Source organism: Equus asinus, chromosome 16 (assembly GCF_041296235.1).
Source record: "Equus asinus isolate D_3611 breed Donkey chromosome 16, EquAss-T2T_v2, whole genome shotgun sequence".
Taxonomy (NCBI): domain Eukaryota; kingdom Metazoa; phylum Chordata; class Mammalia; order Perissodactyla; family Equidae; genus Equus; species Equus asinus.
The window spans coordinates 16,911,102-17,199,459 of NC_091805.1; the positions used below are offsets into that span (position 1 = coordinate 16,911,102).

General features: G+C 35.2%; 1 pseudogene; it reads right to left on the bottom strand.

Annotated features, from left to right (window-relative positions):
• Positions 1-57,042: 57,042 nt before the first annotated feature.
• On the bottom strand, positions 57,043-57,470 carry LOC106836846 (ubiquitin-conjugating enzyme E2 variant 1 pseudogene; annotated as a pseudogene).
• Between the last annotated feature and the right edge of the window lie 230,888 nt (positions 57,471-288,358).

Genomic DNA, 288,358 nt, shown 5'->3' on the forward strand with positions numbered 1-288,358 from the left:
TATTACTAACTTCACTTCCACAAATATATTACAGTATACCTATAGTTATTTTCACACTGCAGATACAAAGGTGTGATTTATCAAAATTTGTTACATATGCGAGATTACCTGTAAGTGGCAGAACCTGGAATGGAATTTACTTCATCATGTTGGTCACGCCCAATATGCATGGACAAGAGGAGAGTCTGTTCATAATGAGATACCAAATCTCCATTGCAAAGTTGGATGAAGTGAAAATAAGATAGAAAACCAGAAGCACATTCATCCTCTTGTAAACACAAAGCTATGTTTCATTTACATTTCTTGTCATGATTTGATTTTTCTGCACTTAATCTGTGTAATGGTTAGAGTAAAAAATATAAAGAAAAATAGAAGCTAATATCACTTCAAAATCTAATTCTTAAGTATAAAAACATTTTCATCAGGAGCAAATTAGCATATGAAATTATTTTGTAATATTTTGCATAACTAAAAAGGTAAAAGTGAAGAAGAATTTGATCATGGAACAAATGTAGCTTTCTGGAGATGAAAGAATTTGTCTTTTTTTCTTTAGCAACTTCTTTGCTTATGTTGAACTAGTTATTTGCTTGTCCAAATTCTCCTCCATCTAGATTTTGTGACATAAAGAATGCTCATAAGCATGTGTCATATGTACTATAGATTATCACCTTTAACAACCTGACAATTTGAACTACCATGATTCTTTATATGACTATGGTGAGCCTGCATTGACTTGGCTAGACATTTATATAGACTCAAACTTTGTGGTGATACAACTTCTCTCTGAAATTCCAACAAGATATTTCCATTTTAAATACTTAACTTTAACCAATTATTTATGCACTGAAAAAAAAAATGAAATGCTATTGCAATGAGAAGTTGGCTTCCTTGGAAATTCTCAACATTTGTATGCCATATGCTTTCAAAAAATAAAATATTCAATATTTAATAAAATAACCCCAAACTGAAACTCATCCATTGCAGCTGGATTTGTTTCTTTATTTAGAATGGTTTACTAAATTTTAATTGAGGGGAAGATAATTCAGGAAGAAGCCAAGCTTCTCTCAGTAAGATTACTTTTCTCATGAATGTTGAAGGCAATTTTATAGCACTCTATTAATGGAAAGATCTAAGCAAGATTAAGAGGCCTCTTCAGGTCCCTCCCACAGCCCAGCATGCACTGAAGTACTTTAAAGGAACTGTTTGCAATGGAATTCTCCCAAGCATCAGCACTTAAATCTTTAAAATATCTTTGAAGCCCATCTGCTGCAGAACTTCATTTTTTATGAAAATGGAAAGGGGCAGTCATAACTGTCTCTGATACAGTAGATCTTTTTCTACAATTGTAATTTGTTATACCTCAGAGGAGATCTTTGAATCAGAATTATTTTCATTCATAAGGTAATGAATCCGTTGTAACCAACTTGTAATAATAAAAATCATAGAAAATGGAAAGATTTCATCCCATAAATAGGCCCTGTTCCATCTCTTTAGAGTTGTATTCTACAATATAGAATATATTATTTTGTTGTTCACTCACAAATTGATGTAAAATCTTTACATATAGTGTCCAAAATATTTTCATACTCAAATGTATGGAGTGAGTTGTATTTTTTAGAGAAAGTATTAATAATGTAAAACACAGAAAAGAGTAAAATATTAGTGAATCATTTCCCAATATAAATTTCTAGATATAAAGGTGAAATTTTTTAGATTTAATCACTGCAAGATATCATCAAAAATTTGTCTCCTTGGTTCTCCTAAGTTGGGGTGTTTTAGTTTCCTAATCAAGAAAAAGAGAATGGCTTCTCACGTTTGAGGCAGAGCATATAGTGGATAACATTCGGGCTTTGGAGCTAAACCATTCACCCTACTATCTTATGAGGCCTGGCTAAGTTACTACTGTCTCTGAGGCTTAGTTTTAACCTCAATAAAATGAGAATAAATAAGGGATCTAGGTCATAGAACTGCTGGGAGCTTTAAACATGTTAATACATATAGAGAGTTTGGCATATCAATAATCCTTAATCCATGTTATGTATGATACAATTATGGTAATTTATTTCCCAGATTTTTTTTTCCATGGCTGGTTGGCTACAAATTACTCCAGTAGATTTACCTGGACAGAGATTAAAGAGTGTGGCACCCCAGAATTGATCCATGAGACAAGTGCAAACTTCTTAGAGAGTCACAAATTTCTCTGACTTGGGGCTTCTGAAAGTGCACCATGTTTCCTTCATTGTCATCAGCATCAGGAAGATATTGTAGGAGAAGCCCGGGATTTCCCTTCCTAAAACAGGGAGGTGCTGTAAGAATCTGCTTTTGTGAGATTATGTGGATTGGGGAGTAATTTTAATTCATTGATTAAAAATTACATATTTTTAATTACATATATTCCTCAAATTTATTGTGAGGAATAAGTAAAATAGTATATAATTCAGTAAACATTCAACAAATATTTCTTTACATAAATATTTTTTCAGAAAACTGGTTCAAGAGGTTCTACTTCCAGAAAGGTTAAAGGAGGTTTTGGAGGACAAACATTCCTACTGAAGCCACTGAAAATAAGCCAGCTAGAATGCAGGAAGCATTGCTGCTGAACACAATCAGGCCTCCAGGGCCAAGATCCTAAGGGGAAGAGAACTGAAAGAATTGAGCTGAGCTTCTGTAGCTGCCTTTTCCTCTGGGGAATTGCCAAATCTGAGTGCAGGACATAAATCTGAGAATAAGCACTTTGCCTGGGCAAACGGCCATTGCTGAGAGACAGAAAAACCAACAGTTTATGGTGCTCTTTGGGGGCTGAAAATACAAAGTTGGCCAAGATGCCAGTGAGAATGGTGGACAGAAAACTGAGTTTGATTCACAGGAGGCTTTTTCCTAAGGCATTTGTCACAGTCTAAAAATGGAAAGACGACAGGCCAAGAAACGAATCAGGGAACTTTCTTTCCCTTCTAAGGCGATTCATATTAGAATGTAGGGACAGTCAGGTGAGGAGCTCCAGTGAAGGCATAAGGTTCTCAGTGAATGCTCTGAATGACTCTGACCTGGGAGGACATGGTAACTGGAGTGAGATGGAACCTCATCAAAACCAAAACCATAACCCAGCCTCACCTCAGCTCAGTCTCTGAATGGATTCAGGTGATTAGCCTCCTAACAGCAGAAAGGAAAGAAACTCTCTAGAGATCAACGATATCATCTGGATCCTCTGTAGTTTTTACATACAATACCCAATATTCACTTTTAAAAATTACCAGGAGAGCCAAGAGGCAGGACTATAGAAATATGGTGGTTGAGTGTATGTGTGTGTGTGTGTGGGTATGAAAATTGGGGAAATACGGAAATTTAACAAGATAATAGCATTTAGAAAAAATAAAATGGAAATTCTAGACCCAAGAAGTACAATACATTAAATTAAGAACTTGAGAAAGAGGTTTAACAGCATATTGGCACAGCAGAACACAAGACCAGTAAGCTGGAAGATACACTGATAGAAAATATACAAACTGACGTGGAGAGAAGAATAGTAAATTTTAAGAGAAGAATTTTAAAATATAAGAGCATAAGTGACAAATGGGACATTCTTTAAAAGTATAACCAATGGACAATTGGAATCCATTTGTGAATGGAACTGAAATAATATTTGAAGAAATAATCCCCATGAGTTCCAAAAGCTGATGAAAGACAATAAACACAGTTTGTAGAAGTTCTATAAACCCCAAATGCATAAATACAAAAGAAAACAACAGCTAGACATAGAATAACAAACTGCTAAAAACTGAAAAAAAGAAGATTAAAAGCAGCTAAAAGAGGAGAAATCACTTATTACCTTCAAAGGAGCAACCATATGATTAGCAAGTGACTTCTCCACAAAAAGTCAGAAAACGATGGAATGAGTTCTTTAAAGGTTTAAAGAAAATAATTGCCAACTGAGATTTCCATACGCAACAAAAACACCCTTCAACATAAAGGCAAAATAAGAACTTTCAGAACAAAAACTGAGAAAATGTGCCACCAACTGACCTGCACTAAAAGAAAAATAAAAGGTCATTCTCCAGGCAGAAGTAAAATGATAGGTATTGTCTATGGAATTCAAGGTGTATGCAGAATTTCACCTTGACTTCTACTTTGCCTGATGGTAGTAATTCTTTGTTTGCTTCTACTTGTTATTATTTGTCTGAAAAATACTTTTCCATGTCTTTAAATACAACAATTTCTTTATTAAATGTGTCTCTTATAAGCAGCATATAACTGGGATTTGATCTACGGTTGTGTTTCTTATTGATTATCCCCCTTACCTGCACATATATTCCAGGAGTCTGTCATTTCAGGTAGTATTTTCACTCCTCACATTTTTTTGGCATTAGTAATATACTTAGTTAGGATTTATTCCTTCTATTTTTCTTAGCATTTATTCATTTTTTTTTTTATTTTAGAGATTTGAGATGTCTGTGTGTGCATTGTGTGTAAATGAAATTCACACTATCTTTTCTGATGATTATCTTTTAATATTTAACACACCTATTTAAATATATTTTTATCACTATTTAGAGTTTTTCATGCCACTAGATATATTCATCTCAGAAACAGCTTCTAATTTCCTTCTTTTTCTTGTCCCAATACTTCCATGTTGACATTATCTGGTAGTTCAGTTTCATGTTATTTTAGTGTTTTCATATCATGTGCCAATAAGTATTTGGATTTATTTATAAACTTTATTGGCCTCTTTGTGCACCAATATTTATTTTTATCTGATGCGTTCTTCTTTCTCAGATTCATTTTCCATTTTCCTGGGTTATAATCTGTAGTGTTTATTTTAGTAATTCATGCTTATATGCTCTCTTTCTGTGTTGGAAAAGCTATTTGAGTGTGTCTGGGAATGCCAGCTCTGCTTATAGGATGTTTACAGTGACTTAGGAGAAAAGCATAAAGTGCTACTGGGTTGGGTGCAAGTTTGATATCTTGATTTCTATAGAAATCTCCTACCCTTTAAGAACGTCATTATCTATGAGGGGCACACTTCTTCCTTTCTATCTCAAATGGCTGCACTTTCAAGTTCAGCCTCTGAGAAAAATATTTTTGCTGAATACTGTTGCAGACAAACTGAGAAGTAAGGAGGACAGATTAGTATCAAATCTCTGGGTGTAATTCCACTAAAAGCCTACCCTCCTCCTGCTCCTTCTCTCTAAAATCATTCTTTCCTTTTCCTCAGCATGTGTTTTATCTATAAATCTGGTCCAATTTGTTTGAGTCCTCAAGTCAGTGGGCCACAGAACCTACTCGTTATTATTGCACCAATCACTATGAAACTAGTCTTTAAAATTCACAATTTATATGTTATTTCTAGGGTTCGAGGGATTGAATAGTCAGCCATTTGATACTGTCTCAGTTATTGTTTTAATCATTGATAAGGAACTAAAATATACAATATTTTCAATGGATGAAAATATAGCAAATGACCATGCTAGTTGAATGCTAATTAACGCATTTTTATTTTGCATTCAGACCTGGGTAGTTCAAGTTACATGCTGATAGTTAGATATTTATCTTGCTCTAGAACTGAGATAATATGTAGATATTTCCAAAGCATAGAAGAGAAAATAAATCAACTAGATTAATATCAGAACAATATGCTATTATATGACAAGTACTAAAAAATAGTATCCGGCAGCCCACAAAATGACATTAACATTTTTATACTTGACAGAAAACAGATAATTTGAGAGTAAATAAAATGACGCTGTGGGCCTTATTGTGGTCCACACTAACTTTTCTCTTCTATGACCTCTCATAATACTTACTAACCTCATTAAGAAGTTTAATTTATAAATATTTCTGGCATACGTCTTTTTACCCTTTGAAATTTTCAGATAACCTATAGAAGAACCTGACATAATTTTGTTATTCCTCAATTGCTTAGTAAATATTGGTTAAATTGAATTTAATATCAAGTACATAAAGTTATACCTAAGGATATTTCACCCAAACAGGTCATTTTTTTCCTTTTAGGCTGGTCAGCATGTTTGGTTTCTTAGAACTTTTCAGTTGCCCGTCATAAAACATCACTATTTTTTGTTTCAGTTCTGATGTTTTCTCTGCATATTCTAAATGTTGTATTTCTTCGCTCTCTGACTGAGCCCCCTGTGATTTTCCTACATCCTCCCTTCACTTGATACACTTCTTCTGAAAGGCGCCCAGCTGCAGCGCTCAAGAGGAGACTACCCCCAAGAGCCAGCATCCTCCAGTGTTTGTGAGAGCCTCATGTTGAATCCACATGATGAAGCTACATCACCCAGACTGAGTGGCAAGGACACAAAGGATAATTCAGCCAAGTACTCTCAGGCTAAAATAAAATAAAATAAACCTTTCCAGATATGGGTGAACCCATTACACACTTAATTCGTTAATGTTGATCCATAGTTCCCAAAATGCCCAGATATTGTTCTAGGGAAAAATAAATTCTGACATTGTTTAAGACTAAGATTTTTCACTCGGCAGGATGGGCCTGAATTGTCTAAGTGTTTTCTCTCCATAATACATTAATCTATTTAAATACATCTGACTAAGGATTGGCAAAGTAAGGCAGTTGGAGGGGCAATGTGAGTGGTAACGTACAGGAGGATGTTTAGAGCAGGCAACAAAGGAGCTAAGCAGGTGACCAAGGCCCAGGGAGAAGAAGGGGCAGAGGAAAGAACCCACTTGTACGCAGCACAAATATTGTTTAGGAGGTAATAGCAGTTTGTCAGTGAGTGGATGATGAAAGTCTCTAGTTCTGAAGTCAGAAAAATCTGGGTTAAAAATTCCTGCTCCACAATTTAAGAGCCTTATCCTTGAACGTTTTTATTTTCTCCTCTATAAAATGAGTGTAGTAGTAAAATCTGGTTTAGAGAATTGTAATGAGAATTAAATTTGATAATGCAGTTACATAATGTTACCTCTTATTAACTATTATGATAATCGATCTAAGGAAATGAGATAAGAATAAAAGGTGAACAACTGGACTATGATGGTGACAGATTAGGATAGTTGATTCTAATGGGAATAAAAACAAGAGAATTAGAAAGCAAACAGAGTAGAAGCCCAAATTACCACATTTCAGACCTCTAGAGGGCATCATTAACATCGGAATTTATGTGGAAGGCACCTCCTGGATAGAGACAGTGAACAATTTGCATAGTTGTACCTAGTGGTCCTGGTACAAGATGCTGATATTAATATGTTATTTCTCTAGGTTATAAAACAAAGGCACATGAAACACTTATTTGGTCATTCATTTGCCTGTTCAATATGAACTGAGACTAAAAGTTCTTTCTAATCCCAAATATGTTGAAAATGCATTATTTTGGAACAAGATATATCGTCTCTGAAAATGTTGCATGCATTGAGAACAACTTTAAATGTCCCAAGAGTGAAAGAAGCTCTTAAATATGAGAGAGAAGACCTTCTCAGAGTGGTGGCTGTTAGTGCCTGGGACAGTCCTTGAAGATCTCATAACAGGGCAATCACAATTGGGAAACTTGGTCCCCAAAATTCATACTACGGAATAGTAAAGTCTTGACTCTTGCCCTCAGGTCTTAACTTCCTGTAGTTATAATTTGTCTTCTTTAAAACAATGCTGGCCCAGCACACGTCTTTCACCAAGTCACTGCTGGAACTTCAGCCCTCTTACGAATCCCTCAGGTGGCAAGCCTGGACTTACATGATAATTTGACACTAGGCACACGATTAACTGGAAGCTTGGTTGTTTGGTTCAACTTCCAAAGGAGAGAAGAAGCCCTCTACATAAGGCGGTTCTACTCTTCCTACTGTCCTTAATATAGGCGAAAGGAATCAGCGTCTCTTAGGCAACAGTGATGAAAGTTTGCCATAAATTAGCTAAAAGCTCAATATGTAATTTATTCCTGGTTGGAATTTTGTCCCAAGTAGGTTATGCTATATACTACACAGACATATATACAAGGAGAAAAAAGAAAAAAGTCAAGAGTTATAATTACATTCACATGTTGGCTAATTGGGCCCTTCGGGGCCTTCTTCCTAATTACAAGAGGGCATACAAAGAAGAAATATGACTAAAAGCGAGTATGTATAGAATGAATATGAGTTTAAATGGGTTGTGCTGGCTATATAAAAGCTGTAAAACTTGATAGGAAAGGAATGCTATTACTTGCCAAACATCTCCTACACATTAAAAAAAAAAAAAAAAATCAGGCCCACAGCAGTGTCATTGACAGAGTATAAGAGAGAAAAACATTGTTAGCTTTAAAGAGGACACATTGAAAAGAGAATGCTCCTAATCTATATTCTAGATGCATGAGTTTTTTTATATCTGTTTCAGAAATGCAAGGAAATTATGGACTTATGATACCATTTGAAATAAAAAGAGCATATTTTTGTGGCAAATTCAATATAGGTAAGATTTTTGTAAGACATCTGAAAAGAAAATTACGTAGATACATTACAGGAATATAAGCTTGAAAATCTTCAGAGAATTTATTCATTTGTAATGTATAAACTTTGATGATATTATTTCCTAATAAAAGCAAAAGTAGATGTTGATCCCTGACATTGGCAAACTACACATTATTGCCGTGATAACTCTTAAAGTAAAATTTACAGTTGTTTCTCTTCAGTTTCTCCTGGGGATTTAAGATGGCAGAAAGAGTAGAGAAAGAGTGTACCCACGTTAGAGTAAATCATGGAACTTTTTACAAGGTTGTAATTCATTTTATTTTACATCAAGTGGTACCCTTTTGACATGTCTATAAAAGTCTGAATGTTTATAGTAGATGTGTATATAATATTACATTACACCTCATAACCGAGATAAACTGGCAAGAACCCTAAAGCTCAATAGGAACAAGATTGCCTTTATCTCTTAAAACTGTCATTTTAATTTTCCACACTAGACAATGCTATAGATGCAGGATGACTTAAGTTCCTGGTGGCTGTTAGACCACAATCTTGTAATGTTTTGAATTTAGTGCCTAATCAAATTGCCTTGCTTTTAGTATTCTTATCTTGATTTATGTGAATGGGTATAGGGTACCCTCCTTAGTATACCCGAAGGAATAGTGTATTTTATAGCATTCTAAATGCAAATCCTGCTCCCAGATTTATGCCATGGACAAAGCAACGGCCCTATTAAAAGAGAATTTAAAATGAAACCCAGAAAAATTGAAATGGCAATTTTCGAGTCAAACAGTCTTTAGCGGCTGGCCCTGATGCTCCTGCCGTGACTGAGCCAGAATGCTGGACAGGGCGCAGTCCACGGCCTGCAGTTTCAAAGTTACCTTCTGTGGAGTTGGAATTAAATGCCCAGTTAATACAAAGGAAAATTTCCCTTGTGCAAAATCTAATCAAATGTAATATGTCTATATTATAACCACCATTTCTATGACTATTATAATTCAGGTTCCTAATTATGAGCTCAGTTCATAAAAAGAAAATTGGCTTTCATTTGAGCAGCATTTTCAGTCAGAAATGGGAAACACACATTTAAGTACACAGGTTTTCAATTCATTATTCTTTTTATTTCAGTACCCATTATGGGCCCAATTCTACCCTTGAATACTGATATTCAGCTCCCTATGCAGTCAGGTGGGTACACAAATCTTGGGATCATCATAAGGAGGAAAAGTACAGAAATGATTCCTGAGGAAGGGGGAAAAATTAAAGTACTCAGAGGGTAGATTTGAAAAAACTTCTCCAAAGCAAGACTAAATATACCAGATTAAATAATCTCAAACTAGATATGTTTGAGAAAATAATCAAATCCTTAGTTTCTAGCACTTTCCATTCAATGTTTCAGTATAGTTTTCTCCATAGATATACAACTGCTGTAGCCTCATTTATCTCAGTGTTAGCTTAATTTGAGACAGTTTTACTTGGGATCATAGATTATACAAATGGGTGTACCACTCAACACTGTAAAACTCAGAGAATTATTATTTTAGTCAAACTTACAAGATCCAATTTAAAAATTAGTCAAATCCAAAAACATTCACTTGTAAATTTTTTTTTTAAATCTCAAAACTCACTTCCACCTAAAAGTAAATGTAAAGATGTTATTGGTCCTGAGGCAGGACCACAAAAGCTGATTTACCCAACTTTTACCATCTTAAATATTTCAAAATGGGCCGGAACTCTAAATCCTCTATCTCGTCTGCACATGAACCATGAGTCACAAGTATCTATGAAACTAAATTCTCTTGGACCCTAAACCAGGGATCTGATTTTAATGATGGTTGAGAGGAATCATGCACTTGGTTGAAGGCAAAGTGAAAAAAAGCTCTAGCCACTGGCCAGCTTTCAAGACAACAAGTGTTGTTGCTCCAAATAGACAGGAGATGGGGAAGGAGATTGGGTACAAATTTCCTTGGCTCCCAAAGAAACGTTAGAATGGAAATCCATGAAGACTTGATCAGGCAATCTGAGGAAGCATCATCAGTAGTACCATGTGATGTGTATAATAAGAAAAGGCAATGAGAAATCATTAAAACATAAAAAGTCATCCTAGATTTGTGCGATATGAAGTTGTAGATGCTGGGCTATCAAAAAGGAAGTGTTTTCTACAAAGCCCACACATGCCTGTATGATAGTGTTTGGCCACATCTAGGATGGGAAAGACATCTGTGACTGAACTCACTGACTGAACAGACATACAAAAAAACCCACCTGGATATTCTTATTAAAGTCAAACAAGGTTCATTAGATTTTCCAGATGATGAGAAATGTAATCCTGATCAGAAAGAGAAAATCTGTCCCTAATTCTTTCATTTGTGTTTCCGTAGAGTACATTTTCAAACTGAGATGGAATATATGAAGACATGAACTGTGTCTATTTTGCTAACTATCATGTTCACAATTTCCAGAACATAATAGGCCTTCAATAAATATTTGCTAAGTGAATTTACACATGAGAAGGTATCACTCAAACTTATTTTCTCTGATCAAGCATATTAAAAATATGCTCTCACTATTTTATCAATGATTTGTAATAAGGATGCTTGTCAAAGGAAATGAAGTGAAATTAAACTCATTAAAGTACTTACACTTAATATACTAAGTGCTAGGCTCTATGGTTTGGACCCTATACACATTTCACAACTTGACAATTCAGAGTTCAGTGAAAGAAAACAAAAACAGCGAGGCATTTCAAGAATTTATGGGTTTATTGAAGCAATGATCAGACTGGAGAAGGAAAAGTCAGGGACTTTGCCACTAGCATTTAAGTTATGCCTCTTTAAATCCTATCCTGCGGTCAGGAAGTTGCTACAGTTACTTAGAAATCTGAAATGTCAGGAACGCACTTCCAATGTCACAGCTGCCCCATGCCTCTGAGGCTGGTAACTGGGAGTGGAATTCTTATTGACAAACTGAAGCACTTTTAGAAAAAGAGTAAGCAGGGTGGGATGGTTCTCAAAACAGGTCACATGAAAAATAACTGAAGAAACCAAGGACATTTACCTTGCGAAATAGAAAGTTAAAGAAGGAATAAATGAATTTTGTGTGAAAAGTCTGGGAAACTCATGGAGGTACTCACTTGGTCCCAAGCAGAAGACAGCATTGATTGCAACAAGGAGTCAATGAGTTAGCTCAGAGACCCTGGGATAGTTCCGAGTTTTAAGACAGTATATTACAAGAAAAATGCAATTGTGATATGAATATACTCTTGAGATTATAAAGTATTTATCATATTGAATATATAGTTGAATATATACATTTAAAAATAAAATCCACTTTGATATTGTATAGAAATTAATGAGTTCTGCTCTTCAACCATTGAAATATTCTAATGATAGCAGGAATTGTGCCTTCTAATCTTTTACTCTGTGCCAGACACTCCAAAGTTTCACAATAACAGCAGCTCTGCTTTGCTTCATTCTCCAAATATCCCCAACACACATATGACTTGTAATTAGTAGAGCCAGGATTCAAAACCAGGTCTGTGAGGAGCTGAAACTTACCAACAAAAGACTGTCAGAAACTTATCAAGGCAACAGAATACAACTTGAATAAATTGGACGTCACTACCTAAGATAATTTATAATTTTCAAACATGATTCCTAATGGGATGAACATTCAAAAGAGGTTAAATCAGGATTTTCATGTTACAAGATTATTTTGTGATGTAGATATTTTGTGGAATATATTTTTAAATGAATAATTTATTTAGTTCATTTGCCTCCAGCATGATTCTTAGAATCATAAACAATGGGTTCAAGTCACAGTTCCAACTACTATGTGATGCTGTACAATTGACCTAACTTTTTGAACCTCAATTTCCTACACTGTAAAATAAATAAAATATATGTGCTATCGAATTCATTGTTAAAAGAATTTAGTGAACTATATGCAAACTATGTATACTTGATAAATTACAAATGTGTATGTAAATCATCGTAATAACAACAAATAATTATTGAGCCCTTACCAAATGCTAGTTACTCTGCTTAGCAATTTGCATGCATTTCATTTAATATTTACAATTGTCCTACTATTGTGATTTGAATTTTAGAAAAATCATATAAAGTAGACACTTATTATTTTCATTTTACAAATAGGCAAAACAAGGCTTAGAGATCAGTATATTTTGCTGAAAGTCACAAAGTTACTAAGTATTTATGGGGTGCTTAACCCATACTCTTAAATTCTAGATTATGTAAATTTTACTTATTATTGCTATACTGCTTATGTTAATCTATAAGAGATATGGTACTAGTTTTTTCTTTGATATTCGAAAAGTTCAGAAAAGTTCAAAGAACACACATCTATACCTTTTACCTTGTCTGTTTATCCTCTATAATTTTGAGTAAATTAGAATGAAAACTATTGTATACTGTACTGTATTAAATTTAATTATATTTAATAACAGACTCAGGTTACATGGAAAGGCGTAACATTTACTACCACTGAGAGACATTCTGATTAGGTTCTATTGTTTCTAAAGAATCCCAACCAGCTAATAGTATTTATATGCAGGACTTTCTCAATTACTCATGTTTTTCTCTGTGGAGCATTATCACATGTCCCCAAGCCATGCCATAACTATTTTCTTTGTAGTCTTTGCAGAGAATGTCCACTGAATCGAAGGTGGTAAACTTTTGGTATATATGCTTAATCTACACAATTTCCACAAAGATAAGGTTTAAAACATCCTGGTGGTCCAACAATAATGATATCCTTGAGGACCATGAGAGATTCTATGTGGGGAAATTCCAAGAATGTCATCACAGTAGAAATAGAGTTTTCAGGAAGTAACAGACTCAGATATACATTGTTTAAAAGAAATAAGGACATAGAAGTTATGAGAAAAAGAACATGGTGTAAAGAAGATTGCCACTTACTCCTATATTACCAAATAGTAGCATTGTAACCGCACAACTGTCAAATGGAAGAATTGCTATTCTTTTTCACTGGCTAATCTGTAAGGAGCCTGCAAATCATTTGGAAAATGTACAATGATCCATAAATGCATGTCCTTCAGTGATTGTGGAAAATAATGTTAGGAATTTAAGGGCTTATGGTATCTCAAGGTGCTAACAAATCTGTCTGGAAAAGCCAAGAGTCTATAATTCTTAGGAAAGGAGATATAGCTTGGTTCCCTCTTGAAAGTCTTTGGATATGTGATTCAAAGCAGAATCTAAAAATGGTGGTGTTAGTGTTACCTCAGGCCTCATTTTTTGTATCTTAAAATCAAATACAAAAACAAAAAGCCAAACCAAAATTGAAAACATATTATTCAAGTAATTTAATGCAAAATTCCATCAATCCAAATACAAGCTCAAAATAATACTGAGAAAAGAAAGAGAGAGAGAGAGGGAGGGAGAGGAAGGGAGGGAGAGAGAGGGAGCCATTTGAAGCTGGTCAGTGTAGGGGAAAAACTGAAGGATAAAGTGTCACATCTGAAAAGATGGATCATCTTAATTTTGTATCTATCTTTATGGTTTTATGTTTATCTGTAATGAAAACATAAGGTAATGTAATATAATATAAGTAGCTAATTTCAGTCAAATTTAAAAACAAACTATATGCCATGTGTAAAATTAGCAATTACCTTAAACTTCAATTAATTTTATCTTTAAAATTTAGGAAAACTCAGATTATTGCATGCAAAAATTCAAACTTCAGTGGGGGAACAAAACTCATTTTAACTTCAAGATGAGTCCTCTTGTAACAACTGCTAAAACAAAATTTAAAGATTGATGTTTTGTCCTTAGAAATGTATGCAGGGCGTGTATCTACACAGTCAACCATTTTTAACTAGAATACATTTAATAAGAACACGCACATGTCAGATTAGCACGCTGTCTCTCAAACCCAATTTTTGGGTATGTCTATAAGATTTGTTTCTTTTTCTGTTAAAGCCTTCTGAGGTGCATTATAATTTTTAAAGTAATATATTTTAAAGTAAATTTTGTACATGTTTCCTAATGCAATTGAATCAAATATTTCTGGGCTCTATGAAAATAAAAAATTTTACAATTAATTATAAAATGTATCACGGTCTACTATTACATAGATCTTTTATTTTATTATCAAGAATACACTGACTGAATATTTCTTGATGTGTCTGTATTCTAAGTCTCATTTCATTAGTATGAGAGCTTAAAACACTATTCATTAATGAGAAAATTTTGATGATGCATATCTTCATTCTCTTGTAGTATTTTATTATCATGGTAATATTAATTTAGATACTACCCAAAACTTGTAATAGTCCAACATTAAGAACTGAAAATCTTTTCATCACTTCTAATTATACCCTGGATCTTTTAATCCCAGATATAAAACATACAGAGACTTAATTTTAGTCATAAACTTCTCTAGAAAAAAGATACGTAATTTTGTTACATGAAAAATAAGCATGCATACAAATAATAAATTTGCCTTTACCTCTCATATAACCTATGAGAACATATATTTATACTTAGTGCTAGTCTTTTGTATATGAGCAAATATTTCTTCCTCTTGTATGTGAAAATGTTTCATTACCAAGTCATTTCTTTCTACTCAGACTGACTTTTGCTACAGTAAGGTTAGGAGAAAGGACTTGGGAGCGGAACTGACTAGATTTCACTGACGGCGCCACCGCTTCCTTGCTATGTGCCCTGTGGAAACCTACTCGCTCTCTTCTGCACCAGTTACTCATTTGTAAAATGAGTATAATACCAGCCCTACCTATTAGGGTACTTTTGAGGGTTATATGAATTAATATATGTAAAGAAAGAATTGTGCCTATCATAAAAGAAGTGTTGTGTGTTAGGTGTTATTATGAAGAAACTCATTCAAGAAATATTTATTGAGAGATTACTATGTGCTAGGACTCTTCATTGTGCAGAGAAATATTTCCTAAGGTTGAGCTGAAACACCAGTATTAAGAAAAACCAGACACTTTACTAGTAACTGAGTTTATCAAGATAAATGCTCTCTAACCTCAAAAGACTTAAGGGAGTAAAATGATGATTAAAACACATTATGATAATTATTACAATAGAAATATGCACAAAGTACCCTTGGAAGCATAAAGGGGAAATACAATGCAGACCAGTTTAGGTCAGGTAGGCCAAAATGTGACTATCTATAGAGGAGGTAACGTGTACTGTTTGACGTAGACTAAAGGGGTATTTCTTGAAAAGTGTGAGCAACTTTAAAACACATGTCAAAGGCAATTTTCCCATAAGAAATAATGAGAAAAGATTACATTGCCTCATTTCTAGGACAGCAGCTCCAGTTATAGGTTAATTGCTGATTCTGGTACTGATTAAAAGAGCAGCAGAGGTCTCCTGTACCAGCACCCCGAGGGCAAAAATTGTAAATGCTACAAGTCCCCTTAGGAAGGTTGGTCAATAAAACAGCTCTTCTCTGCCCTGTGCAATGGCACACAGCAAAGGCTTTACATGACTTATTAGGACTGGAGATTCCTATTGACCTTGATTTCTAGAAGGCTGCTCTCCTGATATAATTCAAGGCTAATTTGAATGGTTAGAAAAAAAAGAAAAAAGCATAACATACATTCGAAGCAAAATCACATAGGTGAAAAAATGAAACAGCAACGAGAAGCTGTCTACCAATGACTAGCTTAAGAGAGAGACAGTAACGCTGGTCAATAGTGGTGTATGTATGTCAGAGAGGCTGACTAGAAAGTGTGCTAACAAATGCCACTGAGTTTCCACCAGGAGAGTTCAGATTAGTTCATTGCCTTCTTTTTACCTGGTCTGGAGAAGTCTAGCAGCATGAAAGCAAGGAGCTCCTTAGAGAAGCCGGGAAACCTATTAAAAAAGAAAAGACAGAAGGAAAAACTTAAGAAAAGAAGTCAAAAATAAAAGCCTACAAAATATTTTATTAATATCAGGATTTTAAGCATATTTGAAGAAAAAATATGAACAAATATTTGGCATATTACTGTCTTTAATGAAATAATATACTTCGGCATTCATTTTATTTGCTTTAAAATGTAATTTTATTTTAGAGGAAAAAAAAAAACAACCTGGATTTTAATACTTGAAATTAGAGAGAATGAATGAGCACATTAAAATCCTCAACTGGAACATTTTAGATAATGATTGTGGGAGCAAGAGCATATTTAATTATATGATATTCCTTTTGTGGGATCTCTAAATGGAACAAGTTTTATTCTTTCTATAAGACAGGAAATGTGGTTCCCAGAGTAAGGAGGTATAGGAAATCGTATATGTCCAGTAACTGAGCATAGCTTGAACTTAGCTTGGGTCAAATTGGTAATTTACATTGGTTTATCATAAGGATATTGGTGTCAGTCTTTCTCTAAAATGTCCTCAAGAAAACTCACCTATAAATAAGAAGAGTTGCCTTATTTCCTCTTGACAACTAATTCCTGTAAAGTGCTTACTCCTCTCAGACAGCATAATGAAAGCATGGCAGGAGAAACGAAAACCAAGAAGGACACCTACCATTGCTTCCGAACTAGCACCATGTTAGCCCTCTACTTACCAGATCCTGTCAAAATGAACTTTCTGTTCTTACATAGCTGTTGGAGACATGCAGCTCTAACCACTGTTACAATATCTACCATCATATCTGTGCTATTGAGAATGCCATCAGCAATGTCTAAAGCATTAGCTATTTCTGGCCCACTGATGCTGAGTGGATTTCCCAGCATGAGTCTCTTGTGTGTGGCTTTAGCAGTGTTGACCTCAGGAATGACCCTGTGAAGGAAGTAGAGGGAACAGATTTCTACAGCTATTATTAATTCTTTAACTCTGGACAAGTCCCTTCTCTCATAAGGTATAAAGTAAAACTATATCCTGACAGTACGTTCTTTATTTGGCAAACTATTTATTGAGTAATTGGTTGAATAAACAGTCTTCAGGGGACAGAGTCTCCGCCCTCCTGGAGCTTATATTCAGAGTTTCCAATAAGAAGACTAAAATAATATTTGTGGCAACAGCAAGGCTGGCATATCTTGGTATAACCGTAACCTATATTTTACTAATTTAAAATTTTTATGGGAGAATTTTTATGCTCCAGCTTGGGGATGCCTCCCCACTCTCCCCCAAATAGATAAGAGATGCTTAATGACAGAGAATAAGTATTTGGCTCTGTCACAGAACCTGCTCTGTTGAGTGCATTGTTCATAAAAATATCTGGTGGATTGATTAACTTACATATACAAGCTAAGCATTTAATGGTTTGATGATATAAATGTTATGGTTTCCACTATAAATTTGTTGATTATTTTATACAAATCTCTTTTTTTATTATGCATTCAACAAACATTCATTGAGTGTTCACAATTTGCCAGAAACTAGGAATATCATGGTAAGAGAGAGGGAGAAGAGCTCTACCTTTGCAGAGCTTATGTTTAAGTGGGGGAATTAGAGATTGAGGAAACAATTGCACAGATATTAAATCAATTACAATTTTAGAGTGCTAAGAAGGAGTGGAGAATTTATTAGGTCATCCTTATGAAACCAGGCCCTGACTTAATCTGGGAAGGCTTTCCTAGATTGTGATTAGGAGCAAAAGTGCAAAGTGGTGTGTTAGAGAGGTTAAAATGAGGGAATTTCATACACAAAAGCATCTGTGACAGAAATGAGCATCTGTACATCAACAATGGAAGTTTCCTCCATCGTAATGTGCAGCCTTCACTAGAGGTCGCCTTGACCGGACAGGGATGGTTTCTGATCCTCCTCTTGCATCCACAGGCGGCCATGGGACCAATCCCTATCCAAGGAGTTTGAATGCAAATGTTCTGTGTGTGTGTGTGGGCGCGCGCATGATTTCTTCTCCCCGACTGAGCCCTAGGATGACAGGAGCCTGGATACCTCAAACACCACATGAAGGAAAGTCACTAGCCTACAAGAAACACCCAGATTAGGTTGCTAGATGAGTAAACAAAAAGGATCTATTCTTTTTAAGCCACTAAAATTTGGGAGCATAGTTTTACAGGTGTAGAGTGGTTAATCTTACCCTCACCAGAATAGTGTGAGTTGGAGAGTAAGGATTTGGGAGTTACTGAAAGATGTACAGTGTGACTAGAGCACAGAAAGAAAAGAGAACACGAATTGAACTGCATGCTTACTATTCTGGCACTAAGACAAGATAAATATCCATAAAAATATCGCACTATAATACAGCTAGAAATTCTGGACAAAAAGTAATAAACATTATTTTAATGTTTCAGATAATAATAAACATTTCTTAATGGAGTTAAGCCCAATTCTACCTCAAATAAGAAAAAAACCTAAGGACTGAAATCAAAGAGAAAGGTAAAAACTAGAATGGGAAGCTAAAAGCTATAGCTTTACCAATGTCAGAAATCGAATTTTAATGGGAAGATAGGCAATGAACTTTGGCCCTTGCAGTTGGAATGTGAGGTAGGGAGGAGAGATGATGGAATTGAGACTTCTCCATAACTCCATCTTCCATTCCCAGGAAAGAACCATATATCCTGGGAAAGGTTATAAAAGAAAATAAGCCCATAAATAAACACTGCAAACCTACTTACCTGACTTAGCCTGTGTTGTAGTGAAAACAAATTTGCAAGAATTCATAAACGCAAGCCTGCTCTCATATCAGGGTTGTGATGACCAGATTAATGCTATGTATCTGGCAGAAGAGCAAATTGGTAAATTAACATAAAATAATCATGACTTATGGACACTTACAGGGCACCTATGTTTTAAAATATTATCTTCAAAATAGAGCTCAAATATGGCCCCGTATCATTCTCACACAAAAGACCACCAAACCTAAATTCACAGTCCAAAGTTACAAACGTTTATAAAAATGACACCATAAGTGCTGTTCAGCAGAAGTAAACCCCTAAGCTTAAGTTGAATTAATAAATGCAGAATAACAACTGATCTTTAAAATGTTTACAGAAATATAAGATGGAGACAAACATCTACAAAATTAAAAATGATGTGAAATATTACAGATTTGAATAATCAACAGATCATCTATAAATAAAAATTATGTAATCATTGAAACAAAACAATCAATAGACAAGTGAATAGAAAAACAAACTGTGGAGAGAATTGGTAAGAATTGGTAAGAATTGAAAAATATTTCCCAGAATGCATCACAGAAATTCAAAAGACAGGAAACATAGAAGACTAAGAGACATGGAGAATAGAATGGAAATGTCTAAATTTCATTTGCAGAAGAAGATAATAGAGAATACGAGAGAGGCAATATTGGCAAATATAATGGATGAGAATTTTGCAAAATTGATGAGTAACAAGAACACTTGAGTTCAGTAAATGCATGTGTTTCCAAGAAGAATAAAAAAAGGAGATTCACACGAAGACACATTATAATCATAAGTAAGCATATCAGGTACAGAAGGAAAAACTTAAAAGTAGTGAAAGAGAAAAGTAAGATTACTTACAGAATTTGCAACACCACAATGAATGTAAACAGGCAGTATAATAACATCCTCAAAGTTCTGTGAAAGAGTTTGGAGGGAGAAAACTGTCAATTTGGAATTAGACATCAAACTAAGCTGTCACTAAAGATTTTGGAAGAAATAAGGGCATTTCAGACAAACAAAAACTGAAAGAATTTGCCACTAACCTACCCTCAGTAAAGGAAATCTTAAAGGATTATTTCAGAAGGAAAGGTTGTGTCACAAACGGAAGGTCTGAGATGCAAAAAAAAAAAGTATGCAATGAAATTGAGAAATATATGAATAATTCTAAACAAATAGTAACTATATGAAATAGTTCAAATAATAATAATCTGGGGTTAAAAAACAAAAGTGGACCAAAATACCTGACAACAATTCTGTATGAGGGAGAAGAAATTGATTACTGTTAAAGTATTCTAAGCCAGTGCTGTTCAACCTACTTTGCTTGACCAGTACCAGTCCACAGACTATCTTTTACTGAACTGTGAAAGAAATAGATAGAAATTGAGAGTAAGAGTTTAGAAACTTTAAAAGCATTTTGACAGAGTAATTTTGTGTCTGTTAAATCTAGTAATCAAAAGGTGAGATTGTATTTAGTGTGTATTTTATCATTTCACTTTTCTAGTGATATATGCCCATTTTATTTTACAGATCTATCAGTCCATGAAGAATTGGAGATTTTGAGAAAAAAAGTAATTTACTACGGATAGTGTGAGAAGTATCATCCTCAAGTCCTGTGTGTTTGGGGAAGGAGTACAGAAATTATGTTCAGATAGATATAATGAAATCAAATAGAATGTAAAAATTCAATAGATAGCAACTGAAAGATTTTTAAAAATCAAGTAGCAGTGATAATGCGGAATTAAAAATGAAATTGCCAATCTAAAAGAAGATTAAAAAGAAAAAGAAATACGAAGCATTGAAAAGGGAGGGTAAAGAGAAAACTCTAAGATACAAAATCCAAATAAACTGAATTTGGATTATAAATGAAATGTAAATATAAATAAAGTGAATTTATTCTTTCAATGACATATTATCAGAATGGATTAAAAAAGATAACAAAATCCAGTTATAAGCTGTTAGCAAACAACCTAACATATCTAAAGGCAGAGAGTTGTCGATAATGGGAAGGTAGAAAAACAGATATATCAGGCAAATACCAAGCAAGAAAATGCTGGTGTTGCTTTCCTAAAGGCAAAATGGGATTTTAGGGTTAAGAAGAGTCACTATTTACTGATAAGGATTGAAATTCATCAGAAAGAATTTTACCAGAGAATACACGGAGAGAGAAATTATTAGCATTAAATGTTTATAGTGAAGGAGGAAGGTTGAATATTAATAAGACTAGAATCCAATTTAAGATGTTAGAAAAAATGGAACATACTTAAATAATATATGAAAGAAAAAATATGAAGATAGAAAATAATGATAATCAACACAAAACAGAGAGGATCAGCAAAGTCTGTATTTAGTGATTTGTAAAGACTAATAAAAAAGAAAAGGTTATTTTTTAGAAGGGATCAAAAAATAGAGAAAGATCAAATAAACAATTTTAGGAATTAAGAATATGTCAAAATACAGATACAGCTGATAAATTTTAAATGATGAAAGTCTGCTACAGACAAACTTCGGGTAAATAAATTCTAAAATTAGAAGCAACAACCCACCCCCGACCTCCAACACACATCCATACTCACAATCACTTAAAATTGACTCAAGGAAAACTTTGAATAGACTCGTAACCATTAACAAAATTGAATCAGTAGAATCAGAACTAATACATCTATATCTCACATCCTGCAAAATCCATCAGGCTTAGAAAATTTTATGAGATTTCTGTGGAATGCTAAACATTTACAACCTTTGCAAAAATAGAAAAATTGGACTGCCTTTTAATTCTCTTATGAGGATGCTGTGAAGCATTTCCCAGATCCCCCTCAGGAATGGACTTTCATGTCCTCAGCTGCAGGAAATGCTGCCATAGGAGAGCCCTCAGCTGTCAGCCTCCCTTGAGGAATCTGAGGGAACGCATCAACTGAAGAGAACTGCCTTGTCCATGGTTATATTCAGAAACCAATGACTGACTGAGGCAGGGGCATAAAGGCCTGCATGCTTTGTCCCAACTCAGGACAACAGTGAAGAGTTGTGCCAGCTTCAGATTCCCCAGTCACGTTGGCTGAGGCCTCCATTAAAACTGCATCCGAACCCTTCCCTAATCCTATTTACTAGCCTCTCCTCTCTAAGTGTTGATCCTAGGAGTACTCCCTAATACACCACCTGCTTCCTGATGTCCAGCTACTTCCTGGGAACCCAACCTGTAACAGTGGGTGCCAGGTGTGGTCTGAGAATGGAGATGATGGAATGGGATTTGGGAACTGCATTGTTGTCTGCCATCTGGCTGGTAACAAAAACTCCATCACTGGTGGTGAGAGTAACATAGACAGCTCCAGGCACAAGGTACCAGTGCAACTGCTAAAACATTCACAAAATGCACCCCTCCTTACAGTTTGTCCTTACCTCCCCTACTGAACACTAAGCAAATAACTAAGGTTAAGTCACAACGATGTGAACAACATGACCAAAACAGGGATATGTTAGACCTAATAAGGGAGGGAAATGACTACACCCAATTGGAGCAGCAGGACCTCATCAATAGAGTCCGGAGAACAGGCATGGAACTGAATTCTATCAGGTGCATAATTAAGTGGAAAGGATATAAGCAATATATTCAAGGTTTAAAAAAATCACATTTACAAGAAAATCAAACAAGTTAAAAAAATTTTGATCCTCATGTGGGGTACACCACTGTATTATGTAAATAATTACATTTTTATCAACACATTATAACCATATGACTACATGGTGAAGTTCTGTAAGGAACATGTCTTAAAAATTCAAAGTAATTTATTCAAAATATGCAAAATCTCTGATGAATTGACATGATTTTAGGATAAATATTATGACATAAAAGACTGGATAAACTTAATGTGACTTAGGACATCTCCATGAATGTTATTTCTCACAACAAAATTCTTTTGGGGAAAAAAAACAAAGAGCAGAGAACCAAGATTATATTATCCGTTAAGTACCTGGACTCTATAATTTCTATTACCAAGTAAGGGCTGATGTGTATGCTTTGACAATGGAGTGCATTATCTTATGGTTAGCAAAAACACTAGCTAGAACACGTGCCTGAACGGAAAACCATCCAACATCCACACAAGCTGGCACAGAGCATGTAGATGAGCAAGTAGAAACTTGCCTCAGATAACTGCTCTGAGTCTAAACCAACACATTGGCAAATGGACAGTCAACAACCAAAGATCTACTACTTTAGGAATAGCTTTAATAATTTTAGTCTAGAAATATTTAAAGCAGATACAATGAGTTTTCCATCGCAACCTTGAAAAAGACACTAAAGTAACTTTTTGTACAATGCAACTATATGGTGAACTCCATAACAGGAACTGGATACATAAACTGTACTTCTAGGTAACTATAATTTTTCCCTGATGTCTAGGATTATTGTGTATAAATAATTAAATATTGAATACCATGTCAATGAATATGTTAATTTTAGACTAGTTAATAACAAAAATTTTAAAGAAATTATTAGACAGCAGAACAAGTATCCTTTAAGGTGATTTCTAATATGTCATAACCAAATCAGCTATTGGCATCCATAAGAAATATATTATTTCAGAAAGATATATTCTTCAAAATAATCCATAATATTGTCCAAACATTAAGACATAGATTTCTTTAAAGATAAGTCAAAAATAGTTGCATTTCGCTTACTTGCTGGGTTTTGTCTAATTGCTCTTTTTTTCTACCCTAACTTTCATGGCAGTGCATAAACACCTATATCAAGGGAAGCAAAGAGCAAATGCTCCCTTTGAAAGGAAACGAAGTATCTCCAACATTTGTTTAGAGGTGAAGTAAACAGTTTACTCAGTTTGCCACAGTATATTTTTTTTTTGTCATGAATAAGACTACATTTCTACTTCCTCTACCCTTCAAATAACCAGAATCTGAAATACTGAAAGAGTTGACATTTTACTAAGCATGGGAACAGACTTAGGGTCAGGAATTGTACACACTTGACAGTTACTGTTCTATTTATATCTTGATTGAATACTAGAAAAAAATCAATGATTTTGTTGTAGAATCATAATGAAGAGAGAGTGGAAAGAAGAGAATAGTTATTCCAAGATTCCATTTGATTTAAGAGAAAATCTTACGGAGCAAGCATTCTTGACTAAAACAAAACTGCAATTGACTTTGTCATGGACAATGCTGAGAATGTTCAAAGGAAGGATTTTAATGAAAAATTGGAGAAACGTGTCAAATACATTTTTTGGTATTGGATTATTATCGAAAATGGATTCTTATATTCAAGTCTCCATAATACTCTGACCATTCAGAATGACAGAAAGAAAACAAACGTTGGAGTGAGGAGAGCTGTGATCTATGTCCTTTTCCATAATTTACTCTGTAAGTAACTTGGTCTCAAAAATTAATGTGACTCAGTATATCCATTTATAAAATGTACTCTCTGACTTAGAATCTAATTAGTTTCTAGAGAGTGATCACAAATTACAAAATAAGCCTAAATCTTATTTCCTATATTCATGTCCTTGAGATTCTGTGTCTGAAAATAAAATTCATATCATAAAAATAATAAACCTTTCTCTTGTCATTTCTATGACCTCTTTTTTCACTCCAAATTGATGAGGAGAGATTTGCACCCTAGGGCTACGGAGATGGTCAAACACGTGACACCTGATGCTGGCAGATGAGATACACAAGATTTTATTAGTCACATATACTCACAACACAGAGAGGACACCCAAAGCCACCAAGGTCCATACAGAGGTTGTACTTGGGAAGAGAGTGAATAATCAGGGGCTGTTGGAGTCATGCTTTGGATAATCAAGAAGGTCAGGTGACATTCTGGTTCCTGTGGGAAGATGTGATTGGCCTGTTTGAATAACTCAGTGGGCTGGGAAGGACCTGCAACCCGCTACTCAGAGATAAGCAGGAACTGTGCCTGGTTCCCTTGATAAGAGAGTTGTTTACAGGCCCTTGGAAGCAAAGTGGGAGGAGAACTTGCAGTTACGTCCTCACTGCCCTTCCAACTGTACCATTTGTCAAGGTCATACATGACATTGAACCTTGATTTTAGGCCTTTCACCACACTGGTCACCAAAAGAAATTTGTAAAATTAAACACAATATAGCCTTCTAAAAAACATCTTAAGATCTGTGGAACTAAACACAATACGAAAGCTACATCATAAGTGTTTTTTTTAGCAGAAATTTTCATCTTAGAATGAAATAAAGGGGGCTTCTTTTCATGGTAAATCTTTTGTGAGAAGAATTGGTACATTCATTTTATACGTACTTCTGAAATGCATTCAAAATTAGGGCCAGCTCTCTTGAAAACTTTTATTATCAATTTAGTTTACAAGAATTTCTTCAAAAAATATTTTCATGTTTAGATCTTGGCACTTTCACTGGAAAGTTTTTGTCCTTCAATGACCCCTTACTCTCTATTTCATAGATATTAAATAACCACTACAAAAAGCATTCTTCCTCATTAATGGATTTAGCTTTGCTTTTTTTTTTCAAAAAAATTAAAACTTCTTAAAGAGAGGAGCATTGTTAATTCTTTAAATTCTGTTATGCTCTTCTGTTATGCTCCTGAATCAATTACACCATACTTTTATCTCACTAGAAATGTTTTTCAGGGATACTCTACCTCTCGTGCAAATCATTGCTTGGCAGAACCATATTTATTCATTGCTTCCAATCAGGCGTAGATGAAATCTAGATTCTTGCCTTTTGGATCAGCCATCATGTTTTCTTATTGGTGTTGACTTATTAATTGCAATGGCCTAAAATCAATCAGTTTGGCACAGTATTATATTTGTTATCGGTTAGAGACTTCACATGTCCACATTGTCCACATACATAGAGTGTTGGTCTATTATGTGGAGGTTTACAACAAGAATAGTTTTTTGGTTTTTTTGTTTTTGAGGAAGATTAGCCCTGAACTAACATCTGCTGCCAATCCTCCTCTTTTTGCTGAGGAAGACTGGCCCTGAGCTAATATCCATGCCCATCTTCCTCTACTTTATCTGTGGCATGCCTACCACAGCATGGCTTGCTGAGTGGTGCCATGTCGGCACCTGGCATCTGAACTTGTGAACCCCGGGCTGCTGAGCAGAACATTTGCATTTAACCGCTGCGCCACCGGGCCAGCCCCAACAAGAACGGTTTTAAAATTGGTGTTCACAAATCAAATCCCCTCTAGTTAGAGGTCATGTCTAATATATTTGTTTTACCTAACGTTGATGAAAGTGTTTTTTCACTATAAAGCACTATACAAATAGTATTCTTCACAATAATACTGCCTTGGTTTCTACCACTTTCTTCCTCAGTACCAATTTTCCTTTCTTAAGAGTTCCACTTTATTACTTTTCTGTATTGATTCCATATGTTATGTCAAGATGAACTCAATTTGATACTGTATCCATCTCTAAATCATTTTTGAACCTAATGAATTAGTCATTAGAACTTCCTCAAAATATTTGAGTCCGTCTTTTGCCTCAATTTCTAGAGTATGAGTATATTTGTGTACTTTTTTGTTAATATTTAGGAAGATGATAGTTAAAAAAGAATAGCACTTGTGTTTGCAATATTTGTCAATATTTTCCTTCTAAAATTATAGCAAAATATATTCACATAAAAGAAAGCTGTCAAATGCACTACAATTAACGTAGTAATACAGAACATCGTTTTGTCCTGTCATGTCTAAATGTAAGCTATGCAAATGCATGTGTGATTGTATTCAAGCACCAAACATTGATATTTGAAGAACTCATATTAAAAAACATATAAAAAATTAGAAGTACAAAATTAAGTTCAGGTCATTGGAACTGACTGGTAAAGTTGAGTGAAGCATAAGCTTCATTAGCTTTATCATAAATCTACCTCTGTATGTAAAAATATCATATATAGCATTCCGTATTCATGACTGGATACATTTATGTAATTAAAATTTGGGCCTTATTATGACCTTAAGTATGCCTTCTGTAGAATTTTTACCCATTGTCTTTTGGAAGTACTCAGAATATTTCCTCCTTCCTCATGACAGTCTGCTAAATAGTTTGAATTAAACTGTCATCTCTAACCAAAGGGGTTTTTTTTCACTGAGAGCCAAATAATATTGGATTTCCTCAATTATTGCTTATGTCACCTACATTCACAATTCTTCTCAGTTGACATTATCCTTCTCAATGTGAAGGATGCAAACTGTATACAACTCAACAAGTGTTCACGTAGTAACAGTCCTACCTTCTGTTCCAATATTGTGGTGATTCAGATCATCTGACTCTCATCCCTGAAGCCAGACAATATGATGTCTTCTTAAGATGATTCCAGGTTAATGCGCAAGATAGTCAACCAGAGCAGCCTCACCTCTGAGAATTTGTCCTTGTGTTAGATACTTTATTTCCTCAGTGTTAAGCTTTTTATTGTTCAACTTATTAATTAGTCCTTGAGGAAAGAACCTGACCATAGATCAAATTCTTTGGCTGAATATTGCTACCTTTTTGAAATAATGATGCTTCTGTATTAGCACTAAGAGATCCCTTGAATCAAAATGCTTGCTAGCTAATTTCTCTTCTTACAGTAAGTTTAAAAAGATATTTTCTCATTTTGCAGTGAGCATAGCTAAAAAATATAGCTCATTAAAATGGAATTGTAATGATACAAATTTACTTTAAAAGTAAATATTCTTTTAGCTATCATAGATATCATGCCATGATCTTTTAATCATCTCAGGGAGTGAATAATGCAATTTATAATCACGACTATTCCTGTGTTTACTAAACAGAATGATAGGACGGAACATTCCAGAAACAAATGGAGATTTATTTCAAAATATATTTGTTCTGTCTTGTCCCTTAAAGCTAAGTCAAATTTAGAAAGATAGTCAGCTAGGAGTGAGAGACAAAGCATTTGCCGGATTAGTGTTGAAATAAACTCTCTTTTATATACTATTTATCTGATAGCCTAACCTGGTTTATTTGTTTATGTTAAAAATATGCTCCAAGTATTTTTGTTTATTGTATATTTCATGGAGTGTCAACTTCTAAAGGAAAGGAACTTCCTTTTCTTAGTTATCATATAACTTCCCAGTTAGCATAGTGCCAAGCACATAACAATATTTAATAATTGCTGTTGAAATTAATTGAAATATATTGATTTCCAAGCAGATATTATAGACTGAATTTAACAGAGTTATCATGTCAGCTCTTTCTGCCTTAATTATTCTTTTGGGGATTCTGAGGCCAGACGTAACCACAACTTTCTAGAACTTTTTAAGTTTCTGACTTGTTTTTATAATATTATTAAGAGCAATGTGGAAAGTCTCCTGCACCTCAAAAGAACTGCTTGAAGTACTAAAAAAAATCTTAGGTTTAGAAGAAACTCTGGTTACATAGTTTTGATTGAACTAAATAGTCACAGTTCAAACAATATATTAATCTAGTAAAATGATGTGTTTGTTTTATTTATAGTCCTGAGTAAATTCAGTTCATAACATATTTGCAATATATTGCAAAACAACTTACAATTTTTAAAAAATTTTTTCAAATGACTAGATTTAATCCTTTCCCAAAACTATAAATTTTAAATTTTAGATCTTTCATCCAAATGAGAATCTTTCAAAATTTGAGCTTTTTAGAATTTTCCTCTTCTATTTCAAAAGAGTGACCTTTTTCCCAAATACATCCCCCACCATGAGTCTGAAGAAGTTCTAATCAGACATCATACAACAATAATGTTCTTCTAGTGTTGAGAAGAAGAAGGCAACGTGTATCTCGTAAACAGGGACATCTCTCTAACTTGGCCAGTGTCAATGATCAGCCATCTTTCCCACAACCATGTATTTCATGTCACCGAAAGTTATGCTGAAGTGGATATCTTAATTAGTATATTTTTGTGTGTGCTAACTACCTGGAAAGAAAGATCCTTGTCATTTCCTAGTCAAAGTCCTTTACACATTGTAACCAATTTGGTCCTAAATAGAATGATATTTTAAACCTCCTAGTATTATTCTCTTAGTACGTTCTGTAATTTCTCTTATGTTTTAGCAGTTTTAGCTTCCTGATTAATTGACTCTTTTTATAATGAGAAAATGTTCCACTTACATCTAAAGATACTTTTTGCATGAAAATGCATTTTTTCTAAAATCAATATAATTGTATCAGCTTTCTTTTTTTCTTTCTCTCTCTCTTTCCTTCTCTCTCTCCTTTGGGAGTATTCGTATAGCCTATCTTTTTTCTTTTTATTTTAAAACTTTTTCAATTGTTATATTTGAACAGTTTCTCTTATAAGCAGATCATAGCTTTTACATTGAGTCACACAAACTGTTTTGAATAGATTATGATCTGTTACGTTTAGTGTAACTACTGATACATCTACTCTTTTGTTATGTGTTTATTATTGACTTAATATTTTTGTGTTCATGTTTTCTGCATCTTTTGGGTTAAATGTTCCTTTTATTGTCCCATATCCCTAATTAGCTTAATATTATATATATTTTTTTTATGAAACATTTTGTAGTTAACCTGGTGATTATCATACACAACATTGACTTACTAGTGTCTTATACAAATTAGAATTCTCACAGTTTATTTATTTACTTATTTATTTTTTTAAGATTGGTGCCTGAGCTGAGATCTGTTGCCAATCTTGTTTTTTTTCCTTTTCCCTAAAGTCCCCTAGTACATACTTGTATATTCTAGTTGTAGGTCCTTTGGTTGTGCTGTGTAGGATGCTGCCTCAGCATGGACTGATGAGCAGTGCCATGTCCGCTCCCAGGATCCGAACCAGCGAAACCCCAGGCCACTGAAGCAGAGAGTGCCAATTTAACCACTTGGCCATGGGGCCGGTCTCAGAATTCTCATAGTTTTGTCTAGTGTAGTATTTTATTTTATGTGTAAACTTTGATAGGCTACGATGCCCAGTTGTTCGGTCAAACACGGCTGTAGATGTTCCTGTGAAGGCATTTGTGGAGGAGATTAATAATTATCAATCAGTTAACTTTAAGTAAAGTAAATAATCGTCCATAATGTGGATGGTGCTCATCCAATCAGTTAAAGACCTTAAGATAAAAGACTGAGATTTCCTGAGGAAGAAGTAATTTCTCCTCAAGACTACAATTTAGACTACCTGCCTTAGTTTCCCAGCTGTTGACATGACCCACAGATTATACACTCAAGGCTGCAACATCAACTCTTACCTGAATTTTCAGCCTGCTGGACTTACCTAATAGATTTCAGACTTGCCAGCCCCCTCTCCTCCTTAAAACTGTATGAGCAAATTCCTTGAAACCTCTCTGTCATATATACATATATATATATATATGATATGTTCAATATAGATCAATACATATTTATATATATAATATATAATAAATATGAAAAAAGACTCCTACAAAGGAAGGAGAGAAAGAATGGAGAAAAATGACTATGATAATGTTTGGATAAATCTAATCGAATATACTTATATACAATAGTATTTATAATGCTTTATGGAGTGCAATGTATATAGAGAATTAAAGTGTATGAAAAATAGGATATAATTAGGAATAAATTGGAGATACAGTGTCCCAAGTTACCACTGATGCATGGGATGAGGGTAAAAGTAGCAACGTACATTCAATTTTTATAAGTCAAAAGTACTTACGACTAGCATAGTAAAAAAATCATACTTCTGAACTGACGGAGAAAAAATGCAATAATCAAAGGTAATCCAAAAGGAAGAAAGGAGAGAAACAGAAACAAAGGCACCGACAGAAATTGCAGAATAAGATGAGGAATTAAACCAAAGTTCATCAGTTCTTATATTAAATGCAAATAGAAGTCAAGCTCAAATTAAAAGACACAGTTCAAATTGAATGCAGTCTAAATGATAAAATGAAGAATGAATCAACAAAGAAAAATGATATTCATGTGAATATCTGCCTAAGATAGTATAGCTAATAACTTCTTAGAGTCTAATAACTCCTTTGATTATAAACCCCCTGTGGATAAAGATCGTATCTTATTCATATTTGAATCCTCTGTGAGGCTTTTCACAATGGCATGCATGTAACAATGATAGAATTCGCTTGAATGATGCCTAAGAGTTTATAAAGTGAAGTAGGACATTATCTTTCTCAGAAGTCTTGTCTGGGGGGAGAGAAGTTATGATAATTCTTACTTTCACAGATGAAGAATAGCAATGGCTGAGAAAGTGACTTCTTCAAGACTACGTGGCCAAAACTGAAACTCCAATTCAAGTTGCTTAACACCTATCTTCTCCACCATTTTCTGAAATCAGTTTTGTGAAATTGCAATGAACTGAATCATTTGTACCTTCAGTCACTCTCCAAGTTTTGCTACTTTTAAATATTGAGATCACTCATTCAAGGATGATTGAACACATGTCTAATTGCTTAATTTACTTACATCATCTTAATGAATGTGAATTATAACTTAGTCAATTTAGTCTTTGTGATTGACAGTGATGGTAAAGTTAGATCTCAAACAAAACAAGTTAGTTATTTTTCATTTGTTAGGAAGAGTCACAGCCTTTGTATGAAAGAATATATCCTTCAACAATGCAGCACACCAAAAAGTTTGCATCTTCATGAATCTGATCAGAGATGGAAAAAGGTTTCATCTGTATCAACTCCAGCTGTTATCTGAGGTTTTGTTACCAGCTAGAAAACAATCATGCCAGATACGCTACCAGGTACTGGGAGACAGTACTAATAAAATGTTAGACAACAACACTATTATCACAAAACTCATAGTTGATTGGGAAAGAGGAACAATTAACTTTAAAAAAAGAGTAAAATTGACACTATTATTCCTTAAATAGTGACAAGTAAAGTTTCTAGCTTCTATAGTACAGCTGGCCTTGTGATTTCTTCATTTCCTCTATCACATCTCATTTAAACCTCACACAACCCAGCAGGAGACATATTGAGTTTACATGAAAAACAAGAAAACACACTCTGAAAGATTAAAGCAATGGATTGACTAATTTCTAGGACTAGGATTTGTACTCCAGCAGCTCTGTGTGATTTCAAAGTCATAGTCTTAAATTCTTTCTACAACATCAGAAGGCTATTCTGCGTTGACTTATGTTGTAATCTGGTTCTTTTGCTATACTATTAGTAGATTTTTCAAATTCTCATTTAAAAAGAAAAAGTTTAAATAGCTCTTTGTAAAGAAATGTCATAGTAAAGATTTGTTTTACCTGTTCTTCCTTTCCCCAATGAATTAATTGGCAGTTTTGGTGTTATATAAACAGAGCCATTATGATAAACATAGGCTATAAAAAGAATTTTGTAAAGGAAAACAATCCTAGCATTTGACCTAAGCTTCGAAAAGCAAGGAAAAGATAATTAATTTGCAATCATAATTTCTGCCAACATAAGTGTATTATTGCAATTATCAGGCCCGGCCCAGGGACTAAGTGGTTAAAGTTCTGTGCACTCTGCTTCAGTAGCCTGGGTTTGCAAGTTCAGATACTGGGCACAGACCTACTCTCTTCACCAGCCATGCTGTGGAGGTGTCCCACATACAAAAAAATAGAGGAAGATTGGCACAGGTATAAGCTTGGGGCTAACCTTTCTCAAGCAAAGAGGAGGATTGTTAACAGATGTTAGCTAAGGGTGAATGTTCCTCGGCAAAAAAAAAAAAAGAAAAAAAGCAATTATCTCCAAATGAATCTATATAAACAATCTTTTGACACAATATGATGAGTTATTTCTATTTCTGTAAGGTCCATTAGATAATTTCTGCATCATTTATGTAGACTTTTGAGTTAAAGTGACACTAAAATAAGGTGCAGTGGGTGATGGATATTTCCAGTGCTACTCAGCACCACAATTCTATGTAGAACTCTTAATTTTAAAACCGCTGAAAAAGTCAGAGAGTTCCATGCTGCCCAAAAGGAGGGGCAATGCCACAGCGAATAGCACATGTGATGGATTCCATTTGTTTTTCTGGAGATATTTATAGTAACAGGGAAAAACCAATACGTTTACAAATAAAAGTAAGAGGACAAATTTTAAAGACTCCATTAGGTGTAGAACAGTGGCTGACAGATAGCAGAGGTTCAAAAATATTTGTTCAATGAATGAATGATAGAGTGGGCATGCAATTAAGTATGAATTCACATTTACACTCTATGAAGCCTTTTCATTTCTTAATGTCGGACCCTAGAACACAGATTTATTTCAGACAAAGGAAGAACAAATCTGAAAAGGTCTTTATGTACGATATCATGGACTTTATGCTTTCTTTCCCGCTTTAAAAGAAATATGCAGGGGTGAGTGGGTGAGTCCTCTGAGAATTGCCAAAGATTTTTCACCCTCTGCCTGTGGCACAGAGACAGCTTTCTTGGTGGAGCGCTTGACAAACAATGTGTGTGAGCTGTGAACGCCTGGGTTTCCCTGCTGGGAGCAGGGTGCTCTGTCTGTTAAGGATGTACATTGCTGTCTGCAGGTTTTGTCAGCAGGAGCCTGAAAAAAAGGCAAAAGAAAATTCAACAGAGGTAATTCACAGGGGGGCAAAACCCACACATAAGTAAAGTGGAGGTGGCAGTGTCTCAGCCTCCCGTGGGAGCACTAGCAGAAAAAATGAAAGTGCTGCTTTGGATTGTAAGGAGCAGCATGGGGTGAACTCCACAAAGAGAGAAAATAACACAAAGTGTCTCCCTGTGATAAACTAGCCAAGTTCCTGGAGTAGTGGTTTCAGAACATCCTCGCTTCTTCCTTCTGGTCAATTGAATCCTTTCAGGTGGGGGCGATTCAATACAGGGGTTGTAGTTAGAGTAATCAAATGTTTGAGGACAAAACATTCGAAAATGTATAATGTCTAAGTGGTTATGTCCGGTGAACGCTAACTGGGGCGAAAGAAACCAGTGGAAAAGAAACTATCTTTCTATACATGGAAAGTGTATTTTACCTTCGAGAACTTCAAAACATAGGACAAGCCACTTTGGGCAAACAAAAGGAATTTTCTGAGTCTTATACAATGTGGCATTTTGAAAGGCTGACATTCACCCCAAAGAGGTTGTAACAGACTGCAATAAAATGCAACCCCTTTTCCTACTTTTTACATCCTGATATCTGGCAGTAGTTTCCAATTCAGCAAGGAATTTGATAATGCTCACGTAATTATTGTGCTTAAAAGACAAGAATAGGAGCAAAAAAGTCAAAGGTGGGGTATCTGCCTTATGTAATGAGTAGAACCTTGGCGTTGTTTAGCTTGTGCAGCTTTGGAATAAGCCATAACAAATACAGATATACCGTTCCTTTTGATTTTAAAAAAGCAAAAGCTTCATTATTCATGCATTCATTTAGCGCAAACTATTGTGGATTTTGGTATTCTATGTTTTGCATGCCTCTAATACAAAATCAAGTAAGAATGTCATTAAAATTTAAAAAAAGTATTATGAAACCTATCAACCACCTGACATTTAATTTAAATCAGACCTGCCATTCATTTTTAATAACATTTATGAATCTCTGAGGTGGAAGAAATCAATACACATTTTTAGAAAAACAAAATCAGCAGGAAGTAGCAGACCCTCAGCAATACTTTGATTTTCTTCTGGAAAAGCAGCAAACGATGTTTTGTTGTTCCTGTTATCTAAATGTTCCTGAATGCCTTTAGTTATACAGCAGTGTGTTGTTAGAGAAACATTTTTACTAAAAAGCTCAAGCCTTCAAAGTCATTGTTTACTCTGATCCTTTCACATCTCTTCCTTCCTCGCTCTCTCTCTCTCTCTTTGTGCCTTCGATTACCTAAAAAGACAAACAAAAGTGTATGAAAAAGACTCTACTTCTTTTGTTTTTCCAAGACTAACAGGAATCAAGGGAATGGAATACCACAGAGTCCAGGAGCATCTGCTGGAGGGGGACAGGTGGAGAAAGAGCCCACTGCAAAGACTGAAAGGACTGGGAGGGAGGGAAAGGTTTCATGGAAAAAGTGGTTTTGAAATATATTCTAAGGCCTGAGAGGGACAAGAAAGACACAGTTGAGGGCAGAAATTTTACCTTAAATGATGATAAACCTGGTTTCAATGAATAAGGAAAGTAGATTTCCGAAGAAAATGTGGAGTTTTATGGACTAGAGTTGAAGACCCTCTAAATAAATTTGATAGGAGATTATTAATATGTCAATTAGCAAATGATAAATGCTCTGGAACCTCAGCAAGTGAATGGGCCAGAGTTCAGATAGCCATCATAATGCAGCATCTTTGTAATTTTATCAGGCTCTTTTGAAGCAGATCCCAACTCAAATTCTTATCTATATGGTCCCCTACTCTCCCACCTGCGCGATCCTCTCCCTCAGGGCTTCTCACTTAACAGCATTACTGATGTCTTGGGCCAGATAATTCTTTCTCGTCGGAGGCTGTCCTGTGTATGTGGGTGTTTACCAGCATGCCTGGCTTCTACATGCTAAATACCAGTAGCACCTCCCTGTCATGAAAATAAAAAATGTCTCCAGACATTGCCATATGTTTCTTGGGAGGGAGCAAAATTGCTACCCCTTGAGAACCACTGCTCTAAGCTCGGTGAACTGCTGAACTACTTTTGAATTAATGAATTACTTTTTATTTCCTGAACATGCATGAAGTTTTACTATTCTGTGCTTTGCCCATTGCTTTCTGTGCTTTCAATGGTTTCCTGTCTTTATCTAGCACAACAGTTATTCTTTAAGCTAAACAAATGTAACTCACAGTGAAATTTCTGATATTCCAAAATAGTAAGTCACTTCTTTTTCTAAACTCTTAGAGTACTATATATGTAACCATGTCATATTACATAATAATCAATTGTGTAACAAATTTTCTCTACTGTAATTCAAAGTATCTAAGGGCGGGAAGTTATCTGGTCCCTTTTTTCCCAGTCATACATGCCCAATATCACACATTATATCTAGTAAAATCAATAGCAGCAACAGTAACAAAAAACACCAGCAAACTGGGGGCTGGCCCCGTGGCCGAGTGCTTAAGTCTGCGGGCTCCGCTGCAGGCGGCCCAATGTTTCGTTGGTTCGAATCCTGGGAGTGCACATGGCACTGCTCATCAAACCACGCTGAGGCAGCGTCCCACATGCCACAACTAGAAGGACCTACAACGAATAATATACAACTATGTACCTGGGGGCTTCGGGGAGAAAAAGGAAAAAAATCAAATCTTTAAAAAAAAAAGAAAACCACCAGCAAACATTAGTGTCTATTAAGACACTGTTCTAAGCACATAGTATACACTTGCTCATGTTATCCTCCCAATATCATGATGAGGTACGCACTATTACTACTCCCATTATACAGATAAAAGAACTGAGCTCCAAAGAGGCTAAGTAGCTTGTCCAAGGTTACACAAGTAGAACATAGTTGGTTTGAACCCAGCTGATCTTTGTACCTAAACTTTGCTATACTACTATGCAATTCCAGTTTCCCAGGTAAAGGAATTAATATGTGTAAAATTAACTTTGCCAAGGCATTGATTTACATAATGGAAAGTTATTTGGTATCACCATTTCTGATAAAATAAAGAGAAATGTGCAGACCACAGAGATCCAGCTTAAAGTAATTTAGTAGACCTAATAGATAAAGAAAACACGATTCCAGAGATAACATGAATGAAATCCACCATTTGGCATTTGATATAATATAGCGTTTAGAGTTGACAAAGGACAATGAAGAGACAAAGTCTGGTCACTAAACTCGAAGAAAGTTGGAAAATTGAGACAATTACCTGAATTAATAGAAAGCCCTGCCTTTATCTAAGACACACAAAGCAAGGCAAATAGCTTTATTCTGTCAGTTGACATCAATTCTCCTGCAAGCATTGGCAGTCTAAGTATGAGGCAAAATTATGGCTTTCCCACTTCTAGTAAACATCTACAATATTTTATTTCTACAATAAAATATATGGACACCCAAATATACTTCCTAAACTACTCATTTTCTTTAGCAGACTGTCTCAAAGCTCAGCAATTGTAATGAATAAAATAAACTTGGAAGAAGTACATAGATTGCTTTTTTTTCAACAAGGAGAAATCAAATAACGTTTTATAGGTGCATTTAGAAATTCATTAAGATTCTTATATTCTTCAAAGATGCCCTCTGCAGATAATTTCACCAATAAGCACAAAGCTCTCAGGGCATGCTCGTATCTAAGTAGCACCTTGAAATTCTCAGCAGCTCTCACATAGTCATCGATGATTGGGACTATCAAACTCCATCTACCCCTTAGGTACCTTTGTTTGCCAATAACATGATGTATGAGAATCAATGGAATCATGTTACAAGTGTGGAATATATTCAGAAATTCCTTGCAGATAGAGAAAAATATCAGACTTAAACTTCAGTTTTTCTGCAGCCATTTGAGAATAAGGCTATTCTTTCTAGTCTACTAAAAGTTGAGCAAACTGAAGCGGGGATGTAAACACAATTTCAGATTCAGGTACACTATCCATTGTCAGCCTCTTGCTAATGCGTGGGATCCAGTCATTCAGCTATTGCTGGCCTAACAGTGTCTTAAAGTTTAGTCCTTCAACTGAACATTATGTACAAATGAATTATTTCAAAGTATCTGAACAGCACTGTCTTCTTTAAGCTACCACTGACGTCTGCAACAGATAACTCCTCCTCTCCTAAGTCAGTGGCTGTCACTAGGTATATTTTCAGTGCATGTCCTAGTCCACGCAGTTGTTTCTGTTGGGCAGCCTTCCATGTGGTCCTTTAGTGACCTTGGGCTCTTTTCATAGTCACTTCTCCCCTACTCTCCATCACAGTCCTCTATATTCAGCTAATAGGTGGGAAAGAGAGAATGACCTGAGGGACGTTTCCAGAGGCCAGTGTTGTAAGTTGGACACATCACAACGCACGTATTTCCTAGGTCAGAGCTCAATGGGACGGCCAGTCCAAAGTGCAAGAAGGACTGGGAAACATAGCATCGTTCCGAGCCTGGGAGAAGAAGGAAACAGAGTTTGGTAAACACAAAGCCTTCTCAGCCTCAGCTTTACGAACATGGTTATTAAATTCTTAGATGTATGTGTCATATAGACATGCCTATTTTTCTACATATGTATATAAAGCAAAGTAATTAAAATCTCTTCAGATTGATTTCTCATCTTGACCACCAGTCTTTCACCCTCAAGTATTGAGACTATTTCTAGTCATGTGGTTTCTGCCTTCCTTCTTGTCTTCGTGTGTCTTAATGTTGTGCTGATCTTTGCTCCACTTTTCATGTTCTTGCACTGCCTTTTCTGACTGTCCTTGTTGGGGGTTCTTCCATAACAACTGTATTAGTCAAGTAATAGTGCCTCCTCTCACACTTTACACTAAAAAAAGGGATTTGTTGGATCTCAGAACCCAAAAAGGATTGGAAACTGAAACCTTAGGAAGGGTAGAGACACAGCTGGGCCTCGGGAGCACATGGGCCAATGACTCCAAATCCACCAGGGCCCTGTCTCTTTCTCATCTTCGCTTCTCTGTAGGTGTCAGATTCATTCTGTCTCTGAAGAACAGCTGCCCAAATATGCTGGAAAACATTGTTTTTAAATCTTAGGAGATCCTTCACTGGAGAGTAACCCTTTCTCAGTCTCAATTAAAAAATTCCACTTGGTTTAGTCATACGCCTAACTCTCGATCAATCAAGGGTTACTGGGGAAGGTCACATAGGATAATGGCAGCTTCCCTGAGAGGGAGATCTTTGTAGAAGTATGTGCAACAGTTCCCAAAAGAGGTGGGGTGGGAGGGGAAAGGCAAATTTGGGGAGTTGGGAAGTGAATTCCTGGTGCTAGGAGCAAAATAATACATTTACTTCTGCAGATACTGAGATTTTCTCAGCACAGTTTTCAGTCCAGTTATTATGCTGCAAAGACTTACAAACCTTACTGGAAAGCTCCTCTTTATTATTAGACTTACTGGATGACTTTATTTCTTCCTTTCCTCTTTCCTTTTTTTTTTTTTTTTTTTTTGAGGAAGATCAGCCCTGAGCTAACATCTGCTGCCAAAGCTACTCTTTCTGCTGAGGAAGACTGGCCCTGAGCTAACACCCGTGCCCATCTTCCTCTACTTTCTATGGTGGGACTCCTACCACAGCATGTCTTGCCAATCGATGCCATGTCTACACCCAGGATCCAAACACACGAACCCCAGGCCACCGAAGCGGAACAGGTGCACTTAACCGCTGCACTACTGGGCCGGCCCGTCCTCTTTCCTTCTTATCTATCACGATTTATTTCCTATTTTCTCTCCTCATTTTTATTGTTTTAATGTCTCTGAACCTCCATGCAGCATACAATATTGTACTGCCCTTAAGCACAGTCTATGATCTTATATTGTTCTCATTATAATTGTCCAATGCTGCATTCTCTCTTTGGCCACGCATTTCCTAAAAATACCTTTTGGTACATAGCATCCTCAAGGATAAGACTGCAAGGTTTTTTGACTGTGATCCAAATAAAAAATATTTTATAATCATGACTTAGTACAGACTCACATATAAGCTTAGGTAATGAAAACAAAAGTTTTGTGAAAAATCTTTATTTGTGTAATGCACTCTCATATTTAATCATATTTGTTTGTAAAATGCTGGTCACAAACAATTGAATTTATTTCACAACTTCGCTTTAAAGTAACTCACTCCAGCCATCTGACATCTTAGAATACGGACTGTATAGGGTACACAGGCCAACGTCATCTACTGGCCCCTCTGGCTACCTGCTAAACGTGCATCTGGAATTGCCTAAACCATGCCTCTTGGCTGTTATAGACTGACTACAGTATCACCAACTCTAGGACAAACTGGAGCATTACATCTTCAAGAACAGGAATGTCAAATTTCTGCATTGCATTCTATTCACAAGGGGCTAATGATGACAGCCAAAGTAGTAATACTTCTGGAATGAAGAGCTCTGAGCCCGTATTTCCTAGTTTATAAAATAGGAGTAAAAACAGTACGGAAGTTAACCATCTAAAAATCCTAAATGGTATATCCTAAATAGCATGGCAGAAATATGAACACCATACCGCTGAGTACCATGTGTGTATTACTCTTTCCCCTTCCTGAAAAGAGTGATTACATTTTCTTTACTCTTTTCCAGTAGTAAACCTTCAGTGTACGTTATTTTAGCCAAGACTTAATGAAACATAATTTCACTAGGGAGAAGAGGCAGAGAGAAGCAGGCATGCAGGCAGAATGAATATCAGAGCAAATAACATATCATTTTATAATGTTAGTCCCTTTATATACATATCATCTGAGAAGACTTCAGAGTGGGTAATGATAGCATAATAATAATAATTGCAATCCTATACTGCACACTGACAGAATGCCAGGCACTACGCCTGCTTTATCTCATTTAATTCTCATGCCAACCTGATGATACAGGTATGGATATTATTATCTCTGCCTCACAGTTGATTTTTGTCATGTTAATTTGCCCACAAGTCTCATTGCTAGAAGTTCTGAAATCAGAATTTAAACCCAGGTCTGTCTCTTTCCTTAGTTGGTGCTTCCAACCACAGGATATACTGCTCCCTGCTCTCTGCCTTCCCACCTCTCAGCTGCCAAGTTATGACCCATCACTTCTGAAGTTGTTACCACCGTAATCGGATATGTGCTGCAGCCATCACAAAGGTACTTTAGCAAAACAGTTCTTTCCGTTGTTACTCCATTTTTCTTCTAGAGTTGCGCTGTCCAATATGGTAGCCTCTAGCCATACGTGGCTATCTAAATTTAAATTAATTAAAGCTAAAACTTCAGTTTCCCACGTGTACTAGTTACATTTCAAGCGCTCAAAAGCTGCATGTGGCTTGAGGCTACCATATTTGACAGCAGAGATATAGAACGTGGCCACTATTGAGAAAGTTCTATTGGATACCATTGTTCTTGACTTTAATATATTCTAAAAATCAGATAGAATTTTTACAGCACTGCACTGAAGAGCAGTTTGAGTCATAGCTACTCTGACCATAATCTATGTTCTTTGAACCACTATAGTGTGATTTGATTCTACTTGATTCCCTCCATGTTCCTTAGTTATCACTCATAAAAATTAATTCCCCGAATCCTGAGAATAACTCAGCTATGCTCATCAATTACCTTTAGGTGTCTAGCGTTTATTCCATTAGTGGAAACACCTTCATCTTAAAAACGACAACAACTACCTTGTAAAATTAATATTTATTTAATTCGGATCGGCCCATATGGTCCAGTGCCAATAAGTCACCAGAAATTAGCTAAGGCAAATTAAATTCTTGGCTGTGTCCATAAAACCTTGTTGCACTTGAGTCACTCATTCATTCCTCCTTTCATCAAACTTGAACCAAGTGACTACTTGTGACAGGAAGTGAGAGAGGCACAGGGAAAATAAAAAATATAGTCAGGTCATCCTGGATCTTATAGCTGGTACTAGAACGTGTCCTCCTTGGGGGTAGGCTTTTCACTGGCTTTATACCCTGGTGTATCGCTCGTGTCATTTCATATACAATAAGCATCTCTAAGATATATTTTTGAATGAATGAGTGAATACATTATTTTTTTCTATTTGTATTTATTGTTTTATGTCTTGGCCATGACACAGTATATAGAGAAGAATAAGGTGGAAGGAGCTGGCCAAAACCCTAATCCCATTCAGTTTGCCCCCTCCCCATGGACATGGTTTTAATGTAATTTAATTTAAAGCAAAATTTTCTCACATAAAAACTTCAAATAAATGTGTTACTTAGATACTGCTTTTCCTAATAGGTTTAAAATGTAAGCTAAATTATAAATTGAAACAGCAGGCCTAAAATTAGATCTGAATTCCTTTGTGGTACTGGTCACCACACTTCACATACCTGATTCCATAGAAGCATTCTTGGAATTAGGCCGAGGTGAACCCCAGATGTTCAAGGCACGCTTACTTTTCTAGACAAAATTAAAATAGAAACCCCTCATTCTGGCTGCTGAAATGCTAACAGTTGGCGTGAAGCCTCTTAGAGACTAATGAGAAAGACGAGAATGAAAATACTACTTTGAGAGTCTATTTCATTATTCATCCTCTGCTCTCTGAGGAGGCTTTATAAACATTAACTAATGCTCAAAAGCATCCCTGGGAGGTAGTTTATCATTGATGTCTTTGTCTTGTAATGTGGAAACCAAGGCACAGGGAAAGATAAAATTATTTGGTCAAGTTCTTCTAAAAAGATATAAACTGAAAAATGTAGAAACTACATTTTTATAAATTCCAAGCTCTTGACACAATCCTTTTACCATAATAGGTATGCACAGAATAAAATATTACAGTAGCCAAATTATATTCAGGAGGAAAAAAATCACTAGGTTATTTTAAAGACCCTTCTAATCTTATCCATCCAGATTTTCTGAAGAAGAGAAAGAGATTTATTTCTTAATCATTCTTCCTTTGGTTAAAGCACAGCAATATGACCTAGAAATCCCCTCTTCTTCTGTAAAAATCTAGTGAATTTTTGGCATTGTGAAAAGAGCCCCAAAATTATTGGTAAGACATTGGCTTTCTTGCCAATTCACTGTGCCACATTTCACCATGTTATCAAATAATATTAAAGCATAATTTTAATAATATATTATCCTAAAACATTACTGTACTATGGTTTAGACAGTATTTATCTTTTGGGATATTTAAGTTTGATCTTATTTAGTAATTTAAATACTCCTGCAATGGACATCCTTATATATGAATCTGTGTCCTAATCCGCAATTATTTGTTATGTAGTAGATTCCTAGACTAGAATTCAAAGGGCATGATCAAAGGGTAGGGTGATTTTGAACACTCTTGTTACACTGCTAATCTGCTCTCCTAAAAGGGGGTATCAAATTACCCTCCCACTAATAGGGCCTACTTAAGCCACTTTCCCCAAACCGCAGTATAATTATTTGTCAAATAAGTATTTCACAATTTTACAGATAAAAATGTATATATTATTGATTAATTTATTATTGAGTATGAATATTTTAACTGATGTTTAATATCTCCTTTTAGTTCACCTTTAGAGAATCATCTAAATCAAACACTGAAATAATTACATACTTTTGGTAAAAAAATGGATTATTCTTGAACCATTATGTAACTGATGATATATGGATACTTATAACAACGATTTTATGGGGCTGGCCAAGTGGTGTAGTGGTTAAGTTGGCTCCTTTTCAGTGGCCTGGGGTTCTCAGGTTCAGATCCCCAGTGTGGACCTACACACTGCTCATCAAGGCATGCTGTGGTGGTGTCTCACATACAAAATAGAGGAAGACTGACACAATTGTTACCTCAAGGACAATCTTCCTCAAGCAAAAAGAAAAAAATTGGCAACAGCTTAGCTCAAGGCCAATCTTCCTCACCAAAAATAACAAACCACACACAAACCCAAAAAACAAGCATATACAATGAACTTACAACTTTTTTATGTTGATTTACAAAATATGTATGCTATTTATTTGAAGGTATCTTCAAATGTAAAGATGATTCTACTGGACCTCTTTGGGGATGTATCACAGTGGTAGAAGGAACACTCACTTGACAGCCCAATGTATCTGGCTTTGAATTCTGAGTTTGTGATTCAACATGCTATCAGATTTTAATGAGATAGTTTAAGCTTTGTATATTTCCAAATATTTAGCAGAAAATGAGTATTATAATCTCTATCTCATAAGTGTGTTGCCATGAATAAATGGGCAACATGTGAAGAGGTACTCAGCATGTATAGCACATAGTAGCTGATTAATAAATGTTAGACTTTTTCTCTTGTCCTGGATTTATTTAATTTCAATACGGCTTTCAACTCTCTTCCCAGTGGAGGAAATAAACTTTTCATTTTCCCGTCCAGTGTCTCTAATCCTTAATTTCTTTAATGCAATAAACAACGTGTTTCTAATACAAGCTGCTAAAGTCTAGAGTTCTGTCTAGACCCAAAAGGATCCATCTCAGCTGGTCCCTGATATGGGAATCACACATCCACCTTATCCTCAAGAATATGGTACTGGCTCCAACAAAACTTTCCAATTATAATCATTCCGGGGAATTTAAATTATGGTTCCTCTTTTAGTAATTTTCTAACCTAGACTCCTATTGTCATCTTTCTAGGACCAAAGCCCTCTTTTGGGTAAGAGCTTCGGTAAGAATAAACAAACCAGATTTACCATTTAATTTATTATTAATATTTTTTTAAATTTACCATGTGATACATTTAGCACTAGACTAACAACTCTCCGTCTGTAATTTCTTTCCTTTTGTAGATATTCTGTGGCTCTTCACATCGTGAGATACGGCTATGTATTTTAATCATGTGGAATTGCCTGTCAATAGAGGCTATGCTACAGGACTGTTAGTTGCACCGCAGTATCTATTCTCTCCTTCCAGCATAAGAGAAGTTGTAGTTTGGCACATGGCACTCAGAAAAGAATATATTTCCCATCTTCCTTTGTACCTAGTGCAGGGGAGGAAGAAGTGTTCTTTCTTCCTCTTAGGGTCCCTAGCTGCATCTGAAAATCAAACTTACAAAGACACATGAAGAGGAGAGGAGCATATACCCTTATTAAATGTTTATATTTATGTGGGAGCCCTCCCAAGAGAATGAAGACCCAAAGAACTTACCAGTGCAGGAAGCTTTTCCACCTTTTGGACAAAGAAACAATAAATTTGTGAAGAGTGGACAAGAGAGAGGGGTTTGGGCTAGGGTAGTAAATGGTAAAGAAATAACTAGAATAGATAAATGCTAGTTTAACAAGGTTCGTTGGTATAGGTTTCTTGGCCCCAAAGGTCCTATCTTTGGTGATAGGAGGGTCTTCCCTCCTCCTGGTTCAGAGAGGGTGTGTTTCACATGGGAGTTTTATGATCTGTTTCAGGGAAGAAAGGTGAGGGGCAGAGGTCAGAGGGACCTTCCTGTTTTTGCATCTTTTAAAATTCCTTCACCTTCAGGTATTTAATATGCCAGGGTGCCATGTTTTGGAGTAGCGTGTCCTGAACCCCATTAACAGGGTTCAGTCATGTGACTCGGTACTATTCCATGGGATATATGCAGAGTCATGTGGCAGCTTCTGTGAGATTTCCTAGAGATTCTGCTGGTTATGTCCTTTCTGTCTCTTCTTAATCCTTTTCTTTGTCTTTCTGTCTAGAAAGGGAAGGTGATTGTTAGATCTGGATAAATCATTTTATACTGCATTGTGGAAGCCACATGTCGAGGATGGGCAAATGATAAGATAGAAGAACTGTATCTGACACTATGGCAATCCATCCCAGGCCTGGATCAATGACCTGGAGGTAATCAGCAGAGAGAAATATGCTTTATTTTATATAAGATACTTTAATTTGGGGTTATTTGCAACTCACAACTAATTCTAATGCTAACTTATCAGGCATCTGATGCATATAATTGTTAAGTATATCTTAAATTTATTCTATATATATTATTTCTCTACTATAAAACTCAATATTTAAAATGGATTTTGTAACCAGTTGTTGATGGTTAGAAGTCCCATGGCTTGCCTCAGCAATTGAGAAACATTAGCTTTAATATATAGGACAAAGAGTAGCTTCTTAATTTGACAATAACATTCTGTCCACCAAAAATTCTCCCAAAGTCTCACTGTCAGTTACTCCTCACACATATTTTTCCAATGTATATGGAATTCTCTGTGACTATAATTCAATGGAAGATACCAAGTGGAAGAATTTGGCTCAGCATTTATAGTATATTCTGGTCTTCTGAGAGCTTTGCAATCATTATTTACTTAATACACGCCATAACCATATAAAGTAGGTAAGCATTATTATCCCACAACTGAATGAAATGAGAGAGTCGGTGCCTTGCCTGAGGCCACACAGTAAGTAGAAGTAGGAAGCACAGTAGAGATTAGAATTTCAAAGTTTCTGACACTCCGTGTTTTGCAGTTTGCTTTAATTCTATCAAAAAGCAACTACTTTTCACTTGGGAAGAAGTTTAATTTTTGTGGAGGTTGACATTATTCCTGAATATGAATTTTTTAATATATTTTAGGATTTTGCATTATCAATGTGGCTCTTCTTCTGTTTTATGGAACCCATATTGTATTCATATGTAGTTTAAACCTTCCAATATTAACCAATACACATAATCCAAAATGAATAATTCATTCATTCAACAAAAGTATTATAGATAATTAATAATGCCGTAAGATACCTGGTCTAAGGCTAAAAAGAGTCAATAAGCAAGGTCCCTATCTCCAACAATTTCTGTCATTAATTTGCACTTTATGTTAAGATGCATAAATATTAAAATATGCATATTTCATGTATATATTTAATATTATCTCACCAAAATAACGAATTTATACAAACACAAAAAATTCAGATAATCTTTAAACTTTATCCAACTCAATCAATGTGTGATGTTTATTCTCCTTTATATATAAGGGGCCTTCAAGTCTTAGTTCACTGTAGGTAAGAGACCAATTGCAAATTGCAAAGACATTTGATTCACCCAGAGTTACACGAATTATATGGAGGAAAAAATATTAAAATATTCCTTTACCAAATATAGACCTATGGTTTCAGACACGATACTTTAAGGGTTAAAGGTTTGATTTAAGCAAGAGATTATTTAAACACATCAAATATCTTTAACTCAGGGTGTTTTATAGGACTATATATGAACACTAAACTTGCGTTTCTTGAAATTTGATATTTTCTTTGTGTGGGAAGAATTAATTCACTTTGGCTCTAAGCTATAAAGGAGCGAATGTCACAGGAGGAAAGGCTTGAATTCTCATAATCCCTAAGAGGAGTTATTGTAGCAGATATTGGAGAAGATACATTTCTAAAAGGACCCATACCATTGAAGGAGAGAAAGTGGTATAGCCTAATGAATTTTGAGGCCCCTCATGCAATTAATGGTTTGAAGTGTTGTCTTTCTTCCTGGTTATATTAACTTTGTTAAACTTATTTACTCGCTTTGCATTTAAATAGATTTTTTAACGCTATAGCTTCCACAGTTCAATACAGACACAAAACCTTACTATTTTACTGAATCTTTTGAGAATGATAGCAACAATTTATTTTATGGAATGAAAACCTCACAAATATCAGTCATCATCTAGTAGACTGGGAGTCAGGTTACATTCTGAAGTCTTTGTGTTGGAAGCCAAGAAACTCAAAGAAAAAAAAAAGTTTTAGTTCTTTTTTAGCCCACAAATACATGCCTTATTTTTGGCGATAAGTACAAAAGACTTTGTTTTTTAATGATGAAAAAAGACTAACATATTTTTTGTGGTATATTTATGAAAAAAGCTAGGCAATTTTCCCAGACATTTAAAATGTACATTTCTTACATTGAAATACTTGTTATTTTACCCCTCTGGGGTCAGTAAGTACTATAGTCTCATTCTGGTGTTACTGATAAGCAGATGCAGGGAGACAGGGCTCAGATGACATATCCATTACAGTTCAGGAAACTAATGACAGCTCTGGGATCAGAACTCAGAAGCTCCCGGCTCACCAACTTGCAGCTTGCATATTTGTTTAAAATCAAAATATCACCCAATGATATGACTATAAAACTCAACAGTGACTTTCATCATGACATCTGAATTCTCCCTTGATTAAAAGAAAAGAAAACAGTAACCAAAAAATACTTCTATTTCTTATTTTTCATGAAGTTCTTACAAATGAGAACTAGTCGGGTGTACTGTGTATAAATTCGAAGTGGAAAAATTTCCAGCCAGTCAGTGCCTCCAAGAGCTACCTAAATTGTTACATGACATATTGCTGTGAGAGTTTCAAGGAAGTTTGAGACTTAGATTGAATTGAAAATTCTCTATCAGTGCATCAATTATAGAATTTTCATGGGGAGTTTTTCTCTATGTTTTCTTTCATGGAGATATGTGTACTATTAAAAGAGAAAGAAAGGAGAAATTGGGGTTTTATTCTTAAATGGGAGGGTAATAAATCATGCATTTTAGCAAAAAAAAAAAACCTAGATGCTTAGATTGCGTTAATTAAACTCTGTAAAGATAGCCGCTTACTCCTTTTTTATGAGCATAGTCAGTTCTATTCACTTTAATTAAATATACTGTTGGTTCATAAGACAGTAAAATGTAGAGATTGGTACCTGAAACATCCCAGTGGTCTCCAATTTCAGTTCCTGAAACTAAGTTTGCCTGTAGCTGAATGGAATAAGATAGAAATAATTTTCCCCAATCAGAGAAAGTTGCAGTTGAGGTTACAGGGGTAATTTCACCCCAACAATTTCCATATACAAAAAATGGGTTTATAGTGAGTGTTCTTCTCTTCCTTTAAATTACAGCTTACTGTGGAAGGACAGACTGTATGTTCTTTATTTATAGTGTATCTTCAAAACTGGGACAATTTAAATCAAGTCATATGTACTAAAGAATGGAGGTTAAAAGTGAGAGCAGGACAAGATTGGTGTGGTGAGGTGTGGGGTAGGCGGGGAAAGGAAGCAGCCTAAATGGCAATAATATTCTTTAGTCTTGATTATGCCCTCACCCACAATTTTGGTTTTTAAAACTAAAAAGATGAGAGTGGAAAAGAGCATAAAGGGAAAAAAACGGAGAAGGTGAGTGAAAATGGACACCAGGGGAAATGCTACAGCTTGATTTGTAAATTCTCCAGAGTAGCTGTTACCATATCAGCTCTCGCCAGTCACTGCCTGCTACGTTAAGTACTCTAAGTGCACTGGAGGGTCCTTCAACAGTATTTGTTATAGAGCAGAATTCAGCATGTGAACCATGGTCAAAGAATTTTAGTTTGCAAAGGGAAATCATTATAACTCACCTTGTATGAGCTTGCCTAGACACAGCAAAGCTGTATGTGTGAGCATGTGTATGTGTGTGTGATACATTGTTTACTAAATTGGTGATTTACTCCAAAGAAAATAGGAAAATATCCAGTATATAGAAATGTGGACTGTGTATTTAATTTAATTTATCTTTTTGATGAGGAAGATTCACCCTAGCTGACATCTACTGCCAATCTTCCTCCTTTTTCCTTTTTTTTGTATGTGAGCCACCACCACAGCATGGTCACTGACAGACCAGTGGTGTAGGTCCACACCCAGGAGCCAAACCCAGGTCACAGAGCAGAGTGTGCCAAATGTAACCACTAGGCCACCACAGCTGGCCCTGGATTGTATATTTTAGACTTTAATTCCATCATAAAATTTACTCTTCTGTATTAGCATTGAAACATTCATTTCTGCAATATTCAGAATGTTGCTCACAGCCACATCCTGACTATCTATCAGAAGGGGTCAGGGTCCCACCCTGCCTTAATGATGGTTTTCTCTAGAGTGTATTTTTGGAAATCAGCACAGAAGAAAAAGACAAAAGAAGTATTATTCATTAGCTGTCCATTCTATGCACAGTACTAGACTCATTATGTAAAATATTCATAATGTTATGTAAGATACTCAGAATAAAAAACATCGATTCAAATTAAAATGTACATTTTGAGTGTGTGCCTCATAGAGACCCAATGTTTTCCAGTTGAAAAGTAAGGTGAAATTGTACTATAATTTTTATTATATAATATAAAATGCAAAGCCAATTGTTATTTATTTTGTAGCCCAAAAAGTAAGAAAGTACATATTTTATTTTAAACTTTTTTTACATTACCATTTTTCTGATCTTTTATCCATTTTTCATATTGGGCAATTAAATGCATGTTCTGTCTTCTGGCAAGGTGAATAATAATTAAATATTCATTTAAATAATCTGCATGCTTATGTTCAACAATCCACATCTAAAATATTATTAATGTGTTAAATTATTAAACATAAATCATAAGACTAAAACTTTCAGAGTATAAAAGTCACCAAGGTAAGTCATGGCAATCTCGGTGTCATTTAGTTTTCTGTTATATAAATTGAATTTTTAAAAAGGCATGTGAATTCATTTACATAAAAATAGCTAAACAAAAATAATTATTTCTTTATGCAAATATGAAACAGCAAATTCTCTTAATTTATCACAATAAAAAACAATTTTCTAATAATACTATTAGTCTTTAGGTTTCAGTATTCTCTCAATGTCTCCTTATCGTTCTCAAAATTTAAATACCCGGACATTAAACATATTTTCCTGTTGAAATATAGCTTGTGCACACACATGTACTTATTTATAAAGAGTAATACAAATGTGTTGAAAATAATAAGAATAAAAGAAGCCACAAGAGGAATCTGATTAGAAGCATTCCATTTAAAATAATTCAAGTGACATGATGATAGTATTAATCTGGACTTCTAAGTACTGATTTTCACTTATTTTATTATTCATCATCTGGAGATATTCATTAAAAGCACATTTCTAATAAGTATAACTTTACAAGGAATTAAACAATTTCCTGAATAATAAAAATGTACCCTAAGACTCATTTGTTAATCTATTCACTTGTTGCCAAAGTCTGTGTCCCAGTAAGCAGGCATGATCTTTTCTGCAATGTCTAACACAAGCTGTGGCACTTTAATAAATGATCACATTCGAAAATGTAAATGCACTTCTCTCAAGGAAAGATCAAACAGAACTCTTGTTTAATTCATTTGATGAATACACTTTTCAGTTCAAATACTCTTTCAAATGTTTTCCTGGTGAAATTCATATATCACATATACATAAACATATAGAGAGTGAGTGTGAAAAACTACGTTGGAGAAGTTTTAACACTCTGCAAGTCCTTTAATGAGAGTCAGCGAACACATCAGGAAGACACATAAGCCTGTGTGAAGTGAGACTCATTTTAATGAAAACCTCTCTCACACACCTCATTTGTAGAATTATACTGAGCAGCTGAAATTCCTCATCTGTCACTTAGAGTTTAAGCTTATTGAAATGCATCCTGGGCCACAACATGCCCCCTTCCTTTCTCTCAGTTTCATCGCTGCCGAGGTTTTGTTCTGAAGGCCACTGATTGGTTCTGACAAGAAAGTAAAGGCCTCCAAATAGCCAGATGAAGGGCTGATTGTCAGTGTCGTCAAAGGTCTCCTATCTGAACGGATTTGTGAAATGATCGATGTTCGGAAGGAGAATTCCTTCCGGCACGAAACATTTTTTCAAAGTTTTGAAATTTATTTCCTTATTTAGATGACCAATAGCTCCTCTCTGACTTGAATTTTGGTGATTAATTGGCCTGGAAAAACCAGTAGTAAAGCATTTGTAATTTTTAAGTGTAAAATCGGCAGAACCAACTACGCAAAGTCAGTATAAAATACAATAAGCCGTAAAATGTGCTCTATCTGAGAAAGACGACAACAAAACTTTTGTAGATCAAACTGTGAAAAATACAATTACTTATTCAAAGCTTGTCGGGGCCTGTTCCCACGACTGGTTTTGTTTCTGTTTTCCGCAACTTCAGGCATCTTTTGAAACACTACCACCAAACCTACAATTTTCTTGCATCTCAGTTATGCTTAAGACTTAAAACAAATTATGTTTTTCTTCTAAAGTACCAAGAATTTCCATAGAAATACCAGGAATATTAAATATTGGCTTTGGATGATCAGCCAAATCTTTGTTGATGTATTTGAAGACACTGTAATTCACTATTTTTATAAATTGGATTACGTCTGCTATAAATTTATATTTCTTATTAAAATGACTGAAAGTCTCATTGCCAAATACAGTATTTTGGTCTCTAATAACTAAAAGTTTAGGCAAGCATAAATTAACATTAATAATATGTTTTGATTATCCCTGCTGTAGTAATTTATCTATGACTTGGTCAAAAGTATATTTTGCATAATTTATTTCCACAATTTTGTCAGCTACCCAAGGGCACTCCTTGATATTTGTTTCCACTTCTTTCTTCCCTACATTCAATACCTAAGGCAGACCATTCTATCCATTTGGACCCTCAAAATGTTCTTGACCATATTTGTGCCTTAGTTTATTTACTTTCTACAACACCCTAAGCAAAAACTCTGAATTTTCTGACATTAACACATTTGAATCACTGACAAATCTGCCTTTCTCTCTGCTAATAAAGTGAACAGATAGCTTCCTTTGGTCGTACAGTTGTGCAGGATGCAGTTGAAATGTGGTAGAGTGCATTTCAAGAAATAACCCCAGAATCCTTGTATTTCTCTCATATTCTCTCTTGGAAAAGTTTTACTTGCCAATCATATTAGGCTTTCTGAAGACCACCTTGCAGTAGGATTGGCAGTGGGGTACCACTGCATTTTTGACACTTTTAATATGCATTGGTGTATGCAACTTTCCTTGAGGCCTATTTAGTACAGTTTAATACTTTTTTGTATAAAATTAATGGGTTATTTTATTTTGGTATATTTAACATGCCAGAAACAAAAAGAAAAAGAAACTGTTCCTACATTTCAAATAGTTTAACTAGCGTGTGTAATTTGAGAAGTTCAAAAGTTACCTATGTGAAAAAATTGTTTTCAAAATTCGTAAAATAAAACATGAAGTAGAGGATTTCTGATTTTAAGAATCTGATCATAAATTACTGATAGAAATTGTAAACCTGGCATAAAGTTTGTATGGTTGTGATATTATGATTTGCAGTAAGAAATATATATTTGGTCTTTATCCCAGTTCCTGGCACAGAGCTCCTAAAGCCTTTGGAATTTCCTAAGTGATAAGGGCAATAAAGATGTCTTTTGCTATTCATAACAAGCTCGCTTGTTTCAACCCCCCTGAGTCTATATTAATGAGGTGACTTTTAGAAAGCCCCTAAGAATCGGGGCTGGTTGTTAGGGGAACCAACCATGTGATTAAAAGGTGGGAACTTTCAGTCCAACCACCTCTCCCACCTCAAGGGAGGAGAGAGGGGCTGGAGATGAACTTAATCACCACTGACCAATGATTTGCTCAATATCATGTATGTAATGAAGTCTCTCCAAAAACCAAAGGAACAGGGTTCAGGGAGCTTCCAGGTCAGTGAACAAGTGGAGATGCTAAGAGAGTGACGGCACCCTAGAGGGCACACACCTTGCCCTTTGCATCTCTTCCATCTGGCTGTTCTTGATGGAATTATTTTTTAATAATAAACTGGTAATCTAATAAGTAAACTGTTTTCCTGTGAGCAGCTCTAGCAAAATAATTGAATTTAAGGAGGGGCTCATGGGAACGTCTGATTTATAGCCAGTTGGTCAGAAGCACAGGTAATAACCTGGACCTGCAATGGGCGCCTGAAGGGGGGGTAGGGGGCGGGCTGGCAGTTTTGTGCAACTGAGCCCTTAACCTCTGGGACCTAATGCTAACTCCAGTTAGATAGCGTCAGTACTATGATGAGTAGGATGCCCAACTGGTGTGGAAGAATTGCTTGGTGTGAGAAAACTCCCCACATATCTGGTCTCAGAAATGTCAGAAATAAAGTATTGAGAGTAGAGGAGACATATAGGAGGATTATAGGAATTATAGACCTGGCATAAAATGTGTATGGTTTACATATTTTATTTAAAGATCTTACTATGAATCACATATTCATTAATCATTCAGGTAGTACTTACTTATTGTGTCTTCTGACATATTTTAGATCTTCAAAACTCATAATTGCCACATCACTATATCAAGATAGACACAACCAAATGTTTTGTTTGTGCCAATAAAGTAAATAAGTTATACAGACTTTAAGAAGAAATTATCTTCATATAGAACATTTTGAATAAAAAATAATCAGAAAAATTGAAAAATAAATGCTAAAGTTGGAGAAAATAAAATTATGTAAAATAAATATTTTATAATATCTATACATAAATATGTATAAAATCCTGAAGTATCATCTTGTTAGTTTCAGTTTACATGTTAAAAGTGACCTGACCACTAGCATGTTGGGTTAGTAGCTGCTCTGATTGATTGACTCATTTATTCATTCATGCCTTTATAAAACATATACTAAGTAAATCTTACTGGAGAATAGGGATGCAGAATTAACACTTTCCCTGGATTATTTACTACTGCAGCACCTCCACATTCTTCAGACTGGCTCTCACTCTATTTCTGAAAGTCCCTAGGAGAGGGCTCACAAAACACTCCTTCTGCAACCAGTGGCCGTGTTTTTCCATTCTTGTGCCATCCGCTTTTGAAATACACTCCGGGCTTCAGTTCTTTTATTGCCATCAATGATCAATGTGCTGAAATAGTAAAGATAGAGAACAAAATCAACTGGGTCATCAGTGTGTAATAACACGATGTTCTCTTACCTTTAAAAGTTATCACAATCTACTCACTTCTCACTGCCTCCACTGCTGCAACTATAGTGAGGGTCGCCATCATTCCTCGCCCCAGAATTACTGTAAAAGCTCTCCATCTGGCCTTCCCGTCTAGACTCTCCTCTCCTCTTCATTTTCAACACTGCTGCCAGAGAGCTTATCTTTCTTCTGCTCAACATCCTATAAGAAACTGTTAGAGAAAAAGCCAAATTCCATAATGGCTTAAGATCTGTCTCTCCATGACCTAATTTCATCGCCACTGAACATATCCTTGTTCACTCTGTTCCAGCCACACTGACCTCCTTGCATTTCCTCCAAAATTCCGTGTGTGCTGTGACCCTCAGGCATGTATTTCCACTGCTGTTCTATCTTCAGGGGACCCTCTTCATCCAAATAACTTCTTGGATAATTCTTGTTCTTCCTTCGGGTCTTTGCTCATACTACATCTGCTTTATGAACAGAATGTTTAAAATTGCAACGCTTGCTTACTGTTTTTCTTTTCTTCCAAAGCATATATTACCCTCTAACATTGTATATAATTTTTATTCATTTATTTATTTTGTCTATGGGTAAGTTCTTATCTCATGCACTAGAATTGAGTACGTTGCCTATGCCATAAGTTTCCATCTCACTTTGTAGTTCTTTTGCCATGTTAATTATTACATAATTTTATAATAGTTTGATGGGATTTAGCCTACCCCATAAAATAATCACTGCTAGGGCAGAGTCATAAATTTTCTGTAAACCCATGCAAATAATTAGGACCTGTTAAATTAGTAGTAGTTATAGTTTCTTAAGATAAATTCATTCTTTCATTTTTAAATGAATTCATTGTTAAGTGAATATTGGATATTATGTCAGACATAGCTGATGTATTAAAAATCATGGCTTAAAGATGGAAAGTACCTTTCAGTAAATAAACACACAGAGATTGAGATTTTGAGATTTGGCATAAAAATTTCTTCCATGTGTCTGGAATGATTATTTATTTATTCATTTATTTGTGAGAGCTTTTTTCCCCTCCTGATACCAAATATGTGGCATCTTTGCCAACACCTCTTCTCTCACTCTCCAATTCTCTGACACAATCTAAGTGTCTTACAATTCAATTCAATTCTAATACTAACTACCTGGAGTTAGTGTCAGACTCCACAGGTTTAGGGTTCAGTCCCACAAGACTGTCCTCACTTCAGATGTCAATCAGAAGCAGCAGGTCACCTGTCATTCTGACTGACCAGCTATGATTTGAAGTTCGCACATTCCCCTTCGAAAATTTTCTGGAATGGTTTACAGAACCGAGGAAGACACTTTATTTATTTTACCAGTTTATCATCAAGGATACAAATGAACAGACAGATCAAGATTTACACAGGTCAAGATCTAGAAGGATCCCCAAAGCAAGAGTTTCAGTTTCTGGGGAGTTCTGGTATGCCATCCTCCCAGCACATGGATATGCTAGCCAATCTGGAAGCTCCTCAAACTCCATCAGTTAGGGATTTTTATGGAAGTTTCATTACATAGGCATGATTGATTACATCATTGGATATTAGTGATTAGCTCAATCTCCAGGCCCTCTCTCTTCCTAGGAGGTTGGTGGGTGGGGCTTAACTTTCCAAGCTTCTAACCAAGGCTTGGTCTTTCTGGTAACCATGCCCAATTCTAAAGACATCTAGGGATCTGCCAAGAATCACCTCATTAGAACAAAAGATATTCCTATCACCCTTATAACTCAGGAAATTACACGGGTTTTAGGAGCTACGTTCCAGGAACCAAAGAAAAGACTAAATATCTTTCTTAAACCACAGTATGTATGTATGTATGTATGTATGTATTAGAATACAATGAATTACTTTTATTTCAGTATGCATCTATATTTTCAGCATTTAGTAGTCTTTATCAGAAGAGTGTAAAAATGCAGCAATTTTCCAGGAAGTCAATCCTTCTAATTTGGGGATCTGCTGTGTACACTGGGTTCTTTCTTAATCCCCAGCAGAGCATGGCAGGCCTAAGGACCTAATATTCATTTCCAAGACTGTTGGAGAGTAATTAAATGCAGTTCCAAAACTAAATAAGGGAGGTCAGAGATTCTTTCCAAACTTACCTGATGGCCTCTGGTCAAAGTATGAAAATGTCACAGAAAGTGTTGGGTGGTGACAGTGCAAAAAGTAATCTGAGGAGGAGGAAAGAAAACGCAGCACTCCTCAACAAAAGTAGGGGAGAGAAGATGAGGGAAATGTCCTGAATTCCTCACCAAAGGCCAGTTTCAGAATGAAGCTGAAGGCATTATATTCTATGCTTCGGCCAAGCGTGGTAGCAGAGGAGAATGAGGAAAAAGCAATAACTTGGAAGGTGGGCATATTTTAAGACTCAAAACAAAAGAAAGCAAGAATGCAAACAAAGCACCCAAAAGTAGTCTCACAGGTTGCCACCTGAACCTTTCACATCTAACAAACCACCTCAAGCTCGAAGGCTATTGCAGGGGAGGAGGGAGGCAGGGAGGCATGGGGAGGTGATGGGAGAGAAGGCGGAGACCCAGGCCATCTACTCAGCAGCAAGGTGATTGGGTGGAGTCTTTTCACAGTTGAGTTAGATGCGCCGCCAGTTAGGATGGAAATCAAGTTAAATATATTTTCTTGATCCTAGAAGTTCAACTAAGTGGACAGTGGTTACACTTGAGAGGGTTATCTGTTATAGTACAACTTATATATTTCAAATGGACAAAAAATTAGTAACATTTATAATATCTTAAGATAAATTGCTTTGAATGGGAATTTCCTTTCCAGTATTTTAAGGTCTATAAGGTGTATCTGAAAGATTTACTGCTGCGGAAAATGAAGACTGCCTAAATTGAATAGAGAGGCAGGGGAGTGTCTGTATTTTTTCTTTTTGATTAATTACTGCAACACTGTTCTTCAGATGGCTGAGGGAATTTCGTTTTTTCCTTCAACATTATTCGATGGTAAAGCTCTTGTAGGACAATTGTGATGCTATATGAATTCTTCCATTTTGCTGGCACTGGAATGTCTCCTGAGTTCCCCAATCCATTAAAACTATTAACTCCTTTCATCTTAATTAATGTTATAAATTTTACTGGGGGGTACTTCTAGGTATTTAGGTCCACACTCTATTTAAGGCTGTATATTCAGTTTTCATAAATTTTCTTTGGAGGACCAGTTAGCACCCCTGTCCATCTTATCAGTGTCATATCTATTATCTTTCAGACCCCAGCTAATCTTGCCATCTCCTAATATTTTCTGGCTTTCTTTGAGTACTTCCAACATAAAGGACTTCTACTCCCAAGCCCATAATGGCTGCCATCTTGAGTCATCTCCTCAAAGGCCGACCTATTTATTTTTAATGTATTAACAATGAGTTTGTCACCACCAAAAGCACTTAGTTTAATCCACTCCTTAAGTTGGATGGTACTCCTAAGATTAACCATGTCACAGATAGATGCCACTGGTCACTGACGTGTACTATTAGCAATCTGTAATAGGCATGCTTTTTTGTTTTGTTTTTTAAAAATTTTCCTTAAGGAGAATGGCATGAGTCAAATAGTAAATAAAGGTTGGCTCTGGAAACAGACAAACTTGGTCTTAAACCATGTTTTCTCCAACTGTGTCACTTATAATCCAAATATGTGACATATGATTTTCAATTTCCTTATCTACAAGTTGAAATGAAGCTTGCACAAATTTTACAGTAAGCTATTGTTTAAAACTATAACTGCAAAATAATATTGCGTTCAAGTCATGACAGTAAATGAAGTTGGAAAATTAAAGTGATGGCAAAGGTTGGGAAGGGAACTGAGGTGAGAACAAATGTGTTTGATTTCCTGCTACATGGACTATACTCATGGATGGGCCACAGCTGATCACAATGGCTGATTTCTAGTAGCCCTCAATGGAAGCTTTAAGAGCATCTTAGACATATTATAAACAAAGGAAAACTGTGGAAAGGTGAGACGCTCTTAAATAAATCTTTAGAATCTCCACTTATACTTGATCCTATAGACATACTTTGGAACTATACCTTAACAAGTATGACCAGATTCTGTGATTGAGTCTCCATAGGACTTTGTGCTATACCTGGCAAAATGTGTTTCAGAATTAAAGCTCTTGTAGACCAGATGAAAGGAATCTTCCTTCTTTTAATAACAACTATTCTCCTCTATTGCCCATAATAATTCATTATTTTGCTATTTGATAGAGCCAAAATGTCAAGGTCACATCAGAGACTGTCTTTGTTAAGGCTGCATATCCTTCCTCCAGCCTCTAGCTGTTTGACATAAAGTATAAAATTCAATAAAGAACAATTTAGAAAAAAATCTATGCATCTTTTGCCAAGTTTCCACATTATATCTCAGTAACCTACTATCAAGAAAATGTCAATCAATAAATAGACATCTTCTTCAGAGGTGAAAATTATCAAGGGTCTTTTTCTTCTCCCCCTTCTTTAATATAATAGCCCTTGCATAGATTTCTTTCTCCATACAACAGAAGAGATTTTCTACTTTCTCCAGGAAGTTCCAGAGAATGATTATTTTCCCATGAAATGAGTCATTAAAAGGATATAACCGTACCTAACTACATCAGTGTCAGCATTACTTTGAATATGATGAGATATTTTATCATGTTTCTAAATATTATTTGTAGCCATAAGAAAAGAACATTAACATTGCTAAGTATGTTGTGTAAATGAGGAAAACTTAGTTCTTGCTAGTAGAACAGGGAACCTTCATTTTATTAAATTTATTGCTCTTAAAATTCCCTCATATATCACATTTTAAATCTCCACTGAAAATTCTATGTGGTCAATATTAAATGTTCACACATTCAAATGAATACTAACATTATTTTCTTTTGCTACAATTAAACTCTTTTTCCCAAAGACATTATATACATCCATGTTCCCCAATAAAAATTATTGTAGTGGGAATGTGACTGTGGTAAGTAATATCCTGTATACCTTAAATTGCCTGTGATGCCACATTTTCCAGATTCCCTGGAAATTAAAATAAGTGCATTTTCCTATGTATACTTTGATTTTTGGCCCAAGATAACAATCATTTAGGTCATTTGTATTTCTTTCATATCCTGTGACCCTGATTTCAGCATGGATCTCACAGCCTTCCATTCTGTTTAGCCATGCTCTCAATTTAAAGCATGAATTCTTAGGTTATAATCAAGAATAGGAGTTAAACAATAGTTTCTACTTGGAGAGAGTAAAATAAGAACAGGGATTCTGGGTTAGATATTCCTTTCTTTCTTTCTTTTTATTTTTTATTGAAGTGCAAACATCCTAAAGGGAAAGTCCCATAAATCATCATGAAATGAACAAACTCAGGAAACTATCAACAAGGTCAAGAAATACAGCATAACCTATGCCCAAGAAGATCCCTGGTGACCTCTCCCAACCACTGTCCCAGGCCTTTTCAAGAAAGGTAACCAATGTCATTTTATAATGGAATGGAATAGTGTTGAACTTTATATAAATGGAATTGTATGGCATGTGTGTGTTTTTTTTTTTGAAAGACTTTTCTTATTAGAGTAGTTTTAGGTTCAAAGCAAAATTGAGAGGAAAGTACAGAGATTTCACACACACTGCCTGACTCTACACATGCCTCCCCAACTCAACATCCTCCACCAAAGTGGGACCTTTATTAAAACTGATGAATCTGTATTGACACATCATCATCACCTAAAGTCCACAGTTTACACTATGGTTCACTCTTGGTATTGTACATTCTATGAGTACGGAGAAATGTAGAGTGACATGTATCTTATAGCACCATGCAGAGTATTTTCACTGCCCTAAAAATCCTCCATACTTTGCCTATTTATCTTTCGTCTTCCCCCTCGCCCATCTCCTGGCAACCATTGATATTTCTACTGTTTCCTCAGTTTTGCCTGTTTCAGAATATCATATAATTTGAATCATACAGTATGTAGCCTTTTCAGTTTGATTTCTTTCACTTAGTAATATGCATTTAAGCTTATTCTATGTTTTCCCATGGCTTGATAGCTCATTTCTTTTGAGTGTTGAATAATTTTCCCTTGTCTGGATGTAACACAGTTTATTTTCCATTCACCTACTGAAGGACATCTTGGTTGCTTCCAAGTATGGGAAATTATGAAAAAGCTGTTATAAACATCTGTGTGCAGGTTGTTGTGCTGACATGTTTCAACTCCTTTGGGTAAATACCAAGGAGTATGATTGCTGGATCATACGGTAAGAGTATGTTTTCTTTTGTAAGAAATCTACCAAACTGTCTTTCAAAGTAATTGTATCATTTAGCACTTCCACCAGCAAAGTGTGAGAGTTCCTGTTGCTCCACATCTTTACCAGCATTTGCTGTTGTCAGTGTTCCGGATTTTAGTCATTCTAATAGGTGTGTTTTTTAAACACATTTAACATGCCATTTTAATTTGCATTTCCCAGATGGCATATGATGTGGTGCATCATTTAATATGCTTATTTGCCATCTGTATATCTTCTTTGGTGAGGTGTCTGTTAAGGTCTTTGGCTCATTTCTTAATTGAGATTTTTTCTTATTATTAAGTTTTTTGTGTTTTTTGGAGAACAGTCCTTTATCAGTTGTCTCTTTTGCAAATATTTTCTCCCAGTCTATGGCTTATCTTTTCATTCTCTTGATGTTTTCTGTTGCAGAGCAGAGTTTTTAATTTTAATGAAGTACAGCTTATCAGTTTTTTCTTTTATGAATCATTCCTTCAGGTTGTATCTTAAAAAGTCATCACCACAATCAAGGTCGTCTAAGTTTTCTCCTATGTTATCTACTAGGAGTTTTAAAATTTTGCATTTTACATTTAGGTCTATGATACATTTTGAGTTAATTTTTGTGAAGAGTGTAAGGTCTAGGCCTGTATTCATTTTTTTGCATGTGGATGTCCAGTTGTTTAGAACTATTTGTTGAGAAGTCTATCTTTGCTTCACTGTATTGCCTTTGCTCCTTTCTCAAAGATCTGTTGGCTATATTTATGTGAGTCTATTTCTGAGCTCTCTATTCAGTTGCGTTGATGTGTCTATTCTTTCACCAATACCACACCATCTTGATTACTGCAGCTTTATAATAAGTCTTGAAGTCAAGAAGTGTCAGTCCTCCAACTTTATTTTTCTCCTATGTTGCGTTGGCTATTCTGGGTCTTTTGTCTCTCCAAATAAACTTTAGAATCAGTTTGTCAATATTCACAAAATAACTTGCTGGGATTTTGATTGGGATTTCATTGAATCTGTAAGTCAATTTGGGAATAAATGAAATCTTGACCATATTCAGTTTTTCTATCCATGAACATAGAATATTCCTCCTTTTATTCAGTTCTTTGATTTCATTCATCAGAGTTTTGTAGTCTTCCTCATATAGATCTTATGCTTATTTTGTTAAATTTATACCTAAGTATTTCATTTTGGGGGGATGCTAATATAAACGTGACTACAGTTTAAATTTCAAATTCCACTTGCTTATTGCTGGTACATAGGAAAGTAATTGACTTTTGTATATTATCCTTGTATCCTGCAACCTTGCTATAATCACTTGTTAATCCCAAGAGATTTTCTGCCAACTATTTCAGATTTTCTACATAGATGGTCATTTCATCTGCAAAAAAAAGACAATATTATTCCTTCCTTCTCAACCTGTATATCTTTTATTTCCTTTTCCTGTCTTATTACATTAGCTGGAACTTACAACACAGTGTCAAAGAGGAGTAGGGAGAGGGGACATCTTTGCCTTGTTCCTGATCTTAATGAGAAATCTTCAAGTTTCTCACCATTAAGTGTGATGTTAGCTATAGGTTTTTTGGAGATATTCTTTATCATATTGAAGAAGTTCCTCTCTATTCCTAGTTTACTGAAACTTTTCATTATGAGTTGGTGAAGGACTTTACTAAGTGTTGTTTCTACTATTGTATGATCCTGTGATTTTTCTTTTTTAGCTTATTAATGTGATGGATTACATTAATTGATTGTCAAATGTTAAACCAGCCTTGCATACCTGGGACTAATGCCACTTGGTCATAGTATAAAATTTATCTTTATACATTGTTGGCTTTGATTTGCTAACATATTATTGAGGATTTCTGCATCAATACTCATGAGAGACATTGGTTTGTAGTGTCTTTCCTTGTAATGTCTTTGCCTGATTTTGGTATTAGGTAATGCTGGCCTTGTAGAATGAGTCAGGAAGTATGTCTTCTGCTTACTATCCTACAAAGATAGGAAATACTTCTTTTCTTCTTTACAAAAAATTGTAGAGATTTGGTATAATTTCTTCTTCAAATGTTTGGTAGAATTCAGCAGTGAACCCATCTAGGCCTGGTCCATTCTGTCTTGGAAGGTTATCAATTCCTTTGATAGATATAGACATATTCAGATCATCTATTTCTTCCTGTACGAGTTTTAGCAGATTGTGTCTTTTAGGAATTGGTCCATTTCATCTAGGTTATCAAATTTCTGGGCATAGAGTTGCTCACAGTATTTCTTTAGTATCTTTTCAATCTCCATGGGATCTGTAATGAAGTCTCCTCTTTCATTTCTGATATTAGAAATTTGTGTCCTCTTTCTTTTCTTATTAGCCTGGATAGAAGCTTATCAATTCTATTGATTTTTTCAATGAACCAGCATTTGGTTTCATTGATTTTTTTCCTATTGATCTCCTATTTTCAGTTTCATTGATTTCCTCCCTACTTATTATTATTGTTTCTTCTCCTTATTTTGGGTTTAATATTCACTTCTTTTTCTAGTTTCATGAGGTGGAAACTTAGATTACTGATTTTAGATCTTTCTTCTTTTCTAAGTTATACATTCAATACCATAAATTTCTCTTTAAGCACTGATTTTGCTAGATCCCACAAATTTTGATGTTATATTTTCATTTTAATTTAGTTCAAAATATGTTTTAATTTCTCTACACATAGCAGCTAGAGTAATCTTTGTGAAATTTAGAATTTTAATCCTGTAATTGCCCTCTTTTACACCTTCAATGGCTTCTTATTGCTTCAATGATAAAGTCTGAAACCCTTATCAGGGCCTGCAAAACATATGATCTAATTTCTTTCGAACAATCCTTGTTGAAGCTTTTTATGAAAATATACATGTGGTTATTATCGTACACAACATAAAACCCAATTAGAGATACTTAAGCGTCTTGATTTATTCATCCACATAACAAATACTGAATGCCAATCACATTCTAGGTAGTTTCACATATATTTTCTCATTTAATCTCCACAAAAACTATTGCAAATGTGTTCTTTTCTTTCAATTTTATATATAGAAAAGTGAGACTCAGAGAAACTAAGAACCTACTCAAGGTTAAACAACTTTGAAATGACAAATGCAGAAATAAAATTTCAAATTGTTCTGCAAAACCTATTTTCCTTTTTTCCCAAAGATCTCTGTAGATGTAGTGCAATGACAAATGACGATGCAAGCAGATTGAAGAGAATCAGAATTTATCACAATTCTGGGGTTCTGCTTAAGACTACCTTCCCCACAATAAATTACTCATACTCTTAGATAGTCAATCAGAACCAGGTTTCTCTATCTCTAGTGGGCTTCGTTATTCCCTCTATTGCACAATAAAAGAATTTTAGCTGGGCACATAACTACCCACGTGGGAATATATTTTGCATCCTCTCTTATAGCTTATACGGCTATATCACTAAATTCTCACCCCTGTTATGTGAGCAGAAATAATATGTACAACTTCCACATGACTTGCTTAAAAGTAAATTGATTGATCTGAATTTATTTTCTCTTCTTCCCATGAATCAGCATATGGATACTGCAGCAATCTAGATTTAACCATGTAGACAAGGTTAGCACCCTGGATGATCATACAGAAATAAAGACTTGGCCTGGGCCACTAAATGGCAGTGTTTAGTCATACTTGCTCTCCAAGCCTGGATAGATCAGACAGTACTTAAAAGGGAGATAATCTTCCATTTCATTTACTTTGTTAAAGTAGCTTAGCCTTTAGCATAACACATTTTACTCAAGTCAAAACAGTCAAGGCTATTTCATTACATCTCAAGGATTACTATCATATTAAATGCATTGGATCACAAATTGTTGTTTAAATCTTACTTTCCTAACTATAATTTTAAAATGTGTTCTCCACATAGTGGTACTCAATATATATTTGCTGATTTATTTCTTTTCATTTTTATTAAATTAATGTGGAAAGGAGTTTATCACCTAGTTAAATTCTCTAGGGACTCAAGGTCTGAATAAATTGTTGAACATTAAACTGCTAGTTAGCAATGTCTGGAGGCTTGATGACACTTTGGCCCTTCTCTCCCTAGGTTTTGCAAAAGACAGACTGGTTGTCTCATTTTTTCAACTCTTTCACTTATGGTGATTAATGCATCATTTAAAAATGCATGCCTAAGTAGCAAAATTCAGTGACAGGTTTCAGATCTGCAATTCCCATAAAATTCTTAGTATGTACGACTTCTCTTATATTGGAGAGTTATGATAGTTTCAATTCCCTTAGCTTATCGCAATTATAGAATTTGCTGACTTTTCAAAGCATTTCTTAATAAATTGAATATTTGATATACATTTCAAAACATAATTATTTATATCAGCACTAATCCAATAGAAATATAATAAGAGGCTCCTATATTTTCCAGTAACTACGTTAAAAAGAAGTAAAAAGAAACAGATGAAAAAGTAATTGTAATAATACATTTTATTTAATCCAATATATCCAAAATGTTATTGTTTAAGCATGTAATCAATATGAAAAAATTATTTAAAAAAACATTTTAGGATCTTTCCTTTCTTATAAAGTCTGTAAAATGCAGTGTCTATTTTACACTTACAGGATGTCTCAATTTGGATTCTAAGCTTTCATCAGAAATATCAATGTGTATTTACACATGAAAACTTAGATTCACAAACTCAAGTGGTTCTAATCATACTTAAAAACATTTGTTTTAAAATTAAATTTTAAATAAAAATTAAATAAATTTAAAAATCCAATTCCTTAGTCACACTAACCTCATTTCAAGTGCTCATTAGCCACATGTAGTAAGAGACTATTGTATTGTATAATGTAACAATTTTCTGTTGATCACCTTCATGGATTTTGGTGGTGTTCATAACCTACTGATAAGAAGGTGCCTATATTTTTAAAATGTATTCTGATATCAGAATTCTGTTATCTTGTTGTGTGAGCATTACTATAGGAAATATTTTTAAAAGCAATAGCTATTATTCATGCCTACTTTAGCCATTATTTCAGACATTACTTAAAGCTTTGATCACTATGATACAATCACTAACCCATAAACAACAGTCTTAAGTTACTGATGAATTTCTAAGCTTACTAAACTTGCTCTTTAATCGTTAAAATCTGATTATTTAAAAAGGTTTTGTATTTTTGCAAGGTCTGTGAATATAGAATAGAAATTTCAATGTTTTCCCTGAATTTTTTTATCTAATGTGATATAATGAGTATCATGTATATAAGAAATTTCCAGAAGAAAACTAAGATAAAATGATGTTCAAGAGAACTTTTGCTCCAGCCAAGAGAGAATAATAGGGGTCAGATTTACCCTCCTGTGTGAACCAACTAAAACAAATGTACAGAATATCTTAAAAAAAAGAAAAAACAGTACTAAAGATGTTAGCTATTGGGCAACAAGAGACAGTAATCCATGAGATGTGGGAAGCAAATCAGATGAGCCCTATGAGTGCCCCAACTTTCTGGCTGGAGAGAGTTTCTTGTCTGTGGCAGGGGAATGGGGACCCAGGGAACCACGTACTCCCTCTAAGATGAGTAGAACTGTTATTCATGAAGGACAAAGCAGCTAGAGTTTGCCAAATAGAGTACCAGAAAGGAGAGAACTCTTCAGAGAAAGAACTCCAGAGACTATAGAGGAAACTTATCATGTCTTGAGCTTTGTATACTGATCAGCATGTTTGTGTGAGAAAAGACACTCCAAACCCAGAGAAACAATTGAAAGGATTAGAGGGAAGAATCTTCTGAATTCTTATAGTACTGGAGATGTCTCTTTACAGAGTAGAAAACTTCTTAATTCACAGAGGACCAACATGTAGAATACTCAGAATGGTTCTGCCTCAGAAGTGGGACAAATTATATCTAGACTAACTGCTGTTCTGTCTTTGTATAAAAAAGATTAAAAGCAAGCCCTGAAGGATCAAAATGTTTCTGAGTAATATAACTTCATTGCAAATCAAAGTTCAAGAATATTTGTAGCATTCAAAAATATCCAGTATTCAATAAGCTGAAATTCACAAAGTTTAGTAACATATAAAAAAATTCCAAGCATTCAAAGCAGGAAAATACAACCCATACTAAATAGATAAATTAATTAATGGAAATCCTGACACAAGTGTTAGAATCAGCAGAGAAAAGGACACTAAAACCGCTATCATAACTATATTTTATATGTTCAGAAAGTTAAGAAGAGACACAGAAATACAAGAGACCCAACTTGAAATTTTAGAGTTGAAAACTACAATATCTGAGATAGAAATAACAATATTCCCTAGCAGTTGCATATCACTTGTTCTGTGAAAAATACTCTACACAACAACAGTTTAGACATGGCCAAAGAAATTATAGTGAACCTGAAAACACAGCAATAGAAACTATCCATAATGAAATATAGAGAGAAAGAGGAATCAAAAGAATGAAAAATGTATCAGTGAGTTGTGAGACAACTTTAAGTGGATGTAATTATATTCCAGAGAAGGGGTCAGAAATGCATTTGAAGAATAATGCCTGAATTTTGCCAAATTTGGTGAAAACTATAAACCACACATTAAAGGGGCTCAACAAACCCAATTACAACAAATATGAAGAAACTACATTCTAAATGGCCAATAACAGAGAGAAAATCATAAAAGTAGCCAGAGAAAAAACAGATTTTGTACAAAGGAACAAAAATGAGAGGTAGCAGATTTCTTTTTAGAAAATGCAAGCCAGCAGACAGTAGAGCAGCATCTTTAAACTACTGAACAAAAATTGCTGTCAATCTACATTTCAATACCCAACAATATCTTTCAAAGACAAAAGCAAAATAAAGATTTTTTAGACATACAAATTTTGAAATAAATTATCACCAGCAGACCTTCACTATAATAAATGCTGAATGAAGTCCATCAGGCAATTGGAAAATGATATCACAGGGATGCCTGTATTGGTAAAGCATTAGAATGATAACTATAAAGATAAGCATAAAAGTCTTTTCTTAGCATTTATAACATCTTTAAAGAATTATGGATTATGTAAAGCAAAAATAACTACAATGTATTGTAGGTTTTTTAACATATGGAAAATTAAAATGCATGACAATAATAACACAAAGATTGGGAGGGAAAAATGGAAGTATACTATTGTAAGATTCTTACACTACATGTTAGAATTGTAGTATTAATTTGAAAGTGGATTATGACAGGTTAAAAATGTATACTACAAATCATAAAGCAACCATTAAAATATCACAAGAAAGAGTTATAGCTTAATAGCCAACATAGGAGATAAAAATGGAATCAGCAAAGTATTCAGTTAATACAGAAGAAGGCATGATAAGAGGAAACTGGGAACAGATAACTGAGATAACTAGGAAACAAAGAGGAAGATGGTAGATCTAAACTTAACCATGTCAACAATTATATTAAAAGTAAGTGGTCTAAAGACTCCCAATTAAAAGACAGAGATTTTAAGGTTGGATAAAAAAGCAAGAATTTTTTTAAACCCTCTTTAAAGAAAATGGACTATACTTCCCAGGAAATCATTTCAACTTACCTTTATCAGAAATAATATTACCTAACACTTACATAGCATTTGTCTTATGCCAAATACAGCACATATTAACATTTGTAATAATCATATGAGGTGGAGGCTGTTGTCATGCCACCCTCACCCCCTTTTTTTTCAGATGAGGAGACTGAAGAATAGAGAGAAATGAGCTTGGACTGGAAGCTACAGAATCACCAAGTTCTTAGACTATACAACATTGGCACATTTGGGTCAGCTGGTGGGGCAGTTTTAGGGAGAGAGGTGGCACAGGGTGATACAAAGATTATTTATAAAAGGAGGGAAGCATAGACAGACAGAGGAAGCTGTTTTAGCTGCTACTGTAAGTTGAAATAATTGAAGAGCAAAAATAGTAGGGCAAAAATCTGAATATACATTTTAGGAAATTTTCTATATGGAGTTCTGAGCAATTGTCTGTCTCTCTCTCCCCATAGTAACTTGGAGGTATATATGATATTCAGCAAGGGTTTTAGCATCAAAGTGCTTTTCCTTTGAATGCACAGGAGACATTGATTCAGTTATGCGGGACACCTGTTGATTTCTGTTACCCAGACACTCTCTGAAAAATACATTGTGTTGATCACTGTGTCATCTAAAACAATGCTATATAAAGTATGACTTGCAAACTATTGTCAGTCATTAACTTGTTTTTACCAGTCAGCAATGATAAGTTAAAATTTGAAATTAAGTTGTTTTTACAGTGTTTTACAAAGCATTGGTCTTGCAAGAGATTGGGAAAACAAAAGAAACTAAAACAAAGAAACCAAAACCTGATTCTTCCTGACAGAGTGTGAGAAACCCTGGCCTGAAACTTTCCTTTGATTACTAGGGTTTCCATTTCATGGTTTTTCTTTTGTGGAAGTGCAAGAGAACCCTGAGCATTTTTATTGTCTAACATTGAAAAGATATTTCTACATAGACATTAGAATCAAATGTCTAGGCTCTTTTCCCATTAGTGGTTAAGAATAAAGACTTTGGAATCAAGCAATGCCGAATTTAGATCTTGTCACCACCACCTAGTAGACATGTGAACTTAAACATGTCATTGGATTATGATTGTACCTTGGTTCAAATAATATTTACCATAACATGGTAAAGGTTATTTATAAAAATGAAGCTAAAAATGTATGTATAATGGTACTGAAAACTCTTACAACTTAAGCTAATCAAACTCTGTATTGATGTACAAATGCAATCTGTGTGGTTATGCTGTTTTGATATATGTTTCCAGTGCCCTCTACCTTGCTATCTTCTCCTTCAGGAGATTCTTTACTCTCCCTGTTGATCAAGTCTCTAGATGATACTTAAAAAATCGCTTCTTCAGACTGTAGCTTTTTCTAGAGCGTTTCCACAGTCAAAGAACTAGGACTTAGAGCTACAATCTTCTTTTAGTTTTATCAAGTAGCCTTCTCTTTCCCATGGAATATAGGTATTTGAGGCAGATAAAGGGAAAGGCACAAGAAAATAGATAAGACCAGTTAAAGCAAAGGTTCATAATCTATTTACAAGGACTTTTTTCTTTCTCCATAAGACCATGCTTCTGAATCTTGACCTCACTGCCATGCACAATTTTTATTTATGAGGACCTTTTAGAGGAGGAAAGACATTAAGTTAGGCTTAAGTGATCAGTTGAGACTTTGATGAGCTATGTGTATTAGTTTCCTATTGCTGATGTAACAAATTACCACAATGCTAGTAACTTGAAACAACACAAATATATTATCTTACAGTTCTGGAGGTCAGAGTCTAAAATACCTCCTATGGGCTAAGATCAATGTGTCAGCAGAGTTGAGTCCCTTCTGCAGGATTTAGAAGAGAATCTATTTCCAGCTTCCAGGGGTCACCTGCAATTCTGGGCTTGTGACCCCTTTTCCCATCTTCAAAGCCTATCATTCCAACCTCTGCTTCTGTTGTCACATCCTTCTTCTTTTGACCTTCCCATCTTCCTCTTATAAGGACACTTGTGTCTTGCATTGGGTCTACCAGGATAATAATCTTCCATCTCAAGACCCTTAACGTCTGCAAAATCCAATGCAGTTTCTGAGGAATAGGACCTGGATGTCTTTGGGGGCCATTATTCAGTTCACTATGCTATGATTTCCTAATTGTGTCCAATATCTTGGACATAATTAGGGCTACAGTTTAGCTGGAAATTGGAAAAAGTAGGAGTTTGGCTGGTCAGAGTGAGAGGAAGAGGGTACTACATGTACAGAGGTTCGGAGCCCTGTGGGAGCAAGGGCTGGGAACATCCCTGAAACTAAATAAAGTCCAGCATGCCTAAAGCCTGTGTGAGAACTCCAATTCAAATCACTGTTCACTTCAGACCTTGAAGACATTGCTTACCTTCTCTGAGTAAGTTTCTTGTTCATTACTCCCAGATAATATTTCCTGGAGTTTTGGGATGATTAAAAATATATAAAGTGAAAGACTAGCAACATTATTAAATATGTGCTTGTGATTAGAAGGTCAGTTGAGAGTGGTTTTAGCTGCACCCTCAGAGTCTTTTGGCATTTGTTAGTGATTGTGTGCTGCACCCTAAAACATACAGCTGGCAAGAGAAAATCCCTACCATTACTCCCAGCTCCACAGGCTTCATCTTCTCTTCCTCACGCTCAATACCTTTGCCAATCAAGGAATTTAAGTCACCTATTTAAGTCCTTTGAGGTAGAGTAATCAAGCACAGCCTGTGTGCTCTGAATAGATTTCATTTTTATGTACATACTTATACTAGTTGCTATAACTGGGCCTATATTGTATATTTAAATAAAAGAATGAATTATTTTATATGAGCACATTTTATCTCCATTTATCAAGTACAAGTGACAAATTAAAGCAACAATTTTTGTTAGTTTCTCAAAGGTGTGAAATAAAGGATATTTATACAAGTACATGTGACACCAAATTGTATTCATATTTCTCTAAAATCTACTCTCGTTTATTTTCCACTGATATAAAGAAAAAGTCTTAGCTGACAGCTTTGCCAACATACTAACCAGCTCTCAGTTGCAGAGTTTCCAGTAAGATTTCGCTTACAAATTCTATGTTTTATTGTCAGGTGGCCTGAGAAAGATATATCATTTTCAACTGCTGAACAGGTTAGACAATGATGAGTCATTTTTTTTTTTTTCATTTCACATCATTTGGGTTGGCTGAGCATAATCACTTTTTGGTTTTATGTTTTGGGTGGTTGTTGTTTGTTTTTCTGCCAGTTGTTTCACTGCGAATTGGATTGCTGGTTTCATCTCTCTCCTCTTCTACTTGGTGATGCAATAAGTAATATCTGCCCTGACTTACAGCATGAGATAATGAGTGATCTAGTGAATGCCCCATACATACTGGGGGCTCAAGGCTCATTTTAAGAAGGATTATGTGGATATATATGTGGAAGCAAGGAAGAAAAATGCCATTTCATTCCTTTTTGAAAAATCATCTTTCCTATCATTTTGTGGCCACAAAATGTTTTAGATGAGAATTACTAATTTTCCACATCTTTCTTTTGTCAGCAGGCTGAAAAAAAGAGGAATATAAAGAATTTGAGTTATTGCAGTTATAATGGAAAAAGGCATTAAGCTTGCTAACAAAACTACCAGTTCTCTTTCACATTCTGTGTACAAGATATGATAGCACTTCTGTTTTTTTTTGATTTCAGGTGTAGCATGTAATTTGCTTTTACTCATGAAATATGAACAAAAGTGAGGAGTCATTTGTAGACAGTCTTAAGAGACAATGGGTACTTGACAAAATTGCTTTTTCTCTGATACAGTGACTAGCAACATTCAAGATGTTGTGAGCACCTTTAAACTATGTTTCTAAGTGACTTAGATGAGAAGAAAACACTGCTGACCCAAGATGGACATGTAGCAATAGCAGGAAATATTTCTTTGTTATTTCTATCCTGTGACATTTAGGGTGATTTGTTACTGCAACAAAACCCAGCTCAGCCTAACTGAAATACACCTAGACCTACATTTAAAGTTCTCTGTAATTTTCCAGCTATTATCTTTTAAATGTTATTAAATACTTATTTTAAATTCCGGGAAGTGAGCTCACTCCAGGAAATATCTCCAGTGCATTTTATATATATTCACTTATTTATGAAAAGTTTGATACATAGGTATTGTCAGCCCCACGAAACAGATGAGAAAATTGGAATTCAAAAGAATTTATGTAACTTGCTTATGTTCTAATAGTCAGTAGCAGCAGAAGTAAGTTGAACCCAGATATGTATGTCCAAAATCTGTGCTCTTAATCCTATTCATGTTCTATATTGGTTCTGAACAATATTTGTTCTGAACAATTTAACGTCTGTAAAAATAGACACAAAATTACTTTCTCACGGAGATTTTGTGAAGACTAATTGGGATAACAATGTGAATAAAGTTTCTGACACAAAATTAACTCAATAAATTATAATTTCCTCTTTTATCTTTCCTTAAAGAGAAGATCAAGTTCAATGCCAAAAATAAATAACGTGAAAGAGAGAAAAGATCAAGATATAACAAGCATTGTATTGGAGAACAAATATTTTTGACAAATGTTGACAACACATCTTGGTTATTTCCCTAATGTTACTAATATAAGCTCTTCTCTTTTTTTTTGCATTTGGGAAAAATCTGATTAAGATGACTACCATTTTTTTAAAGTTCTACATGATGAGGTCATTTTTTCATATAACATTAACTAATATCTCTTTTTCACATAGTTATAACAAATAACATAAACATCTTTTATGTAAGAAATATCCCCTCTCTCATTCTTTAGAAGGGGAAGAAGATTTCACATTGTATTCATTACACTTAATATATCATTGGAAAAAGCTGGAAGGGAGAAGGAGAAGGGAAGTGAACATTATCCAAAGTTCTCTTCCATTCTCTCTGGTTTAGCAATCTGTGATTTCGAATTGTCCTCACTCAAGCCCATCACAAAAAATCTGAGTACCAATGCAAAGCTCTTACACTAAACTTTAAAACATAATGACCTAAGAACTTTGGGGGAACAAAAGATAGGAATATTTGGAATGAACTCAGGAAAGTTATTTCTATCTGAACAGCAACTAAAGTAAAATTCTACTCTTAGAAATAGGATAGCTGGAATGGTTAAACAAACTAATACATGCATACCATGAATGCTGGTCAGCAAAAAAAAAAGGGAGGAACTATTGATAACAGGCAACAACTTGCTTAGATCTGTAGGGAATTATACTAAGTGGAAAAGCTATTCTCTAAAGGTTATGTACCATGTATTCCACTTATATACGTTTTTTAAATGACAGCATTTTAGAAATGGAGAACTCGTTAGTTATTGCCAGGAGTTAGGGGTGGGGAGGCGGGGGAAGGAAAGAAGGAGTATGATTATAAAAGAGTAACACATGAGATACCTGTGGAACTACAACTGTTCTGTGTCTTGACTGGGGTGATGGATACACAAATAGAACTATGTTATAAAATTGTATAGATCTAAATAGACACACATACATGAGTACAAATAAAACTAAGGAAATCTGAATAAGATTGGTGGTATATTTCAATGTCAGTATCCTTGCTGTGATATTTCACTATTGTTTTCAGGATGTTACCACTGAACGAAACTGCATAAAGAGTACATGAGATCTCTGCATTATTTTTTAATAATTTTAATTTAAAAAATCATTTTAAAATATTAACCTAAAATTATCTTAGTAAGAATTTCAAAAAAAAAAAAGATACCTGAATTTCCAATGAGCTGTGATACTAATGCATTTGAACTAGATTTGCTATTCAGATAGCATATTCAACCTAATCATCTATGTCCATCATCTCTTTAAAAATTATTAGATTGAAAAATTCTTATGGTTGTTGTAGGTTGAATTGTGTTGTGTCCCCTCAAAAATACGTTGAATCTGTGTATCTGTGAATGTGATCTTATTTGGAAACAGGGTCTTTGCAGAAGTAATCAAGTTAAAATAAGGTCATACTGGATGAGTATGGGGCCTAATCTAGTGATTGGTGTCTTTATAAAAAGAGCGCAATTTGGACACAGTGGCACAGACACACAAGAATAATGTTATGTAACCATGGAGGCAGCCATGGAGCGGTGTGTCTATAATACAAGGAATGCCAAGGATTACTCGCAACCGTCAGAAGCTAGGAAAAGGCAAGGAAAGCTCTGCCCCTAGAACCTTCAGAGACATCATGGCCCCGCCAATAATTTGATTTTGTATTTCTAGTCTCCAGAACTATGCAGGAAAACTTTTTTGTTTTTTTAAGCCCCAAATTTGTGGTACTTTGTTATGGTAGTCTTACAAAGACTAATACAATGGTATTGTCTTGAATGCAATATGCCCCAAATCTTTTATGCCAAGTAAGAAAGCAAATTAAACCACAATGAGTAATTCAGATTTAATTTTCTCAGTTATTTTCTATTTATAATATGAAAACCTTGTTCTTTCTCAGGTATAATCCAGGAAACCATTCTTAGCAATATCAAACACTATTCCATGAGATGATGAAAAAATGTTTTTCTTCTTTTAATTAGTGTGTTGACTTTTATGTTTTGTTATTCGTATGTGTACGTATCATTAGGCCCTACATGTGTCAACAGGGTAATGTTTATCACCTATTACATGTGGATCATGTTTTCATGCACATTTACAGACAGAGATGTAGATATATAGATATTTATTTAGTTTAAAGTTTAAAAATTCTTTATTCACATTTTCTCTGAAAGCATGAATACTGTGAACTATAAATTCCAGGAAATCATGCTGTGGAAAAACTTTATTTTATGTTGGATTCGGCCTAGGAAGCCGGTGATACCATTGCATATCAAAACATTTCTAAAATGCTCCCTCACCAAAACCTCTAGAGCACTAAAATCTAATTAAAAGATCAGCTTCAGGTATGAACAGAAAATATTTTTGAAAGGGCATCAACATGAAAGGAAAGCCTCACATAGATTAACAAAAGAAAGGTAAATGCATTCTCAGTACACAGAAGTTATCAGAAAATTTATATATTTTACTACATTTTCCTTCTGCCATTTCTGTCCATGCCACTACCATCAACACATCATCATGAGAAGTATGCTTTCCAGACCTACTCAGTTGAAGTGTTCAACCTTTCAATTCACTGTTACACATATCGATAATAACTTCAGAATAATTATGGCTTTTAACAAACTACCGTCAAATGTTTCACTATTATAATGACTATGGAGGCATTGAAAACTATTCTCTAAAGTGTATAAAATTTTGTTTTATACACACCAAATACACCTTAGAATAACGATGTGAGCAAAACTCTTACCCTGGATTAGTATAATAAGCTGCCTTTTCTGACTTTAAGCAAGGTTTCCAGAGTGTCTTTCTCTTTCTCCCTCTCTTTCTCTCTTTCCTTCTCTTTCCCTCTCTTTCTCCCTCTCTCTCTCTCTTTCTGTCTCTCTCTCTCTCTCTCTCACACACACACAGACTTGGAGTCATACAGAAAAAGGTTCAAGTCTTACCCCCATCATTTATCAAGTAAGCAAGTTTTGGTAATTTACTTCATATTTCTGTATCTCTATCACCTTATTTGTTAAATAATATAATAATAGAATCTAACTTACAGAATTGCTGTTACAATCAAATAAAGCAAAACACAGGTAAACCATTCACCATAGTGACTGAAAACGAATAAATGAACAGTTCATATTAAACAAATGGTAGCAAGAGGAAATTTGGGGATCTCCCCCAGGCTCAGTGCACCCGTTTTTCTTAATCCACAATTCACACTTAACCAGTTGCTTTCTATAAACATTATCCTCAGGATGATGTCTACATAAAAGCAAATTTTGGGTTTTGAAACTGAATTTATAAATTCATAGCAGAAATAATAACCTTGAAATATAGGGTTTCTATCATAGGAGCCAGACTTCTTGGTGACTGAGAAAGATGTTTTGTTTTCTTCAAAAGGCTAAGAGCAGTGGTACAAAGTGGAGATTAAAAGCTCTTCCTACGCTGGTGCAAGGGACTTGAAGAAAGGAGGAGAACGCTAAAAGAGAGCTAAAACATGGTTGTCAAATTAGTTGCTGCTTTCATCTTCTTCTCAGGATGAGTCACAAGGGTGACAGAAACGTCATATAAGTTTAGGAAATCATCAAAATAAAGGCTATTGTCTCACCTTCTGGGATGGTAAGCCCTATAGAGAGGCTTCATGTCCTGAATGCTGCTGAAATAGTAAGGTATTAACAGAGGAAAGATCTAGACCAGAAGTTGACAAACTCCGTGAAGAGCTAGATGGTAAATATTTTAGGCTTTACATGCTATATAATTTCTATCACAACTTTTCAACTTTTATAACTGCCCTATTAGTGAGAAAAAAAATAATGGATAATAAATGATGGAATGAAGAAAACTTTCTTTATGGAAACAAATTTGAATTTCATATAATTTTTAGATATCGCAAAATAGCATTCTTCTCGACATTTTTTGACCATTTAAAAAAGTAAAAACCATTCTCAGCTCATAGACCATACGAAAATGTGACATGAGTCAGATATGGGCCATGAGCCATAGTTTTCGGTCCCCTGATTTAGTCACAGAGAAGATGTAACACTCTTCCTTTGGGTTTCCATGAGCAGCATAGGAGAGCATAAAGGTGTTCTCTTTCCTTGGAAGATGAGAGAAAGTAAGATGACAGTGAATAAGAGTAGACCTTTAGTAGGAAAAGGGAAGATGATATTGAAAATGTGGAGTGACAAAAGAGGCTGAGATGGGACCATATTCATCAGCAACATAAAGAGTGTTGAGAGGCTAATGTGCAAGTGAAGGAAGGTCAAACCATGTCTCAACTGGAGGCTAAAAGGGACTGAAGATGATCATAGAATAGAATCAAATCTCTTTCCCTTCCTTGTTCCCTGATGCCATGTTGTTGCCTAAGATTCTTTTGAAAACCAGATCCTAATCAAGGGAAAAGATTTGGGGGTTAGGTATTATTAGACAGGACAGGATGAGATTAAGAAGCCATGAAGAAGTGTAATTAGGGCCAGAAAGCTCCACAGAACAAGAGTCAATGCTCAGGTTTCTATTCCTTCTCATCTAGTAAGAAGTACCAATCCTTAGAAGTGAACTTTCTACCCCTTGGGCTCTCAACATGTAAAAATGCTTACCCATAGCCAGAGATTTCATCTAGCTGCATGATTCAACACTTTCCCATATGAATAATCCCTCCAGGAGCCCAGCTCGATGAAATAAAAGTAGAGAGTTGGGCACATGCTTGTAGCACGACAGAAATTTTCATTCATTTCCATGATGGAACTAGAAAGAAGGAGTTTGAATTCTCCTACTAAGCCACAACGAGGACGGACTATGCTGCTGTACTATAATCTTTAATGATGCGCTAGAGACCTTAACCACTCCATTAAGCTTTCCAATGTCTTTAGTCAAGGAGATTTAGGTTAAAAAGTCATTGCAAAAACAATTTAAAAGTTCTACCACCACCCTCCCCTGCCTATCTGAGCTACCTGACCTTTCAATGATGACTTGGGATTCACCCAGATTCGAAAAAGTCACTCATCTCCTACATTCAATTTGGCCACTTAATGCTGTTAATTCTACCATTAATATCTCTTAATTCTATTCCTCTCATTTTAGCCCCATCTCCAAAGCAACATTTTAGGCCTTTATTTTTCTCTTCTTTTTGCAATGGATTTTTAACTGGTCTCTCTGGCTTCAGTGTTATCAGTCCTAATTCTTGTTTCCCCAATTATATTCTAAATATTCATCCAGGGATATTTCTAAAATGTAAATCCAATCATATCAGATGCCTGTTAGAAATTCCTTCACAATTCCTCATAGGCTCACAGCCTGTGGATAATGCATAAATTCCTTGGCAATGATATTCAAGACCTTTTATTTTACTGACTTCTCTAAGTTCTTCTCCTACAATTCTTGGTCTAATCATTCTATAATTCAACCATCCTGACTTATGTAGTTTGCCGATAATGGTAATTGTGCTCTTAATTTTATATCTGATTTGTCCAAATTATGATCTGGACAAAAAAATATGCTGATATAGTAATATTTATTTCTTAAATAAATGTTTCCAATGTCAAACAACGTGGTATATGATAATTAAATAAAGTTAAATGTATTACATTACTGTAAAATTGCCCAGGACCTAAAATACACTTCATATTGTTATTCTCTAAAGAAATGATATAATATAATATAGAGACTTTTTGATCAGAGAACCCACGTGTTCACAGAGTACATATTGACCTTATCCTATTTCATCCATTTCACCTAACTTTTCTTATTCCAAATCCCCAACAAATCCTTTTCTATTTTTTCAAAATATTATGATCAAATGTTTCCATCTCCAATACTTATGCCATACACTCCAGACACGGCTGTAAGAGTATAGCAAAATTGTCTTGGGTTAAGCTCAAGACAGTCATTCTGAGTCGCCAGGGTTTATTTATACTGCCACTTTTCATGTGCCTTATTCATATAACTTCAGTAGAATCAAAGTGGTTCAATGTTCTGATTTCAATCTATCTCATCCAATGGTTTCCTGAGCATTAAATTTTTCTAGGGAGAAAAAGTAATCAAATACACTTGGAGGTAAAATGTTCACTTAAGATCATGAAAATTAGAATTCATTCCTTTTTTTTCTTTTCTGAAGAAATCCAGGTTACAAAGACAAATATCTAGTTATGGAGAACGGGACTTGTTTGTTGTCACACTGAATTATGTTGTAGAAGATTTAAGTAAGACAGTGGGATAATTAGCTAAATAGAAAAACTTGAAGAATTTTTCCACTTCAATCATTGTGTTAATTTTGAGTAAATATGGGATGACTTTAGAAATATTGAATGTTCATGGGAAAATCCCAGGCAATCTTTGCTGAATATTGAATACAAATAATTCACTTTGAGAGAGCAGGTGGGTCATCAGATTACAATTATTTCCCCCTAACCCATGTGACTGACTTATTTTAGTTTGCAACCATCTATATTTTTACATGCCTTGGGCAAAGTTTTATTGAATTGACTAAAAGAATTTAAGGATTGTTCATTTGGTTTGCTGCATTCTCAATATCAGCTTGTCAAAGACTTGAGATTACCTTTTCTTCTCTTTAAAAATGTTCAGCAAGGAAAATGAAATAAATGGTTGCTTTATTTAGGAACATCTCGTGCTTTTTTAGCAGTTTTATTCCTCAAGATATATACTATGTTGCCAAGCTACAGCCCTAGACAAATGAGAAAATGATTTTCTTGACTTTTGTTCATTTAAATACGCAATCATGACGTTGTGTTACTGTTATTTTCAAATAGAATGTCCTTGCTTTTCACATGAAAAATGAGGAAAAGGAACGATGTGATTGTTCAACCTTTGAATCAATGCACATTCATTAGAATGGATGATACGGCACTCAAATGCACTGGGCTGCATTGATTTAAATATTCTCCTATGATTTCCATGAGTAGTCATTAAAGTAAACGCAGAAATGTGCTGTTAAGCCAGGACTGTTTTGCGTATATGCTCATCTCAGAGTCCTGTGTTACTTGTAACCTAAAGCAATTAAGTCAGAATCTAAGTCAAAGCCTTGAAAAATTCAAGATATTGGGACATGGAAATTTTAAAAACATCTATGATCTTGAGTTTGCTTGATATATATGTACAACACGATCTGAAAAAGTAATTCACGGATGCATAATTACTTTCAGAATAGTTCATCATATACTAATATTGACACGGAAAACAATGAATATAAATTGCAGAGGTAGCAAAAGGACAGAACTTTAAATTAAGAAGGGGAAATCTTAAATCCTATTGTGTAACAACAGTACCAATTCACAGTTAATGGGAAGAAGTTCAGTCCCATTTGATCTGGAATGTTTATATGTGGGCAGCTAAAATTGCAGATAAGCCTGCTCAGTAAGAGTTAGTCCACTAAAAAGCAGATTCTACATGGAAAATAACATCTGACTCACCAAAAGAACTGAATTGGTAGCATAAAATATTTTTGGTTAATTATCTCCGTAGTATTGTGTCTGTATTCCCCATCTTGAAGTTACATAGTATATCAGAAGTAGAAAAAATTGGTTATACTTAACCAACTCCTCTGTGATTAGAAATCTTGACTGACAAATGTATAACCAATACTTAATATTTTAAAAAGTAGGATATCATTTATTATTATAATATTCGAATATGGAACATTTGTGTTCCAGACCAATACATACGTCATGTATTCAGAAATTTGTATGTTTGAACTCCGGCATGTTAAGTCATCATATTTATAAATCACGTCCTTCAGTCTCATAGATTTATCCTGGGTTAAACCAACATAACAAATTTTAGAAGACACAAAGCCTTATTCAGAAATAAATTGAAAGTATCAAGAAAGCAATGAGAGATTGTTTCGTTTGTTTTGTTGTAAATAAAACTGAGTGTAGGATTGCAGAGAAACTTAATCTTCAATTTTGGCTTCTGTAGTGATTTTTGGAAATACATCAGGATATTTTAGACTTGCTGCTTAGAGTCATTTTAGAAGGTACATCAGAAAGCGTATAGGCAGTCAACTAATCTTTACTTCTTCTCTCATTTCATGGTAAATATCCCACTATTTACCCTATTTATTTAGAATGTTCCTAACAAATCAGTTATGAACATGGTGTTAATGGCTTCCCCATCATAATAAGTAAATAAAATGAGTGTAAAAAATGTGTTCATTAAAAATAATTTCAATTACATAAAAAGAAAAAATTACAAATACAGAATTAGTCTTTGTTTTTATATTTCCTTTGAATTTTGGTTCAATATAATATTTTTCTAATTTCAGTGAGCAAAAAACAATATCATATACTTGAATAGAAAAATCTCTAAAATAATAATATACAATTATATATTAAATTAAACTCTGGACATAATATACGAAGACTGAATTCTGTTTTAAAAACTCAGTTAAAGAATTATTTTTAAAAATTTATGTTCATTATTCTGTACTCCATGAAATGAATTATTTAAGATAGAAAGCAGTACTCTAAAATAGTCTTTAAAGCTTCTTCCTAAGAATGGTATCAAATGTACTGAGTAGAAGAGAAATAGGGTATGAGAAAACTGTATTAACGCCTAGGAATTTCAGTTAGAACTGAACCAGAGTGATATAAAAATATATAATGATATATACGAGTGTGTCTATATATATATTATTGATATTAGAGAAAAGGCATTTTACGGGTATTAGTTAAGGTAAGAAATAAGTGAACACAAAGATGTTAATCTCTAAAAAGAGAAATGAATACTGATAAACTTTAGTTATTTTTTTCTTCTAGAACTTGTTTCATTCATTTACTTTCAATTTATCAACACAGAGTATTTCTTCTAAGATGAAACATTTAAACTCTAGTGGGGTTTAGACAGTCTACAGAATAAAAAACACAGCCTTCAGTAAGTAGCCCCACACCAACCATTTAAACTGCAGCTTATCAACTCGACTGTCTCTTTGAAACTAACATGGTTTGGGCTGAAGCTGGCAATCAAAAAGAAATCTGCTTTTTGTTAAAGTTTCTTTTCTTCTGTTCAGAACTTAGTTCTGAATATCATGAATATCAAAAAATAAAAAAATAAATACAACATACTGTTTGTTTTTGAAATTCCTTTTTTCATTGAAGCCCTCCACAGTCAGCGCCACATCAGTTTCAAAGAGTTAGTTACAGTAATGGAGAGCTCTGGCTTAATGGGCTGTTATGCAGCTGTCTATGGTGGGTTTTTCTTGTCTATTTTATAAATACTGATAAAAACTGTTGGAAAGAGATCGAAAATGCTACCTTACAGGTGCAATTATAATATCATATATGTTTTACTTATACAGCTAAAATAGATTTTTAAAATATTTTACGTGCATTTTGATTTGACTTTATATATGTAACCACTCTTTAACTTTTCTGCAAGATTATTTCATTCTTAAAGATTATTTATAATATTAGATATAAAAGGTCAAATGATTCCAAAAACTATCTGGTTCTTTCACTTAGTGCCAATTATATACTAGTACATAAGGAAGAGCTTTATTCATACTATATTTAAGAAGATCAGACATAAAAAGTAGTTTAAAGAGCAGAATCCACTATTTCTATTATTTGTGAATTTCTTCATTCAGTTGTTTGCTTATTAAAATTTCAAAACTGTTACTGAAATTGCTGTCAGCAGCTGAATAATTTCAAATTTTGCAATATCACTCAATTGTGAGATTAATTCTCAAATTAGTAGGATGTTATATTTTCTTCTGGACTTTAAGAAATGTACTTTTCATAATGCTTTAGATATCCAATATAAAAATAATTTAAAAAATAATTTCATCTGCAATGCCAATCATAAACAATAGAAGACCTGACTTTGTAGTCAGAAAAAAAACTCTTCATTTGGGTAACACACAAAGAAATATGTGATTACCTTGAAAACAGGTGAAATACCTATTTTCTATGGATTTTTAAAAAGGGCTTCTAACACAATAAATCAACTGATTCCAGAGTGTAAATAAAAGCTGTGAGAATTTGCGTCACATTTAATTTTTAAAATACTTGAGAAATAAAAGTCAAACGATACCTTTATAATAAAAGCCACTATAAATAAAAGCAAGTTTATTTGTTGTTTAGGACTAAAACACTTTTAAGTACTTCTAGCATTTAATGTACACATTAAACATATACATTTTGATGCTATTTTGTCACCTGTGAACATATGATAATTATTTCTACTAACTAAATAAAGTAAATAAAACTAAGTAGAAAGGGCTTATCATAACAATCACTATCACAGAAGCCTGTGGAGACAAAATGCATGTAAATTATTTTTACAAAGTTAGCTTTTGTTGGAAAACATTTATTAGGGATTGTTTTAAAATAAATGATTACTTACATCCAGAGAAACGATATTGAAAAACGGCAATTCCTTAAAAAACAATTTTCACTGAAAAAAAGGAAAAAGATGTCATTGTGCTGAAAATAAAGATAATAGATTTAGTCTCAGAATTCACAGTATCATTCCTATAGAGTTCAATGGCTTGATTCCATTAATAGAAAGGTAAAAACAGCGTATCTTTATTTAGGGTATGAGAAAACAGAGGAGGGGAGGGCAGACAATTTGCACTCGCCAGCATCACTTAGACAACCAGCATTACCTGTATATTCATCACTACAAAAATAACTGTATTATTTTCTTTTGTTTCCCTGTGACAGAACTGTGCTGCACACATACACAGTCTGTGCAAATGTGTACCTTTCTCTCCAGCTTATACAAGGGAGCAGTTGTGTGCTAAACCCAAGAGGGACTCAGTGCTTCTCTGGACCACTTCTTTATTAAAGCTTTTCACACGAGCAGGATGCTGTGCATGTTGAAATATCTGTTGCCCACTTTCACGCCCAAAATTCCTCTATTTGTGATTCGAACACACAAATACCCATAGGCACTCTCAAAGGATTTCTGTAATCCATGTCCTGATATCATTAGCACTGACAGGGTTTAGGGTAACACTCAGGGAGATAAACAGTTGTGATAAATTTCTTCAAAGAATGTGTTCTGTCAGTGAACTTGTCCAAAAGCGTCAGGGCATATAAACATCCCTCAAGTGGGTTTACTTATTAAGGATGAAACGACTGGGCTAGGAGAACACCAGGGTTTTGACAGCTTGTGGTTGGAAATTAAGCAGGACCTTTTGTACTCTTGAACAGAATTTGTCTATTTTTTTATCTATCTTGATTTAAAAGGGAAGCAGTCAATGCTAAGTATGCCAAAGTGAGGGCAATTATGAATATAATTATAAAAATCAATTTAAAATAAAGATTCCAGCACTGTAAAAAAAAAAAAAAAACCCTTGAAATAGGGCATGAATAAATAGGCTTTTCTCTCATGATTTTTAAAAAGTCACTATAGGAAATGTCTGAAGATGAATTAAGTGACAAGAAGTTTCAAACAGCTTGCTAATTTATTTCCTGAGCCATATTCCTAGGCAAAGTGAATATGCATTTCATTATTTCCATGAGCATGCTAATCATAAAATTACCTATTTTCCTTTAACTAAAGTGTCAGTGATTTTAGGGTTTGGAAATAAATTGTCACACTATCTATGAGGAAGAATCATCTTTTATGATATTTTAATTCATGACTAAACCTATATTTGAGGATCTATTGCACAGGATGGAATGTAAACACTTTGTTGTAAAACCTCTACAATGTGAGATGAGATATGTATCTTCTAGAAAACCAAAACTTTCTCCAACTTATATCTTTCTCTCTTGCTGAATCGATGCAGTGCATTTGATTAGGTGACAAGCTAAGATAATTAATACCAATAAGTCACTTGTACAATAATAAATGTTCTTTGAAAAAAAGACTACCATGGAAGCAAAATAAGTTACCGAAATATAATCCTCATAAAATTAAGCAAATATCACAAGTAATGAGTGAAGTTCCCAAAATGTCTCTCCATGTGTGCAAACCACAAAACTTATCCGATCATTGTTTATTCTTTTTTAATTTTATTCATATTCTACAGATCAGATTTTTAAATAAACAGGCAACCTAAACCCACAGTAACTCTTCTATTAAGACTGAATGAATAAATGTAAGTTATCAGGAGAACAAAATACTAATCTTAATCCTACTGCTTTTGAACTTATAACTATATGACCATGGGCAGTATCCTCAACTTTCTCAATTCTTCATCCATTACATTTGGTAAGACAAGTTTCACTTTCAGGTCCATAGGTCAGAGTCCTAGCTTATAATCGACTTCTGACATATTTACTATTATACACAAGCACATTTATCTCACAAGAAAAAAAGCAAACCTGCATCTTTTCAACTGTTCTAATAGTTTATTAACGATGATTACATTCTTTTATCTCACTCAATATCTCCCAGTTTTCCTAGAAAGGAATATTTTCCGGAACAATCTGCTTCCCTTTGCCTCTCTCTTTAGTTGGTAACCTTTACCCTCCATCTAATTTGGGAAAAATTCTCTTGCTCCATTCATTGAAAAGAAGAGAGAAGAGAAACAGGTAGCCAAATCTTTCTACTGCTTTTATTACAATCTGTAAGTTACCCTAAAGATTCCATTGTCCACTAAACGTTGAAAACCAGTTCTCGTTCTCTCTCATGTATAATTTAAAGACAAAAACACAAATACTCACCTATGTACAAGCACATATACATAAACGTGATCTGACTTTACATACTTAAATGGGAATCAGGATCTGAGTTCTATTTCTAATAATAATTTTGACCTTACCATATGCTATTATTTTTTCATGATACTGAAACTGTATTAAATGATCCCTGGGATCAACTTTAGGACATTCCTTGAGAATTACTGAGATCCCTGAACCACCTTTTGAACGTGGCTTTTTTAAAACAACGTATTGTTTTATAGTACATTATTGAAGCAGAAAATTGAGATAGAAAAGCCCCCATTTTAATAACATTTTAAAATGTCCAAAATAAAGAAATAAGGAGTGGCTGGATGGTTAACTATTTCTTTCATCTTCATTGTTATTTGAATAGCATGGATTTGACAATGATAATATTATTTCCAGCCATAATCTCCAATCATGCTTATGGTCACTTATGAAAAAAAAATGACTATGTAAATACTAGTAATATATAAATACATTAGAAAAGGTACCTAAAATTCCCCAATGTAAAGTTAATTTAGTTGTCAAAACCTGGCTTTATGACCTTCAAGAAACATGTATGAACTTACAAAACATATGTCAAATATGTTAAAGTACAATGTAGATCGTTTTTCTTGTTTCTTTTAAAGGACAATTTTAAAGGAAACCTGCTAATCTTTTCTCACTTTATTGTATATCATCAAGGAAGAGGGTCAAGATTTTAACTTCATTTTGAAAGAGAGAAGAACACTTTGAAATGAGAAGAGAGAAGGCCATTTTTCCTAAGGCAAGGTAACAAAAGTTTAAGGACCATCAAATTATTTGGAGGGAGTGGGAGTTTCTCTAAGAATTGGACAGCCAGGCCCCTTGACATTTCCGTCTTTCCGGTTCTGCTGGCCCTGCCCACATAGGAGGAAAGGAAGATGAAAAGACTCATAAGAAATGTAAGTGATCTTTATTGACCTCTGACTTTTGTATCACCGTGGCCTCTGGCGTGTGACTGCAGTATGCATTTCTTGTCAAAACAGGTAAGGGAATCGAGCACCGGCCTGAAGGAACCTGTGTGTGTGTGTGTGTGTGTGTGTGTGTTCAGAACAGAAAGGTAAAGGATTTGAAGGAAAGGTGAAGGAGAATTGGGGGAAGTTAGGGAAGACAAAGGTAGCTATTGTGAATTTTCTCCTTTTCAGAAAAACCAAAACCCTATAGTTTATTCTCATCTCATTCTCAGTCTTTTCCCACCAGTCCTTAATTTTCCTTCAGATATTCCATTAATTCTCCCTCAAAATAATTTTCTGTCAAAGAAATATTATTATCAAATTGGGAATAAACTGAAAAACATCTTGCCATCTCCAGCGGACTTTCTCAGATGTGACAGGACACGTTGGCTGTGAGGGAGCAGTTCTTCAGTCTGCTATGAAAATGAATGAAATTGTATCTCAGACCTTTTAAAAAGACCCCATGAAAGCCCAGTATACATTGGAAGGTAGGTTCATTTTCCTTTACCTGAGCCATAATCTCTTTGAAAAATAGATCACTTAAAACACAGTCATTAAAACTTGCTACAAATTACACTTTTTCCTCAGAAAAGGAAACAGGATAATAAAGAAAGATGTATTTTAATGACGGATCCATTTCCGTGTAGAAAACTACTTAAACACAGTAATAAGAACTGGGAAATTATTTCTCCCATATTTCCTTTAACCCTTCAGGGCATCTGCTCAGGTTTGTTTACAGAGACTCATTTTACAAACAGATAAGCAGACACTGTCAAATTTAAAATAAAAGATGAAAGGGAAAATCGGCTCTCACATAGTCAGTTCTCCCTGCTGTAAAATCCTACTTCATCTCTGTTTTTTCCCCCTGGTTTACAGAACTGTTTCATATAAATATGTGAAAAAGACAGCCTCGCCCTGTGCGTCCACCTGGCGGCTGCTCTTTCACATCCATCTCACATGCTTGTTTCATCCCAGGAGCTGCGGGACGGGACCCCAGCGCTCAGTGTCACAGGAGCTGCCTCTCTGCCAGATACGCCTAAGGGGAAACGGTAGGGTGTTTGTGAGGCTGGCGGGCCCTGGTTTGCTCTGGTTCAAAAATCAGTCTCTGTTGAGACACTGACACCAGCTCTCTATAAAATGTCCTACCTGGCAGCCATCTTGAAGGTGAAAAAGTTTTCCTGGGGAACCTACTGTGTGAGAAAATGCGACGTTCAACGAACCCGTGAAAAAGATAAAGTGCTGAAGTTGGTTCACATTTGATATTGATCTCTGGGCTAAACTATCGTTGATTTTAAAAAAATATTGCATGATCTTTGGAATTTAGCATAGGTATCCTATTGAAAGACACAAGAGAATCAGAAAAGGTCATTCAACTCCGTAGGATGTTACTTGGAAGGATGCATATAACTTACGCAATAACAAGCACTCTAAACTTTTGCTAAAAGCAATTCTACCTGCTCTCCTGAGTCCAGTAAAGTTTGTGCGAGGTGAGAAGTTCTGGATGCTGATTTTAATACTTGTTTTCCTCCTTGCACAAAGCTAGTGAGGTAAAAATGGAGGTAAATGCCATACTTATTAGCAAGGTTAATATGGCTTTCATGTCTTTTTAGTTGACAGAAAGAATGGCGGGAGAGGGGATGAGGAGGCACAGATTTAAATTCAAACTTTTTTTTTTTTTTTTGTCACATTCCCCAGGCTGCTGCCTCAGCATGCAGGATATAGATGACTATCGAGTCCATTTTATTTTCATAACTGTCAACTCACCATCCTATACCCCAAATTACTTTACATATGATAAGTGTTCAATAATTTCTTGATAAATTTTAAATAACATTTGGTCTAGAATGTAAATCCCAAACAAGGGCTAAATATAATCATGAATCCATAGACTATAGACAAATCTGATTGTGACTATATTCATTGGAATTATGTTCCACTGGAGGAAAAAAAATGCCTGTACTCAAGAAAAGGGGGGGTGGTGCATTGGCTTAAATGAGATAGAAATGTATTTCTCTTTTTTGTAAAAATGTATTTCTCTCTTTCATACAGGTCCATAGCTTGATAGTCTAGAACTGGTATGGTGGTTCTATTCTAACAAGTCCTCAGAAACTTAAAATTCCTTCCAACTCACTCCTTCATCACCTCCAGGTGTGTCCTTCCTCCTTATGGCCCAAGCTGGTGTTCATAAAGGCTGCACATGGGAAGAGAGCTAACGAGAAAAAGAGCGCAAAGTGCATGGGCCAGTTCACTCTTAAAGAAGCTTTCTGAAAGCTGCCCCAGGACACTCACTTAAAACATTCCCACTTAAGAACCTAGTTACTTGAACATATCTAACTGCAAACTGCCAAAGATTTAAAAAAAAAAAAGAAAAGAAAAGAAACTATTATGATGGAAGAAGGAGACGACAGATATTGAAGGACAGGAGGTGTTGGAGGATCACCTAAGTGATTGGACAAATTGATGAAGTAAAGTGCATTCTTCCACTTGAAATGATCCTTTTCACTACAAAGTACTCTTCATTTCTTTTCTCAGCTCTGAGAACACACTGTAAGAAAGCAGTACAGTGGGCCTGCTAGCAGAGCTCATAAGTAGGAATTTAAAGTGGGAGGAGCTATTTCTAATGCCTGAAATCCTCTGAGCTGGGGAAGTGGGGAAAAATGATGGAGGGTGGTAAATGGGCATTCCAGTCAATCACGCATCTCATGTTCCTCGTGTTCACTATGTGTCCTCATATTTACTATTCGCTGTTGTACATATGGATAGTTCCTGTTTATTGACTAAAATCTTTTATTTTTTTTTAAAGGAACATTTTGACTTTGGAGGTGTTTCGATTTCTTTTAAAAATATTTCTAATACTCGCAAGAAATTTACAACCTTTTAAATATCCTGTCCACTTTCAATTCCATAATCAATATTGATTTAATTATTACAATCTATTGCTTTTGTGGAAAAATATATCTGTGCTCAATTGTGAAGGAAATATTGAAAGAATCTATCCTGTTCTTTCTCAACACCTCTCCCCTCAAAGACTTTTGGATTGTATTTGAAGTTTCCAGTTTATTCTAATATTCCTAATTTGTTCCAGTTTTAAGTCTCATTTTTTTCATGTCAGTTTAGGAAAAATGGAGTAGGCTTATACTTCGATAAGTTAAATAGCATTTTTAGCAGCATACCACCAGAAATGCATTGATCTACAAAGTCTATGGTTAATATCATCAGGGAAAGAATTCAAAATCTGGCCTTACATTCCACGAAAGCTGTAAACTAGATCACTTTGATCCTCTTCATTTTCTTCACTTTGATTCTCACAGAGTATTTACATCCTCATACGTTTATACGACCTCATGAACTCATGAGAGTTTCAATAGACAGCCAGTTAAAACATGCAGTATGTTTTTAAAAACCAAACATACTTTAATAAGTCTGCTAAAAGCTGATAGCATTTCCCAGACTATACCAAGCGTTAATTATCCTTCTTCTTTCTTGAGTCAAAGATTATAAGAAAAGGAAAGGGCATAACCTTGGCCCATCTCTACAGCAAAGATTGCAACAACAATAAAAAATATCAAAATGTGTTTTGTTAAAATATTGAGGTTAACATTTGAAGACTTCCCCAGATGCCTCACTTGGCCACACATTTGTTTATACTGATCATAAACAAATTCAACTTAGATACTGGTATTTGACTGGCTTGGTATATATTTAGAAGAATAAAGTTTGAGATAGAAGTAGACACAAAGTAAACACAGGAAAGTTCTTTTATGTGAACTTTTAGTGCAAATTCATCAATTCTTTAAATTTTGTGGTGTTTGAAAGTATTTCAGCTCATTGACTTGCTATTGTCTTGGCAACTACTGATGAAAACAAAGAAAAATCTTAAGTGTATTTTGAATTGATAACTCACTAAATTTTGGTACAAATTCCATATTTCATTGGGGACAAAAGGAAGTTTGAGAATAATCCAAGCATTAAGTAGCCATGTGCCAGCAGGCAGTATTGGTGAAGTGCAGAAAATAAAAAGATAGATTTTTCGGGGAAAATGATGCAATGAAAATGCTGCTATTTCTCTGTCTCTGTCTGTCTGTTTGTCTCTCTATTTCTATCTGTTCAGCACTACCCAAAATCAGAAAAATAAATTAAAAATGTTACAAATGTTTAGGCAGTGGTTGAAGGGTTTCTTCAAAAACGTGAGAAATGAAGAAGAAAAGAAGAGGATGTCTATCTGTATCAGGAATTGCACCATCCACAGAAAGGAGCATATAGATTTATCATTATATCAAACAAAATTATAAGTTTGCTTTCAGGGCAGGTGTAATGCAATTATGATGGATTACATTTTTGCAAATGATAATATTCTTAATAATAAAGACTGCCAAAAAAAAAAAAAGTCTAGGTAATATCAATACATTTGAGTTGAACTCTGCCATGTGGTATAAAGGGGATCCTGAATAGTAATTTACCCCTAAAGACTCCTGTGCTTGGTATCTATTGCTGCATAACAAGCCATCCCAAAACTTAGTGGTTTATAACAACTATTTATTATCTCTTACTATTCTTATGTTGACTGGGCTTAAGTTGGTCATTCTTCTCTTTCATGTCATGTTGCATGAAGCTGCAGTCACATGGGGATTCAATTGGTCTGGAATGTCAAGATGGCTCACTTCCATGACTGGTGCTTGATGCTGGCTGTTGGCTGAGTACTCAGCTGAGACTTTACCAAGTGCCTACTTGTGGCCTCTCAGTGTAGCCTGGGACTCTTACACCATGACTGTTGGTTTCCAAGAAGTGTCCTAACAGTCAGTATTCCAAGAGACCTAGTCAGAAGCTGCCATTCTCTTAAGGAATTGGGATTTGGAATTTGCAGAATGTCACTTGTGCCAGATTCTATTGGTCAAGAAAGTCACTAAGTCACCTCGGTTCAGGCAAAAAGGATTAGACCCCATCTCTTCATGAGGGGACAAGATCTCATCACAGAAGTTCATGTGACATAGAAGTTGTCACTGAGGACACTTTTAGACAATATATCTTATCTCATAATTCTCACAGAATGATCCAGGAAATTTGAGATATTGCATGTAGCATGTATGCCAGGAAACAAAAGAAAACACCCACCGAGGGTGCTAGGAGGGCAGCAATATTGCAAAGTTGCCAACTAATCTTTCTTGAGAGATCAGCTTTTTATTCTGAGATTATGTCTTCCTGATTTGGTGAGGTGTGTTAACATGCCCTTCCCTGTATAAAATATTGAAGATTTTAGGAGGCGTCTTTAACTTTTTAAAAAAATTATATAATAATACAGGTACAGAAACATGCTCAAAACAAATGAGTATCTTAATGACTTATAAGGTGAACGATCTTGAAAATACCTCCCCAGAAGCCTCTTCGTGCACTCCACCCTATCATAGCCCCTTCCCTCCTTCAAATTGACTGCTTCACTGGCTTTAGGCTACTAATGTTATCCATTCCTTATGCTTTTATCTCCCATATACATCCCTAGACACTATGGTTTAATGTTGTCTGTTTTTTTAACTTGATTAGTTGGTTAAGTCTTTTAATCTGCAGCCTCTTCTTCCTTCTTTTTTTTTTTTTAATCTGCTGAAGAAACTGGGTTCTTCGTGGATTACCTAATCATTCTTTTTAAAAAATTAAGAAAAAATGACATTCAATACCTATATCCATTAATTCAATACGAGTTGGAAAATATTGGTATTTTAATTCTATAACTTCATTTAATTTATTTGCTGGAATGATTTTAAGAAGATACTTTTGGGGCCGGCCCAGTGGTGCAGTGGTGAAGTGCACACATTCTGCTTCAGCGGCCTGGGGTTCGCCAGTTTGGATCCCAGGTGCAGTCATGGCACCGCTTGGCACGCCATGCTGTGGTAGGCATCCCACATATAAAGTAGAGGAAGATGGGCACGGATGTTAGCTCGGGGCCAGTCTTCCTCAGCAAAAAGAGGAGGATTGGTGGCAGATGTTAGCTCATGGCTAATTTTCCTCAAAAAAAAAAAAAAAGATACTTTTGTCTCATCTACTAGTTACTTAGTAATATAAGAAAGGCTGGATTCTTTCTCCAAAGACTTTATTTCTTGACCCAGCTTTAAGATGATGAATCGATTCTATTCATGAAAGACAACTTCTAAGATGGCCCCCAAGGATTTCTCCCTTATTGAGTATGGGCTGGACCTAGTGACTCACTTATAATGAACACAATACGGCCAAATATGAATGCCATATCTGAGATTAGGTTTCAAAAAGACTATGTCTTCTATTTTACATTGCCTTGCTCTCTCCTTCACTAGCCATGACAGAAGCCAGCCGCCATGTTGTGAAATGCCTTATGGACAGATGATGTGGCAAAGAACTGATGTCTTCAGCCAACAGCCAGTAAGGACCCAAGGTCTGTCAATAGCCATGAGAGTGAATTTGAGAACAGATTCTGTCCCACCAGAGCCTTGAAACTGTGAGATAAAAAATGTTGTTGGTTTCAGTTGTTAAATTTGGGGGTAATTTGCAACATAGTAATAAATAACAAATAAAATAACCAAATTTGAACTCAGATTTAAACTGGTTAATGGTTTCAATCTATTAAAATGCTTCATTTATAGAATCTCAGATCGACCCATTGGAGAAATATAAGAACCTTTGTACATGACTCCATTAGTCTTTAGTAGTCTTGCTAAACATAATGACAAGATTGGTGCCAGGCTTATCTTGCACATTTCTTGTCCCAAACTTGGACTCAACTATTCTCTAAGAAATCCTGTTTTCCTTCTTTTAATAAAAAAAAGGCATTTCCAAACCACAATGAGGGTTCAATGTATAGGTATTGTCCTAGGTTAGTCATTGTTTCCAGACTTTTTCAGTGGACAGGTTATAGATATGAGGAGAAAATACCTCATAAATTCATATGGATATCCAATTATAAATCTGGAGTGCGTAATTTTCCTTAATCTGTTTTATATCACATGTGTTTCCTTCTACATTGAGAGTCTGGTTCTCAAATATGCAGGACATGATATAATTTGGCTATCTCATAATTACTCAGTTGCTTCGTCTTTTATTTAATGTCCATATACAACAAATGCACAGCACAGAAATACAAACTTTAGAGTCTCTAAAGTCAAATGCTTGAGTGGGAACCCCTGTAACTCTTCTATAGTCCCGTCCTTAAATCGTGTACTTATTCAAAGCATTCTCAACCAAGAGTAATCAACTATTTTTAAAAGACACCCTAAGGTGAATACTTAAGTTTCAATTATAATTTGTTAAAGGTTTAACATTTTTGCCTTTTCTCTAGAGAGAACTACAAATGTTCTTTTTTAAATCTTTTTGCCTATATTATTTATAAGCTCAGTGAAAATAGAAACTACTGGCCTCTACATAATCACAAACCTCTGTATGATAATTGGAAAATGTTTTTAAAAAACTAGCCTATATCCTTTTTCTTTTCTATGAAGTGATTCTACATTCATTTTATTATTACTCTTATAGATATCTTTCCAGTCTGAATCTTACCTTTGCATTACAAAGCAAACTATCTTAGCTGCTTCCTGGCCAATCCATCTGTTAATGAATCAAACAACGTATCCAGTAAATTTTAGTAATGATAACAATGACAACAACAGTAATAAATAGTATCCATCTACTGAGCACATAATACCACTGTGCCAAGCATTGTACATGCATTATCACACTTAATCCTCACAACAATACTAAGAGATTTGTTCTGTTATCCTTATTTAAAGTATGAAGAAACAGAGCCACTGGAAATAACCTCCTGGAAGCATAATTAAGTTTGTTTTTCCTTTTGTATTACTCTAAGTATTTTCCATAAATATTTAATGAATAAGTGGAAAAAAGAAAGAAAGTTAGTAAATAAAGGAGAAATGAATCTATTATACACAGGGTGAACTGGATCAAGTTGTAATGTGAAATAACCAGTTCTTGGTCTAAGTTCTCTAGAAAACAGAGCCTAAGAGAAAGCTTACATAAAATGCTGTTATTAGGAAGGACATTCCCAGTGACATACAAGAGTGAGGGAAAAGGAAATGAGCAGAGAAGGAAAGAAATACAGAATCCAGGAATCATGAGGAGCAGTTGTGTCTGTGTGTGCGTGTGCGTGTGTGCATGCGCGTACATTTTCCAATACAAATACTTCAATTAGAAATTTGTTTTATTTTTCTGCATCACCTACATTTGGGGGATCTTGGGAAACAATCTTCTAATTATTTTGTCCCAACTTTACTTTTGCTTTCTAATTCCAAGCTCTATTACTCTTAATTTTATTGAATCTCTCTCTTTTTATTCATAACAATTCCTTCAGTTAAGAAAATCAATGAGTTTTAACCTTATCTTTATGAGGAACTATGGTCCAGACTACTGGTCAATTAAATTGCAATCTCTTAGAATGGGTATAGGCATCAGTATTTTCAAATACTGATTAAGAAGCTCTCTAGATGATTCTAATGAGCAACCAGGGTTAGAAGCTAGGTTTAAATATGGGCACAGGTATTGTGTTACATACTGCATGTTCCATAACATCATTCAGAACCAATATTTTCATGTATAAAATGGACATTATATCCCCTGCCTCACAAAATGTAAGGATTACATGAGACAACTTGTGTTAAATTCTGGATTCAGAGAAAACCATTCAATAAATAAATACACTTTTTTTCTTTCCACATGGAAAGCCCGACCTATCTTCTTCCTTCCTCTGATGATACATTTAATTTCTGTAACTCTTCTTACTGTGAAAAAATACCAAGCTTACCCCCCTATCTTTACAAAATAACATGCATTTTACCTTAGAATGATACTCAAGATTCACAGCTGGTTTTTGCAAGCCTTCCCTCCCACTGTACTCCTTCGTGCACCCTACCCAAGGCTTAGATTGAGCTTACTATAGTTCTCCATAGATGCCCCACATACTCCCATCTCCAAATATTTGGTCAGGATATTTCCACTGTCTGGAACAACCACCATCTATAGCTGTCGCTATAAAACCCCACCCAAATTTTACGCACAATTCAAAACCACCTTATCCCAAAGCCTATTTTCTTCGTCCATCTCCTCACCATTGTATAGCCCCCAAACACAACTAACTTGGTCTCTTCTGTACTTCTGTATTGTTCTCTGTGTTTCTCTATTAGGGCACTACTAATTACTCTCATATATCAATTGCTTGTGTGTGTGTAATAAACATAGGACTAAAATACTCACTCATTGAGAACAGAAACTTTTCCTTTTTCTTCTTTTTTTTTTGCTGAGGAAGATTTTCCCTGAGGTAACAACCACTGCCAATCTTCCTCTTTTCCTGTATGTGGGCCCACCACAGCATGGCCACTGACCAACAAGTGGTGTAGGTCTGGGCCCAGGAACTGAACCTGGGCCACCAAAGTGGAGCACACCAAACTTAACCACTAGGCCACTGGGGCTAACCCAGAAACTTTTTTTATGTTTAACTTTTGCTTTCATCTTATGTCTACAAATGTGTTGAAAGTTAAAAAAGATTGCTTTTGTTTATTCTGTTTTTGACTAGATGTTAAGGGGGAATAGTTTTTCCTCTGCGGCAGTGGAAATCAATATGAGAGAACACTCAGGGCTAAGGAATGGTTCAGGGATAAATTAATCTCCACCCCCTTCCAAGCTGGATGTGTCTTTCTGAAACAATTCTCCACTCTAATCTTGGAGGACTCTCTTTTTAATAAGAAAAGCTTTCTCTTACATAGGTATTCAGTAAGTATATGTAAAAGGAATCAATTTGTGAATTAGGCCCCTTTAGGTTAACCGTAATATGTTAATAACTGTAAGAAGTATGGAAAACCACCTTAGGTGATCACTCCTTAATATTCACCTTATCAAAATCTGTATTTCTCTGTTTAGTGTGTCAACCCACAAAAATAGAAATCAGTCTAAGAGGCAAAGTGTTTATTTGGGGTCAAAGAATTGCAACTTGGGGAGCATAGATTCAAGTAGAAATCCAAATAGTGTCCCTCTAGGGCGTAAAACTCAGGGGCTTTTAAAGGCAAAGAGGGCAGGTTGTATTACAAAGAATTTTAATTGGAGTTGGAGGCAGAGAGCTAGCCTTGGCTAAACATTGACTGACTATCAATTCTATCTTCAGAAAGTCCGCAATTGTCAGTCTTTGTTATCAGGATGGCCATTCTTTTGCTGACTTCTCAAACATTTGCTTGTGAAACAATTGCCTTTTTAATCTAGTCCAAAGGTTTGGCCCAGGCCAAGGTTCAAGACAGTAAAGTAGTTTCTCTGAAAAGGCAGCTCTGACTCCATTTTAAAATGTCTCCACCAGAGTCAATTTTGACAAGTGTTAAGGAAATTAAGCTATGCAAGACAAAAATCAAAGTCAAGATGGCGTATGTCTATTATTTCTCTTTAATTTACTCAATCTGATGGGTCTTCTACTCTGTAAAAGATTAGTTAGACAGGGCTTGATCTTCATGAAGACAAGTAATTTTTTTAAGCTTCTGTTGCTTTTCCAGGTTATTATTTAAAATAACTTGCATATCATGTTATAGTTTCTGAAATATTATGGATGTAAAAACATAAATGTTGAATAGCATTATTACATACACGTACTTTATGTTTTCCTAAAAATACTGACATAAGTTTTTTAAGGTCTCTTTGTTTAGCCATGACTACAAAGGATATATTTTTTATGTCACTATTTGATAACCTGGAAAAATCAATCTATTATAAGGGATATTTGGAAATATTTGAAGATAGATACTGTTTTAATCTGTTTGGGCTGCTATTACAAAATACCACAGGCTGGGTAGCTTATAAACAACAGAAACTTATTTCTCACTGTTCTGGAGGCTGGAAGTCCATGATCAAGGTGCCAGCACATTCAGTGTCTGGTGAGAAACTGCTTCCTAGACAGCTGTCTTTTTGTTGTAACCTAACATGGTGGAAAGGCATGAGGGATCTCCCTGGGGTCTCTTTTCGAAGGACACTAATTCCATTCATGAGGATTTCACAATGAATTTTGGAGGGGATATACACATTTAGTTTATAGCAGACTCCAAAGATAATCTTTAGGCAATCAATTAAAAAGAATAAAACATGAGAAAAAAAGTTTTGATAACAAATTAATAAAATACATATGCAAAATCATTTTACATATTGAGTATATGTACAAAATTTTTGTAAGATGTCCATGCAGTTTTTTTGTCTCTCTCTCCCTTTTTGTTCTTTTTGTGAGGAAGATTAGCCCTGAACTAACATCTGCTGCCAATACTCCTTTTTTCGCTGAGGAAGACTGGCCCTGAGCCAACATCCATGCCCATCTTCCTCTACTTTATATTTGGGATGTCTACCACAGCATGGCTTGCCAAGCAGTGCGAAGTCTGTGCCCAGGATCCGAACTGGTGAACTCCGGGCCACCAAAGTGGAACGTGTGCACTTAACCACCGTGCCACTGGGCCGGCCTCAGCCCATGCAGTTTTTAAATTTTTGTAATTTAGACCATGTGTTGACATAATTAATCTGTGAGTTATATTTGAAGGCCAAAGTTATTTTCTTCTCATAGCAGAAAAATATGTTAGTCCTACTTGCCATTTAACAGTTATCTTTCTATCAAAAGTAAACGTATTTTATTAAATTGTTTTTAATTGCATGAATTTAATAAATTTGCTTATAACGTCATTTACTGAATATTTTCATCATCTGTAAATCTAAATTATTAAAGTTCAGAAGAATGTTGGGTATATAATCTGTTTGTTTTATTACTCTTTTATCCCTTAGCTTTTGGACTGCTTCCCTTCAACCTGTCTATATCTCCCAGCCCTTAAACCGGAGACAATTCTGAACAAAACTTGAGGAAATTTCCAGAATCTTAAGTAGTTTTTAACTGGACCATCATTAAAATGGATGTTCTGCAAATCCTGCCCAGTAAGTACACAGATCTTTTGTCCCAGCGCTTACTGACAATATTAATAGCTCTGAATACCTTGTGACCTACTTTAGCAGGTCTTATCCTCCAATTCATTCATGTCATTGTTCAATTACTAGTTGTCATGTATCTATTAGGTCAAATCATAGGAAATTGTTGTTTCATAGGTTAAAAGACAATTGAATATTCACCCTATTAAATAGCCATGACTATATGGCAGTCATGGGTCTACAAAGAAGAATAAATCACAATCCTTGACCCAAAGGAATTCAAATTCTGGTAAGGGAGACAGATAATTAAATGGGGAAACTTAGTGACAGAAATAGGTAAAGTGGGGGAAAACCAAGTATCATTCAGTACAATCTGTGGGCATCTGCAAATGTTTACTGCAGCTGTCGACAAGCTGAACCAACACTACATTTCTGCCTTGCTTTACCAGAACTTTCTCCATTCCCTGTCACTTCCAGATAGACTTTCTCTAGTCTCTTAGACCCCAATATTAATGGATTTATCTAAACTATCTGTCTAGATATCTCTAACATCAACTATCCACTTGCTTAGAAAATAACAGAATCATTCAAAGTTAATTCACACAGCTCTCTCTGAGTAAAGTCATCCTACCTTGTGACTTTAAATATCATCTATAACCTACTAACTTTCAAATATAAACCCTAACCTAGACCTCTGTCATGAACTCTAGAGCCCTATATCTAGCTCACATCAACACTCAGATATCTATTAAAATTTATCTCAAATTTTACATATCCAAAACTGAATTCATAATCCTCCCCTTGATCCAGCCCTTCCCTCAGTCTTTCTTCTTTCATTAAATGGCAGCTTCAAACTTTTAGTTGCTCAAGCCCAAATATTGCAATCATTTTTTATTTCTCTTTCTCTCACACCTAGCATCCAATCCATCAGCAAATCTACTGCCTTAACCTTCAAAGTACATACAGAATCTCACCACTGCTTGACACCTTCACCACAACTGGCCTGGTCTGAGCTACCATCAGTTGTCTCATCTGAAATATTGCCTTTGAATTGGTATCCATGTTTTGCCCTGACTTCCCTACATTTTATTATGCATAGAACAACTGGAGTGAATTCCCATCTCATTAGATTAAAAACAAAGTCTGTAAGAAAGGTGACCCTACAATTTATAATCCAAACGTGAATAATTTTCTCAATAGTTCTCAGAAGGGAGAACTATTAATAATTATGTCAGGGCAACAGGTATAAAAATGAGAGGTCCTGGGCAGACAAGGATACATATCACCATATCTATATGGGCCAACATGGTCTGGTCCCCTTCTATGTTTATGAACCTATCTTCTACCATTCCTACCTCCCTCATGCGGATACAAACTGTCTTCCTTGATCTTCCTTAAACTTCCCAAGCAGATCAAACAAAACTCCCTCCTCAAACATTTGCCCTTACTCTCCTTTGTCTAGAATGCCCTTCTTCCATGTATCCATATGGCTTCTTCCTCATTTCTTTAGGTCTCTGTTTAAAAGTCATCATATCCTGTTCCTATGATATAAAGTAGAACTTTGAAAGTAAGGTATTGCTTTAAATGCTTATATTAGGAAAGAGGTGTGAACTCTGGAGCCAGACATTCTGAGTTCAAATCCATTTTGTCAACTTATAGTTGGATGGTCTCAGACAAGCTACTTACCTTTTCTGCATGTCAGTTTCCTTATATGTAAAATAGACAAAACAATACTACCTACTTTGTAAGGTTGTCAAGAATATTTTATAAATTAATATTTGCAAAGTTCTTAGAACAGTGCCTGGCATACAACGTGCACTATACAAGTTTTTGTTAAATAAATATAAATTTTCAAAAATTCAAATTAAAAATTTGGGAGTAGAAAACATAACATACGTAATGAAAGTAGAATCTATGTTATGATAAAAGCTGTGATTAGTGGGAAAAAATTAAACACGCAAGGTAGAAGAACAGCAAAGTCAAACATTTAGTCTAAAAAGACTAATGAAATAGATTTTTTCTTAAGCCTTTACTCATACACCCCTGCCCAGGAGCTCATACCCTTTGAAACTATTGTCTTTGAAATACATTTCATGACCCATGTAAGTCTTTACTAGGAGATTTAGTAAAGATAGTTAAAATAGGAATTGTTGAGAACGATTAAGTTGTTTTTCATGTAATAGCTATCAAATAAATGCTGATTCCCTCCCCCCATTTCTATCATGGGGCAAACAAAGTAGATAAAAAAGCACCTGCAGATAAACTTATTACTGACAACTTTTGAGGTATCTGTAACTTATTACTTAACCACTAGTCATTCTTGGGTTACCATATGCCATTGAAACGTCTTCACTAACTGTATGACCTTGTGTCACAGTTTCCTTACCCGTTAAAGGATGATTTCATTAGTCTGTGTTCAATCAGAGAAGCAGAACAACTAGGAGGTGTATGATATAGACAGATGATAGGTAGGTAGATAGATAGGTGGCTAGTTGGATACTAGATAGATAGTAAGTAGCTAGAAAGATAGACAGATAGGAGGTAGATCGATCCATCAATCAATAGATCATAGATAAATAGATTTGTAACAGAGATTTGACCTTACTCAATTGTGAGAACTGGTTAAAAGTCTCTGTAAGATTATTGTTTTCACTTCTGATGCTGTAGCTTCCAATCTGCAGAACAGGCAGTCAGGACAGAAGATGGATATAAAATAGGGGAGCAAGGACAAGTTTAAATCCATGAGCATGAGCTGTCAGTTCTTGCTACCTCTTATCCTGATGGTATTCGTGCTCACAGAAGAATCTGGCACCTTCTTTGTGGAAATAAACACACATCTGATCTAGCAGTAGAGAAACTACAGGAGGATGTAGAGGAGGTGGGGCAGTTGCAGACCCTCTACTGCACCATATCACAGAGATAGATCATCAGACAAGCAACGTGTGTGAGTTACTAAATGGCTGCTATTTCATTTCTGTTCTCCAAATCTTACACAAGAATCTCTCTTTTCTTCATTTACAGGAAACATACCCAGAAGGAAATTTGGGGACTCAACCTAGTCAAGTCAACACATTACAAAGGATAGATTATGCTGTTTCCTTCATAGGATGGCTTGAGGATTAAATGAGAAAATCCATGTAAACTACTAAGACTAGTACCCAATTGTTATATATTATTATTGAGTATTATTAGATGATATGTGTGTGTGTGTATATATATATAACTATAATAAACAATATTCTTCCTCTTAAAGAGATTTAATGACCCAAGATCAAACACAGCTTCTCCTAGTTAATTTCACTTCTAGTTAATTCTTTTTGTGTGTATGTTTTCAATTACTGTGTTCCCTGTAAACAGCAGTTCTCATAATAGAGAAGGTGTTTCAGAGAATGAGTCATGTGAAACTGTTCCATCACTATATTGTGTCAATATACAGTGTATTTATTTTATGCTTTATACTTCTCCCCAATATCCTAAACTGCAATGATCAAGCAGCAAATGTGTGTGTGTGTGTGTTGTGTGTGTGTGTGTGTATGCTGTACTCTCCCATGTTGACTGGTAGAAACTAATCAGTCCTCATGTTACTTACATTTAATGAGGAAGATATTTTCAGATATAAGAGCAAAATAATGAGAGAGCAATTGGGAATTTATGTTGCTACTAGTGGCACGGTCTAGGAAAGTCTCTTTTAATAGGCAACATCTGAGCAGAGAGATGTAATTAAAAAGAAGCAAATCATGAATTTATCTAGATGAAAAGCAATTTAAGTAGATGGAATGGCAAGTGCAAATAGCCTGAGGGTGAAATAAGTTGACTTCTTTAACCCCATATGCTTATTTCTCTTTTATTTTTCTCATGGCATTTCATTGTTTTTCATTATATATTTTTTTCTTTTTTCAATGTTCCCTGTCTTCTTTCATTTAACTCCTTTTCTAATACTTCATTTGTATTTCCTTTAAGGGTTCTCATAGTATTTACACTCAATTCAGACAGTTTTATACTTCTTAGAATATTTAAATCTTTAAATAAATGAATACATGCTTAAAATGCCTAAAAAATATTGGCTTAGTAAAAACATGTTCAGAGGAGGTTATAATTCTTATGGTATACACTCTATTAAAGGTCAAAACAGGTAGCACAAGTTTAATATTATATGTGATAGCTTAATTTCATAAAGATTAAGAAAACAAATGTCTTTCTCAGAAAGACATGAAATTCTTAAAATTATCACCCACCTGTTCATCTGACACCTATAAATGTCAATATTTTTACATTAATGGATGGTATTTTTATGCAACCACTGGATACTTGCAGATTCACTGACTGAGGTTACCATGTGAAAGTACAGTCCCACTGTTCTTTGAGAAAATATGTCTTAGAATTTCATGACCTAATATAATTAGGTCTCTGATAGATTTCCTTCCCTATGATTAAGTACTAACCACACTTCAAATGTTGACATTATACAGGCACACGTAGCACAAAGGGTTTATATAACTTGCTAAACCACAAAATCAATAACTGCAAAAATAAAAAATCATCAAATAATATAAAAACATATGGTGGCCCAGGCATGGTTTAACATGTGACTGTTCATGCTATTGGACTAAGAAGAATGTGTCGATCATGACTGTATGGAAGGAATATCTTTGATTTTGGCCATCATTCTCCAAAGACCAACAGTCATATCAAGTAATGTTATTCTGAAAATTAATTTAGTTAATTGTTCTTGGGAGATGTTCCAAAAATCAGAAATGGAGGATCAGTGGGAGCATCAATTTTTTTGCTAAAGATAAAATTGGCTAATTAATAATAATAGCAACTTCAGTAAAAACTATAACAATAGCTACTTTTATTGAGCATTATCCATATTCTGGGCACAGTGCTATGTATTGGATAAAGGTTAACGATGACTTTATTTAATATTCATAAAATCCCTATGACATAAAATGCTATTATTCCAATTTTACAGATGGGGAAATGAAGGAATGAAGAGATTGAAAATTCAGCCAGGTAGCAAGAACAGAGACTTTATTTCAACCCTGGTTACCTTACTCTCGCCAGTTGCCACTGTTCACCTTGTTCCAAGAAATATGTGTCCATTTTCAATCAGGAAATAAATAACTAACTTCTACACGAATCTTGGCCATATTGTACACTGGTTTTATATACCTGTAAACTTTTAAAATCATTTTCTTAGCAGGTAAAAAGAGGTAATACAATTGGAGAACATCAGTCTGATGAATAAAAAACAAACAGAAAAGAAAAGAGAAGAAAATAAAAGAATAAAGGAAAAGGAAAGAAAAGAAAATGTGTTGGTCGTAGAGTCAAAAAATTGGAGTATGGATCTGTGACTCTGAGTTATCAAACTATATTCTAGAGCAACGTTTTTCCAAATGTAGTTCTTTATTTAAAACTCAGATCATAGAGTTTCATTTAGCTATACTGAATCAGAGCCTTTGGGGGGTTAGGACCAGGATTATGCATTCTTAATAAGCACTCCAACTAATTCTTCACATATTGAATTTGGTTTTCCCTCAATTCTTCAAAAAATATATTAATTATGAAAACAATGCTCATCCTTTTAGGTAGTTACCAGGCCTTAGAAAAATACTGGCAATCACCAAAATTTTAATTCTTGTCTAACTTGACAATATAAAAAATCTACTATGATATAAAAAATCAGTTGATGTTATGTGATATAGTAGAAGGAACCCAGTTTTAAATCAGAAATCTTGTGTTAAAGACACCCAGCTCTGCTGCTTACTACGTGTATGACACCAAGAATGTCTTTGAAATCCAATTTTCTTACCTTTAAAGTGACAATAACATAGCGTCCTTAACACATTGTTATTATGATGTCCATAGGAAGCAAGGTACGTTAATATGTTCTGCTCACCTTAAATTAGTTACTGTTAAATGCATTGGTTCTGGAAGATAATTTGCCTTGACACGCACAGGATTTTATTATTTTAACAATGATGATGTATGCTAACATAGGAACATTTAATTCCTTTAATCACTTGTCTAACAAGACAAAGGTTTATTTTCTTTTGCACCCAAAAGACTTCTTTCCAAAATAAAACTTCTCTTACTTCAAATGAACAGAACATATCCAAAGGGAAAAGAAGAAGAAAAAACCTGGCATGTTAAAAAAAAAAAAATCACCATATCCATATTTAACTTCAAAGGAATATCATGAGTTGAGGTAAAGAGAGAAACAAAAATTGCCTCCAGTTTTTATGTCATGTGAAAAAAAGAGGCTGAAAGAGGAGTGCCATTTCTGTTTAGCTCCCAATAGCAGATCTTACACTGTCCACAATTTTTAGTGTCATCTGAAGTCACTAGGAGTTCTGCATAAGGAGTCCTGAGAGAGGAAGGCAGCAACAAGTATCTGACTTTCTGTCTCTTCCCCTTCTTGGATTTTGCATAAAGTATAATGAAAGTCCATTATAAAGTGGGGGACAAGAGACATGATTTACGTATAAATTATACTTGCCTGCATTGTCATAAAAAGATGTCGCTATTCAGCTATATCCTGTTGCAATGACTGACGATAATTTTTCTTTATCACAATCCCTTTGATGCTCATTAGAAACAATAATAGATGGTCACAATAACTTTCCTTTTCATTGTTTCATCATTTTGATAAGGATGTCTGAGTCCTTGCATATTTTGTGACAACACGCTTTTCCTTCTTCTGATCCATTTTTGTCCCTTCTTTTAGAATATATGAGTATAATTTCTTCATCATTCATTTTGCCGAATATGATTTCAATTATCATGTCAATAGTAATATATGAATCCCTTCATCCTTAAAAGAAATGCTTGTTTCAGCAACACATTTTTCCCCTGGAAGTTTAATATTAATGAGAGAACTTGAGATTTTTTCCACACTAAGCTGACAGTTTGTGTCACAGATTTCTGTGTCAAATTTTCAAGAAATACAGCACTAGAAGACAGCAGTACATAGCTCAGGGCGATAACAAGTCATAAATGGGCAGCTACATGTTGGTCTAAAAGAGTAGATCAGTGTTATGCTTTGGAAAAACATGACCTTCAATTTTTATGTATCTTGATACCCATCTCTGAAATGAAGAAAGGAAATGGTGACTAGTCATCAAGCAGGAATAGATAATTCCTGCTCTTTTCATACATGCTGGAACCAAATCTATAAAATGATAATAAAAATTATCCACAATTCTAATTATCTCTGTAGCTGATATTGTCTTATTTATTTTACATGAATAAAAACCAGTTGGCTTGTGTATATATACATATATATATCACCATGAAGTGCTTCAGCAATAAATTGATGGTCTTATTCACTCAAGGAAAAAAAAAATCAAGTAATTTTTTTTCCCAATTTTCAACCAATTTATTTTTCTACAGTTTGGTTCATTATCATATTGCAAAACATTCAATTGATGAAAACTACTCATTGTCACTTCTTGGCACATTTCTGAATATTTAACCAATAGTATGGAAATTTAAAAAATCTTGCAGCTTATTAAATCCAGAGTTTTAATTTCATTATCAAAGTTGACTTTATCATGAAATCTCGGCATTTTTACTAAATTCCGTGAACCACACGTTTATTGTGCTGCTAAAGGATTATGTAAAAATACCTTGGACAAGCCTGCTCTATTTCCTTTTCTCAATTCCTCTTTTATCATCTACCTGAATCAACAATAATCTAACTTCCATAATCCACTCCAAATAGTACATTCTCTCATGTTGATTCATTACCATCTTTCTGTGAAAATGATTTTCTTTTCCTACTCATTCCATTAAAGACGTTAATCCTCAAAAGGACCGCTTGTTTGAGAGGAATGTGAAGTTTCATTTGTCAAAATCATACCACACAGAAGCAAGACTGCTCCCAGGGGTATGAGCTGGCATCCAGAGACATCATAAGACTTACAGGACTCCCAGACCTCAGGGTTGTAGATTTCCTGCTCTGAGAGCCATACTCAGGCTTTGTTCTAATGGCGCTTTGGTTTTTCCATTACCTTTTGGAAGATGTTGCAATGGCCCTTCACTACTTAATAGGTTTCTTCTCTGTGAACTTTGACATACTCGTAAAACCTGAGAAGTTGTCACCTGGATAGCGGAACCACAAGAGGCTTGGGGCATGCAAACCCTGCACCGGAATACAACTGGGCTTTATTTAATACTAATTGTTACTCATGAGTCAGAGTCTTGTTTTGGAATGAATGCAAGTGTTTAGCAGAGGAGATGGAACTATCCTTAAAGTGAGAGAGATTTTTTGCCACCACTGTAAAACTCAGAACATTCTGACCCATGTAAACAAAACTGATTTTCACGTTAAATAGAAGTGGAAAAGAGATATTGATTGATCTATCTAATCAGTCTGCCTATCTATTTACCCGTCTTCATTCTTAGTGCCCTTACTCAAAAAGACTATTCACACTAATTCATGAAATTAAGGCCAATTGTGTTAAGGTTTAGTTTTAGGTGCTCATATAAATAACCGTTTTAGGAAAGTACAAAATGTATCGAATCAGGGTTTATTACATCTGTTGTAACATGCCAGTGAGTATTAATGACTAATAGACTTGCAAAAAAATTCAATTCTATATTCAAAATCAATCATTATGTTATTGAATTCCTTCTACAGGAGGGAAAGGAGATAAAAGTTATTTACTAAATAGGTTACACATTCTTATTTTTGTTTTCACAGGCATTTTTACTAGAACTACAAACTCTGATTTTCCAACTCTATGCATATTATTTTCATCATTTTGCTTCTGGTTGCCATAAGATGAATGTCTTTCATGTAATTGAGACGTCCCAAAACAAAAACAAATTTGTACCTAAAGAATCTTTGCACAATTAAGAGGTGTAAGACCTACTCAGTGATTTTTTTTCTTTACAAATAGCTATCAAAGTAAGTGATCTATGTTCTTAGTACCCTCACCACCAAATAGTGAATTCTTCAATATTTGCCCATGAGCTAAGAGCTAGCTCTGAAAACTTTGTTCGTCATCCAACCTAAGCTCAAAACCAATTGGTATGCAACATTTGTGCATGAAGGAGAAAGAGGGACTGGTTCAACTACCTTCCATAGCAGAAGGATAATTTGCAATAAAATCTAGAACAAATCAGCATGTTTCCTTCTTGATAAGATTTCGCTGCTAAAGGGTACCAAATATCCCACGGGTCTAAAATGTGATAAAAATAATATAAAATACAGATTTGGAGGCTAAGAAGGACAAGAAAGACACGACGATTCTTCTTTTTAAGAAGCTGATTGCTAGACTCCTCAGTGATAAGCATTCTGCACAGAGAACAGAGAAAAAACAAGAGATTTTTGTACTCTCTTTTTAAATACTGAACAAGATACTCTTTTATTTATGTTTATTTTGACGGTATTTTACTTTGCATTTGATAGGTTGTGTTTTAGTTTATTATCAAACATACCGCTACATAAAAAACACATTGTTTGAATCTCAGAGTGAACTCAGCACTTTCTAGAGTAGGTCAATGCTGAATCCAAATATTGCAAAAATCAACAAAACCTAGGCATTGATTTGACATCAGCCTTGGCTTTTGATATTTCTTCCTGTGATCTCTCTGCTTCTAAAAATTCTGCTCTTTAATCACCATAAGAGAACATGGGTTGGAAAGATTCACTCAGATTTAAGGAACTTTGGCTCTTAGCTGTCATATTAGCAAAGTAGGTACCAAGATTGCCTGTTGATGGTTATGTCTATATGTTAATATTATCATCATTTTTTCTCACTTGAGAAATAACATAATTCCAATTGAAGAACTGAAGTATTTCTAAACAGATGTTTTAAATTTCAAAGCTCAAATGAGACAAGGAAAAATAAAAAAGACCATTATTAAAACAATACGTTGATCAAAATAATAGAGAAACTGATTCTTTCATGTTGGAAAAATAGTTTAGTGTTGAGTCCATTGTGACTCGACATTTATCGCTTGCATTTATTTAGTGAATGACATTTTAGTAATAAGTCCTAATCCCTAAGAGGTTCATAATAATTCAGAGCTCTTTCTAAACAATAAATAATTAATTACTATTGTCACCATGTGCATGGCACTTTTTTAAATCCCCTCTATATCAACAAAGAAACTAAAACATTAAGAGATTAAAAAATTAGGAGCTGGCTCAATGGCACAGTGGTTAAGGTTGGCTGCTCAGTTTCGGCAGCCCAGGTACATGGGTTTGGGTCCTGGGCACGGACCTATCTCACTCATGCCACTGTCGCAGCAACCAGCATAGAAAATTAAAGGAAGGTGGGCACAGATGTTAGCTCAGGGCCATTCTTCCTCAAGCAAAAAGAGGAAGACTGGCATCAGGGCCAATCTTCCTCACCAAAAGAAAATTTAAGGGTATCAGAATGATGATTAGAATTTCAATAATTTTTTTATCCTTTATACCACAAGTAAAACAATAGTTACTGTACTTCAAGACATTGACTGTTCTAAAAAATCAGGCTAGAGAAATGATGTTTTCATCCTCAGTTGGTAATATCTGACTAATATTTCTCCAAGACCAGTAAAAACTGGCGTGATATGCTTCTGACCATGGCTTATTAACATTTCATTTTCAATGGCAAATACAGTATTAATATTATTATCTTAAATGACTTTATAATAATTAAACAAAATGTTTATTTTACTCAGGAATTTACATAATATATTATTGAATATGTTAAAATCTATCTACTGTTGCACTTGAAGATTTCATGTATCCACTGCTTTAAAGCATTTTAATGAGCAAAGACAGATACAAATATTTTACAGAAAACTGAATATGTTATTAACTTCTTAAAATTTAAAGAAGGTTAAATTAGAAGAGCTTTTGGATGAATAGAATCTATAACCATTTTATTATATAAATCTTGGTCTTTATCAAAGCTGATATCAAATGTATGACTCTTCAATCTATTCAAGAAGTTTTCAGTTAATGCTTGGTTCATCTGGACTCATTTTTGATGATAAAAAAGGTGAATTAGTGATGTAATCATGTGGTGAATCTGTCAACAAGCCAGCTTCTTTATCACCAATATAATGAGCTTGCCCAACAGGAAGAACTAGAGACATTCTCCTTTTCCATGTTCTTAGTCTTTAGGTTTCTTGTCAATTGTTCTACCACAGGTTTTGTGGAGTGTGATATGAATTAATGCACGGCAGAGTCTGGGCACCACTGGAGCACGAACCGTCACTCTGTTTCGTGTCTATTCTAGAGCTGTGCAAATTATACCTAGGGATGATTTTTAACTTTTTTTCCCTTTACCTCTTACTCTTAGCAAGAGCAATGCTGTGGCCTCCCTGCTCTGCCTAGGAATTCTCATGCTTACAGTAAGTTGAGCACTGACACCAACACTTTAAAACAGACAACAGGCCTTCACCACACTGGTGCTTTTAACAGAAGAATATCATAGTTATACAAGATTTGAAACGTCCCTCCTTGTGCTGGAAACTTGGAATTGTAGGTGGGAAAACACATTATATAAAGAAATCATAGATCCCCTGGTTGGTTGTCCAATAAAAAAAGTCCAAGAAATAGTTTCACTATACGAAAATTGCAGAAAGCATCAACAGAGAATGGTTGGTTTTCCAGAAAGAAATAATCCCAAATTATTTCCTTATGTCCTGATTGACTTTAGAGTCACAGAACCTGTAAAGGTAGTAGAGTGCATAATATTATCTTTTCTCCCCTTGCAAAGTAACAGATTTGCCACTTGGGCTGGGTACAACCATATGTGGAGTCCCTATCTCTGGGGTACATTTTTTTTTTTTATTTTAAAGATTGGCACCTGGGCTAACATCTGTTGCCAATCTTTTTTTTGTTTCTTCTCCCCAAAGCCCCTCAGTACATAGCTGTATATTCTAGTTGCAGATCATTATGGTTCTGCTATGTGGGACTCCACCTCAGCCTGGCCTGATGAGCGGTGCCAGGTCTGCACCCAAGATCCAAACCAGCAAAACCCTGGGCCACCGAAGCAGAGCGCGCAAACTTAACCACTCAGCCACAGGGGTGGGCCCCTGGGGTACGTTTTTAAAGGAGCAAGATTCTTGCTCTCCATTTTCTCAGAGGCATCCTTTGGTTAGAATCTAAACTAAAACTACTTGAGTGAGCAATATAGAGTTGCAGTTTCAAGTAAAAACGGCAGCATTTGATGTGGGGGTGTCAAATTACAATGACTCTTTTGTAGGCATTCTCCAAAGCCCTTGGCACTACTCTATGAATGTTGTAAATTCAAAACAAATTATTAAATTGCAACACTCAAAGTTAATAAAATCTCAGGTAAAACACCAACTCATTGTAGAATATGTGGCTTACAATGCCATATCAGGTATGTTGTGCTTTTGTAAGATTCAATTTTTTTTTTTCTTTTGTGAGGAAGATTGGCACTGAGCTAGCATCTGTCTCAGTCTTCCTCCATTTTGTATGTGGGATGGTGCCACAGCATGGCCTGATAAGCAATGGGTAGGTCCACACTCAGGATCTGAACCCATGAACGCGGGACCCTGAAGCAGAGCACACGAACTTAACCACTACACCACCAGACCAGCCCAAGATTCAAATGTTTTTTTCTTGAAGAATTTTTCAACATTCTAAGATGAAGTTAAAAAAATAATAACTATGTCGTAAATCTGTTTGGTTTCTATTTAAAGAGTATTATTTCAACTGTATTGTAAACGAAATTTTATTAAAAGAGTCATATTCCCTGATGCATGAGAACTTTTAAAATATTAATTCCCACATTACTTGAAGTTTTAGAGTCATGCTAGTCAAAATATGCTACCCTGGGAGGCTCAGGGGATTGGTAACTCCGTAGATATTTTGCACCTCCCCTCATTGCTGCACAAATGCAATCAAGGTTCTCTTTCACCCCCATCTCTTTTCTATTTAAGGGAGACTGAAGTTGTTGAGGCTTATTTTATATTGTTCTTAAGTCTACAGTTGAAATGGCTCACAATTATGACCCTCTGGAAATGTGAAGGATTAGTTCAGAAGGCAGGTGCTAATGTGTTTAGACCATGCCGAGGGCTGAGTCTGCCCTACTTACTGCATTTATTATCAGTAATTTTATGAGTACTCATGTTAATATGCAACAACGCTATCCAAAGATCAGCACTCCTCTTATCACTTCACTCTCAAAAGCATTGAAACGTACTGTACAGAGAGGAAATTTACCTATCTGCTGGGAATATGTTATCTGCTCTTTGAAAAGAATACTTCAGACGCCCGGACTGTCAGTCTTGTACTTCTCACAATCATGGCGTTAACTTAATACAAAAGGATAATTTCATTACTGTTCTTTTTTCATCATTTCCAGATATTATTTTGAATATTGATGCTATAGCAGTCAAAATAACTGTGAGGTATTTCCCTTGATACCTTGCATCTCATTTGAAACGAATTTAACCCTGCCTTTTCAGACAGACCTGAATGATGTAGCCTGCCTTTCTGGTCATGCCTTAAAGAGTTACAACTCCGTCCATGAAAAAATAATCTTTCGAAGCAGAGAACTGTTAGCATTCTATAACTGGAATTATATGTATTCTATATGTATACGGAAATGTATATACATATATATGTTCCATAATTGGCAAGTTCAGTGACCTCTCAGAAGAATGTGTACTTGTGAATCGGGGTGTTCCTGTTTCTCATGGGGCAGTTTATTCACAGCAAGAAGTAACTGTTAATGAGTTCCCTAGCTAGCAACAACTAGATGCAAAGTATATAAAACTTAGAATGCCCAGTACTTCATATAACAACAGCAACAAAGTATGTGAGTTCATTTAGGAGATCTTAGTGGATCAAAAAGGAACAAAGAAAGCTTGTGTCAAAAGCTGAATGGGCAACCAAATTATTTTTGATTTTCATATTCATGATAATTACTGTGAATAACTCAATAGTTCTTAAAATAATATGCCATTTAAGTTTTAACATCAAACATGGGAAATTTGAAATGAAAAGGAATTCATCACTTCTTTCCCACCAAGTTTTCACTTGAAATTTGGGGGTACTCAAATCCCATGTTAAAATAGTATTAGAACACAAGTTGACTTTCAAGGAAGGAGTTTGATCTGATTCATTAAACAGAAAGTTAGCATGTACAGTGTGCTACAGTCTGTGCTATGCACTAGAGATACAGTGATAAACAAATCATATTTTTTTTCCATCAAAGTGCTTCCTGTCAAGTGGAGGATTCAATATGTCAGTAGCATCAATGCTAAGAGTAAATGCTATGAGGAGGTTATACTAAGGAAATTATGGGAAGCAGTTTCCTCCTTTTTTCCCTACACAGATTGAATCAGCATGGAGTGACATCACCCTTGTTTGCTTTTGTTTTAATTTGAACCTTTGGACTAGGAGTTACGGTCTAGTGAAGACCCAAATTAGAATGTTCACAATTGATATACAAAACATATACTTGGCCATGGATTGAAATGTCATTTCTGCCTAAAGTTCCCAATAATATAATTTACAAAAGCCAAAATAAGAGAAAGGCTGGAAAATCAAAGAGGGGGTCATGATTAGCTGAGTCTAGGGTTTAGCAAGAGTAATCACCATGAATAGGAAATTGAATAAAAAGATTAAATAGCTATTTGCTGAGATAAAAACATGATTGTTTCATGTTTAATGTATATTGATAACAATAACATGAGATAGTTACTATTATTCTCCCAATATTATTATTAAGGAAAAAAGAGAAGTTAAGCAACTTACACAATGACAAAAAGCTAGAAAGCTAGAACAGAGCAGAGGTGGACTCGATCCAAGGCAATCTACTTCTTCAGTCATGCTCCTAACCACCACTGTGGACTATCAGCATAAGAAGAAGGAAACCAGAGTACTATGGTTATGGCAGAAACTCATGGCAATATGAATGAGTCAAATTCCATGAGGGCCCATATAGGTGTTCGAACCCAGAATCAGGAGAAAGAACGGGAGAGAGATGCTCTTTTTAAAAAACTGTTCTGCATTTCCTTTTGGAAGGGACACACAAGAGTATCACACTGCTTGACTGGCAACTAGCAGTAGACATTTGATCTACTGTGGCTGAGACACCATGTGGCAGAGAATGGGAAGCATCTCTATGACTCATCTCTTGATGTCTGATTTCAGACCTACAGTCGCTCTAATATACTCTAATTCAAAGCTACTTAAAGTGTAGTCTTGCAGCATCCCCTGGGAACTTCTTAGAAATGCAAATTCTCAACTCCCATCTCAGATTGATTCAAAATTTTTGGTGTATGGGCCCTAGAATTTGCATTTTAACAAGATCTCCAGGTGTTTCTCATGCTTAAGTTTGAGAAACATGGCTATCAAAGGATATAAGTTCCTAAGAATTTATTCTGCCATTTGAGAAAGTCCTTGCTTTCCATAATTAATTATCTATTCCTCTATTTCCTGAATTTTCTTGGCTTTTTCTTGGATAAATTATTCCAATGCTATTACTCATCTGACTATCCCATCATGTAAAAAATATGTACCTTTATAGCTTTTCATATTTGCAATAGAATACCACTGCTTTCGAATAGACTAATAGACTTTATATAATAACACTCTCAGCTCACTTGGGTCAGATTGGGTAAGAGCAACACCAAAGTGCTCCAACACCATTCCTCATAACTCCTATTTCTTTCCCAGCAAACACAGGAGTATGTGCATGTACCAACTTGAGAGAGAAAGACTACCAAAGGGTGTAATCACTAAACTTCCTTTTTGGAACCAATACGGGATATAATGATATTCACATCTACAAACACACAAACCTAGAGGAAAAGGAACATCAGCCAGAAGATGGAGTACCAGTAATTGCTCCAACTTCTTATGCTTCCCTTAGGAATCAGGGACTCAGAGGATCTAAATCACACTGAGCAAGAGAACAAAAGCCACATGACAATCTGATTAAACAAAGCACAAGGACCCAGACTCATTCATTCATTCAAAAAAGATCTGATAATCTCTTTCTATGTACCAAGCACTATGCCAATTTAGAGAGAAAGGAGTAAAGTAAATAGAAACAATTTTTACCCTCATAGACTTGAGGCAGATGTTTTACAAAAACAAAATAAAAGCAACACTCTCCTACCCCCATCAAAAAGACACACAGGGAGGCAATATAATGTTGGGTATGGACTCTGAAGGCAGGGGAACCTGGGATCAAATCCTTGCTCTATTATTTACTAGCTTTCTGATCTTGGACAAATATCCTCTCTAAGCATTGATGTCTGTAATTTAAAAAAAGAAAAAGATAATAGACCCCAGAATAAGGGTTGTTGTGAAGATCAAAATAGTGAAATCACATTATTTTTGACTTAATGCTTGGCATACAGTGAGCTCTCAATGAATGTTAGTTACTTTATTATCATTATATAAATAGGTATACTGAGTTAATTGAAAGAAAAATGCAAGGTGTTAAGAGACTATAAAATAAGGAAATTTAATTAAAATTAGATTTAAAGAAGTCTTCCTAGACAAATAGTGCAATCTGGTATTAAATTAAAACTCTCCGGTTTTCTATGTGTTTACACTTTCTGTAAAGAGTAAGTTTAGGCTTCAGAAGACTCTCTAGACTGCCAGTGTTGATCTTTCTAATCTGGCACTGCTATGTAACATTGATCAAGTCACTTTAGTTTTGATGCAGAATAGTAAGATAAGGGGACTGCCCAATTTCTATTTCCAGTATATCCCCTAGTCTTGTTGGCTGGAAAGGTTGCTTTCATACAACCATTTTCATTTTTAGTTGAGTAGCATTGAAACTATCCAGCTTCCTTGCTGTTTGGCGAATGTTCTAATTGGTTATGTTTTGCTACCCTGGGCACGCTATTAGACAAAATTGCAACAAAACACATCAATAAAAAGCGGAAAGCTTCAGATTGTTAAAATCACGAATGTTATTAATACTATTAAAATGCTAATTGCTGTAGAGTGGAGATTCAGTAGCAATTCTAAAGAAAGAAATGCTTAGGCTGCAGGATCTGAGCCACGGATTGTTTGTTCCCTAAAGGGGAGAAAATTCGCTTTTGTTTAATTTATATGAACAAGAAGGCATTCCAAGGAGGTACGCCGAAGTGACGGCAGACCTCCTAGTGTTGCAGCCACCTTCAGCTTCACCCCCACCCTAGGTGGTCCTTAATTGCCAGTACAGACTCCCTGGCTGTAACTTATTGTTTGCACTGCACATGACCTTCGATGCAAACTAGAGCACTATGAATTAATCCCTGTAATATTTTGTGTTTAACATCTGTGTTGTCACCAGCCATTATTCAGAGGACAAAAAACAAACAGCCTTATCTGTCTCTTACTAAACTTCATTTTTTAAGCCCATTCTATTGTTTCCCACAGACTCCCTAAATGGATCACAGTAAAAGAGTAAAATCATTCACTTCCATTATTTTCTGGAACAAAAATGTACAGAATTAGGGGACAATACTGAAATAAAATATAGACTATTTTTCAAACAATAGGAATTCCCCAAATATCTTGATTTCCTCTACCAATGTTGCTATCATCTTTCTTTTCTTTTCCAGTGTCTGTTTTAAATAAGGGCAGATTCCCCAGTACACTTACTAAAATAAAATGATTTCATTTATCCATTAATGCTTTATTCATTGATGAAATGTAGTCACCGCAGGGAGAAATTCAGCAACAGCTTAACAGCTAGAAATAATACAGAACAGGGTACTGCATTAAATGGAGAATACCTGCAAGAGGAAGTGAGTTAATAAAAATTCAATTACTCAGATGGGAACTTTTCCAAGACCCTAGGGTTAACACCTAGATTAAACTCTCACTCTTACTCCATTCACACACACACACATACACACACACTCACACACACTTGGCTTTATTCACTGTCAAAAGTGTTTAAAATATTCTGTTTACATGAATGCAAGAGATAAAAGTTATAGCTAAAATAGTTGCCATATCATCAGGCTAAAAACTAGTTTCACATAGACCTAGGAAACTAGCAATAATAACAATAATCACAAATATTATTTAAAAAGTGACAAAATGTGCTAGATACTATGGGACTACTCAAAGGCAGATCTGGACACTAGACAGTAAAATTAAGTAATACACAGTCATTGTAGAGGACAAAATGACTCATAAGAGTCAGATAATTGGTCTTTGACTTTATAGTTCCTCCTTAGATCATCTCTAGGAGGTTATGAAAAGTACATGTGAGCCTATTCAGGGGATTTGAGCATAAAGGGAAGTAGAATTACAGATGGGTGTTAAGAGACTATTATACTCTACTTCAATACCTGGAAACATACGATTGTTAGAATGGAGGCAAAACATAAGTAAATACAAGCCTATGATACATCATGTACAAAGCTTAAAATATTTTTATAGTTCTAAAGAGTGCTGAACTTTCAGAATGATGTCACATTTAGTTGGGAAGTTATACAGACTGGGCTCCTAGATATTAACTAATTCGTTATGGGAAGTAAGAGGTGAGCAGTTAAGCCTGGTAGAAAAGAAATGCTAAGAACTTATTTGGAGGAGGAAGACATCTGAAGGTTTGCCCTCTGTTAAAAATTCATAGGCAAATCCTGCTGGAAACGGAGTTAACGGTTTAATGAATAAGTTGTGCAAACACCAAGAGGTTAAAGGTTAACAGGACGGACTTCAACAATGTCTTAAGCGCACCTATACTTGACAAATTATATTTAGGTTTTTGCCAGGGTTTTTTTTTCAAGGGTGATTTTAAATAGACTACAAATCAGCTATAGATTTTTTGAGTATTGAAATTATCTTCCAGATAAATATGAGGTTTACTGGTATAATATTCTCCATTCTCCTCATGAAGTAGGGTAGAGGAGAAGGAATGGAGACCAAAAAAAAATGATCCCGAAAATAAATATGGTGTTTACTGACAACACTGGTCAAGGTAAAGAATTTTCTCTAACATGAGATATGTATCCTTTTCAATTTCTACTGTGCTTATGTCCAAGATCTTTATATTGTGAGTTTCATGAGTTGATTGATCTTTTCTCTGTCATTTCTTCAGATAATGACCACATGAGGCACTGTGTTTGGTAGAGTGGTGGCAGTGGGAGTGAAGAGAGAAAATATATTTCACAGTAATGGCATCTAGTAATCCTAATAATGTTGGAGTTTACGGAAGCAGTTGGAGGATAAAACACTATTTTGATATTCCTAATACTAAATTACAATTTTTACTCCCTCATTTTTTTTTCAAATGTTTTTTCCAGTTTTTGTCAAACACAGCTTAAATACCAGTTATCCCATCCTACTGTCTATCTACTCAAGTTCTTTAGTCTTATTAATCAATCTTTCCATTTCCTTAATATATCATTAGTTTTAAAGGATGTCCTTTAGTATAGTATTCTTATGATAGGTCTACAAAACAATTAAAGGAATATAGTTTTCTTGATCTTTCTTTGGGGTGGTGCATAGCTTACTCTCTTTTTCCACAACCTTTTTTTTGGCTCCTATCAGTTTCTCCTATGGTAACTTCTTTTTCCCATCATAATTCATTACCTTCTAGTCACTTTATCAATTTATGTTTTCTTGGTCTTAATTGGATTAAGAAATGGGCAGTAACTGAGACTTCTACCTCTTAATGAAAGTATCATTAGCTTTACAAATATCAGGCCACATCTCTGAAATTACTGCTTGTAAAGACTTAACTCTTAAAGCACATTTGCCCACACTTGTCTGTTTTAGGGCATTTGTTTTTCACTTTGAACTCACTTAATTGCGTGTCCCCAGCAATAATGTCCTGAAGACAGTAAGACAGTGTCTATCCTGTTCATTGCTGTTATTCCAACATTTAGCACAGACAAACAATGGAGGTAAACAATAAAGAGTTGTTAAATTAATGCTGACTGTACATAACACAGAATACAGAATCAATCCCCAGTGTGTTAGATTCTGCTCAGTTATACGGTAAAAATTTAGAATAGTAATAATAATGATGATGATTTTTAACATATATCGAACCCTCCCTAAGTGCCACAGACTATTCTAAACACTTTATATACACTAACTCATTTAAACATCACAAGTCCAAGAGTTAGATGCTATTTTAATGTCCACTCTGTAAATGAGAACACAGCACTGAAAGTTGACTACATTGCCTTAAGTCAAACACCTAGTAAAAGATGGAGGTCATCTACTTGACATTGTGTTAACTAACCAATTTAAGCCACTGACATTATATTTTGAAAGGAAATGTTTAACGTATCTAAATTACTAAATATCCATTACATTCCTTATACTCCCTGTTATGCAATAGCTATTTCTTTAAGCTCTTAATCATGCCTTATTAGACCATATTTTTCTTAATTCATTTTCAGAAAAGGAAACTTTATACCACTGTACTATTTTAATCATTTTCAAATTATCAGAAATTATATGCCCTTATGTATTCATTAGAAAAACTATTTTCTCTTGATTATCTTCTTTTCTCAATATAAATGGATAAAATCACATATTATACATATTATTTCCTTGAATTTCTTTTGCTAAGAGTAATCCATGATTATTTTAGAAACCTTCAGACTTGTCCTTGCAAACTTTAGTTCTCTGTTTTTAATTGGTTCCTTCTACAGATGTTCCTTTCTTCAACTTTCTGTTACCTCCAGTTACTGAACAGCATCTCATAAAGTTATTTGATCTTCAAATCCCTCTATTTTTAGAGGAAATGTAATCTATTATGCTTTAATTAGTAGCATTATCCTAGGCTATACCTGTCTTCTCTGCTAATAGAATTTCTATCTCACATTATTTTTGATGCACAATAACTTGCTTTCTTGACATCTAACACGCTTGTAATCCTGTGTACTTTGATCCTATTTCTTACAGTGCCAAATTTAAGTACAATGTGGTTCGTGTAGCAAAGATATTTATTTTTTCTATTTTTTAGTTTTATTCTTTTAGTAACTGGGAGATCAAGTAGCGTTTTATATCCCGTAGGAGCCTCCTGCTTCTGCATGGTGGAAGAATTAAATGATACTGGTATTTATGGATATGTATATGCATTCTATCTTTTTTTCTTTCTAAGAATCACAAAACTATTGTAAATCACTCTCAACATTTCATAGAAGTGACTGGCAAAATAAAATAATTCTCATTGGCAAACGACAATGCTGTTTTTTCCGCAATCTAAATAAAAGTAAAACAAAAAAAAACAAACAAAAAATCTAGTATGTTACTTTCCTCTCCAACTACTGCCATACTAATTTTATTCACTTTACAGTAAAAGTTCTTAAAACAGTTATCTATGTTCATCCTAAGTTCCTCTCTTCTCATTCTTTATTCAACCTATTCCAATCAGGTTTTCACTCCCAAGTGCTCCATTGAAATTACCATTCTCAAGGTCATCTGTGTATTCCATGTTGAGAAATCCTATGGCTATTTCTCAACCTCATTTATTTTACCTATCAACGTCACATAACAGATTGTCCTCCTTGAAGCATTTTCTTCTTAGACTTGCCTAGATTTCCAATCCATAATTGAGCTCTTCATATTCCTATTATCAAAAATTGCTGTTTTTATAACCTTGATGTTAGGGAATAGATGTGTTGCCCCACAGTTCATATGTTGAAACTCTAATCCTAAATATGATGGTATTGGAAGGTAGAGCCTCTGGGAGGTAATTACATCACAAGAGTGGAGCCCCCATTAACAGGATTAGTGCCTTTGTAACAAAAGACCAGAGAGCTAGCTAGATCTTTTTTGCCATATGAGGATACAATAAGAAGTGGTAGTTTAAAACCCAGAGGAGAATTCTCACCAGAAACAGACCGTGCTGGCACCTTGATATCAGCCTTTCAGCCTCCACAACTGTGAGAAATAAATTTCTGTTTTTAATAAGTCACCAAGTCTCTGATTCTTTGTTATAGCAGCCCAAATGGACCAAGACACATTGATTTCAGTGATAGCAACATGATTCTTCCAATTGTTCAAAAGACTTTGGAATGTCCTCTTTCTCTCATCAAATTCCTGTTGCCTCTAATTTCACATATATCACGAATCCAATGACTTTTTGCTACCTCCATTGATATCAATCAGATACATCCCACCATCCTTTCTCTCCAGGGTTACTATAATAGTCTGCTAACCAGCTGCTTATTCTGCCCTTGATTAATTCCTTGCAGTCTGCTCTCAACATGGAAGTCCAGTGATCTAGTTAAACATAAGGCAGATCATGTGCCTTCTTTGCTCAAAACCCTAAAGGCTTTCTATCTTGGAGCAAAAGGCAAATTCCTTCCAGTGACAAGGTTTTACCACTATTACTCTGACTTCATTTTCTTTTAATTTCCTACTTGCTCACTCTTCTCCAATGTCATTGACTTACTTGCTCTCCTTAATTTTTTTTTTTTATTTCAGACATAAATTGTTCAACTTTGCCGTTCTTTCTGTCTAGAATGGTCTCCCTCCCAAGGACTCACTTTCTCTCGCACTATAGGGAGAAAAAAAGGAATGGTAATTTGGAAATAAGTGAATTTGGGAGTTGTAAGCCCTTAATTTTAATAATATAGACTTAAATTATTATAGAGATTTCTTAATATGGAGTATTACTTTTAAAATCGATCAACATGGGAATTTGAAGATAAATGTTTATGTGATAGATCTGCCTTCTTAACCTCCACTCCAGTCCCTTTCTAGTCTGTTTTCTTGTGCTGGAAAGGCTGGAAAGCTTAAAATATTTATATTGCCTAGTTTCCCTTACCTGGGTCTTGGGGGTAAGACTCAATTTGGAGCTTCATGAGATTAAAGGCAGGGGAGAAGATATCCATTTTGCTGATGAAGATTGTGACAGAGGTGTGTAATTCTGGAGTAGAAGATATAGCGGCAGTGTCTAAATTCTATACTTGACTTTCTGATTATACATATTGCTAATCATGGCTCAGGCAGCAGTTTTATTGCTGGTCAAGTTCTGATGTGTGGCTTTCTTAGTAACAGCCTGTAACAAATTCCTCTCTCTTTAAAACTAGAGCAGATTTTGTTCTCTGTAACCAACTGCTGACTGAAACAGTTGGTGTGATTTTTAGTTTTTTTTCTTAAAGTGCAGAAGATGGTATTGTTTTTCTGTCAAAATATGGCCTAATCTCTAAGTTCTGAACATGATATACAATTTAGGGAATATGCCAGCATGGAAAACGCCGTTGTGTACTTATGCTGTTTAAACTAGAACTCTACCAAGATAGAAAGAGAAAGCGGTATGGTTTCTTTCTTTTTTTTTTTGAGTTTATGACAGTTTACAACATTGTGAAATTTCAGTTGTACATTATTATTTGTCTGTCACCATATAAGTGCTCCCCTTCATTCTTTGCGCCCAGCCCCCTCTCCCTTCCCCCTGGTGACCACTGAACTGTTCTCTTTGTCCATGTGTTGTTTACCTTCCACATATGAGTGAAATCGTATGGTGTTTGTCTTTTTCTGTCTAGCTTATTTCACTGAACATAATACCCTCCAGGTCCACCCATCTTGTTGCGAATGGGACGATTTTGCCTTTTTTGATGGCTGAGTAGTATTTCATTGTATATATATATACCACATCTTCTTTATCCAATCATGGATTGATGGGCACTTGGGTTGCTTCTGCATCTTGGATACTGTGAATAATACTGCAACGAACATAGAGGTGCATAAGTCACTGAATTGTTCAAGTTCTTTGGGTAGATACCCAGTAGTGGGATAGCTGGGTCATATGGTATTTCTATTTTTAGTTTTTTGTAAAACCTCCATGTAGTTTTCCACAGTGGCTGTACCAGTTTGCATTCCCACCTGCAGTGTATGAGGGTTCCCTTTCCCCCACAACCTCTCCGATATTTGTTACTTTTTGTCTTAGTGATTATAGCCATTTAAACAGGTGTAAGGTGATATCTTGGTGGAGTTCTGATTTGCATTTCTCTGATGATTATAGGTGTTGAAGATATTTTCATGTCCCTATTGGCCATCTGTATATTTTCTTTGGAGAAATGTCTGTTCATATTCTCTGTCCATTTTTTGATCAGGCTTTTTTTGTGTTGTTCAGCTGTGTGAGGTTTTTATATATTATGGAGATTAACCCCTTTTGGATACGTGATTTCCAAATATTTTCTCTCAGTTTGTGGGTTGTCTTTTAGTTTTGATCCTGGTTTCCTTTGCCTTGCAGAAGCTCTGTAGTCTGATAAAGCCCTGCTTGTTTATTTTTTCTTTTGTTTCTCTTGTGTGAGAAGACATGGTATTCGAAAAGATCCTTTTAAGATCTGTGTCAAAGAGTGTACTACTTATATATTCCTCAAGAAGTTTAATGCCTTCAAGTCCTTCAATTCTTTGATCCATTTTGAGTTTATTTTTGTGCATGGCATAAGATAATGGTCTACTTTCATTCTTTTACATGTGACTGCCCGGTTTTCTCCAAAGAATTTATTGAAGAGACTATCTTTTCTCCATTGTATGTTCTTAGCACCTTTGTCAAAGATTAGCTATCCATAGATGTGTGGTTTTATTTCTCGACTTTCAATTCTGTTCCATTAATCTGTGTGTCTGTTTTTGTACCAGTACTGTGCTCTTTTGATTGCTGTAGTTTTGTAGTGCATTTTGAAGTCAGAGATTGTGGTGCCTCCAGCTTTGTTCTTTTTCTCGGGATTGCTTTAACTATTCAGGGTCTTTTGTTGTCCTACATGAATTTTAGAACACTTTGTTGTATTTCCATGAAGAATATCATTGGGATTCTGATTGGGATTGCATTGAATCTGTAGATTGTTTTGGATAGTATGGGACATTTTAACTATGTTTATTCTTCCAATCCATGTGCATGGAATATCTTTCCATTTCTTTATGTCATGATCGATTTGATTTCTTTCAATGATGTCGTATAGTTTTCCTTGTAGAGGTCTTTTGCCTCCTTGGTTAAATTTATTCCTAGATATTTTATCCTTTTTGTTGCCCTTATAAATGAGATTGTGTTCTTGAGTTCTCTTTCTGTTAGTTCGTTATTAAAGTGTAGAAATGTAACTGATTTTTGTAAGTTGATTTTGTACCCTCCAACTTTACTGTAATTTTTTATTACTTCTAGTCGTTTTCCAAAGGATTCTTTAGGGTTTTCTATATATATAAAATCATGTCATCTGTAAATAGAAAGAGTTTCACTTCTTCATTTCCTATTTGGATTTCTTTTATTCCTTTTTATTGCCTAATTGCTCTGACCAAAACTTCCAGTACAATGTTGAATACAAGTGGTGAGAGTGGGCACGCTTGTCTTGTTCCTGTTCTCAGAAGGGATGGCTTTCAGTTTCTCCCCATTAAGTATGAAGTTGGTTGTGGGTTTGTCATATATGGCCTTTATTATGTTGAGGTACTTTCCTTCTATCCCAATTTTGTTAAGAGTTTTTATCATAAATGGATGTTCGATCTTGTCAAATGCTTTCTCTGCATCTATTGAAATGATCATGTGATTTTTACTCCTAATTTTGTTAATGTGGTGTATCACATTGATTGATTTGAAGATGTTGAACCATCCCTTGTCCCTGGTATAAATCCCACTTGATCGTGGTGTATGATCTTTTTGACGTGTTGCTGAATTTGGATTGCCAGTATTTTGTTGACAATTTTTGCATCTATGTTCATCATCAATATTGGCCTGTAGTTTTCCTTTTTTGTGTTGTTCTTGTCAGGCTTTTGTATCAGGGTGATGTTGGCCTCATAGAATGTGTTGTTTCCATCTTCCCTAATTTTTTGGAATACTTTGAGAAGTATAGGCATTAAATCCTCTTTGAATGTTTTGTAGACTTCTCCATGGAAGCTGTCTGGTCCTGGCGTTTTATTATTTGGGATGTCTTTGATTACTCTTTCAATGTCTTTCTTTGTGATTGGTCTTTTCAGGTTATTTCTTCTTGATTCAGCTTTGGGAGGTTGTAAGAGTCTAAGAATTTATTCATTTCTTCTAGATTGTCCAATTTGTTGGCATATAGCTTTTCATAGTATTCTCTTATCTGTTGTATTTCTATGATATCCATTGTAATTTCTCCTCTTGCCTTTCTAATTTTATTTATTTGAGCTTTCTGTCTTTTTGTCTTTGTAAGTCTGGCTAAGGCTTTCTCAATTTTGCGCATCTTCTCAAAGAACAAGCTCTTTGTTTCATTGATCGTTTCTACTGTCTTTTTGTTTCAATTACATTTATTTCTTCTCTGATTTTTATTATTTCCTTCCTTCTACTGACATTAGGCATTGTTCTTCTTTTTTTTAATTCTGTTTGGTGTAGTTTGAGATTGCTTATCTGGGGTTTTTCTTGTTTGTTAAGCTGAGCCTGTATTACGATGAATTTTCCTCTTAGTACCATTTTTGCTGCATCCCATATGAGTTGGTATGGTATGTTTTCATTTTCAGTTGTCTGGAGATTTTTTTTTAATTTCTCCTCTAATTTCTTCAGTGAGCCATTGGTTGTTCAGTAGCATGTTGTTTAGTGTCCACATCTTTCTCTCTTTCTCAACATTTTTCTTGTAGTTAATTTCTAATTTCATAGCTTTATTTAGGAAAAGATACTTGTTGTTATTTCAATCTTCTTAAATTTATTGAAGCTTGCCTTGTTTCCCAAGATATGGTCTATCCTTGAGACTATTCCATATGCACTTGAGAAAAATGTGTATTCTGCTGTTTTGGGATGGAGTATTCTATATACATCTATTAAGTCCATCCGGTCTAGTTTTTCATTTAACTCCACTGTTTCCTTGTTGACTTCCTGTCTGGATGATCTATCCATTGATGTGTGTGGAGTATTGAGGACTTCTACTATTATGATGCTGTTGTTAATGTCTCCTTTTAGGTTTGTTATTAGTTGCTTTATGAACTTAGGTGCTCCTGTATTGGGTGAATAGATATTTATAAGTGTTATGTATTCTTGGTAGAGTATCCCTTTGATCATTGTATACTATGCCTCTTTATGTCACTTTATGTGTCTTATCTTAAGGTCTACTTTGTCTGATATAAGTATTACAACACTTGCTTTCTTTTGTTTGCCATTAGCTTGGAGTATCGTCTTCCATCCCTTTGCTCTGAGCCTGTGTTTATCGTTGGAGCTGTGATGTGTTTCCTGGAGGCAGCATATTGTTGGGTCATTTTCTTTAATCCATCTCGCCACTCTGTCTCTTTTTATTGGAGAATTCAATCCATTTACATTTACAGCAATTATTGATATATGATAGCTTACTGCAGCCATTTTAGTGCTCCTTTTCCAGTTCTTCCGCATTTTCTTTTTTTTCTCATCCCATGTATTTCAGACTACCAATTCGGTTACGTAGTTTTTCATGCTGGTTTTCTTAGTTTCCTCCCTATTTATTTTTTGTGTCTCTGCTCTACTTTTTTGTTTAGTGGTTACCTTGAGATTTGTATGCAAAATTTCATAGATGAGATAATCCATTTTTTGATGACTTGTTATTTCCTTAGACTAAGCCAATTCAATCCCCTTGCTTGTCTCCTCCTAAGTTGTTTTTGTCCCATTTTATTCCATCTTATGTTGTGAGTTCATCATTAAAATGACAGATCATCTTTGTTTTGTTGTTTTCCTTCACTTCAAAGTTTTACTTAAGTATTTGCTAATCTGTTATGATGGATAGCTACAATTTTCTGATTTTGTCTACTTATTTCTCTCTTTCCTCAGGGCTTTGTAACCCCTTTCTTCTTCTTCTTCTTTTTTTTTTTTTCAGGTATAAAGGCCTTCTTGAGGATTTCTTCTAAGGGTGGTCTTGTCATGATGAACTCTCTTAGCTTTTGTTTATCTGGGAAAGTTTTTATTTCTCCCTCATATCTGAAGGATATTTTTACTGCATAGAGTATTCTTACCTGAAAGTTTTTGTCTTTCAAACATTTTAATATATCTTTCCACTCCCTCCTAGCCTGTAAGGGTTCTGCTGAGAAATCTACTGAAAGCCTATAGGAATTCTTTTGTAAGTCATTTTCTTATGCCTTACTGCCCTTAGTATTTTTCTTTGTCATTTATTTTTGCCACCCTCACTATTATATGTCTTGCTGTAGGTCTTTTTACATTGATATACTTAATAGATCTGTTGGGTTCTTTCACTTGAATTTCGATCTCCTTACCCAGGTTGGGGAAGTTCTCCACCATTATTTCTCTGAACAAGCTTTCTTCTCCATTCTCCTTCTCTTCTCCCTCTTGAATGCCTATAATCCTTATGTTGCATTTCCTAATTGAGTTAGATATTCTCCAAGACTTTCTTCATTTCTTTTTAGTCTTAGTTCTCTCTACTTCTCCACTGGAAGCATTTCTATATTTCTTTCCTCAATGTTGCTGATTCATCCTTCATGATGTCAACTCTATTATTCAGAGAATCCATATTCCATTTTACCTCTTCCATTGTGTTTTTCATCTCTAATATTTCTGCTTGGTTCTTCTTTATACTTTCAATTTCTTTTGTGAAGTAGCTCCTTACTTCATGGAATTGTCTATCTGCATTCTCTTGTAACTTACTAAGTTTTTTTAATGATAACTATTTTGAATTCTTTGTCATTTATCTAATAGAATTCTGTGTCTTCAGGATTGATTTCTGGGTACTTGTCATTTTCCTTCTGGTGTGGATATTTAATATATTTTTTACTCTGCTGTATGGCATGTATTTGTGCTTCCCCTTTGTGGAAGTATTTGATTACCACTTCCACCTGTCACCACTGGTTGGGGGTCAAGACCTGTGTATTCTGAACCTGCTACAATTGACAAGACAGCTCCCAGGTTCTGGGCTTGGCACTCGGTAGGGTAAGGGGTGCTTTCTTTCTCCTGTGTGGTCTTGGGGGCTTCTCCCTCTGCTCTCACTATCTGCTCTCCTGGGGTGTTGGTTTGATGAAGACATTCCCATGATAGATAGACACTTCTGTGTGGGACTTTCCCCTGGGCTATGAGAGACCTCAGAGATCAGTGGTGTCCCTGTGGAGGGCCACTGCTCCCTCCTCCCTTTACTCTCAGAAGCTGCATGCAAGCTCTCAGTCACTGCCCTTTGGGGAGGAAGAGAAGCTTTCTTTTATCTCATTCCAGTTCCTCAGGGTGCGGGCTCCAGCACCTCCATCTCCTGATGTATGGCTATGTGGGTCTCTCAGACATATTTTATGTTGTGTGGATGTCCTCTGTTGGAATGTGAATGTCCTTTTATTTATATCTTAGAGGAGGACAGTTTACAGGGAGAGTTCACTGTACCACAATGCTGATTCACTTCCAAAAGTGTTTTTTTAGTGGAGTGGAAATGTATTAGATTCTTTCAACTTTATATAGCATAAAGGAATATTAGAATTTTTTAAGCTGTTTTGGTCTTTGCTGATTTGGAAGGGAGAAGGTTAAAAACTAAAGGCTGACAATAAGACATGGCAATTGAGGTAGATCTCAATGCTACTTATCATGAGAAAAGTAAGCATGAGATTGGAAAGAATAAAGTATAGCAAACATAATACACTCACTTAACTATACTATATTCAGTTTATGATATGCTATTATGCTGGAAATATGAAACTCTAAGTGTTTCACAATATGGTAGAATCTTTCTTATTAGTTCCTATCAGTAACCCAAATAAGCATGTGCCCCTTGCCATTTACAGAATGAAAAATTAAAGCCATGTTTATATAACTCTTACAGAGTAGTGAGACATGCCTTATTATTTCTCCATATTAAAAAAAGTATGCCAAATTTACCTTCATGTATACATAAATAAGATGTTCTTGAGCAGGTCATCATTTAGTCTAAAATGCTATTCATTTTCACAATGAATATGCAAATATATTCAAACACATATATGTATACCTATATATGAACAAAAAGTACACATAAATAAATATCATCATATCTTCCTTAGAAATGTAATGAGCACTTATTTGCTACGAAGTTTATTGTGTAATGGCATTATGATGAGAAAGCAAATAAGCTTTCTTGTTATATGTTACTTGAAGTATGTTTAATAAAAGGAAATTTTTTTTTCTATTTTAGATTGCTAGTTTGCTGTCTAATGTCTACTATCAGAACTAATAGGATGTATTTTAGCTTCCTGGAAATTATATTTAAAAAATACATTTCAATAATCAGTGATGTCTTTTACAGATATACAGGCAGTCCCTGACTTAAAGATGGTTCGACTTAAGATATTTTGACTTTACAATGGTGTGAAAGTGATATGCGTTCAGTAAAAACCACATTTCAGATTTTGAATTTTGATCTTTTCTGGGCTAGCAATATGTGATATGATACTTTCTTGTGATTCTGGGCAGTGGTAGCAAATCACAGCTCTCAGTTAACCATGTGATCATGAGGGTAAACAACTGATATACTTACAACCATTCTGTACCAAACCAATTATTTTGTTTTTTACTTTCAGTACAGTATTCAATATGTTGCATGAGATACTCAACATTTTATTATAAAATAGGCTTTGTGTTAGATGATTTTGCCCAACTCTAGCCTAATATAATTGTTCTGGTCATGTTTGAGGTAGGCTAGGCTAAGCTATGATGTTAGACAGGGTAGATATAGTCAATGCATTTTGACTTAACGATATTTTCAACTTAAGATGGGTTTATGAGTACCCATACTCATAAACTCATTGTAAGTTGAGGAAGATCTGTGTATGATTTAATAGGATCACATATGAATGAGGCATGGGATTTAATATAAAGTAAGATCAACTCGAAATGTGTATCAAAAGTATAATGGGGTTTTAGTGCGCAATGCCAGAATTATAATATTGAAAATAAAAGTTTCTTTATTGTAGGCAAATGGTACATTTTAAGACAACTTTAGTTGGACATATATATTCAGAAAAGAGTTATCAGTACCACTAAAGTCCCTGAAAGCTAGCTTTCCCAGGAAAAGGGAAGAAGGTAACGGAGAGCATCAGGAGATAGGTGCTAGGTATGAAAGCAAGTTGACATATTTATTCTAAATTTACAGAATAACTTTCTCTCAGAGATGTCAAGAAGTAAAATATATTTAATCAAAAGATGCCAAGCTATCTGTCAGTAGAGCTGTTTAAGCAAAATTTATTTGACAAGTGGGTTGAAATGATTCTGAGGAGAGCCCAACCTCTGAAATCTGGTGGACCAAATGAACTTTAATTTCTCTTTCATCATCAAAATATTCTACTTTTGAAATGAACGTTAAAATAACTATGCAAGTCAATAAATGTCAGTCATCAAATAACTTGTAAGTGCTAAGGAAGATTAGAAGTGGGAGAAGTAAGTAACTTCTGCTATAGGGGGAAAAGCCTAAAAGAAGTAATGGGATTTCAATTGGGCCTTTGGAGAGGAAAAGAAAAGAACGTGTTGAAAACATTCCAATAAAGAGAATATATTTGATCAAAGATAAAAGGAAAATCCAAAGATGTAAGGAATGCTCAGGAAAAAATAATCATAAAGCATTATATTTATATAGGTTATGTGTATATATAGTTATGGTTTTATATATATGTGTATTATATTTAATTTTCAAAATGCATAGCAGATATTATCAAATTTTACTCTCTCAATGTCACTTTAATATAATATTATTCCCTATTATACAAAAGGAAACTGAAGTTCAGGCTGGTCACAGTAGAATTGCAACTGGATCCTGCATGTTCTAACTTTCTGTCAAGTGTTCATTCTACTCTATCATAAAAGACATTTCATGGAGCAGGGAGTAAGTTGTGTGTGCCTTTTTTTTTTTTTTTTTTTACACTAGTTGATGCATTTATGAGTCATACAGCTTGGAACTTGCAACGAAGGTCTAAATTCTGAATACAGAATAATACATATTATCCCACAATTAAATATACGTTTGTATGGGAAATATGTTGCTTTTAAGATACTCTTTCAATATCGTTATTTTAAAGATGAATAAATTATATGCCATTACAATGTGCACGTACAGCTATTATAAAATCTCCTTGTAAAATCTCCTTGTATAAGTTAAACCATTTCATAAAGTAGAGGTTGTTCTATTTTTAATATGCTACGCTTCTTCCTGATATGTGGAGGGAGAGGGTTTTGACAAGCCTTACATTTGCTGTGCCATCTCCCTCGAACACCCATCTCCTTATTCTTGCCTGAATGACTATGATTCATCAACTCTCAGTTTATATGTAACTTCTTCAGGGCAGTCTTTTTCTGAACCATCCCCACAGATCTGGCAAGTTTCCTTTTGTATGTTTTCATTGCACCTTCTATGCCAGGTTCCTAACACATATCACAATTGTAATTAAATATTTTGGAAGGTTATGATTTGTCTGATGGCCAATGCTTCAACAGACTGGGAGTTCTGAGAGAACAGAGACCTCTTTTCGCCATATCTCCAGCAATAAGCACAGCAACCAACATTTGTAAATTCTCCATAAATATCTTTTAGATAAATGGATAGTGGATGATTGCAAAAATTGAGAGTACCATTAAAAAATGTGTGTTGATCATCTTTTTGTCAATATTTACTGCTAATCAATAAATTTCATTAAGGATAGTTTCTATTATTTTTTCTTAGAAGCTCTTTATGCTGAAATTCAGTAAAATTCTCTTTAAAAAAAAAAACTAACAAAAATAAACATCCCTTGCAATATGTGTTTCATGAGGTGACTCTGGAAATTGGAAAGTCTTGCAGAACACCAGATACTATTTGGTGGCAATTATACAGCAATCACAGGATGTAATTCTTGAAATATTTTAAATGAATATAAAGAAGAGAAACTGAGAGTATGCTCCTGACGTGAAGAATAGGTATTTAATAAAATGAATATAGCTCATACATTGTATGGGCCTTTTTGTGTCCGAAAACCTGGGCATTGACTGATATAAAAGAGGAAATTATTTTGTTTCGTTGCATTATTTTAGTCCCCCCTTCTTCACGGGATTTTGCCATAAGTTACAGCTCCACAGAAAGAAGTTCAGTGAAATCATCTTTAAATGAAATCACAGCTCTTTATTAATTTACACGTGCAGTCATGTGCCACATAAGGATGTTTCAGTCAACAATCGATCTCATATACTGTGGTGGTCCCGTAAGATTAGTACCATATAACCTAAGTGTGTAGCAGGCTATATTGTCTAGGTTTGTGTAAGTACACACTATGATGTTTGCGCAATGGCGACATTGCCTAACGATGCTTTTCTCAGAATGTATCTTCGTCGTTAGCTGACACATGACTGTAATACATTTCAAAACATAGACATATATACAGTCATATCTCTAACAACCTTTATACAAAATACCACTTTTTTAATATTTCAGGGTTGAATGCTTCAGTTTTCTTAAGTGTCCACGTATAAGATTCCATCAGACAAATTTACCCAAAATGTTCCACAAATAATGAGGGAGGGGTGTCACCTGTGCTTAAGAATTTTGTCAGTTAGCCTGGTTAGAAGGATCATATATCATCAATCTAGAATTTTACTCAAGGTGTGTAGTTTAGAGACTTCTAATAGGCTTCATACGTATTAAGTAAAAAAAGTAAACCAGAAAACCCCATGCTTTTTCCAAACATCCAAGTAGTTTTAGATGCTGTTTAGATCAATAATAATCTCATTAAAAGTGATAGTTTACATCCAAAGATACTGAACTACAAGTTCAAAATGTCAATATGTTCCATAATACTTAAGGCATGTTCAGGGATAACAGTTTTAGAAAGTTCCAATGAGTTCCATCTCACCCACAAGTACATTTATAAACTGAAAATCACCTGAATGGCATTTGAAATTAGTTTCAGGCATTCTATCTAGAACTATCATTTTCTCTAAATACACAGATGTCCTCAGAGATATATAACTAGGTCATAATACAATTTCCACACTTATTACTAATTAATTATGTGCAAATGGAAAGAGCATCGGTGGCAAAAATCTGCCAATCCAATAATACTTGAACCACAGAGGGTTATGTCAGCAAGTGTTGAGTTTGTCAGTTCTCAAATTATAAAGGATTAAGTCACAGACACTCTCCATATTAATGCATCATATCTATGAAAACTTAAAAGCTATTCTTGGTGTTTAAATTGTGATTTATTAATGTGATAGTCATTGGTGATCATTAACCCTATAGGAAGTCAACAGTGTCAGTCAATTAATCCCTATTAGAGGACCAACCATGGAAAAAATCTTGGATGTCTCAATCACTAACATAATAACTTTTTATGACCACATATACTTACAGGAAAATACACTCTACTAATATGTAACTAGAATATTATTGAAATATAATGGTGCTATCTGAGATACAGATGGTGGACTAGGTCATTAAGATATCAATGTTATAACAGTGGCACAGCTTTTAATGTGTTGTACAATCATTGTGATGTAGCATTCAGCTTGATTATTAAATCAGTAACTGTCTAGGAAAATGGTGACATTTTCCTAATAAATCCTCTCTGCTACCCACAGATAGTGATAAACAGTGTGCAATCAAATTTATTCTGTAATGCCATAATTAGGCTTGTGTTGAGAAGACAATATGAAACAAAAGTACTTCTGAGCTCAACACTGCACTCTTTATAATGAAACCAAGTATTAATTCTTGAAGTTCAGGCAGTTGTTATCTTGGTAATACCCATCCCAAGTCATTACAATAGTCATCTAAAGATAGTTGCTAACTATTATAAATGTAGGCTTTAATATTTATCAAAACGAAGGACTGCTCACAAAGTACATCTCGCATCATCCACAAATAATTGTTACTGTGCTGTGAAGCTATTGAAAATAATTTATTTATTCCCATGAAAGAGATTGTAAACATATTTATTAATACATTTCTAATGGAATTTAAATGAAATTGATTGCACAATATGCAGGAAGCTCATATTTACCCAGTTCATGCTCTCGGATAGCTAATAAAAATTCCTTGAACAAACATGATTTTAAAAATCTATCAAAACCTAAAGTAAGTTCTTCTGTGAAATTTTAAAAAGTGTCAAAATAATTACATTTTTAAGGAAAGACAAAGAAATATGTTCTATCATTTGGAAAATAAATACCCAAAATATTACTTTGCTCATAGGAGTAGTATGTAAAATGTGATCTTGATGCACTATGGAACCTGAACAGGTGATTGGCTGTGTGGTTCCTAAACTACAGGCTTCTAATAGGCTCTGTGTTTCCTGTCAGTCAATGTCAGAAGTTCTGCAGTTAAGATTTTATGAGGACAGCACAATGCAAGATAATTAACTGCAATATTTTGTGAATAGCACAATAAAATATGATAAATCCAAAATTTACAGATTTAAGAGACTTAATGTAAAAGTTGAGTATTTCCAAACTAATTTGTATTTTAAAAGTAAAAATAATACAAATAAAATGAGAAAATAAGTGGAAAAGCAATTTTTAAATTAAAAAAAGTGTGAAGTTTGAAAAAGTAGATATTCAATTTTTTCTGTCCTTCTTTGACTATATTATAGTCTAGACTTTCAGAATATAGAAACATTATTAACCACTTTAAATTAGTGTACAAAACCACAGTATAGTTTTGGAATTATATTCCTGAATTATGTTTAAAGCTGTTGAAAAGGTGAGGGATGGTGTGACAATTGACGAGGGTTCAAATAGAATCAGTCCAGGTTTTGCTGGGCTCTGGCCTAGAGTTATAATTAGATGAGTTAACCTTCTTACGAGTACAGAATTTCCCTCTTATTTAAAGGAATTAAGAAAGTCTTTAAAAATGTACTCAACATTTTACTTGTCAAAAGCCTCTAAGTTACTCCTGTCGTTGTAGACACAACTTCATTTCTATACCTAGAGATGGTTATGGACATGGGACATTATTGATATAATTGTTAATTCAAAGAATGATTAAGATCTTAGGTGTAGCAGATTTCAATGATAAGACATGTTGAATCAGATATAACTTAGTTCAAATTCTCACTCCATCATTAATATGCAGAGTGACATTGAAAGTTCAATAATATGCAATATGTTTTCATTAGCATGTCTGTTTTGTTCACTGCTTGATGCCTGGAACAAATAGCTCAATGACTGACACACATTAAGTCTTCACTAAAAACTTTTTTCTGGCACACATTAATTTAAATTTATGCATTAAATCATGCATCTGCTACCTATTCATCTTTATTAACGTCTATGAATGCCTGTTAATGTCCATTAATGTTTAATATCAAGCAAAAATGATAGAAATATTTGATAAAATAGCATTTTGTAATTCAGTGCTGCTTAATCTTTGGCACCTTCACAGGCCTCAGGGGCTCTCCAACCCCTGTACATTCTATGTACATTTTCTGGGATTTTATTCATTCAGTAAGTATTTATTGAGATACACTGGCTTCCAAACTTCTTTCATTAAGTTGCTTAACCTCTGTGCCTCGGTTATATCAACTTGAAAATGATAAGACTGATAAGAAATTAAATGACATAATAGATGTAAAGTGTTAAACAATGACTAGCACATAATAACTGTTTACTGTCATCATCATCATCATCATCATTATTAGTATAGGGCTGAGGAAATGTAATGCTTGGCATGTTAAGAGTACAATATCTGTTAGAATCCCAAGAATGTTGGTGATTCAACAAGGGTTAGGAACCTCTTATGAGTGATATGAGTAGGAACCATAGAATAAAGATGTCCCAAATCTGAAAAAATCCTCTCCTCCATAAAAGCAATGAGAACACAAGAAAAAATTGTGAAATCAACTTTTTAGAACTCCAGAAATTAAATTTAAACATGGAACAATCCAGGGAGCATTTACTCAGCAAAGCAGCTCAATATTATTTACAACAGTGAGCTTCATGGCACTTTAACTCACCTTATTTTAAACCCCCTCTTTCTAGCTCCACAGTACTCTTGAAAACCAACAGCTTACAATTCTGGTGAAAATGAGCAGCCTGGCTGCCACTGGAGAAGACAGAACAGATATAGAATTCCACAAAAACATTAGTCTTAGAGAATTGTCATTTTTGATCTCTCTGGAAAGTCTGTGGAAAATCCAGCTCACAAGGCTTGCCTTTATTTGACCTGACTCAGAGCTCTCCCAGTGAGATCAGCCCTTTCCTCAGGGGCGATTGTCAAAGACAATCAGCAGCAATTGTTTAACATCACCCATGCCTGAGGCAATGATAACAGTTGAGGCCAACAAGAAGCTGACCAAAAACTTTTAAAAGGAAAAGCTGAGGAGTATGATATCTGTAGGGTAATTTGAAAAGATCTGACCTATTCCTGAGAATCTTAAAGATTATGTTCATTCATATGGCTTAGCACATGCCCAGGAAGAACCTGAGAGGGTCCTATGCTGTGACCTCTGGTTGACCTTGAGGCTTTGTGAAATCAGATAATGAAGATTAAGGCAGAGTTGTAACCTGCCTGCCTAAATATTGAAGGCATGCCCCAACACACACATGGTGCTGCTTGACAAAGACTAGGGGACTTATTGGTATTAAGCATTTAAGTAAATCTCTGTCTAATAATTAGCTGACCACTAAGCTAATTAAACAAAGACTTCAGTGGCCACAAATTACAGTGAATACAGACTTAGAATTATTTCAGCAAAGTCACTAAAAAAACAAAATAACAACAGCAAGCCCTGGGTAAATGTGAGAATCTGATTTCTAGAGATGCCACACTATGTCATTTACAATATCCAATTTTCAATAAAACCTTATAAGGCACGCAAAGAAATAAGTAGGTCTCATACACCAGAAAAAAAAAAAAAAACAGTCAATAGAAACTGTTCCTGAGGAGGCCCAGTCATTGGTCATAGTAAAATATATATATATATATATTTTTGCTGAGGAAGATTAGCCCTGAGGAAACATCTGTTTCCAACCTTCCTGTTTTGTTTTCCTTGGGGAAGATTAGCCCTGAGCTAACATTTGTGCCAATCTTCCTCCCTTTTTATGTGGGTAGCCACCACAGCATGGCTGACAAGTTGTGTAGGTCCACGTCCAACAAGCAAAACTGTGAACCCAGGATATCAAAGCAAAGAGTGCTGAACTTAACCACTAGGCCATGGGGCCAGCCCCTAAAAAAAGATTTTAAATAAACTATTTTAAGTATGTCCAAAGAACTAAGGAAACCATGGGTAAAGAACCGAAGAAGAATATGAAACAACGTCTCACCAGATAGAAAATACCAATTAAGGGATAAATTAAAAAAAAAAAATTAACCAAGTGAAAAATTGTGGAGTTAACAAATACAATAATTGAAATGAAAAATTTACTAGAGAGGCTCAACATCAGATTTAAACTGACAGAAGAAAGAATCACAAACTTGAAGATAGGTCAATTATGGTTACTCCATTATTGGAAAAGAAATAAAAAGAATGAAGAAAAATGAACAGAGCCTTAGAGACGTGTGAAACAACATCAAGTATGCCAAGATACATATAATGAGGGTCTCAGAAGGGAAAGAAAAAGAAAAGGAGCAGAAAATGTATTTGGAGAAATATTGGGCAAAAACTTCCCAAATTTGTTGAAAAACATTAATCTACAAATCCAAGAGCTCAACAAACTAGGCTGAACTCAAAGGGAGTCACATCTAGACACAGCATAATCTAACTGTCAAAAGAACAACACAAATGTTGAATCTTGAAAGCAACAAAAGGGAAGCAACTCATCATGAACAAGGGATTGTCAATAAGTTAACAGCTAATTTTTAATGAGAAATAAAGTAGGCTAGAAGACAGAGGCATGGAATATTCAAAGTCCTGAAAGAAATAGACTGCCAACCAATAATACTATATCCAGCAACACTATTTATCAGAAATGAAGGAGGAATTCAGACATTCCTAGATAGATAAAAACCAGGAGTATTTATCACTAAAGGACCTACCCTACAAAAACTATTAAAAGGAATTCTTTAAGATTAAATAAAAGAGCAGCAGACAGTAACTCTAATTCAAGTGAAGAAATAAAGAGCACCAGTAAACATAACTACATAGGTAAATATAAAAGACAGTATAAATGTATTTTTACTTGTTTTTAACTCTCTTTAAAATATACAATTTAAAAGATAATTGCATAAAACAATAATTATAAATATGGATTGATTGACATATAATACATAAAGATGTAATTTATGAAATATTAGCATAAAGGAGGGGAGAGGCAATGCAAGTATATATAAAAACACTCAACAAGGTAGGAATAGAAAGGAGCTTCTTCAACCTAATAAGGGCATGCATGAAAAACCCAGAGTTAACATCACCCTTGATGGTGAAAGACCGAAACTTTCCCCCTAAAGTAAGGAACAAAGCAAGGATATACACTCTTGCCACTTCTATTCAACATTGTTCCTGAGATTTTAACAGGGACAACGAGTCAGGAAAAATGAATAAAAGGCATCCAATTGAAAAGGAAGAGGTCCAGTTATCTCTATTGATAGATTGGTAGATGACATGATTTTGTGAATTTAAAATACTCAGAAATCCACCAAAAAGCTGTGAGAGCTAATAAACTAGCTCAGCAAGTTTGCAGGACCTTATTTACAAGATAAATATACAAAAATTAATTGTATTTCTAACATGCTAGCAATGAATAATCAAAGACTAAATTAAGAGAAGCAATTCCATTTATTTGAACAGAATAAAATACATTAAATAGAATCAAACAGAATACAATAATTAGGAATGAATTTAACAAAAGAAGTACAAGTATCATACACTGAAAACTACAAAACATCCTTGAAAGGAATTAAAGAAAACCTAAAAGAATGGAAAGATATCTTGTATTCATGGATTGAAAGACTTACTATTATTAAGATGTCAGTACTCCCCAAATTGATCTATGGGTTCAACACAATCTCTATGAAAATCTCAACTATCATTTTGCAAGAATTGGCAAACTAATTCTAACATCTATATGGAAATGCAATGGATCCAGGCTACCAAAATGAACTTGAAGAAAAATAAATTTAAGGATTCACACTTTCTGATTTAAAAACACACTACATATCTACAAAACATTGTGGTACTGGCATAAGAATAAACATATATATCAGTGGAATAGAATTGAGAGTTCAGAAATAAACCTTTACTTATGGCAAATAGATTTTCAACAAGGTTGCCAAGATAATAGGGAAAACCTAGTTTGCTCAACAAATGGTCCTGGGACAACTGGATATCCACATGCAAAAGAATGAAGGAGCAAAATTACCTAACCCAAAAAACTAATTCAAAATCGATTAAAGACCTAAATGTAAGAGCTAAAACTATAAAACTCTTAGACAAAAAAGCTAGGTGCAAATCTCTGTGATTTTAGATTCAGCCATGGTTTTTTAGATATAACATCAAAAGTACACACAACAAGAATGAAAAGAAATCTACATTGTACCCGATCAAAATTAAAATCTTTTGTCTTTCAGGGGTTACTATCAAGAAAGAAATGAGAAAACTGTTCATAGAATGGAAGAAAATGTCTGTAAATCATGTGTTTGACAAGGTACTAGACTAGTATGGAGAATATACGAAGAACGCTTTCAACTCAGTGATAAAAAAGACAAGTAACGATTTAAAAATGGGGAAAGGGTTTGAATAGACATTTTTCCAAAGAAGATGTACAAATGGCCAATAAGCATTTGGAAAGATCTCAATATAATTAGTTCTTAAGAAAATGAAAATCAAAATCAGAATGAGATATCATTTCATACCAACTAGAGTGACTATAATAAAAAAGACAAACATGTTGTCAAGGATGTGGAGAATTGGAAACCTCATACGTTACTGGTGGGAATGTAAATGGTGTGGCTGCTTTGGAAAACAACTTGGCAATTCCTAAAAAAGTTAAAAATTGAGTTATCATATGATCTAGAATTCTACTCCTAGATACATACTCGAAGGAAATGAAAAAGTGAGTCCCCACAAACGTACACATTTGTTTGTGCAGTATTATTCGTAATTGTCAAAAACTAGAAAGAACCCATAATGTCCACCAGTTGACGAAAGAATAAACAAAATGTGGCATATCTATACAATGAAATATTATTTAGTTGTAAACAGGAATAAAGTATTAACACATGCTGCAACATGGATGGACATTGAAACCGTTATGCTAAGTAAGGGAAGCCAAACGGAAAAGCCATATACTGTATTATTCTATTCTATTCTATGTCAAAAATAGATAAATCTATAGAGATACAATGTAAATGGATATTTTCCAGGGGCTAGAGGGAGGGTACAATGAGGAATGACTGCTAGGGAGTCCTTGTTTTGGGAGTGGTAAAAATGTCGTAAAATTATATGGTGATGATAGTGGGAGAACTTTGTGAATATACTAAAAATCATTGAATTGTATACTTTAAAGGGGTGAAATTTATGGTGGTTGAATTATATCCCAATTTTTTAAAAAAAGAACCATTGCATTAATGAGTGTTTTGTGTATGTGGCTTCATTAAGTAACAAGAAATATGGCATACTTAATAAGTGCCAGGAATGGGATGGGGTATGTGCTAAGAATATCATTGGATAAAACTACACATTTTTACCCTCAAGCAGCTTATAGTCTAATGTGAAAGACATTTGAGAAACAATTATATTAAACATTTGTCAACATAAATTTGATGAGTGTTAGGGAGTAAAGGTACTATGGGAGTTGATCTCAAGGATGACCGAGAGGGGCATGGTACTTTCAAGAAACGTGAAAAAATAGTCCTGGAGCACAGAGAATGAGGCAATGAGTGAAGAGAAAGTAGGAAGGCTACAGGGGCCTTTGAAGACTTTCATATTTATCTGATGAGCAAAGAGAAAGTCATTCTAGAATTTTAAGTGGAGACGAGAGATAGAGTACCATGATAATATATTTCTTTGAATTTAAGGAAGATAGAAGAAATATCTAAAAGAAAAGCAACAGTGAAGGAAGGAAAAACAAGTCAGAAGACAATGCAGTAGTCCAGAAGAAAAATAATGGAGACTTGGGCTCGTGCAATGACAGTGACGCTGGCATTGGAGAAGGGTAGATGAGTCCAAGAACAATTTAGGTAGCAAAGGGATAGGACTTAGTGATGGATTGCATATCGTGTTCAGGTAATCATCCAGGATTCCTAGAAACATTTCTTGATTTCATAACTGTATGTATAGTTCCCAAGAAGAAGAGGACTGAGTGTGTGTGGAAAGATTATGAGGCCGTTTATGGGGGCGTATCGAGTGCTATAGAGACATAAATGGCACACAGTAGGTACTCAAGAATATTTATTTATTTTTAAAGAGGGAGGGAATCCAAACCCGCTGTTTTATTTATTATTTATTTTTGTTCTTTGGTAAGGAAGATTGGCCATGAGCTAACATTTGTTGCCAATCTCCCTCTTTTTTTTCTCCCCAAAGCCCCAGTACATAGATCTATATTCTAGTTGTAAGTCATTCTAGTTCTTCTATGTGAGATGCCACCATAGCATAGCTTGAGGAATGGTGTGTAGGTCCACGCCCAGGATCTGAACTGGCTAACCCTGGGCCGCCAAAGTGGAGCACACAAACTTAACCACTTGGCCATGGGGCCAGTCCCTAAAGAATATTTATTAAAAGTTATTATTGAATGAATGTCAAATAGCCTCCAACTAGGCTTTGATAAAATAATTTTGGCTGCAATCAAAGATCTACTTTTGGTACTTGATAATAGACACAGAACTACTGAAAGAGTAAAAATCCTAATATGGAATGAAAACTCTGCAACTAAATAGTTAAGTGAAGAAGAACTACAAAGACAAAAAGCTCTCGGGCTGCTGTAATGTCAGCGTGATAGCGTTTCCACATCCTGCTCACCAGCTACACAAAGAACACTATGGGAAAAGTCTCTCTCCTGTTCTTATTTAGGATTTCTTATTGACCTTATCTATGTCTTATGATTGTCTGTATCATAACAAAATCGTCTTCATATATAGTTGCTTAGTACTAATTGCAGAGAACATTTCTATTTATCAATTTTCAAAGGTCACATTAATCTGTGTTTTCAATTAAGCAGTTTGCTTTTATGGTTCTATGCAAAATGCTGACTGATGTGGCTTTTAGTCAATGAATGGCATTTATGTTGAGGCAGTATTGGCCTTTGCATCATTATCCCAATACTCCGATGGGCTCCATACTGAATCAATTGGGTGGGTTATAGCCCCAGCAGCTTTTGTTTTCCTCTCCTGTAAAATAAAAAGCAATTTCTTTCCTTCCTTCCTACCTTCCTTCCTTCCTCCCTTCCGCCCTTCTTTTTACTTATTTAAATACACTAACAAAATGGAAGAAAAAAAAGTAAATTATCCCACAAGAGACAGTCATATTTAAGATTTTGGTGAACATGCTTCCAAACAGTGTAATTAGTATATTTTAAATCCTTAAGTGTAGCATGTATGCAAAAATATATATATTTTCATTTTCTACACCCACCTACTGAAACCTAAATTGAAACCACTGCATATAAAATTATGTAAAGTTCCATATTGTTAATGCATCTTCATTGACAGACATTTAATATATTTTCCACATTTTGCTATTATACACCAAGTTAAATACACATGTGTGTGCATAAATTTTAGCACATTTATCTCATTATTTCATTAGTATAAATTTCTAGAAGACTAACTGCTAGTTCTATACATATATGCAATTTAAGTATGTTGATATATACTATAAAATTAGTTCACAGAGTAGTGTTGAATTTACTGTCTCACTAGCAATATATTAACTATCTTTTTTACCATTTTATTTTATATCTAGATGCTGTGCTGAATATTCTTAATTGTAAGTATTTTAAAATTAATTTTCTTGGTTCTTCCAGTAAAATCCTATTTTATATTTCATTTCTTTTTTGTAGGTATTGAAGAATGTCGGATAAAATCGTAGTTGTAGACATCCTTCATTTCCTTCAACTCTTTATTATAATTGTCTAGTATTTCAAAACTAAGAAGGATGATAGTAGCTGGATTGTGATCTGTTTCTTGACACACTTTCTTATGAAACTACCTGAGACCAACATCTATTTGGGAGTTAGAGTTTTGAAAAATGTGTCAACTTTTGAACATGGTATTCAATTATTTTACCTCTTGGTTCAATTAACATTGACCAATAAAATAATTATTTCAAGACTTTTAAATTATTGCTAAAAATGATATATTTTAATTGCCATATGTTTAATAACAGTCACTATTGTACAATCATTTTTTTTTAAAGATTGGCACCTGAGCTAACAACTGTTGCCAATCTTTTTTGTTTTTTCTGCTTTTTCTCCCTAAATCCCCTGAGTACATAGTTGCATATTTTTTTTAGTTGTGGGTCCTTCTATTTGTGGCGTGTAGGACACCACCTCAGTGTGGCATGATGAGTGGTGCCATGTCCACGCCCAGGATCGGAACCGGTAAAACCCTGGGCTACCAAAGGGGAGCATGTGAACTTAACCACTCAGCCACGGGGCTGGCCCTGTACTATCATTTTTAACATTTGTCACATTCTATATTTATTTTCTCTATTGATATCAGCTTGCATTTTTATTTTTTTTTCAAAGACCAAATATGCAAGATTTGTATTTTTATCGAATGGAAATTTTGCTTTTTGTAATGTTTATTTCATATTTTATATTTAGTATTTCTTTTTTAGCAAAATGTGTTTAGTTATTAGTTTATTTTCTTTAGTTTTTTCCATAAACATTTGATGCTATAAATTTTTCTCTAATATACCTTCCATTTCATTCCATTTGTTTTGACACGTGTCCTTGTTATCTAAGAGTAGTTTTGATTTTTCTTTGACTCAAGAATAACTAGGAGTTGTTTTGTTTTCCAAGTGGTTTGTTTTTATTTTTGCTCTTTTGATTACTATTGATGATTTCTCCTTTGTTATTCATTTGGAGTTCTAATTCAGAAAATATTGGCTGTATTTACTTTTCTCCGGCAAAGATACAGATTTGCCGAGTGAAGAGAGGAAAACTTTTCTCCCAACTCCTTTAGTTTATTACCTAATATAAATTACTGCTCAACAATGATGTCTTTCTTCCAAATTTTATTTCCAAATATTTAAAGTTACAATATACAATGATTGAAAAGGGAGACATCTTACCAAACACTGCATGATACTGACATGGCATTATTTTGGTTGGTGTGAAATACATGAAATTAAAACATCAATGGAAAAAGTCATTCTTTTATTTTTGAATATCCCTCAGTTCAGTAGTATTTTTAAATCAGTTTGTGATATAGATGAGGTATAAATGAGAAATTAACAAATCTCAAATTAATATTGAATAATAACACAATTTTATGCAGACTACAAAAATGTCTTAAAATCTGTTTCTGTGTGCCATGAAATCTCTATTCCTTGAAAGTGAGACTGAAAATTCTGTTAGTTTTAGCTTATCCGTGGTTCTTTGATATGAGGAAAGAAAAAGTGAGATAAATATTTTGACTAAAGTTATAACAATTCATTCTATCCAAAAAACAAACACTTTTGACAAATAAATTCTTTTTATAATTTTCCAATTTTCTGAATCATTTTAAAAGCTTCAATTAAAAAGTTGCAACAGTTATATTGCCACTTTCTGGGCTTTTGTTAAAGAAATGTATCATTGTATATAGTACTGTGATAGAATGGTGAAACTTTTACCTTATTTCAGGATATTTTTGAGGAAATTTACATATTTTATTGCTATAAGTTTGAATTTTCAGTGTCAAAATGGATTCTAATTTGAAATATATTTATGAACTCTCTTATTAAAGATAATTGTCTTCCTTTAAATTTTCTGACATTGTGACCATCCACCACTCTGAAAAGGCAGTGATAGGATAATGTACAGCAGGAATAGATCTGAGTGGTGCAAAGGATGGGCTTTAGCAGATACTTTGGGCACACAATGCCACATCCTGGTTGTCACCCACTTGCAGTAGTTTTACAATGGACAATTCCAATGCATCATCGTTAATGTCCTCTATCAAACAATCAAGTATGCTTTAGTCTCTGCACGTCTTAGCTCACTCTCCTCAAAGCAGCAGTAGGCCACTTAATCACATGTAGATGCCACAGAAAGTGTTAATGTTCCTCAGGGCAACCCTCGACTTAGGGGGCACAGGAACTGTAGATAAATACCTCAACTCTCCCTTAGACTGGTGGGAAAATTCTGAAGTACATTCTACTCATTTCCTTAGAAGATCTCAGCAGGACTGAGCCCCAGTTGCCCTCAGCAGTAAGCAGTTCGTTAATGCACGCTTTTCTGGTTCTACTGCATTTCCTGTCCCACTTTCTTCAGTGCTTTACTTCTATTTCCTGGGGTCAATCATTTCCCCCAAACTGCTGGCCACTAGGTTTTTGTTTCATGTTCTGTTTTCAGGTGGAATTCATACTTAGATAGCACTCCTTTTATTTCACTGAAATATTTGAGCATCTTTGAACTTTAATTGGTGATTTGGGGAGATCAGAGTAATAATACTTTTGTTATTAGAAAAATATTTAAATTTGTAGATGCTAATAATCATAAGAGAAGAGATGACAAACAATTCTGCTACTAGCCTCATAGAACCAACTGCAAATGAGTGCTTTTTGGTAAAGTGTGTTGTTTCCAAATCCTATATCCCAAACTACGGGGTATATATAAAGTTCATTTAGCTAAAGTTTGTCAATTTTATTGATGTTTTTCAAGAATCAACTCTTGGTTTAATTGATTTCTCTCTATTTTTCTATTCTCTATTTCATTTATCTCTGCTCTAATCTTTATTATTTCCTTCCCACTCCTAGCTGTGGGTTAGTTTGTTCTTTTTTTTCAATTCCTTAAGGTGTAAAGTTATGTTGATCATTTGAGAGCTTTCTTCTTTTCTAACATGAGTGGTTACAGCAAAAAAATTCCCTTTTGGCACTGTTTTCACTGTCTCCCATTAGTTTGGCATGTTATGTTTTTATTTTCCTTTGTCTCAAGATATTTTCTAAATTCCCTTGTGATTTCTTTTTTGACCCATGGGTTGCATAAGAGTGTGTTATTTAATTTCCACATATTTGTGGCTTTCTCAGTCTTTGTTTAGCTGTTGATTTCTAGTTTCTTCCATTATGATCGGAAAAGATACTGTGTATGACTTTCATCAATTTAAATGTATTAAGACTTGTTTTGTGGCTTAACCTGTGGCCTATCCTGGAGAAGGCTCCATTACACTTGAGAAGAATGTGCATTGTGCTGTTGGTGGGTGGAGTATTTCACATATGTCTGTTACATTCACTTGGCCAGCAGTCTTAAGTCCTTTTTTCCCTTATTCATCTTCTGTCTGATTATTCCATCTATTATTTAAAGTGGGGTGTTGAAATCTCAATAATAGTGGTAGATCTACCTGTTCCCTCTTCAATTCTACTAACGTTTGCTTTATATATTTAGAAGCTCTGATATTTGGAGTGTACATATGCATATAAATGTTACATCTTCTCGGTGAGTTGACCCTTTAATCATCATATAATGTTCTTCTTTGTCTCTCGTGACAGTTTTTAACTTAATTTTTTCTCATATTAATGTAACTACTCCTGTTTTATTTTGGTTACTATTTTCATGGAATATCTCTGCCCATCATTTCAATTTCAGCCTATCTGTGACCTTAGATCTAAAGTGAGTCTCTTGTAGACAGAATATACTTGTATCTAAACAATGTTCAATATGCTTGCTTTCAATGGTTTGTACTAGAATGGTCAATTCTTTGAAGAAACACTGGCAAAGTAATTTCAGCTTCAACCTCTACTTTTGCTCAAAGTGAAGAATTTGACCTACAGTCATCAACAGTGCTCTTTCTATAATGGTAGGTATCCCCGTTACACAACTTCTATAGAGATCTATGCAGCTTTGTAAAATACCTTATCATTCTTCAGTGGGTACCCAGCATAACTCTTGCTTCAAATGACAATTTCTTAGGGAAATTTCTCAAGGAGTAGATTTTATCTACTTATGCTGTGTCTCTTGATTTTGTCTGTTTGTTTTGGTTTTCAGTTCTAGATAAGTTCTGAAATTCACTTCAGTTATAAAATGCCTTTACTTGTCCACTTTACATTTTTATGGAATGGGAGCATTTGCCAGATTTAGTATAATCTGAAAATATTTTTTTCTCTCCCTACAATTTAGAAACATTTTGACTTTATAACACCTTTTGTTTAACACTACAAGTCATCCTGCTGGATATAACTCCCTAGCATTTGGTTCTAATCTCCTAGAGTTTGGTTATTTATATATTTATATTTGCTATAGGCTACACGAGCATGTGTAAATCTTAGCAAAATTTTTAAAAGATAAACTATACCACAAGGACTTTTCAGCAGACATAAATCAGACATATCATTCCATAGGCATACAACATTTTATTGTACTTTCTTTATAGTGCCTTACAGATACTGCATTTTTTACAGATTGAAGGTTGGTGGCAACCCTGTGTTGACCAAGTCTATTGGCACCATTTTACCAACGGCATTTGTTCACCTCGTGTCTCTGTATCACAATCTGTTTTGGTAATTCTTGCAATATTTCAAACTTTTTCATTATTATTATATTTGTTATGGTGATCTGTGCTCAGTGATCTTTGATGTCACTATTGTAATTGTTTGGGGGCACCACAAACCACATCCATATGCCTACAAACTTCATCTATAAATACTGTGTGTTCTGATTGCTCCACTGTCTGGCAATTTCTTCATCTTTCCCTCACTCCCCAGGCCTCCCTATTCCCTGAGATGCGACAATACTAAATTAGGCCAATTAATAAGCCTACAATGGCCTCTAAGTGTTCAAGTGGAAGGAAGAGTTTCACGTCTCTCACTTTAAATCAAAAGATAGAAATGATTAAGTTTAATGAGGAAGGCGTGTTGAAAGCTGAGACAGGTCAAAAGCTAGGCCTCTTGTGCCAAACAGTTAGCCAAGTTATGAATGCAAAGGGAAAATTCTTGAAGAAAATTAAAAGTGCTACTCTAGTGAATACAGAAATGATAAGAAGGTAAAACAGCCTAATTGCTGATGTGGAAAAAGTTTTAGTGTTCTGGCTAGAGGATCAATACAGCCACAACATTTCCTTCAGCCAAAGACTAATCCAGAGCAAAGCCCTAACTCTTCAATTGTATGAAGGCTCAGAGAAGTAAGGAAGCTAGAGAAGAAAAGTTTGAAGCTAACAGAGGTTGATTCATGAGGTTTAAGGAAAGAAGCCATCTCTATAACTTAAAAGTGCGAGGCGAAGCCACAAGTGCTGATATAGAAGCTGCAGCAAGTTATCCAGAGCATCTAATTAAGATAACTAATGAAGGTGGCCACACCAAACAACAGATTTTCAATGTAGACAAAACAGCCTTATATTATAAGATGCCATCTAGGACTTACACAGCTAGAGAGATGGCTTCAAAGCTTCGAAGGACAGGCTGACTTTCTTGTTAGGAGCTAATGCATCTGGTGACTTTAAGTTGAAGCCAAGGCTCATTTACCATTTGGCAAATCCTAGGGCCCTTAAGAATTATGCTAAATCTACTCTGCCTGTGCTCTATAAGTGGAACAACAAACCCTGAGGACAGCACATCTGTTTACAACATGGCTTACTGAATATTTTAAGCCCACTGTTGAGACCTACTTCTCAGAAAAAAAGATTCCTCTTAAGGCTCAATGTACCTGGTCACCAAGAGCTCTGATGGAGATGTAGAATGAGATGAATGCTGTTTTCATGCCTGCTAACACAGCATCCATTCTGCAACCCATGGATCAAGGAGTAATTTTGACTTTCAACTCTTATTATTTAAGAAGCACATTTCTTAAGGCTGTAGTTGTCACAGACAGTGATTCCTCTGACGGATCTCGGTAAAGTGAAAACCTTCTGGAAAGAATTCACCTTTTTAGATGGCATTAAGGACATTCATGATTCATGGGAAAAGGTCAAAATATCAACATTAACAGGGATGTTAATTGGAAGAGGTTGACTTCCATCCTCATGGACGACTTTGAGGGGTTCAAGACTTCAGTGGAGGAAGTAACTGGAGAAGTGGTGGGAATAGCAAGAGAACTAGAATTCAAAGTGGAGCCTGAAGATGTGGCTGAATTGTTGCAATCTCATGATAAAACTTTAGCAAATGAGGAGTTGCTTATGGATGAGCAAAGAAAATGGTTTCTTGAGATGGAATCACTCTGGCGATGATGCTGTGAAGCTTGTCGAAACGACAACAAAGGATTTAGAACATTACATAAACTTAGTTGATAAAACAACTCCAGGGTTTGAGAGGATTGACTCCAATTTTGAAAGAAATTCTACTGTGGGTAAAATGCTATCAAACAGCATTACACGCTACAGAGAAATTGTGAAAAGAAGAGCGAATCAATGCAGCTAACTTCATTGCTGTCTTATATTAAGAAACTGCCACAGCCACTCCAACCTTCAGCAACCACTGCCCTGATTAGTCAGTCACCATCAACATCGAGGCAAATCCCTCCACCAACAAAAAGCTGAAGGCTCAGATGATGGTTAGTAATTTTTAGAAACAAAATATTTTTAATTAAGATATGTACATTGTTTTTTAGACGTAATACATTTGCACACTTAATAGATTACAGTACAGTATAAATATAATTTTTATATACACTGGGAAAAAATTTGTGACTCACTTTATTTCAGTGGTCTGGAGTGGAGCCTGCAACATCTCTGAGGTATGCCTGTATATCATAAACAAATAAATAAATAAAAGCTCTCATTCAACAAATGTTGAATGCAGCTCCTCCAAATATTACCGACACAAATTGCTGATATCATAAGCCAGAGTTTATTCTTTACTGTTGTAAGGGAGAGAACACCGCCTCTTTTGAGCCATGGCAGTATCCTAGAAGAAGAAAGGTAAGGTCAGAATTAGGTAAGAATTGGAAGTTTGGTTTCAGGTGGATTTTTCACACACAGTGTTGATTGCGAATTGGTAAGGCTCACTTTAATACAGTGCAGGATGGGTGGAAACAGCAAAGTGAGGATTTTGATGTGAGATACTTAAAGAATCCTAGGACATAACTGTCTTTTAATGCTTTCCACTGAAGAGTCGATGAATCTTTTAGAAAGTTCCCATGATGAAAAAGCAAACCATTTGCTAATCAAGAAACTCCTGGAAAAGGAAAGAAATGTTAATGAATGCAGTGAAATATCAAAGTCATACCATACAGTACGTATGGTGTGTAGACAGTAGGTATAGTTTCTGTTCTTGAGGAGACAGCTGGTTTCAATCCTCACAAAGATGCTATGTACACACCAAACTTGTTTCATTTCTCTCCTATATACACTGGAAACACAGCTAAACTACAATTCTCATCCTCTTCTTCAATTAGTTAGGGCCGACTAATTGAGTTCTGGCCAATGGAATGAGGTAGAAATATACACTGGCCTATAAAATACCCTGCACAAATCTCCATACACTCTTTTGTCCCTCATTTGGTGGCTGGACATTGAAACCTACGGCAACATTTGGAGCTATGAGCGCACTGTGGCAGACGGAGTCCTTGAATGACTGCATGGAGCAGGCCTCCCACCTCACCCTGCTGCTGTCTCCCCACACAATGCGCCAACACCTACCAACCTCATATCAGATCCTCATATCAGACAAAAATGGTATTTAATTGCATTAAGTCAATGAAATATTTGGATTTATCTCATCTTATTTTTTCTAACTTACCATGATCTTTGTATTAAATTAGAATCCTTAAAGCGGCCTAAATTGCTCTCAATGGTCTGAACTCTTTCTTCATTTCTCAATATCCTCTTGGCTATTATTCCCAGTCGTTCTCTTCATGGTGTGTGTGTGTGTGTGTGTTTTATGTTTGTTGTTTGTTTTTGTTTTTCACATCAGTAACTTTATCTGAGTCCTTTAGCTGAAAATCTTTTCCCCCTTCTTTTGGGTATCTCAATTCTAATTGTTTGATAGATCATAGTGTAACCTCACTTTCTTAGAAAATAGTTTTCTGATTAAATCTTTCCCAAGCCTATGAGTTTGGTTCCTAGCAGATCTTCTATTATTCTGTGCTTCTCTGTAAAAGTAATTTTTAAAGTAAGTACCTTTCAATTGTGTAATTTTTATTTGACAAATTCCTACCTAAAATGTGGATTTCTTGAGGACAGGGACTAATTGTATATTGATTATTATTATATCCCTCATAGCCTGCTTGATAGATAATTTTGAAAGAAAGGAAGGAAGGAACAAAACTTGAGGGAAGCTGTAGCTATTAGCCAATTAGCCAATTCTACTGCAACACTGAATATCTCATTCCTTCTCTTCTTCAGTGTATGTTCATACTCTAATCTCCAAGCTCTACTGAATAAATTCCACTGGGATGGCAGAAATGTGCCCACTGACAGACTCCCTCCTTACTGTGCTTTAGATAGGTTCCTCTATATCTTTTCCTCAATTAGGCCTCAACCTTGGTCCCCTCATCTTTACTGGCCTGCAGATCCCAGTTTTAGCAAGAATCCTGCATAAGTCAATTTAGAGAGAACTTTTCACCCTTGATATCTGATCCCTCTCAATATCTGATCAAATTCCTCATCTCCCACCCTTGGTGTCTTATCACTCTGGCCTTCCTTCAGCAAGAATCCTGTTAGGTCACTTTAGCAAGAATTCCCCTATCCTTCCTTGATTTCTCCTGTTAGTAATTTTCCAACCTCTGACCCTTCATCCTTCTCCTTGGCTGTAAATCCCCACCGTGTCCTTGCTGTATTCAGAACTGAGCCCAGTTCTAACCTGAGATCTCTTTTCCTCTATTGAAACAGTTCTGGAATGGAATATCTTTTTACTGCTTTAACCACTGTCTGGCTCTGGTTTCCTTTAATATCACAGGCTCTCACTCCAAATACCCCCACCTAGAAATGCACACATTGCACCCTCCAGGTGGATCTAGGAATTTTATTATAAAGGCTGCTGATATCTGTGGTGACCATATGTCTCATTTTGCCTAGAAAATCCTGAATTTTTTTGTTATAGATATTAATAGAACTCTTTTCACTCTCAATAGTGTCCTGGTTTGGATAAATTATTTGGTCTCTCTACTGTCAGAAAACAAACTGGGGCATATTACAAATTTTAAGAGTTTATTTGAACACAAATTAATTCCAATGGGCAATGCCGAAGCAGAAGTGGTTAGAAGTGCTCTACTGACAGAAGCTAGCGGGAAGGTTTTTGTAGAAAAGACGTGGAAACAAAGCAAGGAAATGATTTGATTGGCTATAGCTTAAGCAGTTGCATTGTTTGGGAAAGGCTATTTGGCTGTGTTTGGTTGCTCTTCTAACCCTAAGCATTTACAGGAATTGACTGTGGCTTAGGTTTTGGTCTGCTTATATAGGCTACCAAGGCATTTGAGCCACCTCAGTCCAATGGCTTCCTTGCTTGATTACTTTAACACTACTGGTGTCTGATCCATCATGATGTAGGTATTTTGAGGAAAAGATTGACTTCCGTGGATTCTCTGACACAGACTATGTATTCACAACCTGCAGTGAGTCATAAAATACCAGTAAATGCATTATTAGCTGATGTAGTTAAGCCTTTGGGAAAAATCATAAGACTCTTTAAGCCACATTGGTATCAATTGATTTCTTAAAATAATAATTACATGAAGTATATGCTTTAAGGAGTTGATGAAACTTCCCAAAGGACTAATTTACTCCTCAAGGGTGATTTACATACTGAGAGGATCTGGAACAATAATTATGATAACAATCAATCAAAGACAGAAATGAGTATTTGTTTTAACATTACTTTTTCACTGCTATAAGAATTCTCTCAGGACTATACCTTCTGCAAACTCAAATGTAACATGAAGCACACCGCCACTTCTAGTATAAATATCCCACTCTATTTCATAGATGTAAGAGACAATAATAAGGCAGAAAGGAGTGAGCATAACTATATTCAGAAAGTTTCAGAATGTCACAAAATTGGCATCTAGTATCTAGCAGTCAATAAGGCATATGATTAAGACTTGAGTAAAATCATACTTCTAAGGGTTTGAAAGATCACCTGAATTCATAGGGATCCCAAGGAAATAATTATGCCTGAATATATTTGAAGTTGAGATTTTAGATTTGGTTATTTTGTGATTTCTTTTCCTTTTATTCATTCAACTATTTTGCTAGCTGGAAAACAAGTAAGTATATTTTGGGTCCAATATGTGCAAATACTGTGGAAGATATAAAAAGATACATCACAATCCTATGCTCAAATTAATGTCATTAAACATGGTAGAAAAGATAAGCAAAACAAAAAACAAAAAAACCCTGAAATACCTGAAATGTGTGTAGGAAACGTTGAGGAGGAGCTAGACACAATGAAATCTAGTTTTAAGATCAATATCATGGTTCAGGCGAGCATTAACAAGATCTTACATTAGGGTGGTAATATTAGAAACCAGTCAGGAAGGAACCACAAAGACCATATGCTTTTATATTCAGAGGGAACTGATAACCAAATAGATGTTGAGTTTAATGGATTCTTGGCAAAAGTTCTAGCAGCACTCTATCTAGATAAATATCTAAATTATGGACAATTTGGCACTGCACCTATTTCCTTCAAGAGGTGGTGTCTATTTTTCCAAATTAACTCTGGGATTAGTCACATGACTTTCTTTGCCACTGTAATAGTGGCAAGCTTGATACAAGCGCAGACTTGAGAAGCGCTTTCTCATTTCCACTTTCTTGGAACACAGTTGCCACCATGGAAACAAGCCCAGGCTAGCTTACTGGAGGATGAGAAATATTTAGAGTAGAGCTGAGTACAATCGGCCGTCCATATCCGTGAGTTCCGCATCCACAGATTCAACCAGCAGTGGGTTGTGTGTGTGTATGATCCGTGGTTGGTTGAATCCGTGCACGTGGAACACATGGATACCGAGGGCCAACTAAAGCATTTTCATGTCCGCGGTGGGGGTGGGGTGGGTATTAGTAGGTAGTGGACGGTATTAGTAGATAGATTTTCTTCCCTTTACACTTGGGAAAGTTTTTATTAAAACTATTAATGTTATAAATAATAATTGACCATGTCACTAATGAATGGACAATCTCATTAGGTATTAGAATAGAGTTATCAATAAAATACCTTTGAAAGCTTGAGGAAATGCTATAAGATCTTGCTCTCCATTTGAGATTTGTTAGATGGTATGGTTAAGATCTTGGTTCAAATTAAGATCAGTTACTGTCATAAATGGATAAGGAACTTATGGAAAAATAACTACCTCCTCCCCCAAAATTACTGGCCTAAGAGTCATGAAGTAGGACCACAACTACAAAAATTGCACTGTGAGTCTGAAAAGTTTGTGCTTAGGTCTCCAAAACTTCTCAGAAGACTGTCATGAAAGATAAATTATAGATTGAGAAAAAGGCTGTTTGGGTATTGTTATTATTAGAAATACTACTAAGCAAAATGAAGGGAATTCATTTGATATATTGAGCAAGCAAACAGAACACATAAAAGTCAAAATACCTTCCAGGCTAATTGACAGATTTGTTAATGTTCTCTCACCACATTCAACACATTCCGGCTCCTTGTAAAAAAGTAATTCACTTCCCCAGTGTAATTTGTGGTTCATTAACTTTCAGTTGGTTAGAAGTAAAAAATTACTGGAGGGTCAGGTAGGTTTACACCAGTTTAAAAGAAACCATTATTAGGAAAAAATGGTCCATAAGGATTTAAGTTTTTATTGTTCAGTAAACCTCCTTGAATTAACTTTCAGTGAAGTTTTAGAATGCACCAAGTGTCTGTTAGAGGGGAAAAAATACAGAAACACATCAATAAAAATGTTTTATGTGAAATCATAAGAATAACCGAATATTATACCTGAACCATGGATATCTTTTGGCCTCATTAATGACTGTATTTTCTGCCTGTAAGTGTACCTCGGTTTCAAAATCCCAGCGCAGATAAAGTAGTTATAACAAGAGATAACTAATAGCGCAAATTTGTTCTGTTGGTAAATCAATAAAATCAAATTGCATTTTTGCCTCAAAGTTAATAGAATGGTATTGAATAGAAATATCTGATTCCAGGCCCGATAAAGCACACTGCTTGATTTTCACACCGATGGTTTCGTGTGTTAATGTTGACTGCTGATAGTTAAAAGATAAATCAAAGTCAAATTATGGAAAAAGGGCAATGGAAGTAGTGAATACATCCAAGTTATACCTGTGGGAGATAAGATCAAATGCAGCCTAGCTAAGATTTAAAGGTCAAATCTGTGTGGCTTCCATTGAGATCCAGCTGTGAAAAGTGTGATGAATTAGTGGTGAACAAAGGAATAGGGTCTTTTCTTATTGTTGCATTTATCTCCTGGATTAGCTTGATTGGCAGAAATACATAGAAGCAAAGGTTTCTGAAGCTTTCTTTTTTTCTCCTATTGACAAGAGTGTGATAAGGAAGTTTAAGACCTCTACGCTTCCCAGTGAACTGATAGTAAGACCATTTGTTGTCAGTGCTTCCAGTCAATTCTGACTCCTAGCGACTCTGTGTACAACAGAGCAGAACCCTCCCTTGTTTTTTTTTTGCTCCTTCCTCTCATCTTTTGGTCCTATAGCAGACAATGCTTCACTGCGATTCATAAGGTTTTCCCAAAGAGAAAACAAAATTACCAAAAATGTTTGATAAGACAAATTTTTCCAACGGTATGGACCTATTTAGACCTTAACAATCATCAAATCCTTTAAAGCATTCATTGGGGCCATTGCTAAATTCTACATGAATATCAGCAAACAACCAGCTTGACAGTGACAATGAATTAGTACTGTCCAATTTTTTTCTTGTTAATTAGTAAGTTTGAACACATTTAGAATCATATATTAAAAAATAAGATTGTAAAGAATAACTTTGTACAAAAAATTAACAAAACTTTTGAAATTTGAAATTTCATATGATGGAATTAGGAAATAAATATTGATTCATAAATTAAATCAGTGATTTTTCTTAATTATCCAATAAAAGTGTACAGTGAATAAATATACTTAACCCACTAATATAATTGATTCATTTCCGGATCCTCGAAACAAGTCACGGATGTTAATGCCTTGGGTTGCTTTAGTTAGAACTAATCTGGGTCAGATAGCTTTTATAAGTGTGTTAATACAGTAAACAAATGGTCTGAAGAAATAAAGTTTTGTTTATTTTCTCCTTTCAAAGTTTCCTTTGGCATGCTAGATAACTTTACATAGCTAAATTCTGCTCAGGTAAGCAGAAGTCTAAAGGGAAACCTTAGCAAAATAAGATATAGTAAACAGGCCTAAAAACTCGCTACAATAATGTTATTTTGTATTACTTGGTTTAGCAGTCTGATGCAATTATTAATGCATATTACAACTATTAAAATTAAAAGTGTGGATGAAACAGTTTACATTTAGCAATTTAGCATTGCCCAATACAAAGACTTAACCAAAAATGTGCAAATCACTCTCTCAGAAATAACAAAACTAAAACTTCTTTTAGCTATAAAGGAGGTTAAAAGCATGTTACTAAATATGTAAATTATCTTTTATTTTTGAAGCAGGGTTTTATAAAGTAATTGAATGTAATTGAAAGCTAGAGTTTACTCTCAAACAATAACAATTCTTTTAAATGATTATAATATACGAAGTGCTGAGTTAAGGGCTGAGTTATTTTCTAATAACATATTAGTCCAGAGCAGATCTAAGAGTCAGATACTATTATTACTGCCATTTACAGATGGAATTAAGTGATTTCTCAGAAGCCACACAACAAAGACATGTTTGAGCTCTATTTTGAAGCTAGGTTATTTGACTTTACTCCTTGACTCCATCAGGCTACAGAGAACTGCCTCATAACCAAGCCACCAGCATGTTTTGGCCTCTTAAATATGAAAGGTGTTAAGAGTATAAAAAATGTTTTTCATATTGGCCCTGTATTCTAGCATCACATTTTATGTTAGGCCAATAGCTGAGAAGCAATATTATAATAATATTTTTGTCACAAGTCAACAATGAACTTAGATTAGTCATTACTAACATTCATTTCTTGTATTACCACACACTCATTAATTCAATAAAGATGTACTGAGCTCTTACTAGGTACAATTCTAGTGCAATATTGCGATGGTTTGAATGTTATGTTTCTCCAAAATTTGTACGTTGAACCTAACCCCCAAGGTGATGGTATGAGGAGGCAGGGCCATTGGGAGGTGATTAGGTCATGAGGGCAGTGCCCTGATGGTTGGGATTAGTGCCCTTATAAAAGAGGCCCCATTGAGCTCACAAGACTTTTCCGCCATGTGAGAACACAGCAAGAAGTCAATAGTCCTCAGCCTGGAAGAGGGCTTGCACCAAAACGCAACCATGCTGGTGCCTTGATTCTGGACTTCCCAGCTTCCAGAAGTGTGAGAAATAAATTCCCTTTGTTTATAAGCCACTAAGTCTGCGTTATTGTGTTACAGCAGTCCGAATGAACTAAGACAAGACTAGGTTTTACTCCACTTCTAGCACAACATATATTGGTTAAAAAGACACACACATTCCTTACTCTTGAGGAATCTATATTCTAGTTGGGGAAAGTGATCATAAACAAAGAAATAATGAAACTTGCCTAGAAAGCTGATGGAAAAGGGTTGATTTTGTGCTGGTGTAGATAGAGGCACTCGATGGTTTCCCATTCAATACATCGGAGTAAGGTCGATTCTGGTTTAGTTACTCATCCATGCAACGGTGGAAGTAGTGTAGTAGTAAGTAAGAGTTTACATTCTGGAGCTAGATCTCAGTATGTTCCTGGTCCATCAGCATCTACTTGCTAGAGTTACAAACTTGGGAAAATTACTAAACCTCTTTAAATCTCAGTTTCCTCATCTGTAAAATAGAAATCCATATCAGTCCCATAGGATTAATGACAGCAATAATATTAATCATTTTGATAAATGAACTTGAAACATTTAGAGAAAATCATGAAAATCCTTTGCTTATTCTTCTTCATGTGAAACTTTTCTACTACTTTCAAACAATTTTTCTATGATTTGTAGTTGCAAGACTTGTTAAAATAGCATTTAATATGCAACTATTATATGCCATGGTCTGTGCTATGCACTGGAGATAAAGCTGAAAAAAGTGAATAATATGATTATCTAGAATTTTATTGTCCCAGGAGGAAAAAAGACATGAAACAAATAATTTCAGTATAACATGGTAGTTTGTTTTCTTCTTACAAAAAATTATTACTTATTCTCACTCATTCTCTCCTAGGCTCCCATATATAAGTCAGCTAGTGACTAGAACTAATTGACTCCTATAAAAAGCCACAGTAAGCCAGGTATTAGTAAGAGAAATGATAGCTTTTTGATAATTGTATAACTACATTAACTGAAAGGCAGGGCTAGAATATAAAAGTATCCAATTAGAAAAAGTTATCTGGCTGCCAGCCCCATGGCATAGTGGTTAAGTTTGATGTGCTCCATTTCAGCAGCCTGGGTTCATGGGTTTGGATTCTGGGTGCAGACCTGCATCACTTGTCAGCCATGCTATGGTGGTGACCCACATATAAAAAGTGGAGGAAGACTGGTGCAGATGTTAGCTCAGGGCTAATCTTCCTCAAGCAAAAAAAGAGGAGGATTGGCAATGGATGTTAGCTCTGGGCTAATCTTACTCAGCAAGAAAAGAAAAAAAGAAAGAAAGAAATTATTTGAGGTCAGTGCCAGTGGCCTAGTGGTTAAGTTTAGCACATTCCGCTTTGGTGGCCCAGGCTCACTTCCTACGCACAGACCTACACCACTTGTCAGTCAGAGAACATGCGGCGATGGTGGCTCACATACAAAAAGAGGAAGATTGGCAGCAGAGGATAGCTCAGGGTGAATTTCCCTCAGCAAAAACAAAAAACAAAAGAAAGGGGGCTGGCCCAGTCACATAGTGGTTGAGTTTGCGCACTCCATTCCAGCAGTCTGGGTTCACAGGTTCAGATTCCAGACGTGGACCTGACACCAGTCATCAAGCCATGCTGTGGTGGCATCCCACATAAAAAATAGAGAAAGATTGGCACAGATGTTGGCTCAGTGAAAATCATCCTCAAGCAAAAACAGGAAGATTGGCAACAGATGTTAGCTCAGGGCCAATCTTCCTCACACAAAAAAAATAAATAAAATTATTTCTACTCAGGAAACTAAAAAAACCAAAAAGCCTGTAGCTATGTAGATAGGTGCTCAAGTCCTTTATTTACCAAAAGATTTAAGTCAGGAACACATCAGCCTTTTTACTCTTGAAGTGTTTGGAAGATCTCAAAAGAAGAAATTGCCCAATAATGGAATGACCGCTTAAGGTTTAGCTGTTCATGAAAAAGAATGGCTATTAAGGCTAAAAGCTTTCTTCCCTTTTTTATACATAGACATTTTTAAATGGCAGAAAAATAAATGAGTGCTTCAAAATCTCGGCTTATTGCTTAAACCCTTTCTCATCTCTTATTTTTGGATTTGCAGGATACACAAGTGATGTGAATGATTTCCTTAGATCAAATTTCCTTCTTGTTTAATAAGTTTTTCAGATATCACAGGCAGTTTACAGCACCAGAATCTCAAATCTATGGTAAATCAAATTTCAAGCAATAGAAAAGAAGTTACATTATGTTTTCATCATATTAATCAGCATTCCTTACCTAGATAATTCTTACTAGATAATTCTTACTATGCCTAAACCTCACCTTTATCATGGAAACCTACATATTAGTTGATTAGCAATTAGTGTATTTTTTAATCTCAAAATAAATGCATTTTACAAAACTAACAGCTTGTATGTATTTATTTAAAGCACAAAGAGCTGCCTTGTGATTTAAGGCTATGAATGAAACAAAGCTATTAGGCTAAATGTACAATTTTGATCATTACATGTGCTAAGGACACACTTCAAAGCTATGTTAGAAAACAAAGAACACTCTCAATTTTTCTATAGTGACAATGAAACACTGAAAAAGCAATATACATTATATATTTTGAATGTATTGATTAAGTTTATATTGGCGTAATGTATACATATGGACACTTCAACACATGGGAGCTTCATATAATATAGTTATTTTCCAGGTTTCTGATATGGACTTTTATTCCCTACCTTAAATTGAACCTACCCCCAAAATCTAAATGAGTGCTACTAATTTTTATCTGATTTGCATTTGAAAAGTGCATTTTCATCTTAAATCTAAGTTGGCCAGATTCTACTTGTATTAGGTACTAATTAAATACTTTTGAATGGACACTAAACATGGAAAGTTTCAACAGGGCAGGAAAATGACACCACACCCTGTGCACTTCCTTAAATCTGAAGATTGATAGTTCATTGAATTTCAATCCACATTTCCCCTACCCTTGGGGCATTATCTAGAGCCCAGAAAAAGGTTCTGGTTTCTGGGTAACAAAACTTGGAGCAAGGATGTCTCAACAGGCCATTTTAGATCTAAATTCCAAATAAAAGTCAGAATGAAAGCCAAACCAGAATGATGGTGGCAGATTGAATTTGGGGCCAAGGAATTAAAAAAATTAAGGCTGATGAACTGAGGGGAAAGTATGCTAGGATCAAGTAAAGATAGGTTTGGGAGCTAGGTGTTACTAAATTCTGAGTTTATCTTCAAATACATTTGGATACATTTATGTAGATCTCCTAAAACGCCTTAGGCTTAGTGAGGGCAGGGGGAAATTGTATGTTTTTAGCTTTCTAGTATAGTTGGTGGTGTTGGTGTCCTGTTTTCTGTTAATGACTCTATTGCCTCGATCTGGATTATTAGTGTTCAAGTCATTTATTCATTTTAATAAAAAAGTAGTTTCCTATGTGCCAGAAACTCTTTTAGGCTAGAGGTCTTGTGGTAAACAAGACAAACCAAGTCACTGTCCTCTTAGGGCTTGGTTACTAGTAAGGAGGACAAATTAAGCAAGTTAGACACATAAATAGGCAGCAGTAAGTCCTGAGAAGAATAAAGCTAAGTAAGAAAGTGACTGAGGGAACGTCTCAGAGAAGGAGATTGATAGTCAGGAACCGAGGAGGAGACGATTAAACAGGAATTGGAGTCCCATTAGGGCACCAGTCTTGTGAACGTCTGGAGAATGAATGTTCTAAGCAGAAGAAAAACAATGTAAGTAATGTGTATCACTCTTATCAAATAAATCTTTCAGATGTTTTTGTCATCTTTCAAACACTTTACTCAATATATTCTGCAGATATATGCCAAATGAATCACCCCAAAACACTCATCCAATCACATCAGTGCCTGCTCAAAAGCTCTCGGTGCCTCCTCACCACCTAGAGAAGGGAGCCAAAGTTGTCTTGCCTGGTTCTTAACGCTCCTGTGGTCTGTCTTCAATACTATTTCTTCCCTTATTTCTAACTTTGACCCTTCTCATGACTTATGCCGCATCCACAAGGATTATTTTCTGTGTCTCAAATATAAACCCCTGCCTTTCTCTGATGTTTGTAGAATTTCCAAAGCTTTCCCTCTGCTAATTACAACAAAAATCATGCAAGGTTTAGTTCAAATGCCACTTCTTTTGTGAAATTCCGGGAGATTCCCACTGGTGAGTGATTTCTCTGTCTTCTGAACCCTGCCGCTTTAAATCTGCTTCATTGTTTTTACCTGATAAAAGAAGAGAAAATATCCTAGCATTTATCATAGTAAGGGAGAATGATATTACATGGTTAATCTCTATTAATGCTCTCTTTGGCATTGCATATGTATTTGTCTTCATCCCCAACCAGCTTATGAGCATGTCAAAGAGTTTATAAGCAATTAGCTTGCTATCTGTGTAGCTGGCACTGAACCTCCACAGAATAAAGGCAAAACATCCCCATATAACTAAGATGTGGTAGAACCAAAAGAGGTTCTGATCTTCCCAGTTATATTTGGGTGGTATGGTAACTGTGTGTCTTAGTTCAATCCGGCTGCTATAACAAAAATACCTTAGACTGGATGGTTTATAAACGACAGAAATTTATTTCTCACAGTTCTAGAGGCTGGGAAGTCCAAGATCAAGGCCTCCGGCAGACTCGGTGTGTGGTGAGGACTTGTTTCCTGGTTCGTAGATAGCTGTCTGCTCACTGTGTCCTCACATGGTGGAAGGGGCAAGGGAGCTCTCTGAGATCTCTTTTATAAGGGCACTAATTCCATTATGAGGGCAGAGCTTCCCGGTCACCTCCAAAATCACATCGCAAAGGCCCCACGTCCAAATACCATCACTTTGGGCTTGGCAAGGAAACAGATTCTTGCCTAGAGCCTCCAGAAGGAATGCAGCCCTGCTGACACATTAATTATAGGACTTCCAACCGCCGGAACTGTAAGAAAATAAATATGTCTTATTTTAAGCCTCTAAATTTGTGGCAAATTGTTATAGCAGCAGTAGGAAACTAATATGGGTATTGTCATCACCGATGCTATTATAATAATTATTACAATGTTAAAGAATGCTAAGTATACAGAGACTGTTGACTACATGAATCTTTTTAACTAAATCATGTAATTGAACAATGAAAAAGAAGATAATGTGTCGGATAGGAATAAAGGGATTTGTATTTTACTATGGGAGAAAAAAATTCCCAAAGGACTATTAGGTAAAAAATTTCAAGAGTCAGATGATATAGAATGTTTTGGCCTAGAGGGATAGGCAATATGCAACAAGGTGTACAAGAATTTTTGCCTCAGTATGTTGTCATATTAGTCAGAGGGAGAAAATGGGTTAGAGCTCATTTAAAACTCTCTAATTCTTCCCTTAATGTATTTGAGGATGTTTCAAAACAATGAGGGACTAAAAGGAATTTGGCTGAAAGCTCTGCTGAGTATTCCTTCCAGGAAAAGACACTGGAATTGGAATGTTCTAAAACAAAACTGTATTTATAAAGCACTCCATACTCTGATGGAAGCTGGATGTTAATGAATAGCACACAAATGAGGAGAAACGGACTGTAAGCAAGGCAGTGACTTCCTGCGGCCATTTATTATGTATATAGTCTCTCTCCACTTCTCAGCTGCCAGCCCTTTGGTTATGGCTTTTTTCTTTCTCTCCCTCCCAAATTCTGTCCCTCTCTCCCTCCTGTGTAAGTCTTGCTATTATTCTGTTAATGAACTTTGGGAGGGGATCTGACCAAACTATCTATCTGTATCTGCATTCTCTTTGAACTTATGTATAGTGATCATCATATGGAGCTGGGTCAGCAAGATTCACTAACGCTCCATGACAGAAAGTTGATTCTGAGTGGCCAGACTACTCTAGGGACTGCTGAAGATATATCTAGAATATTAGGCAGAGAACCACATAATTTAATCAAAGTCTTCAGGGCAGAATATCATTGAGTTCAAAACTGTCTTTGACTTCCTCCACTGGGCAATCCAACAAATGCATTGATTACTCTATATTCACCAATACTTCTGGAATGCATTTACATGGATGAGATGCTTCCCAATGGTATAAACATCAATCATATTTTATGAAGTGTTTTATTGTAACATTTATTTTATACAGACACTCAAGTCTTGTAACTATCACTTTTTTCTTCTCTATCAAGCTGTTTCTTTATTGTCTTCACTATTTTTCCTGATCTTTACTTAAATATCCTATGTGATTTCAAAATAAAAGTATTTTTAATGAGTGCAATTAGATCCTTACTGACGACTTTCTGGAAAATTGACGTTTAATGCAAATGCATAAGACGAAGATTTCTTTACTATTTTACCAAGATATTCTTTACTTATTCCCAGTACAGCATCTTTCTTGGTCGAACTGTATTTACTCCTTAGGGATTAATTTGCATATCTAAGGAAAATTCACTTCAATCACTTGGAGAGCCACTTAAATTTAAATTTATTCTCATTTTCTTTTTTTAAGGTATATTTTGGCTCAGAATATGTGTAACTAATCATATATATAGATATGTATATATCTATATATACATTCTTTTTGTGCTGTGAAATGATTCCATTTAAAAATATTTTAGGTAATAGCCTGTGGCCTTCTGCCTCAGAATGCACCTTAGGCATGTATGAAAGGACCGATAAAATACAGCCTGTTGTGTCTTAATGCTATATTCCCAGTTCATGTGGACAAATCCCTTCCCAGAAATTGCCCTGGGCAATCTGTTATCTTACGTCTTATCTATCACTAACTTAATCTCAGTTTTGCTTCTGTTCTTTTTCTAGAAGATTGTTAACCAGTAGGTTTGATCTTAAATTTTGTTTTGTTTTAATTTTCCACAGGACTAGATTGCAAATCTTTCTGAGAGTGAATGTTCCTGATTCTTATTCCTTTATTTAGTTTTCTTTAAACTCAGGCTGAAATATTTATTGCTCATCATCTGATGGGAATTTTTCTGTATTCGTTGCTAATTCTACAGATGATGATGAGTGACTTATTTTCCTCCCGTTGCCTCTGCTTTCATTGTGGTTAGATTTGTTTATATCTAAATTCTTTTAGAAAAAGAAAGAGTAAAATTGGAACCATGACCATTTTTTCCTCAAAATGTGTTTGAATGAGATTTGCTTTATAAATTTAACTAATTGCTTTCATTTTGTTTTAACCAGATTTACCTCTTCATTTTAAGCAGATCTACTTGTATGTTTGCCTTGCACTTGAGCACACAACATGCTTTACGGGAAGTTGTTTATCCAATATGTATTTATCGACAATATCCTACTTTTCAGACATGAATCCTGTCTTCAGTGAGCTCATTGTTCACTAAGAGAGAAAAATTGACATTTTTACATTTAGGTATCTTGGGCTCTGGAGTCAGCTGACTGCCTGTGTTTATGTTCCTCTCTTACTTCTTTCTAGATATATCACCTAAAACAATTTTTAAAATAGTTTCTTTATCTATAAAAAGGACATAATTATAGTAGCTATCTCATAGAACTATTTTTGGAACAAAATATATTATTATTAATAATAACAGTCAAAGGAGTAGTGATAGATAGTATTTATTAGTTGCTATGTACTAGGCAGTGTTCTCACCATCTTACCCAAAGCAAAATGAGAAACCCAGGAGATTGCCCAGCTCACTCAAATAGTTCAAGAAGCAGAACAGGAATTTGAACCCCAAATTATCTACTTCCAAAGGCCCTGGAACATTCTCTTATACATAATAACTAAATAACTTCTCTAAAGGGAATTGTTTTTGTTTTGGATGATGATGGCGGTGATGACGTTGATGGTGGTAATGATGATAAATGGGTAGCAATGATGTACTCAAACCCTATTTTCTAACTTTCCAACCACATTTGAGTAGGAACATAGCAGAAGCAATTTAGCTTCATTAGATTTTTAAAAAATCCTCTTTCCTTTTCAGTTTCTGGAGCACTCACTACCAGTGTGAATACCGACTCTAAAGCAGTTACTTTTTATTTTTCAAATTAAAACTTTAATTTGGTCCTTGATATTATTGTTGCTAAACACTTATTCTACCAGCAATATTATGTTTTATATGTCTAATAAGAAGAATACGATGTCAATATGAAAATATTTGTTTTTGTAAAATAGTAATTTAGCCACCAATTGACATTTCCCAGTACGTCAGGGAAATTATAAATATCTTGCTATATTAGAGACTGGGTTTTATGCAACCTATCTTTAAAAAGGAATTTTTAAAGCTTTGTAATAATTTCAAAAAACAAGGATTGAAACCATTTTTAAGCAATCTATATTTTTAGATTGTGCATTGAGTAAATTGGCTATACAGAAGGAAAAAAATGTATCCACATTCAACAAAGACCAGAGAGGTTAGTTTCTATAGAATTTCGTTTTTTCACTCCGTCTTCAGAAGACAGAAGAGGACAAGTGAACATTTCCTACAAAAGCAGTCATTTGTTCTCTGAATTCAATGCTATCAAAGTATGAAACCGATTGCAATAAACTCTGCCAAGACAGTCAGAAAGTCTAAAACCTCCTTTTGCCATGAAAGATATGACTTCTGTGCCATCTTCAAATGAGCCAAATTTTCATCCTTTTCTGCACTAGCAATTTACAACCCCACATCGGAGAATATATTCGGCAACAAAACCAGTAAGAAAATGAGAGTCTGTACTACTAAAGTGGAGGGAAAAAATAACCAAGAATTGTATATGAAAGAGACATATATACATATTATGTTTAAATTTAAACTTAAAGATATGTGAATGTACTGATATATTTTCAATAACTCCCTTTTGGAGCACAAGCTTTATTTTAACTTATAATCGATACAGAGGCATAAAATGATACAGAATTTTCTCATAGTTATTTCAAAGTTTTCAAAAGTATCAATAAACTGTTCAAATGTATAATGGTCCTTAAACAGTACTTGTAGGTAATTATTTTGCATTAGTGGTAGATTTAACATGTAAAGTACTTAGAGTTATTTATGATTTTTCCAGACATACCATTTTCTTTTAGCAATGCCTTTGGCTTTTAAATATTGTTTCCCATTAATAAAAGGAAGTAACATTTTAAAATGAGGAACGAATCTAAGCTTTAAGCAAATTGCATATGATTTACAATTTCAAATCTGGCATTTAAAAAGGGCTGTACTATTCAAAATATGTTCTCTCATTACAGGGTTTCGCTTTGAAGTATAAATCATTGTTCATAATCTTACACCTCCATAAAAATGTCTTGTTTCCATCCTAAATATTAGAACAGATCCTTAAGATATGGTGTGAAGCGTATGTAGTTCATTAGTTAAGCAATAGCGTCACATTGTTTAGTCAAAACGAAGATCTACCTCACTTTGGAAAGACTGGAATTCTCTCTTAAGGCGCCGCAGCACATGTTTTTACTGGTTATTAAATATGCATTTCTTCGATAGATTTTTCTTAATAGAGATGGTTTTATCAAGTATCGTTAATAAGTGACACTTATCAACCGCAGCCTTCAACGGCCTTGGACTGTTTCTTGGAACTCTTCATTACTCTAACGTATTGCTCATATTCCATGTTCTTGGGCCCTTAAAAATATTTATTTTTCAAACATATCCACGTTGGTTAAAGAAAAAGATTATTGAAAGGCCTATGGCACGAAAAATCATATGACTTAAAAGGTAGTCAGTGATTTATGACATTGTTACCGCCCATCATTGAGGAAATGAGGCTTGAAACTGACTAATGTTTCTCTTCATTTTGTTTGTTGGAAATATTTATAACTTCCTCCAGGGATTTTTAGTGCTATATTGTAGAAGAGCACAGAAAAAAAAAAATCTTGAACTGTTACTTGGTTTTAATTACATTTGAGAAATAATACTTTGGACTTAGTATTATTACTGAGAATACTTTTGACTTAGTAAACTTTGCATTTTTCTTTTTTTTTGAGGAAGATTAGCCCTGAGCTAACATCTGTACCCATCTTCTTCTATTTTTTATATGTGGGACGCCTGCCACAGTATGGCTTGATAAACAGGGCGTAGGTCTGTACCCAGGATCCGAACTGGCGAACCCTGGGCCGTGAAAGTGGAGCATGTGAACTTAACTACTATGTCATTGGGCCGGCCCCTAAACTTGGAATTTTTTGGCAACATATGGATTGATAAAGACTAAAAGATAGCATCAATAACAAAATCCATTTCAAATCAACGTTTCTTCAAATGATCAATTAACGATTTTGTATTTTTCTATACCTATATCAAATCATAGAAGGAATATTAGGTTCTCTCAATTTCTTTTCTGGAAACAGTTTAAAACAACTGAAATCAAAATGTACAGATGACATATTGTAAGCTGTTATATAAACTGCCAACTAGAATGGACCTTAAGAAAAGTCCTATTGCTTCCAAAGGAAAAGAAAGTGTATGGAATGTCTTTGATGTTTTTGTTATGGGGTTGAGATCTCTTAATGTACACGTCCCACCTCTGTTTTTACGCTCAAATCTTATGTTCAAAATAAAGACGTTATATTGCCTTTCCCAAGATTGAAACCAAACTGTGGTCATCCCTGGATTTTGATGCTCAGTGCAGGGGGATATTTTTTTACATTAAATTTTGAGGTAAATAATTTATTCTTTGGAAGATTTATTAAGCATAAAATGTTGGTATAGTGATTCAGGATCAGTATAGATAAGGAAGATCTATTTCATTATAGCACCAATGTTTTTCTTTCAACTTCAGTCTTCAAATAAGAACCTGAAATAAAACACAAATGATAATATAAAGAATTTATTTAAAATTCAGCAAGTCATTGAGAATTCAAGACAGCATTGTTTGGGAGAATATGTGACCAAATAATGCCTAAGACTGAAAGCACCTGACAGATTTTGATTTAAATAACGTTTGCTACTAATTTTGTGTGATCATGGGTCAGTTACTTGCTGTCTCTGATGTTTAGTTGAATTTCTGGATTAGGATTACAACAAAGTCTCTATTTTTTCTTTCTTTTCTTTTTTCTCTGGTTTACTACCAAGGAAAAAGATTCAATACCGTATATAAAACATTAACATAGTGGTGGCACAAACAAGTTTTCAAAACTTTGGTTTTTAAAATATATAAAAAGGCATATTGTATAAGTGCTTGAAGACTGTTTTCAGGCTAATTTGATTTTCTTTTTTTGGAGGAAGATTAGCCCTGAGCTAATTAATGCCAATCCTCCTCTTTTTGCTGAGGAAGACTGGCCCTGAGCTAACATCCGTGCCCATCTTCCTCTACTTTATAGGTGGGACACCTACCACAGCATGGCTTTTGCCAAGAGGTGCCATGTCCGCACCCAGGATCCAAACCAGTGAACCGTGGGCCGCCAAGAAACAGAATGTGTGCGCTTAACCGCTGCACCACCAGACTGGCCCCCTTGATTTCCCATCTAAGATTTGCTACTTACTGACTGAGAGACATTGGGAAAGTTTTTCAAAATTTCCATATTTTTCTTTCTTCCAATGCAAAAATGAATAATAAAGTACCTACATCAGCTCTGTTTGGATGAGATAATACAAGCAATACACTTATATGCCAAGCACATATTAACTTCATAACAAATATTAGTTAAATTATTCCAGTTATTGCTAGAAGCTGTTAAAAGCATTAAAACACTGTTGCTTTGTGTTAGAGCAATAGGCTTAACAGGCTATGCTGGAAGCTGGACTTGCTTACAACTGGAATAGTGGAAAGGCAGAAGGGGATATTTTGATGCCTTCTTTGTGCCTTCGGCAGGCCTTGGTGGCACTAGTGAATTTCAGCACCAGGAACATGAGGACACAGGATCACAGTAAGCTCAAAAAGGAGCAGACAAAAAAATGCTAGGAACCATGTAGCCATAAAGGAGAACAACTCAATGGCAAATGTAAGTCACCCATCAGAAATCTACAAGCTAGCTGGGGAGAAATGGTTGGAAGTCCTGCAATACTCACAAGGGGAAAAATCAGAGAAATACTATTTTGTATTTAATTTTCACCCTGGAATAGGTTAAATGTCACATGATTTACATTGCTATTTAAATTATTATTTGTTCCACTCTCCTTTTCCTCCATAAACCTTACAGCCATTCATATTTGTTCCTGGAACTAGTCATTTCATCCCTATGATCCTGCACATGAGATGTTCTGTGTGGGAATAGCTGAATACATTCTAGACCAAAATACCTCATCACCTTAATGAGTACCAGCAGTGGTACCAACATTTCTGGTTTGCTGCCATGTAGCACAGCTGTCTAAGTGGGCACCAGCAATTGGGAAGAGATGCCAGAATCAGCTTCTATTCTAAATAAACAATTTAAAGGGAGTAGCCAATAGCATGCTATTTTAAAAAATAGTCTCCTTCCCTTTTATCATTGTCTACAAGAGAAAAGCAAGAAAATAGTTAAAACTAGCTTATAATTGGAGGCTTACTATCTTTTGCCACTGACATATGTTAAAGTAAAGAGATTTCTTTAAAGTGAAAAACATGGTAGCCCAATCTGACTCAGAAAAGCTTGACTTCAAGCCCAATAGCTAGGAATAATAAATGCATAGCTAAATTTAAGTCAAAGAAAGGGAAATACTAATTTCCAGAATTCAAAAGAAATTTCAAAATTAGAAGAAGAAACTGGGAATTACATCTGGAAGAATCAGTAACACATGATTCGGATATAAACTCTAAGGGTGAGTCTGAGACTATAACATTTGCTTCTAGAATAGGTTCAGGCTGCAGGATCTGGACACAAACCTTTGGAAGCAGAGAAAATTTTACATCCACCTAAGGCCTGGTGAGAAAAATCATGAAATTCAGTTCGTTGTTACTCATGTGTGTAGGATATACTTCACTCTGCAAGAAGGATGCAGAAACCCAAAGTTAAGAAATTAAAGTCAAGTTTGGAACCGGTAAAAAACATAGGGCCCTGGTCAGGGTCACCTACCAACATACTTCATGGAAACAATTCCTCAACACAGGATGCTATGGAAACCAAATGCTACAGCAAATAAACTTATACTGACATTTTATCAACCAGAAGAGGAAATATACTAGATAAATCAAGGTTTGGAGACATGAGTTGAAAATCATCAAAGAAGACAAAAAAGGCACAGGAAATAAAAGATGTTGAGAAAGCAGCATTATGTGCACAGTTTTGCAACCCCTTCTTGACCCCATAAGAATGGGCCTTGGTCCTGGAAGATTTCCTTACCAAAAGATAGAGTCCTCACAACCTGTCCTGGGTTTATTGTCTTGTGTGGGAATATCTTTCCCTGTTTCAGACTCAGTGTATACTCCTTTTCCTGCTTCAGCATCTATGTCATATGGCACCTGGCCAATCCCGCTACCATATTTGTCCTCTGTGGAGGGGTGGGGTCCTTCTGATGTAGCATAAGAAAGGCACATACAGGCCAATTGCGTCAGTCGCCAGGAAAGACCTGCTGGCCGTGGGACATGCAGATACACACTATTGAAGCTGATCTTGCTTTCTCTCGTCTCTCTATTAGTAATGCATCATTCCATCCAGTGCTTGATTCTGTTGTGTTTTCCTTGGTGACTCTGACACCAAGATCAGCGGACAGAAGTGTTCAGACTTCTACTCCTGATAATAGGCAACAGATGCCACTTGCTCGACATAAGATCAGTGCGTAAAAGGAACAGAACAATTTAATAAAGAACAAAAAAAGAAACTCTAGAAATGAATAATAAAATTAAATTTAGAATAATAGAATTACATTAAAAAATCAAAAGTGAATACAACGGAAGTGTTGAATATAATAAAGCAGCTGAGAAGAGGATTGAAGAATTTAAATATAGATTTGAGGAAATCACCTAGAATGCAACAAGAGAAATTAAAGGGATACAAAATAAAAAATGTAAATTGAACATGATGTACACGATTGGAAGGTCCTGAACATTAATAGGCATTTCAGAAGAAGAAAATGGAGACGATAGTAAAGAAGCAGAGTTTCAAGTGATGATAGTAGAGAAATATTTTCAGAGTTAAAGAAATACATGAATTCTTAGACTGAGGAAGCCATTCAAGTCCTAATCAGAATTAAAAAGCTCAAAAACATTCCACTCTTTAATATGTAATGATTAATTTGCAAGACCTCGCAAACCTTAAAAATCTACCAAAAATTAAGAAAGATTTCTCATAGAAAAACAATAATTAGAATTACAGCAGAGTTCTCATTAGCAAAAATAAATGTCAGAAAATGGTGGCTAATAACGTTAAAATACTAATGTAAAATGGGTATCAATTTCAAGTGAACTATTCACAGACCATCCCTTAGAGAATTACCAAAGGATGCACTTTAGGAAGAAGGTAATTGAATTCAAGAGAAAGGAGGTTTATGCAAGAATTAGTGATTATCAAATAAATTATAAAACGATGGTATATTTAAAAAAGAATAACTGAAAACTTAATAAAAATGACCAATGGGGTACTTAAAAACAAAATAAAACTAAAATTAAATTACAGGGAAATAGGATGGGGGGAAGCAGACTTACAGTGAACTAATGTCTTTGTATTATTCTGAAAGAAATTAGGGCAAAAATAGAGAGATTTTGTTAAACATGCATGTTCAAATTTAGGGGTTAAAATAAATGACTGGGAATAAAATGAGAAACTTCTAAAGTTGGGTAGGATAGAATGGGAGAGATGAAAACTAGATCAATCCAACAAAAGGTAGGAAAAGAATGGCAGAGGGAATTAAATATATCAGTAATCATCATAAGTTAAAATTGGTATAACCACCCAAGAGTGCATTGGAAATATCTAATAAATTCTAAAACATGCAAATTAATGACCCAATACTTTTATTTCTCTAGATGTGATCAAGAAACTTTTGCCTTGAGTACTAGCAGACATAAAGAAGGATGTTTTTGTTTACTCCTACATTGTCTGTTATAGAGAGAAACTGAAAACAATATAATTCTCCATCAGGACAGAAATGGATAATGTGTGATTTATTTCTATGTTAAAATATCGTACAGCAATTAAAATGAATAAAATTTATCTGGGAATATAGAAGTAGACAGATCCAAAAGTATACTATTGAGTTAGCCATATTAATTTGGTTTTCTATGCTACCATAAAAATCTACCACAAACATAGTCGCTTAAACAATGCAAATGTATTATGTTATAGTTCCTAAGTTCAGGAATCTGACATGGGTCTCATCAGGCTAAGATCAACATGGTATTAGAGCTGTCTTCCTTTTTGTAGGCTCTAGGGGAGAATCTTTTCCTTGATCATTCAGGCATTGGCAAAATTCAGTTCCTGTGGATGTAGAACTGAGGTGTCCATTTTCTTGTTGCCTGTCAGTCTGGGATCTGCCCTTAACATCTCTCTCTGATCTTTGCACATAACTACCACATCTCAGAACCAACAACAGATGTCATATCCTTCTGACACTGATATCTTAAGACTCACTCTTTTGCCTTCTGTAATTGCTTCTCTCTGACTACAGCCAGGAAATATTCTTCAATTTTTAGGACTCATGTGCTTAGATTATGCCCACCTGAATAATCCGGGATAATCTCCCCATCTCAAAGTCCTTTACCTTAATGAGAACTGCAAGATTCCTTTTTCTCTGAAACATATTCACAGATTCCAATAAATAGGGCATGGACATCCCGGGGGGCAATTATTCTTCCTGCCATACAGTCCAACCTCTGGGCCTCAAAAGTTCACATCCATCCCAAATATAGTTATCCTCATCCTAAGATTCCCAACCCATTATACCATCAATTAAAAGTCCCATAATCTCAATGAAGTTTCATAATCACAAAAGTCCGAAATTTTACCATCTAAATTAAGTATGGGTGAGTCTCAGTATAATCCATCCTATGGCACAATTCCTCTCCATCTGAAGACCTGTGAAATTAAAGAAACATGTTATATGCTGTGAAAATGCAATGATAGGACAAGCATAGAATAAAAGTTAGTGTATCAGTTAAGAATAGGAGATAATAGAAGGAAAAATGGAGGTACTGATCTCAAGTAATTGTGAAATTCAGTCATGCAAATTCCATTAGGTTTCAAGGCTTAGAAATAATTCTCTACAGCTTGCCCTCTGATTCAATGCTCTGGCCTCTTAATCATCCTCCTTTCTTCATAAAACGTAGCAGGTCTTTGCAGCTAAAGTTTTTATCAGCTTGTTTCTTGCTTCTAGAACTTTGGGAATCCAAAATCTTTTATTTATTTTATGTCTTTTCTGCCCCTTTTAGCCTAACCTGGCAGTGTTTCTGCTGATATAAAATTCCCAAGAAACTTATGGGTCTCCTATGTATGTCACAAAGATTCACTCATTAAACAAGAGACTTGTCTAAAGATCTATCTTAGAAAATTCGGTGTAATAGCATGTGTGAAAAAGTTTAAAAACTCATTAAATAATAGTATATATTATTCATGGATAATAAATATGTAGTGAAATAAAAACATAGGCAAAAAGAATGTACAGTAAATTTATAAAAGAGTTATATCTGTGGAAGATTGAGTGGTAAATAAAAAAAGGAGGGGATTTTTAAAAGGTCTTTACTTCTTTATGAGTCTTTTTAACTAATCCTTCTGAAACGGAAACATAAATCTTAGTATTTGTTAATTCTGAATGGCAGAAGCATTTGTTAATTCTGGATGGTAGCTATCCAGGTGTTTGCTTCATCAGTCTCTATTTCCTACAATTTAAAACATTTACCATAACTAAATATACAAAAAGACAATTCTTCAGGGAGTTGTTTTGATAAACGGATTTCAGGTCAACAGCCCTACAAACATTCTCAGTTGAACGTTCAGCAGCTAAACAGTGGGCTTTCTGGAGCAAGCCAAGGCCTCTAAAGATGCCACTGTGCAGAGACAGATGGGCAGATAGGTACCGTCCAAAATTTAGCATATGCTTCTCTGTGGAGTTTAGAAAATGCTTTCTAGGTGTCATTTTTACATAGTATTAGTTACAGAAGTAGACAATGGTTATTAATCTCCCAGAATGCTATCATTTATCCCATAAGAATTTATGAGACTGCTCCAGTACTCTATTAAACTTTTTTAAAAGCCAGATATACTAACCCTTCAAATTGCTCTTAACTAGGTTTGTTTATTTTTTACTTGTTAGATAAGTGATTTTAACTTTTTAAGCCTAATGAACAAAATATATAAAACAGTTTAATATATATTAATTAAGATGCTAAATAAACATGATACCTTTTTTTTTTGCTGACAAAGATTCACCCTGAGTTAACATCTGTTGCCAATCTTCCTCATTTTTTGCCTGAGGAAGATTGACCCTGAGCTAACATCTGTGACAATCTTCCTCTATTTTGTATGTGGGTCGCTGCCACAGCATGACTTGACAAGTGGTATAAGTCTGCACCTGGGATCTGAACCCAGACCACCAAAGAAAAGTGTGTGGAACTTTAACCACTTGGCCACAGGGCCAGCCCCCGATATCTTCCTTTGTATGAAAAATAATTAATTAAAAGACATCTGACATATTGCCTCTCTTCCCATAGGCATATAAACTTCTTACTACTGGTGATAACCGGCAAGTACATGCTCATAACTTCCATGACTTTTCTTTCAGAAAAAAGGAGTACAAAGGCAGACCAATAGCAGTTTTCACTTAAGGCAATATCTTTTCCTTTAACTCAGATCTGAGAAGAAGTGGAAGAAGTATTTTTAGGGCAAAGCACAATAGAGTTCTCGTTTACTTAAAAAGTAAAATAATCAAAATCCCAGCAAGTTATTTTGTGGATATTGACAAACTGATTCTAAAGTTTATATAGAGAGGCAAAAGATGCAGAATAGTCAAGACGGTATTGGTGGAAAAGAACAAAGTGGGAGGACTGATGCTACCCAACTTCAAGACTTACTATAAAGCTAGAGTAATCTAGACAGTGGTATTAGCAAAAGGATAAAGAAATAGATCAATAGAATAGAATAGAGAGCCCAGGAATAGACCCTCATAAATATAGGCAACCGATCTTTGGCAGAGGAGCAAAAATAATACAATGGAGCAAAGATAAGCTTTCAACAAATGGTTCTGGAACAACTGAATAGTCACATGCAAAAAAGTGAATCTAGACACAGACTTTATACCTTTCACAAAAATTAACTTATAATGGATCACAGACCTAAAGGTAAAATGCAAAAGTATAAAACTCCTAGAAGATGACACAGGAGAGCCCCAGATGTCCATATGTATGGTGATGCCTTTTTAGATACAACGTGAAAGATACAATCCATGACATAAATAGTTGATAAGCTGGACTTCATTAAAATTAAACACTTTTGCTCTGTGAAAAACAATGTCAAAAGAAGGAGAAGACAAGCCACAGACCGGGAGGAAGTATTTGCAAAAGAAATATCTGATAAGCTATATAAAGAAATTTTAAATCTCAACAATAAGAAAACAATCTGATAAAAACTTAGCCAAAGACCTTAACAGACACTTCACCAAAGAAGATATACAGATGCCAAATAAGCATATGAAAAAAATCACATCATACGTCATGCATATTAAAATAATAAGATCATCATACAGCTATTAGACTGGCCAAAGCTCAGAACACTGACAACACCAAATGCTGACAAAGATGTTGAGCAACAGGAACTCTCATTCATTGCTGGTGGGAGTGTAAGATGGTATGGATACCTTGAAAACAATTTGGTGATTTTTTATGAAACTGAACATACTTTTACCACATAATCCAACAATCACACTCTTTGGTATGTACCCAAAGGAAATAAAAATTATATCCACACAAAAACTTCAACACAAATGTTTATAGAGGCTTTGTTTATAATTTCTAAAATTCAGAAGCAATCAAGATGTCCTTCAGTAAGTAAATGGAAAATAAATTGTGGTACATCCAGACAGTGGAATATTATTCAGTGCTCAAAAAACTGAGCTATCAAGCCATGAAAAGACACAGAAGAATCTAAATGCATATTACTAAGTGAAGAAAGCCAATATGAAAAATCAACATACTGTATGATTCCAACTATATGACATTCTGGAAAAGTCAAAACTAAGGAGAAAATAAAAGGATTAGCACTGCAGGGACGGGGTGGGGAGGGATGAATAGACAGCGCACAGAGGTATTTTAGGGCAATGAAAATACACTGTATGATGTTATAACGATACATACATGTCATTATACATTTGTCCAAACCCGTAGAATGTACAACACCAAGAGTAAATCCTAATGTAAGGTGTGATTATGATGTGTCAGTGTAGGTTTTTTCCTGGTAACAAACATGTCATTCTTGTGAGTGATGTTAATAATGGGGGAGTCTATGCATGTGCGGGGACAGGAGGTATATGGGAAATCTCTGTACCTCTCTCTTAAATTTGTTGTGAATCTAAAACTGCTGTAAAAAATTGAAGTCAAAAAACAAAGAAAGAAAGAAATAGAGATGAGCAGAGGTTAGCGGCAGGGAGACGTGTCAAGTTGAAGTTCAGCTGCCAGCTCATTCCCAAAGCTAGGATACATCCTTGTCTCTTGAGATCCCTGGCACACTCTTTGATCTTTACAATAAACTCACCTATGTTTCAGAAGATAGAAAATAGTAATAATAATAAATGATAATTCTGTATAGTGTTTCCCCCAGTCTCTTTTTCATTTGCTATTTCCCCATTACTGTTGGCTATGAAATGATAGACTTTACCAATAAAAGGGAAAAGGAATTGCAGACAAGATCATTTAAGAAAATATTATACATTTTACTATATAGACATTCAATGTGTATAAACATGTGGTATTTGATACGAAAGTTATATAGCATGTGTTTGGTTAAAATAGCTTTATCCAATTCCTCGAAAAACGAAATCTTCATTTTTTCAGTTTACAAAATTCTGAGAAGGAAGTGATGAAAGCAATCCCACACAAGTCTATACAAAAATAACATTGTACTATTTAACAAACTAATCCCATTAACATTCTGCCTTGTTAAACAGTTCCAAATGTTAAAATGCTAGGCAGAAATCCAAGAATGAAAAGACGAATCCAGGTGAAATTGCAAAGAAACTGCAATGCATAATGTGGCAACTTCTACACTAATAGTTTATAACTTTGCGTCCCTGGATGATACGTATCACAAACCTCTTAAGATAAGTGAGCTTCTTATAATTATTGTTGTGCCACTATTTTATATTTGCAACTTTGGTTTTTCTTTTAAATCAATAACCTCTTGAAAGCATTTTTAAAACTTTTAAGTGGCTGAGTTGTTTTGTTTATACTTTTGTTATTGATTTCTAGTTTTATTACATTATGCTCAGATGAATAATTTTCTACCTTTTAAAAATTCTTATTCTGTGATTTTAATTTTTTCTAATTATAAGAAATTTAAGTCACACTGTCATCAAGAGCTCATTTGTAACGTCTCATTTCCTAGAGCTGCTTGAAGCTTATCCTGAAAGTTCTTCAGAATACATGACTTACTTAAATTATCCAGCAATTATCAATATTTATAATTAAATACATAATTAAAAATCTCTTGGGGCTGGCCCACTTGCATAATGGTTAAAAGTTCATACACTCTGCTTTGGCAGCCTGGGGCTTGTGGGTTCAGATCCCAGGCGTGGACCTACACATCACTCATCAAGCCATGCTATGGTGGCATCCCACATACAAAATAGAGGAAGATCGGCATGGATGTTAGCTCAGGGACAATCTTCCCCAAGGAAAAAGAGGAAGATTGGCAACAGATGTTAGCTCAGGGTCAATCTTCCTCAAAAAACAAAAATCTCTTTTTGCTATACACCAATTACTAAAGACTCCAGACAGGAAGAGATGTCACTAAGCAGTATTAATCCCCATCTAATTCTATTCACAAATAAAAATTATTTTAGTGATACCTGAAAATTCAAATATGAATTTCTATAAAAGAAAAACACATTTTAAGGATTCAATGAGTTCTGCAGATATGCACAGTCAGAATATTTAAGATTACATTTGGATTTCATTTCCACTTTAAATTTAACAAGAGATTATAACCACAGCTTAAATTTAACTAAGGTCACATATATATTAAGCATCAACAGTTTCCTTTAGTAGATGCTTTCTGATGGTTGATCGTCCTAGTAAATAAAGGAGCTTTTTCAATTAGTTAAAATACCACTTACTACTTCTTTTTGAATAGAACACAATAATTTTTCTTTTTAGACAACCTAAATACTCTTAACACAGTAAAAATTGTAAAACAATATATAGTAATATTACTGTTGTTAGGAATAATATATTTATCAGATTAGGCTGTGGTAACAAACAAACTCCAAATATCAATGTCTTATGACAACAAAGATTTCTCATGTTATATCCATCATGTTTGGCTGCTGGTCTTCACTTTTTCTTGATTCTGAGCCTTATAGTAAAGAGCAGGTCTTATCTGGGACATGCCACCTTCAGGGTTAAGGAAAGTAAGCATTTTCCAGGAATAGTACTGACATGAAGATTCCAATACATGTCTTTGGGAGAACGTACGAATGCAGTCTTGTGAGGCATATGCCATGGAGTGAAATTATTCAGTTGTAGGTAGATACACATTCAGTTTTAATAGCTACTGAAGTAGTTACAACATTTTATCTTCCACTAGCCCCACATGAATTTCCACATCCTTGCTTATACTTGGTATTTTTTATCTTTCACATTTTAACCATTCTCATGAAAGTGTGATATCACATTCTGGTTTTAATTTGCATTTCTCTGAAAACTACTATAGTGGGACAACTTTACATATATTAGTGACCTTTTGTATATCATTTTTTGTGAAATCTCTATTCAAATATTTTGCTTTAATAGAGCTTTAATAGAATATTTGTCCTTTATTGGATATATATGTTGAAAATGTTTTCTCCCATTTGGTAAGTTCCCTTTTCAGTCCCTTAATGACGTGCTTTGAAGAATAGAGTTTCTACTTTAATATAGTCTCATTATTAATTTTTAGTCATATTTAGCAATTTCATGCCTGATTAAGAAATATTTGCCTATTCCTAGATCACAAAGATGCTTTCCAGTGTTTTCTTCTACAATCTTAATTGTTTTACTGTCCATATTTATATTTATAATATATCTAGAGTTGATTTCTGTGTATGGCATGAAGTAGAACTCAAAACTTTTTTGATATGGATATTTAATTTACTCTACACAATTTATTGAAAAGATCACTCTTGTCCTAACTGCAGTACAATAGTACTTTTCTTATACATTAGGTGACCATATATGGTCTATTTTGGGGTACTCTATTCATTTTAGTGATCTGCCTTCCTATTTATTGTATTGATTATACACTGCCTTCCTAATCGTAAATATTTATTGTATGTCTTCATATCTAGTATATTAAATTTTCCATATATTAATTTCCTATTGCTGTTGTAACAAAGTACCACAAACTTAGTGGCTTAAAACAATGCAAGTTTGAGAATGACATCGAGATGGCAGAATAGAAGTCCCAGCCCTTGTTCTTTCACAGAAACACAGGTTTAACAATGATATACAGACCAAACAGCCTGTATGTGAATTCCAGAATCCTGTTAGGAAGTTGCAGTGCCCCAGGAAAATACAAAGATGAGGACAGCCACACTGAAATGCGTAAGAAAAGCAATTTCAATTTACTTGCATCAGTCTCTCCTCCAAGCCAGCAAAGCTCAGTGCCAAGAGAAAATATCCTGGCCCGTGACTTCTTCCTCAGAGCGAAAGAGAGTGGAGCATGAGTTTAACCTCCAAATCATTTGGAGCACTGCCTATGGATAGATCTCTGTATCACTTCACTTGGAGCATTGACTAAACTGGCATAGTTTGGACACCTGGGAGCCGACGAGAACAAAGGAAAGCAGTGAGTGGCTTACTGTTCCTGACATGCCTTTGTGCAATTGGAAGAAGGCACACAACTTCAGGATTCTCTCTCAGGAGGGAGGGAGAGAAGTGGTATGCACATACAACACTATGACTTTTGTGGTGGCTGCCCCAAGGAACTGGTTTGTGTCACGCCTGACTCGGCATGGTAATAAAACCCCACATACTCTGGATGCCTTGGAGCTGCTGAGAACAAAAAAGAGTTGGGTGGCATGCTGATTTTTCAGAGGTGATGTGATACAGCAGACAGACACTAGAGGAAGCAAGAGATTACAAGCTCCCAACCAAAATGAACCCCTAAAACCCAAGAAACAGCAAATCCTCTAATTAGGAGTCTATATGAACAAGTTCATAGAGCACACATCAACAGAAAAGGTTTGAGAAGCCCCAGAATCTTCAGTCAGGCTGATTGGTTAAAGTCTTTCCCTGTTGAAGCCAGTCTGTAAAGTCTGGGAGAGGTTGGTGTTCCTTCAAGTATGTAGGTATCAATGAAAACCTACAAGGAACATGAAGAAACAAGGAAATATGTCCCAATAAAATGAAAACATAAATCTCCATAAACCTACCATAAAGAAATAGAAGTATATGAATTATATGACAAAGAATTCAAAATAACCATCAGAAATGTGTTCAATGACTTCAGGAAAATGCATAAACAAAATGAGAATTTTAACAAAGAGATAGAAAATATAAAAAAGAAACAAATTTTGGAGCTGAAGAACAGAATTGAAAATTTCACTAGACAAATTCAACATGGACTTGATCAAGCAGAAGAAAGAATTAGCAAACTTGAACATAGGTCATTTGAAATTATACAGTCAGAGGAGAAAAAGAAAAAGGAAGAAAAAAGCATGAAGAAAGTCTAAAGGGCTTATGAGACGTCATAAAGTGATCCAATATACACATAATGAGAGTCCTGAGCCACCGGGATATTCATGGAAAGAGCTTGGACACATGTCTGGTGCCCCAAGTTTGCAGCTGCCACCTGAGGAACAGTCCCCCAAGCCATCTAGCTCTGGTATCCAACAAGGCCTACATCATGAGTCCCACAAGACTATAGCAAACAAACAGCAGTTTTTAAACCAGTGTCAAAGCACCCAGCCATCCACAATGATACACCTGGGCTCAGTGCAGAGGGAGCAGGCAAAAATACCCATCTCTGGGGCTGGCCCAGTGATACAGCAGTTAAGTTCACATGATCCAGTTTGGCAGCCCAGGGTTCACCAGTTTGGATCCTGGGTGTGGACCTATGCACTGCTTGTCAAGCCATGTTGTGGCAGGTGTCCCACATATAAAATGAAGGAAGATGGGCATGGATATTAGCTCAGGGCCAGTCTTCCTCAGCAAAAATAGGAGGATTGGCAGCACATGTTAGCTCAGAACTAATCTTCCTCCAAAAACAAAAATACCCATCTCCCATTTATCCTTGAAAGGGCTTAACTATGTACTTTCCTAGCTTCTGGCTGAGTGTCTAACTTCTAATAGCCCAGTCTAGTTACTAACTGCAAATTTTTCCTTAGGGACACTGAGAGGTGCTAGCACACCCTCAACTATTAGAAGCCACTAATAACAAGGAAGGTGACTTGGACAATCACAAAGGTTTGAGAGACAGCCAGGAGCTCAGGCCAGGCTGATAGATTAAATTAATCTACATAAGACCACTCTGCAGCCGGCCCTGTGGCCTAGTGGTTAAGCTCGCATGCTCTGCTTCATTGGCCTGGGGTTTCACCAGTTTGGATCCTGGGTGTGGACATAGCAGCACTCATCAGGCCATGCTGGCATCCCACATAGCACAACCAGAAGGAGCTAAAACTGGAATATACAACTATGTACTGGGGGGCTTTGGGGAGAAGGAAAAGAAAAGAAGATTGGCAACAGATGTTAGCTCAGGTGCCAATCTTTAAAAAAAAAAACCACTCTGTCAAGATTGGTAGAGGTAGTTGTTTTATTTAAAGTGCAGAAACCAACACAGAGAGTCAAGAATGATGAAGAAATAGAGGAAAATATTCCAAACAAAAGCACAAGATAAATCTCCAGCAACAGATCTTAATAAAATGATGATAAGCAATTTACCTGAGAGTTCAAAATAAGTTATAAACATGCTCACCAGGGAAAGGAGAAAAATGCATAAGCAAAGTGAGAATTTCAACAGAGATGGAAAATAAAAAAAAGTACCAAACAGAAATCATAGAGCTGAAGAACGTAATAACTCAATTGAAAAATTTGATAGAGAGCTTCAACAACAGGCTGGAAGAAGCAGAAGAAAAGATCAATGAACTCAAAGACACAGCAGTGGAATTCATCCAATCAGAGAAACAAAAAGAATGAAAAAGAGTGAAGATAGCTTAAGAGACATATCAGACACCAACAAGAAGACCCATATGTGCATTATAGGGATCTCAGAAGGTGAAAAGAGAGAAAAGGGGCAAAAACCTTATTCAAAGAAATAATGGCAGAAAACTTCCCTAACTAGGGGAAAGAAACAGACATCCAGATCCAAAAAGCTCATTAAGTACCAAATAAAATGAGTTCAAAGAAGCCCACAGTGAGACACATTGTAATTAAATTGTCAAAAGTTAAAGACAAGGAGAAAATCTTAAAAGCAGCAAGAGAGGGCCGGCCTGGTGGCTCAGTGGTTAAGTGTGCACGCTCCACTTCTGTGGCCCGGGGTTCGCCAGTTTGGATCCCGGGTGCGGACATGGCACTACTTGGCATGCCATGCTAGGGTAGGCATGTCACATATAAAGTAGAGGAAGACGAGCATGGATGTTAGCTCAGGGCCAGTCTTCCTCAGTGATAAAAGGAGGATTGGCAGCACTTAGCTCAGGGCTAATCTTCCTCAAAAAAAAAGCAGTAAGAGAAAAACAACTTGTACTTGAACTCCCATAATTGTATAAGGAGCTGTTGCAGGAAAAACTTTACATGTGAGAAAGTAGTAGAATAATATATTCCAAGTGCTGAAAGAAAAAAACACTGGTGATCAGGAATACTCTACCTAGTGATGTTGTCCTTCAAAACTGAAGGAGAGATAAACAGTTTTGCAGACAAACAAAAGATCAAGGAGTTCATCATCAATAGACTGGCCTTAAGAAATTCTAAAGGGAATTCTTTAAGCTATAACAAAAGGACACTAATTAGTGACAGGAAAACACGTGAAATTATAAAACTCACTGGTAAAAGGTAAATATATAGTTAAATTCAGAGAACTCTAATATTGTAATATTGGTGGGTAAATCACTTATAACTCAAGTATGAAGGTTAACAGATAAAATTGCTATAAGTAACTATAAAAACAATAATTTGTTAATGGATACACAGTACAAAAAAGGAATAAATTGTGACATTAAAACATAAAATTTAGGAGTGAGTATTAAAAGATAGAGTTTTAGTTTGTGTTTGAAGTTAAGTCATTATCAAGTTAAAATCAACTAGTATAAATAAAAGATGTTTTATGTAAGCAGCAAAAATAGTTCTAAGAGGGAAATTTATAGTGATAAATGGCTGCATTAAGAAAAATCAAAGCTTTCAAATAAATAACCTAACTTTGCACTTCAAGGAACTAGAAATAGGAGAACAAATTAAGCCCAAAGTTACCAAAGGAAGGAAACAACAATAATCAGAGGAAATACATGAGATAGAGACTAAAAAGACAATAGAAAAGATCAATCAAACAAGGAATTGTTTTTTTCAAAAATAAGCAACAGACAAACCTTTAGCTAGACTCACCAAGGGAAAAAGAGGACTCAAATAAATAAAATTAGGAATGATGGAGGAGATATTACAACTGATACCACAGAGATACAAAGGATCATAAGAGACCACTATGAACAATTATATGCCATTAAATTGGATGACCTAGAAGAAGTGGATAAATTCCTGGAAACATACAACCTACAAAGACTGAATCATGAAGAAATTGAAAATTTGAACAGATTGACTCCTAGTAAGGAGATTAATCAGTAATCAAAAACCTCCCAACAAACAAAAGTCCTGGACCAGATGGCTTCACTGGTGAATTCTACCAAACATTTAAAGAAGAATTAATGCCAATTCTTCTCAAACTCTTGCAAAAAATGGAAGAGCATGGAACACTTGCAAACTCAATTTACAATGCCAGTGCTACTCTGACACCAAAACCAGACAAAAACACTACAAGAAAGAAAATTTCAGGTCAATATCCCTTATGAACATAGATGCAAAAATCCTCAACAATATATTAGCAAACCGAATTCAATCACACGTTAAAAAGATCGTACACCATGGTTCAGCAGGAGTTATTCCAGGGATGCAAGGATGGTTCAACATCTGCATATCAATCAGTGTGATACATCACATTAACAAAATGAGGAAAAAGTCATATGGTCATCTCAATAGATGCAGAAAAAGCATTTGACAAAATTCAACATCTTTTCATGATAAAAATTCTCAACAAACTGCGTATATAAGGAATGTACCTCAACAAAATAAGGACCATATATGACAAACCCACCGCTGATATCACACTCAATGTTGAAAAGCTAAAAGCTTTTTTTTAAGATCAGGGACCAGACAAGAAGGCCCACTCTTGCACTTTTAATCAACATAGAAATTGGAAGACATAGGTAGAGTAATTAGGTAAGAAAAAGAAAGAAAACACATCCAAATAGGAAAGGCAGAAGTAGAATTGTCTCTGTTTTTAGGTGACGTTATATTATATGTAGAAAACCCTAAAGACTCCACCAACAAAACTGTTAGGCTAATAAACAAGTTCAGTAAAGTTGCAGGATACAAAACCAATATACAAAAATTGGTTGTGCTTCTATACATTACTAACAAGCTATCAGAGAAATTAAGAAAAGAATCCCATTTATAATAGCATCAAAAAGAATAAAATATCTAGAAACAAATTTATCCAAGGAGGTGAAATATCTCTACGTTGAAAACTATAAAACACTGATGAAAGAAATTGAAGATGACAAAAATAGATGGAAAGATATTCCATGTTCATGGATTGGAAGAATTAAAATTATAAAAATATCTATAATATCCGAAGTGATCTACAGATTCGATGCAATTCCTATCAAAATTCTAATGGTATTTTTCACAGAAATAGAGCAAATGATCCTAAAATTTGTATGGAACCAGAAAAGTCTCAAATAACCAAAGCAATCTTGAGAAAGAAGAACAAAGTTAGAGATATCACACTTTCTGATTTCAAACTGTATCACAACCTATAGTAATTGAAACAATATGGTATTGGCATAAAAATAGACACATAGATCAATGAAACAGAATAAAAAGCCCAGAAATAAACCTATGCATACATGGTCAATTAATTGTTGACAAAGAAGCCAAGTATATGCAATGAGGAAAGGATGATCCCTTCAATTAATGGAGCTGGGAAAACGGATAGCCATATACAAAGAGTGAAACTAGGACTCTAGGACTCTATCTTATTCGATACACAAACATCAACTCAAAATGAATTAAAGACTTGAACATAAGACCTGAACCTGTAAAACTCCTGGAAGAAAATATAGAGGGAACGCTATTTGACATTGGTCTTGAAAATGATTTTGGAGTTTGACACCAGAAACACAAGCAACAAAAGGAAAAATAGCCAAGTGGGACTACATCAAATTTAAAAGCTTCTGCAAAACAAGAGAAATCATCAACAAAATAAAAAGTCAACCCATGGAATGGCAGAAAATATTTGCAAACCACGTATCTGATAAGGGGTTAACATCCAAAACATACATGGAATGCATATAACTCAATAGCAAAAAATCAAATAATCCAATTAAAAAATCAGCAAAGAACCTAAATAGACATTTTTTCAAAGACTTATAAACGGCCAACAGGTACATGAAAAGATGCTCAACATCACTAATCATCAGAGAAATGCAAATCAAAAGGACAATGATATATTACCTCACACCTGTTAGAATGCTCGTTATTTACAAAAAATAAAACAGAAGATAACAAGTGTCAGCAAGGCAATGGATAAATTAGAAATGTGATGCAGTGTTGATGGGAATGTAAAATGGTGCAGCTGCTATGGAACTTAATGAAAGTTCCTCAAAAAATTAAAAATAATACTACCATATGATCCATCCAGCAATTCCACCTCTGGGCATTTATCCGAAAGAATCAAAATCAGGATTTTGAGGAGATATTTGTACTTCCATGTTCATTGTAAGAATATTCACAACAGCCAAGATGTGAAGTGACCTAAGTGTATATATTAAAAGATGAGTGAATGATGAAGAAAATGTGGTACAAATATACAATGAAATATTATTTAGCCATAAAAAAGAAAGAAATACTGTCTTAGGTGACATCATGGATGAATCTTGATGACATTATGCTAAGTGAAATAAGCCAGTCACAAAAGGACAGATACTACATGGTTCCACTTACATGAGGTAACTAAAGTAGTCAAACTCATAGAAGCAGAACATACAATGGTGGTTTAGTGGTTTCCAGAGGCTAGGGGGAGAGAAATGCGGTGTGGCTGTTTAATGGTTATATTCAATTACTCAAAATGATAAAGTCATAGAGATCTGCTATATGACATTGTGATTATAGTTAACAATAGTGTACCATATACTTAAAAATTGGTGAGAGAAGACCTGTGATTTTTACCACAATAAAAAAGAACATAAGAAATTAAATTTTTCATCTTATAGTTCTAGAGAGCAGAAATCTGGAATGGGTCTTACTGAGCAAAAATCAGTGTGTCAGCAGGGCTGCATTCCTTCTGGAAGCTCTTGGTAAGACTCTGTTTCCTTGTCTTTTCCAGATTCTAGAGGCTGCCAACATGCCTTGGCTCAGGGCCCCTTCTTCTATCTTCAAAGCCATCAGCATAACTTTTTCAGGTCTCTCTCTGACTCTGAGAATTCTAATATAAGAACCCTAGTAACCACATTGGGTCTACCCAGACACAATCTTCCCATCTTAAAATCCTTACTTTAATCACATCTGCAAAGTCTCTTTTGCCATGTAAGGGAACATATTCAGTTTTTGAGAATTAGGATGTAGACTGCTTTGTTGGGGAGCATTATTCTGCCTACCATGGTCTATCTTCTGGCCCACAAAGATTTGCAGGCCCCACGTGTAAAAGACATTCACCCCATCCTGACATACCCAATGACTTAACATATTGCAACATCAACTCAAACTCCAAAAATCTCACTTAAATCTCACTAGCTCAGAAGTCTCAAATTTCGCCATATAAATCAGGTATCAGTGAGTCTCTGAGTACAAGAGACTTGGGCAAAATTTTCCTATATCTATGGACCTGTGAAACTCAAGAAACAAGCGATCTGATCCCCAAAACACAATGATGAGAGAGGCATAGGATTCCAATTATAGGTATTCCCATTTCAAAGGGGAGAAAATGGAAGGAAGAAAACAGTCATTGGTTCCAAGCAATTTTGAAATTCAGCTGGGCATTAAATTTCAAGGCCTGGGGAAAAATCATCTGTGGTTTGTGACTCCACTCTCTGAGAGTGTGTTGAATCTATAGATTCATATTGAGAAATTTCACTTGACATCTTTACTGCATTGAGTCTTTTGATCCATGTATATGGTATATTTTTACATACATTTAGGTATTTAGTTTCTTTAATTTTCAGTAGTCAATGTAGAGACCTTACACATATTTTGTTACATTTATTCCTTGGTATTTGAAGGATTTCTATTCTACTGTGATATCTTTTTAAAATGTTATTGTCTATTTATTGCAGTTATATAAATATATTATTTTATTTTCATATTGGCCAATGTGCTTAATAAATTTGCTTAAAAATTCCATAGTTTTTCTGTATTTTGATATTTTCTAGACACAATCAAATCATCTTTGAACAATAAAATTTTTTCCCATTTAAAACTTTATGTTTTTTATTTTATTTTCTTGCCTAATTGCACTAGCTAGGACTGTGAGTATAATGTCGAGTAGGACTAGTGATAGTAGATATCCAGATTTAAAGGGGAGACATTTATTAAGAAACTGCTTTGGCAGTAGATGTATGTAGATATCCTTCATCAGATTAACAAGTTTTATTCTGTTCCTAGTTTAAAAGATATTTTCAAAAATGAGTTTTGAATTTTATCCAATCTTTCATATTTATGAAGATGATCAAATGATTTTCTCTTTTATTTCATTATGGTGATAAATTATATTAATTACATTTGAATGTTTAAATGACTCTTGTGTTCTTGGATTAACCTCTGCTTGGTTTTATGTATCTCTCTCTTTTCCACGTTACCAGATTCCATTTGCTAATGTTTTGTTTAGAATTTTTCATGATCCGTAATTTTTTATTCCTATAATATTCTTATGTTGGCCTTGTCTTTGTCTCATAATATGAGCTGAAAAGTTTTCACTCTTATTCTGTTATCTATAAACATATGTGTCAAACTGGTCATTATTCTTCACCTTTTTGAAAGACTTTGTTAGTGAAGACTACTGTTGCTGGCATCTTTGTGGCACGGTGTTTAACAACAGCTTCACATTTTTTTAAAAGATAAACTATTCAAATGTGTACTTATTTTAGCTTTTGGTAATATGTATTTTCAAAGAATTTATTCATTTTATATGAATTATCAAATTTATTATTGTGAATTTGTCATATCTTATAAATATCTAAATTTCTAAAGATGTTCATAATATCTTGTTATGTCTCTAATGTCTATAGGATCTGTAGTGATATTCTCCTTTTCACTTTTGATACTGGAAATTTATATATCCTCTCCTTTTTGTTAGTCTTGCTTGTAGTTAATCAATTTTATTAATCTTTTCAAAGAACAGTCTATGGTGTCTGTTGATTTTCTCTTTTATATATTTGGTTTCTCTTCATTTGCTTCTCTTATAGTAGCTGTAAAATGAACTATTAATGATTGAACCATTAATTCAATCTACTATTGATTAAATCTCGGATACTATATAATAAAAGGGTGAGGATCTTCCACATGATGTTTCTTCCACAACGGACAATTGCATTTCTCTTTAGGAGGATATATAAGGTAGAAGGGCTCTCCCTGCAGCCTAATTGGGGATGGAGGTGGGTTGGATTTTGGCTGGAGATTGGGTAAATGTCCAATTATAGTTTACTTTTTGTTCCTTTTAATTGTGGGCCTTTTGATTCTTTGGCTCCTTAGCCCCAAATAATTGTATAGAATATTCCATTCTACTTTTAAGAGGCTTTAACCCCAGCTCTTTATCTTCCTGCCCCGTGCAGTTTCAAAATTTGCAAATTTATCGATAGGAAGACAAGTCATGTGATTTAAGCTATTTCATTGTGAATGGCAAAGTCACTCTTGGTTTATCTGTTTCCAAGAAGGTCTTCTGCTAGAGTCAAGCGTGGATATGCACCCTTAGCTGTACCAGATGCTGTAAGAGCCCCTAGTAAAAAGGAATACAAATCTTAGTTGTAATTTCTCTCTCCCTCCAAGTCTTGTATTAATTGGCTGTTTCATTTATAAGGCCACCTTTCCATGGTGGGCATTTGCTTCTTAAACAGTATGAGACTTTGAGGTGCATTTTTCTGGCTTTTGGACATTTTCAGCGTGACTGTGGTCTGTGCACAGTCTCAGATTTCAGCAAATCTTCTCTAGGGAAAATTAGCCATGTGCCCACGACCCTTTCAGGTCTCCAAACTTGTCATACAAGTCTTGAGGGAATGTAAAAGCCCCTCTGGTTTCTCAGTATTCTCCTCTGCCCTCCTTGCCCCACCCCCACACACACCATAGTAGCCCACTGCCTGGGCCACGCAGTTGACCCCACAGGAAAAAAATTCAAAGACAATCATCCACATAGCTTGAAATAGCTCTTTCCTTTCCAGAAAGCTATCTATCCAATCTTTGTTTCTTTAACAGATATTAAAAGGATTTCAAAATTGGCTTTTTAAATTTATCTCAATATTTTTGTTTTTTTCAAGCTTCAGTGTTGATCTCTTACCTCCTTTCAATATCTGTTGATGGATTGAAAGTGTGATATGAGAGAAAGGGTGTAGCTGTATGAACGGAGGTGCCACTTTATGCGACAGGAAAGATTGAGGTGAGACTAGTTTGACTGAGAATTAGGAGTTTGGTTTGGGTCTTGTCAATCTGAGATTTCTATTAAAGCAATTCAACTGGAGGAGTAAAAAAGACTGCTGTATATTAAGTAAGTTCTAGAAAAATTTGAGGTTGGAGAAATATATTTTGTAATTGTCAACATGAAAATGTAATCAACTCCTTGAGAACAGATGATATTACCAAAGGAGAGAATGTAAAGAGAAAAGAGAGGTGGTCCTAAGAGGGGAAACTGAGGCATTCAGCATTCAGAGGTAGGAAAGGTAAGAATGAATTGAGTGAAAAGCTGAACAGAGCAATACCTGAAAGAAAGCGGAAACGTTTTTACAGAATTTCCTCTCAAAAGGCTTTGGATCCTAAGTGTTATGGGTGAATCTGTCCACATTTTTAAGAAGCAAAAGAAGCCTTCCAATTCCAAATATGGAGAAACATATGCCATGAAAGATTTCATAATATTTTTAAATATCAGAATGAAATTGTCACTGGTAATATCTATCACAATGTTTTAGAACTGAGTAGATCCTAGGATCTTGGTCCTTTCTCTGTTACCAAGAGGAGACATGAGGTTTAATCACGGTTAATGATGACCCGTAAGCTTAAGCAATTAGTGGTAGATCCAGAATCAGAATTTAGCCAGTCTGGCACTCCGTCTAGTGTTCTTTTCACTGTACCATCCAACCTCTTTCTAAATTGAAAGTATTTCAAAATCAAGATGGTTACTCTGTGTTAAACAATATCAAATAGTTTGTTAGTTTACCGGTTAGAAAATTTATTAAGGAATTTATAAACTCTGCCTTCAGTTGACTTAGAAATTTGTTTTGGTATTTTTGTAGCATAAGCGAAATGGTTACCACTTGTTAGAATTGATAAGTTCCTTTAATCATGGTCATTGATAGGTCATAGAAAACTTGAAAGTAAATCTAACAAAGATGATTTTGTAAAAAGAATACCTAGAATTATTTTGAAACTAAAGCAGTAATCAGTATAGTTAAGTTAGGAATCTAAATGTCATTCTTAGGTGGCAGTGGAAGAGTGGCCCTTGCTTTAAATAAAACGCAGAATTTTTAAAAAGACATTGCTACAATGCCATAATGCTTAGAGAATTAGTTACTTACAGGTCACTGGAGGGAAAAGTGAATTTACCCTCCCATTTATATGAGTCTAAAATAATTTTTCATTTTATCAAGTCAATTCTTTTCATAAAGATATATAATGTGATAGACATCCCAATAATATAGGAAGTTAAGACACAACTACCTGGATATTTTAATGAATAATAGGCTGACCTTGGCACCATGGATACACACAAAAATAACTCTTCTACGATATCAAAAAGCATGTTACAATAATGTAGTAAAATTACAATAACATAAGAAATTTATATTTCTTCAGACAAGTACCACTACATTCAAAAACATATTTTAAGTGTTAAAAAATACCTTCAGTTATGAATATACAAGTAATTCCAGTCCGAGACAGTCCCTGATTAATGCACCAATTGCTATGGTTTGGGATGTATTTTTCTTTTAACTTTCCAATGAAAAATTGAAGGACTTATTTAAACCTTTTATTTATGCTGTTGCTTCTTTATGCTCCAGAGAAATTTAAAGAGCAATCAAGTCCCTTACTCACTTCAAGCTATTGTAGGGACCACAGAAACTCAATTAAAACATCAGCTTGGTACTAATCAGTTGTCTAGGAATTGCCACACCTTGTCTATTGTGTCGTGTTCACTTCCACAACTTTCTCTCAATAGATTTAAGTACTTAGAAGTGTCCCTTCTAAGAGAAAGAGATTTGATGTACTTTGCAAGGAGGATGCTGAAGTGCAGCTGTTCTGAAGGGAAAGAGTAACACTTTGAAGTAATGATCTGGCTAATTAATGCTGAATTCCAGTAGAAATCCTATTCCTGCTGAAGTACTTATGACATCCACATTAATACTAAATGAGCCCATCAGAATTAATGTCCTTGCAATAAATACCAAAGGAGTTGAGAATGATTAGGCTATTATAGTACAGTGTTACACAGAAAGACAAAAAAGACTAAGGCTTAAGAGAAAATAGCAGTGATTTGTTTCTGAGACTGGAGCTGGTGGAATCCATATTTATTAAACATGATAAAGACGTGGAAAGACAGAATATTTTATTCACAATTCAGTCCATTTTAAATGTAAAACTGAGTTGGTCTAAAATTGTAATGTTTAAATTCCATGAAAACAGTTAACAGTACCCTACCTCTGCCTTTTTAGTCAACTTTACACCTCACATCTTATGTGGAATATATATTCCATATGTGTATGAAACCTGTAGAAACGAGTTTCCGTTACACGCATCTTTCCATTCTTAAAACAATGTTGCTGTGGTCATCTTAATTTATGATCTAAATAATAGTCTAAATAATAAAACTTTAAAATGCCTGTAGTATGTCTAATCTTGTCATTTCAGACTATTTCACAACCCTAATATTTCATGAAATTTCCTAAAAAGCCATGTCAGGAGCTGAGATGAAGACATGCCATGGGGAAAGTCTTTACCTCCTATCATGCCCGCCAGAAGCACAGCAGCTCCATTGTTCTGTGTTTAACTGTTACGGTTGTGAGAAGGTTATTGGGAAAAAGTTGTTGTTTGAAAACAATTTTTCGAATAAGTTTAAAAAGCATTTGCCTAATCAAATTCCTAAAGCAAATTATCTTTTATCTTTTAGTAGACGTAGAGGTCCTTATGACCTTAGTATGGTTCTTAGCAAGGATTGAACTGATGCATTAAAATATTTTCAAACTACAATGGCTTCTTGTCTAGATTACCTCAACCTTACCCAGGTCACTTCCCTGCCTTCCAGAACATCTTCTTCCACTCTGTTGCCACAGGCTTTCTGAAATACAGCTCTGATAATATTCACTACTTTGCCTCCAATCTTTCAATTGCTTCCCATGCCTACAGCACGAATCCTAACTTCTTAAAATGACATCTCTCATCTTTTACCACAACCCAAATTAAAAACACGCAAAAGGTTTTCAATGACTAGTATATTAGTAGTATACATTTCTGGTATATATTTCCATGGTTTTGGTGTTCCTGCTCACTTTGCTTAGATTATGTTCCACTTTGACCTCCATGGTGGATATGCATATAAAAGACAAACACATGAGTCACTTCTGTGATTACAGTGAAGATAACTGGTAATACCCTCCTCTTGCCCCTACTGTGGTAGATTGCATATTTCTACTCATACCTTTCACATACTTCTATATAGATGTTTCTAAAGCATCCCATTCTGTAACACTTACTAGTTTGCTGTTTGCTTTCCGTATTAGGTACTGGAGGCGGGGCCTGCGCCTTATTTGCCTTCATGTTGCTTCCCATAGAAAACCTCTATCAGAATCATCCAAGAATGCACACTAGAAAATGTGGAATTACAGGTACCACTATGACTTACAACGAAAAATTTCTTCATCAAAGAGTTAGAGGTATGCTGTAAATCTGAATTTTCAACAACTTAGGCAGGTTTCTACCAATAAATTTCTATTATAAATTTCTATTATTGAATATTTCTACCAATAAAACTTTAAGAATCACTGTCTGCTGTGTCTAGGAGTATCTGAGACATGGTAAGCCTTTTGAGAATAAGTGTTGAATAAATTAGTAAAACTAACCTTTTCAATTGGCCTTGGAATATCCCCTTGAGAGTCAGACGGCCTTGTTCTTTGTAAAACTGCATTTCATATGACTAGCTGTGGATAAAAAGACAACAGATTGATGAATAACATATTCTTCCATAACTGCTAACTAGCCCTCCTCCTCTCCACACACAGCGACTACCTAATAGAGTTTATCAAGTTTCCAAAAATAAAGGGAGAGATTAATTTATAGTTTTGATTATATAAATTTTATGATGGCTTAAATTTGTTTCAAATCTAAGCCAATAATTTGATTTCTCGTTCTCCTGCAAAAACAGTACTGTGCAATATCCCTCACTCTAAAGCATTTCCGCTGCTAAATTTTGTTTCCATGACTAAAATATCCTTTGATGAAATCTCACTGAATTTGACCAGGAAAATATTTCGTCAATGCTGAGTACAATTTTCCTTTAGTGGTTCAGTAACACGGCGTTTTATAAGACAATCTCTCTCACAAAAGATGGGATAAAGAGGTGTTTTCATCTCTAAATAAGGGTATTTCCCAAAGAGTTTATTTTCTTTCTTTCTACCTTTTCCTCAGCAAACTTATCCTTGATCACAGATTAATTGTCAATTCTAATCTAATGTTTATCTAATTTGTGAACCTAGCCCAATCATTCTATTTATTTATTATCCAGAATAAATGTCTTTAAAGGCCAGATAAGTATCTACATTCAGCTATCTTATCACCATGATGAATATTGTTGATACTAAATCAAACTTAACTATTTACTTATAAAAATAGTTCTCTCTGATTCTTTTTTTATAGAGCCACCATATTCTCAGCCACCCAGACTTAAACATAGAAGTCATCATAAATTCTTCTCTCTCTCTCCTTTTGCCTTCATCTGAGAACTTCCAAATTCCACAGCATCTGCCATCCCTTTATTTCCATCCTCAGTACCTTGACTACTTCTGCCCTGCCAGCAGGACAATGACCACAATCTGTCAAATGGTCTCCTTGCTACCAGTTCTACTCCACATAAACTCACACTGCAGGAAAGGGCCAGAATGAAATTCTCAAACATACTTCTTATTAAATCGCTCTGCTGCTCACAGTATTGCACTTATTCCCCAGGTCCTACATCATTTTTAGTTGTCTATAATACTTCTATAAGATAACATTCTGAATTTATCTTCTACCACTCTTCTATGCATACGTTAAACTCTGGTCAAAATATGTAAATCATTATACTTATCCTATCCCCTCCATTCTCCTCTCCAGCCCAAACCAGAATATCCTGCTTCTCTCCAGGCTAGCTTCTCTACATGCCTCAACCTGCACCTCTCCTCTTTTTTCCTTCCCTTGCCTCACATCTTTCAATTCAACTACCTAACCACACCCATAGATAATTGGAAACAGCCTTCAATGCATGAATGTGTAAGTTTGATTTAAAAAGGGGCAGGGGATGGGACTCAGCTCCTTGCAAAAACATCCTGATTTAGAAAAATTGATGTTAGACTCTGTATTTAAACTTACCTACTTCTAATATTCCAGTAACTTCTATAAACAAATAAGAAACTACCCAGCAGTATGCTTCCCAGCACAGTCTAACTTTCAGACTTCATTGCTTTTAGAGTAGAACTACTATAAAGTTGTATCTAAGAAGTAAGAATCTTGAGAATAACAATCTTTGATTTGTTTACCCATTCATTCTGATGCCAAACAATGTGGCATCAGAGTGGACAAAGATAAATGAAGCATATCCTTGCCTGAGAAGTTCTCAAGCTAAGCTGGCTCCAACAAATATTGCTAGGTAAGTCTCCACTGTCCATTGTTAGTTTATTTCTATTAAAGTGCCAGAGTCTCTGCTGTGGCCGAGGGTATTTCATATGCAAGTGAAGGAATGGCTTAAGGGAATCATACGTCTCTCTGGTTCCCAGGTTCCTCTTTTGAGAGGCAATGGCCGCTACTACAGAAGTCTTCTAAATTAAAGGAGAGTTGAGATCCAACCCAAGAAGTTGTGACATAATATCCCTCTTTATCAGCTTCAAGGCAATCGCACTTTTCTTTTTCTTTTTCTGAACAAAGAATGGTTCTTGTTATTAGGAACTAAGAATCACATCAAAATATAGATTTGCACAACCTAGTAATATTGCAGTACCAACAAAAAAAATCTGCCTAGGTGAAGGGTGACATTTAAATTAGGTCCAAAGAGTGAAATGAGTCAAGTACATTATACAAAGTTCTTAAATAGGAGGACCAATTCAGGGAAGGGTAATCTTTAGTGTGATTTCTAGCAGAGGATTAAGTGTTTTTTTTTTTTTCAGAGTTTGCAAACAAAAGGATGTGTCCAGGCAATTTACAGAGGAAATCCCAAAAGCTAAGAAGCAGATGAAGAGATGCTCAAAATCATTAGTAATAAAAGAAATGTAAATTAGAGCTAAAATGATACATAACTTATGATAGTTATATTGGCAAAAAAATAGAAAACTGAATAATGCCAAATATTGAAGGTGATATGTACATGAATTGCTGGTGGCAGTATAGACTGATGCAGCCCTTCTGGCCCTAGAGCACAAATTAAGTATATATATGTACTTATAGCAGTACTATTCTTGGCTTTATAACAACCTCCTAAACAAACAAACAATAATTACTCTCTCACAAATCCATATACAAAGTTGTTTATACAACATTATGAGAGCTATTAGGCAACAATTAGAAATAATGAATTAAATGTGCACATGGCAACATGAAGAAAACTTTAAAACATAGTACTTAGTGTCAAGAACTCTGAAGTGTCTGATATTTTACCCTACTTTCAAGTTAACAAATTAATCTGCCACAGTATTCTGGGTGCTGGTGGAAAACATGAGACTCTAGGTCAGAAAGAAAGGATTTATTAATCATGATAAAGTAAGCAGCATGACTTTCATGTTCACACCCATTTCCCATGCTCCTAGTCCCTCAGGGACCATTCTAGTGGCCTAGATGGAGGCTACATATACAGGGGTTTACACTAACGGAACCAGGTTCTTCTTATCTTTCCACCAGACAGTCATTGACTCATTGGCTTTCCTCACATTTGTCACCTTGTTGTTGCAAGATAAGTGCTCCAGTTCAGACATCTCATTATCATATCTGAATTTAACAGAGGAAAACATGGTAATGGGCAGTGCCAGCAGCAATCATTCCTTTTTATTAACAGAGTAGAAGCTTCCCATAAATATATGCTATTACCCCCATTAGAGATATTTGGTCAAATAGCCAGGGAAGTTGAAGAAGGAAAAACATGATTGTCATGTTTTCTACATACCAGGTAAGCCAGTCATGGATATTGCTGTATACAACAATAGGAGCATCTTGTTAGCAAGGAAGAAGCTGTGAATAGATAATGGGTAGGTGATTTACAAGGCCTGCCACATGTATCAATGAAGATAATTCAAGAATTGTGGGGAAAGATACAGACAAGAATTCAGTTGTACAGATTCAAGAAGAGGACAATTTAATGAATTTTGCCAAGTGTGTGTGTATGTAAGTTTATGAGAGAGAAGAAAATCATAGATAAATGTCCAGGGCCCCAGTACTGACTTTCTATTGTTCTTTGTTCCCATCACTTCTTCCCTTCTTAGTCTTCTGACAGCATAACCCTCTATTGGTTGAAAGTAGTTAATAATCCTACAACGGCACCTAAGTACTCACAGTGTCAGTTCTCTGTGAAGGGACGTGGGACAGAAGCATCTGCTTTTGATGTATTTCCATCCACTAGGATTCTACCTTCTATGAAAATGAGAGTCCATGGAAGATGGGTTAAAAAAATTTCACAATTCTGTGAGGGACTGTATTGGATTGTGTTAACTTAGTAAACATCAAAAGTTTAGCTCTCCTTTTGCACCTTCCATTCCTGATGATCTCTTTGCCCTTCAAAAGTATAATTCAAAGAATTGTCTGAAACTTCTTCCGATAATGCTGTCACATTCCAGGAAACACTATGGTCTTTTTTATCAACTTGCATTCTTTGCCTAATAACAGTTTGGTGGTAATTGTGAAAGCAAGTTTTTGATTCATGTATACTTGTAGAAGATATAGTAAATTACCTTATATGTAAAATCTCAAATAATTGCCCCCCAAATATAGATAGCTATCCAAATTCCAGAAATAATAAACTATCAACTAAAACCAAATTGAAGCAATTTGAATCTTGATTTTAGTCTCCCTTGAAAAATTGCAAAAAGGAGTTGATTAATTCTGCATTACAAAATATTTTCAATTCTCATTTCCAAAATCTCTCTAAAAATCTAAAAACCTCCACCTTTTGCCAAGTCCACATTGGCTCTTGATACTCTTGATCCATTCTTTTCACTGTTCCTAGATTTATGTTTTTCAATTGCTCTTTCCAGTGTCAACTCACAGGTTTTGCACTCTTCCGGCTCTTGTTCTCAGTTGTTAACCTTGATTTTCATAATAATATCCAAGAGAAATAAGACAACAAATTCTTGTGAGAATGATGGTGGCAATAGGAGGGTTGGAAGTTTCCAATAGTGTTGAAAGGGCAGAGGGGGTGTACAAGTATCGGAAAACTGAAGGGTATAAAAGCCACTGGGAGGCCTAAAAGGAAATGAAACAAAAAATAGAAGCAGAGAAGAGGAGATAAATGGCAAGAGGCGAGAGGAGGAAATGAGGATCTGCTCTTCAATGGGTATAAAATTTCAGTCATGCATGACGAAAAAGGTCTAGAGATCTGCTGTTCAATATTGTCCTGATAGTACCAAGACTGTACTGCACACTTAAAATCTTAAGAGGGTAGATCACATTATGTATTTTTTTTCTTAACCGCAATAAAAAAAATCACTACTGTGGCATGAAATAAAGTGTGCAAGTAAACTAAAGATGAGCAAATAAGTGAAATTAGTTCTAACTTTTAAACAACTAAACAAAAATAATTAAAAGTAAATGTGAAATCCCAACAAGAATTCATATCTGATGATATCACAAAAGCAAAGGAAATGCAACCCCCATTTGTATAAAAAATGTAAAAATTTTGCTAAAAATAATGTATTCTATCATATTTCCAAATTCATAGATAACGGTAAACTATTTGATAACATTTAAAATGCTAAGTTCATAAGAAGTACAATTATTTGATATTCCAAAAACAAATTCCCACAACAAACTAACAAGAGTAAGAGAATAACAATGCTTCAGTAACGCTGATTAAATAAAATATAAGTGCGTTCCAAGAAGGAGGAAATGAAACCAGGACATTTTGAAGAAACAATATTGAGTTTTCATAAATAAAGTAGAATCAAATTGGAAAGGATTGCATATGTTTATTGTCAGACAGTTTCTACAACAAACTTCCACAGTCTACCCACTTATCAGTTATGAGGATTTTCAGCTTTCAGCCCCGGAAAATATAGGAAATACAGGTGATTTAACTCACAAGAAAGACTCTAAGGGAACTCTTTTATCATATGTATGATATTAATGTCCAGCAGACAAGGCAGCTTCTCTTAAGTGAACAGCCCACAGCGCTTTGTTAACAAGTCCTTAATCAAGACAAAGCAGTAGACAGACTGTCTCACAGAGCGCTCAACCTAAACTGGACATTTCAGGCATTATATTTTGCACTAAAATAGAAACTAGATTAAGCTTATCCACTACTATCTGTTGATCACTTTGTGAAGATGTGTTTCTGTTTATCCATAAGCGTCAATTAATAATTTAAATTTTATTTTAAAGTCCTGTTAAGCAAAGGGATTAGTGTCATGTATGTGTGTTTGAGAGGGGTTGGGAAAATAATGTAATTGTTTTACAAAGTGATAATTTATAAGTTGAGATGTAAAATTAAGTAACTCAAGATGATGTGTTCATTTTATGTGTGCTTTTTCTCATAATCTGTTGTTTTGTGGTTACTCTACATCTAAACACTAGAAAGTCTCTATACAGTTGTTAAATAATAAATGTATTGTTAGCAATGAATAAATCTTATAGACATTTTTTAAAAACACTAATTATTTCTTATAACACCCAGCAATTGTGATATTTTATTACTGTATCATTTTTTACCCATTTTTTTTTGTTTGAGATAAAGCAATTTCTTCCATTTTTAGAGTATGTTTTTGGCAGGAAAATTACAGATGTTGGTTTTGTCCCCGGGTCTGCCACCAACATGCTGTGTGATGCATTTATACTCTTTTGTGTGTGTGTGTCTGAGGAAGATTGGTCCTGAGCTAACATCTCTTGCCAATCTTCCTCTTTTTGCTTCAGGAAAATAGTCACTGAGCTAACATCTGTGCCAATCTTTCTCTCTATTATTTTTTTATGTAGGATGCCACTACAGCATGGCTTGATGAGCAGTGCTAGGTCCATGCCTGGGATCCAAACCTGCGAACCACAGGCCACCGAAGCAGAGCACAGGAACTTGACCAATATGCCACTGGATGACCCCACGTTTATACTCTTTTTGCCTCAGTTTCTCCCATTACTGAAATAAAATAGTACTGGTTGCCACTTTAAAATCTCATTGTGTTGCTCTAAGAAATAATGAGAATAGTGTGAAGTAGTTTGACAGAATGAGGCAAGGATCCTTAAACGTTGAACAGAATGCAATATAGATGTTTTAATAACAAAAATATCACTATTAAGCAATTGCATAGCACTGTAATGTCTTATTTCATTAGCTATTTCTCACCAAAGCTTATTAGGGAAATTTGGTTATACAGCCCATTCTGGAAAAGAAAGGAAATTAAAATATTTACAGAAAAAAAGGCAGTGTGTGCATGACACTTGAAAACAAAGCATTGTGAAACAAATGGAAAATTTTAAATTGTTTAGGCTGATGCTTATTTAACTTAAGCTTGCTTTATTATCAGAAGCTTCAGTATTTCGAAATTTTACTGGAATATCTAAATTCTTCATAGAATTTCCAGGAAGCTCAGAAACTTCTCAGCACCACATGTAAATGTAAGAAGCAAGAAATAATCAATTTTATGACAAAATATTTCACATTCATAATTCTGAGTACCAACAGTGACTCTCGCTAATGAAATGTTGAAATGGCATTATTGTAGGAAAAAATATTGGAAAAACTTGTCCTGCTTTCTTTGTTTTTTTTCTGCTTCCTCCTAGAACCATGAGTGAGTGATTGGGCACATTTCCTTTCACGTCATCTAGTTTTACAGAGAATTTAAAATTCTTTTTCCTGGAGAACTACTTAGAACATGTTAAACTATTCTTTTTCCCTGGGCAAATATAAAACCTAGTTATAGAAAAACTTTGAAAAGATATAATTTGAAATAATATATATTTTTGACTTGGATTTTTAAAATTCAAGTGAAATTGCTGCTCTACCAATCAAACTAGTTTTTCATAACTAAAACCACTTGGGAAACTAGATGATTACTTGTTTTCACAAATTGTAACCTGAGATAGTTAGTTTTAGATAGTTGAGTCAAGGATACCTAGGTCACACTTCCTTCAGTTCTTACCCAATTTTTAGCTTATGATTTTCCAAAGAGGGTCAGGAACAATTGAGACTAGAAGGTGCTCTCAAAGAATATGTAGAAACTGAGGCAAGGTATACAAAATCAGTTGTGCAACATGTTTTTGTTATGCTGAAGTTTTTCAAACTTATTTCTATATCATGCTCTGTAATCTTAGAATCACTTTTCAAAAAAGACACGACCTATGGAAAGAGGTCATGAAAGTGTTCTCGTAGGTTACTTCTCCCTGAGATTCCAAATGCAACTTCACGATGACCTTTCTAAAGTAAAAGTGTGCTCTGTTGTTATTGCTACAGTAATGATGGAGGAGGTTTTCTTTCTAAAAGACACGTAATGAAACTGGTTAAAAAAAAAGTCTCACCAACATAAAACTCTTTCTTTCTGCAGATATGCATCTGAAAATAGTAGTTCCAAACAGTTAGAAATATATATGTGAACGTTTGCCAAGACTGGAGAATGGAATAAAGCATTATTTGTTATCACATCTAGCACATGAATAGGGTTAATGTTCCTTTCATTATAAAATGGAAATATTTGTCAATAGATTTGACATATACCTACTACTTGAGAGAACCATAGGAAAACACTACCTTGAACTTCACTTAAATGAACGAGCTGTTTTTAATGGTAGACTTAATGACTGATGGCTTTGCATCTTTCTACATTGTGTGCTGGGGTTAGTGTGCTAGAGTTGATACATCTCTTTCCCCAACTCAATGTTCAATGGCATCATTTTGGTAGTTTGAGGTAGGTCAAGGTAATGGTATATACCAAGGAAATCAGTGAATGTTTCATACTAGGATTTTTTCTCCCCCAGAGAGTCAATTGTTAGGTTGCAGCTTCTGGGATACTGAATGAAAGTCCTGGGACCCAATTCCAACACGTAGGCGGTGGTTTTCCCTATATCATCGAGTAATTCTTGGACATTGGCAGGGTGTTCTACAATTCAACTCAATTCTGACACTATTTGCCTGGAGACAGCATCAGATTCCACAAGTTAAGGACTTAGTCCCCCAAGAATTCTCCACCCCCCATCTTCAGATGACGGTCACAAGCCCCTGTAGAGTGGAGATTCCCACAACACCCTCCTCAGTTTTGATTAACTTGCTAGAGTGGCTCACAAAACTCAGAGAAACATTCTACTTACTAGGTTACTCATTTATTATAAAAGGATATAATTTAGGAGCAGCCAGATGGAAAAGATACATAGGTATGGAAAAAGAGCAGAGGCCTTCCATGCCCTCTCCAGGTGTACCACTCTTCCTGAATCTCCAAATATTCTCCCTGAATCTCCAAATATTAACCAATCTGGAAGCTTTCTGAATCCCAAACTTTTGGGGGTTTATGGAAGCTTTGTTATGTAGGCAAGATTGATTAAATCATTGGCCATTGGTTGACTCAACTCAATCTCCAGCCTGTCTCCTCTTCCAGGATGTTGGGGGTTGGGTCTGAAAATTCCAAACCTCTAATTACATGGTTGGCTCTCCTGGCAACAAACTCCCATCTTTAGGTGCTTTCTAAAAGTCAGCTCTTTAATGTGACACCTTTACTGCTCTCATCACCCAGGAAATTCCAAGAGTTTTAGGAGCCCTGTGCCAAAAATGGGGATAAAGACCAAACGTATTTCTTATTATAAATTACAATATCACACTGGAGCACCACAACTGCACCTCCCAATCAACCCCTATTTCTAGAGATTCTATCTGCTGCACTGTGTGGTTATGTGTTAAGGCACCGCTGGGCAGATTGATACAGAAGCAAGTCACATCTATTGGTTAACTCTCAGTTCTTAGCCTACTTGACCCATCGGCAGCATTCCATACAGTTCATGCCATTAATGCACTTTCTTCATGTGGTTCACACAATGCTCTTCTTACTAGTTAGTCTGTTTTGGTAAGCTTTGGTGGTTTCTTCTTTGTTTTCTATTTCTTAAGGGTATGTAGTAAAATCTCATTCTTGTTTTAATTTGTATTTACTTAATGGCTAATGATGTTGAACATCTTTTCATGTGCTTATTTGCCAACTGTATCTCTTCCTCAGTGAAATGCATGTTTATATCCTTTGCAAATTTCCTAATTAAGTTTGTACAAAGGAGGTAGCCACCCTCCCCCACAACTTGAAGTGAGTAGAGATTCATAGAATGGTAATAGCTCTAAAAAATATATTTTTAAAGTGTTTTTATCATCTATATATCCTTCCTCTCTATATCCTTGTTCTGCTGAAGGATCCAACAGTCGTGGAAGTGGTTTTCACAGATATCCTTTGAATATCTGCAAGTTGAGTTTTGGCATTTCCCTTTGGAATTTGAGACCTCTTATCCACCTTCTTTAATTTAGGTCCCAAAGTGAATATTTATTATGACTGAGACAGAAATTTAAAAATTTTAAATGATGGTAAATACTCTAAACACCACAAAACTTAGAAAACAGTGTTTTTATTGATTAGTTTCCTGTCATTTCTTTATAAATCATCTTCTTTGTATATTTTTGCCTGAATACTTGTATGCAGTAAAATGCACAAGCTTTAAGGGTGCAAGTTGATGAATTTTTACTTAGATGTATACCTATATAAACGCAATCCAGACCAAAATGTACATTTTCAGCATCTCAGAATATTCTCTGCTACCCCTCTCCATCAACATTCACCAAGGTTAACACGTATTCTGACTTCTATCACCACATATTAGCTTTGCTTATTTTTGAACACCATGTAAATGGAGTCATATAGTAGGTACTCTTTGTGTCTGACTTGTTTCAGTTATCACTAAGTATGAGGTTCGTTGATTATGTTGTATATACCATCTATTGTATCTCTGTACTTAGCTGAAACCTCAATTTTTTTTCTCGTTTGGTAGTTTTTATTTATTTATTTTTTTATTGAGTTCATAATAATTTACATCATTGTGATTAAACCTCAGTTTTAACATAACACCTTATTATATATAATGCCTCTATATTTCTAAGGGTATTATTATTTTCTCAGTTGCAAAGAATCATAACCTCAGAATCAAGTTGGTTAATTTCTCTGTCTCATCCATAGAATCAATAACCAAGTCATACAGACTCTGCTCAGATAAGGCCTCTTCCAATAGCCCCTCTCTTCCATTCTTCCTGCCACGGTTCCAGTTCAGAGCCTTATTACCCTATACCTAGAAGACTGTCAGAGACTTTCCTGCGTTCATCGTCTTCCCTTCAAACTTCTCTTCCGGAAGATTAAGCTTGTAAGGCAAAATATTTGTCATGTTACTCTCCATGCTCAAAATAATTAAATATTCTTCTTTCTTTGTCAGGAAAAAGTGAAACACCTTAAACTGATATTCAGTGCCCTCTACAATCAAGCTTCAATGAACCTCTCCTTTATTAATATAATAACAATAAATCTCAAATAGTTTCTGTGCCCCTTACTATCTTCCCCCGACGTACTTAGAATTGAGCTTCACAGGGGCAGTTCCAATCATCATCCAACACCGAACTCAAATCCTATCTCCTGTGTGAGTCTTTACCCCGACAATGATGTGTAAGTGAGGTCTCCTTTTAATTCTTCATTTTTCTTACTACTTGTTTGACTCATTTTATTCTTGGTAGGCTAATACTTAAAATTTGGTATGCTTGTTTTGTCTCCCTGAGGAGAACTCTAAGTTCCTGAAGAGGAGTCCTCACTTCTTTGGTATTTTTAAGATCTACAGAGGACCTTTGGTAGGTTTTAACAGAGTTTTCTGAAACATCTAGAGTCGCATGGATAAAAGCAACAATGGGGAAAGCGAGAAAAGATGACAAACTTTGGCAAATTTCCAAATCTGCTGTGATGGACCCTGTAATGATCAGTCAACTCATTCGGGAGGATCGTTTCCATGCTGATGTCATAAATATAAGTTCCGGTAGTCAATTGAGAAAATACACTTAAACTAGGGATTTACTTCTCCAGAGAGCATTTCAATGTTGTAGTTTTCTTACAGATCTTCTACTTGGCTAGTCCTCCTTTCTTACCCATCAAAGATCTACCCAGGAAGTTGTCGAGATAATTTGATAGTGTGTAGATAATAACTTCTACTTGAAGAGCTGAAAACATGATAACTTGCCATTATTGTGAGAATAAAAGACTAACAACTCAAAGTCCAAAGTTAAAACCTAAATGAGAGAATGTTTAACATAATGGCCCTAGATCATCTACCAACTCTACTGCAGAGCTTTGAACCATTAAAAAAGAAAAAGAGTAAGTCATCTACCTATGCAGGGCTTATAATGGTTTGACTTCATTCAAAAATAGAACTTTTGGGGGACAGCCCTGCGGCCTAGTTGTTAAGTTTGGTGCTCTCCGTTTCAGCAGACCAGGTTCACAGATTCAGATCCTGGACGTGGACCTACACCAGTCATCAGCCCTGCTGTTGCAGCGACCCACATATAAAATAGAGGAAGATGGGCACAGATGTTAGCTCAGGGCTAAGCTTCCTCAAGTGAAAAAAGAGGAAGATTTGCAACAGGCGTTAGCTCAGTGTGAATCTTCCTCAGCAAAAAAAGAAGTTTTAAAGTATACATATGGAATGAAAATAGCAAACTACTATCAAGGAGTCTAATATGAACAGAAAACATAAGGAAAATCACTAACAGAGCATTTTATTATCAATAATTGGGTAAAGTTACACATTCCAGTTCCCACTAACATGTTGTGAAGTCTAGTTCATCTAACATTATCACATATGTTTTAAAATAATGCTACCTTTGTAGAGGTGAATCTGCTTATGAGATATTGGAACAAATTGATTCATAAGGCACAGAAAACAATATTACAATCCTCTAGGATAAAACATATACCCCTATCATGTCCCCCAATCCTATGTATTATTGATAAGAGCTCCTCTCCATTCCCACCTCACATTACCCTCTTGTTCTACTGTTTTAAGAGACAAGAAAACAGATTTATGTAGAAACGTCTCTACAGGGCTTGACAAACTTCTAGAAGAGTGAGAAAGGGAGGAAGAAATTGTCCATAAGCATAATGGAAATCATTTAGCAAATACTATATCTACTTCTTCAATATCCAATTGTTCTAATTTTAGAATGGCCAAGTGGATATCTCTTTCACATAGAACTTTGAAAAAACTAGAAACTACACAGTTTTGTACTTCTTTTGCCCTGGTTTCTCTCTGCTCCCCTACGTGTAACCTTTCATATATTTATTTTGCTGTCCACATTCTTCTTGAGTATGTTGTTAAATCTAAGACCTCATAAAGTAACTCCTTAGAGTTATGAAAAAAGAAAGTGAGGTCATTTTGGAGTTGTGTGGCTAATTTACAATGTGAGTACTTTTGCATTTTTCCCATGTTAAAGAAACTTTAAAAACGTATCAATAGATTTCTTTGTGGCTTTTACTAATGAAGTTGTATTTTTTTTTCTACCAGTGGTAGGTGTTGAATAATTTGGATGGGAATTTGAAGGTTCCTGGCTTCCAAACCAGCAGGAGTTAAGGCTTAATTGCTTGGAAATACATTTTCATGGCTGATACCAGTTACAGAAAAATGTCTGGATGTCAAGAGGCTCTGTGCTAATCAGTTAACCATAACATGTGCCACCCCATACCTAGGGACAATGTAACTGTTAACAGCTTGAAGCTATTAAAAATATACCAATGGGGAACTTTCTTATACTTTTTTTCACTAATATGCTTTTCCACTCTAAATAAAAGAATAGAGAAATTTTGTACTTTACTACTGTCAGTGAAAAGGAAAGTCCATTCACCTAGTTTGAGGTTCAAAACACATTACACCCAATGCTGTTCATTAAGGTAACACTTTAAAAGTCACTCAATTGTTAATATGCTCTCTCTCCGTCAACTCAGAAACTGTCTATTAGATCTGGTTACACTCCAGAGACAAGAATTTGATTTCCAGCTCTAGAGATCAGGTCAAGTATTGCAATAACAATTAGTAATTAGTAGTTAGATCTCAATTTACCACATTAGAAGGTCATTTCTCCAAAACATTTGGTCTCATGAGAAGAAAGAAACAGAGGAAACTATCAACTGTTGAACCTTTGAAATCTAGGAAAGATTGTAGAATCTAACATGCTCTGAGAAATCTTTAGACACTCCAAGTATAATGAGATCTTTCTTAAGATCTTATTTTTCTGAAATTAACCCATTTCTTTAGGCCTTAATTCTAGGTTTGGCACTAACGCATCCTGTGTAACAAAATAATGGTGTTGGCTTAAGATGTAAGTGTGTCATCTTTAAAATGCTGATATCCCTGTGAACATGGATAAAAGACACTATGTAAATACTGACTATTTTAAATGCTTCCTACTATCCCCATTAAAAAATATGATTAAATTGTGTATCACAAAATCAATAGTACAATGTATTTTAAAGTAGAGTTATACTTTATGGTATAAATATGATAGGCTTCTGATAATTTATACAAAAAGTGAAAATCTCAGTTAAAAAGATAAGATATGTGGAAAATGTATTGTCTTATTTTGTAAATTAATTTGAGTTCAGCTATCTAGCTTACATGCCATTAAATTAGAACAAATTTAATCTTAGTCATTGTTGGAGTTTCTACCCAATCCTCAACTTGACACCATGTTCAAGATTCTCAAATCTCACACTTGGTCTATTAGTTGGGTGGGGTGAGGCAGTCTCTCTGTTCAACAGTCAACACTTCACAAACTTGACATCCATCAGGTCTGGGAGATTTGTTGCCTCCCTATGGTGTCACTTGGGATACGCTGATCACGTGTGAACAGAATTGTTGATGCCTCTGGTACTGTATCTAGAGATGCCTTCTGGAGCTTTATCTCTCTGGAGTCCCACTGCTTCCACCAGGACCTATTTTTCTCTCATATTCTAAGATATTAGAAAACAAATTGCTGGATATTTTATAGGTTACCACTGTGTCCAATGAAGCTACATAGCTCTACTGAGGCGATGAAGCACACAGCCAGCTAACTGTCTTAGTAAAGAGAATTGAAAGAGAAAAATTAAACATAAATTAATACCCCAAAATATTATCCTGTCTTATTTAGAGAATAAATATTGGAGAGTATCAAAAACATAGTTTCTCTAAAAAGTTTCGTGACATAATTCAGTTAGAAGCAACATGATTTATTCTAGTATCAGCTAAGTACTAGAAATTCTAAAAGCAAACACTAGTCTTATACTTACAAAAATGTAGGTATTATTAATGATTAAGGGAAGAATTTTATTACTTGAATCTTTCACAGCAAGTCTGCTAGTTTTATAAAGCGAATAGTAAAGTCTTAAGAGGAAAGGATGTGTGTATCTTTATGGCATTAAGAATTGCATGAGGTAAGCACTTTTGGATGCAAGAAACAAAGGCCTCACTTAGGTTATTTCAAGTAATGAAGTTTTATTGCAACAATCTCCAGAGTTTCCATATTGCAAGAGTTTTCGATAGGATATCTGGTTGAAAAGGAGAGCTAAACAAATGGTCTTATATTTTCCTTTCATAACATACCCGTTGCTTTTATTTATATTGTATGAACTCCTCAATCTCACTGATAGGGAATAAAGTTGATAATAAAATATATTAGTATGTTGATATCTAAATGACATTAGAGAAATAAGTAGATGACTTTTTGAAGAAAGTTGTAAAACGGAAATAAAACCAGCAGTACAAAGACAATGAAAGACAAAAATAGGTCAATTTAACTTCAATTGCTCTCCATAAAATATAATAGAAAGTAAAAACCTGCTTATTGACATAAACAGTACAATATGATTTGCACATATTTGAAAATAAAGTCAAGAAGCTTTAGAATTAGCTCTAATGAGAAACGAACAAGCAAGCACCAAACAAGGTCACACAGGACATCCCTGCATCTCTATATAGTAAGGCCATGGTTAGACCATGTATAAACCAAAGTTTGGTATGGAAGTAGTCAGCACCATGGGCCACCGAGAGGTGGTACTGACTTTCTCAAGAGTGACACTACAAAGAAAGATAAGTATAGTTAAAAAGGGAATATGAAGGCATGGTTTTGAGTTTTATATAAATATCTAAATTCTAACATATATACTTGAAAACTCTGGAGATACTGTGAAAGTCTTGCTTCTATGCCTGGCTGTGGACAGGTCAATATAGTTGATAACGTGTCATTATCATTCCATTTGCTTCACCTATTTACTTAGTTGCATGCAAGAAACTACAGACAGGGAGAACAGGCAGAGGCTTGTCTTCCTATGTCCTTGGACTGCAGTGATCCAAGTACTCATTGCCCTTCCATGACAGTCATCTCTGGGGTTTATACCTTCCCAGACAGAGAAAGTTGAACAGCAAATAGTGTCATCAGGGCACAGCAATGGTTCCTGAAATCCAATAGCTGCTTAATATATTGACAATTTTCTGTTACTATATCATCCAGAAAATTATATTCTCAAGCAATTTAACCTTATCTCCTGCTAGTTTAGAAGTCATGAACCATCGGATTTCCTATTTAGTTAATCAATTTCTATTCTTGGCCCAAAGAATTATGGCTGGGGAAAGGGTGATTTGGTACAGAAAGTATATAAACAGCTATCTGGAGTTGCTGAAATGCTGCAAGCCTTGAGCAGGCAATTTTCCTCAGAAGCAGTTCAGGGCATTTCTAGAACCTGGAGCATACTAGACTCTTTTGCATTATGTGACTCTGTAGGAAAGGAAGCTCAAAGGTATATCAATTGAGAACGAAATCCCATTATATAATAACCTATACATTACAAAGGAAACTTAGAATTCTTGAATTAACTTTAAAACAAAAAGTAAGTGTGATGTAAAATAAAAAATAAAATTTTAATTTAAAATTTCTTGCCTAAAAGTTCTGGGGATGTAAAGAATGTCTTATTTTAAGTATCTTTCATCAATATGCTACTTGAGTATAATCTTTCAACGTGTAGGCATTTAGAACATGAAATGAATCTTGGGCCTTCAACACTACCAAATGTTATAGTTAATACTGAGCCTGCAACACTGCCAAGATTATATGCTTTCTCTTCAGCAAAAAGCATACCCTTCACCAAAAAAAAAAAAAAAAAAAAAAAAATCAACAATGGCTACCCTATCGTAGCTATCTAGGAGGCAATGGAAACATTCTTTAAGGAATAAGTTATTATATCTCCTTCCATTCTGTTTCAACTTGTATTTCTCCATGGTGATTTCTGTTGGCTAAAATTTCCATCAATGGTCACATCTTGGCAATGGCTATCAGACAAAGGCAGGTTAGTAGTCTTCTCAGCAACAGTGTCCCTTGGTTGCAGGCCTAGATCTCAGGCTGTTGGTAGCTTCAGATGTCTTTGAGATGGCTCTCACGCACTGCCCTGTCAGTTACTCAGGTAGATTTATTCATGTCTTAATGTATTTTTATCTTCAAAATTTCCCCTTTGACCCATGAATTGTTTACAAGTGTATTGTTTAGTTCCCAAGTGTCTGGAAAGTGGAGTCAATGTATTTTTCTCTATTTATCCTTCTAAGTACAACTCTAAGCCATGAGCATTATACATAAAACAAACATAAGACAACTCTGAAAGTAGATAGAAGGTGGAAGAATGGCTAGGGACATCAGGACCCAAGGAAAAATACAGTAGTGAGTTTGTTCCATTTTCTTCTTGCTTCTAATATCCCAGCCTCAGAGCAGAAAAAGCTAGCACTCTAGACAAACCAATGGATGCAGACCAAAAAATGCCAAACAAATCAAAACAACAGCAACAAAAGTGTGCTCTGTCTAACCAAATGATCAGGAAATGGGCAGCCTAGCAAGATAATACTTTCAGAGCACTCTATTTCATTCAAGCACTGAGGAAAAAATATTGCCTCAGCCTCTCCATGCCAGCAAAGGCTAAGTGGTGAGCTGAGACTTCCATCCTCTCTATGCTGTAACCCCAATCCCTCCTCCAGTGTTGTGTCATGAGAGGTCTCAGCTATCACTGGAGGCTGACTGAGGAACCTGGGCTTTTATAAACACATGAAAGAAATGAGGCAACATGTCTACTTCTTTTGCTGGAGTGTTATCAAAGAAAGCCAGCTGAAATGCTGGAGATACAGTAGTGAACAGGAGAAATAACCACTCTCTTTCCTGAAGTTAACATTCTAGCAGAGACCTGAGTCCAAATGTTTGTAATATTTACAACATTGTGATATTAGGATAATTTATGCTAAAGAATGACTGTCTTGCTACAAATGTACAAACCAAAGATAGTGCATATTAGCTAAGAGCAGATAACTGAACAAAAACTCATGTACCAAAGTGAAGGAGCAAGGCAAGAGACAAGGATTGTAAACCACAACAACCTAGATGACCTGGAGGTGTCCACATGTCTTGATAAAGAATAGTGACTGCTTTCCAGATAGAAAAAGTTTCATTATGTCCCAGGGCACATGTATGTTTTATAGAGTGGTTATATAACATAGAACAAAAAAGCATCCCTTTTAGGGATACCCCACAGCTAATTATTAAATTATATTAATTATTGATATGTCCTGAATTCTAATTAGTTTAATCTAATTAACTATTTCTAGATTTACAAAAGCTTTACCTGTTTCATAGATTTTCTTGCGGATGAAGTTTAACTCTAGTTGGTCAATGGTGAGGATTAGAATGAAGAAGACCAAATATTTTAATATTTTGAACTATAAAGGAATCGTCATTCTTTTTTTTCTAAAATGTTGATAAAAGGTGAATCTCTTTAAGATCTCAATCTTGAAGATTTATTGTAAAATAATCTTACATGTAAAGCAGAACTAACACGTGGATTACTGGGATAACATTAAACAAAGATATCAAGAGCACATAATTATTTTTCAAGTAATTTTAAAATATATATCATCAAAAATAAAAATTATTTTACATTCTGACATTAGAAGTAAAAAAAACAGCCGATGTAAGTCAAGGACAATAAAGACATCTGGAGTTACACATACAAATCACTTTTAGAAGGTCTTACTTCCCAGTTTTTCTCTTCAGTCTTTTCACTTATAATAAAAAAGCAACAAAATTCAATTTTGCTAGTATTATTTGTTCATAGCAAGGGGAAAATACCTCTTATAGTAACCTTGAAAGTAACGGAAGTCTGTTTACTTTTAGTGGAATATATATTAGTAATGTTGATCCTGCAAATTCTAATGCCAGAGAGATAAAATGTATGAATAATAATATTTTCTGTGATCTTGAAAAAGAAAACGGTTTTAACATAATAAAGAGGGCTGCACATTAATATATTATCACAAGATTTTAAAACTTTTTGCAAACGGGATGAATTAAAATTAAAACTGGAAGACAAAATGATCGGGTTTGGAAAGGGTTTGTTGAAGAGCCATGCTCGTTCTTGTGTAGCACAGGATGACTGGCAATTTATGGCACTTAATGGCACTTATGTCCAGAATGGACATTAAAATGGATTGCTATTACAGATCTTGCAAATTACAGAACAAAACTGGAAACCAACATTTAATATAGTGCTTGTCCCTGACATTCCAAAATTTTTACCTTTTTCAGTTTCTCGCAGCTAGAGAAGGATGCCCAAGATCTTGTCAATACTGGGTAGTATATGTTTATCTCTAAATAAGTGGAAATTTATATTGGAGATGGTTCGATTACCTTGTGCTTATGAAATTACCGTCACCTGATGCTTGTGAAATCTTATTGTGGCAAAATAGAATGAAACTAACTTCATTTGACTTTTTTTCCCAAAACCTTCTGGGGTATTTACCTATTGTCTTGAAAATAACAACTCTTTGGCCTAGCAGTCAAGTAAATGGCCATTCTAGTTGCAAAGTTCTTAACATGGTTATCTTCCAGTATCCTCCACCCACATCCCAACACATCTTGATCTCTAAATAGCAACCATGTCTTGCAGATATGACTTAGCAAACTATTAACTTGCTATTCCATTGCCCTGCCCCTTATTTCCTCTTCTTTCAATCAATGCTACTTTTCAAGGCCTGGCTCAAATGTCACTGTCTCCAGGTACCTTCTCTCATGCTGCCATGAGCTTTTTCCTCTGTGCTTCCAGTGTTCTTGTTCACATCACTAGTATATCACATTATATTGAGCCCTGTATTAGAATTTTATTTCAAACTTTCATTTCTCCCCATTAAGACTCGGTTCTGTGCTATATTTGTTTTCCTTTAAATTGTATCACCTTTCATATATTCATAATATTCATATATTTCATGGCCATCACTTAATGTCTGCTGATTTTAATGAATTTTAGAAGCTCAGAATATATATATATATATATATATATATATTCTCAGTTAAGAGAGGTTAATTTAATTGTAAGTTTTATGTCTAGACAAGACTGAGTTAAGTAATGCCAAAATATCTTTTCAAAATAAGGAGGAGGAGGTCGGTCAAAATGGTGGTGGAGGTGGACTCTGAACTTACCTCCTCCCACAGATGCAACAAATTTACAACTACTCTGGGAACAATTACCCTTGAGAGAGAACTGAAAACTGGATAAAAAGAACCCTTGCAACAGGGACAATGTTGACTGAGGTGGAAGAGACAGAAATTCCTTTCTGGAGAGAAAAAAGGCCACCTTCATGAGCCACCACACTTCAGGGCCAGCTAGGAGCAATTCTACAGTATGCAGCCTTCCCTGGAGGAGCAGGGGATCTGAGCATGGCATTGTTACTGCTATAAGCAGCTTTTGGAGTCAGCACAACTGAGACAAGTGTCATAATATTTGGCTTTGCAGGTTATTAACTACAATGAGGAATACCCCCAGAAAAGCTATCAGACATAAGGGGAAAAACTGGCTTTTAAAGAGCTCATGCACAAATTCACCTGTTTTGGAAAGCAAACTAAAATCACCAGAAAGAAAGGTATACAGTCCTTTCGTGAAAATTGGCTCAACTGATAGGCTTTGGGTACATCTTGGTGAGAGGTGAGACCTCTCCAGGGACTGAGACTTTGGTGGCAGCCATTATTGTGACTGGTACAGGTATGCTGGCACAGATGCTTGCAGATGCCATTGGAGTTCTTCCTCTGGCCTGTTAGCCCAAGGATCTGCCGCACCCACTAGAGCACAGATTTAATCCAGCTCAGCCAGGGAAGGCAGCTTGCCATAAGGATTGGCCCTATCCAACAGTAAGCCCTGAGGCAACTTGTGGGCCCTCATAGGTCCTGTGCCTGGAACCTCTGCAGCCAGGTGAGTGCATCCAGCTCTGTGGGGAAGGACAAAAGCAAGGAGCAGGTGAAGTGTATGGGACCTCTGCAGTGGGGCGACTGGGTCTGCTTTGGTGGGTCAGGGCACACACACAGGGCAGGACTGCATTGACAGGGTGTGTGGTCCTTTGGGTATTGGGGCTTGTCAGCTGTAGCAGACTTGTACTTCTCACACAGCCACATAAGAGATTGGCCCCACCTTCCATAGCCTGAAACAATTGGGTGCTCTCATGCCTGGGGCCAGCTCCACCCAGCTGCAATCCTGAGAGAGGCAACAACAGTCTTGTAACTCAGAGACCTACAGCAATTGTAAGCCCCTGAGCTTAGCAACCAGACACACTGGGGGTCTGCTCACTTAACAGAAAAACTGTAACAGGAGTGTGCTGTCAGAACTTGCAGCCAACTGTACTGAGGCTCCCCATGCCCGATAAAGTAACTGATAGTCCATAGCAGCCATATGCAGTTAAGCATTACAACCAGGCAGTCAGGGGGATAGCCTAGATTCCCTGGGCCTCTGCAGCAAGAGCAACCCTGTCACAACAGAAGGACACACATAGTCCACATCTGGGACATTCCTGGAACATTTGGAACTAGTGAGAAGAAGGAAGCACACTGCTGCACTTCATAAGGCATCTCTTACATGAGGCTGCCTCTACAAGATTGGGAGATGTAGCTGATCTACCTAATATATAGATATAAGCACAGAGAAAAGGGCAAAATCAGGAGACAAAGGAATATGTCCCAAGTAAAGGAACAGCACAAAACTTCAGAAAAAGAACTAAATGAAACAGAAATAAACAATCTACCAGACAAAGAGTTCCAACAGAAAGTAATAATAAAGCTCACTGATCTTGAGAGAATGGATGACCTCAGTGAGAACTTCAACAAAGATCTGGAAAATATGAAAAAGAACCAATCAGAAATGAAGAATACAATACTGGAAATGAAAAATTCACTAGAGCGACCCAATAACGGAGTAGATGATACAGAGGAACATATCAGCGAGCCGGATGAAAGACTAGAGGAAATCACTCAAGCAGATCAGATACCAAAAAAAAAAAAAAAAAAAGAATTGAAAAGAATGAGGATAATCTAAGGGACATCTGGGATAAGATTGAGCACACTAACATTCATATTATAGGTGTCCCAGAAGGAAAAGAGAGACAAAGTGGCAGAGACTCTATTGGAAGAAATAATAGCTGAAAACTTTCCTAACCCAAGGAAGGAAAGAGACATCCAGGTACAGGAAGCACAGACAGCATCAAATAAGATAAACCCAAAGAGGCCCACACCAAGACAAATTATAATTAAAATGTCAAGAATTAAAGATAAACCAAGGATCCTAAAATCCACAAGAGAAAGGCAACAAGTTACATACAAAGGAAACCCCATAAAGCTAATCAGTTGACTTCTCAGCAGAAAACTTACTGTCTATGAGGGAGTGGTAGGATATATTTAAAGTGCTTAAATGAAAAATCCTATATCCAAGAATACTCTACCCAGTAAGGTTATCATGCAGAATGGGAGGAGAGATAAAGAGTTTCTTGAACAAGCAAAAACTAAAGGACTTTATCACCAAGAAACTAGCTCCACAAGAAATGCTAAAGGGACTTATTTAAGTGGGAAAGAGAAGACCATAAATAGGAATAAGAAAATTTTTTAAAAAGGCAATTAAATAACTGATAAAGGTAAATATACAATAAAGCTAGCAGATCAACCACCTATGAAGATAATATGAAGGTCAAAAGACGAGAGTACTAAAATTATCTATTTCCATGATAAGATGGTAGCAGATACAAACACACAAAAAAAGAGGTTAGATATGATATCAAAAACATAAAATGTAGGAGGAGGGGAGCAAAAGAGTAGAGCTTTTAGCAAGAGAGCAAACTAAAGAGACCATCAACTTAACACAGATTGCTATAAACGTAGGTTATTATATATGAACCTCATGGTAATCACAAACCTGAAATATATATTAAATACACAAAAAATTAAGAGTAAGGAACCCAAACATAATACTAAAGAAAGCCATTAAACCACAAGGGAAGAGAGCAAGGGAAGAACTACTAAAACACCCAGAAAAAAAAGTAGCAAAATGGCAATAAGCACATACTAATCAATAGCTACTTTAAATGTCAATGGGCTAAATGCTCCAATCAAAAGGCATAGGGTGGTCGATTGGATAAAAAAACAAGACCCATATATGCTGCATAGAAGAGCCACAGTTCAGACATAAAGACGCTCACAAACTGAAAGTGAAGGGATGGAAAAAGATACTCCATGCAAATGGCAAGGAAAAGAAAGCTGGGGTAGCAATACTTATATCAGACAAAATAGACTTTAAAACAAAAACTGTAGCAAGAGACAATGAAGGGCACCACATAATGATAAAGTTAACAATCCAACAAAAGGATATAACACTTGTAAATATCTATGCACCCAACGTAGGAGCACCTAAATATATAAAGCAATTATTAACAGCCATAAAAGAAGAATTAGACAGTAACATGATAATAGCAGGGGACTTCAAGACTCCACTTACACTGATGGATAGATCATCTAAACAGATAATCAATAAGGAAACATTGGCCTTAAATGAAACACTAAACCAGATGGACTTGGTAGACATATACAGAACATTCCACCCAAAAACTGCAGAATACACAGTCTTTTTCAAATGCTCATGGAACATTCTCCAGGATAGATCACATATTAGGCCACAAAACAAGTCTCAATAAATTTAAGAAGATTGAAATAATCCCATGCAGCTTTTTTGACCACAATGGTATGAAATGAGAAATCAACCATAAATCTGTAGAGATTAAATAAAATGCTAGTGAACAATGATTGGGTCAATGAAGAAATCAAAAAATACCTGGATACAAAAGAAAATGAAAATACAGCATGCCAAAATTTATGGGACACAGCAAAAGCAGTTCTAAGAGGGAAGTTTATAGCAATACAGGCCTACCTCAACAAACAAGAAAAATATCAGATAAACATTCTAACAGTGGATCTAAAGAAACCTGAAAAATAAGAAAAAACAAAGCCCAAAATCAGAAGAAAGAAGGAAATAATAAAAATCATATCAGAAAAAGGTGAAATAGAGACAAAAAAATTAAGAAATAAATCAATGAAACTAACAGCTGGTTCTTTGAAAAGGTAAACAAAATTGACAAATCTTTAGCTAGAATCACCAAGAAAAAAAAGAGAGAAGGCTCAAATAAATAAAATCAGAAATGAAAGAGGAGAAATTGCAACGGACATTTACAATTACATCTGACATCTACAAGGGACATCTGACAATTACAATGGTGAAAAATACAAAAGATTGTAAGAGAATAAAACAAAAAGCCATAGGCCATCAAATTGGATAATCTAGAAGAAATGGATCAATTCTTAGAGTCACACAACCTTCCAAAACTGAATCAAGAATAAATAGAGAATTTGAATAGACCAATCAGCAGTAAGAACCTTGAAACAGTAATCAAAAACCTCCCCAAAAATAATAGTCCAGGACCAAATGGCTTCCCTGGTGAATTCTACCAAACATTCAAAGAAGACTTAGTACCTATGCTTCTCAAATTTGTCAAAAGAATTGAAGAGGAGGGGAAGCTTCCCAACTCATTCTACGAAGCCAACATTACCCTGATACCAAAACCAGATGAGGATAACACAAAAAAAGAAAAGTAAGGGCCAACATCACTGATGAACATCAATGCAAAAGTCCTCAACAAAATACTAGCAAATGGAATACAACAATACATTAAAAAGATCATACATCATGATCAAGTGGGTTTTATTTCAGGGATGCAGGGATGGTTCAACATCTGTAATCAATCAACATGATAGACTATGTTAACAAAATGAAGAATAAAAATCACACGACAATCTCAATAAACACAGAGAAAGCATTTGACAAGATATAGCACCCCCTTATGATAAAAACTCTGAATAACATGAGTAAAGAAGGAAAGTACCTTAACATGATAAAGGCCATACATGACAAACTGACAGCTAATATTCTCAATGGAGAAAAACTGAAAGCTATCCCTCTAAGAACAGGAACCAAATAAGGATACCAACTTTCACCACTCTTATTTAACATAGTATTGGAAGTATTGCCTAGCCAGAGCAATCAGGCAAGAAAAAGAAATAAAATTCATCCAAATGGGAAAAGAAGAAGTGAAACTGTCACTATTTGCAGATGACATGATTTTATATATAGAAAACCATAAAAAATCCACCAAAAAACTTTTAGAAATAAGAAATGAATACAATAAAGTTGCAGGGTGCAAAATCAATATACAAAAATTAATTGCTTTTCTGTACACTACTAACGAAGAAGCAGAAAGAGAAATTAAGAATACAATACCATTTACAATTGCAACACAAAGAAAAAAATATCTAGGAATAACCTTAACCAAAGAGGTGAAAGATCTGTACACTGAAAACTATAAAATGTTGTTGAAAGAAATTGTGGCAGACACAAAGAAATGGAAAGATATTTTGTTCTCTTGGATTTGAAGAATTAACATAGTTAAAATGTCCATATTTTGTAAAGCAATCTACAGATTCAATGCAATCCCTATCAAAGTTCCAACAACAATTTTCACAGAAATAGAACAAAGAATCCTAAAATATATATAGAACAAAAAAGACCTTGAATAGACAAAGGAATCCTGAGGAAAAAGAACAAAGCTGGAGGTTTCACACTCCCTGATTTCAAAATATGCTACAGAGCCATAGTAAGCAAAACAGCATGATACTGGCACAACACAGACACACAGATCAACGGAACAGAATCGAGAGCCCAGAAATAAATCCGCATGTCTATGGACAGCTAATTTTTGACAAAAAAGCCAAGAACATACAATAAAGAAAGGAAAGTCTCTTTGATAAATGATGTTGGGAAAACTAGACAGCCACATGTGAAAGAATGAAAGTAGATCATTATCTTTCACTATATACAAAAATTAATTCAAAATGGATTAAAGACTTGAGCGTAAGATGTGAAACCATAAAAATTCTAGAAGAAAACAGGCAGAACACTCAAAATAAGGAGGAAAACAGAAAAGAAAAACCTAATATACGTGCATTTTAAACTCAAAATTCAGCCTTAGGACAAGATTCTGAGGCAGGGAACACAAGGTTAAATGCCTGTGAGGGCCACACAGGTAACAGATATATGGGAAACAGGTTGAATTACGATGGATAAACTGCTGAAAGAGGAAAGCCATTACTTAGGCCCAACTGATTTCTATAATGAGCTAATGTGAGCCCAACACTACTTGAATTCAGACTTTTCAAGAGAAGGCAAAAATCCAGATTTTTATGTAAAAACTCACACTGTATTTTAAAATCTCAAATAATTCCAAAAAAAATTTAAGGTTAAAAATAATCCCAACATCAATTGGCCATCTCTGATTCTTTCCTAAGGCTTTTATAAAAAAATAATTTAAATAAGTGAGGGAAAGTAAAATTAAGAGCAACAGTTGGAGATAAGTGGAAAATTCAGCATACCTGTTTTGAACTCCCAGCTTGAAGATCATGAGGGGTTTGTGGAAATTTAAAGATGAATTAATGGCAGATATAGTCTAAGCAATGACAAGAAAGAACTATTTTGACATAAAGGAGTGATTTTAAAACTTTAAGAGTTGACCTCATTATAATTACTACATTTTATTAGTGCTGTCTATGTCTATGTGCCTGGCATTGCAAACATTGCACAAATATTTTCTCAATTTTCTGAATGGACCTACATGGTAAGTGTTATTATTTCAGATGAAGCAATTGATACATAAGAATGAAGAACCTTTCCCCAAGGTCCTTGCATAGCAAGAAAATCCGGGTCTTCTGGACTATAAAGTGCGCCTCTAATTATTCGGGTCTAAAATCAGGGTTGTGTATGTTTAGCTGACTCACGTCATCTCTTCATAGGACACATTGTTTCTAGGAGTTTATGATTAACTTCCTTCTGGGGCTAGAAAACTAGTGATTAGTCATTAGACACTGGCAACTCAACTGAGGTGGCCTGAGGAAGCCTACCAGTACCTGCTGGTACCCTAGCTGACATCTCTGAAATATCTCAAAGATAGCTGCCAGGCAACAGACTGGAAGGTTTATTACTGAGCTGGTTGCACAGGTGAGAAAACAGTTGACACCAAAAGCTCAGTTTGAATCAGTCCATCTAAGGATAAATAAAGAAGAAACAAACTTGAAAGATGTATGCAGAACGAATAAGGAGGATTGACTTGGCAATCAGATCAGGTGCGCAGTAAAGGAAAAAAGGATGAGTCAGTGACTAGTATGAGGTTTCTCTTTTAGAATTTTACTGAGTAGAATGGAGGATATGATTACACAGGAGTATGATAAGAGGTAGTGAGTATTTTGTGTCAATAGAAGTAGATTAAATGAGATATATACTGTTTGGTTGTGTGGTATAATGATTCTAGCCATATTTATGTGAGATGCATAAAAATCAGTGTTATCTATTTCTAGTATAATTGAGGAGCTTTCCAAAAAGCTTATTATTCACCCATCATATTTTATTTTTAATCATGAAACTGAGGTTTCGTTATCTGAATCCCTACATTTGGCTTTTATTCTCTTGATAAAACATTGACAAGTTGAGAAAAACATTCACTGAGTGCATTTGATGGGCGAATATGCTTCATGCTGTGTTGGATGAGTAACCTACGAGTGGGTTTTGGCCATTTTGTTTTGAGCTGTCAGATAAATTTCTCTTGGGCATCTTTCCTGTTGCTGTGCATCTGAGCAAAATAATATTTTATTGTTGGTCATAATTAATAATTCATTGAAATATACCAAATGAATGCACTCAAAATATGGATGTAAATCTTATTAGGTCCCTGACTATAGCAGTCCCAGTCACAGTGTGATTTTTGCAATATGAATTGAGTTATATGTTGGATCATTCGCTATCAGAACGAGTTAAGAATTAGAATATAAAAAATTGACAGATTCTTTCTGCCTACAAATGAGAAAACAGATTTGTAAAATGTGAAATGAGCCATTCTGGCAAAGTAGAATTCAAGCTTCAAGTGTAAACACTTGAGTTAATGGCTGGGGTTTCTCACTCTCAGAAGCTCTGGTGCATGGGGAGGGTGAAGCAGAGGTTATGGGAGCTCTTCAGCATTTTACTTAGAACATCCTTATAGGACTTAATTAGGCAGATTACCTGTTATGCATGGTGTAGTGTGCTGAACACTTTTAAACTGGTATGTCCTCAAGGCAAATGGAAGGCAAAGTCAGAAGGAATTACGCTCTACACAAATAACTCAGAGCATTTTATTAGTGGGCCTCATAGAAATGAAATCTTCCTTGCCAATGCACCATTTAATGTTTAACTCAATTGAGTACCAAAGAGTTTGTTAAATGGTGAATGGCCATCTGGATTTATGGATCCAACCTGACTACCCTTTTAGTGGCTCTTTTTCTAGTGACAGCATTGGAGCTTCGAAATAAAACAAAAAAGCTTCAGTTTTTAACACTATGTGCTTTGTTCTAAATGACCAGATCGTAGGGCCACTAGAACTATTTACAAAAAAGACAAATTTGCCACTTGAAAAACAATATTTTATAATTAGAACTTCAAAAAAGTAAAATTGCTTAAGATAAGCCCATGAACAGCAACTGTTTACTAATCATTTGGGGATGCAAATGTTAACTTGCTGGATGTATGTTAAACTCCCGATTCTATTTAATCACTTTATTCCACTAAGCACCCACAGGAAGGGTCACCATGTCAAGCAATCCTGAATGGTATTTTGTGTGAATTGGGAACAAAGCTTTTAAAGGCCAGAGGTTTAGGAACATAAACCAGATGTGCTCATTTTAAAAAGTCTACTTAGTTTGGGGGAGAGAAAGGTCAGCCTCTTAGATCTTTTAAAAATCTTACTGTCAAACACATTCCATGGAAACTAAGCATTTGACTCTTCTCGGAGTGCTGCTGCACCGACTGTTTTTTCTTTCAGATGAAATATTTGCTCTGATCTGTATTGTACATGAGTCTTTTCTACATTTAGAGCACAATAAGACACTTGAAGATTTTCTTAATCATTTAGAAGCTCCTAAAATATGTCAGAATATTTAAACTTGCATTCCATAGAAATGATGTCGAATTATTTTTAAAAAATTGTAATTCTCAACACAAATGTCTGATTTAAACATCAATTCTCAATCGTTTGTAGAGCATAAATCTAGGTCATAAAATGGCTATTAGAAACAAGACTTTTATACAGACATATTTATATAAAATTGAATGCCTTTTATCTTTAGGAGGATGACCCACAGGATGTGCAATGCTCATTTTCCATAGAAACAAATTGGATTTAAAAGGAATTTATTGAAATTCATGCTTCAACATTTTTGTGGGATATAAATTATGTTGAATTTTTGTTTACACTATTTTTCATACTGTGTATATATAACTCTTCAGGTAGAAATAGGTATTTCTTTATGGTAACATCCCTAATTTACAGTTTCTTAACTCCTGAAACAAATTATGCCGGCGTCTAAGCTGTTACCTCGTTCCCGTCTCATCTTACTTCCAAAGGCAATGTTGTGCCCCGATGTCTTATGCCCTTGGGCCAAATCTTGCTTGTTAGCTATATGATCTTTGGAAAATTGTTTAAACTCTTTAAGCCTAACTTTGTCAACTACAAAATGAAGATGATAACATGTATTTCATGTGGTCAATAAGAAGATTAAATGAGAAACTATATAATATGCTAACCTAGTGCCTGGTACAACAGTGTCTACTACATTGTAAATATTCAATAAATTTTAGCCACTCAATCCAACCACAAAATAAGTCAAGCAGTATCTCTGCTTAAGAAATAGTGTCAGAGTTTGAAAAGCACTGGGCTTGTCTTCTAATTCTGACCCTCTGATCCTAGGCCAAATCTTTAAAATCTCTTAGCCTTTTAAGTGCCTATATCAAATGCCTATATTACAACACATACTTTAGGTACTTTTCTTATAACAAGGCTTAGGGACCATTGTGAAAATCCAGTGAGATAGTATGTGAAATGACCTAGCATCATGCCTCAAGAAAGTTATATAAGCATTTCATTCATAATGCTTTATAAATTTCACTTCAATCTCTTGTCAAAATAATTTGAATTTAAACTGAGACTAGATTTACATCAGCATCATTGGATTAAGTGTTGTGGAGAAGCCTACCAATTGCTTCCTGACATCCTCCTTAGTAATAGAATTCCTGGTTTCTAGCTGGCCACATGGACATCTGGAACAAATGCTGTATTTCCTAGCCTCCGTGCTCTGTTTACTAGCAGAGAAAAAAGCAGTGCTAAGCCTCTCATATGGCATCATAACCGGGAAAAACCACCTACTGCCTGGCAAAATCTTGCTTACATTGTACCTCTTTGATAATAGAATAAACAGCAAATTGCCCACACTGGAACAAACATTTATTCTGCATATAGATTTGTCTTTCCTGCCCACAATGATTCTGCAAATATCCATAAACTTACTGATTGCCTGCTTCACTCCAATATATCCCACACATTATTGCTTCTGACCAAGGATCTCACTTTATAGCAAGAAAAGTGAAGCAAGGGAATAGTTATCACGGGATTCAATAGTGATACCATGTGCTCCAACATCCAGAGACAGTGAGCCTTATAAAAAAATGGAAGACCATATTCGCTACTCAGTAATGGTGCCAAGTGAAAAAGAATCTTGTAAGTTTTGCTGCTGTGTGCATATGGATAATCTTCTGAACCAACAGCTAGTATAATGGTGCTGTTTTTGCCACCACTGGAATACATGGGTGCGGGAAGCAAGCGTGGGAAGGGGAGTGGCATTTATCACTATTTCACTTTATGACCCATTCACAAAAAGTGACTGCCACTCCCTGTGACCTTGGCTTCTTCTAGGTTAGAGATCTTAGTCTCCAAGGAAGAAATTCTTCCACCAGGGGACCCCCCGTTAGCTCTACTGGACTCAAAGTTGAGTCTGCCACCTGGTCATTCGAGATTCTCATGACATTTAACCAACATACACAAAGGAAGCTTACTGTGTGGGTTACGGTGACTGATCCTCATTCATCAGGGGAAAGAAGATGGCCATTGCACGTTAGGACATAGGAAAGACTAATCTGGTGTGCCTGACAGAACTGTCATATCCTTTGCTAAAAAGTTAATGGAAAAACTACAGCACCTCAACATAGGGAGGATGTCTGAGAGTTCAGACCCTGTAGATATGAATGTTTGAGTCACTCATCCAAACAAAGAATCCTGTGAGGCTGGGGATGAGAAACAAATGAAACATGGACTTAAAGGAGGAGGAGGGAAATTACACATACCAATCATGCCTCACTACCAGCTGTACAAATGAAGCCTCCAGTAGGTAACCATGTATTCCTCCTTGTTCTGTGATCTATATACATATTTATATTAACTATCTCTACTTTTTTCCTCCATATTTTTCTTTCTCCTACAATTTTTATATTCAGTGTTAGTGGTGGTTAACTTTATAATTTTATCCTTGGTTTACAAGATATCAAGACAGGACTGTGATTGAATTAGAGGCAAAATAACTACACAGAGATGGGAACAGTGCTTGATAAGCGTCATTTTCATTAACAGAGGGATAATTGCATCATGTTATCTGGGATCATTTTGTTGTTCCAGTTGTTCTCGTTTTGAAACTTACATTTAGGATGAAGAGTATATATGGATGGCAAGTATTTCCAGGGGAGGACTTTTAGGTCCCGTGCATTGGCTCACACAACCTTGGCTCCAAACACTCTTTGCTATGCTGTCTTGTAGTGCCGAGGCTAGAAAATGAAAAACTCCATTTCCCAGTCTCCTCATATCTAGAGTTCTGTTGTAATTTAGTTTCTGCCAAATGCATTTTATGTCTTAGATTTGGAACTGAGTTATGTGGCAAGAGATGCGGAACATGATGCATCCATTTTGATAAGGTTTGTAGCAGAAGCATCAAGGATCCTCATTAGATGACTCCCTGCAATAGTGTGGGCAGCATTCTCCACTGGAGCAAAGACAGTGAGGTTCTGTAGTTTGCAGCTTCCAGATTCAGTGGCTTCTTCCAATGGCAATGGCAGTTTTGCTGTTCATATCAGAGGCACTGGGATTTGGGGAACGGGGAAACTTCTTTCTCCACTTTGAGCATGACCAAATCACTCAGTCCTTAGAACGATTCTTTTCTGTCAGTCTACAATTTAACTAACTTCAATCTAACAAACATTTTATTCTGCACCTGCCCCATGTAAAACTATATATCAGTACAAAAATGAAGATGATATGATTCCTTTGTTCAAAGATCTCCCAATCTTCTGGAGAGACCTATGATATGTGAGACTAATGTAATGGAACTAAAAATTAAATGCTACAGGAACTAAAAGGAATTGATTAATTCTATTTGGTATTGTATAAGATTCCATAAACATGGAGCCTTAAATAGAGAAAACTCAGCAGAGTTTTAACAAAGAATTTAGGTCGTAAGGAAAGGTTCCTCACCATTTCAGGTTGAGGTATTAGAATTCAGTGCTTGGGCAAAGGGGCTGTCTAATAAACACAGATGAATGTTGAATTTGTCCATGACTGGAAAATGTAGAGTGAGAAAGGGAGATCTAGGGAATAACTCTAGGAAAGCAGGCTGGAGATCAGATTGCATTGAGAACGAAGTGCAAAGTTGGTTTAGAGGTTATTTGTTTGTTTGTTTGTTTTTTGTAGGCAACAAAGAGTGACAGATCTAAGTTACAGAAAGAGTGTTGTGGAGCCAGTGTGTATATTAAATTAAATGTGAGAAAGATAAGAGTATGAAGACTAATTATGGGGTTAACACCATAGAAGGGAGTATCCCCAGGGAAATACTTAAGAATGAAGAATGGCAGATAGATCTCATAGACACCATGGAGCAAAAATCAAGGGCTTGGTTTCTTATTGAATGTGAAAGTTGATGAAAAAGTTGGACTTGAAAATAGCTTTGAATTTTCTAAATTAAATTACTAGAAGCATGATGGTGCCGGTAGCTACAATGGGAAGCACATGGGTCTAGGAGATGTGATCGAAAATTTATTGAATTCTGTTTTGATTTGCTGCACTGGAAATACCTGTATAAGATCCAGTCATAGATGCCCCATAGATTTTTAAAGACTTGAGGTCAAAATTGAAGCCAAGATTATAAATGCAGATTTCAGAGTCATATTTAGAAATTGGAGATGGCAGCTGTCTGCCATTTTAAGCAATAATAATGCCCCCATTGCTATTTGTCACAATGGATCTCATGCAGGACCAACAATTTTTGCAACAGTTATGAACCACATACAAGTAGCTTCTAAAATACTGAGAAGTAATGGAGAGAATAGAAGTTGATAAGGACAAGAAAAGTATTTTTTAGGTCATTGAGATGCTCCTGAGGACTTTTACAAAATACTGGATAAGATTTTGAAGGGAGTCAGAACCGTCTGAATTGCTTCTGTTAATTTAGACTTCTTTTTACCCACTACCTGATGAGGTTTGGAAAACTCAAGGGATACATTTAAGAATATTTAATTAAGCTTTTTATGAGCAAATTTCCCTCTTGAACATGTTCCTCATTCTAAATTGGTCAACAGGGTTTAGCAAACTTCCAGAATTTGTAGTATTTTTCAAGGGGTAACAGACACTCATCAATATGTAAGTTAAACTCCCTTCTTTCAATTTTGGTTGGTTACAATTTGTTATAACCCATCCTTATTAGAGATATACATTATTCTTTCTCTTTCCTTGTTTGATAGAGTAAACTGAGATTCTGCTTCTGATTTCTCCCTTTTTAAGCATGCCAGGAAAATGTAGTCAAAAAGAACCAAAATTTTGCTGACTAAATTATGTCTGATGGTATATCACATACGAATTAACAATAGTTGTTGAAATCCTTTTTTCTAAAACAAATTTGACCTACATAACTTACTGTGAAAGAAAATCATAGTTCCAAACTGCTGACTTTTCCATTATTGAAGATTTTGATAGATTTTGTGTGTGCGTGTAGCAGTTCAAAAGATTAAAAAAACCCAAAACTGCTGCCTATGATATAAATTCAATCAAAAGAAATTGCTAAGAAAGGAAGATAATTGAAAACAAGTGTATCTAGAAAAAGGATAAATCAAGTCAGTTTTGTGGTTTTAATTACTAGTAAATGCCAACACCTACAGAATACTAGCAAGGTATTTTGAGCTGAGGAAACAGAGTCAAAGAAATCGATATACTTAGTGTCATGGAAACAAAGAATTTTAGAGTTGGAACTTTCTTCAGAGACTGCCTAGCTCAATTCCCTCATTTCATATATGAGGAAACTTAAAGCCACAGAGGCAAAGTGCTTGCCCGTGGTTTTGTGGCTATTAATGTCAGATAGAAGGAACCAGAATGGAGCTACTATTTAATTGAGAACCTCTAATGAACCACTGGGTCAGTATTATTGCCTCCTTCTCTCTCTCTTAATCTGAAAGGAAACTGAGTCAGAAATTCGTGCTAGAGTCCAATTTTAACGACGTTTGTATGACTTTTTTTTCTCTCAGCCATAGTTGGAAGTATCTAAATAAAAGTGTCAATTTCTGAAAATTCTCTTCCAGTATGAGAGAGGCACATGCATGATGTGCCCTGAAGACCAGCCCACGAGGTATAGTCTCACAGATTCTAATCTTTGTGTTGAGATTTTCCTGAGTATTGTGAGAAACTCACAGAACCACTGTGACACATTTAAAAATTTGAACTATTCTTTGATTCAATATCTGTCAAATATCATGCAAACTACCAGCTTGAGACGATCACGGTTCCAACATTAGATTGTTACTTTCATTTCCATGATGTCATATTTTTGCAAAGCTGGGATTTTGGCAATTGCTGTGATAGAAAGAAAGTGCCAAGCAAAAAACAGTGTGTAACAGGAAATTAAGATGATGGTATCAGATCAGATTATACTGTTTAAATGTAGAGTACTCAGCAGGCACAGACATCCCATTTATGTCATCATATGTAAAAAATAATTTTTTTTAATTTTAATTTCTATGTACTATTTTTTCAAATGTTTATTAAGTTGCTTGGACCTAACTATTCAATAAATGAGAATGTTAGGTATTTTTGGCCTCAGAATGTCATGAAATAATTACTGAAACATCAAGGGTCCCATCAACCTAGAAAGTTTGAGAATGACATGGGGGCTGTTCCTCTCTAAGGTGAACAGATCAAGTCTGCACTGACAAGTGAAGTTGGAGACCTCAAAACAGTCTTCTATGAGGAAATACAGAGCAGAGGAAGCAATGCTGCTCGACACGAAAAATGGACTTTTATCCTGAACTTGTATTTTCATAGCTCATTTTACATAATTTTGCTGCCTTCTATTGCATATTTCTTACATCCCTGTTCTACTATTTGCAAGTTAACTTCAGTTTTCTCATCTGTATCATTAACAACCTACCTCATGGCATTGCTGTGAGGGCCAATTAAAAGGAATAATCTACATATAATACTCAATATTATGCTCGAAACCTAGAAACCACTAAAATAATATTAGCCATTATCATTATTATTCACAGTGACATGATTGCTAACTAAAATAATGATATACATTATGAACAATATAGTAGAAGAAATTACTAAGATTATTTTACTCAATTAAATTTGTTTCATTTGATTTAATTCAAATTTACTGAGAAGTCAGAGAGCCTGGTGCTCTTCTTAGCATTAAGGAAGCCAGGCTAATGAATATAATATTCCCTGATGTAAATAAGTCCGAGATGTACGCAACCAACCCCCCTTCTTCCATCAAGTAGGTCCTGCTACATTTTGTCTCCCTGCCCTGGTTCCATTATACAGTAACTACTATCCTAAAGCTTCCCCATATAGCAGCTTTTTCTAAGTATTTTGTTGTTGTTACTTTATAAAGTTAGACTGTATGACAGGTTACTTAGTGATCTCAGACCATCCAAAATATTAAATTAATTTATTTTAAAAAGTGAATTCTACTTTGAGACTCTTTGTAATCTTCCATAAAAAAAATTTCACGGAACATTAAGAATTTCTAAAGCTAACAGCATTTGGCTTATGACGATAAGGTCACTTTAAAACATGAATCTTCTACATGAATGCTTACCGAAAGCAACAAAAATTTGGGGGAATATGAAACTTCATTAGCAGCAACTTATTTCTAGAAAGATAATTCACAAACTGAAACTAAAAGAATTAGTCCCCAGTTAATTTTTAGAACTCTCAAATCCATCCTTTTGTCTACACTTCTTGCAAGAATTTTTTTTGTTGTTTTAATGCTCAAAGGAGTGACGATCTCTAAAACCCTGGAGGATGATATTGGAGTAGTAAATTATGAGAAAGAACTCCTTCATCATTCTCACATGAGGTCAAGGCATGTTTTAGAAGCCTTAATTTTTCTTTAGCTTCAAATGCTTACCAATTCTTCAGGTAATCCTTGAAACAATCAAGTCACTCATCAGCACGTTTCAGTGCACACAAAGAATAAAACATATTTACAGTGTTACTACATACTTACTTGTAAACCTCGGCACATTTTTTATTTCCGTAACACATTTCTTACGTAAAATAAAGGTGATTATATATCTTCCTTTGCGGAGTTCACTTTCTGGTAGAGAGCCTGGAAGTTAGATCATAGGGACCTGATATACCACAAAATAAATTAAAACACACACACAAATGCCCATGAACACACACACATGGTGCAATAAGAGAACCCTGAGCAAAGTGTTTAGGAAAGTCAACTAATGATTTATAAGGGAGGTGAATCTACAAATTTGCCAAGTAAGAAGAACATTAACCATTACCTATAAAATTGTAAAATAGGTTTTTGAGTAAATAGATTGGCTAGCATATGTCGAAGCAGCTCTGATGTAGAAATATGTTTTTTTTACTCATGTAAATAAGCATGCATGGACAGACAAACAAAAATGCCAAAATCGTTTTTATATTCTGGAAAGCAATTCTGGTTCACTAAAGAAGTTCCAGATGCAAGACCAGTACATAGCACACTGCACATGATACAATAACACATAGTTTTTCCAGAACCTTCTCTTGGAGAAAAATCTTCTCTCAATATGAGAAGCACAATTTATGTCAATAGAGAAACAAAAAGGAGAATCGCTTCAAAAGGACAGCATGTAACATGGATGTACTGAAAGTGGCTCCTTCGTAGATTGCTTGAGAATAATGTGGTGACACCTACAGAAACCAATTTGCAGGATTTAGTATGTAGCAGTTTGTATGAAGGAGTATGCAGATGTATCAGGAGCATTTAAATAGTAATTCTCCTTGACCCAATAATTCTACACCTATGAATCTCTCCTCAGGAAAACAAAGATAAATTTAGAAAAAAAGAAAGATGCCTTTCAAAGATGTTCTTTGCAGCATTGTATATAGTAAAACTGTATAAGCAAAACTAAGAATAAAAACTAAAAAACTATAAAAAGCAAAAACTAAATATAGCCTGTGTTAGATATTATGAAAAATATTAACACAATATATCAAAACTTATGTTGGAATACTAAATGCTTTAAAATGTTTATAAAGAATAATAGCTTACCTTTATACAGCACTAATTACATGACAGGAATTGACTACTTCACATTTAGCTAATAAGTGGCAGAGCCAGGAGTAAAACCTAAGAAGATGGGCTGCAGAGCCTATGTTCTAATTACTACATAAAATGTCTTTAGAAGGTGCTTGTGATATGAAACTACATTAATAGATTTTTTTTTTAAGCAGGATATTGACTTGCATGTCCAGGATGTTTCACACTGTGATGGGAAAAATGCATAAAGGAAAGACTGAAAAGAATTGTGCAAATGAGTACTAATTTATTATGAATGATTGCTTCTCTTTTTCTTTATCTTTTCTATTTTTCCCAGTTTCTAAAATAATTCTCATGTGAAATTTTTTAATATTTTAGGAGGTTATTTGTATCTTAAAATGAGAGCAAAATATGAATCTGATATCACAATCTTAGTTGGACACCTACCAATGCTATGTACTATAGATCTGACATACCTCACACCAAGTCAGCAGACTCTGTAATTCTGAAGATTGTTATAATCCTGTATTGTCTGGAGACGTGATATACCAGTCAAATCTCTTAAAATAAAGCAAAATTAATATAGACTTTGTGAAGCAAATGGAATTAAAATGTCAGAAACTTTAGATGTAGTATTAAAATGTTAAGCATAGCAATAAAGTCTTGATAGAAAAACGCAGCAAGTTTCATGTTTATTATGAAATTTGACAGAGTTTGAAGGGGCAGGAACAATAAAGAGCAGGACCATTTTCCTTTTATGTCTATCTGATCCGCCGAATGACTTAATGTGCAGAATACAACTTTGGAGATTTGGGGGGATAGAGAAGAGATGGAAATAGTCTGAAGGGAAACGAGAATGCTTAGGATTTGCCTAAGAATTAGACCTGAGAGAGAAAGAAATTGGAAAAGGAAGAGCTGAAAAGGAAGTTGGAGGGAAACAGTAGAAAACAACATGCACTTCGGAGGTACGTTGGAACCCAGTATAATAAATCAATTCCAAGTTAGCCTGATCTAGTGGTTATCTCAGTAAAAGAGGTCAAAACAGGCAGAAATCAAAGCTGATTTTTATGGCCACAGTAAATTTGCTCTCCTAAAGTCTATACAGAGCCAGACACATTCATCACAACGATCATCTGTCAGCAGCAAATCTTTAAACATATATGATAATATAAGACCTTCAAATGTTAGGTCCTAATTAACATAGCAACATAGCTTCTTTGGTAGAGAAACCCTTTCCTGCGTGATTTTAATCGACAGTACCCAATCATTTTCAAATAAACATTTAGGAAAGAGCAGAAGCAACAGTTTAACATGCCATTTTAAAAAACTGACGGTAACTTGGGTAAAGAAAACTAGATTTTTGTGTAGGTGAAACCTAACTGCTGACTCTAACCGGTACGGCATGTTTAGCCGATTCACCAATACCTTTACTATCTCTTTGTCAATTTAGTCCCAGAATACATCTTTTCTTAGATATTTTAGTTGGATGTTGCAGAAAGGTTACTGTAACTGTATTCATTTATAAATAATTAATGACCCAATAGAGAGGCCTGGATTTGACTATATAGCCAGTGAATAAATAAGAACAAAGAAAATTAGCAGGAAGACAATTTGATTTTGTAACATAATGAGAGCTAGTTTTTTAGTTTGATCGATGGCTTTGTGAAAATGCTCCTTCCTTTTTATTTTTTTGTGCTACCTAATTTAATTGCTATGCTGACAGTAGCTGAAAGGCAAAAAGGCCCTAGAACATCCTTTGTGAACTAATACCCATTTAAACTAAGGTTTTGTAAACTATGAATTACCTGGTTCCAGATTAAGCTCACAGGTAATTATTAAAAATCCTTATTTAGCACTGATTTTGTCTGTATGGAGTTGACTTATAAATTAGGTTTGTAACGGAACAGAGCCTCAGCAGCCAACTTTCTGAGGGCCAGCATTCAAAGTCTGTCAATTATGTGCTATATCTGTCCAATGGCACTCACTTTATTTGAATTTGCGTAATTTTTGGATGCCCCTCCAACCCCCAGCATTCTCTGTACTGATTTAGTCTTTTAAAAAGCACTGTCTGAGGTTATAACAAATTTCCTAGATCCTGCACTGGTGCTCGTTGTCCTATCATTAGGGATCAGCGGTTGAGACAAACAAAAAGTCAAAGCAACGCCAGAAATAAACAAACACAAAATCCTGCTGAATGTGTGTTCCAGTAGCAGGAAAATGGTATAACAAATTAAATGCATAAGTTCATGCAAAATAAACAGCTCAACAAGAAGAAATTTGATTTCCCTCTGAAATCTGGGAAATTGGAAATCAAACTGCTGATCATGTCTAAGAAAGGATTTAAAGTTGTATGGTAGAAAGAACAAAAGAACTAAGTAGAATTTTATTTTGGATTGGACATATTTTCAGAGGCTACATATTGTAAAACAATATATATTAAGAAGCTAGGGGGGCTGGCCCTGTGGCCAAGTGGTTAAGTTCACGCACTCCGCTGCAGGCGGCCCAGCGTTTCGTTGGTTTGAATCCTGGGCGCGGACATGGCACTGCTCATCAAACCACGCTGAGGCAGCGTCCCACATGCCACAACTAGAAGGACCCACAACAAAGAATATACAACTATGTACCGGGGGGCTTTGGGGAGAAAAAGGATAAAATAAAATCTTAAAAAAAAAAAAAGAAGCTAGGGTACAGCTACTACACAAGCAGCTGAGGCAGTCACTCCAGAAACTTCAGGGGCACTGTTGAGTGTGGGCTTATCTTTATGATGATCTAAAATTGTCCAAAATTGCTGTTGAAAATTGGACTTTCTTTAGTAATTTGGGTTCAAGTAAATGTTTTATCTCAAGCGAGAGAATATATTATAGCCCCACACACAAAGAATTTACCAGCAAGATATTTTTAAATTCCCCTTCAAGTATGAGAGAAGCTTATGTTTATGTCTTTTTGTCTCTCTATCTAAATTGTGAATTATTTGCTCACTGTAAAATATTAGTGTTCAGAAAGATACATGTTTATTTGTAAGATGGTAATACAGCCTTGGGCATCCATTTCTAAGTTAGCGTTAATTTTGCAGTTACATCTTTAAGAGATACTCTACTACCCATAGAGAATTGGCTCTGACCATCCCCTCCCTGGGGTCTTGAAGAACTGCCTGTTAATGAACTACACTGTTTCTGCCCACAATTACTTCATTGCTGAAAGCTTTTCCTACTGTCATGTAGAAATCCACAAACTCTCTATCTGCAAACACAGAACTTTCAGATGCTACAAGTATAAGCCTGTTACTTTTTAAATTTTATTCTAGAATTTATCAATAATTGTATTGGACCATAACATTCAACTCAAAGCAGCATTCTTAGAATTGGAGCCATATATGTACATTTTAGTGAACATGACTCAGAGAGACATTCCATTCCATTTACTCAATATTTTCCTCTTCTTTCCCTGCCTAAGATCCAGATGGTATGTTATTCACAATATACAAAAAAAAATTTAGAGATTGAAAAATGACACTTGAGATTGAAATATAGATGAGAAGTGTTGTTATTACATTGTGACAAATATAACTTATGATTCACTAGGGAGCTGATTGCTTCAGTTTTTCTCTTTTTTTTTAAATATTTACAGACATATTGGGAGATGGTATAAAATCATCCCAGAAAACCCCTCTGTAAAATTAAAATGGCTAAATGTCTCCTAATTAGATATAATCATAAGTTAAAGTATTTTCTGTCATCTGAATAAAAAAATTATGTGTAAAATGTAGATTCCAAACCTACAAAATAATTTGAAAGTATCTTTGTGAGGAACAATTAAAACTGTGAATTCCTACTAACGCGCCAAGTCCTCCTGTTCTTCAGTCTTTTCATATTTATCCCAAACGCGTTCCTGACTACAAGTTTGTACCAAAGATAAAACATTTTGTGAATTTTTATTCATTATTTTAACGTGGCCAAATATTTTAAGGCTACTTAAAGGAAGAGTAAGAAGAAGCTTCCTTTTTTTTATTTTTCACTCCAAAATATCAGAACTGGAAAAGTAGAAAACATTATTTCTCACTTTGGCCACTTGGTTACATTAAACTTATATTTGAATGTTCTATTACTACAAGCCCAATAAGTCATAAAAATATATGAACTTGATAACTCCACACAATACATCTGTTTGGGAAGAAACAGAGGCAGAACTAATGAAAGCACTGCTAAATTCTTGATTAGAATTAACAAATATGTTTTGAATTAATAATGACCTGAAGAGTGTTCTTCACCGTCTAGGCACCCACCATAAACCAGAAAATAAAAAATAGCTAGAAATTAGATTTTCAAATGTCATTTAATAGGAAATATCAAGTTGAGTTTGAGGTTAACTGAGAACTACTGAACAGGCTCAGAATGGCCACCATGCTAAATTAAGGTGCATTGCACTTTCATTATTGTTTTTCTGGTGTGCATGACTGCGTATATCGAAATGTCTGCTCATAAGAAATAAGTGCCTACTATATTTCCAAATTCTTTGAAAATTATATTCATTTGAATCAGCTAGTATCTTTGGAGATTGCTGTTTTCTGATTTTAGTGCATACAAACTGACAGCTAACTCGTAGATTTATTTAGAACTTTCTACTTTGATGCTAAGTTAGATATGGATATGCATTGTCCCCACATTCTCCCCCTTTTACAAAGTTGTTATCCGGTCCCATCCACTGGCCCTCTGATTAACACAATGCAGTTGACTTACCAAAGCGTAGCCAAGGGACAGATGGATTAATATGTCAACTAAAATTCACAATTGGTTGTCTAGTACCCGTTTGGAATAATTCCATGGGGTTTCTAGGTAAATACTTTTAGTCAAGAAAAAAAAAAATGTTTCAGTAAAGGTGTGTAATTGCCTTGTATTTCGAAGATTCCTGCATACTGTCAAAATGCTTATGTTAAAGGCTAAAAACATTTGCTATTATCCCAATGTGTTATGCAGATATTTTTAAACCTAATATTATGTAGTGAATATATTATAGTCCTACTCTTGCTCATTTTCCAGGGGCAGGAAACATTTTGTAAATGCACAGACCCACATAAAATGCCTGACATATAGGATGATGAATTTCAGTGGGTTACATGTCTTTAAGCAAAGCTGGAGAATTCTGACTGTGTTTTACCCACAATTAGCATGGTGGGGAAAGAATTCAAAATAAAAAATAAAATATATTAGTAGTCTACTGAACAAATGAATCATAAATAAAAACTCACATCTAATATTTTCTATCTAAGTGACTTGGAAGCTGATGTTTCCACTTTTACAGTTCACTTACCAAAAAAATGAGATTGAGAAAGCACACAACAAAAGGCAATTGTGAAAGCAAATTAATTGGTGATTGTACAAAATCAAAGTAGTCACATATATATTCAATAGCACTTGTTAAAATATACAAAGTGATCAGAGAGAACATCTGCAAAGGTCAACGGATGTGTCCAGAATTCTTTTACAGTAGAAGCTACTACCAGTGACCATAAAGTATATTCTAGAAAAGAAAACATGGATTAGCCTCGTGCTTACAGAGGAGATTGAATTCAGGGGGCAATGCTTTTCCTAGTTCCTACTCTCATTCAAGAGAAGCAATGGTCCATTTGGACTCTGACGTTAAGGCACTGTGTATATATGGTTTTAGAAATCATTTCCAGCTAGATTTTTCAAAGAGCGCATTTAAAGAAATCTGCTAGGAGCAATGATAGTCAAATTGTTCCTACAGGGAAATATAATTATTTGCAGAAGTGCGGTAGAGGCAACTAGCAGAAATGAAAATGAAGGGTTTGAAGAGCCCTCATCGTCTGCTGCCTCCATTATATGCTCATTCTATCATCAGATGGTCAACATATTCACAGGGAACATGGATGAACAGTTGGCTGTGACAAAATCATAGATTGCCCCTTCTAGCTGCCTCCTAATTTGTCTTCTAAGATAAAGATGAAGAAAACAACTGCAAAGAATAAGCTCTAATTATGATGAGGGAAAATGATTCGTCAAGTTGAAGCATACGCAGTCTCCTTTTTCCAAATAAGCATTATTTTCTCCAAAGAATAGTTGCCCTGTAACTTTTCTTTCATGAACTTTTTTTCAGGAAAAAAATCTTGTTTCTGTGAAAAAGGTTAAAAAATGGCCTTTGGATTTCAATGCTTCATAGCAAGAGGTTTTTTCCAGAACTTCCTTCTCATTCTTATCTTTGAAAAAGCTATACCCAAAAGATTGTTGAAACTCTTACGAAAAATTTTAAACACTATATTTGAGAATAAAAATTCTAAGCTACAGCTGCCTTTCTCTTTCTAAACGACACATACAATTTCAACGTAATCAATCTGATCGACATCATTAAATAAATTAAAAATGCACTATCTGTACAATTCCATCTTTAATAAAGAGAAATTTTATTCATTTATATATACATTATTTCTTTCATCAAAAGTTGATTGAGCTACAAATTGGATCAAGCTTTCTGCCCCAACACAAAGGAACAAAGAGGAATTTGTCTTTCCTACCAGTAGCTCATATTTCTGCTGGGGAGAAAGATGTGAGTACAAATAGATACAATATTGTGTGAGCACAGATGTCATTATAGCCTACGACATGGTAGTAGGAAACGGTTAAACAGTGAAAGCAGAGGCTGCTGTGGCTACAGAGGTGCACAACGGTGCTTCCCCACAAGGATCTGCCTGACAGACCATCCCCAGTCTGGGAGTACTTTTTTCCGAAAAGGAACACTATTTTCTGTTCCTGAAGAGTGGCAAATAGCAGAAAAGAAATTAAAAGTCGCTGTCCATCCAAACATACAACTGGTCAGAGACATAAGGAAAGCTTAAGGAAAAAAAAAAAAGCAAAATGCCTCAGAGCCCTGAACATGGCAGCAGCCTTCATGATCTGATGAAAAGAAATGGGCATTTTGCAATATAGTAAAGGAGAGTAACTCCTGTTCTATGCAGTGACTGAAAACTCTGTTCAACCCCTCAGCAACAGTGATGCAGGAACTGGGAACAATCTGTAATTAATATTAAGAACTCCAATACGAAAAACTGACTACTCTAGTTTAAATGGGCCTGGAACAACTACCTTATAGAGTTAAAAAAGAAAAGAAAAAAGAAAAAGAAAACAAAAAAGGGAAGACTGTTTATTGTTAAGGAAAAGAAATGCTTCAAATCAGATCAGGTCAAAGGCAATTTCTTAGCCACAAGGCTAAGGGCTTCAAAGATTAAGTGAGGGGGAAGTGTATAATAGTATAGAGAACTCTGCCACTTATTGTTTATGGTTTGCTCTATATAATCATGCCTGAATAAGGAAACCATATACACAATTTGTGTTTCATGGTATCTCTGCTATTCCCTCTTTTATACTTATTTTTTCTGGATTAATCCATTTTGTTGTTATTCTTATGGATAGAAAGCTGAACAAAGTAAGCTGTAGTTTTTGGTGTCCCAGATGGGGAAAGACACATATCCAAGGAAATACACTGTAGCATTGTTGACTATAATAAATAAGTGGAAACAGCCTAAATACCTATAAAAACAATAAATAAGTAATTTAGGGTCACCTATGCAGACGTTAAAGGTTTAAGGTATATAGTACAAGATATAAAGATAGGAAGTAGATCTGGATGTTCTGACATACAAAGAGGACCAAAATTGAATAACATTAAGCTGCATATTAAAAAGGTGCAATTAAAAAATCTAGCTGGCTTTCTATATCTGAAAGGGGGTGTAGAAAAAGAAAAGAGCTCTGAAAGAATATACATCAGGCTGTTTAAAACGTTTACTTCTGAATTAAGGAACTGAAGTCACTGAATACTTTTCTACTTTCTCTACATGTTTTTTCCGTATCTATCGTGTACAACTTTACTGATTACATTCTTCCTACAAAAACATGTTACTTTTGAAGTTTAAAAGCTAGTTACCAAAATAAATGAATAAATAAATGGAGTATCCCGAATGAGCAAAGTCGACGGGAAGACTCTCCTAGACAATCTGGCTTAACCGTGGTTGTCCCTGTCACCTCGGCCATAGGCTACACTGCATGAAGATAAGACAAGGAGAGCATGAGAGCACAAATAAGAGGGTCACCAAGTTGAAACAGCTAAGCTGGTAGACGAAGTGGGACAGGGCAGAGCAAGGGTCATGAATTCAGGGAAGAACGTTCAGAAGAGAAAACTTTCTCAAAAGGGAATTGGAGTCTCAGATGAGCTCACGAAGCAGAGAAAGTTGGAAAACCCATTCCAGGCTGATTAAATAGTACTGAAAGGAGCATGGAGGTGTGAAACTTCATGATGTGTTCGGAGAGCAATGAACAATATAGCTGCATAATAGAGTGGGTGGAGGGGATAGCGAAGAACAAGACAGGGAAAGCATAGTAGATTAGGATCAGTCTATAACTGTGTGAAGGGTCCCAGGTGCCATGTTACAGACCTGGAAAGTTTTTAAGGAGGACAGGCACTATCAGACTCATATTTTTGAAGGTTATGCTATTGGCAAGTGGGAAAAAGAACTAGAGGAGGAGAAGGTTCCTAGATTTTAAAAGGTTTTTATTTCAAGATGAGGATGCCTTTTTGGAGATGATCAGTCAAGGATGGAGGCAATATGTCTCAGGCTTGGATGGAAATGTTTTTAAACATATGTTTTATCATTAATATCATGGAGCATATGCTCAAATCTTATATACAGCACATTCTTGGCTTATCACCAAAAATTATTTATTAAGCACCCACCTGCATATGAAATTATAGCAGAGTCTTGCAAATGTCAAATATATGTTTTAATTTGTGTGCTGCATAATACGCATAAAGCATTGTAACTTCTCTTTGATCCCCTCCAATACTGTCTTGAATCTCAAGAATATCACATATACTAAACTCCATTGTACATTCAAAGAAGTGGCTTATTTTTAAGAATTTTCTATACAATTCAATTCAATAAGAATGCATGTTGTGGAGCCAGGGGTGAAAGATGTATAGAAGATGGAGAATATGTTTCCTAGTTTAAGGAAAGTTATAATGTAAGTGAACAGGTGGAAAAAAAACCTTATGTAAGTGAAAGAGTTGGTTCCTTAGGTAACATTTAAGTATGTGCATGACAATGAAGTGCATACTATGACAGTACTGAGTGGATTCTTGGTTAGGAAAAGATCACCAGGAGGTGGTTAATTAGGGAAGGAGGTGAGTTTATTTAATGCTTTCACTGATAAAATGTATCTAAAAGTACCAACAATTTTAAAAAGCAGAAACTACAGAACGGCTTTTCAATTACTACCCAGATTTGCAGCTCAATGTGACCTTGTAGAATTATTAAACTTTAGCATTGAACACTTGGTATAATTCCGAAATAGAAAAATGCTTTTGAACCCTATGTGGCTTAGCTTAAATTTAATTAATTTATTGTATTTAAAACACAAGAGAATTTCAAATAAGTTGCATTTGGTTCACTTATATTTTACATTTATCAACATGTCTTAAGGTTATTTATGAAATTATCTTCTCTTACAATTATGGCAGAATGAGAGCCAGAACGGTGGCTGAGATGAAGCATAGAAGTTAGAGAGGTAGACAAAAACATTCTAATTGTGCCATTCTGCTTATTGAAACATCCCCTCTTTTGCCTGCTTTATGGAGTACTCCTCACTTTGTTGACCTAGTATTTATGATTAATGTATAATGTTATACATGTGTTTAAGAAGTACACTATTATGGTCCCAAAATACACCTGTGCCTACAAGGTTCCTGCAGTTTAATGTCTTCTGCTAGGGAAAATGGCCTCATTTGCATTGACTTTCAATGAGCTCCCGCGGGCAAACACCTGAAGCCAATCATCTGCAGATACCTGCCCACAGGCATAGGAGTGCTATCAGAGGCCCTGTACACTCTAAGTCTACGGTGTTGAGTTTCACATGTTATGTATAACTTAAAGTTTGGCCCATTGAGCCAATAGAGAGTGACCGAGCATCTTGTACATCTGGAATGGTGGGGAGGGCATGGTCAGTGAAAGAAATAAAGTTGATGATGGAAAAGATGCTTGGTCTCTAAAGAAAGAAAAGTAATAAGTAACAGAATAGGAAAGAGTTATAAATATGGAAGCAATGAGGCAAAAACAAATTGAAAGATAGTTGAGGTGTCAATAATGAATTATGAAAATTTAGAGAAAATAAAATGTTTGATCTACACAGGAATTCATTATCACTGTCTTCCTGTAATGGGAGATTTAAGTGTTGCTTTGTACCATTTATTTTTTCCATAAATATGTTTTAAAAATTTTCTTGGCCAAGTCACAGAAAATTTATTCAGGAATATATTTATTCTGTAAATATTTATTGAGTATTTCCCATGTGGTAAGCTCAGGGAGGGACCTTTCTGATACAAAAATAAATAAGAAATCTATTAGGGAGATATAAGGAATAAAAATATAATAACCACAGTATAATGTGACTGGTTCCTATATTATAGGACCTATATCATGGACCCTATATTATAGGACCTATATTAATAAACCTACACTTTATTTGGTAGCTTGTTGAAAGAAGTGATTGCTTCTTTGCAAGCTCCTTTTCTTGCCAATTTATGTATGATATAGAGTCCAATGATTTAGTTTTTGAACCTCCCCCCTTCTCTATCTACATTTTCTGCCTAGGTAATCTCAGTCACTCCCTTGGCCTTTAAGGGTCACAAATACACCGATGACTCCCAACCTTCAAATACTCATTTTAAACAATCGACCTGACATTTCCACCTTTATGCCTATAAGGCACCTCAAGATGATCATGGTTAAAACATAGCTCTGGATATATGACCCCTCCACACAGAACCTGCTCCTACCCTAGTTAAACACATTCATCCAGCTGCTCAGGCCAAAACTTTATCTTTTGTTCCTATCTTTTCCTTATATGCCATACCCAATATATCAGCAAGTACTTTAGCCTGTAACTTTTAAATTTACCCTACATTTGATTAGTTTCCATAGTGTTCACTGTTCTCACTTTAGTTCAAGCCTCCATCATCTTTCATACACCTGCTTCAATAATCTCCCAGCTGGCCTCCTGGCTTCCATTCCTGACCCTTTAATCTATCCCCCACTTGGCAACCAAGTGATCTTTCTAAACCTTAAAACAGATCATATCACTCCTTCTCTCAAAATTTCCAATGGCTTCCAGTCAAACGCAGTTTAAACTCAACACCGAGACCCTACAATGCCTGACTTCAACTGGCCTCTGCCTCATTCTCTGAGCTCATCCTTCCACTCCGTCCTCCTCAGCGCTTTGCTTCTACTGTTCAACTTTGCGTGCAAACTTAGAATCTTTACATTTCCTGTTACCTTTGTCAGGCCTACTCTTCTCATAGATGTCACATGCCTGACTGCATCATTCCATTTGGAACTTTTCTGAACTATCCCCTCCTCAAAACTGCCTCCAGGACCACCTACCTGAGAAAATCCACGCATATTCTCTACCCTGCATTAGTTTTATTCATGTAATACCACCTTGTCTTTAAAATTATATATTTATTTTTTATATTTTTATTACATCTTCCAAAGACAGTAAGCTTCGTGAGGCAAGGACTTGTTTCTTATTTTCACTGTTGATTCCCAAAGCTGAGAAATGTGCTAAGAACATAGTGATTACCCAATACACATTTCTGAAATGTGTGAATGAAAGAAGAGTTGGTACTTGAGTTTGATCATGAAGGATGAATAAAAATATTGCCTGGGCAAAGGGGATTCCAGAAATGGATGGTGAGTAAAAGCTTGTAGGTGTAAATGGCATACGGCGTTCACAAATGGTTAATAGTTCTCGGTGGATTGAGCATTCCCGGAATCATGATAAAGATTGAGATAACTGTGTAAATTTCATTCGCACATGGAACCAAATAAAAAGATGCAAATGAATAGAATTAAAACTTGATTGTGACCCTTTATAATGTTCCATATTATTTCTGCAATCTGTAAAGTAAATGTTATTAAAGGACAAGGAAAATGATTCTATCAAACCATTAATGAAGTGTCCTCTCTTTCAAGTGTTCATAATTTGTCTGTAAATGTCAGTGACAGGATCATGATGCATATGTAAAGGTGGGACTAAGATCCTTGGTGTGACAGGTAATCCTGTGCCAACAAATACAAGCTTGGCTAGGGACACTAATATTTAAGACTCGTCACATTCTGTGGCTTAGTCTCTTCATCTCTCTGGCTGCATGGAGCCTTACCTCAAACAGAGTCACCTGATGTTGTCCTGTTACGTGCCAGGTGAATCTGTCTACTGCTGTCAAATTCAGGGCTGCGTATAGCTGTGTTGCAGCATGTTAACATTTCTCTGTCCACACAGCTGAAGTTTACTTCAAAGTAACTCCTCTGCCCTCAATTACTTGGAATTCTACAGTAATCCAATACTCCATAACATAATAAACAGGCTGCAGAGCACAGAGTGCCCAGTTGGTCACAACTTGTGAATCATTTCATCTTCCTCCTTGGTTTCATATATGGCTTATGAGTGAATTTGAGATAGCAGTTTGGAAACAGAGGAAAATGTTTATCACAAGACTTGTAGTTCGATAATTATCGAGGCCTGCTTTTTGAGTTATGTTTAGAGCAGCACCCTCAAAGGGCTAAGGTGACTATGAGGATTCCCATGCACCAAGTTCATAGTCTAACAAGGTTAGAATTAATATGCCAGGCTGAATCCTGAGGAAGAAATGATTCCTAGAAGAGGCTGATGTTTAGAAAAATGTTAATTTTCAGAATGGTAAACTGCCACAGCAGATAACTGACCTTTCTCATTTATTTCTACCACTTGGCCTGTCTCAAAGGAAGTTTTTAATAAAGATTTTAATGAATTAGTAAATCTCACTTCTCTCCATTAGGCAGTTGACTCTTTGAGAGTAGGGCCTTTGTCTAAAATAAAGTTTAGGGGCCAGCCTGGTGGCGTAGTGGTTAAATTTACATGCTCTGCTTCGGCAACCCGGAATCCACAGGTTCGGATCCCAGGCACAGAGCTAACACCACTCGTCAAGCCATGCTGTGGTGGCATCCCACATAAAATAGAGGAAGACTGGCACCAATGTTAGCTCAGTGGCAATCTTCCTCAAGCAAAAAGAGGAAGATTGGCAACAGATGTTAGCTCAGGGCCAATCCTCCTCACAATAAATAAACAAATAAATAAACAAATAAATAAATAAATAAAATAAGTTTAGAAAATCACAGTACTATTGAACATAATTCTCTGTGATGATGAAAATGTTCTATAACTTCTCTGCTGTCCCTCATGATAGCCATTAGACTTGTGTGGCTAATGAGAACATGAAATGCAACTCATGCAAATGATGAACTGAAATTTCAATTTTGTAAAAATGTTATTTTATGTATAAATAGCTGCATATAACCAGTGTTTAATATTTTGGACAGTACAGATCTATAGTATTCAGAGTAATACAACCTCTTATCTCTTAGTGTACAATATATGTTTTTTAAGTTGTCAGCAAATCCTTTCATTATTTGAAACATACACACACATAAAACAGGATCAAGACCCTTTGGAATTGTCTATGCTTATTTATGGGAAAGATACCTGGAAAAGTTTTTAATTTTCCCAAAGGTTTTGCTTGAATTTCTTGTTAGCAAAAATACTCCGTGGTATTCAGAAAAACTTATTGAAATGGAAATCATAAATTTTTAAGTTAGTACAAAATAAAGTCATTAATAAAATCATTCAACTGTCAAAACTCTTACGTTACAAAGCATTTGAGCCCGATAACTGATGCCTAATACCTTACGTCTTCATTGTTCATGTGAACAGGATGGCAAGGAGGATTGTCTATAATTTTCCTTCTTGACAAAAAGAGACAATTCTCACAGACATGTGAATGGTGACGTGTTCCTACATTTTTCTATTAATGCATTCATCTTAAGATGAAGAGAATGAGGGAAGGAATGTTTTCTAACCATACTCCAGTTTTCATTGAAATGTGAATGAAGACAGCACAGTTATTAAGCTGCTGTAGACTTTCTCACAGTGTCTGTTGCAGCTGTACAAACTGCCCCCACCCTCTTCCCACTGACAAGTTCATTTTAAACAAAAGTTACGACCTGTTCTCCCTGAACTCTCTCTGCCTTTTGCTGTAAAATCCCAACTTACCTTCCACTTTCACCCTGGGTTACAAAGAATTTTTATTGGAAAGCTAAGTAAAACACAAAGTGTCCATGAACTGCTTTGAATGTCTGCCACTTTGTGTAAAGAACTAATCAAGACTTCCTGGAATCACTTTGGAGAGCTGGATGTTGTTTCATGTCTGTGGCAAGAGTTTGATGAATTTCACCTTTATGGGAAAAAGACAAAGAACCTATAAACTACACGTAGAGAAGAGTTGGGAGAATATTTACTGGATTTATGCATAACCAGATATTTAATAGTCACGAATGCATAACTTACCTGAAGCGTGTAACAGTTAGCCATCACCATTCTTTATAAACAAATGTTAATGGGACTGTGATTTTTGTTTCATTTCACTAGGGGTGAAATGTCTGCATTGACCTCCAAATACAGTTGTTTAAAAATTTTTTCCTTAAACAAAAATAATTTAGTCTTTACAAAGTTTCATTTATACACACATACAGTTTTTATGCAGCAAAAATTACTGTGGAACAGTAATATTTGGAACAATTAAGCAAAGCATTCTCTGTAATTCATCCTGGTTCTTTGCCAAACACATGATTTCCACTAACACCTCAATGTGTGTGAGTCTCCAGACTCCAGCTCTGACTTTCCCACTAAGTTCTAGTCCAACAGTTCACTAGACTATGAGTTCCTTGAAGATAGGACCATCTCTTATTCACTGTTTGTTTTTAAGGTCCTAGTAGAATGCACATGGTCAGGGATCAGTACATATAAGACTCAGTGACTGAATTTTTAACTGCCTTCTAGAAAGTGACAACTAAAGTCATCATCTTCTCATGCCAAATTGCTTCTCTTCCATTTTAATCTCTGTTAGTGCATCACTCTCTTCCAGTAACCTCTGTCACCAATCTTCAAGTCATGTTCGGTTTGATTGCCATCTTCATGGCCTTTGCCAGATAGATGTCAAAACTGTCAATCTTTAACAAAATTGAGTCACATCTCCCATTTATCTTCTCATCTCATTCCCACTGTCAATATTCTATTTTAGGCCTTCATTAATGCTACAGATTGAACTGTGTTCCACCCTCCCCCCACCCTCTTACAAATCCATATGTTGAAGACCTAACCCTCAATGTGACCATAATTGGAGATGGGGCCTACAAGGAGGTAAATAAGGTTAAATGGGATCCCAAGTATGGGGCCATGATTCAATATAAGAAAAGACACTAGAGGGCACTCTCCTTCTCTCTCCTGCCCTCTCTCTCACTTTCTCTTGCTCTCTCTGAGTGCAAAAAGAAGAGGTCATGCGAACACACAGCAAGAAGCAGTCACCTACAAGCCAGGAGGGGAAACCAGCCATGCTGGTACTCTGATCTCCGACTTCTAGCCTCCAGAACTGTGAGAAAATAAATGTCTGTTGTTTAAGCGACCCGATCTGTGGTATTTTGTCATGGCAGCCTGAGCTAAGACAATTACCTTTTGCCTGGAATATTATATCAACGTATTTAATGGGATTATAACTACGTCTCTTCTTCATACTATCTATTTAGGATTCTGTGATTAGATATTACAAAGGATGCCACTTTGTCACTTTTCTACTCAGATGTGTCTAATATTTTCTCATTTTTATAAGATACAGTACTAATAGTGAATAAATCATTGGTTATTACATGCCAGACATGAAACACTCTATTGCATTATTGCATCTGATAGTCACAATCACATGAAGTATGTGATATTTTTAATCCTCAATTTGCAGAGACATTAAGTAATTTGTCTAATATCGCAGAGCTAACTAAAAATGAGACAGGGCATAAAGCCAGCTTTCCTAATGCAAAAGCCACAATTTAACAGTATATTATATAGCTTTCCTTTCCTTGGCCTGCAAGGAAAGTAGAAACTCAATAAGGCTATTGCAATATTCGGGGTGAGATAGGTCTCATGTGGATAGTTGGCAGAGGGAATAAACATTAATGAAGATAATGCAAAGGCATAGGACAGGCAAAATCTACTGGATCTGAAGATACATTCTGAGTCATGGAATGTAAAATGGTCTACAATTTTAATGAAAATCTCAACTTCATAAGAGGCTACTAGTTGGTATTTACTTGATTTCTATAAAATGCATCAGGTAATGTATTACCTTTAGATAGATATCCTGTCTCCTTTAAGATCCATCTCAAACATGACCTGATTTTTCTAAACATTTACCTTCACTTTACCCCTCTCCTTGGTATAACTAAGCACCTACCACCTTTGATCTTATTTAGTTAGTACCTTGACATATAGAAGCTTTCTTTTCCTAATTATACATTCAGAATCTTATTCCTGTACTTCCCATTGCAACTCACTGAATGTTTGCCTTATGACCAGTGCTCGTTGACTGTTGATATGAATCAGAGAATGTAGTAAAAATCTTTAGTTTTATTATTTGTAAAAATATATAGCTTGAAAATATAAATTTGCTGATAAATTCTTAGAATACATGCTTTAATAAATACTTTTTTTCAATAGAAATTATTAATTTCCTCTTATATAATCAAATGCCTGTAAGGAATTTGCTAGAGTTGAGGTGTTCATTCATTTAAATTATTTAATCCTAGAAGGATCCTACTGCTAACATGTTTAATGATATCTTTCCCAATTTTTAAAAGAAAAGCTATTATCCAATTGCAACTAAAATTATCACAAATGTTATGATGAAATACCATTGAAATTAAGAAAACATACACACTTGAGGGGTACTATTATCCACAAAACTTTATGTCTATCAGGGATTATGAATAGTCGCATAGAAATAGAACCTAGGGCAGATGTCTTTTTTTATTATCTTGTCCAAAAATTATTTCATATTTTCAGCATTTTTCCATAACAAAGACTTCAAGTTTTATAGTATTGTACAGTAGAAATATTTCCAAATAGGATATGCAAAATTACTTTGATGATAGAGTCAAAATAAAGAGCTAATTTCTTCTAAGAACACTTGGGAATAATCCTTAGTTCAGAATGTATGCTTGCCTTACAAGGAAAATAACTTTTCTCCAATGAACTCTTTTATTCATAAAGCTCAGAACTGATAAACTTTCAACTGGACAGAAGAGAAATAGTCACATTCTTTCTGATTGGCGTTTCTTCTAACAGCTGAAACTCATACCAGATATTTATGCTTTACACAACCACTGAAAGATATCCACTTGTAGTTGTGTTCTAGAGAACCCACAATGTCAACTGTAAAACTCATTCTTTATATCTGGAATATCAGGGTATTCTACATGGATGTGATTATAGAGGAAACTTTTCTAAGGCCAGAAGAAATAGTCCCTAGCTCCCATTAATGCTAGTAGCGACACAGCTATTTGGAAGAAGTATCAGCTTCATCAAACATTCTAATGCTGCTAAAAGCTTTAGACAGAGAGCAGGCCTAACACACAGTTTTATAACAAGAAAAAATTAACTTGGACTTGAAGAGCTTGAAAAAACCATAGCGACTACCTGATCCATTCCTTCTCATCAGAGCAGAAATTATACTCTCCTCCTATTAGGGCTGGAATTATATATATCTTGCATTCCATTGTATCTCCAGCCCTCAAATGGAACTTAGAACATGGATTTAAAAAAAAATATATTTGCTAAATGAATGCATAAAACCAATGAGATTTCTTTAAAGACTGTTTTTTAGAGCAGTTTTAGGTTCACAGCAAAATTGAGAGGATGCTACAGAGACATCACATATACCTCCTGCCCTCAACACATACATAGCCTTTCTCATTGTCAACATCCCCCGCCAAAGTGGTACATTTATTACATTTTATAAACTTACATTGACACATGTTTATCACCCAAACTCGATAGTTTACATCAGAGTTCATTCTTGGTGTTATACATTCTATGGGTTTGGATAAATTTACAGTGACGTGTATCCACCATTATAATATCATACAGAATATTTTCACTGCCATATAAATCCTTTGTGCTCTGCCTATTCATCCATCCCTCCCCAGTATCCCCTGACAACGGCTAATCTTTTCACTGTCTCCATAGTTTGCCTTTTATAGAATGTCGCATAAGTGGAAAGAGACAGAATGTATGTTGCAGATTTGTTTCTTTTGTATAGTAATATGCATTTAAGTTTACTATATTTCTTTTCATGACTTGATAGCTCATTTCTTTTTAGCAAAGAATAATATTCCGTTGTCTGAATGTACCACAGTTTATTTACCCATTAACCTACTGAAGGACATTTTGGTTGCTTCCCAGTTGGGGCAATTACAAATAAAGGTGCTATAAACACCTATGTGCAGGTTTCTTTCTAGATATACGTTTTCAACATTTTGTGGTAAATACCAAGGAGCGTGATTGAAGGATTATACGAAAAAAGCAAGTTTAATTTTGTAAGAAATTGCCAAACTGTCTTCCAAAGTGGCTGTATCGTTTTGCATTCCCACCAGCAATGAATGAGAGTTTCTATTGTACATTCTCACAAGCATTTGGTGTTGTCACTGTTCTGGATTTTGGCCATTCTAATAGATGTGTAGCGGTATCTCATTGTTGTTTTAATTTGCATTTCTCCGATGACATATGACGTGGAGCGTCTTTTCATATGCTTATTTGCCATCTGTAGATCTTCTTTGGTGAGATGTCAGTTAAGGTCTTTGGCTCATATTTTAATTGGGTTGTTTCTTCTGCTAGTGCATTTTAAGAGTTCTCTGTATACTTTAGATAACAGTCCTTTATGAGATGTGTCTTTTGCAAATATTTTCTCCTAATCTGTGGCTTGTCTTTTCCATTCTCTTGACAGTGTCTTTCCTAAAGCAGAAATTTTTATTTTTAATGAAGTCCAGCTTATTAATTTTTTTCCATGGATTACGATTTTGGTGTTGTAGCTAAAAAATCATTTAGATTTTCCCCCATCGTATCTTCAGGGATTTTTATATTTTTGTGTTTTACATGTAGGTCCATGATTCATTTTGAGTTAATTTTTGTGATGGAAGTAAAGTCTTTGCTTAGATTCATTTTTATTTTGGCATGTAGATATCCAGTTTTTCCAGCACCACTTATTGAAAAGACTATCTTTCCTCCATTGTAATGTCTTTTTGCTCTTTTGTCAAAGGTCCGTTGATTATATTTATGTGGGTCCATTTCTTGGATCTCAATTCTGTTCCATTGATCTGTTTGTCTGTTCTTTTGCCAATACCAGACTGTCTTGATTAATATTACTTTATACTAAGTCTTGAAGTCAGGTAGTATCAATCCTCCAACTTTGTTCTCCTTCAATATTTTCTTGGCTATTGTAGGTCTTTTCTCTCTCCATATAAATTTTACCATCAGTCTGTTGATATCTGCAAAATAACTTTCTGTTATTGCATTGAATCTACAGAACAGGTTGGGAGGAACTGACATTTTGACAACCATGAGTATTCTCACTTAGGAGCATGAAATATCTCTCCATTTATTTAGTTTTTCTTGGTTTCATTCATCATAGATTTATAGTTTTCCTCATATAGATTTTGTATATATTTTGTTAGATTTATGCCTACATACTTAATTCTGAGAGAGTTTGCTAATATAAATATTTTCATGATTTTAATTTCAAATTTCACCTGCTCATTGCTGATGTATAGGAAAGAAATTGACTTTTATATATTAACCCTGTATCCTGCAACCTTGCTATAATCACTTATTAGTTGCAAGAGTTTTCTCTTGTTTTTTGTCAGTTCTTTGGATTCTCTGTGTGGTTCACATGTGAGCAAAGTTTTATTGCTTTCTTCCCAATCAGTATACTTTTCATTGCTTTTCTTGTCTTAATGCATTTAGCTAGGACTTCAGGTATGAGGTTGAAAAGCAGTGATGAGAGGGGGCAATCTTGCCTTGTTCCTGATCTTAGAAGAAAGCTTGTGATTTCTCCCCATCAAGTATAATGTTAGAAGTAGGCTTTTTGTAGATATCCTTTATCAAGCTGAGGAAGTTCCCCTTTATTCCTAGTTTACTGAGAGGGATTTTTTCCTTTTGTTTTGTTTTTATCATGACTGTGTGTTGGATTTTGTCAAATGCTTTTTGTGCATCCATTGATATGATCATGTGATTTTTCTTTTTTAGCCTATTGATGTGATTGATTACATTAATATACTATGATGAACCATACCTGAACCAGCCTTGCATACCTGGAATAAATCTTATTTGGCCATGGTGTATAATTTTTTTTATATGCTGTTGGATTTGCTTTGATAATATTTTGCTTGAGATTTTTGCATTTATGTTCGTGAGAATATTAGTATGTAATTTTCTTGTAATGTCTTTGTCCAGTTTTGGTATTAGGCTGATGATGGGATCACAAAATGAGTTAGGAAGTATTCTCTCAGCTTCTATATTCTGAAAGAGATTTTAGATAATCAGTATAATTTCTTCCTTAAATATTTGGTAGACTTCATCAGTGATCCCATCCGGGCCAGGTTCTCTGTGTTTTGGAAGGTTGTTAATTATTGATTCAACTTCTTTAACAGATATAGGGCTATTCAGCTTGCTTTTTCCTTTGTGTGTGCATTTTGGCAGATTGTCTTTCAAGAAATTGGTCCATTTCGGCTAGGTTATAAAATCTGTGGGGATGGAATTGTTCATAGTATTTCTTTACCATCCTTTAATGTCCATAGGATCTGTAGTGATGTCCCCTCTTTCATTTCTAATATTAGTAATTTGTGTCCTTTGCCCTTTTCTTAGTTAACCAGGCCAAACACTTAACAATTTTATTGCTCTTTTCAAAGAACAAACTTTTGATTTAATTAATTTTCTCCTTTGATTTTCTGTTTTCAATTTCATTGATTTTTGCTCAGATTTTTCTTTTTACTCTTCTTCTTTTTTTTTTTTTTTTTGCTTAACTTGGATTTAGTTTGCTTTTCTTTATCTAGTTTCCAACAGTTAAAGCATAGATTATTGAGTTTTGGTTGTTCTTTCTTTCTAATAAATACATTCAATGCTAAATTTCCCTCTAAGCACTTCTTTTGTTGCATCTCACAAATTTTAAGTTGTATTTTCATTTTCATTTAGTTCAAAATATTCTTAAATTTCTTTTGACATTTTCTCTTTGACTCATGTGTTATTTAGAAGGGTATTGTTTAATCTCCAGGTATTTGGGGATTTTCCAGTTATCTGTCTGTTGTTGATTTCTAATTTAATTCCACTGTCATCTTAGAGCAGCCATTGCATAATTTCTGTTCTTTTAAATTTGTTAAGGTGTGTTTTATGGTCCATAATGTGCTCTCTCTTACTGAACGTTCCCTGTGAGCTTCACAAGAAAGTGTATTCTGCTTTCATTGGATGAAATATTCTATATATATCCATTATATTTAATTGATTTATGGTGGTGTTGAGCTCAACTATGTCCTTACTGATTTTCTGCCTATTGGATCCATCTATTTATGATAGAGGGGTGTTAGAGTCTCCAACTATAATAGTTGATTTATCGATTTCTTCTTTCAGTTCTATCAGGTTTTGCCTCATGTATTTTGATGTGCTCTTATTAGGTACAAACACATTAAGGATTATTATGTCTTTTTGGAGAACTGACCCCTTTATCATTATGATGTAAAGCCCCTCGTTATCCTTGATTACCTTCCTTGATTTGAAGTCTGATCTGTCTAGAATTAATGTAGCTACTTGTGCTTTCTTTTGATTAGTTTATCATATCTTTCTCATCCATTTACTTTTAACCCATATGTGTCTTTGTATTTAAAAAGGGTTTCTTGTAGACAACATATAGTTGGATCTGTTTTTTGGACCCGTCTATCAATCTCTGTCTTTTAACTGATGCACTTAGACAATTGACATTCAAAGTATTAATTGATATAGTTGTATTAATATGTACCGTATTCATTACTATTTTCTATTTGCTGCCCTTGTTCTTTATTCCTATTTTTGTCTTACACTCTTTTTCTGCCTTTCATGATTTTAACTGAGGATTTTATATGGTTCCATTTTCTCTCCTTTCTTAGCATATCAGTTTTACTTCTTTTTTTAGTGATTGGCCTAGAGTTTGCAATATACTTTTACACTAATCCAAGCCAACTTTAAAATAACACTGTACCACTTCACAGGTAGTGTGAGTACCTTACAATAATGAAATAATTCTTTTTTTTTTTTTGAGGAAGATTAGCCCTGAGCTAACTACTACCAATAGTCCTCTTTTTGCTGAGGAAGACTGGCCCTGAGCTAACATCCATGCCCATCTTCCTCTACTTTATACATGGGATGCCTACGACAGCATGGCTTTTGCCCAGTGGTGCCATGTCCGAACCCGGGATCTGAACTGGCAAACCCCAGGCCACCAAGAAGTGGAACATGCGACTTCAACCAAGGGAACCACCAGGCCAGCCTCAACAAAATAATCCTAATTGCTCTCTCCTGTCCCTTGTATCATTACAGTCATTCATTTCCCCTGTGTATAAGCATATATAAGCAAATATATTCTTGCTATTATTATTTGAACACTCTGTGTTTAGATCAATTAAAATAAGAAAAATAAAAGTCTTTATTTTAACTTTATTTCTTCTTTGATGTTCTTCCTTTATTTACATAGATCTGAGTTTCTGATCTATACTATTTTCCTTCTCTCTAAAGAACTCCTTTTAAGATTTCTTGTAAGCCAAGTCTACTGGCAACAAAATCCCTCAATTTCTGTTTGTTTGAGGAAGATTTTATTTCTCCTTTACTTTTCAAGAATAATTTCACAGGGTGCAGAATTCTAGGTAGATGATTTTTTTCCTCAACACTTTAAATATTTCTTTCCACTCTCTACGATTTCTGAGGAAAAGTCAGATGAAATTCTTGTACTTAGTCCTCCATAGATGAGGTGTTTATTTCCTTTGACGTTTTTTCAGGATTTTTTTCTTTATTGTTGATTTTCTGCAATTCAAAAATGATATGCCTAGGTGTAGGTTTTTTTGGGATATATAAAAATATACATTTTTTGGGGGAAACTTAGTGTTAGCTTCCTGGATCTGTGGTTTGGTGTCTGACATAAATTTGAGGAAATTCTCTGTCATTGTTGTTTAAAATATTTCTCCTGTTCCTTTCTCTCCTTCTCCTCCTTCAGATGTTCCCAATACACGTATGCTACACTTTTTGCTCCTGTCCCACATTCTTTGGATATTCTGTTCTGTTTTTTCCAGTTTTCGTTCTCTTTGCTTTTCAGGTTAGAGGATTCTGTTGAGATATCCTCTAGCTCAGAGATTCTTTCCTGAACCATGTCCAGTCTACTAATAAGCCCATCAAAGGCATTTGTCATTTCTATTGCAGTGGTTTTGACCTCTAGCATTTCTTTTTGGTTCTTTCTTTAGATTGTCATCTCTCTGCTTACATTGCCCATCTGATTTTGCATGCCGTCCACTTTATCCATTAGCATTCTTAACATATTACTTATAGGATTTTTAAATTCCTGATGTGATCAATGCAACATCTCTGTCATGTCTGCATCTAATGCTTGCTCTGTCTCTTCAAATTGTGCTTTTTGCATTTTGGCATGCCTTGTAATTTTTTCATGATAGTCAGACATGATGTACTAGTAAAAGAAATGGTTCCTTTCCCCCTACCTCTGTCATGCACAGAAGGAGATTTTCTCTGATTTACTGTGAGAACCTGGCCAAGCTCCTGAAGGCAAATCTCACAAAAGTTGGGGCCTCCCTCTACTGAGTTCCTTTGGAGTTTTTAACTCAGACTGGTCTGCATCCAGCCTCCAACAATTTGTCAATTACATCAGATTTTTCTATCCCAGTACTGACTCTCATGGAGGTTTCTGTTCCTGTATAATGTGACTCTCTCTATTTTCCTGTCTCTCTAATTTGGAGGCAGCAGTTTGCCCTGTGACCCCAGCTCTCTTATGCATCTAAAAAGAGTTGTTCCTTTTTCAGTTTGTTGGGATTTTTGCTTGTTGTTAGGATGGAGAGGTGACTTCCAAGCTCTTTCATGCAGAACCAGAAACCAGAAGAGGAAATATTTTTAAGAGAAAAGTGAGAGAGAGAGAGAACCTAATCAAATAAATTTCACAAACTGCCTCTACTTCCAACTGAAGATTAATAGTGCTTATGAGTATGTTACAATCAATCTCTGAGAAGTCCTGAGGTAAATAACAATAATAATGAGAAAGGAAACTTTTGTCTAATGCAGTCATTTTCTTCACTGGTACAAGAAATAACAAGATGTCCATATTATTTTCGGGCCTTGGTTCAGGCATCTGGTTCCTCACATATTCTCTCCCAAGTGTGTTTTTTTGTTCTTTCCTCTTATGTAAATCAACCCTTCTTTCAGGTCCAGCTTTTGCTTCTCAAACTTTCACTGTTTACACTATAATAACTTTTCACTATTCTAAAATTAGGAAAATAATATTCTTTGGAGACTGGACTGGCACATTAATCTGTGCTAGCACATGAATAATTATGCATTATCACTTAGTATTCATAAGAATCTTATGGATTATGGATAGAAGCCAGAGATTTCTAGAGTCTATGGTTTACTCAGAATAACATCTCTAACAACAACAAAACAAAATAGATATTTATGGCATGCTTACAACCTGATGTTTTTCTAATAACTCTATAGATATTATCCCATTAAATCCGCATATCAACCCTGTGAGATAATATATTAATTTCTTATTACCGCATGACAAATTATCACAACTTTATTGGCTTAAAGTAATCCTTATTTATTATCTCACTGTCCTAAAGATCAGAAGCACAAAATGCTTTAACTGGATTCTCTGTTTAGTATCTCAGAAGGCCAAAATCAAGGTGGGCAAGGCTAGGCTCTGATCTGGAGGCTCTGGGGAGAAATCAACTTCCAAGCTCATTCAGGTTTGGTGAATTTTGTTTCTTGTTATTGTAGAAGTGAGGTTGCTCTCTCCTTGCTGGCTTACAGCTCAGCCATAGTCCACTCTTACAGGCCACCAATGTTCCTTGGCGTATGGCTTCCTCCATCTTCAAAACCAGCAATGGTACATGAAATCCCCATCATGCCTAGAATCTCTGACTTCCTCTTCTGCCACCAGCTGGAGAAAATTCTGCATTTATAGGTCTCATATGATTAGATAAGGCCTACCCAAATAATCTGTCTTGTGCCATATGACTTAACATAATCACAAGAGTAATATCTCATCATATTTATAGGTTCCACCCACACTCAAAGGAGAGGAGATTTTATAAGAATGAGAGTCATCAGGGATCATAGAATTCTGCCTAACACAGGTAGGTTCTGTTATTGTTGACGTTTTTCAGATGAGGTAACTGAGGCACAAGACAAAGTCAGAACTTGGACACTTGTTTAAATAATGTTTTGTGCTTTTTCAATTAAATCATGGTTTGATTTCACCTTTTAAATCCTACTTCAATAATATTGGCTTATATTCCCTTTCACTCACAAACCTCCATAGGTCATTTTAAAGATTTCTGGAGCATCTTTTGGCATGAACAGCCTCTGTTACCTAGGCTAAAAGTGTTCATTTCCACCTTAACACCTTTCTGCTCCTTGAACACCAAGAGGGAATATCAACTCTCAGGCCATCTTGCTTGTCCACTGGAACTACAAGCATTCACAGTTCCTCCTTTTCATTTCCAGAGAGTCTCTGAACTGTTTTTAAAAGAGACATCCCCCATTGCTACATCTGTCTCCTGCTGAATCCATTTTATGCAGGGCTGATTCTGTGTGGAGTGAATAATTTCTTTTTTTATAGTACCTGTTTTTTTTGAAAACATCTTTATCTTCTGAATATTTATCAAAGTTTGGTATAAAAAATAAAAAAGAAGAGGCAGCCCTGGTGGCCTGTTGGTTAAGTTCATCATGCTCCGCTGCCGTGGCCCAGGTTTGATTCCTGGGCATAGACCTACACCACTTGTCTGTTAGTAGCTATGCTGTGGCAGTGGCACACGTAAAACAGAAAAAAAGGAAAGAGTTGCATTGGATGTCGGCTCAAGGCAAATCTCCCTCAGCAAAAAAATAAATAAATAAAACAAACAAGAAAAATTGAGCTAACTTTAGTCTAAGCTAGATTATAGAGATCACTGTATTTCTCAGGTAGCACAGTCTCAGTCTCATAAAATTCATTTTTGCCAATAACGCTCCTGAATTTTTTGAAAGTTGTCATTTACTCAAAAAACCAAAATTTAAATTTAATCAAAATTTATTGTAGTTTACCTGATAAATAACAGCCAGGCTCAATGTAGAATAAAGTGTTAAAACAAGTAAGGCACAATCCCAATTGAGAGTTATACTAATTAATGTGATAAATGAACATATGCCATGTGCCAGTTTTGTGTTTATTCTTCACATGTATTCATAAACTATGCCTGAATTAAAAGTCTTTGAATCTTATCTAACTGGCGGTGGGATATTGAGTAAAGCATTTCACTTCTCTAGGCCTTGGTTTTCTCACCTGTAATAAAAAGTGGGTAGAATAGAGATGATCCTGACAACTCTCCAATTTGTGGTCATAAATATGATAAATTTCATGCAGAGAGTTGAGGATAAAGAGCGCCAAGCAACATTTTCTGGAAATAATAGCAGCCCATATTTCAAATAAAACACTAGAAAATAAAAGAAAATAGAAAAAATTTCTTCAAGTGTATGATATATAGGGAATAGTTAGTCACAGTTTCCTCTACTTGCAAGTCCAGGATAAATGGTTGCCATGTCAATATGAGGTTAAAATCTGATGACCACTCCCCTCCCCCCAACTCAATTCCTGCATTGATTCTGTTTGACCAACCAGTGTTTTGTTCATGTTTGTTTGAATATTAAATTGAATTTCCTTTAGGTGGAACATGTGTTTGGATTTCTATACTTTCTAACACACCTAGCCTGCACTGCTTATTTGAGTAACCTATATGATCATGCCATCATTGAGGATAGGGTATGCGATAAAAGGAATGAAACACCGGTTAGAGATTAGCAGGTTTTCAATTTTCTTGATAGTACGAGTATTAAAATAAGAGTTCTTTAAAAAAATTATACAGTTGTTTACTCTGGAGTATTTCAAATAAAGATAGACTATAAATGAAAAATGGTTTCCAGAAGGACAAATTATTAATGTTTTAAAGCTTCTGGCTTAGCATTTCTGTAATAAACACCACAATTCACTTGTATATAAACTATCAAAATGTGTTTCACAGGTAATTTCAAAACTTTCCACTTTACTCGAGTGACAACCCAACAAGTGATTATGGTGCAGGCTACCACATCCTGGTAATATTCACTATAAATTTGAGAAGACATGTTTAAGCTGGAAGTGTTCAGTCCACTGCAATTGTAACATTAAGAATAAACATAATCTTTGATGTTATAAAATAAGATATGAATTTATGCTCCATTTATTCAGTTTCATGAACTGCTCTTGAAAGTATTTTCTATTATACTGTTCCTTTACTTTGAAGTAGTTTGTGACCCACATGAAGTAATTATTACCATGGCAAGTATCCAGATTGCTAGATATTGGAGACTGAAACCTCATATATTCGGAGAGCAGTCCCTGAACACCTTTATTATTCACTCTGGAATCAATGACATATTATTTAGCTACTGTAGTTTGTAAAACCATCAGGTTTGTTCTATTTTGAACAAAGTAACTCATTTTTTTCTTCCTAGTTTCTCTCTTGCTACAACAGAGCTTTTGTTAAGATCATGTCAACACATCCTTTATAAATGCATCACAAAAATGAACAGAGCCCCAGCTAAAGATTCAGAAAGGGGGGCTGTCAAATGGAGTGGGATTTACAGGTGGTTTGGAGGGAAGAAGGACAGAATAGTGAAGTGTCATCAAAGATCACTGATGATTCCTTTAGCTATGAGAGAATAAGACCCATTCGGGCCTTTGTCCCTATCTTGTGAATGATATTTACAATGTTCAAGTTTTATCTGAAACTTAAAAAATGAATTACACAGAACAGCACAAAGTGGTTTTGGTTGATGTTATTTTTTTAGATTCATTGTAACTCTGAGTTTGAAAGTCTATATATAATAAAAAAAAAAAATTCTGTGAGTAATATGATGGTAACACAATTTAGAACTCAGTGTGGGGAAAGTAAGCATATGAATCCATATGACATGCCCTTGACCAATATACTGTGCTTTATAGAAAAATTATTTTTACTTTTAGCAAAGATGCAGTAATAAAGAATGTATTGGCAACTCTCAGTGACATAGTATTTGCCAACATGGATATAATTACAATTGTATCTGCTAGATTGGAGTATACTGAAGTACATATCTGCCTTCTGTTACTCTTGGGAAAACTATTCTGAAGTAATGAATAGACAATTGCTAAAATAACCTCACTTTAAAATAACCTTTGGATGATTTTAATAATATAGTGAAAAAAGATATTGGACGAATTATTTTCTACAACTTTACTGAAAAAAACCCTCTTATCGCTATAAAATACCTAGGTCTCAAAAACATCTATTTTTATTATAAACTTTGTTTCTTCTTCAATTTTTAACACATATGTCTTAGGGTATTATTGCTTTTTATTTTTATCTTAGTTAACTATACTTCCCATGGAGTCTTAATCATAAATCATTTGTTAGTTTATTTTAGCCTACTTAAATAATGTATTTTTTAAATACAGCATATATGAAAACATTTTTAAACTTCCTAAAAACACTAAACCATGAAGGCAGAATATGATTCCTCAGTGGAATACTTGTTATAAATGTATACATATAAATTTTAATCAGTATTTAAAATATCAACACCTTTAAGGCCTGAATGAAATATTAATTTTATTTTCTGTTCAAAAGTATCACCACTAAAAATAGATGCATGCTTCATTCATTTATTTCACACATTCTTCACTAAATATACATGACTTGAATAAATTTTGAATTTTACTATGTTATGAATGCTATGTGGTAATAAGCATAGAGTAACAAGTATTACAAAAGCAATCTGGTTTTTTCTTTTACTCTATAGATTAAAAAAAATTTTCAGTTGAGTCTGAAGACAAATAAGATATCATTATAAAATATGCATCTCCACTTGGAGAACTCTGCAACAAGGTTTGTTCTCTTCTCTTGGTTTTCAAGGTGATTACCTGGCCATATTCTCCAATATTCCAAGGTGCTCCAGAGTTACTCAGTATAATCTACTTCCTTCTCTTCTTATTTTGAGAGTCTTTCCTAATACCCCAAAGTACACTTGTTAAAGGTAGACCACACTGGATAAACCCCACGGGCTGCTTCATTTCCTGGATCTGCCTTGGGACTTTGCCCGTCAGAATATTAAGAAGGATCTCCAATCCAAGATAATAAAGTTTCAATCTATAGTTAGAGACAATTTGGTAGGATGGCTTTGACGAGAACAGATGGGCTAATCATTTTTTTCCAAACGTTCATCCCAATTACCTATTAAGACTTAATGTCACAATTTTGTATTTAAGCATCTTGTCTCTCAATATTCTCTCTGCTCCCATCAAACACTTAACAATTCCTGGAATAGACATTTTCTTTTCTAACCCTCTGTCGTATTACTCCCTCCATTTAAAATTTTCTCTTACTTCTGTGCCTTCCAAAATCTAGATAGCTATATTCGTGAAGGATGAATCAACTCCTATCTTTTATGCTACACCTTTCTTATCTCTGATGAGTGGTCTTTGTATCTATGTTACATCGGACTTGTTATCTTGGGGCAACTTTTGTGAGTCTAAAATGCAGATCTGATCATGTCATTCTCCTTGACATACTTTATAAGGTTTTGCATTAACTTGCTTTTATCTACTTTTGCAGCCTTAGTCTGTGCTCTAACTCTAATTTGTGACAAAGAGATGAGTGTAGACATAAATAAAAAATCAAAGATATCAGATAAAAAGTACAATGCAGAGAATTAATGTAGGATGATACAAGGAGTGACTGGGTGGTTGCTTGTTACAGGGTCATGATAGCTCAGCCCTAACGTGAGTAGCCTCTCAGATGTCCCTCAATGATCCCTACTTCCTAGTGTTCATACCCTTAAAAATACCCTTCCTTGAATGTGGACTGGACTTATTGACTCACTTGTCATAAAGAATACAGCAAAAGTGATGGGATATTGCTTCTGAGATTAGGTTACAAAACGTCTATGGCTCAGTCTTGGGCTCACTCTCTGGAGAGTACACGTGGCAAGGAAGTAATGTCACTGGCCATGTGAGGACCTGGTACCTGATCACAGCTACATGAATGATCTTGTAAGAGGATCCTCCCTGAGTCAAACACTCAGTCACCTGCAGTCCTGACTGACAGTTTGATTGCAGCCTGTGAGAGACACTGAGCCAGTCACCCAGTTAGCTGTACTTGGATTTCTGATTCACAGAAACTACACGTAATGTTTCTTGTTCTAAGATGCTATGTTTTTCAATGTTCATTACACAGCAATAAAAAATGAATTCACATTTGAGTGCCCGGAATTGCTGTAAAAACAAATATCAAAAATGTGGAAGGGGTTTTGGACTGGGCACTAAGCTTTGAGGAGAATTTTAATAAAAGCTAAAATGTCTTAAATACACTGTTCATATAATTTTGGGTTTTGAGTAAGCTGTACATGAGAGCTCACAGAAAAGATAAGAAAATCTTTTTGAAAACTCAGGAAATATTGGCAGAATATTTAGTAATGTTGTTGTGGAAAGTATGGGATGTAGAAAATATGCTTAAAGAACTGAGTGATATAGCCAAGGGGATTTTAAAACAAAATGTTGAAGTTGCCACTTGGTTTCTTCTTGCTGCTTATAGTAAAATTCAAGATGAGAAAGAGAAATAGAAGGAACGACTGGTAAACAAAAGGAGCCAGGGCTTGATGGTTTTGAAGATTCTCAGCCTCTCCACATAGCAAATGATAAAAGTAAACAAATGGCTCTGAGCAAACGTCAAATCCAGGGTAGTGCTTGAAAAACATTGTCTAAAGATGAAGCTGCTGATGTGACTGTGAGACTTTTGTTAAGACCTGTGAAAAATCAAAGGTTTTGTCTCAGTGTAATATTCAACCACATAAAACCCCTTCAAGAGATTAAAGATCTGCCTCACAGATTCTCTCAATTAAACAACAGGGTCTTTAAGAAGCTTAAGGACAATGTCTAACAGTCATCTCAGGAGGACCTCAATGTGGGGAAAGGGTGTCAAGAAGAGTTCTGCAGATGTGGCTTTTGAGTAAACTCCAATGAGATTCATAGGTAGCGCACAAAGCTTTTGAAAGATTTATATCAACAGAAATACTACCAACATGGAGTGAAGGGGACAAAGATAGTATAAAATGTAAAGAGGTAGTTGGAAGCTCACAATTCTTCTGGTAGGAAGTAGGACAAAAAAGCTAGTAAGCCTACAGCACATGCTACTTTTCATGAAAACAGAAAGAATATTCAGAGATTGAAACCAAGGGCTCAGAGTATGGAGCTGAGAGTCTAAAGAATTATTTTTAGGCTTTGAAAACTGATGAAGGAACTTCCAGCATTTACCTGACTGGATTTCAGAATTACTATGAACCAGTAGTTTCTTTGTACCTCATTTTTGAAGATGAATGTCTATAGCAGTCATCTTACACCTATCCCACCATTGTATTTTTTTTTCAGCAAGATTAGTGCCAAGTTAACATCTGCCATCTATTCTCCTCTTTTTGCAGAGGAAGACTGGCCCTGAGCTAACATCCATGCCCATCTTCCTCTACTTTATATGTGGGATGCCTGCCACAGCATGGCTTGACAAGCGGTGTGTAGGTCTGCATCCGGGATCCGAACCAGTGAACCCAGGGCCGCCGAAGCAGAACATGAAAACTTAACCACTGAGCCACCAGGCCAGCACCTCACCATTGTATTTTTAATGTTTGTGTGGAAGGGGAACATTTATTGTCCCTTTAATTTCATAGTTTTATAGATCAAGGCAAACCATACTCAAATAGCTGTACTTAAGCAGCGATTCTTAAGGGGCCTTATTTAAAAGATAAGATTCTAGATTTAGAGCTATTGTTGTGATAGACTTTTAGAAATCTTGGGATAGGAAGTGTTTTGCATGCTGGAGGAACATGAATTATTGTGGGGGGTGAGGGGCCTTTGAAAGACTGACGTAGGCAGCCTCTAAGATGGCCCCAAATTATCCTCTCTTCCTAATGTTCACACTTTTGTAGAAAACCTTCTTCTTGAATGTGGGTTAGACTTATTGACTAGATTCTAGTGAACATAACACCACAGAAGTGATAAGATGTCATTTATTCAAGATTAGATTAAAAAGAAGACTATGGCTTCCAGCTTGGGCTGGAAGAGAAGGCTTTCTATCTCTTGCTGCTCACTCTGAAGGAAATCAGCTGCCAGCTTCTAAGAAACCCTGTCAAGAGGCCCATGTGATGAGAAACTAATGTCTCTGGCCAATGTCCAGTGAATACCTGAGGCCTGCCAACAGCCACACAAGGGAGCTTGCTGTAGATTCTCGCCCAGTTGAGTTGTGAGTTGAGCTGTAGCCTTGGCAATGCCTTGATTGTAACCTTGTGAGAAACCCTGAGCCAGAGGCACTCAACTAAGCCACTCTAATCCATTTTTGATCCACAAAAACTGTGCTATAAAAAATGGTTTTTTTTTAAGTGACTGAATTACGGTATAATTTGTTACACAGTAATATTTAAGTAATACAGCTTACCTAAGGAGAAAATTTTTAAGCTGATATATATAGTATACGGAGAGGACATCCAAGTACACACCAAGAGAAGAGTATTACAGTTAAAGCATATAGCTAATGTGAAGTTTCTAGAGGAATTACAAATACATTGTCTTCAGAATAAAAAGAAGGTTCACATGGTTCATACACTGGGAGAAAGTAAAAGTGGTATGAAGCAAAGTCGAAGAGATAGAGAGAAGTCAATTTATTTAAAGCTATAGAAATCATGGCTATGACTTTGAACATTTTCTAAGTTTGGTGGAAAGTCAGTGATGGGAAAAATTTATCTTAAAAACTTTACTTTTGCTGTTTTTAGAGGATGGATTAGGTGGAAGAGGGGAGCGTGGAAGAGGGGGACAGTCAACACAGGCATATTTTAGAAAGCTATGGCATTATACCTGGAGGGAATGATGGAAACTTACTATGGGGTGTTGGCAAAGATATGGAAAGATTTCTAAGATTTTGGAGGTCATGCCAAGAGGACTTGCTGATAGAATAAATGAGAGGAATGAGGACATAAGACTATTGGCTAGAGCTGATAGACGGAAGACTCATCTTACCCTATATACTCAACCAAATTGCAACTGCCTTTCAGTCACAAAGCTCGTATCATGCTCCTTTCAGATCCACACAATTCCTAACATAGAGTGTTTTCTTTTTAAATGTACCATAATACTTGCATATGGATTAAATAAATCTCATTTATTCTGATGGTCATGAGTTCTTGCCAATGCCTTTCATGAGCTCCCTTGAGTTGATAGGTCTGCCAAAAATGAAAAGTACTAGTTAAAAGCAGAACAATTACTAAACACTTTCTGGAATTAGAGGAACTTAAAAGTGAATAGGGATATGTAAGGATAATGAAGGCAGCTAAAGCGAAAACTGATTGTGTGTATATTGGCTGGCTCCTTCAGTAAAAGTTCGGTTATGACTATATCTGTTACCATTCCCTGGTCTCCCCAACATGATATTTCACTCATACATTCTGATTGGCTCTATATTGTTAGGACCGTAGTTTCACAAAAATGCCAGGTGTTAGACATGAACCTGGATAAAATTAAATTAATAAGGTCCCCCACAGAGCTATTGATTTTGTCTTAACAATCTCCTACAGGGTTATTTCTTCCTTTGTGCTTCTCTTAAACTATTTTCAATCAAATACAGGATCTGTATTTTATATCTTTCAGAAATTTCCACTTACATCCATATGTGACATTTGCCCCTATTACTAATTAGCATGAAGATTTCAACATGGTCTATAGGAGAGGAAAACATTTGCTACTGTGCTGTTTGAGCACTTCATCATAAGTTTTCAAAGGCTCCAATAGAATTTACATATGCCACCATTTTGTGGTGTGAGGTTGAGTACTTGCAGATGTCTCCATTTCATTTGGTGTCATCTCTTCACAGTAATCATCACTCAGCTGCTTCCCATCAGCCTTAGATTGTAGGCAAGGAAATGATTCAGCCTGATTCTTGTGACATAATTAGGAGCAAACTTCCTGTTCTCTTTCTCATCTTTAAAATAGTTCTCCATGAGTCTAATGTTTCTTAAACAATGCTATTTGAAATTTATAATTGATGTTTTTTAGCATAAAGCCACATTATAATAGCAGACTCTCTTAGGAAAGTAATCTATTTATTAACCAGAGAAGGCTTTCTTATCTTCCTAATGCAATTTAATGATTAACTTTACATATCTCAATTAGGCCTTCAAATGTTTAATACGTGTCATTTGTGCTTCCAGTAGAGGAATGTGTGTTGTCTAATAGAGGAATTCCTTTGATTTTTTTTCAAAATATCACTTAGTATACTTTTCAGCTTTTTGTTGACTAATTACATAAGTCTGCTAAAAATGTGGAGCTGAATTTTTTTCTGTTTCTTTTTCTATAACCACAATAGTTTTAAACTTTCAAGTACTGTAGAAAATTAGTGCTACTATCAATGGCAGTAAAATCATTGAAAAGTATTAAATTTAAAGTTCAAATTAGCATTGTGATTGTATATCTAAGTAGTGTTTGCCAGAAGGTAAAGATGGGATATTTATCATGATTTTAAAATACTGCAACCTCACATCAAGGTTGCATTCATTAAAGAAGAACTTAGAATTAGGTGAGTTCTTGGACCCATTGAAAGGGAATTTAACTATTGCAGCCATTCTTTTCTAATTCATTAATTTATTCATTCAGTAGGCATTTTGGAACATCTACGATATTTAAATCATTTTCGCAATAAAATGAGGGATATAAATATGGATGAGCTTTTAAAAAGCTTATAATTTGTGAACAAAGATAATACACAAAAATATAATAAGGCAAGTTAAAAGATGATACATTCTCAACAAAGGAAATATGAAATTGCGATGAACTACAAAATATGGAGAGAAGATGCTCTGGTGCAGTAGGCAGGGCACTGAATTATAAGTCAGGAGGGCTAGATTCAGATCTTAGCCATCTCTCTATTTGTACACCTTATTGTTTTTTAAGCCTCAGTTAACTTATCTACAAAATATAAAACACATAGTAGATTATCAATAAATAGTGCTGTTATTATTATTAGCTGAACATTTTACCTCCGGTATATTTAATTCTTGTAATAACTCTATGAAGGATGTATGTATTACTATCCACATTTTGTACATGAAGAAGCAGTGTTCATAGAAATGTCTTTTTAAAATGACTACCAAGAAGCGAATAAAATAAATCTGTCTAGTGCTAAACCCATACACTTTCACTGCCCTGTACTGCAAAACTCACAGAAAGTTGATCGCTGCTTCTGCTGTTACTCTTTACCATAACTCTTCCCTTTCTCTGTTCCATCTAATTTCCCACTGTTACACTGATCACTAAAAACTTGAGTTGGCTGAGTTGCCCGTGAGTTAGATTATCAAACCTCTTCACTTGTGCAGACTCCCCCCAAATTTTAAGGTAGCACCTTACATAGGAAGATTTTGATTTCCTTTTGAATATATACATATTATATATACATATACATGTATATTATATATACATATATATTATACATACAGATATAAAATGATTTTTTTTTTGTGTGTGTGTATATATATATATATATATATATATATATATATACTTTCCAAAAAAAGATAGGATAGAATTTCAATGTAACAAAAAATTACCATCTCCATCATAAGTTTTATGTTAAACAACAGTTCATGGTCCTCTTTTCTATCTGAAAAAACAAAGCTATTCCCAACCTACGTTCTTATTCTTCTCCCAATGTTGGCAATGGTTATATTCATCATTCCTTACCATTCAGAAGGATTATGTCAGAATCATCGTGAAGATAGTCATGCCTGCCCTCATTCACTCTTCCCTAAGTTACTTAACTCATACTTCTTAAGCTTTTGTTGTTAGATCTTATTTTCAAGCTTTTTTTTTTTTTTTTTTTGTGGTGAGGAATATTGTCCCTGAGCTAACATCTGTGCCAGTCTTCCTTTATTTTGTATGTGGGGCACCACCACAGCACAGCTTGATGAGCAGTGTGTAGATCCATGCTTGGGATCCAAACCCACGAAGCCCAGGGCACCAAAGAACAAAGGGAGAACTTCATCACTAGGCCACCAAGCCAGTGTCTCAAATTTTTAATCTATGAATTCTTCAGTACCAACCTCTCCATGTCTTTTTAAACTTTGAAACATCTAACTAAAACCAGTTACTTAATTCTAATCTTTCCAGTGTAAAATAAATCATAAGGATTGTATTTCACCCTGCATATAATAAACTCCACTTATGTTGACACGTGTTTACTTTTAGGCCACAAAAACTTCCTTCATTTTATATTTTATTCTATTTTTCATTTTTTGCTGGAGAATTCTATAGTAATCAAATTTTTCATTGTTTAAGAAATTTTATGTGTGAGCAACAAATATAGTGAATGTTGACTATGCCATCGTAATGCATCATTTTCATTTCTTCATTCTGCATCTTATCTATAATTCAGGTTATCTATCCAAATTAAAAGATACTTTAAATATATCAAACCCATTTACTTAAGAATTTTAAAAACAAGCTATGATTCATATTTTGTAAATCCTTAACTTCATTAAATAATATAAAATATTCACCTGCAATTTTATAGCTTTTCCATAAAAAATTAAAATTTGAAGCTATTCATAAGTTTTCATAGATCCTTTTAGATCTAATAATGTAATCTAATAATTAAGAAATAAAGAAATGTATTTTCCTCTGAGTTGTATTGTTATTAGTATTGAATCATCGGTTGAACTCTTTCTATATTAAACTATATTCACTAACAAAAATATGTCTGTTTGCTACAGTGGTAGATCCCCAACTGTTTTTTCTTAGGGAGATGCTATTAAATGTGCCTAAAACCTATATTCCACAGGCAAATGTGTTTGACAAATGCTGCATGCTTTATAGCTCCCTCTAGGAGATTTATAATATGCATCCGTCTAGCCAAGGCTCTAAGAAATTCTGGAGTAAAGAAACTTGCTTTGCTTTATTTAAGGAACCATTCTCAAATTAATTTGAGCATGGAAGACCATTTTCATACTGTACCATGCCAATATGAGAAATGCTAAACTAACAGGCCATCACACATTATGCATCGAGAACCTAGATACCTCATTTCCTGCATGCATGCCACATGAATTAGAGTTTATTTTCAGAGGAATTATTTTAAATAACATTATATTTTTGTCAGAAAATGCATAGTCACAAATATTTTATAACGTTGTGATATGAAGACCTGCACTAAATAGGAAATAAGTTTGAATAATAAAATCTCTAAAGGGTTTAAAGATATAATGTTAGACAGAGATTTAAGATTTGGCCAGTAATCCTTTCCAGGCTGGTAAATCTTCTGTCAATTGTCCCTAAGGTTTATGGTAAAGTATGTCACAAATCTTTCCACTTGGCTGCTAGAAGAATGACAACATTTTTCTAGTGGCCATGTGTCTTGGTCTAGTTCTGAAGTCTTTTTCAGTGTATATGAAATTGAAAGTCACACAAAATCAACCAACTGCAGATTAAAGAAATTGTGCTAAGTGCTGAATTGACAAAAACCTCATTTAGGGAAAGTAGGTAATAGCAATAACCTCTACCATTTATTCAGTGTCAACCATGTGCCAGACAGTGTACCAACCAGGGACTGGTGAAGGGCGAAATGGGAAACTTCTGTTTGGGCTGATATGGGTAAGATGCCACACTGTGTTTGCCTCATGTCATCTAAAACTCAGCCCTTATTTGTAATTAGTGCCCCAGAATGATAATCTGATCTCAGATGAAATTATGACGACTGTGTAACTCAGCACCTGTCACCGTGTAAAGATATAATGGGGGAGAAGAGGAAATAGTGATAAGAATTTTTGAAAATTTGTTTTTCTGCATGAGACAATTCTCTCATCTACTTCAAATCACATACCATGTAGCTTTGATATATTACATTTTTTTGGAACAGAGAAACAGTACCCAGTGTCACAATAGCATCATGGGAATTAAAGAGAATTTTTCTTTTTTCCTGTCTGCCAAGAACCCAATTGGAAGCCTATATCCTTCTTGAACTAAAAAGTAAAAGAAGATTCCTCTAGGAGATCTCATTACTCCTTCCATCTTCTCCCATTTGGATTATTAACTATTTGTTATATTTGTCCATTACTAATGGGATTTCTTTTCAAAAATTTGTCTGAAATAGAATTGTTCAAAAATACTATAATTTTTATTACTATCACAGATATTTTAAAGATTTTTGAAACTTTACCACATCAGTCATAAGGGGCTACTGTCTTTTTTCTGGAAAACCTCTATCTACATGAGACCACAGTTTCAATGTTCTAAGAAAACCATTTTGCCTTTCTGATTCTAAAATAATATGTTAAATATTATCCAACTTAATTTGAGTGATGTCATTAACGTCAGAATAATAGGTTTCATTCAGAGGAGAATATAAACCTGGATTTGTAACTGTACAAACTATCAATTGGCCACTTTAACCAGAAGACAAGAGCTAATTAATTAAGATGTCCATGATAGAGTCCTAAGACTAGAGCAGGATCTGAGCGTGATCTGAGTTATAGCCTGACCTCATCACTTTTTAATGGGGTGGCCATAAATAGGCCAGTTATCCTCTGCCATTTCCAGTTTTGTCATTTGTAAAATAGGGCTGTTACTTGCCATGGTTATCTGAGAGTTGAAGTGAAGGTTGATTTGATGGGGCTTTGTGAACCCTCAGCGCTTTGCAAGCTCAAAAGAAGTACACAAACAAAGACATTGGTTAGTGTTAATAGTAATTCTTTCTTCAAGTAATTAATTTTAAAAATAACAACAGTAGGAAGTGCCAGAAGACTTTTTATAGCTTGTTTCAGTCCCAGGCCTCTGATGTGACTCCAGCAGAGGGTCCACATATTTCCTACGGCCTATTTAAAATAAAACTGATCCCAGATTGTCTAAAAAAATAAAAAGCAAGAAGCAGGTTCAAACATTATCAATTTCATAACTGACATTTCTCTTCTTAAGATATGTGTACTTGACAATATTCGAATAAAAATGTAAAATATCCCAATCTGAATAGAATTAAGAAACACCATTAAACTGTTTGACTGGAGGTCAAAACAGGAAAAATTTCCATCTGTTCGTTATCATCCAGGATTAGGTTCTTTCACATCGTTTCTGAGACAGGGTTCCAGAAATTCAGAGATGCCAACTGGAAGTAAGCTTAATGTGAAAAGCTACTATTCTGGGACAGACGAAGTCATTTTATGGAAAACTCCTTTGAGTAAAAAGTAGGGTATATTTTTCTCCAATGTGATTTTATTGACATAAGAAGAGGAGACTATTAAAAAAGGGGAATTACATTTTCATGAGTTGTAATTTTTAAATAGGACTTAAAAGACTCTCAGTCATCAAGTGATTCCTATTTCTTTTTCAAAATAATTTTTTTCAATATCTCTCTGGTTTATATGGTGTATCAGTGTCCTCAGGCTGCATAACAAAATACCACAGACTGAGTGGCTTAAACGACAGAAATTTTTTTTCTCACAGTTCTGGAGACTAAAGGTCTGAGACCAGAGTGCCAGTATGGTCAGTTTCTGGTGAGGGCTCTCTTCCTGGCTTGTAAATGGTCACATTTTCACTGTGTGGGGACAAGGCCTTTTTTGGTTTGCATGTGGGGAAGGAAGGACAGAGAGAGAGAGAGACTAGTGTCTATTCTTACAAGGATACTAATCCTGGTGGATTAGTGCCCTACCCTAAGGTGACGTCAGTTAACCTTAGTTACCCCCTTAGGGGCCGCATCTCCAAATACAGCCACACTGGGGGTTAGGGCTTCAATATATGAATTCAGGGGTGGGGCATAAACATTCAGTCCAGAAGATATGGAAATTCAACATCAAACGTTACTTTTTCTTTTCTCCTTTACATACTTTCATTTGGCCCTTTATTCATACAAGCCATCAGTCAAAATCTACTATATTCTAGTCATTTTGCTAGATCCTAGGGACAAAAACAAAAGAGCAAGCCATGGATTCTTGAAGAATCCATCTTTAATGACGAAGACTTATATGCAAACAAAGGTGAAAGCTCTTTCCCTTGTGAACAAAATGCAGCACGTAGGTGAATTCTGTGATGAGGTGGAATTAAATCATCCAGTGGAGTTTGTGAAATAATCCAGATTTCTGCTTTTAGCCAAGGTAGAGTCGCCCAGCTGAAACAAACACAAATCAAAAATACTTATATAAAACTATGGTTTATCAGAGATTGTAACACAGTGATCCTAGAGACATGGGAAAAAATAAGGTGAGCGCTATGACTTCCCAGCTTACCGCCTTGAGAGAATTTCCAAGCCATGGCACAAGGAGGGGAATCTCGAGCAGAGTCTAGCAGGCTCCCTGAGTTCTATAAACGGAGCTGACGATCTGGAAAGACCAAGAGAGCTAGAGATCACAGGACAGAGAACCAAGGGGAGAGAGTTTCAGAGAGAGAGAATGCCAGAGAACTACAGAGGGTCCCCCTTATGTATTCAGCAGATTACTGATCATCTCATGCTTGCGAAGAAATGATACAAGGTTGGAGGAAAACAATCCAAAAGTATCAAATGGAATAGTGCCTAATACTCACACAGGACAATAAGAATCATGCCTGCCCTCACCAGGCACACTGGAAAACCACATAATTCACAGGTCATTGTACAGAATGCTCAGAAGTGTGGGCACGGGATACTCAGTAGTGGATATAATTAACTCTAGGTATTCGATGGGACATAACTATGGTCTCAACTAACAAATCTTTATAGCAATACCCAAAAGGATCAAACAATTTCCAAATAATTTAACTGAATCCTACAACAAAACTCCAGAATAGTTACAGAAATTCAAAAATATCCAGCATCCCAAACCATACAATTCACTATGACCAGGATCAAATGAAACATTCCCAGTCATGCAAAGCAGGAAAACATGACCCTCCCATGATGAGGAGAAAAAACAATCAAACCTGACCCTGAACAGACATGCTTGTCAGTAGAAAAGGAAATAAATGGAATCATTACAACTATTCCGTTAGTTGAAATAGTTTGAAAATAAAGGTAGAGGAATGAAAAATACTTTTTAAAGTCCTAAATTAAACTTCTACAGGTAGAAATTGAAATATCTGAGAGCAAAACACAGTAGATGGGATTAATGACAGATTAAATATTGCATAGGAAAATATTAGTAAACTTGAAAATATTACAATATAACCCAAAATGAAAGCCATAGAAAAAGTAATTTAAAAAAATGAAAAGAGGGTCAGTGAGCTGTGGAATTATTTCAAATAGCCTAATATTTGTGTAATTGGAAACTCTAAATGGAGGGAGTTAATGAAATAACGGCCAGTATATTCCAAAATCAATAAAAAAATTATAAACCCACAGATCCAAGAGGATCAATGAACCTCAAATACACACACATACACCCCCCCCAACACAACATGAAGAAAACTAGACTAAAGTCTCTCATAATCCACTTGGTCAAAACCAATGCTAAGGAGAAAATTTGGAAAATAGGAGAGTTGGAGGGGACATATTACCTACAGAGGAAGGAAGATAAGGATGACAGCAGATTTCTGTTCTGTTGAAACAATGCAAGTGAGAAAATAGTACAGAAATATCTTTAAAATATGGAAAGAAAAATATTTCAGCCTACAATTTTATGCAAAGCAAAAATATATTCCAAAAAATGAAGGCAAAATAAAAACTTTTTCAACATACAAAAGCTGAAAGAATTCATCATCATAAGACTAATATTACAAGAAAAGTGAAAGAAAGTCCTTCAGGGAGAAGAAAAATGATACCAAATAGAAAAGTACATCTACATAAATGAATGTAAATCATGGATCAAACAAAAAATGAAAGAGGAAAGTAAAAATATTTCAAATGGAATGAAACGGAAAATAGCATACATGAAAATTTAAAAGGTGCTGTTAAAGCAATATCTGGAGGGGAGAGGATTTATGGCATTCAGTTCCCATATTAGTAAAGAATAAATGTCTCAAGTCAATGACCACAGTTTCTACCACAAAAAACCTAGAAAGAGATGAGCAAATTAAAATCAAAGTATACAGAAGAAAGAGTAAAAAAGAAAAATCAGAGAGAAACATCAAAGAAATAAAACAGAAAATGAGAGAAAGGTAATGAAACTAAGCTGATTCTTTAAAAAGATTTAAAAAATCAACAAATCTTCAGCCAGATTAACCAAGAAAAACAAAAATTGCTAATGTCGGGGTTGGGAAAGGTGATATCACTACAATTATATAGATATTAAAAGGCCAGTAAAAGAATATTATTTCAAAAAACCTTTGTGCCAGTAAATTTGACAACTTAGATGAAATGGCCAAATTCCTTGAAAGATACAAATTTCCAAAGCTCACTCTAGAAAAAGAAATAGTCTAAATAACTCTATGTCTATTAAAGAAATTGAAAATATAGTTAAAATCTTTCCACAAAGAAAATTTCAGGCCCCAGTGGCTTCATTGGTAAATTCTACAAAATATATAATGAACAAATAATATCGATTCTCCAAAAACTCTTCCACAAAACTGAAAGCATAGGATACTTTGTTTATTCTGAGGTCAGCAGTATTCTAATACCAGAACCTAACAAGCACATTAAAAGAAAGCAAAACAATGTATTGCGTAAACGAAGATGGAAAAATTCTAAACACTATTAGCAAAGCAAATGTAATATATAAAAGGGATAATCTATCATAACTGAGTGGGATTTATCCCAGGAATACAAGATATGTTTCACGCAGTCAAAAATCAATATTACTGACCATATTAAAAAAATAAAATGTTAAACCATATGATCATCTCAATATATGGAGAGAAAGCATCTGAAAAAATCTATAGTATATTCCTGGTAAAAACTCCTAGCAATCTGGATATATAGGGTAACCTCCTAAACCTGATAAAAAACATCTATGGAGAACCTACAGGTAACATCACACTTAATGGTGGAAGACAGAATGCTGTCTCCCTATGATCAAGAAAAAGACAAGGATTCCTAGTCTCACCACTTCTAGTCAACATTGTTTGTGAGGTTTTACCTGTGCAATATGGCAAGAAAAAGAAATAAAATGCATCCAGATTGGAAAAGAAGTAAAAATGTCTTTATCCAAAGATTTCATGATCATCTACATAGACAATTTAACATAATCTGCAAACATGCTAACAAAAATAATAAATGAGTTTAGCAGACCTGCAGAGTACAAGAACAATATAAAAAATCTATTGTATTTCTGTATTTCACAAATAATCAAAAAATAATTTTTTTATTTTTCCTTCTTCTCCCCAAAGTCCCCCCTGGGTACATAGTTGTGTATTTATAGTTGTGGATCCTTCTAGTTGTGGCATGTGGGACACTGCCTCAGCATGGCATGATGAGCAGTGTCATGTCCACGCCCAGGATCTGAACCAACGAAACCCTGGGCCGCCGAACCACAGTATGCGAACCTAACCATTCAGCCACGGGGCCAGCCCCCAAAAAATAATTTTTAAGAACACTATTTGCATTAGTTATCAAAACATATAAAATACTTAGGCAAAAATCTGACAAAATATGTGCAATATCTAAACACTGAAACTTTCAAAGCATATTGCTGAGAGAAATTAAGGAAGGCCTAAATAAATGGAGTGATATTTTCATGAGTCGGAAGACTTAATATTGTCATTCCTGGGTGTTTGAGGCAGACTGGTTCCAGGACACCCCACAGATACCAAATCTGTGGATGCTCAAGTCCCTTGGTTGGATCTTGGTGTCTATGTGTTCTGCACCTGTGGATTCACCAACTGTGGATCATGAACACAGTGCACACTCCATAGTTGGTTGAACCCATGGATGCAGAACCCTCAGATGCCGAGGGCTGACTGTATTGTTATATCAATCCTCCCCAACTTAACTAAATGTGATACCAGTGAAAATCCTAGCAGGCTTTTTTCTTTTTTCTTTTCTTTTTTTTGTTTTGGTCAAACTTGATAATCTGATGCTAAAGTTCATATGGAAATTCAAACAAGCCAGAAAAGTCCAAACAACTTTGAGAAGAGGAACAAAGTAAGGAAACTAACATAACCTGATTCCAAGACTCATTATAAAGCTAAAATGACAATATTGTATTAGCTTAAGGTAGATAATAGACCAATGGAGTATGATAGAGTGTGTAGAAATAGACCAACACATGTATGGAAAACTAATTTAGGAAACAGATGCATAGGCAATTCAGTAGAGAAAGGATAGTCTTTTCAAAAAATATTGCTGTAAGACTTGGATGTTCATATGATGAAAAAAAAGAAAATAGTTTTGATCACTACCGTGTATCATATAGAAAACTTAACACAAAGATCTTAACACAGAGATCTAAATGCAAAACCTAAAACCATAAAATTTCCAGAAGAAACTGTAAGGAAAATAGGCAAATATTTCTTAGCTGTGACATCAAAAGTACATTCCAGAAAAGAGAAAGATGATAAATTAGAGTTCATCAAAATTGAAAACTGTATCAAGAATCACTATTAAAGAGAAGGAAAAGACAAAACACAGGCTAGGAGAAAACATTTGCAAATCATGTATTTGATAAAGACTCATCTCCAGAATATATAAAGAACTCTCAATGCTCAACAAGAGAACAAGCAGCTCAGTGTGAATGGGCAAAATATTTGAACAGACCATTACCAAAGATATACAGATGGCCAATTTAGCTAAAATTAAAGACTAGTCATTCTAAATGTTGGTGAGGATGTGGAGGAATTGTACCTCTCAGAAAGCTGGTGCAAATGTGAAATAGTATAATCACTTTGGAAAACAATTTGGCAGTTTCTTAAACAGGTAAATCTACACCTACCAGATGAGCCAGCCATTCTACTTCTAGGTAATTATCCAAGGGAAATGAGAGTGTATATACAAAGAAAAACAAACATTCATACCTTTATTTTCAACAGCCAAAAAGTAGAAACAAACCAAATTTCCATCAATGGAAGTTATTCCTGGGCAGCCCCATGGCCAAGTGGTTAAGTTCACATGGTTAGGTTCGTGTGCTCTGCTTTAGCAGCCAGGGTTTCACCAGTTCGGATCCTGGGCACAGACCTACACACTACTCATCAAGCCATGGTATGGAGGCATCCTACATAGAAAAACTAGAGTGACTTACAACTAGAATATACAGCTATGTACTGGGGCTTGGGCAAGGGAAAAAAAAAAAAAGAAAATTGGCAACATATGTTAGCTCAGGGCCAATCTTCCTCACCAAAGAAGTCTTCCCTCCTACCCCCAAAAAGAAGATATTCCTATTGGTATCCCTAGATCGCATTAATGCTATTTCTATGCGATGGAATACTATTCAGCAATAAAGAGAAATGAACAAATGATATACACTAGCACATGGTTGAGTCAAAATAATTATACTGAGTGAAAGAAGCCCCAAAGAAGGGGTATGTTCTTCATGATTCTATTTATGTTAAATTTTAGGAGATGCAGACAAATCTATGGTGGTGGTAAGCAAGTGTCTGGGGGTGGATGAGGAGGAGAGGAGTGACATAAAAGGTTACACTAGGTACAACGAGACTTTGGGGTCTTATCTCCATTGTTTCTAGTATGTATGCATGTCAAAACTTGTCAAATTGTATACTTACGTATGTGCAGCTTATTGTATGTCAGTTACACAGCCATACAGCTATTAAAAATTAAAAGCGTCATTGTAAAACCCTAATTGCTACATACATATTTTTGCTTCAGTATGATAAAATTAATTTCTTTTATTTGTCCTATAAGCAGGATGTTCAACTCGTATTTAGATTTATTCCTAGTTTGCTACATTGTTTTTTTTTAGAAGAGGTACTTCTATTTTAGATTTCAGAAGAGTAAAAATAAGCACACTAAATCATATGTATTTAAATGCTCTTAAATATATGTTTAGCTTAATATTTTTAAAAGTATTGGTGATTTTTCTTCTACGTAGCGATTTTACTTCAGCCTGAACAGCTATCTACAACTATCAACACCCCCAACCACCACTACCACTTTGCTGTGAAACGTTTCGAATGTTGATTTCAGCCCCTTGGTAACATGTGCAGGCTTCTTTAACATTTATTTAATTCTATTCTAAGTTCCAGAATAAAGTTCTACAGAGAAGCACTAAATATAATTATATATATATAATATGTAAAATATGTTTACAAATATTTCATTATACTATATATGATTCATTACATGTTTATACGTATTGTGTTCGTATTAGTTCAATGTATGGGCAGGGCAGAGTTCCTTTCTGGAGACTCCCGGGGAGAGTCTATTTCCTTGCTCATTCAAGTTGTTGGCAGAATCCAGTTCCTTGCCATAACAGCACTGAGATTCCTGTTTCCTGGCTGGTTGTCAGCTGAGGGCTTTTACTGGCTTCTAGAGATCACCTGCAATTCTTGGCTCATTGTCCTCTTCCTTCATCAGAGCCAACAACAGTGGGTTGAATACTTCTCATGCTTCGAATTGCTCCTCCTTTTTCGTCTCTGACCCATTCTTTTTCTTTCCTCTTCCATTTTTAAGGGCCCATGGGATTACATTGCGTTCATCTGGAGATCCAGAATAATATCTTTATCTTAAGGTCTATTGATTATCAACCTTAATTATATCTGCACCCTTAATTTCCCCCACATATATATGTGTATATGACATGTATCACTTAGTGAGGATTAAATGAGATACTATTAACAAAAATATTGAGTCCATAGTAGTTGCTCTATAAAATGAGAATCTCACCCATACTCCTTTATACTGAAAAGGATGACCAAATGTTTTCTGTTTTTGCTGAAGTTAATGAAAAATAGTTTATGGCACAGAATAAACCAGTGTTTAAATGACCCATGTGGTTCTTAATTTCACTAAACTGTTTAAGGAGTAATTGCACTTTTTAAATATCTTTAAGTAACTGACAGTTACTCCTTTGGAGATTTTAATTTTAAACTATCTATTTAGTGTATTGTCCAAATATAATTCATAACCATTTACAACCTTAAAATCCCAAGATGGTGATGTTAATCTGCTGTCGGATAAGTGTTTGTCATAATATTACAGACTGGTTTTCTTTCTGGTAGCACAGTTTTTTATTCACAAGGAAAATAAAAATGACTAAATATTAAATTTTGTGTGTGCAATGTTTGTCCTTTCATTATAAAATCTGCTCACAAAAGGAAATACTGTCCAACAAAGGGAAATTTTACATTCATAAATTTAAATGCTTTCATGATTTTTCATTTTAGCTGAGAGCCTTTAAGCTGCTTTCCTCAACAAAAGCTAAGAATTTGGACAGAGTAGCTAACCTTGGCCCATAGTTAAGTTCAAGTCTGAAACACTATGTCTGATCAAAAAATGCCCAGCAGAGGCATCTTTAGTTTTCACATATTGTTGGCGGACACTGGGCATTTTAAAAACCAATTTTCAAGCTTGAAATTTTGTGGTATTTCCAGAACGTCAATCAGAGTCTACCCACCCCCTTCTCTTTTCCTTCACATCAACGTGAACGATGTCTCTTTCTCTTTTCCCCATCCAATTTATTGTTGCTTCTTTAGTTCTCCGAGTTTGAAGGCTATTTCCTGAACAGTCTGAAGCATGGTCACATTTTATGTAATCTAGACTATCACACAGAAATGTTTTATATTTGCATTTCTCTGCAAGATGAAAAATGATGCTATAACTGTCATAATTTAATTTAGAGTAATACACAATGTGTTTTTAAATAAACATTTTGGATATAACACAAATGAAGACATAATGTACTGTCACTCTATGATGAATGTCTTCTAATGCAATTAAATTTGATTTAAAAAATTTGACAAAGTGAATACTTGCTCATAATTTAGGTAGAAGTATTAAACATTAAGTATGATGATCTCAGGCACTTGTTTGTGGAGAGGTGTTCTTTCAGATCTTCACAAACCACTTATTAGGATGAATGGTCGTGTCATGTCTTATCTTTGTGACAGTATATGCTATTCTTGATGTAAGACAAACCAAACCAACTGAATTTGCTTTGAATTATTAGAAAGAATGTTGTAGCTAAGTTTCAGGATTAAAAAATAAAAGTTAAAAAAAGATCCTTAACATGACTTCAGATTATTATAAAGATTTTTCAATAACAATCTTTCATCCAATTTATTTTTCTTTTAAATATTATTATGTGTTGTGATTTAATTAAGCAACTATAATGAATTAGCTCTGACATGATCAATTTAGTATTTCGATTAAGAGAAGCAGAGCATTTTAGAGTGATATCTATAGAATTACCAATTAGATGTCACAGAATCATAAAATAGTTGATGGGAAAGTATTTTCAGAAGTCCAAGCCATAACCGTTAAAAGAAGAGTTGAGTATTTCACTTATTTTCCAAAACCTCTACCATCAGATATTAATTACCTTCAGTCACACAATCTTTCGTCTTCTACTTTGCATTGCTTTTATCTCTCTCTAAATTTTCCAGAATATATTGAAATTGCAAGATCACTGGAATAAGGAAGTTGACCTTGCTACAAGTGGTTGTTTTATATTTCAGGACAGACCAATTACTCTTGTGTTATTATTATAATCTAGTTGATTTTGAGTCACATTGCTTTTTCATCCTTCAACATCTCTAAAATCAGGATGTATCTTACAAGTGCTATAAAGCAGGTTACTGGCATGATATAGTTGTCATTACTTGTACATGTGGCTCAAAACTTATAGAATGGGCATCAGCAGCTTGGGAGAAAATCCTGCTGATAATTCGGGAGCAATTTTTTAAGAAAGGCACAAAGAATGACATTATGTGGAAAAGCAAAAATTGGTGACTTGGAGCCAGAAAGTGACTGGGAATGTCAGATTCTGAATATGAAGAAACTTTAGGAATATCTTAACCAATTTACTTTGCTTATTTTCCTTTATCTGTATACATAATTTTGACACAGGATTAAAAATATTTGTCTACATGATCTAAAAGAGCTCTTTCAAAATAATAAAATAAAATTTATATGCTATAAGAAAGCATTATGTCAAGTTTAATTGGATGTTCTCTTTTAGTAGTACATAAAATAATTTTAGATTCAACAATTACATCTTGGTCAGAATACTTAAGGGATTGTCCACACCATTCCTGATTTACAGAAGTTTGAGTACTATTTACCTAATCAAAAATTGGACATTCTATTTAGAGCTAGCAAATATATTGTCTCTTTTATTTCCTCTGTGTTCTTTATGTTCCCAAGTATAGAGTTAATTAACAAATTTTGGTAGCTATTTATAAGGCAATTTACAAACACTTTTGAAATTGAAATTCCAAACGTTTTTCAAAAAGTTATTTTGAAATTTATCCCCTTTCTGTAGAAATGAATTAGACTATAGAGAAGTACACATTAATGAGACAAACATGGGACACGTTTCAACTTCTACTTCAGTTATCAGCTCATGTATCCCATCTCATCATCAGACACACTGTGGCCTGACAATGTTAAAATTCTCGTTTTGATGGAGAAAAAGTTAGAAAGGAATAACAGCTACTTTCTCTACATAGAAATAAAACATATTTTACCTGGCATCATGATTTTCAAGAATTCAGTGAAAATGCATAGAAATTACAAAGAGAGGTAAAATGCACATCTTCTTTGGCTGACCCATATATCAGTTATGTATCTTAAACTGCTTTGTCTAATAAAAATCAGAAGGTTTGTGTTTTTATTACCTTTCAAAAAAAATCTGCTTAATTTTAATTTTAAGCATTTTTTAAATGCTTAAATTTAATTTTGCTGTAAAGTAGCAACAGAAATTCTCACAAAGAAAAAAAAAAGAAAAGAAAAATCTAATGATTTAAATAACCAATCCCAAAAGGAAGTGAATGAACTGATGTCTCAATCATCTGGATGCTGCACATCTTTTTCACTTAACCGTAAGTCACCAATGGCTATAAGATGGAGCGTGCCCATGTATGGTGTTGATGGTAGCTCACTCACTATTCCTGTATAAGAATATGGTTGATCTGCTGGAGTTTCGCTGCTGTTGTCTGTTTTTAAAGAAATGTTACCCATGCATGCTGAAGTGTCTGCAGGTACAGTTTTGCTTACCCTGTTGTAGATGGTTGCTAAACTTAAAAACAATAATGACTCATTATCCCTTTGAATAAGATAAGAGGAAAATTAACATTCCCCAAGAAACATTCCTCACCATATTTCTCACAACACTATGTTTACTTCAAAGCAGAGTGTAGGAAAAATTCTCAAGAAGACGCCAATCCAATAACAAAGGCAATTCTGCATATTAGCTGAAAGGGAGGCCAGGCTTGAAAATAGCACCCAGAGACGAAGTGCCTAAAAATATGTGGGACATATACAAATGACCTACAACTTCATAGCTGCTTATAGGCAGTGACTCAGCACATTTACCTTGAGCACAGCAGTATCGCCACATGCTGCCGTGGACATCTGGAGACAGCAGGGGAAGGGCAAAGCCTCTGGGTTCTGTTAACAGCAATGGTTCCATCAATTTTCAGTCTCACTGAATTTAATCCAGGATTTATACACTCATCGAATACTTATTAAATGTCTCCTATAAGCTCGGTTTTGAGAGATGCATTTGTTTTAGAATGCAAATGTTCTATTTCAGAATTTTTTTCTCAATTTTTAAATTTATGAGTTTTTGTTAAATTAGATCATCATGGTCAAGCCATTTCTGAGAAAAAAAGAAAAAGCTTCCCTAAAAACGCCTTTCTCTTCATTTTTCAGAAGATAAATTTATATAACAGAATTTAACTTGTTACACAATTATACGTCAAGATAATTCACTGTTTCTGCTTTCCGAAAAATAGTTGGTGGACTATTAGAATTACACTCATGTGTTCACATGGGAACAGATCAGATCAGGAGTTTAAGGGAAAATAGGGGCAGCTCAGCCAATAAGTGTCTTTAAAATGTTTATGAGGATTTCTGGAGTCCTTAATTGCTCAATTTTAAACTGCCTTTAGCATTTAGCACGGGCATTTAAAGCTGAGAGTAGGCCTTGAGAAACAGTTTTGCTGTAGGCTCAGAAATACCTAGGAACAGGCACGGCTGAGAAATGTGTGTTGAATCTATATCGGCAGGTCTAGGATATTGTTCCTTACAGATAAAGTCTCATTCTCTCAGTTTTGCTTACCCTCTACTGATAAATATATTGAATCCTCCATTGCATCAAAACCTTCACATTAGAACTTCAAACTATCTATAGACAAAACGGAACTTGCGGGGTTTGCTTATAACGTCTGTTGTACAGCTGTCTCTGCACCTACCAGCACAATCCCAATACCTTGACACCTCCCTTTACCCAATAACCTGAGACTTCCCATCCCAATACCCTGAGAGCCCCTAAGGCTGGGAATCTCAATTGCCCCTGCCTTCCAGCAGTCATACTTCTCCCTTTCCCTCTGTTCACTTACTGACACTTTGGTTGAACAAGTATTATTGAGGACCTACTAAATGTCAGCTACTGTGTTTGTAGCTTAGAATACAAATATGAATAAACCATAGTCTCCGGTCTAGGGAGGGAGAGAGTTTCATAGACTGGTGGTTACAATATAATATATTTAGGACAATGATCGTGATACATACAAAAATAAAATAAAGCTCCAAAGGAAGAGTAGCAAGAGTGACCTGGAGAGTCAAGGAAGGCTTCCTAGAAAAGGCTACACCTGAACCTCTTGTGAATGATAAAGTGTTTCCCAAGGAAAAAGAGGGAAGGAAATTTCAGAGGATATTACGTGAATAGGCATAGAGATTACATAGCGTAGTGTATAGGACACAAAGCACATACAAGAGTGGAAATAGGAGGTGGCAGAGCTCAAGACTTGAAGCTTCTGACAACACTCTGCTCCCTCCCTCCAATATTGTGCCAAGGCTTCCTGTTGGTCAATCCCAAGCAGTAGTCAAACTCATAGGAGCCCAGTCTACACAGGTGAGCCTTCCAGGGTCAACAGTAAGTGAGGAGGGAGGCAGAAGGGATCTGGAGGTGAAAATGGAAGATACATGACAGAGTCCACATCTTTGTCCCTCAGCCTTTACCTTTGTCTTCCTTTCCTTGCATCCCACAAACAAGGAATACACAAAATCCTCTCAGCTATCTTATCAGTTTGGTTTGCTGTGTTACTGTTATCAATTCAGTGACACTAACACTTGAAACATAAAATGTTAGCTAATATTTGCATTCTTTTTTTTAAGATAGCAAGGGAAAAAATGGAGAGAAACAAAATAATTAAATAACATATTTAATTGTTTCAGTCCTTGTCTCTCTAGCTGGTCATTAAGTGAATCTAAGTAGGTATCATACCTGCTTTGGTCCTCCTCAAATTCTGTATTCGTTTTACTCTCCACCAACACTTCAATTGGACAGGCTTCTTTACTTGGTAGAATGACTCAACTCTTGACTCCTGCAGAACCCAAGTGTTTTTGTGGTCCTGCCGTTATTTTTGCCTCTCCTTCTCATTGACCTGATTATTAGCTAACGTATCAAGAAACACCCCAGTGAATCCTTTGGGTTCGGTCATCTCCTTGCTTACATTGTGTGGAAGCAACCCCATTTTCAACCACCCTAAGAGTAGAATGAACCTTTTATCTGCCTGTTGTTGAGTAGCCTGTGGCATCCAAAATGGTAACAGGGAAGTTTCAGCTTCCATATTAATCAAATAAGGGCTATGTTCTACCCTAAGCACTAACACCTCTAAGTGCACATAGCATGAGATTATGGGATGGAAGCAAAAAAACCTTGCCTTAGTTTGCTTGGGCTATCATATCAAAATGCCATAGATTGGGTGGCTTAAACTTTTGAAATTTATTTTCTCATAGTTATGAAGGCTGGAAGTGTGAGATCAGGGTGCCAGCATAGTCATGTTCTAGTGAGGGCTCTCTTCCGGGCTTGTAGATGGCTGCCTTCCAGCTGTGTGCTCACATAGCATTTCCTGGTCACGTATATGGAAACAGAGAGAGGTCTCTTCCTCTTCTTACAAGGCCATCAATCTTATCAGATTAGGACTCCACCATTATGATTTCATTTATCCTTAATTACAGCCTAAAAGCCCTGTCTCCAAATACAGTCATATTGGGGGTTTCTGCTTCAATGTATGAATTTGAGGGGGACGCAATTCAGCACATAACACCCCTTAATCCAGTTAGTAAGTATAATAGCAAGACAAGTCCCATTTTACCTCTACCAATTGATTCCTAGACTAGTGAATTCTTGCTATGAGGAATAAAGCATCATCTCTTGGTACCTGGTTTCATACATATGCTGCATCCTATAGGAAAACTCTCTTAACTTTGCAGAGCATTCTCTCTCCACTGGTCCCTTAACCAAGACTTCAGCAGGCCATCCAATATTCTATATGGCTAAATGCTACAGGTAGAGGATGCATGGTAGACCCTATACATTTTGTGGGTGTGAGCTACTGCTGTACTTACTTCTTTACAAAATTTGTTGTTTTTTTATAGAGGCAATGATATATAAATACCATGGCAATAGCAAAATCATTCCTTAAGACCACAAAATGTGGCATTGAAAAAAATTTTGTTAAGGTAAAGCATATCACATGTGAAAATATATCTATTCTTATGAGAACAAATTACTGTCTCATCCATGGTAGAAAGCCTCCACACTTCCCCCAGGTGGCTGGCTGGTACGCCAGGGGAAGGACGCTACACCATGTGAGTCTCAGCAGATAAGCAGTCATTGTAAGATCAGTCAGATCAGTCACTGTAAGGAGAAGTCAATGCTGTCAAATATTGTTGAACTAATACATAACCTCCGTCTCTGTCTCTTTGTATATGGACCTAGTGAGGAAACAAGGGGTTGGAGGGTGGGAGGAGAAAGCTGATTGACATCCAGGGGAAGGGTCACAATGTCTATCAGATTATTGAGAAGCTGCTCTGCAGTAGACATTCAGTGAGGACATTTCCACAGAAATATCTTCACCCTCTGCCCATTCAGAAAGGTTCATTCACATATCCATCACTCAGACCTCCCTGTCATCATTCTTCCAGTCCTGTTCTTTCCAGTGAACCCGTTAGTCATTGCACATAATTTAGTGTACCTTGGACTTGTCTCCTTCAGTTTGGCTTGGACAAGATACTTTGTCCCTTCTCAAGGGGAAGAATTTTTCTTCATCATTGTCTATTAGGGTCACCCCTGAGTAAGAGCTGTAGCACTTGATAGAAGCACATATCATGTGAATCTGAGCCAGTGGGTTATGCAATTACACTTTTCAGACGTGCTTGAAACAGCATGGGTTCACCTTCACTTTTGGAATTCTTTTAATTAAACAGCACCTGTTTCATAATGGGAATCTCAAGTCAGTTATATGGTATACCATAGTCAAGTGTTTAGACACTACCAGGGTCTAGAAGAAATATAAAACCTACTTTTCTGATGGAGAATAGATGCTGCCATAATAGAATCCCCCATTGGAATTTGCCAGGAGCTCCACTCAGCATTGCCATCTGCCGTAGACATTTTCTACTCTATTGGGTTTGCCATGTATGAGGTCCGAGTGCTGGGCTGCTTATACTATGGCCTTGAGGTGGTGCAGAACCTTTATTTCTCTGTTCCTAATTTTAAACTGCTTTCTAAATTATGCAGCAAAAGAGTTAGAGCTACACACCTAGATGTGATAGGTATTATCTCCAACATCCAGAGTTTCATAAAGCATATGTCACTTTTTTTGTGGGTTGTAAATAGCTCAGTAACTTATCTCTTGCTTATCAGAGGCTCTTTCTTTCTTTCTTTCTTTTTTGAGAGCGTCAGTTGGTGCTTCATTTTTTAATTTTTTGTCGTATTTATTGAGATGTAACTGACACCTGATTTGGCAGGTGGTTTTTGGAGTTTATCTCCCATCCCCAAGCAATCATGTGCCTTACTGAGGCAGTTAGGGTTCTTGCTATTTTCTGCCTGGTATGTTCAGTTAGTATAATATCATCAGTAAAAGAGCCAAATGTGATCATCCATAAGATAGCCAGAGAATCAAGGACTCTCTGGTCTATTATGATAGACAGCAGAAAATCAGAAATAACCCTCAGGTAAGACAGTGAAAGTACATTGCTCTCCTTAACAAATAAAGGCAAATGGCTTCTGATTATATTTACTGATAGGAATTAGAAAAAAATGCTCTATCTAAAGCCGCATACTGGGTCAGTGACTGGATACAACATCTGAACTGTAGCTGTTTTTGGAATGACTCTGCCTTAAATTTACAAAATCCAGTCATGCTTTAAGACCCATCTAGATGACATTTGTGCTGGCCAAATAGGGGAGGAAAATGGGGGTGTAATACAAATCATTACTCCTGTTTTTTTCAACTTTTCGATGGAGGTACTAATCTCTGAAATTTCCCTAGGTATGCAGTGTTGCTTTTAGTTTATTAAGGGGAAAGTGGGATGTTCCAGTAGCTTCCACTAGGCCATTTCTACCCTTATAGTGCACATTTCACCAGTTGAGGAACTAATGTGGGTATTTTGCTATGTACTAAATATACCTATTTTCACTGTTGGCTGTGGGACTAGGAAAACAATTACTGTGAGTTTGGCTTGGACTAAGACACTATTTGTCTTCTGACCTCTATATGCCCCAAATCTGTCGAGTGTGTTTCAAATCACCAGGGATTAGTATCAATCTAGAGCCAATGTCTACAAAGCCCAAGGGCTGAGTTTTACTCTTTCTCTGTACACAGTCACTTTCATAAATTGCTATATGTCTCTTTGGGAGAAAATGTGGAAGAGTCACTCATGGCTGCATTGAAGAAGCTTTCCTCAAAGAGACCTGGCTTTCTTCATAAACAAATATCTTGAATTCTGTGAAACGGTTTAGATCTAAAACTTGAGTAAGAGATTATAAATCCCCTATAGCAATTTGAATCATGTTTCTGCTCACTAGACCTAGAATTTTCCCACTTATGTATTTCAAACAGTCTCATCTAGCTTACTCCTAGAGATGCTGTGATCAGTTAGCTATATATTTCTGCCTGAGACGGTACTCTGAATGTGACTTTTCTCTGAAGTTTATCATGGTAACTGCACCATCTTTCTGCTAACAGGTAAGCATCCCTGTTACTTCCGGTTGTTTGAATTCCACTACTCCCATGGAAACTAGGGAGTCCAATTCCCTAACAGCATCTCACACCATCATCTCCAGCTTATAAATGGACCATCACCACAAAGTTTCTAAGAAGGTTTGAAGAACATGTGCTGCCCAGCCTCCCCTAGAGTTGAACCTACGAACTGGCTAAGTAAATTCCACATAATGCTTTCATTCCAACATTCTTTGAAACTTTGGTTACCTTTCCTGTTCAGTATGCCCTGCAAATTCCATTATCTCAATTTCATTGACTATAGGTGGGCCTTCAGCATCCTAGTATACTACTAATGTTCACTCCCAGTGCTTAAATCAACACAAATCGTGAATGCTAACTGAGTACATTCATTTTAAAAAATTCAATCCATACTAGTCTTGTATTTCATCCTACTTGGACTAACAAACTTAGAATCCCTCTCATTCATGCTCTTCATGCTCTTAATGATACAAATTGACAAGATCCTACAGCTCTTTCAGTGGATAAGCTACTTCCTTCCAGATTAGTACTTGCACTTCTTCATTTAGATCTTGTTGGCATTCAGCTCTTTCTATACCTGTAGGCCATAAGAGGATTGGAAGGTGGGCCTGAGGATTATGTAGACAGGAGCTGCTTCCGGTAACAAGAAAGTTTCAGATGTATTTGGGGATTCAAATTTCTCAGCTTTATCTGTTTCTTCCCTGATGTGCCCATCCAATGACTCAGCCTCCCACTCTTTCAAAACCATGACCATTTCTTAGCACAGAAATCTGGTAGAATTGCACATTTAATTACTTCTGTAATTCTCCTGTGGTTATGATTAGGCCCTGGGCTTGATCCTATCTCTATAGGAGATAAGAAACTCCTTCAAAACTGTCTTTTTAAAATTTCCATCTGAACACTGCAATTAGCATGCAAGACAATCGACTTTTCATTTTCTCTTTGTTGGCTCTCTAGGACCTTCAGGGGAGCTCTCCTATGTTACAATCTTTGTAACACTTATTATCACCATAGTTACTAAGTACCACAGACACTTGATCACAAAACGTTGTCTTCTCTCCTCACTTCCTCATGTTTCTTTGCTGGTAATTATTTTTTGGAATTGAGATGCCAAGACTTGCCCATTATCATCCTCACCCTGCAAGAAGGATATACATGTGCTTCTAAAATATATAAACAACCGAATCCTGGAATCTTAGTTTTAAGGTTTCCTTCCTGGGGCTACTCCTGGTACCAATTACTCTTTTAGTCAGAAAACAGATGCCACACCCTAGTGGAGTAATTAGGAAAAGCTTAATGTAGGCACCATTTTTGCTTTAAGTAAACCAACAAGGGATCATGAAGCATCTAAGGGCTAGCAGGCAGTGGTAATCTGTTACTATCTTGAGGCTGGAAGTGGCAAGAGAAAGGAGCAACTACAAGATTCTGGAGAGAGCTGTAGCTGTAGGAAAAGCTACTCAATGGGAACACAATCTCAGCCAACCTAGAGCCTGGCAGCAGGGGGAGAAAAATTTCTGACCTCTCTATCTTCCCATTCATCTTCTCCTGAAGATCATTGGCTGAAACTAAGCATATTTAAGAACATATCCATACCTTTTCTCACTATTCTTTAGGATTATTTTTATAACTCTCTCTCCTTGCATTCCACACACATTCTCTCCCTTTTCCTCTCTCAACTGATGACCTTTCATTTTACTGAGAAAACTAAAGCAGTCAGAAGAGAACGTTCAGTTTTCCAACACCGTATAGACCCACTTTGCAGCATCTGTACCTGCACAGAATGCCTCCATTTCTATTGCCCGTAGATCAGTTGCCACGTTTCTGTATATTTTCCACAATTCCTGCACTAGATGCCATTCACCTGCTCCAGCATTTCTTCTCCAGCTATTCTCTCCATTTCTTCCATTTCGTCCACATCATCAGTGTTTCTTTTTTTATTGTATTACAACTATCAATCCATTAATATACTGTTATTTTTCCTGTTATAAAATGTTTTTTATTTCTTTCCCTTCCCCTTCTGGCTACTACCACATTTAT